Raw genomic sequence first — 259366 nt, 5'->3', positions numbered from 1 at the left:
TTGTCAGAGATACCTCTGCTGCAGTTGCCTGTGTGGCTGGAACTTTTATCCTCCTTTCTAGAGAACTCTTCTACTTACCACCATTACCATGATGGACCAGATACCTTCCAACAGGGAGGGGGGGCGGGGGGGGCTTTCGTGGGTTCCCCAATTGGAATGTGTCTCAAGACCATCCACTGGGACCTCAATCAACCACCCTTATAGTGTGCTCACCACCTCGGTTGCTACACAGCCCACAAATTGGAACCAATTTATTTGAAGGACCTAAATTTTGTCACTCTCATGACATTTCAGCATCTGTTCGATAGGAATATCAGGGTGCTACTGTCATTTATACTGAAAGCTCCAAAACCTGGACAGTACAAGAGATGCTTTTATTTCTTACATCATTCGGGAACATAATTTGTTGGTGAGAACATAGTAATTTTATGGAGCAGATGATGCCATCAACAAAGACTATACAGACTACCCTCAACCACATTGCATTGTAGTGACTCAATGAGCAGTCACCCGGTTATTGATCAAAGGTATTCTTTTCACCCTGTGATTATCTGCTATTCATGTTCTTCTCTCTGACTATAATCGTACTATTTGATCAGTTGTCTTTCTTATGTCCCACATAATGATGGTACTTTGGAAACAAACTGGCTGACAGAACGGCAACAGAAGTGACTGATTGCTCAACATTTACTTTGGCAATCTGGGGTGCAGATATGAGAGGGCATGGATCATCATCTGACGGGGTACTGCTCTATCTATCACATAAACTATGGCTGTTTAACATTCCCCATCAGTTCCTCCTGGAAGAAGTCCACCATCTTATGTTCCTTCCACATCGGTCATACCAGGTTATCCACGGTTAAATTATGTAATGAGAAGTACCCTCATGTTGTGTTTGCAGAGCCTTATAGACAGTGGCTCATATCATGGTGGAATGCCCCTTCTGGCTCTCCATGTCAAGCATGGTCTTCCAGGTTATTTACCTAAAATGTTACCAAACAACATACAGACAGTTGATATGTTCCACAATTTTCCATTGCTGCTAGTTAAACTACTGTTGAGGGAGGAGTAGTTAAGATATCTCCCCCGGCATGCTGGACCCAAGTCATCTCACTTTTAATAATTAACAGTGTCAGTTGCACCGTTTACCTAGAATTTACCCAGGTTTCAGTCGGGATAACCCAACCTTCTTCAGAATAACAGTAACTACTATTTGTCCATAGTGGACATCGTCAAGCTAAAACTACAAATCCATAAATTATCGTCAAGACTATAAAACTTATCTGGAACTGCCTCGGCCCCACTTCGCAACCGCGATGCGGCAGCCACGAGTGCTGTACTGGAACTCAGTTCATGTGTTTTTTGTTCGTGTAATACACTCTCACCAAGTCTGAAGCCAATAAACATTTATTGTAGTATTTCATAATGACAGAATGGGCAGTACTTGAGCAAACATAAAAAAAATGTGGGTTCGTTCATTGAGAGTGAAATAAAAGAAAATCTCAAATAGAAGAAGAAAAGGATTAAAGTGAAAGCAACAGTTTAAAGACAAGGACAATAATAACATGAAAGAATATGTTGAATTAAGCATGATTGATCAGCTGTGTCTTAATGCAATGTGCGAAGGAATTGTGAAAATTTATTAAATGAACAATTGAAAACAATGAAAAGAGCTAAATCCAGGAACACATAGTTAATAATAAGAGTAAGGGCACTCCAAAAAGTGACGCCAGAACAGATATATGAAACTGTCAAAGTTGTAAAGAAAGGAAAGGCACCTAGAATGATCATACTTCAAAGGAAAAGGTTAAATGTGGAGGATTTACATACTAGACATGAAAGGAGACAATTTGCCAAAACTATTCTACTTTACAAGAAAGGAGACAAACAATATATTTAAAAACTACAGACCTGTCAGTTTCCTCCACATAATCTTGCAGGTATTCATTAAAATAATCACTTTCCACACTTGAAAAGCTTTGGATTGTAATCAATCTGAGGAACTAGCAGGCATTAGAAATAGATGTATTACAGTGAATCACTTTCAAATTGTAAATGTTGTCATAAAAATAAGAGACAAATGTGAATTACCACTTCATCTGGGATTCATAGATATTCAGAAATCTTTTACTTGAATTGAACAAGATCTGTACTGATAGTCTTTCAGAAAAAAAGCTCTGATTCAGCCTCTGTTAGATGCCACAGCTTCCATTATACTTTATCAGGATAATGGGAAATCCAGAATTAAAATAAGTCAGGCATGGAGCTCACACACAGTAAGTACTTTCAGCAGCCCTGAAGGCTGTTGCGCGCACTTTGTGTGTGTGTGTGTGTGTGTGTGTGTGTGTGTGTGTGTGTGTGTGAGTGATGGCTACCTTTTACTTGCTAAGTTCAATTTTCTCCAGGCTGCTGGATCACTTATTTCAATGATAAAAATGCCGGAGATGAAAATGTTTTGTGCTGAAAACAGAGATTTAAAAAAAAAAATGGATTTCCTTTAAAGCAGGGTATCCATTGATAATAAGCCTGTATATGTATGCATATTGGATAATGCTGGAATGTGCCCCTCTTTGTTCCTCGTTTGTTGTACCTTTTCTTGCCCAGAATTTCAAGTAATGAATGCTCTGCTGTTGCTTTCATTGTTTTCATCTTCCTTGCATCCTTATAGAAAGTTATGCTCAGTTAACAGATTTCTATGAGGATGGTATTCAGGGCTGGTTATAAGATAAATAAGCATATTAATATTGATGGGAGTTATGTAGAAAAGTAGACTAAAGAACAGGCTTTCATAAAAAAATAAAATTCCTAAGAAAAGCTTACTTGCTTTATTTTTATTTCAAAATGTTACTTTGTTAAAAAGCACACTTCATATTTCTTGTCTTGATACATTTCTCCAGTTTTTTCCTCTAAACTTTGGAACTTCCTTAATCTGATTCAGCCATCTTTTTCTGAGTTATCCTATTGGTCTTCCCCTGGCACATTTCTATATAGATATTGTTTTCTTCTTCACATGGCCAAACCACTTGAGCTGTGCAATACTCTGTCTCTGTCATTGACAGAGCCACTTGAATTTCTTCTCTGAGAAATTCTAATTCTCTTTCTTATAGTCTTCTGCAAGACTGATCATTTCACATGCTTGTAACTTGCTCAGATCTGCCTTAAGTACACTGCACTCTAAAGCATATGTCATCATCAGCAGGAGACATGGTTTGTTTAGCTCTCACATTGAAAAGCATCACCGTACAGCGAGATCTGAATGGATGCCGAAGTTGCTAATACTTGATAAAATATGCTACTGTTTGCCTATGACATGGTGACTGTCTCCACAATACCAACCAAAATGTTGGTTGAACAGGAAGGGAGGATGGCTCACCATTTGTGTTACCATTATGACCCCTCCTGCAATCTAAACATCTAAAGTTGCAAGTTGTTTTACTCACAGTGTCAGCTAAAATCAAGAATTACTAGAGCAAGGCTGAATGGCATAAAATTTTCGATATTTCATTATATCTAAAGCTGTTGAAAAAAAAAATACCTAAAAAATCCTCCACAGTGAAGGATAAAGAACATGGAAAAACAAAGGGTAAATACTCTGGTGCTGCACAGAAGTAGTGCCTACCATAGTCTTATCTCAGAAAAGGCATGTGGTACAGGAAGTAATCAGGAAGTAACATCCAAAATTCAAATCCCATTGTACTCATTATAATGTTGTGGTGGTGGTGGTGGTGGTGGTGGTCATATTAGTACTGTTTGTCCACAGTAACTTCACGAGTTTACTGGTGCTGCCAGAGGAAGAGAAAATTGGCTGTAGTTGAAAGATATTCATTTCTCTCTGAGGCTGCCAGCATTAAGCTGCCCCTAGCAGCAGCAAAAGCAAAAACCCAGTTCAAACTTATGTTGATAATTACACTAAATTCAAGTTGTTCTGCTCATGAATTTTTTGTAAAAACTTGTGGCAGAGTCCAGTAGCTCTACCCCCCCCCCCCCCCCCCCCCCCCCACACACACACACACACACACACACACACCAGTTTACAGCTGACAAAGTGCAAGTGAGTGAATGACTAGCGTTACTTCTACAGAAACACAGGCTTTAAAAAATGAGTGCCAAGTAACGCACAGTGCTACTTAGTGCTTAAGGGCCCCCTCCTTCCCATTGGCCACAATTATGCTCTTAGTAATAATAATTTTGCCTGCAGGTTTGTTGACACCAAATGTGTTAACACGTTTTAAGTTACTTTTCATTGTTTCAGCCCCTTTCTATTTCCATTTGAGACACGTCAGCTACTTTTCTATGCAACCTCCTTCGACCGTGACCGAGCACTGCAGCGGTTGCTGGATTCGACACCAGAACTTAGCAATTCAGATTCCCAGGAACGTGTAACTCCACGACTCGACAGACGTAAACGTGTCATATCGCGTGACGACATATTGAAGCAAGCTGAACACCTTATGCAGGAGCTGGCTAGTTCCAGAGCTTTACTTGAAGTCCAGTATCATGATGAGGTAAGGGATGCCATTTTTAAAATTTGTATATGCTACTTACTATCACCAACATATATTGCACTGTTTCCTTGCATACAGTGGTCCATGTTTCAAGCATAAGTCAGACATGTATAGTAGTGTCATATATTGGCATTAAATTTGTAAATTTAGTGATTTGAAACAAATTAATAATTTTTAGTAGAAGAAACAAAGTGAAATTCCATAGTTTAATTGTTTATTACTCAGCAGTGCCCAAGAATACATTGGAGTAGCTAGCTCTTTTTAAAACAACTGTAGTGAATATGATCCCATTGAGTAGTCCTTTTTTGATCTAAATATATTTGTTACTTTCAGCCAACAAATTTAACGGAGTATATAGTTTAGATAAAGCTGCTTTTTTTTTTTTTTTTTTTTTTTTTTTTTTTCCTGAAAGATTTATCCTCGTATTGAAACATGAAAAACTTTTAATTAAATGAATTATAATTTTCATTGCACAAAGTGTAATTTTATGCAAATAACATTCTCTTGCTTCAGCTTTTGTAAACTTTTTCTTTATAAGAATATGGCTTTTGTTTGTCATAAGCTGGAAAAATAATTTATTTTTTCAGTAAATGATTTTTGTAGTTGCTTGCTGTGATATATATGTGTTTGTGTGTGTGTGTGTGTGTGTGTGTGTGTGTGTGTGTGTGTGTGTACCCGTCCTTTTTTCCCCCTAAGGTAAGTCTTTCCGCTCCCGGGACTGGAATGACTCCTTACCCTCTCCCTTAAAACCCACATCCTTTCGTCTTTCCCTCTCCTTCCCTCTTTCCTGATGAGGCAACAGTTTGTTGCGAAAGCTTGAATTTTGTGTGTATGTTTGTGTTCATTTGTGTGTCTGTCGACCTGCCAGCACTTTCATTTGGTAAGTCACATCATCTTTGTTTTTAGATATATTTTTCCTTCGTGGAATGTTTCCTTCTATTATATATATATATATAATTTTTTTTTTTTTTTATAAGAACAAATTTTCATTCTCCAAGTCTATTGGCTGATAAACGTAGTTGACAAATGTGTCTTTGGATTTAGTCATTGAACAATATATTTACAGCTAAAGCTTACACAGCTCCACTTGCACATTTCTTCATGCACAGTTTTTCTAGATTTGGAAGATATTTCCCAAATCATCCAAGGGTTATGAAAGTAAAATCTTACATCTTTCCTTTTCATTATGACATTCCAGACTAAAGAATAAGACTGTGTGAACCATTACCTGCTGGGAATACAGTCCCAGAAAATTCATTTCTCTTACTGATATTTTATCTGTATACCTTTCAGACTGAACTAACTGACTAATGAGTCTTTGCACTGATAAATATAAATATGCACCATAAAAACTTGTGTTCGTATTGTGTACAGCTTCAGGTTATAAATTTAGTGCAACTGAAGGCATACAAAAAGACCATCTGTAATTAAGAATCATATTTAGAAGAGGCAGTTAATAATAAAAAAGAAAAAGGGCCTTATAATGTGATTAGGTGTTTAATGAGGATAGCAATATCTGTACTTGAAGCCTGCAAGCCCAAGCAAAGTTGGGTAATAAAGAAAAGTATCGAAGTGGTTGGTGTTTATGTGGAAAGATGGTGGGAGAGGGATTGTAAATGGAATGGTAACAATTATGACAAGAAAGGGGTCAGAGACAGCTGCAAATTAAGTACTAAAGCAAGTCAAGGGGGATTGTGGGGCGGAAAGCTGGGGTGGAGATACAGTTTCCACTTGGTAAATGAAGAGAATGGTGGTTATGGCATAAGTGGATAGTAAGTGGCTGTTGTCCAACTTGAAACAAAGTGGTAGTGGGGTACCTTGGGCTTTTACTATGTTTAAAGATGTTATTGTTGATTTCAGACAATAAAAACTCTAGGTTGGAATATCAACAATACAAGTAAAAGGATAGATTGCCACTCAGTTGTAAAGATGATAAATTGAGTTACAGACAGGAACAACAAAGAGATCGTTACAAAGTGTTTTATACTCTGGGCATCCACAGCTGTTAAAAGGCATGATTTTAAGAATAAGTCCATTCATAGCCATTAAAATTGTTGTTTTATTGAAACGGAACCGGTTTCGTGGCCTAAAGCCACATTGTCAGGTGCAACCTACATAGTAAAGAATAATAAACAGATTGTTACAGGGTGTATACGACTCGGGAGAACCGGGACATCCGGGAAAAACCTGGGAATTTTTAGAATTCCGGGAATTTTTCATTGTTTTTGTCTTCAGTTAAATTTTTGTAGTTTTGACTGGTAAGAACAGATACTCTAACAAAGGATATTACTGTATCCCGCTACTGCAGATAATACTGCAGCAATAAAACGTGAACTAGAGAGAAAAAAACGAAAATAAAACTTAAATTGCATAGGAAATGCGCCAGATACAGCAGCAAAACACAGCGCTTACACAAGCGTCTACCAACAGCAAAATGTGTCAAAGACCATAGGAAGACTATGCAGTGCTTCGTAACAACAAAGTGCCTCCTATGAGCGTGACGTCACAACTATTTACATTAGATTCGTTTTAGCAGTTAAGAGTGGGATCAAGTGCATGTGCAGTTGAATAGTACCTTCTCCCCCTTCTGGCTACAGAAATGTGGCTATTGGCTGTGTAAGCAGTCGCAGCAAGCAGCTAGATGGTACCGGGAAAAATTTTACTGGGGCGCCCAAGCTGTCAGATTCATGCATGCGCAGCAGGTCCAGATCTAGGAGGGGGTGGGGGTGGGCTCAAATTCATATTCTTGAGGGGGGGGAAACCTTATTTCACAAAGCTACTGGCATCCAGTGCACGTTAGTCTATAGATTATTCATATGACTTTGAAACGCATCCCTGTTGGTTTTTGAACATATTCTAATTTGATTTCTGAATGAATCGTAAGTTGATTTGTGAATGCGCGCGTAGTGTACATGATGTCTCTGTGAGGGAAATCCTCGTTGCATGTAGAAACAAACTTTCCTACAGACAAAAGCAGCTATACAAGCTGACCAGAGTAAAGCCGAAGGGCTGAATGCCAACCCCTGTCTGATTGTGTGGTTGATTGGGTTTGCGAATGATGAGCATTGTTATAATTACTAGCGAACTCCATAGATTCAGACTACAGGAGTGGAAATAAACAAATAACAGGTAAGAAAGATTACATATTACCTTCTCGGTGTATCGAAGAAAATGAAATTTTGACGGAAAGTTTTTGGACAGATCACTATACTAGTAAGAGCCAATTGTACAGTCCCCAGCTAGCAGCCGCTTTAAGTTCTATTCTGGAAGAAGTGCTAAAAATGCGTTGTACGAACATGTAATAACACCTAACCGGAGAATAATCGCGGGATAACCAAACCGGTGATTCTGGCGGGGTTATTGAAGTTAACCTGTGAATAAGCTTTGACACTGGCAGGAATAGTTACAGAATTAGTGATAACAAGACTGTTTGTTAGAACGAGGAAGGAGAAGAAACTGGGACATCACACAAATTATGGAACAATATGATGATTCCAAGTTTGTATAAAACTGTCGTACTACTACTATTCGATCTCATGCTTGAGATACTGAAACGTATGAATGAAGTGTGAAACTATTCTCTAACGTAAAGCTTTTTTCTTGTAGTAGGCCTAATAGGCATTTGATATTGGTACTTTGTGAATTATATTCTGTTGTTACAAAAAAGACCGTTTGTGCCAAAACAGTCTCGTTTATTTAGTGTGTGTTACAATTGTTGCAGTATTAGAAAGGCCTAGTTTGTTTTATCTAGCAGACAATGACAAAATAGACATAATCAGATAGGGAAACCACACCAGTCTTGGGTCCTATTTGTATTAACAGCTTTTTCAATATTAGACAGCGACATTTCGATTTTTCGTCTAGCAAAAGTTTGATGATCTTTGAGGTAATAGATTCTTTCGCAGAAAGAGAAGCACACCATATAAAACTGTAGCAAGATGAGAAAAAAATTCTAGGAGCTAAGGATTGAAGAAATGTGTATAGCCTTGCTTTTCTCATGTTTTTACTGGGTCTATGTATCCTATATTTAATTTTATGTCACACAAAGCAGCAAGTTGTTAGCTAATAGGGAATAAAGAGTGCAAATTTTCTGAAGAGTTCTTTTTAAAAAAATAATAATAATAATAAAAAATGAAAAAGGACAGGATGTGAAATCGGCTGACTGTAAGCAGGAGAGGCACCACAGGACATTCTAATTTCCACTGTCCTGAATATGGTTTGATGTCATCCAGTACAAAAGATACACATTTCAATTCCACATAGCGAAATACGGTGACGTGCGATAGAAGAATGCTGTGCGAGGAGGCGAGGCACTGCACTTTGGCACGCTTAAGGCCAAATAACATGACCTACATTTCCTCGAACACATACGTTTTATGCATCAGGCTCTTCAGAAAGCTGTGCGCTACAAAATGAATATATTTTTGAATTTTTTTTTTTTCCCCCCTTACGTTCTATTTCAAACACTCGAGGGAGTGGTGGGGTATTGCCCCAGTTCGGAAATATTGTAGACCCGGGGCTGATGCGCAGAGCAGTCTGAGTTATTGTGGGGAAGTGAGTAATCTCCACGTGACCCTTGTTTACATTTAGTGATTTTGCTATTTCCTCTTCATTTACTGCTCTCACGTCAAATGAAAACAAAACGGATTTCTGTGGCTGCGAGCTATCAAGTGAATTAAAATACATTCCCATAATTATGGAAGGCTAAAATGTGTTGTTAGTAGCAGATTTTATTCTATTTCCACCTTCCTGACAGTCAAACATTAATTGCCTTGCAGAACAATGAAGTTATTTTTGTCGGTTTGCTAAAGAAATTTCCTTTTACTAATCTTTTCCGCTGAGGCAGACAATATATTTGAAACGAAGTGTTTAATTCCACACACTGTTCACTGCATTTCAAGTGCACGTTTTCAACTTCTAGCACGTATGGCATTGTGCCATAATAAACAACCAAACACGAGATAACACAGTATTGGTACTCCAAGAAAATTTACATCCCGAAAACCACATTGCTACACTTAATATCAGGTCGTGGCCTACTTCACTGGGAATCTGGACATACGAATGTGCACTTTAAATGTGCAAATTTTAGTATGGGTCACGAAATTCCAATGCGCATGGAGTATCCTCTGATGTCTTGTTTCTTTTATGACAGTGTAAGATCTTTTAATGTTTTGCACGTACGAAAAAATGGGCTCCTTAAATGCATTGTAGCTGCGCAAGCACGGTGACGCCTGTCACCTGGCACTCTCTGGCAACTGCAGAAACGAAACTATTTCTAACAGGTCGTGGGAAAATATTCCGAATGGTGGTTTGAAAAGCATTACCATCAAAGTAAATTTCTTTTTACGCAAGTTGAAGAATGTGCGAAAATGTACGATGAATTTCTTACACCACAGAGCGTTTGACTCTCATTTAAAAATCAACTCTTTGATGTCCAGCCATTTAGACAAATTTCGAGCCCAGAAGATCAGACACTTATGTTGTTATTAAAAATTTTACTGGCACATTTGTGTGATGTATCGTAATTTGTAATACGCACCTAAAAGACCAGCATTATATGTGACAGCTTAGCTTCTCTTGCAGCGTATTACTCTTATAGACCAATATTATATGCGAAAGCTTTTCGTTTCGTGTAGCAACACTGTGTATATTAATTTAAACCATTAACTTTTTCTGTTTTTGAGTTCGCGCTACTTGACAGTGATGTTGCTATTGGCTGACTAAATCACGTGTCCTAAGGTCTGAATACCCACTGTCATCGGCTGGCGAGATCACGTGACATGAGCTATGACTGGGTTACAAAAGCACATCGCAGTCTAGATTTCAATGCTTCGGAAAGTAACATGCGGTGTTTGATGGAATTCGAATGTTGCTGCACATCAAAGATCTTTCCAAAACGTGGTTTTTCCCAGTGTTTAGTTTTATAAAATGCTGGGAAATTCTATGCCCGTGTATAAAACCATAATCATTCAAAGGACTGATAAGTTATACAGTTCCAAAAGAAAATATACTGTCAATTAACAGGGAAAAAGTATGTTTTCACCCGGGGAAAGTGTATTTTTAACCAGGAAATCCGGGAATTTTTTTTCCTTGTCCACGTATACACCCTGTGTTAAGATTTAGCTTTCAGCCAAAGCCTTCTTCAGAAAAGAAAACAAACACACACACACACACACACACACACACACACACACACAGTCATCTTCAGCTCCTCAGACTGGAATGCATGCAAGTCCGAGCTGCCAGAGGTGGCAGTCGGGTGCATGAGGGGTGCTTGCTTTTCTGAAGGAGGCTTGGGCCTAAAGCTAAATTATAACAATCATTCCATTGTATCTGTCTGTAATTCACTGTGTCGTCTTTATGGTGAGCAGGAATCTATCCTTTTTTTATATTGTTGTTGTTGATTTGTGTGTTTAATGTGGAAAAATTTTATGGAGAGAGTGATGATGAAAGACTTTTTAGGAGTATGGAAGAACAAAAATAGGGTGTCCAGATTAGTTTCTACTACTGAACGTGGACCAAATAATGAGTTTGATTTTGGATGCTAGAAAGGTTTTCGCTATATTTTTCTTGAACAGGTTTGAATAGTAAGCTACCAATAGAGTACTCATAGCAGTACTGTGAACTTGCAAAATGCAAATAACTACAGGGTGTTTACTCCTCGGGACAACCGGGAAAACCACAGGAATTTTTTAGTCCAGTAGAAAATGGGGGAAAAAACCTGGGAACTTCTGATAATTCTGTAAATTTTTCATTGTTTTGGTTTTCAGTTAAATTCTTGTAATTTTTACTGGTAAGGACTGATATGTCTTGCAGAACAGTGAAGTTATTATGTCGATTTGCTAAAGAAATTCGGCTTTTATTAATCTTTTTCGCTGAGGCAATCAATTTACTTGAAACAAAGTGTTTCTTTCCAGACTATTGCCTCGTTTCAACTGTTTGCTGAATTTAGAGTGCACATTTTCATATTCTGCAACCTATGCCATAATACAGAACCAAACATGAGATAAAACAGTAGTAGTATTCCAAAAAAAGAAAAAAAATTACATCCCGAAAACCATACTGAAAAGCTTAATATCAGTTTGGGGACTACTTCATTGTGGATCTGGACATATAAATGTTCACTTTAAGTCAAATTACATATTTATTATGGTTCACAAAATTTCAATGCTCTTAGAGTATCCTCTGACATCCTTTTTCTTTTATGAAGTAATGTAAGTTCCGTTAAAGCTTTATACATAGCTGTGGATGCGCAGGAATGCCCATTTTCTGGTGCTCTCTGGTAACTGCTGAAATGAACCTATTTCTAACAGGTAGCAGGAAAATATTGCGAATGGTGGATTGAAAAGCGTTACTTTCAAAGTAAATTTTATTTTATGCCAGATGAATTATTTTGCATGGGAGACTGTATTATAAATCAGAGAGAGTTTGACTCTCATTTAAAACTTAATGCTTTGAGGACCAGACGCTTAAAAGAATTTCGAGCCCAGAAGACCAGACATTTATGTCATTATTAAAATTTTACGTGTGTGTGTGTGTGTGTGTGTGTGTGTGTGTGTGTGTGTGTGTGTGTGTGTGTGTGAGAGAGAGAGAGAGAGAGAGAGAGAGAGAGAGAGAGAGAGGGGAGGGGGCAATATTATGTGTAAAAGCTTAGCTTTTCTAGTAGCTACACTATTTACATTAATTTAGACCATTAACTTTTCCCATTTACGTATTTGCACTACTTAACAGTAATGTTGCTATTGGCTGACTACATCACGTTTCCTGTGCGCTGAATATCTGCTGTCATTGGTTGGGGAGATGACATGAGCTATGATTGGCTTACAAAATTGCATCGCGATCTCTAATTCAATGCCTCGGAAACTAATGTGCTATGTTTGGTGGAATTTGAATTTATTTTTTCGCAATATGGAAATATGCAACATACATGTTGCTGCACATCAAAGGTTTGCTGGTTTTTTTTGTAAAGTGCTGGAAAGTTCTACGCTGGTATATAAGACCTTAACCATCCAAAGGATTGATAATTTTCACAGTTCCAAGGGAAAGTATATTGTCATTCAACACAGAAAAAGTGTAATTTTAGCCAGGAAATCCGGGATTCCCCCACCCCCTCACTTGTGCGCATATACACCCTGAATTAACATAAATCTTCCCACCTACTGCTATGTAATTGTATAAAAATTGAATTGTTTTCTCTCCAAAATGCACATCATCCTGGAGCTTCATAATACGAGCTGTGGCTAGAAAAAAACCGGACTAGTACTGGTGAAACAATAAAACGAATGCAATAAGGCTGAAAGTCACGTGGCCTGTCACGTGACTCTCGCTCCGCCTACTGCTAGAGTTTCATCTGCCTCCTGCACTCAGTCTGCCCGTGGCGTCTGTTTTAAGTAGTTGACGTTTTGTCTGTGCGTCGGAAAATGTTGAGTGTACAGAAAGAACAGCGTGTTAACATCAAATTTTGTTTCAAACTAGGAAACTCTGCAAGTGAAACGTTTGTAATGTTACAACAAGTGTACGGCGATGATTGTTTATCGCGAACACAAGTGTTTGAGTGGTTTAAACGATTTAAAGATGGCCGCGAAGACACCAGTGATGACACTCGCACTGGCAGACCATTGTCAGCAAAAACTGATGCAAACATTGAAAAAATCGGTAAACTTGTTCGACAAGATCGCCGTTTAACAATCAGAGCAGTGTCTGAGTTAACAGGAGTTGACAAGGAAAGTGTTAGGCAGATTCTTCATGAAAGTTTCAACATGAACAAAGTGTGTTCAAAACTGGTTCCAAAGTGTCTCACAATTGAACAGAAGGAACTCCGAAGAATGATTTGTTCTGACATCCTGGAGAACATTGAAAGTGATCCCACCTTCTTACAAAATGTTATTACTTGCGATGAATCGTGGTTTTTTTACTTACGATCCCAAAACTAAACGCCAATCGATGCATTGGAAAACTCCTGGTTCTCCACGACAAAAAAAAGCACGAATGTCAAAATCGAAATTCAAGGCAATGAAGATTTTTTTTTTTTTTTTGACATCAAAGGGATTGTGCACATTGATTGGGTACCAGAGGGACAAACAGTGAATCAGCATTACTACATTAGCATCCTGTCTACCCTACGTGACCGAGTACGGAGAAAACGGAACGATTTGTGGAGAAAAAAGTCATGGATCCTTCACCAAGACAATGCCCCAGCTCACAGTGCGTTGTCAGTGAAGACGTTTTTGGCAAAACACAACATTCCCATCTTAGATCATCCACCCTACTCACCTGATTTGGCCCCCTGTGACTTTTTTCTTTTCCCTAAAGTCAAGTCAGCTTTGAAAGGAACTAGATTTGAGACTGTTGAAGCAGTAAAAGAAAAAGCGACGGAAGTAATGTATGGACTTACCGAAAATGATCTGCAGCATTGCTATGAACACTGGAAAATTCGTATGGAGCGGTGTAGAGACCGAGGAGGAGAGTACATTGAAGGAGATAACATGAAATTGTAAATAATTGTTAATAAATATTTTTTCCAGCATCAGTCCGGTTTTCTTCTAGCCGCACTTCGTACATGGCATTTGTAATACCACATGCTTTTGCTACAGCTGCAAATACAGTATGCTGACACTGACCACACTGTATGGTTCATAAATAATGTTTATTCTTTAGTTTTAGCACATATTTTATTTTTTAACACTGCCAGTCTTTGCACTTTTTTTTAACATGGACTTATCTGAAGAAGATCATTGCTGACTAAATTGGTTTTCAAATGAATAGCATATTTAAAAAATTCTAGCATTTCTCATATAAACTGCCAGTTTTGTTATGTTTGTGTATGATCTGTTAAAAAGGTTATTCTTTTATATGCAGTTGTATGAACTTTCAGACATTGTTTTCAGTGCATTCAATATTTGGCCATAGACCACTGATTTGTTGTGATGTTACAGGTGGGAACAGGACTTGGTCCTACATTGGAGTTCTATGCTCTCGTATCTCGTGAACTGCAGCGTGCAGATTTGGAGTTATGGAATGGAGAACGTACAGAACCAACTGACAGTGAAGGTGGCACCAGTTACATTCATTCACCGGTTGGCCTTTTCCCAACACCTCTTCCTCGCACAGCAAAGTCCAGTACTGTTGCCAAAGTCAAGAGCAAATTTAGGTTTCTTGGAAAATTAATGGCAAAAGCTGTAATGGATTCCAGAATGGTAAGTTTAGTTTTTGTGTATTTCATAAGATGCAGTTAAATCTCTCCCAGATATTGGTATAATGTACAAAATTCATTAAAAGTGCAATATGTAATTAGATTTGTCTGCTTAATCATTACACCCAAGTCATCAGCACAACCTTTTCTGCTACCTTTTAAAAAGAAGCTCGTCTCCTCCCCTTTTTTCAGTAATCTCTCACAAAGGAGAGCTACCGATGTCATGATCATCATGACTTTAGTTCTTGCATAATTTTTTTGCTGCATGTTACTATTAACTACGTTGGTGACTTGAGTAGTTATGCCACTCTTTCCTGACAAATTCACACAAACCTTGGACATCTAAAACCACGAATTTGTTAAGACATTTTGCTTTCTGTCATAAAGTGGTTGTTAATAAATGACATTAAAATGAAAATTTAGAACTAGAGAAAAGATAAATGTGTTATAAAGTTGTTTTGACCACAAAAATGCAATCCTCGGATAGAACACTTTTCTGTTCTATGACCATATAAAACTGATGCATCAGTTTGTGTGGAAGTGTCTGTAATTCAGATGTAAAGAGACGGTAAGTTGCTACCCAAGCTTAGAAGTTTCTTACAAATTACACTGGAGATCAGCAGAAGTAGTAATAATGTAGCATTTCTGAAACTACTGTAAGTGGAACAGTATTCTAATACGACATGCCATTCATCATCATCTGGAATTTGACCATCTATTGCCATTTTCCAGATACTGGTCTGTTTGTTGGCCTTCCATTTACAGTTATAATTGATGTCATTTATTTGGCAGTGCAAGAGAAACAGTGGCTGAAGAAGTTGTATCAAACATATACTTCCTAATAATTGTGTAAATGACATAACCCGAATCTGAAGGCACTAGATTGGTAAGAGGGTCAGATTACCAGAAAAAAATATCTCTTAATATTTGACACTGTGGTGATGGTTTCCAGCTGGAGATCTGGACTAGCAATTTTGATGAGAAATAAGCAAATTTCTTACCTGTAATAGAAATAGTGTTCGAAAAACTGTAATTTGGTTCACTCTAATATTGAGTTGACATTGGCAACAAAAAGTGCGAAGTCTTTATTGTGTACGATATTAGTGTGTTGCTTTCATCAGAATTTACTGTTAAAGATGAAAGATTATTGTTGATTCTATTATTTTGCTCAGAATTGGAATCGTTTTAAATTTTTGTGGAATTGTTAAATGGGATTATATACTCTAATTTTCAACAGCTGGATCTGCCGTTCAGTGTTGTATTTTATCGTTGGCTTCTGGGGCACGAAGGAACACTCTCACTACCTGACCTGGCTCACGTGTGCCCGGCAGTTCATGCTACACTGGGTAGACTCCAACAGGTCTCTCGTCTGAGAGATCGCCTCGCCCAGGACCCACAACGTCGCCACCTTATTGAACATCTAGATCTCGATGGCTGTCCTATAGCTGACCTTGGACTTGATTTCACATTACCTGGTCATGCCAATGTGGAAATGTGTCGTGGTGGCAAAGACATGGCACTCACAGTACATACAATTGACCATTACATTAAGGTAACCTTTGTTATTCTCTAAATTAGCGTTAAAATTTTTAAAAAGATAGTGTAAAATATTAATAGTGTACAAAATATTATTTCTGCTGTGGTGTGACGTATAGTGAGAGCTTATTTGTTAACACATAAATTAGTGTGTTGCAAGTCTTGGATATACCCATAAATTATATCGGATTGTAATTAACCAGTCATAATACCATATACACACAAATCCAAGCCACACTTTTTTTCCAGTTTCCAGGATTCAAAAAACAGCCAATCTTAAAATCGAGTGCAAAGCAAACAGATGTTCTGTAAAATAACAGTAGACACTGCCACTCTTAAATTTGGCCATCAAGTAGATGCAGCACTGGACAGGCTTGCTTTGCAAGTGCACAGATACTGGCACCAAAACTTCTGTACTATAAAAATATATATATAAAAAAGTTAGAAGATGAATCTACTTTGTCTTCTTCTTCTTCTCTTTCTTTTCTTTTTTCCATTGATTTGTTACACATCCTTAACAAAGGAAATAAAAATTCAGTATTGCTCATCTCCGAATGTAGCAGCCTTTCAAATATTCATAGCAACAAAAATTAGTTTCTTTACCTAAATACCTACAGTGCATAAGGCACATTTAAGAGTACATAAGCTGTGGCTCATTTTCATTTCAAGTATTGTTTTGTTGAATTTGTGAAGTGCTGGTTTCAGTGAACCATAATGAATCGCATTCATTGTAGTGCCAAATTAAAGAAGGAAGTTATTTCTTTTCCGGAAAAAAGTGTTAATCATGCTGCAGGTTTGCTTAAGGGGCCAGCAAAGCTCGGCTCAGTGCCACTGTCACTGTTTGCACAACACTGCAACTTCACTACAAATATGCTGCGAAAAGCTGATTGGCAAACCTGTGTTCACGATTTACGCCTATATGACCAATGCTTCATCGGTATGTTTTCAGTGTTTTCCTACCAGTGACAAGAGAATGGTTTCTTTTAAACCATGCATTCTTCCATGGTAGCTGTTACGTCATTTACATGCTGTCACCCTAACAAATTCGATTGAGACAACGGCAAACACCAATGAATATGTATGTCGTGTACTATTGGCATTTATATTGTTCTTCTGCTGAATAGTGATAAAGTCGGAAATGAACCACGGGAACGGACTTTTGTATTGATTTTTATATCATCTACAACTATAAACTGTATGCAGATAAATTATGTTGTTTTAAAGAGTAAATTAATCTACAAAATAACCTTGCTTAAGTTCAATTCCTAAGCTTATGAATTGAGTGCAACTACTGTAGCTTTTAGAATGATAAACTTCATTTGTATTTTGAAATGAGGTCTACAATGCTCAAATCTAATTTTCAGCTGCAGCTTAGATTTTGGTAAATATGGTGCATATTTCATGATAACAAAACTTGAGTAACATGAACTGTACATTAACATGTGGATGTAACGGACACCAAATTTCTGTCATCTATTTAGACAACAAATTCATAAAAGGCTGCAGTTTAAGTTAAATTTCCTGAGAAATGTCTGTAATTATTCCTGAATGAGGGATTCTGTAACTTAGTGATACCTGAAAGTTGTTCAGTTAACATTCGTTTCTTGTACTTCGATTTCAGTATTTGATGAGTGAAGCCGTAGTTAATTTTAACCATTATCTAGTGTGTGGTGTGTTATCAGTATCGTCCACTCTTGAATAGCTCAATTTTAATGTAAAATATGTTTAGTTTCAAACAATATTAATAAACTTATTGTCTCATAGAATACCGCGTTTAGATGTTTTTTATGAGAAAATGAAAATTTTTAGTTAATTACTTATCATACCCCAGAGAGTGGCTTGTGTTACATGATATGGCAGTTGCTGCTTACATACATGTATTAGTTTTATCACACCATTGTATTACAAATGACCTGTAAACATCGGTCTCATAATGAGTATTAGCTTTCCAGTCCCATTAATGTGACCACCTGCCAAAAGCCTGAATAAACACATTCTGCAGTGTGGACCACTGTGTAACGTGCAGGAAGGGAGTCAGATTCTGGAAGGTACTATCAGGGATGTGGAGCCAGCTGAGTCCAGTGCCATGGTCAGCTGTGCTAGCTTTCTTGATTTACAACTTGTGACACATACAGCCCGATTGATATGGTCCCACAGATTCTCAATTGGGTTTAAATCTGAGGAGTTTGTTGGCCAGAGGAATACGGTAAACTCATTCTGGTGGTCTTTGAAACACGCACATACACCCATGTGACACATTGCATAGTCCTGCTGGCAGGAGCCATTGTGCGGAGGAGAAACAATGTAGGAGTGGACATGATTCCCAAGGATAGATACTACTCACTTTTGTTGATCCATTGTGTTTTCCCGGATGGTGACATTACCCAGAAAATGCCATGAAAACAACCTGTAGACCGTAATGCTCCATCCTCCAGGCCGCACACTTCCAATAATTGTTGCTGGATGTCTGCTTTCAGATGTTTCACATCGTATACGCTAACGGCCATCTGTCTGGAGCATAAAACAAGATTCATCTGAAAAAGCCACTTGTCACCACTCAAGTGGATGTCCATTTGTGGTATTTGTGTGCAAATTCCACCCTTCGTTGCCAGTGAATAACAGTTAGCATGGATGCATGAATGAGGCACCTGCTGCAAATATCCTTATGCAGCAACATTGCTCCTCCTTGGTTCATCTGGGTGGTCAGTTGCTCAGCTGTTTACACCTATTAGCCCATAGACATCTCTGCAGCCATTTTTCATCCCCGTCATGTATGATCCGTAGTGCCCCACAGTTGTTTTGGCACCGGATTCAGACAGCAACCATGGTGGCACTTCAACCATGGTGGCACTTCAACCATGGTGGCACTTCAACCATGGTGGCACGTGAATGGTTTAAAAATGCAGAAATTCTTCCACTCTCTGCCTGAAAGTCAGTAATCGTGCTGTTTTGACCATCAGATAAATTGCTCCATTTCCACATTATAACAAATGCAATGTTTCCATCGTCGTCCTGCCACGCGTTATATGCATCATCTGGTAATTTAAAGTTCTTTGAAATATCACGAAGCTTAGATTGCAGAAAGTGAATGAATAGTGTTTTGGAGCTCTCTTAATGTCAACAAATTCTACTATATCATTGAGATATCTCCAAGATACTCAACACTTACAATTGCACATTCCACATTGTGATGACAGGAATAGGGAAAAGTTAAGCTTTTGTGGATTAACATTCATATTTCTGATTTAAGAATCATTTTGGCCAGCTCATGCCAAGCAAATACAGGGTTTCCAGGTTTGATACATAATCCCAAAACTTCATGCTCTAAACATTATAGCTCAGACATGTGACAGGACAGGGTAGGTCACTATGTTTCACAAGGTATGTGTCTCGTTGTTGCTGTAAAAGAAAGAACAGTGTTAGGGGTGGGATTGTGGGTTCTAGGCAAACATGAGCGACTTATCTTTCTTCCCAGCTACATTTAATTGAATAAAACAATGTCTGTTTTTAATAACAGTAGGAAAATTGCTGCTCCGAAGCCCTGCAATTCAACCAGCACTAATATAAGTTAAACTCATGTTTATTGTCCTCCAAAAATGTGTAATATTACACGAACCAGGTATGTATTGGTTCATCCACACTCTAAGCTTCGGTTGGTCAGCTTCTTCCAGTGGAATATTGATGGAGCCCAATAACTGACATTGGCCGAAGGTGGTTGATCTTTTCAAATTGGTACACCACTATGAATGCAGTCACACTGTATCAGAACTCATCATCCAAATGTATAGGCTTTGGATGACAGTCAGTGAAATATCTGTTTTCTTCAGTCAAATTGACCAACGTTCTCACACACAAAATATGAACTGTGAAAAACTGATAAGTTTAATCGAAGAAAGAGTGAGTTTGTGGTGTCCTGAAGATAAAAATATCATAATTGGCATATAGCTCTGAAACTATGGCCTGAAATTGCAGGTTTATTGGAAATCACGAATAGCCAAAATCTTCACCGGAAATTTTAGGCTGAAGTTATCACCTCAAAAAAATAATTTGTTTGAGTGATTTCCCTAAATCACTTAAGGCAAATGCCAGGATAGTTCCTTCAGTAGGCCATAGTCGCTTTCATTCTTTATCCTTCCCTAATCAGAGCTTGTTTTCTGTCCCTAATCACTTCTGTTGTGGACAGGATGTTACACACTGATCTCCTCCTCCACCTCATTTATCTGTACATTCGTTTCAGTGAATTAAAAATAGTAAAAAATATTGCCCATTGAATTGTAATGAGGCAGCTTTATTTTGGTCTCCTTATGAAATTCACATTGTAGTAAAAACTGAAAGAGTACAACAACAGAAAAATACAAGAAACTTTATCATGGTGTTTCTTTGAACAATACCATGTTACTGAATGACAGAGGTTGTCATTTCTAGTGGAACGTACAAAAGTATAATGTTAGGTCAAAAATATTGAGAATTTGTCATTAATATTTTGTGTAAAATGATATCTTCCTCTTCACTCTTTCCTTTTTCCATAATCCTGTATAAAAATCCACATGCTAATATTAAATTTTTGCATAACTCGCTTGGAAAGATATTGTAGGTGATAATGATTGCCCTCGGGACCATGTTCATGACCATGTCCCCACACAATTTAGTTGTGCTGTGGAGTTGAATTCTCATCAGCCCCTAAGCTCTGCACTGTGCAACTTCTAGAAAGTGTACAGCCTTTGTGCAGAAAAATAAAAGTAAAAAAAGACTGTCAAATGTGTCACGGTTCTGTGATCCATATTGTTATTCAGTAGTTTCATATGTGGAGAGAGGCTTATTTTAGGCCCCAACAGGGCATTAGTCAAGTATTGATGCATTTCACATACAATCACTTTTATTTTATCACCATTCCATGATAGAAATTAGCCACTTGCCCTGTCCATCCAGATTTTGTTGACTGAACTTTAAAACAGCACCAGTAAAGTTACAGATAATATATAGACTTACCAAACAAAAGCGCTGGCAGGTCGATAGACACACAAACAAACACAAACATACACACAAAATCTAGCTTTCGCAACCAACGGTTGCCTCGTCAGGAAAGAGGGAAGGAGAAGGAAAGACAAAAGGATATGGGTTTTAAGGGAGAGTGTAAGGAGTCATTCCAATCCCGGGAGCGGAAAGACTTACCTTAGGGGGAAAAAAGGACAGGTGTACACTCGCGCGCACACACACACATATCCATCCATACATACAAGACACAAGCAGACATTATGTCTGCTTGTGTCTTGTATGTATGGATGGATATGTGTGTGTGTGCGAGTGTACACCTGTCCTTTTTTCCCCCTAAGGTAAGTCTTTCCGCTCCCGGGATTGGAATGACTCCTTACCCTCTCCCTTAAAACCCATATCCTTTTGTCTTTCCTTCTCCTTCCCTCTTTCCTGACGAGGCAACCGTTGGTTGCGAAAGCTAGATTTTGTGTGTATGTTTGTGTTTGTTTGTGTGTCTATCGACCTGCCAGCGCTTTTGTTTGGTAAGTCTCATCATCTTTCTTTTTAAATATATTTTTCCCACATGGAATGTTTCCCTCTATTATATTCAGATAATATATAGATGTTGAAAACATTTGACTTAAAGTATACATAGTACAAATGACCTACTGATTAGTATCCTGTCTTGCTTCAGTGTGTACTTGGTGACTGTTGTGAATAGTTTCAACAAATTCAGTGTGTGCCAGTATTGGATGTCAGTTGCTAGGTTTCTGCAAAAGCACAAAAAAAAAAGGTACATGAACTTCTCATTAAGTGCCAGCCACATACGCATTTTGTCCAGCATACAATATTCTGCCTTCATAGAACAATATTAATAAACTTTATTTGTACATATTCAACTGCATCCCACTACTGTTTTCTGCAATTTTGTCAAAATTGCCTTCAATAAAGTTTTATGCGACAGTGATTTATTAAGGGAAAAATGGACCACTTTGTAATATTTCACCACTTTATCTCTGAAATAAGGTTTTTTCCATCAACACAAAAGTAACTTGCAGTTACACTAAAGAGCTACTTGCATTGAGCTGTTAGATTTTCAACTGTTGACGTTAAAATATAGAATTATCGTTTCTGTAATTTCCAAACTGAGAAACATTAGCTAGTAGTCCTTCAATTCTATAAATTGTCTGCATCATAACTGTGGAATGTGGAAACAAGAAAGATGTTTTAGGAGTTATTTGAGAGTTTTGGTTACTGTACGGTAAAAAGCAGTGTACTTACATATTTGTTTCTTTTTATAGCTTGTCTGCCACTGGTTCCTGGTTGAAGGTGTTTCAAGACAAATGGAAGCCCTTCGTGAAGGGTTTGAGTCTGTTTTTCCACTTTCTCATTTGCACATGTTTTACCCGGAGGAATTGGAAGCTGTTTTCTGTGGTGGTGTTGCATCCTCATCTGGTTGGGACGTCAAAATGCTTATGGAATGCTGTCGACCAGATCATGGATATACACCAGACTCTCGTGCTATTCGTTTCTTATTTGAAATTCTTAGTCTTTACGATAGTGAAGAACGGCGACTTTTTATCCAGTTTGTTACTGGGTCTCCAAGGCTGCCTGTTGGAGGTAAACAATATTTCTGTTCCGCCTTTGCTTATTATTTTGTTCACTAATATAACAAGAACTAAAATGTGCATTTGCATTGAAGTATATGAAATCACACAGAAAACGCAAATTACCCAGCCTTGTCAGAAATTTCTTCCTTAAAAAAATATTCCCTGCCATTTTTCCCCATAAGAAGTTTGTAGTGTTAGTTACTTTCTGATAGAAAATATCTTTAGAAACTGAAGTTTATCTGTTTTGTACAAATTGAAAGCATTGCAGTTACAAATTGTCTGATATATACCATTATTTCATTTACAGGATTCAAAAGTCTATCCCCACCGCTCACAGTTGTGCGTAAAACACTGGAACCAAATATGAACCCCGATGACTTTTTACCATCTGTGATGACTTGTGTAAACTACCTCAAACTACCAGATTATTCTTCAATTGAAGTGATGAAGGCCAAGTTAAAACTAGCTGCTATGGAAGGACAGCATTCTTTCCATTTATCGTAGTATCAGCACTTGGACTGTTGAGATTAATAAAGAATATTTGAACAGTATTGCTAGTTTGAATAATGATGCTCAGAGGGAACGAAAGTAGTGCTATTACACAGACTGAAAATTCTGAGTATTGTTTTCAAAAACACAGAAGTGTTTGTTTTTTTATTAAGCTGTGATTACTCTGTTAGCTTTGGTTGTTCCACCAGTATAACAGAAATGTGTGTTTTTTATTTGCAGAATAGCTCAGTCATAAATGACATATTTTTGGTGAAATGACTTTTCCTCACATTTTACCAAATGTAAATACTTGCTTTTACCACTGTCACCCAAGTTAAAACAAATATTAGTGAGCCCTGTTGCTCAAGATTCCAAACTGGGCATTATTATTCTGCTTGTGATACATTTACATAGTCAGCTGTCATACTGAGAAAGTTTGAATATGAAATTTTACACTTGTGTGTTGTGTAAAATGAACTGTTAAAATGTTACACTGTGATTTCGTACTGAAAGAACTACATTGATGAGAAGAAAATGGTGATATGATCTGCCTTCTAGGAGAGGCCTGCTGTTGCATTTTTCATTGTGCATTTGTGTGTTTGTGAGTGAATACTGAATGACTAAGTAAGAAATTGATAGTAAGAATTGTTTATGGACTTTTTATATATCCTATCTGAAGAAGCTAGTGTACAGACAGTGTGTTTTCATAAAATATTATTTGAGGAAGTAAGAGTGAGTGGATGAACAAACAAGTGAAAGAAGTGAGATACACAAATATAGCTATCCTTTGTGCCCTGTTTGATATATTTAAAATTGTTTAGTGTTTCGGTTTCCTTTCTTATCACAAATTGTGTTTATTGTTTAACTTCTTTTGTTGTGCAGGAAGACTGTCTTAACCTCGTGTGATATTTCACCAAGCAAGCTTTGCACATACAAATTTTTTTTAAACAGAAGTTACTTTGGGTAAATACTCAGTGTAAGCATTATTTAAAATTTTCCACATTAAGTTGACAAGCTGTTAGAACTAAATGAAAACTGTTTTCCAACACAGAGGAAAAGTCATTATTGTAAAATTGTGTCTACTTTACTAAATTCATCTTTTGATTAAGTGTGTGCCTGTTTGTGAGAACAAATTTGAACGTCACAGATAACATTAAATTACTGTGAATAATATTTTAAATTTGGAATTCTTTGCTGTCTTGGAGAGTAATCATTGACTCTTTCATTCAAACTTTATGATTGAAAGGGTGTGGAAATAATGGCTATTGCATTAGTATTTCAGGTAAAATTGAATATCAGGCCAGAGAAGTGTTTTAGGACAAGAATTTTAATTGTTACATTTCTGGAGCTACAACTGGAGCATCAGAGTTATACCTTCTCTCATTTGTTTTCTAAATGCCTGTATGTACATTGTCTGAACTGTTGAAGAGTCCATCATTTGTGGATTTGTCTGCATCTTCCTTATTTTTATCCCCAAGAATTTATTTTGTTTTGTGAATAAAAGAAATAGAAATTTGATTGAAGTTGTGATTCACAGAATCCCTATCATCATAGAATGTAGTCTCTATTGATGAAAGTTTTCCTGTATTTATCCAAAAAAATGATTGTGAATTAAGTGTATGGGAGTTATGTTTGGTAATGAAAAATGCCATATTCGCCACAAATTATCATAACTGTGAAGCAAATATGCTGGAATTATAATGTTAATTAACCAACAATGCCATATTCCTTTATATTAAATGAAAATTCTTTGAAAATACTTCAGTCACTGCCCATTTACACTGTCCTGCATAGTGAGAAGTTCCCCATGTGCCTTTCATTGAATGCAGTAGTAGTTTACTTAGAGACCTGCTATTGCTAGGTACCTAAAACTTCATCCATGTAAAGTTAGTCAACTGTTTGTGACACACACAAACACACACACACACACACACACACACACACACAGGTGATATTGCTGACTTCTGTAATCGGCTTAAAAATATTACCCTGGAATCTGTCGGTCTCTTCCCATGATTATAGTTCGATTAACAAACGATGGCAGTCCTGCATTACGAGGCATGGATGAGGAATGCAATGTTGCTGGTTCCAGGCAACAGTTGTAGTACAAGCATACATGTGTTTTACAATTCAATAAAGCATAATTGCATTCTGCAATGGTATCACAGACTAACACTAAAAATTTGTTGAAGTTCTGGTGACACCAGAAGTAAGCTGCATGAGTTAATGACCATTAAACTGGCAGCTAGACAGAAATACTGAGTAGACAGAGGTGAACATGGAAGCGAATGCGAGAAGTGGGACCATTCAAGTGCCCCACTCTTCAAAGAAAGCTTAATAACGTTGTGATGGCAGGCAGATACCATCATACTGGTCACAACAAAGCCTAGTTATAATGCAACAGTAAATATTCAACCACTGATACAGCAGAAACGAGCATCTGAAAGATGAAGTTGTGAAACTCTGAAGCCATTAAGGCAACTGACCACATGAGATAACTGTTACTTGATGTCAGTACTAGCTTCACCACAGCAGAACTCTTGGAAAGCACCAGCATAAATACTATAAATACTACTACTTTCTTAACCTCGCTCGCAGTTGCACCTGTACTATAGTACAGGGGAGGCTAGATCAGTTGACCCTCTGCACACCTTATTGTCTGCAGTCGTCTGTGGAGCTGTAAATCTCGCTGGAGGGACTTTGCCACAGTAAGCTGCAGTGCCAACTTGAGGCACATCACTGGTGATGTGTAGAGGCCTCCATCATTATGCTGGCCTACTGAAGGCTTCACCTGCAGGGCCAAGTAGCTGTACACCATCCACTATCAGCAGGGAGAGCCACTGTTGCTGCTCACCCCATTCCTGCAGCCGACACTGATGCTGCTCACCCCATTCCTGCAGCCGACACTGATGCTACAAGTCTCTGACTCCTAACTGGAGGCCAACAATTGGTACTACAGGCTGGTTTGGAGGATAGGTCCCAAGGCCACATGCCCTAGGAGAGTGATTTTGGGGATAAGGCTGCTGTTCGCCACCATCCATCGAGGACTATTGCGGGCTATTGACTGCCCATGACATAACAGCTATCACACAAGACTTTTGCAATACAGCAGAGCTGCCAAGCAATGTGCTCCTGGTACTGTTGGTGGGTCCCAACTGAGCTGCCAGTTCCTTCAGAAGTCAATCTTGTATTTCTTATTAATAAATGTTTTGTGGTGAATAATATTTTCTTGATGTTCTAGTGTGTAGACAGATCCTTTTCATCACACACTCTTGTTCACAGACCTGACACCTGTAGGGGTCTTGGACTGGCCCCTATAGTACATAGCCTGCAAATTACATCTCTTGCTTGCTTATGTAGAATTTGTTGCTTACTGCCACCATCAGTGATGACAGTTCACAACAAATGAAATAAAAATTCACTAAATAACTCACTAAGATTATGTTTACAGCTCAGGTTGACTAAGCCATTCACAGCACAGTGCTCAGAACACTACTGGATGCTCATTGATTGACAGAAAATGCATGAGGCTGGTATACAGAACAAGCCTAAACTCAACCACGATTGTTTACGACTCCAACTATAATACCTAGCAGTAAGATCTTTGTCTTTTTAACAATTTTTCTTTCTAGCCTCATATCGCATCATGTGTCGTGTACACTGTCTGGTTGTGAACTTGAGATGTCAGAATACTTTTGTGTAGTCTCCAAAGACTTAAAGTTATCAAACTTTCAGCATCTTCAGAATATTTTCACTTATTTGGCATGTTTAATCACAATCTGGCCATCTGATCCAGCACAAATACTGCATTACAGCTTGCAGACCTGCTAATTCTTTTGTACAACTGTCATATTGCAGTTCAAATATTAACATTCTCTCAGTCAATGTTGATGAATGTTGGTGTAAATCGTTGCATCACAGTAAGCAACAAGCAGTCACGCTTCATGTAAGTTGAAGCACAACACATGATTAAAACAGGGTGTATACAACCCGGGAGATCGGGAAAACTCGGGAAAAACCTGGGAATTGTTTAGAATTCCGGGAATTTTTCATTGTTTTGGTTTTCAGCTACATTTTTGTGATTTTTGACTGGTAAGAACAAATATGCTAACGAAGGATATTACTGTATCCTGCTACTACAGAATAATACTGCAGCAACAAAACATGGACGAGAGAAAAAAAAAACAACAATTTGCCTCTGATGAGCGTGACGTGACAACTGTTTAAATTAGTGTTTTGAGCAGTTGCATGTGGGCTCTTGCGCATGTGCAGTTTAGTTGCGTATGAGTAATACCTTTTCCCACTTCTGGTTACAGAAGTGTGGCTGGACACTACTACCTAATATTGGCCCGGTTCGGAAATATATTAAATCTGGGGCTGATGCACAGAGCGGTCACAGTTGTGGTGGGGAGGTAGGTCGTCTCCATGTTCAGTGATTTTTTTGTTTTGTCTTTGTTTATTGCTCTCACGTTAAATGGTGATGAAACAGATTTTTGTGGCCGGGAGGTATCTAATGACTTAAAATACGTTCGCTTAGTAATGGAAGGCTAAAATATGTTTTTAGTTTCAGATTTTATTTCCACTTTCCTAACAGTCAAGCATTAATCGCCTTGTAGAACAATGAAGTTATTTTTGTCAGTTTGCTAAAGAGCTTTGGCTTTTATTAATCTTTTTTGCTGAGGCAGTCAATTTATTTGAAAAGAAGTGTTTAATTTCACGCTCTTGGCTGGTTTCAACTGTTCGCTGCATTTCAAGTGCACATATGGCATTATACCATAATAAAGAACCAAACATGAAATAAGACAGCACTGGTACTCCAAGAAAATTTTCATCTGAATATGGACATATGAATGTGCACTTTAAGCCGAATTATGCATTTTAGTGTGGTTCACGAAATTCCGATGCTCTTGAAGTATCCTCTGATGTCTTGTTTTTTTATGACATAATGTAAGATATTTTAATGTTTTACACATACGAACATACGGGCTTCCTACGTCATCGTAGCTGCACAAGCACGGTGACGCTTTTTATCTGGCGCTCTCTTGCAACTGCTGAAATGAACCTATTTCTAACAGGTCACGGGAAAGTACAGGGCTATTAGAAATGATTGAAGCGATTTCATAAATTCACTGTAGCTCCATTCATTGACATATGGTCACGACACACTACAGATACGTAGAAAAACTCGTAAAGTTTTGTTCGGCTGAAGCCGCACTTCAGGTTTCTGCCGCCAGAGCGCTCGAGAGCGCAGTGAGACAAAATGGCGACAGGAACCGAGAAAGCGTATGTCGTGCTTGAAATGCACTCACATCAGTCAGTCATAACAGTGCAACGACACTTGAGGACGAAGTTCAACAAAGATCCACCAACAGCTAACTCCATTCGGTGATGGTATGCGCAGTTAACAGCTTCTGGATGCCTCTGTAAGGGGAAATCAACGGGTCGGCCTGCAGTGAGCGAAGAAACGGTTGAACACGTGCGGGCAAGTTTCACGCGTAGCCTGCGGAAGTCGACGAATAAAGCAAGCAGGGAGCTAAACGTACCACAGCCAACGGTTTGGAAAATCTTACGGAAAAGGCTAAAGCAGAACGCCAGTTCGGCATTTCTCAAACAGGAGATTGGAAAACCGATGGATCGGTTGTGGTGGAGATCATGATCAGCAATTCATGTCATGGCCTCCACGCTCTCCCGACTTAACCCCATGCGATTTCTTTCTGTGGGGTTATGTGAAAGATTCAGTGTTTAAACCTCTTCTACCAAGAAACGTGCCAGAACTGTGAGCTCGCATCAACGATGCTTTAGAACTCATTGATGGGGACATACTGCGCCGAGTGTGGGAGGAACTTGATTATCGGCTTGATGTCTGCCGAATCACTAAAGGGGCACATATCGAACATTTGTGAATGCCTAAAAAAACTTTTTGAGTTTTTGTATGTGTGTGCAAAGCATTGTGAAAATATCTCAAATAATAAAGTTATTGTTGAGCTGTGAAATCACTTCAATCATTTATAATAACCCTGTATTGCGAATGGTGGTTTGAAAAGCATTAGATTCAAAGCAAATTTCTTTTTGCGCAAGATGAAGTATGTGCAAGAATGTACAATGAATTTCTTAAATCACAAAGCGTTTTACTCTCATTTAAAAATCAACTCTTTGGGAACGACCATTTAGAAGAATTTCGAGCCCAGATCAGACATTTACATCGTTATTAAAAATTTTACTGTCTCATTTCCCTGATGTATCTTAATTTAAATCATGAACTTTTCTTATGTGCGTGTTTGCATTACATAAGAGTGATCTTGCTATTGGCTGACTACATCACGTGTCCTATGTTGTCATCAGCGGGCGAGATCAAGTGACATGAGCTATGACTGACTTACAAAAGTGCATCACAATCTAGATTTCAACGCTTCGGAAAGTGACATGCAGTGTTTGGTGGAGTTCAAATTTATACCTTCAAATACGAAAATATGTGGGATTTTGTTTCTTTCTCCACATATACACCCTGTAAAAACGTTTGTGACATGTAACTCTTCAGTTTCCCCCAGTGTATTTGATGACAAAATAATTCATGGGAATTTGACCAGCTTGCAGTATCCAGCAGCAATAGACCATGTTACCATTAGCAGGTACATTGATGAAGCAAACCTGGTGATGGCAGGTTGTTTGATTGTAAAATATTGGGCTTGTTGGTCAGAGATATTTGCTCTAAATCTGTTAATTACTTTGCTATACATCCATTAATTACTTTGTTTCTGTACATTCCTTGCAGTAAATTCTATTACGGGCAATTCTACAGCTCCAACTACATTCATTCTGACATGCAAAATGTGGACTATTTAGCTAATTAAAGATAATTGTTCACTGAACAATATTTACTGCTGCAGAAATGTAGTTTAGCTTATTTGCAAAACTAAAATTGTAACAAATTGTCAGGTTTATTACATATTCATACACATAATTACACACTGCAAACCACTGTGAAGTGTATGCAGAGGGTGCTTAGCATTGTACCACATGTTAAGGTTTCCTTACATTGCAGTCACATATATCAGGTTTGCCCCAAGTTCTGGAAATCAGGGAATTTTAAACGTATCAAGAAAATTTGAAAAAATCTGTGGAAAAAGCTTGTTTTTGTCTCAGTAGATGAAATGGTTTGTTTACTGAGATGTCGTGCATTGTCGCTGGTGGGGTGCAGCTGAGTATGTGCAGCTCTTCCCTACTCCCTTGTTCATACTGCTTCTCCCCTTTCTGCCACTTCTTGGCTTGCAGTCAGTGCTGTCACTACATCTTGTCGCTAGCCTAGCAGCTGCCAATGAGAAGCAGAGAGGCATTGAGGAGTAGTTTGTTTGGATTTGATTCTCAGAGTCTGTTGACAGACTGTCTGGAGATGGCAATCATGTGCCCCTGAGTTGTGTCTGAGTGACTGTTTGAATGTGTGTGTGCTCTCATTTTTTGACAAAGGAAATGACAAAAAATTTAGTTCTGAGAGTGAGATTGTCTTTTATGTGTGCCTGTCTGCAGTTCAGCGATTCTTTACAGTGAGTTGCTACCTACCCTCACTAGTACTGAATCTGAGTGTTTGCACAAGTTAACTGTTGCTTGGATTGATCACCATGATATTTCATCAACATGGTGTCTCTGACACATGAGTAGCTGGCCACGTAAGTGTACTTCCGTGATGAGCCAAAACCACAGGCCATTTCTGTGGGTATCTAATGGATCAGGCCTGCCGTTCTGAAACCCATCATTTCCCACTAATGTGCAGACCCTGCCCGTCAGATCTAGTCTCGCCAATCTGTCCACAGGCCAGGTACAGTGTGTAAACTTTTAGATGGCAGACCTCTCCCTAGTCCTGAATCGGTAGAAGTTGGTAAACGTCAGGAGGCTTTGGTAGGCACGCAGTTTCGACTGCTGCCAACATTACGTAGTGTTGTACAAGGTATCCATTGTCGTCTGCTTCGTTATTGTTTTGCACTGTACTGTTCTGTGTGTTTTTATTGCTTCACCCCATTTACAAATCTTCAGTGAGAGCTGCTACATACACAGGACAAAGCATGCGTAGCATTAGAAGATTCAAACAGTTTTCCAAGAATCATCCTAGCGTATCACCACAAACACCTGGCAAGAAAAGGTTAGTTTCCATTTCAAATATTTTGTTCGCGATCACTTTGAAGGAGCCCCCTGTTTCGTCCGAATTACCTTATATTTCATTTTTCCTTGCTACTGTATTGCTTTGTATGGAAACACCACTGGATACTGTATTATTTTGAAACACATTCATATTACAGTACATTTCCAAATTCAAAAAAATACATGCAGTGCAGAAGGCATTTTCTTTTAAATCTTCCTCTCTCTTTTAACTTAGGAAAAGAAGTGGAGAAATCGAAGTAATGATCGATGGTTTCAACCAGCGTGTCATTCGCGACACGATAGCGGAATTTTATTCAGTGCGGAAGATTGTGCCGAGCCTGCCAACACTGCTTCCAGTTTTGCACGACAAAATAGGCTGGAAGTGGAGTATTGTCTCGCTGAGAAAAGTACTTTTGTCTATGGGATTTATAGGGCATAAGGTGGAAAACAAAAGGAATGTGTTGTTAGACCGTCCAGACATTGTGCACTGGCGATCTCGTTTCATGGTTTGTGAGCGCATAGTAGACAAACACACACACACACACACACACACACACACACACACACACACACACACACACATATATATATATATATATAATAGAGGGAAACGTTCCACGTGGGAAAAATATATTTAAAAAGAAAGATGATGAGACTTACCAAACAAAAGCGCTGGCAGGTCGATAGACACACAAACAAACACAAACATACACACAAAATCTAGCTTTCGCAACCAATGGTTGCCTCGTCAGGAAAGAGGGAAGGAGAGGGAAAGACAAAAGGATTTGGGTTTTAAGGGAGAGGGTAAGGAGTCATTCCAATCCCGGGAGCGGAAAGACTTACCTTAGGGGGAAAAAAGGACAGGTATACACTCGCACACACACACATATCCATCCTCATATACACAGACACAAGCAGACATTTGTAAAGGCAAAGGCAAAGAGTTTGGGCAGCCCAAACTCTTTGCCTTTACAAATGTCTGCTTGTGTCTGTGTATATGAGGATGGATATGTGTGTGTGTGCGAGTGTATACCTGTCCTTTTTTCCCCCTAAGGTAAGTCTTTCCGCTCCCGGGATTGGAATGACTCCTTACCCTCTCCCTTAAAACCCAAATCCTTTTGTCTTTCCCTCTCCTTCCCTCTTTCCTGACGAGGCAACCATTGGTTGCGAAAGCTAGATTTTGTGTGTATGTTTGTGTTTGTTTGTGTGTCTATCGACCTGCCAGCGCTTTTGTTTGGTAAGTCTCATCATCTTTCTTTTTAAATATATATATATATATATATATATATATATATAAAATAGAGGGAAACATTCCACGTGGGAAAAATATATCTAAAAAGAAAGATGATGAGACTTACCAAACAAAAGTGCTGGCAGGTCGATAGACACACAAACATACACACAAAATTCTAGCTTTCGCAACCAATGGTTGCCTAGTCAGAAAAGAGGGAAGGAGAGGGAAAGACAAAACGATTTGGGTTTTAAGGGAGAGGGTAAGGAGTCATTCCAATCCCGGGAGCGGAAAGACTTCCCTTGGGGGAAAAAAGGACGGGTATACACTCGCACACACACACACATCCATCCGCATATACATATATATGTGTATATGCGGATGGATATGTGTGTGTGTGTGCGAGTGTATACCCGTCCTTTCTTCCCCTTAAGGTAAGTCTTTCCGCTCCCGGGATTGGAATGACTCCTTACCCTCTCCCTTAAAACCCAAATCCTTTTGTCTTTCCCTCTCCTTACCTCTTTCCTATCGAGGCAACCGTTGGTTGCGAAAGCTAGAATTTTGTGTGTATGTTTGTGTTTGTTTGTGTGTCTATCGACCTGCCAGCGCTTTTGTTTGGTAAGTCTCACCTTTCGTCTGCTTTCGTGTAAGCATGACGCGCAATTTGTAGTGCCAGCACTGCAACTGGTAGGTGTGCCTTGTCCCCCCAATGGCTCCTCTCCCCCTCTCCCCTTCCCTCGCCAACCAATGCTTGCTTCCTCCTCTCCCCTCACAACTCTGCAGTCTTACAGTTAACAAACTGTATGTTTGTATGTGGCATAATGCAATGGATTTTTGTGGCTTATCCATGGAGCCAGGATTGCAGTGCTCGTTGGCAGTCCAGAGGCCACAGGCAATGGATTTCAGGAGTAGTGACCGTCACACCACAAGTACATTGTACATTGCGGCATTTTATAGGTATTTTATTCTAGTACATTTTGGCACTTTGAAAGTAGCTTATATATTACAAAATATGGACGGTAAAAAGAAGAAAATTGTGGCAGTCACTGGCATTTTGTACACTATTTACTCACATATGTCCTGAAAGAAAAATGACACAATACCTGTAAAATAATAGACATAACACTGTGGGTAATAACTGACAATAACAAACATAGTCGAACCAACATTTTATTGGCTGTCACATATAGGTTTGGTTTACACAACTGTTCCTTGCCTTATACACTTACTTCAAAGGGCCTAGTTTTTCTAAAGTTGTTCCTGAAATCGGTGAAGGTATTTCAGATCTGTATTGCAACTCCAATGAAATGCGTGATTTTGTCACCAAATGTGTTTCATTTTATTGAAATAAAATATCTGTGGTCTTTATTATTATTATTATTATTATTATTATTATTATTATTCTCGTGTCAGAAACATACAGGTACATGTACATACATTTTACACAGTTATGATTAGATTACTTTTGACCAAAGCTTGGCCACTTCCAGTGCATTTTCTGGTCTTCCAACTTCGGATCTCAGTCTATTCATGGACTTCCAAATTGTCCATTCCCTGTCATGGCCCGGAGTAAAGCTTCAACAACTGTTTTCCAACCATGGGGAAGGTTGGTCGTAGCCCTTCATAGTTGTAACCTAGCTTTTTCAGCAGTGGTTCTAAGTTCCTTTGATGTCCTAAGCAAACTCTTCCTTGACTTAAGTCATTGCGGATGTGGTTCATGCCCACACAGAGGATGAGTAATTTCCTGTTCCACTGCCTTTCTTTTCTTGTTTGCAACTATCTCTCCTCAAACAGGTGGTGGTGCTATTCTTGCAAGGTGGTAAAGCCATTCAACTGGAATGGGTTTCAAGCAACCTGTTATAATCCTGCAGGTTTCCTTGAGAGCTACATCCCCCTGAGTTGAATTATACCAAACAGGACAGGCATACTCTGCCACAGAACAGCATAGTGCCATTGCAGATGTTCGGATTGTTTCAGGTTGACTCCCCCACTGTTATCCGGCCAGTTTCCGTAGGAGATTGTTCCTGATGGAGACTTGGTCTTAATGAAACAGATATACCATTTGGCTTCTTTTTTCATCTATAAACAGTTCATTACAAAAGATGTTGATGTTAGTAATTAAGATTTTTGCCCACAAGTTTAGGAATACAGAATTCCTTACTTTTTTTGTGTGACTTTACTTATCCTTCAGATCTCAAAATTTGTCGGGGAAAAATGCTAAAACCTGTCTGGAAATAAGGAAATTTCACTTGGGGAAACTCGTAGCAACCCTGCATATGGACTGCAGGAAGAATAGCAGCCTCTGTGCACAGAGTAAGTAGCCTAATCTTGTCTTCATGGTTCCTATGAAAATGATACGTAGGGAGGCTCAAGTTTATTTTGTAACTTAACATGGGTTCTTGAAACTTCAAACTTATAATGTTCATAGTGAACTCCTTTGAATATGCTCAATATCCCCTGTTAGCCGTATCTGGTATAGGTCCCACATTTGAATTGTTTTCCAATGTGGACACAAAAGTGTTTTGTAAGCAGTATCTATGGTAGACTGACTAGGTTTCCCCAGTATCATACCAATTAACTGAAATCTGCTACCTACTTTACCTATGACTGGAACTGTGTGGTAATTAAATTTCATATCCATGCAAATTATTCCACACAGTTATTTTTATGAATTGACTGAGTCCAGTTAAGAGTTATTAATATTCTCATAGAATTATACATAATAACAGATATAATTAAAACTGTGCTTTGTCAGATTGTTTTGGTGCAGTGTTAAAGAGAACGTTATTAACAAAACTTTTTTCCAGGGGCAACAATCTTTCAATAGTATAACCCGTAATTAATTAACTCCAAAAACAGCCTCTCCTGTCTTTTCTGGCAGCCACTAATTGTCAGTTACAGGTCACAGCAGAACCATACGCTTGATGCCGTGTGGCCGCTGCAGACACTCACGCCGAAATCTGTGTGACTGGCCAGATGGTGAAATATCCATAACTAAGCATGCCACAGTCAACATGCTATTAAAGGCTCCATATTTGTTACTTTCATGCCTTTTTTTCTCTTTGCAGCAATCCAGTTTCTATATTGTTCATAAATTATGTTGAAACTAATGATACAACCCATCTAACCACAAATGTGCTTTCATTAAATGCACTTATGAGCTAATGGCTCAAAACTTTCTTCTGATTCTGGAAATGTTGTACCAGTAGATGCCACAACATTGTGATGTATTGCTTCACGATTACTGTCAATTGCTAGTTTAATTTAATTTTATCTCCAACCAAGCCTTGATTCTTGGAGGATTGTTCCTGTTATCTTGCTTCAAAACTACGTTTGTGGACATAATTATCGACACTTCACAGTTATGATCCTCACGTGCCTCATTTGATGTTTCTGATGAAGTGAAAACATATTACTAATAAGAGCTGAGCATTTGTAATTTAATCACCCTCAACTTAGTTCAAAAATTACCTCCAAAGAAGCAAATATAGTCGACCAGTACAAGGGGAATTAGTACTGTAAAATACTACCTTTTTCTGGCGGAATTCTGCGGCGAGCTGCCATGTCTTCTGCACCTTCTATGACCCCATGAAGGCAACCTCCACAGATACAGCCAAAATTTTGATTCTTCTGACAGATTCCAGAAAACTACGACATGGTAACCAAGAAATTTTTCAAATTTTCTTTTTTTTATCGAATTAAAATTGAGTTGTCAAGTTCAAATTTCCATTATTTTTTAATTTTGGTATGTAGTTAACTGACAAACTTGCTGAAAATATAAAATATAACAATGAAAATAATCAATTTATGACAATATAATGTAACTGGAAAAGCACTCCGTCTTCAGGCCGCAAGTGGCCCATCGGGACCATCTGACCGCCGTGTCATCCTCAACTGAGGATGGGGATAGGAGGGGCATGTGGTCAGCACAACGCTCTCCCAGTCTTTGACTGGAGCCACTACTATTTGGTCGAGTAGCTCCTCAACTGGCATCACGAGGCTGAGTGCACCCCGGAAAATGGCAACAGTGCATGGCAGCCCGGATGGTCACCCATACAAGTGCCGGCCATGCCCGATAGTGCTTAACTTCAATGATCTCATGGGAACCAGTGGATCCACTGTGGCAAGGCCGTAGCCAGTATACTCTAATTTGATAGATAAAAAAAATGTAGTCACCAAGCAACGGGAGTACACATACATAAAAAAAAGTCTTACGTATGCAAGCTTTTGGAGCCAGTGGCTTCTTCCAGCAAATGGGTTGAAAAGGAAGGAAAACGGGAGAGTTTGAAAAAGTCACCCAGAATCCCAGAACAGGGGAGACTTACTGGACAGGATGAGAATGCAAGACTGCCTGTTGGGAACTGCACCTGATGAGATTTCAAAACCTGAGAGCTTAAAGGTGGAAGGCAGGGTAATATTCAAGACAGAGATTACTGCTAATAAATCGTACACGAGTTGTTAAGAACAAAAAAACTAAGTGCATTGTGTGTGACAGAGGTGAGAGGGGGACAGGAAAAAATGGACAGGTCAGAAAATTAAAGTTGTAGAAAACTAAAATGTAGAGAAGAAAGGAGTAGTTACTGTGAAGAAATGCAGAGATGGAAGAAATTAAGGCCAGATGGGTGATGACAACCAAGGATATGTTGTTGTGCTAGTTCCACCTGCAAAATTCTGGGAAACTGGTGTCTGGGGAAGAATCCAGATGGCATGTGTAGATAAACAGGCACAAAGGTCATGACTGTCATGTTGAAGAGCATGCTCTGTAACATGATTCTGTGTGTTGTCAAGTCTACACCCTCTGCCTATGCCCATTAATCCTAACTGATAACTTGGTGGTACTCGTGCTGATGTAAAAGGTCAAACAGTGTTTACCTAATAGCTGGTATATGACGTATCATTTCGCAGGTGGCTCTCCTTTTGATAGTATGTGTTGCAGGGCTGGTATAGGTGGTGGTAGGAGAGTGCATAAAGCAAGTCTTAAAGTGGGGATGGTCACAGGGATAGGAGCCATAGGGTAGGGAGGTGCGTGCAGAAGGAGCAAAGGGTATGACAAGCATGTTGCAAAGATTGGGAGGGTATGAAAAGTAGTGTAGTGGGTAAAATCTCGGACATAGTGGATCTCATTTCAGCAGCTGGGCGAGGTGAGAATGGTGGTGTATTGCTGTAAAGTGTCTGCATCCGAACAAGTACAGTTGCCTTGAATGCCGAGACTGTATGGGAGGGAATGTTTGACATGGAAAGGATGGCAACTGTCAGAATGTAAGGAGTGTCACTTGTCAGTAGGTTTAATGTAGACAGAAGTGTGCAGCTGGTATTCAGTGAGGAAGAGATTAACATCAAGGAAAGTGGAATGGGACCCAGAATAGGACCATGTTAAATTTAATTGGAAGAAGGTATTTAGAGATCCAGAAATTTTAATAGGCCAGTCTCACCATGAGTTCTATGGCAAAGATGACATCAATGGGAGGATAACCTATTAAAATTCCTGGAGTCTCTAAATACCTTCTCCCAATTAAATTTCATATGGTCCTATTCCAAATCCCATGCCACTTTTCTTGATGTGATACCATCCTCACTGAAGGCTAGCTACACACGTGTGTCCACATTAAAGCTACTAAAAAACAACAGTACTTACATTTTGACAGTTGCCGTCCTCTCCATCTCAAACATTCCCTTCCATACAGCCTTGGCATTCAAGGCAAACATATTTGTTCAGATGCAGGCTCTTCACAGCAATACACTGCCATTCTCACCTCGGCCTTTGCTGAATGTAATAACCCCACCAGCCTAATTTAAAAAAAGAAAAAAAAAGTTTGGAGCGCTCCACTTGTCACTCAGTATTACCGTGATCTTGAATGTACTAATCAACTAGTTCAACAAGACCATGACTTCCTAAAGTCTTGCCCTGAAATGAGATCCATTCACTACACCTAGAATAACTTTTCATCACCCTCTGAGTCTTCACAATATCCTCCTCAGACTCTATGGTCCTTCTGCACCCATCTCCCTACCCTATGGCTCCTACCCCTGTGACCATCCCCTTTGCAAGACTTGCCCTTTGCACCCTCTTACCATCACCTATACCAGCCCTGTAATTGGCAAAAGATATACTATCAAAGGAAGAGTCACCTGTGAAACTACATATGTTTTATACCAACTGTTATGTAAACACTGTTTGACCTTTTACATCGACATGACTACCACCAAGTTATCAGTTAGGATGAATGGGCATAGACGGAGGGTTTAGACCCAGAAACACACAATATCCTTTTACAGAGCATTTTCTACAACATGACAGTCATGACCTTGGTGCCTGTTGTGCCACATGCGCCATCTGGATTCCTCCCGCAGTCACCAGTTTCTCAGAACTCCACAGGTGGGAACTAGCACAACAACTTGTCCTTGGTTCTCACCACCCAAATGACCTTAATTTACATTTATTCATTCCATCCCAGCATTTACTCACAGTAATTACTCCTTTCTTCACTCCATTTCAGTTTTCTGCATCTTTCATTTTCTGATGTGTCTATTTTTCCCCGTGTCCCTCCCACCTCTGTTGCATACAATACACTTAGCTTTTCACTATTATTAACTCGTGCAGCGTGTTTTAGTAGTAATCTTTATCTTGTATGTTAGTCTGTCGTCCACCTTTAAGCTCTCAGGTTTTCAAATCTCATCCAGCTCAGTTCCCAACAATTCAGTCTTCCCTTCTCATTATGTATAGTAAGTCTCCCCTGATCCAGAGTTCTGGGTGACTTTTCCAAACTCTACCCCTTTTCTTAAACCTCTGCTGTCCTTTTTCTTCACTCCTCTTCCTTCCCCTTCAGTCCTGCTGCTGGAAGAAGGACCACTGGTGCCAAAAGCTTGTGTATGTGAAACCTTTTTTTGTGTTTTTTCTGCTGCTGCTGCTTGCTGAGCAGATTTTTGAAAATATATTTTGCTTGACTGCATCATATTTTATTTTCACATGAAGAGTGCAATAAGTAGTGCAGCTTCTTTCTCGTTGGCTGATATCTTGTCGCTTGTATCCAGTCTCGTCAATTTTGGTAAAAGTAAATTTAAATTTCAGACCTTGAGTATGTAACACTAGTGTACAGAACAACAGCATGGGTACCAGAGAACAGGTCACCATGTTAAGTACTCAAATTTCAGTGCCCAAGGAAGGAGATATTTACTAAGAACACATTGTCGACAGATTGAACAGATCATTGTCAAGAGAGACATAGACTAAACTACTAAGTAACATGCTTATATTGTAAATGGGAATACATGAAAACATTTTTTTGATATTATAGTACATTATTAACATAAGTGCAGGAGTCATTTTATATCTGCTTCTTGAACAACTTTTACTTTGGCCACTTTGCAATGAAATTGATTTTTCATAGTAGACATCCCAGAAGTGAGTAAGTTAGGATAATAATAACCTCACTTTTGAATGCCCTAAACCAACAGTCAGAACAAGTGATGAGAACCACCTTTAACAAATTACGATAATTGAATCCTTAAGTTTGAACTCAGATTTCTAACATAGAACTCTCTCTCAGTGATGGACGTTCAAATAGGCTGTTGGATACTTTCCTTAAGGAATGCTTAATAAGATGAGCACCATTTTCAGATACAGTGCATTTGCTATACACATACCTCAGTGTCTACAGTTCATACAAAAATTACATTGCTACAAGATCTGACCTCCATCCTCTCTTTTGTGATGATAATATACTTTGGTACTGATAACCTCGCCGTTGAGCATCCAACGCCCCAAAACACAATAATAATATGCTTAGTACATAGTTTTTGTAAGCTTTGCAGTGTTACAAGCAAAAGAAAGTCCAATCAGTTATACAATGCATTAGAACATTTGGCTCACACAAATTTTCTCACTGATTACATATAAAGGTCACCAGTTTTTTAACTGTGGCCTACAGGTTTTGTCTTATTACTTATATTATGGCTCATTTTCAACATGTGTACATCATTCACTGAATTGTTTTGGGCATACTACAATATGAAGTGACCTTCAGCTTTATAAGAAATTTAAATCTGATGATAGAAAATGATTGACATAACACTAAGAGATGGCCAGTATTACGCGAGACTGTTGAAATAACACTGTTGCTGAGTGACACCCATTTAAGTTTGAAGAGAGAATGATTCTTCAACGAAAAATGGTTTTCATCATTCACCTCATTTTTAGATATTCTAGGGAATACTTTTCAATTTTTTTTGTTACAGTGATTTTTTTCTTGCCCTTAACATTTCAGAAAAATTAAAACACATCAATACCATTTGAGCTTTGCCACTGTAATAGGCAGCCTCAGAGTTGTAACGGCCTATTAGACACAGACATAGGGTCATTTCTGCACCTGAAAGCTGCTGCTTCTTACATTGCAGCTACGACTCATTAATATCTCCAGGCAGGCAGCACGTCAATTGCGACTAAAAAATTCGTTTCTTCAGTAATAGTTAACAGGGTCTTGGCACTGTTGAATTCCAAGTTATTCCCCCAACAGTGCTGGCATTTCCTTGCAGAAGCTGCGATATATTTACAGCTCAGAGTGTGTTGTGTGATCTTGTAAGTAGTTCTGTACTCTCCTATTATGCAGAAGTGATATACTGTAGCAAAGTATAATTTTTACATTAAATTTTATGTGCTGAAAAGATTCTGATTTTAAAAATGCGCTTCTACTTATTGAAGGAACGTGAATACATTGTGTAGAATCTGAAAGCAAAGTTGAAAGTGATTTTCTTAACCACATAAGACTTGGAAAATGTTACAACAGCAATGCAAACTGTTTAGCTATTTCCAGCATACGTAACAACCTACATTGATCATGTTAAATAATTAGTAGGTTTCTGGACCCTATTAACCAGTTGGAACCCTTCTTTATACTACTAAGGAAAAGAGCAGTGTAAATCCTTTATCCCGTAAATGAGTACAGATTTTTCGTATCACCAATAAATTCCAGTTAGTTTAATACCTTCACAAATATATAAATTGGTACTGAGTGTGAAAATTAAAAGCTTTCAGATATAGTGTTAGGCACATTATTTTCTGTTAAATGTGGGAAATTGAAGACTCGGACATTGAGTAATTTCTAGCCATTTTACAGGGTACAATTTGGCAAGTATTTCTGAGAACTGGCTGTGACTAAAATTCAGGACATTTTGCTGAGAGGGAAAGAAGTTGCAACATCTGCCATTTGCATCAGCAAAATATGTTATTTGACTTAATTCTCAGTGTTCCAGCACACAGAACTGATCTGATACTTTTACTTTACATGTGGCAAGGACTTTAATGACCTCATGCCTGCTCTACAATTCTCCCCCATTTCTTTCTGTCGAGTGCATTGTTTGTCCATTGGATGTTATTCATCCTAGCTGTTTTCTTCCAGACCTAATTCTACGGCTTCCCTTTCTCTCACTCCAACTATTGTACTGATCTGATAGGAGCCCTAAATAAAAACATAAAAATCTTATCCAGTATATGATTGTGTGACACCTTACACCTGTGTCTTCACATTTAACTTCCCCCGTGAATCATGAACCCTGCCGAGATGGGCATACAGGCATACTGTAGTTGCAACCATAACAAGGGGTATCTGCAGAGAGGCCAGACTAACACCTGGAACCTGAAGAGCAGCAGCAACCTTTTCAGTACTTTTTGGGGCAACAATCTGAACAATTTGCTGATCTGGCCTTAAAGCATTAGCCAACATGGCCTCACTGTGCTGGTACTGTGAACAGCTGAAAACATTGAGAAGCTACAGCCATTATTTTTTCCCCTGAGGGCATGCAGCTCTACTGTTTGGTTTAATGATGATGGCATTCTCTTGGGTAAAATATTCAGGAGGTAAAGTAGTCTCCCATTCAGATATCCAGGTGGAGACTACTCAGGAGTATGTTGTCATCGGAAAAAGCAAAACTTATTTTATGGGTTGGAGTGTGGAATGTTCGATCCTTTAATCTAATGAGGTAGGTAGGTTATGGAATTTAAAAAGGGAAATAGATAGAATGAAGTTAGATATAGTGGGAATTCGAGAAGTTTGGAGGCAGGAAGAACACAACTTCTGGTTAGGTCAGCATAAGGTTGGTTAGGTCAATATAAGGTTATTGACACAAAATCTAATACAGGTAATGCAGGAGTAGGTCTAATAATGAATAAGAAAATAGGAGTATGGGTAAGCTACTATGAATAGCATAATGAATGCATTATCATAGTCAAGAGAGACACAAAGCCAACACTCACCACAGTATTACAAGTTTACATGTTAACTAACTCTGCAGAGGTTGAAAGAATATGTGTTGAGATAAAGGAAATTATTGAGACAGTTAGTGATGATGAAAATGTAATTGTGATGAACAATTGGAATTCAGTAATAGGAAAAGGAAGACAAGGAAACATAGTAGAACATTGAAAGGGGAAAGAAATGACAGAGGAAGGTGTTTGGTAGATTTTTACACAGAGCATAATTTATTTACTCCTAACACTTGGTTTAAGAACCATGAAAGAAGGTTGTACACATGGAAGAGACATTGGGGCACTAGAAGGTTTCAGACTGATTACGTAATGGTAAGACAGATTTTGAAACCAGAATTTAAATTGTAAGACATTCTTGGGGGCAGATGTGGACTCTGGCCCTGTTTATTGGTTATGGACAGCAAATTGTAACTGAAGAGCTTGCAAATGGTAGAAAATTAAGGAGATGGGAATAGAATAAATTTTAGGGACCAGAGATTGTTCAGTCTTTCAGGGGGAGCATCAGGCAACATTGGACTGAAAGAGGGAAAACAATATAATAGAATGTAAAAGGGTAGCTTTGAGAGAATATGTAGGGAAGGCAACAGAGGATCACATAAGTAAAAAGGCAGGTCCTAGTAGAAATTCCTTATAGCATAGGAGATGTAGATTTTAACTGAAGAAAGGAGAAAATTTAAAAATCCAGCAAATGAGGCAGACGGAAGGGAATATCAGTTGCATTGTTAGCTGTGACAGGCAAATATGTGCTTTGTTGGTGCTCCACATTTTAACGATTTTGATTGAGATTGTTGTTCTTCAGCATGCCAGTGTAGAAGTGTGCACAGAATCAGCTTAGTGAAAAATCTGTGCATTACATTAATTTATTTAAAACAGCCAACTTAGGACGACGAACTTAGTGTTTAACATCCCATCGGCAATGAGATCATTAAAGATGAAGCACAAGCTCAGATTCAGTATGCTAACCACTGCGCTAACCTGTTTGGTCCGACTTATGAATTTTTCCTTGTGTGAGAACACAAAGAGGCTATGGTTGTTACGGTTGCATACGAAATACCACTGGGCTGTGCCCGTCTGACTTCAGAATGCGTTAAGGGTTTTTGTGAAGGTGAGGGATTGGGGCTGTGTGCATGTTTTCAGTGTGCAAGCTTGTGTTTGGTGTTTTATGTATGTGTTATTGCTTCCTAAAGTGGTCTGTAAGGGTTAATTTTGGGCGGTTGTGAGAAGCTTCTCGTGGCTCATGTCTGGGACGAAGTTTGTGTTGTTTCATAGAATTTAGTGGATTTGTCCTGAATAAGTGTGTGGATGGGGTTGGCCTAAAAAGTCTATTATGTGTTTGTTGGGGACATATCTGCCAGCACCTGAGTGACACAGAATACTTCGCTCTGGAGACGTTGCAGTCGGGTTTGTGCTGTCTCTGACACCATGGACCATACCTCTGAGCCATACAAGATGATCAGAAGTATGAGTTGGTGCCAGAGGAGAAGTTTGCACTTTATGATTGACCCATCACCTTTCAGCAGGGGATATAACCTACAGGAGAGTGTGCAGCCTGTGTTTGTTGCAGTGGTCTGCAGTGGTGAGTTGCCTGTTCCAGGTTAGGCTTCGGTCTATTTTGAGGCCCAGGTAAATAACTGAATTCCTCCAGATCAATTCTCTGCCATCAATGGCGAGCTGACAATAAGGGAGATTGATTTTAGGGGTGAAATAGATTGCCTGGCTCTTGTTAGGATTTATCTTTATTTTCCAGCAGTTACACCACTGTGTTATCTTATCTAGATGTTGTTGGAGGTGGCAGAGTGTTAGGAGGAGGCTACAACTGCTTCTGTATATGGCCATGTCGTCCACATAGAGAGCAATCTCTCTGCCATTCTGCACATGTATGTCATTTGTATATATGGTGTAAAGGACAGGATCTAAAACCAATCCTTGCGGGACTCCTGCCACAATCTGCCGTGTCTGGTTGGACTTGTCTCCATTCCTTACGAAGAATGATGTCCTGTAAGGAAGGAATCAATGATCCAGGTTACATGAACTGGGCATCCTATCTGACCTAGCTTATAGATTTGGTCATTGTGCCAGATGCGGTCAAATGCTTTTTCTGGGTCCAGGAACACCTCTCCTGTTGCTTCTCTCTTTACCCTGGCCAGACAAATGTGTTCTACCAAGCGAAGGGATTGTTGGATAGTGGAATGCTCAGCATGGAATCCAAACTGTTCAGGCATAAGGATATTGTTTTCACTGAGGACTGGTGGAGGGGTGAAAAGATTATCAGTTCTAGGATTTTACTCAGGCCAATTAGGAGAGAAATGGGCCTGTAGCTTTCGGGAAGGTGCAGGTTTTTGTTAGGTTTGGGTATGGTGGTCATCTTTGCAGCTTTCCATGCTGAGGGGAAGGATGTGAGTTTCACACAGTCATTATAAACGCTTGCTAGGTAGGATATGGCATGAGGGGGAAGGTGTTTTAGACGTGGGGTGCTGACTCGATTGGGACCAGGGGCTTTATGGTTACCCTGACATTTGATGAGTGCACATATTGTCGGCTTGTTAGCGGGCATGAATTCTGTTATTGGGTGCGTACTTCTTATCTGAGTCACTCACCCAATGATATGTCTGCTTTAGCGAATCTTAGATTCGCCTCCCACCAGCGGCTCCTGCGCTCTTGTAATCTTTGTCTCAGTTGGCCCTCTGGACTCTGCAACAGGCAGAGGTCGGCTGGCTGGGTCGCAATAGCACTGTCAGGGAGTAGGTCCCTGGCGTCAGTATCGGTGGCTATCCTAACGCTAGTTGCATGAGCACAGGCGTGGAGGAAGCCAGTGAATTTCTCAGTGGCTTCATCTAAGACTCCTTCCATCTGAAGTGGGGGAATTTCCTCCATGTGCTCTCCCACCAGGTAGGTATATCTGTCCCAGTTTGTAATCACTTGTGTGTTTGCCATCCTCTCAGCACTGTCTTCATCACTGACGAGATCTAGCCTGTCAGGACTGTGGTCAGAGTCCAGCTCATAGTGCTGTGACTGACGCACCGAAATCCAAATTTTTCCCAACAAAACTATCTAGGATATCAGAATTTCTGTCCAGATTGCCAGGAATGTCCGTAGGCTCGTCTGTGGCAAAAGGTTGGTTTGCTCCTCAACGAACACCCACAGAGCCCTGCCACTTGCGTGCGTTCTCAGCACAACAGCCCCAGGCTCTATGTTTCGAATTTAGGTCCCCTCCTGCCAATACATGATTGCCAGCCCTAAGCAGAGCCTAAAGGTCCTGTACAGAGATACATGAAATGAGGGCGGGGAGTGGCAAGGTGGTAGGCTGAAATGATTTGCCATAGGTTTTGCCCAATTTTGATTTCTACTCTGGCAGCCTTGATAGTTTGAGCTTGTGGAAGTTCCAAGGAGCAGAAGAACCTTCTTCTCCCAACCAATACCGTTGTCCCGCCGCCTAGGTGGTCCACATGGCCATACTGGTGGATGCTGTAATTTCTGACAGCGAATCGTTCGCCAGGTTTCAGGTGCATTTCCATCAAACACATAATATCGATGGTATGCCAGTCTAGAAAGTCTTCCAAAAAGGTTTTTCTAGTTTTAGCACTGTTGGCATTCCAGGTTGCCATTTTTATTCTTCTGGACCTAAGGTGATCCATGAAGGTATGTCGTTAATGTCATTGCTCCTTCAGCTATAATCATAAATTTTGATAGGGCATCAGGTGCAGCTCGAAGCTTTGTCAAGCTGTCCTTAATAGTGTTAAAAAGGGTAATAAAACTGATCCTGAAAACAGTTGCTGCAGCTCTCTCAGCTTGTTAAGAAACACACCTGTGTGAGCGCTGGGGGAATACTGTGGCCGTGTGGCAGCAGTCTCCGTGTTGTGGGGTGGGAAGTGCTGGAGTTCTGGATCGCACGGCTGCCAGGCAGCAGCAGCACGTGATGGGAAAAGCACAGGGTAGGATTCGGGCCCTGGCACATTCAGTCTGTGGCTTTTGACAGCAGCAGAGCTTGAACCTTTGGCTGTGGGAACAGAGCTCGCAGCCATTGTTGTGGCTGCAGTAGCAGTTCGCAGGCACGACCGCGGACGAAGACTCACCATCAGCTTCAGTGTCATAGGGCAGTAGCTTTAGTTTGCTGGATGGCTGTCACTGTAGAGGCACATTTTGCTGGCATGTCCCAGTTCTTGGTACACGTATTAGTGATGTGGGGACCGGAGTATTTGGTGCACTTCGTTGGGTGGTTGCAGTTCTCAGTGCTATGAAAGAGCTGCTTGCTCTCATGGCTCTGTACAGGGCCTTCAGGCTGCTGATATTTTTCGACGGTTACGTCGCAGTGCAGCATGTGTTTCATCGCTTATAGTTCGCAGTTGTTCTGATCAGGATGTAGTAATGGCTTTGAAGGACACACTTGCTTTTTGCAACCTTCACCTGATCTTGCCAGGTCGGAAGTGTATGTGTCTTGCTTGACCTCTGTGACTGTAAATTTGCAGATGAGGAGGTCCACCTTCAGTTCTGCTGTGTCAGTGTCATGGGGGAGCCCTTTAATCACCACCTTGAATGAGTCATATTCAGTTGTTGGATAAATTTTCATGGTGCCATTTTGGATTGTGGCAATGATTTGGGGGGGGGGGGGGGGGGGAGGGGGGCTTTTCTCTCTTCTGTTTTGGCTGTGACCCTGATGTGGAGGGTTGATCCCTCTTTGCCACAATTTCAGCTGCTTCTGGGGAAGAAATTGGGGCACAGCTGTTGGAGGTGGGGATGTTGGCAACTATGGTCTCCTCCCCAGCTCCATGTCACCTCCTGTAGTGGAACACTCTGAAGCAAGCTGGCTGGGAGCTGGAGGGTTTGTTGCTGGCATCACATCTGCATCTGTTTGTTTGCGTGTTTTAACATTGATGATGTTTGTGGAGGGATGGCAACAGGAGCCCAGAGACCAAGCACCACAGCGGATTGCATCTTTGAGTTTACCCAATGTGTTTGCAGAAGCAGTTTCTGAAGTCAGAGTACGAGAGCACGGGTATGAGATGGTGTGCCAATTTAAAGTTCTAGATTTTCATATTTTACTGTTCGCGTCACTTCTGCATAATCTTCCATTGATTGTGTCAATACCTGTTTGTATTGTGAAATTTCAACGATTGGCAGCTGCTGCAAATCAGTGCACTGGAAGAGCTCCCAAGAGTTGTGTACCTGTGGTATGAGAAGTACCTCAATCACTGTCCTCTTCTGTGCACCCTGTCTCCTCTGCAGGAAGTACAGGATCTTTCAGTAACCAACAAATTTGAGGTGCTGTTTTTCACTAAAACTGAAACTGAGCCAGTGGGACTCACTTCACCTGTTTTCGGGAAACCAGTTTTCTCCACTGTCAGAAGGAGGCAAACACAAAAGGGGGGTCTTTTAATTATTGGCAGTTTAAACGTATGGCAAATGATGGTACCCCTTAGGGAAATGGCAACAAGGGACAGAAAAGAACAACAGGTGCACCCAGTGTGTATACCTGGAGGCCTCAATCAGCTTGTTGATGAGGCTATTCCGGCAGCCATTGAGGGAAGAAGGTGTAACCAACTGCAGATTGTGGTGGACATTGGAACAAATGATGCTTGTTGTCTGGGCTTAGTTCATTCTTGGGCGATTCCAGTGACTGGGCAGAGAAGGTTGAAAAGACCAGCCTTGTGCGTGGAATTCAACAAAGCTCACGATTTGCAGCATTGTCCCTGCAACTGATCATCACCATTTGGTTCGGAGTTGAGTGGAAGAATCAAACCAGAGACTTTGAAGGTTCTGTGACATGCTAGGCTGTGACTTCCTGGACTTGTGCCATAGTGTTGAGAACTGTAGGTTACCCCTAAATAGGTCAGGTGTGCACTACACATCTGAGGCTGCTACTCAGGTAGCTGACTGTGTGTGGGGTACACAGAATGGTCTTGCAGATTAGGCAACTCTCCATCCAGTCCAGATAATGATAGCTGTTACAAACCGAGAAGTATCAATGTAAGATCAAAAGAAATGCCTCCCACAGTTGAGAGTATTAAAATCCTAATGGTAAACTGCTGAAGCATTCGCAACAGAGTACCACAGTTTGAAGCGCTCACAAAAAGCCGTGAAGCTCACATAATACTTGGTACAGAATGCTGGTTAACGCATGAAATTGACAGCAGTCAGATTTTTGGGGAAAATTGAAGTGTTTATCAAAAGAATAGGCAAATGGGAAATGGAGGTGGTGTATTTGTCATGGTAGACAAGAAACCCATATCTGCTGAGGTAGAAATTGAAGCTGCATGTGAGATTGTTTGGGAAAGACTCAGTATCAGGGGTGGGCGTAAAGTGATTATTGGATCCTTCTATTGCCCACCAGACTCATCTCCTGATGTAACCAAAAACTTAAGACAAAACCTCAGTTCACTTGTACATAAGTTTTCCAATCATTCTATAATCATCAGTGGAGACTTACATCATCTTCTGGCAGAAGAGTTGGAGGGGGAGGAAGAGGGGTGGACGAAAAGGACTGGAGAGGTTTAGGGGTTGGGGTACATTTCAGAAAAGTATGAATAAATATTAGTTGCAATGGGTATGAAATGTAGAAGAAAGACAACAGCAGTACAAATCACATAGATTGAAGAAGAAGACTGTAAAAGACGTGGCACCTTTCAGCTGACAAGACTTGAAGTGGGGGCATGGAGCAATCCAATGTGTATGCTAACAGGGTACAAGAAAAGTGAAGAGAGGAGTAAATTCGGAGATATAATGGCACATGAAATTAAAAAAAAAAAAAAAAAAAAAAAAAAAAAAAAAAAAAAAAAAAAAAAAAAAACAAACAAACAATGAAAGTGATTCAAATACGAGGTAATGTTAGAAATAATTTTATTGGATCATCCTCACCAACAATTTATTTCATTTTAGACTCTGAGAGACTGTGCTGTTGTTTTATTATTTGCTCTTGGGCTTTTATATCAAAAGGATGGATTTAGTCTTTTTCTCCCTGAAATCTAACAATAACTTTCATCATACCAATTACAATCAAATAATAGTTTTGTAACATATGCATTTTATTTAGGCATATGCCAGTTCCAGTTGTTCTGTATTCGGTCAAGACAGTGCATCCATACACTATGTTTTAACTGCTTTAATCATGCATTGTTCTTTTTCAGATCCACCAAATAAGAGAAGTACTGATTGACTGTAACTGTACTAAAATTTTTACATGTTAAGGACTTAATGATTTAAGTAAACTACAGAAGACAGAATAAATAGTTACTGTAGAAACATTTGTAACAGGAAGATAGACTGCACTGTGAAGCAGGGGTTATACATGACGGCAGTTGTTCTGCTGGCTTCAGTAGTATCACATGTGGGCCATCATCGTCAGTTCCAGCTTTTTGTAAAATGCATACAGCATTATCATTGGTGAGATGCATGTTTTTTCAATCTTACAAGTAAACAAGACTGTTGTGGTATTTATTTTGTAGTCTGGATGTTTGTCATAATTTTAACACAGAAAAAATATCAAAAGACACATGCTTTGTCAAAGATTTATTTATTGACAGATTAAGGATGCATAATGTATTCAGAAACCAATTATCAAGAGATTGTGGAAATATGTTGCCTTCATTGACATTAACATTGTAAGTGCAGATTGTGATCACTGTTTCTTACTGCAACTACCCAATAATTGAAAATGCATTATTCTACATAACTCATGTCATTTCCAGACATTCTGTTGAAGAGTCACATGTGATGTATTGACACTCTGATGATTGATATAAATAATAATTCCTCAAAGAATATTCTTTTTTCTCTGCAATGGGTAATAATGCGTCACTGCTAAATCACTCAACTGAAGATAGCCATTTAGTACTGGATAAATGGCAATAGACAATGCAAAGCAGCAGTCATGCAGTTAGTAAGCAGCATTCCAGGAGGTCCCAGTGGTAGCAGCAGTGACTGTTTGGTGCTGTCCTGGTCTGCAGGTGTTGGTATTGTTGGCAGCGCGTTGCTTGCGGTGGACTCGTAGATGCTTGGCCAAGTGGTCGGAGCGTGTAAATGCCTTTGCACAGGCAGGGCAACGGTATGGCTTGACACCTGCATGTGATCGCCGGTGGCGTGCCAGCTCGTCTGAGCGTGAGAAGCGCCACCCACAACCTGGCCATGAGCATGCAAATGGCTTCTCACCTGTGTGCCTGCAACAACCAACACACAGCATTTAGTAGCCTTAAGTCTTACTAGATAGCATAAGTGACATACATATTAAGCGAATGTTGATGTCTTTTGGATAATCGTAACTGATATTGATACTGCTGGAGATGTATTCAACATTTATGCTTATTACTAGATCTTAATTATCAGTGAAATGATGCACAGCGTCAAACAATGGCAACTACACAGCTACTGCATGCTTTATTCTGTACAACTGAGGTTGTCAGAGACCAATAACAAAAAAGTAGTTGCCTGAAGTCTTTCAACTTTTATCCATTCAGTAACAGGAAGCCCAGTTGCTAAGACAACATGTGTGCATTGGCTTTTCTTTCACCAGGGGTGGCATCATGGTTTGAAACTGGAAAATGTGACGATAGATTCATAAGTATAGCAACTTACTGTGAAAAGATAACACTTTTTTATTTCACCATGCCAGTACTAGTAGTCATGAATCTTCTAATGCTACTGTTGTAAGTTTCAAGTAGCCACAGCATACAACAGTTAACATACAGCTAACTGAAGTGTTATATTACATGTAATGTAGAAGACAAAGAAAAACAAGTTTCATGAGTGATGGAATATTTTTGGGTTTCCAGTCAAAATGATGATTGAGTTGTGCAAACAATATTTTGACCTAGTCATCCTCTCACTTGCTTCTGCAAATGTTGGACTTATATGTGTTTACTGTATGGACCCCTATCAGACCAACATATTTTTTTGGTCTCTGTGAAAGCTGTGTGTTTTCATCTACATGTGTTGGTAATGTCCCCTACCCATAGTTAAGTTCCTATTGCTTGATATGCTCTTTCATTTATGTTCCTTTTCTGTGACCATACAATTATTTTGCAAAATTCAAATCCCTCATTATGTTCAAACTCTGATGCATGAGATGGCAGTTGAGATCCAAGTAAATTCAGTGCTGAATCCTAAATCTCGCTTAAACTGAAATCTCGAGCCTTGGTCCTATTATGATTTCTTCGTTCACATCTGATATAAGTTTCATTTCTGTTGATCTTTCACTATATGTACTGGTTCTAACAGTGAAATATTCTTTGAGACAATTTTGCATATGTGAAGACACTCTGTTGCTCATATAATGATTATTAGTCAATAATGTGGCATAGTACTGAATACTTTTCAAATATCTAGGAATCTGTAAGCTATCTTTTCATCAGCACATACAGTTTGCTCTAAGATCTTGCAAAAGATGGGTATCAGTAATATTGGTCTGTAATTCTGTGCATCCCAACTTTTACCCTTTTTGTTAATGGGAGTGACCTGTGGTCTTTTCCAGTCATGGAAGACTATTCACTGTAGAAGAGATTCCCTACAAATATGAGGTTAAAAATGGGTTATTCTGCATTGTATTCAATGTAAAACATAAATCAAATTCCATCAGTGCCTGGTGCCTTGTTCACTTTGCATAATCATAAACATTTGTCATTACCAGAGGTGCTTATATCAATATCTCTATTTTTTGTCTCTGTGTGGCAGACAAAACTGAATATGGTAATATCCTCATGCATAAATACATTTTTAATTTGTATTGTATTCACTTACGGACTTAACATATGACAGAGATTTTTTAGGATTCCCTGATAGATCTTTCACCAAGATTGGATTGTGGAAATAACTGTAGGCATCACATGTAGTCCTATTTATTGATGCAAGATTTGCTATTAAGTTTTCTATGTCCATTTCCCTGTAGCCTCATTTGTGGTGAGAGAATAGTTGTCCTTGTCTTTTCAGCATTCTTCAAATGGTACGATTAAATGAAGGTAGGTCTTTGCCAACTTTTATTACTTTACCTGGTTTATATTAATTTAGACCACAGTTTATAACGTCTTTTAACTTCAGCCATAGTTGTTCTGCATTTGTCAGATATGAATAAATTATTTCATTTTAAAGAACTTAGTTCTTATTATAGGAAACAGCAATCTATAATTATTATAAATAAACTGGAAGCAGTCTTGATCGCATAAATTTTTTAATGTGGTGACCAGTTTCGATCTTATTATAAGATCATCTTCAGACTATAGATGTCTGCTGGAGGCGGTGGTGCATGGCTTATCACGGAAGCTCAGCGTTTGCTATGCACATGCATCTTGGAAGGATATGCAGTTCTCAGCGACAGTTAACTATACACAATTCACTGAATCGGTTTAAATGAGATGACAGTGGCTGCTAAGACCAAGTTATTCTCCAGTGGTATGCTTCTCTTACATTCCAGCACAAGATCCATGGGTTGATGCATGGCACGACACATGACAGTTACCTTTCTAGTGCTGACTGCTGTAATGATCACTTCATCCAGCACACATAGTCTCCACACACTCAGATGCGCATCTTCCTCCTGTCCACAGTATCTCATCTAGTCTAGCATAATCTTCGAGCGACCACAATCTATAATTGCCTGAGAAGCTTTCAATAAGTCCCATCCGAGAATGACATCATGACTACACTCATGTAAGACAATGAATTCTAAGGGCTCTGTATGGCCACTTATACCCACACGAATGGTACATCTTCCTGCAGGTTTTACATATATCCCATTAACCACCTTCATCAGAGATGTTTTGTTGTCGACGAATACGGTTTTCTGCAACTGGTGACGGTACTTCTCCGAAATGACTGAATATGATGCTCCAGAGTCCACAAGAGCTTGGGCTGGTTGGCCATCCATGAGGATATTGACGTAGTTTTGTATCATTTTTGTGGCAATCGACGGTGGAGGATTTTTCTCTTCAGCGGCCTCACCTCCAAGGAAGGTCACACCTATTAGTTATTCAGGTTGTGGCGGCTAGGTGATCGGCTGGAGCTTCTAAACGACGATGGAGACCTTGATCGCTGTGTTGGGGAGTGTCCTCTCCCGTGGCTAGCTTGCGGCCATGGTGACCTACATCATACTGCACCCACATCTTCTTGTTCATCTTCATCGTCTTGGAGTTGCTGTCGGCTAAGATCGGTCTGCTGCCTTCTGGTGCGGGCATCATCAAATATCCGCTGCCTTTCTCGACAATAGTGCACCACATGTCCTGGTCGTCCACAGGGGAAACATATTGGTTGGTTATCCTGGGTCACCCAGACGTCAGTCTTCCTTGGTGCCCAAACAGGTTCCTCATGCGGCATTGTAGGAATGTAACTCTGCCTGGGTCTCGACTTTTTTACCGTTGTAAAGGGAAATGAAGAACGAGAGATTTGGTTCAATGTCTGTTCTACTTTCTCCCTTATGACCTCTTGAAGCGTCTCTGTTTTTTGCTTGCTGTGCAATCCAAGTGCCTTCTGAACTTCCTTTCTCACTATCTGACGAAGAACACTTGTGAAATCAGTTGCTTCCTCCATCACAGACATCGATACGACGTTTGGAAGCTGTACAAATTTCTTGCGTGTAATTCTTTTTTGATGCATTGTTTCGATATACTGGCACCAATTTATGAAGTCGTCTGCTGTCGAAACCTCCCTCAGCATTAGGGCTTGATACATGTCCTCAGCAACACCCTTCATGAGATCTGCAACCTTATCTTCCTCCTTCATTCTAGGATCCACTATTTTACACAGCTCCAACACGTCTTGAATGTAGGATGCTGTAGTTTCTCCTGGACGCTGTGCCCTTCACTTTAATTTATCTTCAGCCTTGCACTTCTGTCATTGCGTGTTGCCAAAATACTTGCGTAGTTCCACCTACAATACTTCCCGGATTGTGAACTTCTCCTCGTTCTTCTCAGCCAAACACACGGTGTCATCCCAGTTGTTAAATTTGTCTATAGGCTCATATACCTTCAGTCACTTGTTTGGATCTATGCCATCGTCACCAGAGAACACGGAAGGATGTCTCATGTGGTGGCACACAAATGCTGTCATCGTAAAGTCCTCTTCTTCTTCTATCTCTGATAGATTGTGATCTGTGGAATATGGCTCAAACTCGGGTTTCTCGCCACGTAAAAGGCGGCTCTGTCGTGGTCTGATAGGAGACACTGTGTCATCGATAATGTGCGCTATCACAAGTTCCAATACCCCGCGCCTCCACCAAATTAATGTCACGTAGAAGAAGGTGTAATTACATGAATTACGAACACTAACTTCACTTAACGAAGGTTTATTCAGCACTTACACATACAAGAGCACGGAGCGAGCTGCCTCCGACCAGAACACGTACAGTATATACAGGGTAGTCCATTGATAGTGACCGGGCCAAATACCTCACGAAATAAGCATCAAACGAAAAAACTACACAGAACGAAACTCGTCTAGCTTGAAAGGGGAAACCAGATGGCGCTATGATTGGCCCGCTAGATGGTGCTGCCATGGGTCAAACGGATATCAACTGCGTTTTTTTAAATGGGAACCCCCATTTTTTATTACATGTTCGTGTAGTACGTAAAGAAATATGAATGTTTTAGTTGGACCACTTTTTTTGCTTTGTGGTAGATGGCGCTGTAATAGTCACAAACGTGTAAGTACATGGTATCACGTAACATTCCGCCAGTGCCGACGGTATTTGCTTGATGATACATTACCCGTATTAAGATGGACTGTTTACCAATTGCGGAAAAGGTCGATATTGTGTTGATGTATGGCTATTGTGACCAAAATGCCCAACGGGCGTATGCTATGTATGCTGCTCGGTATCTTGGACGACATCATCCAAGTGTCCGGACTGTTCGCCGGATAGTTACGTTATTTAAGGAAACAGTAAGTGTTCAGCCACATGTGAAACGTCAACCACGACCTGTAACAATTGATGATGCCCAAGTAGGTGTTTTAGCTGCTGTCGCGGCTAATCCGCACATCAGTAGCAGACAAATTGCGCGAGAATCAGGAATCTCAAAATGGTGTTGAGAATGCTACATCAACATCGATTGCACCCGTACCATATTTCTATGCACCAGGAATTGCATGGCGACGACTTTGAACGTCGCGTACAGTTCTGCCTCTGGGCATAAGAGAAATTATGGGACGATGACAGATTTTTTGCACGCGATCTATTTAGCGACGAAGCGTCATTCACCAACAGCGGTAACGTAAACCGGCATAATATGCACTATTGGGCAACGGAAAATCCACGATGGCTGCGACAAGTGGACCTTCGGCGACCTTGGCGGGTTAATGTATGGTGTGGTATTATGAGAGAAAGGATAACTACCTCCCATTATATCGATGGCAATCTAAATGGTGCAATGTATGCTGATTTCCTACGTAATGTTCTACCGATGTTACTACAAGATGTTTCACTGCATGACAGAATGGCGATGTACTTCCAACATGATGGATGTCCGGCACATAGCTCGTGTGCGGTTGAAGTGGTATTGAACAGCATATTTCATGACAGGTGGATTGGTCGTCGAAGCACCATACCATGGCCCGCACGTTCACCGGATCTGACGTCCCCAGATTTCTTTCTGTGGGTAAAGTTGAAGGATATTTGCTATCGTTATCCACCGACAGCGCCTGACAACATGCGTCAGCGCATTGTAAATGCACGTGCGAACATTACGTAAGGCGAACTACTCGCTGCTGAGAGGAATGTCGTTACACGTATTGCCAAATGCAGTGAGGTTGACAGACATCATTTTGAGCATTTATTGCATTAATGTGGTATTTACAGGTATTCATGCTGTAATAGCATCCGTTCTCAGAAATGATACGTTCACATAGGTATATGTATCACATTGGAACAACCGAAATAAAATGTTCAAACATACCTACGTTCTGTATTTTAATTTAAAAAACCTACCTGTTACCAACTGTTCGTCTAAAATTGGGAGCCATATGTTTGTGAACATTACTGCGCCATCTATCACAAAGAAAACAAAGTAGTCCAACTAAAACATTCATATTTCTTTACGTACTACACGAATATGTAATAAAAATGGGGCTTCCTATAAAAAAAAAACGCAGTTGATATCCGTTTGAACTATGGCAGCGCCATCTAGCGGGCCAACCATAGTGCCATCTGGTTTCCCCCTTCAAGCTAGACAATTTTCGTTCTTTGTAGTTTTTTCGTTTGACGCTTATTTCGTGAGATATTTGGCCCGGTCATGATCAATGGACCACATTGTATATAGCGACAGAACATTCCAGTACAATGATTCTTGACAGTTGAGGATACTTCGAGAATGTACTTGAACCAAACATAGAAATTATAATTGTACAGTCCAGGTGAGTTTTGAACTCATGACCCTCCATGCAACAGTTTAGTATCATAACCACTGCACCATGGTGCTACTCAGCTTCTACCTCTAATATTCTGAAAACCAAATAAAGAGGAGTGGAATCCCGATGAGATACAGCAATCCCAACAATACCATTATTTCACACCTTGTAGTTTTCTTAAAGTTCCTTTCTCTGTAATATTGTACACATTCTTTCTTAGCTTAATTGTGTATTTTCGTGTACTTTACAATTTCATCAATCATTTCCAGGCTAAGTATTGTCCATAAAGCCTCTGTTTCGGGTGATCCCTATGGCAACACGTGTAGGCCCAGGCAATATTTTCGCTATATTCTTTCATTTTGTTTCCGAAGTCACATTAGGACATATTTTATTCCATTTATATGTTTTGTCCCTCCCAATAAAAATATCGCCAATGGGGAGTGGCTCTTCACGGTCATCATTTGAATCATGGACTTGATCAGAATCTGAATCGTGGTCACTTTGTGTGATAAATTCCTCTTCTTCCTCAGAGTCGTCATCGTTTTTGTTGTCTGGTAGACAGTTGAAATCTGGATCCTCGTTGAGTAACCAATCAAGCTCTTTGTCAGCTTCCTCTCGCTCTGTACAGTGATATACCCGTTTGTAACGTGTTATCTTTTGATTCGTCTAAAAAGGAACTAAATAAAAGTGAAGGAAAAATTACTTACAGACTGGGCGCATGGTGTACTTTGCACACTAAGATGACACACTCGCAGTTTATTTTAAATTACTGTAGCTCACGTGAACCCATGACAACCCAACTTCTCACTGTGCTAGCTGAAACAATAATGCATGAATATGTAGGGGCTCGCTATTGTAAAACAACAATGCAACTTTGCACGACAATGCTATTTGCGGTTGGCGCACTTTATACACAGGCACGCCCGCTCGAGCACAGGAAAACTGATTGCTAAACATCTAAAACACTAGCAATGGTGCAGCTGATTTATTATATTCAAGTAGTAAAGGAAGAACTGGCAGTTATTTATGGTACAAAAAAAAACATAGTGAAAGAACTGGAAGCGAGGTGTAGCAAAGCTAATGCAGTGAGCGCTCAGCTACGATCTACTCTCTTCTGCAAGAAGGAAGTCAGTACCAAGACTAAGTTATCTGTGCACCGTTCAATCTTTCGACCAACTTTGTCGTATGGGAGCGAAAGCTGGGTGGATTCAGGTTACCTTATCAACAAGGTTGAGGTTGCGGATATGAAAGTAGCTAGGATGATTGCAGGTACTAGTAGATGGGAACAATGGCAGGAGGGTGTCCACAATGAGGAAATCAAAGAAAAACTGGGAATGAACTCTATAGATGTAGCAGTCAGGGCGAACAGGCTTAGATGGTGGGGTCGTGTTACACGCATGGGAGAAGCAAGGTTACCCAAGAGACTCATGGATTCAGCAGTAGAGGGTAGGAGGAGTCGGGGCAGACCGAGGAGAAGGTACCTGGATTCGGTTAAGAATGATTTTGAAGTAATAGGTTTAACATCAGAAGAGGCACCAATGTTAGCACTGAATAGGGGATCATGGAGGAACTGTATAAGGGGGGCTATGCTCCAGACTGAACGCTGAAAGGCATAATCAGTCTTAAATGATGATGATGATGACAAATATCAATGTTTTCTTATACAGAACAAAATTCCACCTGGTCACATACCACAAGCCACTAATTTTGCTTTTACCTGAATGACCCATCCAGATAAAAAGCACAATAACTTCAGCAATGGTCTCTGTTATTGACAAAATTACCACTGTTAGACCTGATGCTGTCAAATTGCTATGTAGACCAATGCCCTTGTTCTGACATGTCATGTCTATTGACTAATTCTGCTCATGAGTTCAATAAGCAATGGGCACTTTATTTTTAGCTAGGTGAAAACATTAGGGACGTGCTGGATAAATAACCAGTGATGATCCAGGAGGTGACTACATAACAGAGCGGGACCTCATTACTCCATAAAGTAGTATGTTATTCACAGTTTTATTGGCTGGAGCATGTGCCAAAAGCTATGGAACTGGCACTATGGATTTAGTTTCATATGCACTATGGACTCAGTTTTCATGAGGAGGTAGTTCTGCTGGCCTTTAGAGTCTGAGCGACAGGCTGTGTTCCAACTACATTTCAGCCTCATATCCTCGAGCTATTACATGAAGCACACTGAGTGATAGACAGGCACTGAGAATGAAAGCATTGGCAATGAGTCAAGCATACTGGCTGAATCACTAATGGTACCGTTGAATATATGGCCCCGGCTCAGCAAACTTATGTGCAAAGCCATTCAGATTTGCCATGACGGTATTGTAACATCTGCTTCCAATCAGTCACAGAACCATGTGAACATTCACTTTGGAGACTCATTTAAAAAGTTTATATTGTTATTTGTGGTTAACACCCTCTCTAACTTCCCATTCATTATTCTCATCTACAACACCAGCAGCTACAATTCAGGTATTGGCTCTGAGCACTATGGGACTCAACTGCTGAGGTCATTAGTCCCCTAGAACTTAGAACTAGTTAAACCTAACTAACCTAAGGACATCACAAACATCCATGCCCGAGGCAGGATTCGAACCTGCGACCGTAGCGGTCTTGCGGTTCCAGACTGCAGCGCCTTTAACCGCACGGCCACTTCGGCCGGCACAATTCAGGTATTAACAACAACCTTCACTGTAGAGGAAATGCCACACATCAGAGTATATGCAATGGTCCATAGTTGCCATCAGCCAAGTTCCATAGCTTTCACCACAGGAAGGCAATAACACATTGCTTGCCACTCCTTCACATACTGTGATATGTTTCACAGCAGAGTGGTTGGCCAGAACTTCCAAGATGATCTCTGAGGAAACCATGACAAGCTTCCTTTTTTCATATAGATTCACCCAATATGTAGCCATCATGCAAGGGGTCATTGGTGATTATAGGAGACATAAAATGTTCAAAGTAGTGGCCAGACTTGAGTAACTCTTGTGACACTGTAGTTTGTTCCAGCTCTGTCAGCTAAATGATGTTACACCTCCGATATGACCACGTCAGCCACTCGAGTCTTCAGACTCTCACCGTTGCTAGCTGTGCTTTCCAGCCGGCCCAGATCCAGACTTCACACACTACCTGTCGAAGCTCCTGGGGAATTTGTGGAGATTAGCCACTGCCCCAATTATGAAAGTCCCATCTCTATTAGAAGTGTTTCTGATTATGCCAGCATTGGAAACAGAGTCATTAGTAGGTGGTGTTATATAATATCGGAATTTTAAAGTTTAAAGACATAGTTTAACCACTGAGTCAATGAACTGCTCTGCAAGTCAGCGAATATGTACGCCCAGAATAATGACAACGGCGTATCATTATCATCTATATTTTGTTCTATATAAGAACGCCTGCTCGTCTTTTCTTTCTCTTCTTTAATCGCGCGCCTTTCCGACTGCATCTTACGCTATCAGACTCTTATTTTCTTACGTTTTGTTCGAATGAACTAAACTTGTATTCCTGCTGGAAATTTATTTAATCACTCTATTATTATCGCCAATTGCGAGTACTAATATGACCTTATTATGAATGCTTTATTCTTTCGCTACAGATATGAGCTAAGATTATTGTAATTTCCAAGTATTTCGACGAAATACGGCTCAATTCTTTGTTATGTTCAAAACAGTAAGAATTATTCACAAAATGTTAGATTTCTGTACAAATTATTTACTTCGTTAAGTAATAATTGTTTAATTTAGCATTTTTGCTTTCCTTTCGTAGCACTAGTCCCAAATTTCCAATTTATAAATGTTATAGATATTTCTTTACTACATTTTTTACAGTGCCAACGCGATACTCACGAGATTAAACCAAATTATTCTGAATTTCTCGCGAGGCGAGAAGACAATTAGAAATTTCCCTGAGATTACAAAAACATAAATTAACCGTTTTTCAGCATGCTGCTTGCCTACTGACCTTCACTTCAAGCAATAACGGTAAAAGAGTAAAATAAATTAAGAAGGGAATGATAATATTGTGCGTTCAATAGTATTGTGCGCATTTTTTGATAAAAATAATTTTTATTATGAAGCCAAAAAAGGTGGTGTGTGTGTGTGTGTGTGAAATATCTAATTCATTTACTTTTAATTAAGGATAAGAAGTGATACCTCTAATTATTCCACGTACTAATAGTTGTGTGTGAATATTTAAGTATTAAAGGTAACTAGTCTCATTTAATTAATAGTAGAACAGAAAATCTAATTGGGATACATTAAGTTTGAAGAAATTTTGCTTACCAGTCATTCAATTACTGAACTATTGCCAATATATGTATATACTATACGCTTATGTTACATCCATCGTAATTTACACTAGCCGAAGCATAAATTTCCACAATTGCATAATAATATTCACCCATATTTATAAAATATACTATAGTCAAAAAGATTCAGTATATTTGACGCTCAAAACGAGTGGCCGCAACGTAAGAATAAGTGTGTATAAAAAAATTAAATTCCAATTCCTAATATAATATTTGTATTCCTATTTCTTATATCCATCCGATGTACTGTACCACGACGTAGAAAAAGGTCAACCAAACCCGTTTACGACAAACTGTACATCTCTACAGTAAAAACTCATTCAAATGAATTTTTTTGCTCTGTCAAGATCGTAACTTTCTTCTATAGCATTTTTTCCTTTGATTCTCTACAAAAAGTAAAATCGTCGTTAGTTGTAGTTCAGCTCAGTGATTTTGGAAGGATGTATTAAGAAAAATCCAATTTGGCAAAAATCGACGTAAGATTGTTTTGCGGGTGAAGAGAACATAAAATGGCCGATTTGGGCGCACAATGATAAAAGAGCATCGTCAGGAAAACTATTTATTGTGTTAACATTATTTATTGTAATTTATGTATGTGTGTTACTGTTAAATATTAACATTCGTGTGATGAATTTTTCCCAATTTTTCGAAATTTCATATTGTGGTCAAAGTCGGTAAAAAAGAGAATTTACCAATTGAAACTATGGCTTCACCATCAGATTTCGAAAATGAAGCGCTAAATCTAAATGATTCACTCATAGATATCACTGCAAATGATTAGAAAATCAAACCCCGGATTTGAACATGTCCACCGCGTATTCGGGTATTGCGCAAAATAACGAAATGGTCAATTTAATGGGACGACGGAAGACAGTACTGCGCTTGAACCGCTTAGTGCTTTCCTGAAAAAGCAGCCGGAAAAAGAGAGGGAAGCTTTACGCGATCGCGAAAAGAAACTGGAACAATTAGACAAAAATTAAAAAATGAAATAAAAACCGAATTAGCCAACATCAGGTCCGAGCTAATGAATATGAAGCAAGCGTATGCACCAATTTTGAGCCAAGTCAATAAACTGGACAGTGATATTGAAAACCTAAAAACTTCGCATTCCGCCATAAAGTCGGATGTGGAATCTCAAAATAAATAACCAAGAGATTTTGGATGAACAGCTAGAATCTCGCAAAAGGCAAATAAATATTGGAATATCCAATTGGATAACCACTACAGAGACGGAAGTTGATGCAAAAATTAATGTTGCCGTCGACAACGCTGTGCAGCGCGTGCGGGAAGAAATACGTTCTGCCGTGGGCGCTGATGACCTCGATGTTGAGCGCCCATAAGCCCCAACACACCGCCGTTCTGCCGTACAAGCGAATTCAGGCGCCTCGCACAATGCGCGAGGCGAAGAGAAAGAACCAAACGAACTAATGCGTATGTGGAGGCGGGAAATGAACGCTCGCGTCCGAAATTTGGAGAAAGCCGTATCGATGGACAGCAGAACGGAAATGAATTTTCCTATGAAACCGCCGAACGACGACAATGCACGAAAGACGACATTCGGGAATGAAATAATTTTCCAAACGCCCGACTTGTCGCCAGCAAAAGACAAACGTATAATGAATTCAGCGAAAGAGCAAAGTCTACTCAAGCATCGCCATTTTCAAACATTTGCCGAGGACAAGAAGTCCATTCATCCAATTGTACTTATACGCGCATTCAGGAATGTCTTACCCAGATACTGGTCTGAATATCAAAACATTCTGGTGACGCGGCACTATGGGCCAGCGAAACTAAACTATGCCAAACTATGTAATACGCTCGCTGAATTCAAGAAATCTTTCCTTGCAAAATATTGACCGACAGGACTCTAAGAACGTTTGCGCAAACCCTGGAACTGTACAATCCGAAAAAAGGGAGCTTGCGCAAGTATTCTGAACGATACTGGCCTGAGCCTATCTCACATAAAGAAGTACTACGCATATTAAAGACAAAATTACCGATCAACCTTAGGGAGAAGTTAATAAATGTACCAGATGAAGATTTTGAGCATTTCCTTTCGGTGATCGACTCCTTAGATCTAATCCAAGAAGACACGAAGTCCTACCAAGCATTCACGAATAACTGCAACAATTGTCACAGCGTTGATAACCCGAGTAGTAATGAACAGAGTAAACTTAATCAGCACAGAAAAGGTCAGTACAACAAAACAAATGTGCCTGGTTACAATAATAATCCAAACCATGCTTCGAATGACGCGAACATCGGTTACATAGCCAGTAAATGGAATTATGGCGACAGTAACTCGGGAGACGGTACGAATCATAAGCGCAAGTTCAGAGATGGAAATAATTACCATGATAAAAGTCACCGTGGAAATCAATGGAGCAACAACAACAATCCTCCGATTCAGTCAAACAAATGAACGGAACAAGAACCAATATCCGAATAGTAGTAACGGCAATCAATGGTCAAACCAGCAACCAATTTTGTGGTTCGGTAACCAGACGCCGAATATAATGCAAGCTGTGCCCGTCATTCCAAACACGAACAGTCAAAATCATATTGACAGTAGTCGTTCTACTGCGGCGCGAGTATGCGAAGTCGTAGAACAATCCGGCCAACAGCAACAATCAAACTAGAGCCGACCGTTCTGAACGGCCTCCCGAGCACAGTCGGATCCAGAAGTGGAGGCAACCCCACAATCAACCTGAAAGCACTACGTTACAACGACGGTGCCGACATTAGGGACGAATTATTAGAAGCAGCTAGTGTCTGTAAACATGACGACGAATACATGGTGCAAGCTGCAAGTATGGTCACTATTAATGGTGTTAGTGTGGAAGCAATCATTGAAACTGGTGCCACTTCAAGTGTCATAAATCAGACCTTGTTCGACCAAATTAATCACATAAAGAGATTACCCATATTGCCCGTGCAAAATTGCCGAGTTTCTGGCGCATTAGGCGCTGCCACACAGATAGTTAAGCAACAGGTACAGGCCGATCTCTATGTAGAAGAAGAGCAACTTACGTGCCACTTCTTACTAATTAAAAATTTATCGGTTCCTTGCATCCTGGGATGGGATTTTCTACGCTAATTCGGACTCCAAATGCACATAACAGATACTGTCGTAATGTTATAGTTAAATTGGTAGGCCCAAGAATACTCCACATTTCTAAGGATTTCGAGACGTCCGAATTTCTGCACTCGGAAGATAATAACGCAGCAGTACTTAACAATTCGACATCAATTGCAGCAAAAGTATCAGAGTCGACCTATCTGAACCAAACACAGAAGGTAGGACTCGCAAAACTCATTGAAAATTATATGCCAATATTTGCTAATAAACCTGGCATCATAAAGGATTTTGTGTACGAGGGTAATCCCAAAAGTAAGGTCTCCTATTTTTTTATAAGTACATAGACCTGTTTATCTCTACAATGGTTTACATCAGTTTACAACTTGAACATTTAGCTATTTTTCGACATAATTACCGTTTCTGTCGATGCATTTTTATAGACGCTGTGGCAGTTTTTGTGTGCCCATGTCATACCAGCTCGCCGCCATGCTGTTCAGAAAGTTATGAACCTCTTCTTTCACATCGCCGTCGGAGCTGAATCGCTTTCCGGCCAAACGTTCTTCTAACCTCGGGAACAGGTGATAGTCACTGGGCGCCAAGTCAGGACTATAGGGTGGGTGGGTGATTATGTTTCACTGAAACTGTTGCAGGAGAGCAACGGTTTGCCGAGCGATGTGTGGGCGAGCGTTGTCATGGAGAACGTGTACGCCCTTCCTCAACATTCCTCTTCTCCGGTTCTGAATTGCCCATTTGAGTTTTTTCAGAGTCTCGCAGTACCTGTCAGCGTTAATTGTGGTCAGCTCCGATGACGAGGTGAAAGAAGAGGTTCATAACTTTTTGAACAGCATGGCGGCGAGCTGGTATCACATGGGCATACAAAAACTGCCGCAGCGTCTACAAAAAAGCATCGACAGAAATGGTGATTATGTCGAAAAATAGCTAAATGTTCAATCTGTAAACTGATGTAAACCTTTGTAGAAATAAACATGTCTATGTACTTATAAAAAAATAGGAGACCTTACTTTTGGTATTACCTTCGTATGATTTGGAGGTTACCCCACACGAAACTTTTTGTAGGACAACATATGCTGTGCCGTGGAGTAAAAAGAAAGCTGTAAAGACGGAAATACGTAAGATGTTAGACTGGGGAATAATCGAATCATCGGACTCCCCATATTCTAGTCCCCTTTTTGCAATTGGGGGCGGGGGGGGGGGGGGGGCGGCAACGTAAGGTTAGTGCTACTTACCCACTTGAAGTAATGACCTTTATTTAAGGAGTACAAGTATTTGTATGTAAACAACCTTACCATGTATGTGACCTGTATATAGATTCCACGATGTATGTACAACAAATGTGAATCTTTTTCTTTCAGTATTTATCTGATAAGTTATTCCTTCTGAATTAGTTAAGTAGATAACTTCATTCAATAATCAAGGATAATTTTTTCAAACAGAACTTTTTCAAACGTTATTCATTGCTCCGATGGATATGAATAACTAGTCATGTCATAAATAAAGTTGGAAAAAGCATAAGGACTTTTTTTACGAAGTCAACGAGTCAACTCAAACTCTGAATCGCTTGATGAATAGTAAATTCCATTTTTCCAATTATTTATGAAATAATATCGATTTTTGTGCTAATGTGTTATTTGCAGTGTATTTATATAAAACCCTAAGATAGACAGTCTCTAGAGGACCAAAGGTGTTACCCTGCTTAAACCATTAGACTATACATCCTTCTGATGTGTACATGGTAGCCTCTTGGCTAAATTTCGTTGCAATTTTAAATTCGTGAGTAGGACGCAGAATCGCGAGATTTTTTCTACTTGGTCGAGCAACGAGTATCATTTGAATGAGAAAGGAAGTTATGCTTTCTTTCCTGTGACTGTGTAAATGGTTACGAGTAACTCAATTTTGAGTCGCTTATACTTCTAATTTCATTGTAATTCTTTATGGACAGAAATGATGATCTTCTGGTCAGTGACCGTTACTGTGAAATTCAGTATATGGACCTCCAACGAGAGTATAAATAAATGTACACAGCAATGAACTTTCACAGAATTGTGTTTCAAAGAATGCTTAGATATTGCAACTATAAAACTTGTCCACGGTGAATACGTTGATCGAGACTTTTAAAATAAAGCGTCATCGTATTTTTCACTGTACAGTGTTGTGATTTACTGGAACATATATAAAAAGCGAAGGTTGTCACAACGAACTGTGTGTAAAATAATCTTATTTAAAGAACAGTGATCCCATGTCAGGTTTTGTGTGGCGATTTTTCTCCAAGATACGATAACTGGTGACATTTCCCCATACATCACTCCGTGTGAACTGTGTGAAGTGCTTCATTTAGTGACCATAAACTACGACCAGACAGAAAGTGATCTCTGAATTTTGTGCTTTACTGCAACCAAAACCGAAAACAAGTTTGATCAATAGGACAGAATCCGCCCGGGAATTGAAAATCTGATCGACTTGTTAAAGACTGTGTTTTGTATGTGTTGTTAGAACATTGAGTCAACGTTCTAGCATTGGCATGAACGTTTCCTCGCCAGCCGCCGCTGGCGTCGTCTGAACCATTGTTGAAAAAGTTTACGGAGCGCCGTTCGAAGCCAGCTGATGTTTGCCCAACCGCCTGTAGAGAGACTTCACACGCAACGGCTGTTTAGCGCGCTCCGCGTTCAGTGAAATATTATGAAAGAACGGCAACATTCAGTACTCGGCACCTGCCTCATAAATCAACTTACCTTACAGTGCGATAAGCTAGCATCTACAAATACAGCTATTACAACATGTACCTTTTTCTTTCTTCCGTGACCACTTACACCGAGCTGCCATCCATCCATAACGGGTCACGATCCAATCCTGCTCCTGCCCGAGAGGAAGGAAGAATGAAAGTCGCAGCCAGCAACTGTCGGTGAATCACAGCAGGTTCATCCGGACCTAATACTTACATACGGGGGGCGAGAAATGTACCTGACAGTCCCAGCCGGCCACCGTTCCATTGCGACGAAACTTTTTTTTTTCGTCATCTCAACCAACGCTGCAATCAAGTCACTCGTCATTTCACCACATGAAGATTTAAATAGAAAGCTGTTATGAAAAATAAAATACCCACAATAATACACTACACACACAGTAACGTTTTAAAGTACACCGTTATTGTTGTTGTTGTTGTTGTGGTCTTCAGCCCTGAGACTGATTTAATGCAGCTCTCCGTGATACTCTATCCTGTGCAAGCTTCTTCATCTCCCAGTACCTACTGCAGCCTACATCCTTCTGAATCTGCTTATGGTATTCATCTCTTTGTCTCCCTCTACGATTTTTACCCTCCACGCTGCCCTCCAATACTAAATTGGTGATCTCTTGATGCCTCATAACATGTCCTACCAACCGATCCGTTCTTCTAGTCAAGTTGTGCCACAAACTCCTCTTCTCCCCAACCCTATTCAATACCTCCTCATTAGTTATGTGATCTATCCATCTAATCTTCAGCATTCTTCTGTAGCACCACATTTCGAAAGCTTCTATTCTCTTCTTGTCCACACTATTCATAGTCCATGTTTCACTTCCATACATGGCTACATTCCATACAAATACTTTCAGAAAAGACTTCCTGACACTTAAATCTATACTCGATGTTAACAAATTTCTCTTCTTCAGAAGCGCTTTCCTTGCCATTGCCAGTCTACATTTTATATCCTCTCTACTCCGAACATCATCAGTTATTTTGCTCCCCAAATAGCAAAACTCCTTTACTACTCTAAGTGTCTCATTTCCTAATCTAATTCCCTCAGCATCACCCGACTTAATTCGACTACATTCCATGATCCTCGTTTTGCTTTTATTGATGTTTATCTTATATCCTCCTTTCAAGACACTATCCATTCCGTTCAACTGCTCTTCCAAGTCCTTTGCTGTCTCTGACAGAATTACAATGTCATCGGCGAACCTTAATGTTTTTATTTCTTCTCCATGGATTTTAATACCTACTCCGAATTTTTCTTTCGTTTCCTTCACTGCTTGCTCAGTATACAGATTGAATAACATCGGGGAGAGGCTACAATCCTGTCTCACTCCCTTCCCAACCACTGCTTCCCTTTCATGTCCCTCGACTCTTATAAATTGCCTTCTGGTTTCTGTACAAATTGTAAATAGCCTTTCGCTCTCTGTATTTTACCCCTGCCACCTTCAGAATTTGAAAGAGAGTATTCCAGTCAACATTGTCAAAAGCTTTCTCTAAGTCTACAAACGCTAGAAACGTAGGTTTGCCTTTCCTTAATCTAGCTTCTAAGAAAAGTCGTAGGGTCAGTATTGCCTCACGTGTTCCAATATTTCTACGGAATCCAAACTGATCTTCCCCGAGGTCGGCTTCTACTAGTTTCTCCATTCGTCTCTAAAGAATTCGCGTTAGTATTTTGCAGCCGTGACTTATTAAACTGATAGTTCGGTAATTTTCAGATCTGTCAACACCTGCTTTCTTTGGGATTGGAATTATTATATTCTTCTTGAAGTCTGAGGGTATTTCGCCTGTCTCATATATCTTGCTCACCAGATGGTAGAGTTTTGTCAGGACTGGTTCTCCCAAGGCTGCCAGTAGTTCTAATGGAATGTTGTCTCCTCCCGGGGCCTTGTTTCGACTTAGGTGCTCTGTCAAACTCTTCACGCAGTATTATATCTCCCATTTCATCTTCATCTACATCCTCTTCCATTTCCATAATATTGTCCTCAAGTACATCGCCCTTGTATAGACCTTCTATATACTCCTTCCACTTTTCTTCTTTCCCTTCCTTGCTTTGAACTGGGTTTCCATCTGAGCTCTTGATATTCATACAAGTGGTTCTCTTTTCTCCAAAGGTCTCTTTAATTTTCCTGTAGGCTGTATCTATCTTACCCTCTCGTGAGATAAGCCTCTACATCCTTACATTTGTCCTCTAGCCATCCCTGCTTAGCCATTTTGCACTTCCTGTCGATCTCATTTTTGAGACGTTTGTATTCTTTTTTGCCTGCTTCATTTACTGCATTTTTGTATTTTCTCCTTTCATCAATTAAATTCATTATCTCTTCTGTTACCCAAGGATTTCTAGCAGCCCTCGTCTTTTTACCTACTTTATCCTATGCTGCCTTCACTACTTCATCCCTCAAAGCTACCCATTCTTCTTCTACTGTATTTCTTTCCCCCATTCCTGGCAATTGTTCCCTTATGCTCTCCTTGAAACTCTGTACAACCTCTGGTTCTTTCAGTTTATCCAGGTCCCATCTCCTTAAATTCCCACCTTTTTGCAGTTTCTTCAGTTTTAATCTACAGTTCATAACCAATAGATTGTGGTCAGAGTCCACATCTGCCCCTGGAAATGTCTTACAATTTAAAACCTGGTTCCTAAATCTCTGTCTTACCATCATATATAATCTATCTGAAACCTGTCAGTATCTCCTGGCTTCTTCCATGTATACAACCTTCTTTTATGATTCTTGAACCAAGTGTTAGCTATGATTAAGTTGTGCTCTGAGCAAAATTCTACCAGGCGGGTTCCTCTTTCATTTCTTCCGCCCAATCCATATTCACCTACTATGTTCCTTCTCTCCCTTTTCCTACTACCGAATTCCAGTCACCCATGACTATTAAATTTTCGTCTCCCTTCACTATCTGAATAATTTCTTTTATTTCATCATACATTTCTTCAATTTGTTCGTCATCTGCGGAGCTAGTTGGCATATAAACTTGTACTACTGTGGTAGGCGTGGACTTCGTGTCTATCTTGGCCACAATAATGCGTTCACTATGCTGTTTGTAGTAGCCTACCCGCACTCCTATTTTTTTATTCATTATTAAACCTACTCCTGCATTACCCCTATTTGATTTTGTATTTATAACCCTGTAATCGCCTGACCAAAAGTCTTGTTCCTCCTGCCACCGAACTTCACTAATTCCCGCTATATCTAACTTTAACCTATCCATTTCCCTTTTTAAATTTTCTAACCTACCTGCCCGATTAAGGGATCTGACATTCCACGCTCCGATTCGTAGAACGCCAGTTTTCTTTCTCCTGATAACGACGTCCTACTGAGTAGTCCCCGCCCGGAGATCCGAATGGGGGACTATATTACCTCCGGAATATTTTACCCAAGAGGACACCATCATCCATTAACCATACAGTAAAGCTGCATGCCCTCGGGAAAAATTACGGCCGTAGTTTGCCCTTGCTTTCAGCCGTTCGCAGTACCAGCACGGCAAGGCCGTTTTGGTTAGTGTTGCAAGGCCAGATCAGTCAATCATCCAGACTGTTGCCCCTGCAACTACTGAAAAGGCTGCTGCCCCTCTTCAGGAACCACACGTTTGTCTGGCCTCTCAACAGATACCCCTCCGTTGTGGTTGCACCTACGCTACGGCTATCTGTATCGCTGACGCACGCAAGCCTCCTCACCGACGGCAAGGTCCATGGTTCATGAGGGGGTACACCGTTATTAAGACCTGGTTAATTCACAGTAACACAAATTTTTATGCAACCTATTGTGAAATATTTAACATTTTTCCTTTTTTCAATTTATGATGTATTGTGTAATCATAATTCAGAGGAATATCCTTTTCTGTACTAATATGACGTAAATAACAAAACGTATATTTATTGTTCTATGATAATGTAATTAATTGAAATTTAAGTTGAAATATTTAAGGATTCATAAGATATCAACATCGTCGAACACTAGTTCAATGAATTGACTTTAAATATTTACTACCTGGTAATATTCTACAAAAGCATAACTTCCAAATAGTGCAAACTAAAAATTAGTGAATGCCGATGAAAAAGGAATTTTATTGAAAACACCAATAATTATGCAATGTCTAACTACTATTTGAAAATATCATAAAGACCTGATTGTAAAATAACTATAATTCGTTCATCATAAGAATAAACATGATTAAACATTAATTGCACAATGTATTCTTCCACGTTTGCTGGAACCTCATTGGATTCCCGTTTCACGTGGGACTGCAGCCAAGGCGTCTCGAGTACCGCCAAGCACGATAATAAGGATACGTTTTGTTCAAAATGGTTCAAATGGCTCTGAGCACTATGGGACTTAACACTGAGGTCATCAGTCCCCTAGAACTTAGAACTACTTAAACCTAACTAACCTAAGGACATCACACACATCCATGCCCGAGGCAGGTTTCGAACCTGCGGTCGTAGCGGTCGCGCGGTTCCAGACTGAAGCGCCTAGCACCGCTCGGCCACAGCGGCCGGCTACGTTTTGTACTGTGTGTTATGCGCATATCGACTTAACGATAATACAGGAGAACAGATTTACCGGCGCATTTAACTTGGACAGCACTGGCCGGTCAGCCGGTACAGCTAGCCTGCTGTAAGCTGCTGCTGTTAAGAAGTACCGTGAAAGAGGGGAGCAGAGGAGCAATACAGCTTCGAATGTCATTTAATTTTTAAGCAGAATGAAGTAATACACTGCAAATATACCGTAATACGCTACTTTGACGACTAGACGAAAACCACAACACGTCATGGTTTTTAGCTAATGTACTGTTGTAATTAAAAACAAGAAGGATGAAAATTCCTGACTTAACCACAGGGTAATTTTTCTGCATAAGCTGTGTGTATCGTAAGAGAGTATTGAAGGATTTCACCGTATAGTTAAATATTGAAGCCACTGAAGGTATTACTTACAGTCGGTCGTCTGGCAATCTCTTAGCTGCTTCCTTATCCGAATCGGAGAAATACATTTCAGTTCTGGAAGTCACCTACTACGTTGATAAAGAGCCTATCAACAACAGAATCCACGAAGCCGACCAGGCGCAGCATTTTCTCTTCTTCGTTTATGACGAGCCGTTCAATATCGCTCCAGCGTTCGGCAGTGACATGTGAAAAAGCAGCGTGCGTTAGTTCCAGTACGTCCGGCGGTTTAACAGTGTTGTTATTTCTCGGGCCAAATCCCTCAGCTTGGCTCTAGATTATTTCTGTTGGGTTCATATTGTAATGGTACAGTAGGAAATGTAAAAATGCAGCATTTGTATGATGTGCTCGATGCTGTGAAAATGGTTGTTTTTCATGTCTCTACGATACTTAGCTATCTCTGTTGTATAAAACGATGGACATATCCAAATAAAGAGGATTTGGTTTTTCATTTTTGCCTTAAAAATTAAATTGTTATGTTTCCTTAATTTAAACAAGTTTTGTAAGCAATCTTTCATAATACATCGATAATCAAGAAACTGTATTTGAAATGGAAACAGGAATTTCACATCCAATATGTAATTAGAAACAAGAAGACGTGCATTATTCATAAAAAATGATGAATTTTATAACTACGAGATGTAGGTATTTCAAATTGGACGAGGAAAAAAATGGTATGGAAAGATTTCAACCAACGCACCAATATGCGCATGAGACTCAGGTTTCATTACGCTACCGGCTACTCTACATGATCAACATAGTTTCGTGGAACAACTGGAAAAACTTCAAAGCCGATTATCTCCGTAAATTTATGAAAACATTAAGAACAGCTATTTCTCGGCACTTCTATACCGTGTTCCAAGCACACGTTTCACTACGGAACAGAAAGCAGCCTCAGCCATTTTCATACAGCGCGACTATCAGAGAACAACGCCGCAGAGGCTGTAACTGTACACGATTTTTGAAATAAAAACTACGTAGCTAAAGGGTGATTAAGAGAAAAGTTGATGGCTGTTAATGCAGTTGAATATCTTAAACTTTCATTTAACTTAACTTAGTAATAAGATATTTAATATATAAGTAGGATTTACTTCCAAGAGAGTAACAACACCGGTGTACGTGTGCTACGGCTTCTGACCGACAATCGCGTTTGTGTAAGTTTACACCAGGTTTATTCTTATGATGAACAGATTATAGTAGACATACGCAATCATCACGGGGCCGATTTCTTTTTAAACGGTTTTGTTTTTCCCGGACCCTACACTGCCGAAATTTAACTAAACCGTAGTCAAAATGTGCATGTCAGTGATAGAAAGCTAATTGTAAAGGGAATGTACACCCTATGTTCAATTGGAATAACGGTACCTGTCTATGAATAATCAGAGAATCTATTATTACAAAAATTGACGGTAATTTCAAAAATATTGTAAATAGTTTTTTAATTCCCGTCTAGGGGGCGATATAATATTGTGCCCTGCCGACGACGTAATAACATACTATTTTATTTTTCTATCGGAATATTAAGGTTTAAAGATATAATTTAACCAGTGAGTCAATGAACTGCTCTGCAAGTCAGCGAATATGTACGCCCAGAATAATGAGAACGGCGTAAAATTATCATCTGTATTTTGTACTATATAAGAACGCGCGCCCGTCTTTTCTTTCTCTTCTTTAATCACGCGCACTTCCGACAGCATCTTACGCTATCAGACTCCTATTTTCTTTCGTTTTGTTCGAACGAACTAAACTTGTATTCCTGCTGGGAATTTATTTAATCATTCTATTATTATCGCCAATTGCGAGTACGAACATGACCTTATTATGAATGCTTTATTCTTTCGGTCAAGAGTTAAGCTAAGATTATTGTAATTTCCAAGTATTTCGCCGAAATACGGCACAATTCTTTGTTATGTTCAAAACTGTGAGAATTATTCACAAAATGTTAGCTTTCTGTACAAATTATTTACTTCGTTAAATAATAATTGTTTAATTTAACATTTTTGCTTTCCTTTCGTAACACCAGTCCCAAATTTCCAATTTATAAATGTTATAGATATTTCTTTACTACATTTTTTCCTTACAGTGCCAACGCGATACTCACGAGATTAAACCAAATTATTCTGAATTACTCGCGAGGCGAGAAGACAATTAGAAATTTCCCTGAGATTACAAAGAACGTAAATTAACCGTTTTTCAGCACGCTGCTTGCCTACTGATCTCCACTTCAAGCAAAAAAGTTAAAAAGAGTAAAATAAAGAAGTGATGTGGCAATATTGTGCGTTCAATAGTATTGTGTGCATTTTTTGATAAAAATAATTTTTATTATGAAGCCAAAAAAGGTGGTGTGTGTGTGTGTGTGAAATATCTAATTCATTTACTTTTAATTAAGGATAAGAAGTGATACCTCTAATTATTCCACGTACTAATAGTTGTGTGTGAATATTTAAGTATTAAAGGTAACTAGTCTCATGCGTATATTTAAATAATAGAAGAGCAGAAAATTTAATTGGGATACATTAAGTTTGAAGAAATTTTGCATAACAGTCATTCAATTACTGAACTATTGCCAATATATGAATATACTATAAGCTTAGGTTACATCCATCGTAATTTACACTAGCCGAAGCATAAATTTCCACAATTCCATAATAATATTAATCCATATTTATAAAATATACCATAATCAAAAAGATTCTGTATAGTTACCTCCTCTGTACGCCTCTGTCATTGTTCCAGGTGTCCCTACAGGGATAACTGTCCTTATAGGCTGGTTAAAAAATTATGAAACTAATACAGAAACTAACTCAGAGAATTGTGGTCACAGAATGTTTGTAGCAGATAGTTTTGCTTTCGCTGGCTATAACCCAGGGTATTCAGCAAACATAACATAAGAGAATGGCCATTGGCATGCAACAAGAAAGAAACAAAAACACCGCAGCTGGATCGGTAGTTCATATCTTGTTATTGAAGTCTCTGTGCAAAAATTCCGAAATACAAGTTACCCCACTATCTGCTCGTGAACTATTATTTGGAATTATGGTTGTGTGTGTTATTGCCTATGACAATCCTGGGTTTGATCTTCAGTACCAATTTGGTCTCACGCTTCTTGCAATCACAACAGTCACTCTCTACAGCATTTTTAGCCATTGACTGAGTATTGATTTTTGTTTCCATACAATGTGTCACTCATATCAGTGTTGTGCCTAGATACTGTCAGGTTAAGGCAAAATTTCTAGTTTTGATGGCCTTATGATTTTAGTGGTTCATATCAGGGGATAAAGCTATCGAGAAAATGTTGACAGAGTGTCATTGATAAAGTATAACTTCAGGTGTTCCTCATGGACATATGTTGTTTACATTTTATATTAATGATCTGGCAGACAATATTAATAGTAGCCTCAGACCATATGCAACTAATGCAGTTATCTATGACGAAGTACTGTCTCAAAAAGTTACACAAATATTCAAGGGTGCAAAGATAGGTGACGCGCTGCAAATGTTGAGAAGTGTAAAATTTTTCTCTTCATACAATGCTGAAAGACAGTATCGTATGACTACAATATCAGTGAGTCACTACTGACATCAGTCAACCTGCAAAAATACCTGGGTCTTTAATCTGTGAGGATGAAAAATGGAATGGTCAAATAGGTGCAGTCACAACCAAAACCAAGAGCAGACTTAAATTCATTGTTAAGATGCTGAGGAAACGCAGTCAGTCTACAAGACACCTGTGGAGCCCAAATAGGCATTGATAAAATGTGTGAGGCCCATGCCAAAAATGAGTAACTATGGATACTGAATGTAGGGAGGGGATAGCCTGAGTATTGACAAATTTGTTTGACTCATGACAGAGCATCACAGAAATGCTGAACAACATCAACCGACAGACACTTGAGGGTGGATGTTACATTGTTTTAGACGATGTAGTAGATACCAAAATACTGAATTACATAATATGTCGGATACTACAATACTGTTTTTCACGTATTTTGGCACTACAACAGCAGTCCGCAGACTCAGATCTCAGTAAATAATACCCATGGACAAAGCAATACACGTTGTAATACTGTATTAGACATTTACATTTATATAATTTTATAATGTCCACTCTAGAGTCTCGCAAGTTAACAAAGAAAAGAAAATTTCTGACGAACAGTAATTACAACCATATTTGCGACATCTGCATAGTCAAAGAAGCATTGAATTGTGGCAGAAGCAATTTAATTGTGGCTAATGCTTGATTTACGGCAACGCAGACTACATCTCATCTAAAAAAAACTGAAAACTCAATCAGACTATTAAACAATACAAATCTGATGAAACACTTAGCTCTCAAAGTTACATATCTGAAAAAGTCAATACCTTCTGATAATGTATAACACTTTGGAAAGTTTACAGTGTGCAGTAAATACAATGCACTTTAAATCACGTCGAAACTATTGATTTGGGATGAAATCCAAGTATTAAATTAGCAAATTGTGAATCAAATCAGGATTGTAAACACACATAAATGTAAAAATTACTGACACTGACATCATATTTAGATTTTTACAACACTGAAACAAAACTGTCACAGCGTAATCACACTCAAGTCTGAATACGAAAGCATGGTAGTCAATGAAATGTAACACTTATCACTGAAAACATAAGTAGCTCTATGCTTCAAACTGATGTCTTCTATAAGGAACTTTGCAATTTCTGTAGATTCAGCAGTCAGCATAGCTTTGATGGCAGTATAGTGGATGAGGTAGTCAGTGCAGACTATTATTCTTCAATTCTCATTTGTCAACATTGGGAACCTCCCCAAAATGTTGATTCCAGGTTGGTGGAATGGTGCTGCTGCTGTGGCATCGTACCACATGCCCATGCTTCCATCATTTGCAGACTGTAGCGATTCGAGAATTTCTGTGTAAATTCTAGAACAACTCAGCCTTCTACCGTCCCGAACACATGATATTCTGGATATGAGTGTGTGATGGTAGAATCCTACCTACTGCACGTCACATGTTTGTGTGTGCAGGTTTAAAATCAGACGCGAGAAGAAAGTAGACGTGGCAGTCTGACGGCACCGACAAGTACCTGTCGGGCAGTCCATAGATGTTTTAGTGAGTGTATAAGGAAGAACCATGGAGTTTATATGCAGCTCTGTGCTTATTGCGTCATTGGCTATTGTTATTAAAACAAGAACCGTTGAAAAAGTACTCTTGTAGACTCTTGGCGCAACCTTGTTAGAAGCAAGACTCATTTTATGATTCATGTTAAGAGAGGTCATGGTACCTAAGCCAACCTTCGTTTAACTCTAACTTCCGGCTTGGGTGGCCGAGCGGTTCTAGGCGCTACAGTCTGGACCGCGCGACCGCTACGGTCGCAGGTTCGAATCCTGCCTCGGGCATGGATGTGTGTGATGTCCTTAGATTCGTTAGGTTTAAGTAGTTCTAAGTTATAGGGGACTGATGACCTTAGAAGTTCAGTCCCATAGTGCTCAGAGCCATTTGAACCATTTTGAACTCTTAACTCAATTTGTTTCTAATGTCCGACTGCACGAGAGACTTACAGGAAGTTACATATCCATGTGGAAAGTGAGATTTTTATTGTGTATGCAGGTTAAATACATCGTTAGTTGACGAAAAGTAAAGTTTATATGTCTACTTATTTCATAAGTAGAAAGAGTCTAAAAATTCCTGTACCTAGCGTTATTCGACAGGGAAGAAGCCAAGAGGGTTTCCAGCAGCCGGCTATTCAGTAAAGAAGAGTGGCTGCAAATTCCAAGTGAGTCACCTCGTAAAGAAGTGGAAGGTGGTTTGGGGGAATAAGTCGATATAACCCACATCCACACTCACACTTTAAGGCGTCAGAAAGTTAGAATACCTTATGGTGGCTCACATAGTGTCCAACAGATCAGTAGAGACCTAGCCAGTGATAATTGGGTCTGATTCTGTCTATGGTCTTCATGGATCCCAGCTGACCAGATGTTGGAGTATTACGAAAATACTTCTTGATATCTGGCTGTAGATGAGCTGGGATGATGAGCAACCATTTCCACGGTTCCTCTTACACATGTACTGTTTGTTAACCGGAATTCTCATGTGGTCAGTTCCTCCTTATTCAATGCTTCTATGGTCTTCAGTAGTGCTTGATCTTCCCTCTGTTCAGGAACAGTGTCATTTAATGCAGCAGTGGCAGAGATTTAATCCACTTTGCTGAGATCGACCAAAGCATTCGTTGAACAGAAGTTGCCGTCCTCACTTTTGCGACAGCTTTTGTATACCACTGTGATGTCATACTTCTGAAGCCTGTAATCTTACCCTGCCACAAATCACCATTAAATTTCTCTATCTCTAAAAGTTTTGAAATCTTCGAGAGGCGTAAGATATACAAAAGAAAAACTCTTTGACTTATCTTCATTTTCTGTTGTTGTTGTTGGCTGCAGTTCTCACATCTAGGGGTATATTATTGAGGCTGAAATTTTGACTTAGTAGGTTCCAGATGACTAAATAACTGATGAAGGTTTGTCTGTATTGCTCTTGAATTTTATTCTTAGTCACATTTTTCAATATCACGCTATCTTTACAATTTCCACTTCTATCACACCGCAAATTAAATTGTTAGTGTCAATCATAAAAATACGTATGTCTCCATCAGAGGCATACCCATCACTACGTACATTCTGCAGTGCTCACAATAGTCCAAAGCGTTTACATAGCAAAAAAGTTTACAAACTTTCTTGACAAAAGAAGAATCTTCACTAAAATATATCATTATTTTATAAATGTGTCCAGACATAAATTTATAGATAGCGTCAGATTGTGCAATTAATAATAGGAATTTTAAGTATGCCAGATATATCGTAATTTCAAATATTTCTAAAAGAAGAGTAATTTTAACTGTATGTACATAGTATTAACAAATTAATTCCTTTTTACGCATTTTAGCCTGAAATGTAATACATAGTACACAAAATTATGTGAAATTCATTTAGTTATGCAGCTCAGATAATTTTCACCTATACAAGTTACTTGGAATCGACTATTTCTATAAAAATAGGTAATGTTAGAGGAGGACGTCACATTACAAGCCTCAGTGCCCATCTTGCCAGTTGACCCGATGGATCCCCCAGGTTAGTCAGCCAGCATAGACAATGGTGTTCCATCACAATGGTAAATAATTTGTCAAAGAAATACAGCCAGAACTTCTTGATGGCTCAAACAACTGCGAGGCACTCTTCTCAGTTGTAAAGTGGTTCACCTCAGACTTGAAGAGTACTCTGAAGGTGTAAGCTGTCTCGTTTTCAGTACCTATCCTGTATCTGTACTAGAACTGCACCACTCCAATAACTACTAGCATTGGTGTGAAGGCACTTTGCGTTATCATCATACATTGCCAGGACTGCAGAAAGTGTTAGCGTATCCTTACGGATAAGGATAGATCTTTCTTGCACCTCGTTCAGAAAAGCTTTAGTATATCCCTGAAATACAGGGTGGTTATATTAAACTTCCACTACTTGAGAAGATCTCACTACAAACAAGTGATTTTACGACAATGAAACTTTGTGGAAACATTTGTAAATACTTATGGAAGAAAAATAACGAATAAACCATTGAAAGAGGCACATTTTAATTTCCCCATAAGAGGGCAATCTTTGTTCATTGCATAAGATGTTTATGTTCCAGGTAACAAATCTTACTCAATGGGAAGTCCATCTGCACCCACGACAGCTTGGAACTGCACTAAGGAGCATTCACAGTACTTTTCAAATGGTGGATCATGAATGTTCAGCTATCATGTCACAGCAACACCGAGCGGGGTGGCGCAGTGGTTAAACACTGGACTCGCATTCGGGAGGACGACGGTTCAATCCCGCGTCCGGCCTTCCTGATTTAGGTTTTCCGTGATTTCCCTAAATCACTCCAGGCAAATGCCGGGATGGTTCCTCTGAATGGGCACGGCCGACTTCCTTTCCAATCCTTCCCTAATCCGATGAGACCGATGACCACGCTGTCTGGTCTCCTTCCCCAAAACCAACCATGTCACAGCTTGTGCACTGCTTAAAGATTACACATTGCACCTAGCATTCTCAGCACTGGCAACAATAACTTCTTCAACAATCTGTGGTGCAAATGGCCATTGGGCTTTTCCTGAAGAAATCCCCAAATCACCAGTTAATTTGAACTGCTGAATCGTGTTCCTCAACTCTAGTGCAGAAAGAGGACCTCTCCATATTCCTTCAATTTGCTAATACTCATGAAGAGCAGCATCACTATTGTTGTTGTTTTGATTAAACAGCTTTACAAGTAAAGCCCTTCTCACGTTGTCCATACCCATGTTCACTGTCTGCAACTGTAATGCAAACTGATGCTTGTCTTGCAACCCTACATCGCCGCACCAGTACTGGTGCCTAATGGCAAATTATGACACTAACACTACTCACAATGCAAAGCCCACAGTGCACAGTCTGAACATCATTCCTAAACAGTTGGGTATCCATACGGTAAATAGTTTTCCATTCACACTGGCTCTAGTGGCAAAGGTTTAATTATAATGACTCTGTACTTCTTGCAAGGGACATGCCTTGGTACAGAATTACTTTACGAATCATTGGTAGTGTAAGCACACTCTGAGTAAACTTCTCTTACCATGAATGTGCTGAGGAGTCAGATAAACTGCAACTGCTCTTATTTTCCCTGGATCAGGACAGACTCTATCATCATTCAGTATATGTCCCAATATCTTTATTTCTTAGGTTGCGAAGAGGAACTTTTTGGATTCAGACAGAGGCCAGCTGCCTGAACGCACTTCACTGTGGTTGCTAAGCGGCTAAGACGTTCCTCTAATGTCTTAAAAAAAAGCCATCCATACAGCACAGGTACATCGTCCGCTTAAGGTGTTGAAGCATCGTATATTTGGTGGTGGCTGGAGTGTTAGACAATCAAAACTACATAACATTAAACTCATAGAGGTCATCAGGACTTGTGATGGCAATCTCTTCCTGGTCAGCCTAATCTCAATTTTTGCAGCAGTCTGTCTGCATGTCTATAGTTGGGAAATACGTTGCTCCTTTCAAGCAGTCTAGGGTGACACCAATGTGTCGCAATGGATAGGCATCTTTCTTCATGAGTTTGTTCAGTCACTGATAGGCAGTGCAGAAACGTCATGTGCCATGCTCTTTCTTTGCAAGGACTATAAGATTTTCTGAAGGTTTAATGGTGTCATTTTGCAGCATCTTCTCCATTTCCTCTAAGATTATCTATCATTCAGCCAGTGACACTCTATAGGTTCATTGCCTAATTGGTGGATTATATCCAGTGTTGATGCAGTGTTTTATCATGGCCTACTTGCTCTGTCCTTTCCCCACTCCAGGTTTGAAAGCATCTGAAAATTAATGCAGAATACCTATCACTCACTAATTTTGTTCCTTGGTCTAGCTAGATTCTATTGGCAGTTCGATAGTAGCTTCCTCCCCTGCACTGTCTGTAGCAGTAATAGAGCTTGATCCTTCATCGATGACTTCACTGCCCTTCTTGGACTGGTTTGGCTGCTCCTATGCACACAGCTTTAGGGATGAATTGTGGCTGCTCATGACAATAGTGATCCAAAGTTCTCCTTGAGTACCTACAGTGCTTCTGATCTTTGCCATAATGTAGATTTCATTTGTGAGCCTGAGTAACTTTTCATAGCCGTCAAAAGCCTCAAATTGTAACTGAGCATATCAGTTGATGATTGGAAATTGTCTCGTTGGTAATGGTGGGATAACAGCTCGTTCAGTGGCAAACAACGACCCAGAACAATCTTTGTTATGTGTTGTTGGTATTAATTCGATAATCTGACAGCCTACGACTGATTGTGCTGCCTGCAATAAGTACCATCTAAGAATAATATCACAGGTACGTTCTCTTAAAATGACAAATTCAGATGTCTGTGTTCTGTCGCTGAGAATTATTCTTGAAGCATCTACCTGTCAGCTGGACGTATTCCCCAACTGAGACTTGCAGCACAAACACTTTTTTTTAAATCACAGAACATAATCTTCTTTAGCTGACACTGATTAGCGTCCACATTACAAGAAAGGAAGTCCCTCAGTCAACTAGTGCCCAGATGAGTTGGCCCTTGATGATGACATCAATGATATTTCATGATGTTTTGGTGGCTCCTGTCCACTGATGATAAAGTGATGATATTTGGCTTGTGCGCTGCTCAACAGCATGGTTGTCAGTGCTCATACAAAGTCCCTATCTTTTCACTGTCCTGTCTCACCACATTCCCAAATGATGATAAAATGAAGAGCACAACATAAACACCCAATTCTGAGGCGGAGAAAATCTCCGATCTGTCCAGGAATTAAACCAGATACCTCATGATACAGAGGCAGCAATGCTAGCCACTAGACCACGAGCTGCAGACTTTGTCCATTTAGGATTTTCATCTGTGGCAGCCTAACCTCCATAGATAGTCGCTTTGCTTAGCTTTCGTGTAGTTGGTGGCTAGGCAGTCATACGGTGAAAGGGAATGTCTATGTAGTTTTAGGGCGAACTCGTCTCGAGTATGGTGACGGACTTTGGCCAACAGATTGACTATGTTCATTTGCAGCTGACTGGCTTGAATAGAACTGTTGTGACTGTGGTGTTGTCAAGTATTGAGAGCGGTGCAAGAAATATTGACTGCCGCAGAGATACTGCACAGCAAAGCAGTATCACGAGGGGTCAATGAGATGCTAGGAAGAAGCCCTGCCTCCCATAGTACCAAGGCGCCACTACCACGTTACTGCCCTTAGATAGCAGTGCCACAGACCAGTAGGACAGTTCTGTTCGACGTCAGGTCCACCCCACTTCTAGGAAGTTCCTGTTGGAGTAACATTACTGTGATGCCTACTCGCTATGATGTAACCTGTGGCAATCATCAGAGAGTGAAGGGACTTCTGTCTCCTGTGAACTCTGCCTACACGCCATCGCTATCACAACTATGTACTTGTGTTTTCTATTGACTGCAGTGAAGTAACAGAATGGCCATTTCCAGCTTGTATCAATTTGCCACTCAGTAATCACAGCTCATTTAGTGTGTTCTAAACCTCAAGTCCAAGTGTGCAGTTTCATAGCTGCAGCTGAGCCTGTCAAGCAAAGATCAGTTTTGTTGGAATTAATAAAGTATAACTTATTCAGAATGCTCTAATCAACTGTTTTACTACTAGTCACCCCAGTGTTAAAGAAGTTGGATACAACAGTGACAGGTGACATCTGGTGGTGTAGTAGTCATCGAACATTAGCCTTCTTTCTCAGCAGTAGTGTACAATTGTTCCAGGTTGTCCACAGTTAAAACATACCAGTGTGTCGTCATCTGTCCTCCAAATATCTATTCTTCCATAATGCTTTGTACATGGGATATGAGTTGGTTGTACCTACATTGGTTGGGTGCTCGGTTGTTGTTTGATGGCTTTGGTCTAGTAGTAAAGGTTAATGCTTAATATTGATACACCTCTTCTTCAACATACTCTATTGCCTTCTGATATACTGGGTGATGTTCATTGCTTCCATCTCCTGGTTACTCGGTCAGACAGATCTTGCTGCTATAAAATGCTCTACTTCTTGTCTCACTACGTGATGTACAAGAGAGATGAGGTCATGGTGGTCCTCCACATCTGCCACAGGGTCTACATTCGTTAGTTGGTCATACTTATTTCAACTATTTCTTTTCTGTTTCGTGATATGCCAGCACCACTTGATGAACTCCTTGGTTGTTGTGACATCCTTTAACAGAAGAGCCTGCAACTCCTTCACAATGTAACGTAGGGCTAAAACATTCTGTATGTAGGACTGTGTCATTACCCCATGATGTTGGGCCCTGTTCTTCAATTATTCTTCCACTGCATGTCACCAAGCATTTTCTTCAGTTTCACCTGAAATTTGTTGCAGCTATTGAGCTTCTCTCTGTTGTTCCTGAACCACTGCTCGGTTGTACTGTCCAAGTAAAAGTACACATTTCTCACCCACCTATTACATTTGGTGACTCGGTTGAATCCTTTCAGTCTTTCTTCAGGTCTGAATGACACTGACGTATGCCTGACATGCAGCTGACTTACTGTTGGCTGGGAATTGATTGGTTTCCTGAATATATGGACCAAGGAAAAGATGTACAGCTTATATTCTGGTTCTTGTCTGTATAGGCAATGGCTTTTACATAGCCTAATTGGAGCCACAGTGATGTAGATATTTTCAAATATCCAGCATCTCCATCAAGCAATGTCATGCCATAAACACACTCAAGTCCAAATCCGAATGCAGTGTTGTCAACACTGAAAGTATGGTTATTACGAACAACAATGTGTAGCCAGAACATAACTGATCTTCTGGATGAAGAGTGCAGCTATGGATAGAATCATTGAATATTTTAGAATGCTTGTATTTATACAAAAATCGAATATTCCAGGATCTACAAACTTTACAGACATAAGATATGTCAAGACCCTCCAAGAGATGCTAAAAACTAAGCAACAAATAACTGCTGGTTATCAAGTTTGAACTGGTGACTCGCAGCAGGCAAGCCAGTGGGATCAGATTAGATTAGATTCAGTTTTCGTTCCATAGACCCAAAAAATGAGATGATTCTCGTGGGTGTGGAACATGTCAGAAAGTATGACATAAAAAACATAAAACATTTGAATATAATACTTACTACCCTGATCATTTGTGAGGAGATAGTCGAAAATAAGCTAATACAATGCAGTAAACTGGGACAGCTAATATTTACAGAATTAACACACTGTCAGAATGAAACACTGTTATCCACTATTAATGAATTTATCATACGCAAAATACCTAATCTTGACTGTTGTGACGAAGTGTTGTAAAAACTGAAATCTAACAGATATTTTTACTTAAGCTGACTTAAGAGTCTGTTAAGATATTCATCCATGGAGTAGAAGGAGTTGCCCATCAAAAAGTCTTTCAAACCCTGTTTAAACCATGCTTTATCTGAAACCAAGTTTTTAATGGTTGCTGGCAATTTACTGAAAATGTGTGTTGCTGAATATTGGACCCCATTTTGGACGAAGGTAAGTGATTTTAGGCCTTTATGTAGATTCTTCTTTTTCCTAGTATTGATACTGTGTACTTAGCTATTGGTTGGAAATAGAGATGTGTCATTTGCAACAAATTTCATTAAGGAATAAATATACTGAGAAGCAGTGGTTAGAATAGAAAGTTCCTTGAAAAGGTTTCTACAAGATGTTCTTGAATTTACACCACAAATGATTCTTATCACACGCTGTTGCACCCTAAAAACTTTTGCTCGGTTTGATGAGTTGCCTCAGAATATGATCCTATATGACATAATAGAATGAAAGTAAGCAAAGTATGCAAGTTTTTTTATATTTATACGTCCTACATTTGACATCATTCTCACGGCAAATACAGACTTGTTTAGGCGCTTAAGCAATTCTGTGGTATGCCCTTCTCAACTGAATTTATTATCGAGTTGTAATCCTAGAAATTTAACACTGTCAATCTCTTCGAGCTGCATGTCTTCATACGTTATACTCGTGATGGAAGGAAATCTCTTACATGTTCTGAACTGCATATAGGTGGGTCTTCTCAAAGTTTAATGACGAAGAATTAGCTTTAAACCACTTATTAATGTCAGTGAAAATTTGATTAGCACCTATTTCAAATCTGTACTTGACTTGTTACTTATGGCAATGTTTGTATCATCTGCAAACAAAACAAATGCCATGAAGGGTACAGGGTGCACCCATCTGCAGGTGGTCGCTCATGTCGGCACCAATGATGTGTGTCGCTATGGATCGGAGGAAATACTCTCTGGCTTCCGGCGGCTATCTGATTTGGTGAAGACTGCCAGTCTCGCTAGCGGGATGAAAGCAGAGCTCACCATCTGCAACATCGTCGACAGGACTGACTGCGGACCTTTGGTACAGAGACGAGTGGAGGGTCTGAATCAAAGGCTGAGACGGTTCTGTGACCGTGTGGGCTGCAGATTCCTCGACTTGCGCCATAGGGTGGTGGGGTTTCGGGTTCCGCTGGATAGGTCAGGAGACCACTACACACAGCAGGCGACTACACGGGTAGCAGGCGTTGTGTGGCGTGGACTGGGCGGTTTTTTTAGGTTAGATGGCCTCGGGCAAGTACAGAAAGGGCAACAGCCTCAAAGGGTGCGGGGGAAAGTCAGGACATGCGGGGACCAAGCAGCAATCGGTATTGTAATTGAAAACTGTCGAAGCTGCATTGGTAAAGTACCGGAACTTCAAGCGCTGATAGAAAGCACCGAAGCTGAAATCGTTATAGGTACGGAAAGCTGGCTGAAGCCAGAGATAAATTTTGCCGAAATTTTTACAAAGGCACAGACGGTGTTTAGAAAGGATAGATTGCATGCAACCGGTGGTGGCGTGTTTGTCGCTGTTAATAGTAGTTTATCCTGTAGTGAAGTAGAAGTGGATAGTTCCTGTGAATTATTATGGGTGAAGGTTACACTCAACGACCGAGCTAGGTTAATAATTGGCTCCTTTTACCGACCTCCCGACTCAGCAGCATTAGTGGCAGAACAACTGAGAGAAAATCTGGAATACATTTCACGTAAATTTTCTCAGAATGTTGTAGTCTTAGGTGGAGATTTCAATTTACCTGATATAGACTGGGACACTCAGATGTTTAGGACGAGTGGTAGGGACAGAGCATCGAGTGACATTATACTGAGTGCACTATCCGAAAATTACCTCGAGCAATTAAACAGAGAACCGACTTGTGGCGATAAGATCTTGGACCTACTGATAACAAACAGATCTGAACTGACGTCGGTCTGTTGTGGAGTTTTAGAACAAGGTTTTTGTTCGCATATCACGTAGTTTCTGGAAACCAAGAATCTACTCTGTAGGAATCAACATGGATTCCGGAAACAGCGATCGTTTGAGACCCAACTCGCTTTATTTGTTCATTAGACCCAGAAAATATTAGATACAGGCTCCCAGGTAGATGCCATTTTCCTTGACTTCCGGAAGGCGTTCGATACAGTTCCGCACTGTCGCCTGATAAACAAAGTTAAGAGCCTATGGAATATCAAACCAGCTGTGTGGCTGGATTGATGAGTTTTTAGCAAACAGAACACAGCATGTTGTTATCAATGGAGAGACGTCTACAGACGTTAAAGTAACCTCTGGCGTGCCACAGGGGAATGTTATGGGACCATTGCTTTTCACAATATATATAAATGACCTACTAGATAGTGTCGGAAGTTCCATGCGGCTTTTCGCGGATGATGCTGTAGTATACAGAGAAGTTGCAGCATTAGAAAATTGCAGCGAAATGCGGGAAGATCTGTAGCGGATAGGCACTTGGTGCAGGGAGTGGCAACTGACCCTTAACATAGACAAATGTAATGTATTGCGAATACATAGAAGAAGGATCCTTTATTGTATGATTATATGATAGCGGAACAAACACTGGTAGCAGTTACTTCTGTAAAATATCTGGGAGTATGCGTGCGGAACGATTTGAAGTGGAATGATCATATAAAATTAATCGTTGGTAAGGTGGGTGCCAGGTTGAGATTCATTGGGAGAGTCCTTAGAAAATGTAGTCCATCAACAAAGGAGGTGGCTTACAAAACACTCGTTCGACCTATACTTGAGTATTGCTCATCAGTGTGGGATCCGTACCAGGTCGGGTTGACAGAGGAGATAGAGAAGATCCAAAGAAGAGCGGCGCGTTTCATCACAGGGTTATTTGGTAAGCGTGATAGCGTTACGGAGATGTTTAGCAAACTCAAGTGGCAGACTCTGCAAGAGAGGTGCTCCGCATCTCAGTGTAGCTTGCTGTCCAGGTTTCGAGAGGGTGCGATTCTGGATGAGGTATCGAATATATTGCTTCCCCCTACTTATACCTCCCGACGAGATCACGAATGTAAAATTAGAGAGATTCGAGCGCGCACGGAGGCTTTCCGGCAGTCGTTCTTCCCGCAAACCATACGCGACTGGAACAGGAAAGGAAGGTAATGACAGTGGCACGTAAAGTACCCTCCGCCACACACCCTTGGGTGGCTTGCGGAGTATAAATGTAGATGTAGATGAAACTTAGCATCTGGCAATGTAACAGATGAGAGGTCATTAATATATACAAGAAAAAGCAATGGACTCAAAATGGAACCTTGAGGAACACCAATTGAAATTAATTCCCAGTCAGATGAAGACTGACTGCTTACTGCAGAGGTATTTCGCAACGACACCCTTTGTTTCCTGTTAGATAGATAAGACTCAAACCATTTCGCAGCATTGCTGGTGACACCATAAAACTCTAATTTACTATGAGAATGCTGTAGTTCACACAGTCAAAGGCTTTTGACAGGTCATAGAAAATGCCACTAGCCTTTAATTTATTATCTAATGAATTAAGTGCATTCTCATTGTAAGTGTAAATAGCTTTCTTTGTATCAGAACCCTTCAGAAATCCAAACTGTGACTTGGACAATATATCATTTGCAGTCAAATGCTTAAGGAGATAGTTGAACACAACCTTTTCAAATATTTTTGAGCTTTTTGAGAAAGCCAGAAAAAGTTAAATTGGTCAATAGTTTGATGGTATCTCTTTATTCCCCTTCCTGTAAAGAGGCTTAACTTCAGCATATTTTAGCCAGTCTGGAAATGTTCCACTGATAAGAGATTGATTACACAAATAACTTAAGGTAGACCTTAACTGGCATGAGCAGCCCGCATATCGTGGTCGTGCGGTAGCATTCTCGCTTCCCACGCCTGGGTTCCCGGGTTCGATTCCCGGCGGGGTCGGGGTTTTTCTCTGCCTCGTGATGGCTGGGTGTTGTGTGCTGTCGTTAGGTTGGTTAGGTTTAAGTAGTTCTAAGTTCTAGGGGACTCATGACCATAGATGTTAAGTCCCATAGTGCTCAGAGCCATTTTTTTTGGCATGATTAACTTTGTTGATATGTTATCATACCCACTGGAATACTTAGTTTTTAAGGATTTTATGATGGATGCTACTCTTTGGGAGATGTGAGTGTCATTTTCATTTTACTGAAGTTATTTTTAAAGACTGGTCTCAGATACTCCATTGCACTGTTCACCGAACCTCATAACCCCAAGCTGTCAGTAACAGAAATGAAGTAGTTGTTTAAGAGGTTTGCAACACTAACTGTACTTGTTACCAAAGTTTCATTTATTTTTAGAGCTATTTGTTCCTCTTCCTTTTTGGCCCCACCTGTCCCTGTCTTCGCAATATCCATACAGCTTTTGTTTTGTTACCTGATGTAATTATCTTTTTCTCATAATAAAGCTGCTTCGATTTCTGGATTACTTGCTTCATGTTTTGCAGAATTCTTTGTAATGCTTCACAATTCTAATCGCAAAGCTGTTCCTAGATAGTAGGTAGAGTCTCCTTTTTGTCCCACATGATATCTTTGTGCCTTGTGTTATCCACAGTTTATTTTTTGACTTATGTGTGAGTTGAGTTACCTTAGAGGAAAACAGTTATCAAAAGTGGAGGCAATTTTATTAATGAATGCTTTGTATTTTACATTTGAGTCAGATGTATTGTAAACAACTATCCAGTCCATGTCTTTGAGCAATTTCCTGAATTTCTCAATTTTTTATTTAATAATTACCCTCCTGTACTCAGATTTAATAGATTTTTTATCCTGACATGTTTTAACATTTAACACAAGATGCTGCATGTCATGATCAGATAGCCCATCTACTATTGGTATTGAGATATGACTTTTTTCCCTAGATTTGTCTACAAAGATATTATCAATAGCAGTCTAAGAGCATTTACATATCCTAGTAGCAAAGTTCACAGTAGGAACTAAATTGAATAATAGTGTTACTGACTTCAATAATTGTTCAGTGACAGAGGTTTTCAATAAATCCACATTAAAATCTCCAGCAACCACTATTTCCTTGGTTTTTGCTATGAGGTGGGACAGCAGAGCTTCCAGATTTTTTTATGAAGAGGTTAAAATTTCCTGAAGGAGATCTGTGCCAGACTTGAGTGTTAATATTTGTAAATTATATCTCTGAACTTTGTTTACATTCTTATTACTCAGAAACTGTTATCATCTCTTATCTTGTTCACATCTACAATGTATTGAGTGTTCATTAAACTATTAAATACATCAGTTCCTGTCTTTTATGGGGTCAACAGAAACATCCGATCTCACGCGTCGGCTTTGACCCGTGACGTAAGGGTGTTGTGGTGTGTGACGTCATTTCAATCTTTATGGTCTATATGTTTTGTCGCTACTCCTTATGTCTAATGAATCAATATTGTTTTTTCTTTTTTTTATTTGTTTCTTTTTTTTATCTTTTGATTGACCTACACATTGATCTGTAGCGTAGCCCTGAATACGAGGTTAGGTTGGGAGTTTTTTTTTGGCGGGGGGGGGGGGGGGGGTCAGGGGGGGCGCAGCCCCCCCTGCCTGGCCATGAGTACCACTTGTTTATTATTATCTTTGTTTGCTATCAATGTTAGCAGATTGTTCTTGTGAAACCTTTGTGTGTGTTCTTTTTCTATGTGTTTTCGTCTTTGTGATACGTATGCAACGTTTCTATATCCGCCATATTGGAATTGTAGTTTCCGCTATATTTGTGACGTCATGGGTCAAAGCCGACGGGTTAGATCGGACGCTTCCGTATTTCCCTTTTATGGACGTTCTACCATAAACCATAAACTATATTGGTGACCCCAACATGATTAATAAGAAGTGGAACGCATTTTTGGTTAGTGAAGTGTAAAAATGATCGGCGACAGCAACGACGCAAATCCAGTGCCCGCGTCAGTACGGAACGAAGTGTATATTGCGCGTCTTTCAGTGAAGATCCCGCCCGTCTGTAAGAAAAACAAAGGTATGCTTCTTCTAAGTTAAAGCACGATTTACCACGTTGGGTATCACTAATAAAACCACGAAATTCAATCATATTGTTGCGTCACTGGTAGCAGATGTTGTAGAATTAATTTCCGACTTTTTGACTCGACCGTTATCTACCACTCCATTCACAGAGCTTAAAATAAGACTAATTCAGGAATTTGAAGAGTCAGAAAATAGAAAAGTAACGAAATTATTAACAGAAGTGGAATTAGGTGATAAGAAGCTTTTACGTGAGATGCGAACTTTAGCTGGTTCGCAAGTCAAGGACGCTTTTTTGACAAGCATATTTATGCAGTGGTTTCCTGTCACCACATTTTCTATACTAGCTACAAGTAAAGATGATCTTGGCACCATAGCCACTATGGCTGACAAAATTGTTGCATTTTCATAAATGTGGTCGAATATATGTGCTCAATCCTCGCAGGCATCATCCACTATTGCAGTCAGTAAAGTAAATGATACCAGTAATGATAGAATTTCAAAACTAGAAACGCAAATGGCTGAATTAATGCTGATAATCAATGAACTGAAAACATTGTCACGTTCAAGAAGCAACTCACGTTCATCTCACTCCTCACCAAGTAGATCACGAGACAGGTCACGGGCAGTCCAGCGTTTTCATCCTAATGGAGCACTATGTTGGTATCACTTTAAATATCGCCACAGGGCAAAGAAATGTCAGAGCCCATGCTCATTTTGACCATCTCCCATCCAAGATTCCAACAAACAGTCAAACTCAAACACTCCGCACTAGCGGCGGCATGTGATTGGCGCCATCTTTCATGTCGTCTATTTCCCACAAACAGAAGTAGCGGAAGTCGTTGCCTAATTCACATCGGAGCTGACATTTCTGTGATTCCACCTTCGAATAGTGATTACCGAAAGAAAACAGATTGTAAACTTTATGCTGCAAACGGCACTGGTATTAATATTTATGGAGAGTGTCTATTATTACTCGGTTTGGGTTTACAGCGCAACTTCACATGGAATTTCGTAATTACAGATGTGGAGTCGCTGATTATCAGAGCCGACTTCATTCACCATTATAATCTTTCAGTAGACTTCAAGAACATCACGATCTTTATTCACTCACAGCTGATGACAAACAAGTTCATCTTCGTTCAACATGATACTGTCAGAAAACCACTTCAGCCAAAATATGATGGGCCATATCTAGTCCTGTCTCGCGATAACAAGCACTGCAAGGTGGAGATGCCAACAGGAAAACAAACTATTAGCATTGACTGATTGAAACAGGCCTTTCTTCTGACAGACTACTCATCGGACAACATGGAAGACACAGCAGGAGACATCACTTTGGATATTCCATCACATTCCATTCCAAAGACTGTCAACCTTCAGAAGACAAGAGACAGCAATCAAGCAAGTGCACCTTCACCATGGATCACCAGATCAGGGCGAAAGGTCACCTTCCCTCGAAAATACATGTACTCTGTCACTACAGAGGGAGTGTGTGGTGGACTCAAGTGTTAACATTTGTAAATTATATCTCTGAACTTTGTTTACATTATTATTACTTAGAAACTGTTATCATCTCTGATCCTGTTCACAAAAAAATGGTTCAAATGGCTCTGAGCGCTATGGGACTTAACATCTATGGTCATCAGTCCCCTAGAACTTAGAACTACTTAAACCTAATTAACCTAAGGACAGCACACAACACCCAGTCATCACGAGGCAGAGAAAATCCGTGACCCCGCCGGGAATCGAACCCGGGAACCCGGGCGCGGGAAGCGAGAACGCTACCGCACGACCACGAGCTACGGACACTCTTGTTCACATCCACAATGATTTGAGTGTTCATTAAACGTATAAATACATCATTTCTTGCCTTTTATGGACCTTCTACCATAAACCACAATACTAACCATTATGCCACATTAGCTCAGTTTATGGCAATATACAAGACATGAAATGTCATGTTCAGCGAGAAAGTGTAATTTTGGGTTTATGAGTATCTAGAACAAGTACCGAGATAAAGTTTCTGCAATAGTTGAGATCAGGAGCTACACTAATTTATATTTTTGCAGAATATGATCATTTCAAAGCAGTAGAAATGTTACATTAAAATTTAATATTTAACATAAATCTGAATGATTATTGGTGGCCTGCATTAAGAGGTTAAAATGTAAATGTTGTGTTGACTTTGGACCATGAGAGACATTATGATCTTCCAGCATGCTGGAATAGCTGTAATTAAGCAACTTCTGTTAATCGATACAACGAAAAGTTATTCAAAGTTGCAAATTCCACTTTTTTTAGTCATTCGATGACTAGTTTCAGGCAAGGACCCAGTTTCAAATCTTTGTGACATAATCAGAAACTGTATTTCTGAAAATGTGAAAACCATGTAAACAATATGCAAACTAACAGATACAGTTATCTGTATGCACTGTAACTGTTAGTTTGCACATTGTTACATGGTTTTTGCATTTTTGAAATACCATTTTTTTACTATGGTATGATGATTTGAAAATGGCTCCTGATGCTGTAACTGTTCATTTGCACATTATTTACATGGTTTTTGCATTTATGGAAATACCAGTTTTGACTATATTATCATGATCTGAAAATCCTGGCCTGAACCTAGTCATTTAGAGACTAAAAAAGTGAAATTTGCAACTTTGACTGGTTTTTCATTGTACCAAGTCTGACACGTTACTTGCAGAAACCAGAAAGAAGAAGTTGCTACATGGATGTATATTCGTAAAGTCTACATATATTGCAGAAACAATCCATGTGGGTCCAAGTCATCTATCTGCCATTGATTCCTCCTCTCTCACAAAAGAGTCCTGTTGTATTGTATGTATAAGTAGTAGCTTTAAACCTCTGAAGGTACAAATAAATTTTGTATTCAGAATGAGATTTTCACTCTGCAGCAGAGTGTTCACATATGAAACTTCCTGTCAGATTAAAACTGTGTGCCGGACTGAGACTCAAACTTGGGATCTTTGCCTTTCGCAAGCAAGGGCTCTACCAACTGAGCTATCCAAGCATGACTCACAAACCGTCCCAACAGCTTTACTTCCAACAGTACCTCGTCTCCTACCTTCCAAACTTCACAGAAGCTCTCCTGCAAACCTTGCAGAACTAGCACTCCTGCAAGAAAGGGTATTGCAGAGACATGGCTTTCCCACAGCCTGGGGGATGATTCCAGAATGAAATTTTCACTCTGCAGTGGTGTGTGCGGTGATATGAAACTTCCTGATACATGAAAACTGTGTGCTGGACCGAGACTCGAACTCGGTCCGGCACACAGTTTTAATCTCCCAGGAAGTTTCAAATTTTGTATTTCCACTTCATTGTAATCATTGGAATATTGGAATACTTTACATTATTGCAAATGATGCTGTGTCAGTTTAATACTAATATTAGTGTCCCAACCCAGCTTCACTTGGGTTGTGCTAAATTATCTAGTGCTGACAAAATACCTACAGTAGTTCCTAAGACAAGGCTTCACATACAGACAGACAAATGCAGCGGGGGACTTCAATTTTAATATGTGTAGATATACACCACTGGCCATTAAAATTGCTACACAACGAAGATGACGTGCTACAGATGCGAAATTTAACCAACAGGAAGAAGATGCTGCGATATTCAAACGATTAGCTTTCCAGAGCATTCACACAAGTTTGGCGCCGGTGGCGACACCTACAACGTGCTAACATCAGGAAAGTTTCCTACCGATTTCTCATACACAAACAGCAGTTGACCAGCGTTGCCTGGTGAAACGCTGTTGTGATGCCTCGTGTAAGGAGGAGAAATGCGTACCATCACGTTTCCGACTTTGATAAAGGTCGGATTGTAGCCTATCGCGATTTGCGGTTTATCGTATCGCGACATTGCTGCTCGCGTTGGTCGAGATCCAATGACTGTTAGCAGAATATGGAATCGGTGGGTCCAGGAGGCTAATACGGAACACCGTGCTGGATCCCAACGGCCTCGTATCACTAGCAGTCGAGACGACAGGCATCTTATCCGCATGGCTGTAACGGATCGTGCAGCCACGTCTCGATCCATAAGTCAACAGATGGGGACGTTTGCAAGACAACAACGATCTGCACGAACCGTTCGACCACGTTCGCAGCAGCACGGACTATCAGCTCGGAGACCATGGCTGCGGTTACCCTTAACGCTGCATCACAGACAGGAGCGCCTGCAATGGTGTACTCAACGACGAACCTGGGTGCACGAATGGCAAAACGTCATTTTTTTCGGATGAATCCAGGTTGTGTTTACAGCATCATGATGGTCGCATCCGTGTTTGGCGACATCGTGGTGAACGCACATTGGAAGCGTGTATTCGTCATCGCCATACTGGCGTATCGCCCAGCGTGATGGCATGGGGTGCCATTGGTTACACGTCTCGATCACCTCTTGTTCGCATTGATGGCACTTTGAACAGTGGACGTTAGATTTCAGATGTGTTACGACCCGTGGCTCTAGTCTTCATTCGATCCCTGCGAAACCCTACATTTCAGCAGGATAATGCACGACCGCATGTTGCAGGTCCTGTACGGGCCTTTCTGGATACAGAAAATGTTCGACTGCTGCCCTGGCCAGCACATTCTCCAGATCTCTCACCAATTGAAAACGTGCGGGTGAATGGTGGCAGGGCAATTGGCTCGTCACAATACGGCAGTCACTACTCTTGATAAACTGTGGTATCGTGTTGAAGCTGCATGGGCAGCTGTACCTGTACACACCATCTAAGCTCTGTTTGACTCAATGCCCAGGCGTATCAAGGCCGTTATTACGGCAAGAGGTGGTTGTTCTGGGTACTGATTTCTCAGGATCTATGCAACCAAACTGCGTGAAAATGTAATCACATGTTAGTACTAGTATAATATATTTGTCCAATGAATACCCGTTTATCATCTGCATTTCTTCTTGGCGTAGCAATTTTAATGGCCAGTAGTGTACACATATCTCCCTCATGAATCAGTCTGTCTGTTGTGGAAACCGTACCAAAATCCCTAAATTAGTGCCTGATATTGGGGCTTCACATACAGACATAAAAATGTGGTGGGGTACATCAATATGTATACAAGAAGACAGAGGAGGAGGAGGAGAAGAAGAAGAAGAAGAAGAAGAAGATGTAGAAAATGAGAGTAAAAGGATCTTCTGAAGGCTAGAATGAGATTCCTATCAAGCGTGCAGATATTTAATAATTAACCAAGAGAGATACATGAGTTCCACCCTTCATGTTCCTACAATCTGCCTTTATGAAAAAGTCTTTCCCTTGGCCCACACCTGTAAACACACACTGTTGTCACGATGTCACTTCTGCAGAATCATTTTATCCAAGTAGCATGATATGCAAACAGCTGCTACCTACCAGATGCCAACAGTGAATGTAGTTAGTGTGGTGACAGTGCATTCAGTTCACCCAGCTGCCACTCACACAGCTCACTATTGTTTAATAGTGGAGTTCTTGTTGTTACTGCACTACCGTTATTGTAGGATTTCAGAATCAGCGAGTGTATGCTGCAGTCCTTGACTGAAAGCTCCTGATTTTTTATGACTGAGGACTATTAATAATTTATTAGATGCAATTAAAATGTGTTTTTCATTATAGACAATAGTGAAACCAACGTACAGTAGCTACTGTAAACAATAGGATACAGATTTTGTTTTACTTTCAATTTTTTTAGAATGTTTGTTTATAGAATTTGTAATTTATTTACTACGATGATACATTTAATAGTTGCATGCAATATTCTTTATCAGCATAGTCCACTTAAGTAATATTTTTGAGTAACACACCATTTTTGTTATTCCTATTTACAAAATCTACTGGATCTGCACAGTAAAATTAGTTTCACGGGAGATTTTACGGGAGGGGGACACAGCTTTGGCAGTTCTGCCCGGCAAACAGGATCATCTAGTACAGGTCTAATTCCCTTCACTAGGTTTACAAACATTTTGCCACTTTATAAAGCATTTATTTAATTAGTTAATTAACTATTCATGTAATCAAACAAACAACTTAATAACTGTGCTATCGACGTAACAAAACCAGAATGAGACTAGATCCACCTAGAGAGAGTTGCTGAAGCTCTTGGATGGAAGTAGAAGAAGATGTATGAGACCAGTACGCGAAACGGCTTATATCCTTTCCTAATTATCATGGCAACTGGCATTACAGTTAGCTACTAGGGTGTTGGTGCAAACAATCTTGGTAGGCAGGTGCAATGGTGGAGGATCGATGTGCAAGCTTTCATTGCCTACAGAATATGTAGGATAATGGGAAGTATCGTCTGCCATGCCCTTCACAGTTGCTTGTAGAGAACGGATGTAGAATTCAGGCCAACATAGCAGCCTAACGAATCTCTCTCACCCGACTGCACACTTCCCCTTTACCACGCCATGCTATCTGGGCGGAAAGAGGGGGAAGGATGCGAAACTGCAAAAGTGCTGCATGCAGCTTTGTTTTATGTTTCTCAACAACGTAGATGACAAACAAAATTTGGTATTATTTCATCATTTTTGGCGCTCTGAAGAAATAAAAAAATTATATCTGGCACAGACTGTCTGTACATGGACAGATACAGACAGAGCCACAGATTTTTGTCGCTCTGGTTGCCATGTAATCGTGAATTAGTTAGCTTCATAATCAAAACAAGCTTCTCATGTATATATCTGAATTGTAACCTTGATATTGATTTTGCAACTCCACTATGGAGATTTGGAAACTCTTGTCTTTTAAAAGAGAATTGCACTGCAGATCGACCAATTCAATCTGAAGATGCACAGGGGTGCTTTCAACTGAAATGGCAAACAGTCTCGAAAACAGCTTAAAATCATATGGAAGATTCGCAGTGTCCTCAAATGTTTAAAAAAACTATTTCTGTAATTCTTTAAATGTCACAATGGATTGTTCGAAATTCGCATTTTCTTTGACATCGCTTAGATTTAGGAAATGGATGACGTTCCTTGTTAGAAATTGTCACTTCCACAAGGCAATTTTCTTTTCATATCCATCGACTCATCGCTGTAAAATCATAAATAAGTTGCTTCTCACCCTGCAGTCTTTAGTCAGTTCTGTTTAAAATCCGAGATCTGCAATGTATTCCAGATCTAATTTTCGTTCTTGCTTTCCTTTTTCCTTCAGAAATCCAACAATAGTGGGGCTTAATTTGAAACTCTTTCCAGGCATGTCCTCTGATTTAATCAACATGCTTTGCAGTACTAATTATAGGGGTGTTTGGGGAGGAAAGTCAATATTTTACACAGTGATAGTATAAGTAATTCTGAATAAAAAAGTTGTTAAATGAACATAGGTCCGCAAATGCTTCGTTATGGAGGTATACACGCAATACAACTGGACGGTAATGTGGTTTTCTTGAAACAATGTTGCAGAGAAGTACATTTATGTTACTCATTTTTACATAATGTTTATCTACTTTGCATTTAGTACATAATGCATTACAACATGCATGTTACATGTATTCAGTTGAAAAAGACATACCACGTCTTTTACAAACGGTTTAACACTTATCGTACATATGTTGTACAGTTCACAGAACAGGTTCGAATATCCCACCACGAATGTCAATGCACTTTTGCGCTCAAGCGATAACATGTTGTGTTGCTTGTTCAGTTGCCTGTCGTTGGTTCCTAATCAATTCAGCAGCGTCCATGATGCGACAAAGCAGTTCATCTCATGTGTTTACCTTCACTTTGTGCACTTCTGATTTCATCCAACCCCATAAACAGAACTCTGAAGTAGTAAGGAGGCCAGTTTATAGAACCGCCATGGCCAATCCAGCGATTAAGGTAGGTGCGGTTGAGATGGTCCCTCACACGTAAGGTAACATATGGAGGGGCACTGTCATGTTGAAAGTACGTTCTAGTTTGCTTCGCTAAAGCAACGTCTTCCAATAGTTAAACAAATGAATTTTCCAAAGAATGCAGGTACCTCTCTCCGGTCCATCACAAGTTGATAATAAATGGACCTATCAAAAGGTTACCGATCGTACCGCACTATGGTTGGCCCGCTAGATGGCGCTGCCATAGGTCAAAAGGATATCAACTGCGATTTATTTTTTTTTTTAATATGAACCCCCATTTTTTATTACATATTCGTGTAGTAAGTAATGAAATATTAATGTTTTAGTTGGAACACTTTTTCGCTTTGTGATAGATGGCGCTATAATAGTCACAAACATATGGCGCACAATTTTAGACGAACAGTTGGTAACAGGTATGTTTTTTAAATTAAAACACAGAACGTAGGTACGTTTGAACATTTTATTCGGTTGTTCCAATGTGATACATGTACCTTTGTGAACTTATCATTTCTGAGAACGCATGCTGTTACAGCGTGATTATCTGTAAGTACCACATTAATGCAATAAATGCTCAAAATGATGTCCGTCAACCTCAATGCATTTGGCAATACGTGTATCGACATTCTTCTCGACAGCGAGTAGTTCGCCTTCCGCAACGATCGCACATGCATTGACAATGCGCTGACGCATGTTGTCAGGCGCTGTCGGTGGATCACGATAGCAAATATCCTTCAACTTTCCCCGCAGAAAGAAATCCGGGGACTTCAGATCCGGTGAATGTGCGGGCCATGGTATGGTGCTTCGACGACCAATCCACCTGTCATGAAATATGCTATTCAATACCGCTTCAACCGCACGCGAGCTATGTCCAGGACATCCATCATGTTGGAAGTACATCGCCATTCTGTCATGCAGTGAAACATCTTGTGGTAACATGCGTAGAACATTACGTAGGAAATCAGCATGCATTGCACCATTTAGATTGCCACCGATAAAATGGGAGCCAGTTATCCTTCCTCTCATAATGCCACACCATACACTAACCCGCCAAGGTCGCTGAAGGTCCACTTGTCGCAGCCATCGTGGACTTTCCGTTGCCCAATAGTGCATATTATGGCGGTTTACGTTACCGCTGTTGGTGAATGACGATTTGTCGCTAAATAGAACGCGTACAAAAAGTCTGTCATCGTCCCGTAATTTCTCTTATGCCCAGAGGCAGAACTGTACGCGACGTTCAAAGTCGTCGCCATGCAATTACTGGTGCATAGAAATATGGTACGGGTGCAATCGATGTTGATGTAGTATTCTCAACACCATTTTGAGATTCCTGATTCTCGCGCAATTTGTCTGCTACTGATGTGCGGATTAGCCGCGACAGCAGCTAAAACACCTATATGGGCATCATCATTTGTTGCAGGTCGTAGTTGACTTTTCACATGTGGATGAACACTTCCTGTTTCCTTAAATAACGTAACTATCTGGCGAACGGTCCGGACATTTGGATGATGTCGTCCAGGATACCGAGCAGCATACATAGCACACGCCCATTGGGCATTTTGATCACAATAGCCATACATCAACACGATATCGACCTTTTCCGCAATTGGTAAACGGTCCATTTTAACACGGGTAATGTATCACGGAGCAAATACCGTCGGCACTGGCGAAATGTTACGTGATTCCACGTACTTACACGTTTGTGACTATTACAGCACCATCTATCACAAAGCAAAAACAGTGGTCCAACTAAAACATTCATATTTATTTACGTACTACACGACTATGTAATAAGAAATAGGGGTTCCTATTTTTAAAAAAACGCAGTTCTGTTTGACCTATGGCAGCGCCATCTAGCGGGCCAACCATAGCGCCATCTGGTTTCCCCCTTCAAACTAGGCAAGTTTCGTTCTTTGTAGTTTTTTAGTTTGACGCTTATTTCGTAAGATATTTGGCCCGGTCACTATCAATGCACCACCCTGTATACAAATCATCTATCGATCAGTATAATTTTTAGCTCTTTCATCGTCAACTAAATCTGTAAACTGTTTCTGCATGGTGTTGTAATGCCACTTCATAGCAAATTTATGGTACCCATCGATTCTGCGAGTACATAATAGATATTGAGATTTCTCATCCTTCTCTTCTGTGATTTCCATTAATTTTTAAAGAATTGTGATGACAGATCAGAATATTTGAACCTTTTGCACAAACAGGTAGTGGACCATGAACAAATAGCGAAAGATAAACAGCGCTTACCCACAATGACTCTACCAAACTGAAGAAAGTCTTGTTGACCAAAATAAGCCCTGCCAAGTGCTGGAAGACAGAGTCATGTCGCGCTGCTAAATGAACGCCGAGACGTACCAAGTACTGCCAAAACAGGCTGAGTCTCTGACTCACGTGGGCAGCACATTGAACACGTTCGAAGTTCTGCACGTTGTGGTCATCCCTGATTTAAATAATATGCTTCGTTTCTCCCTATCGCTCTTGTGTTACCTATAGCTTCTGAGTAGCCGGTGTCCAGTGGGGCTAGCTGTGGAGTGTGTTCAAAATGGCTCTGAGCACTATGGGACTTAACATCTATGGTCATCAGTCCCCTAGAACTTAGAACTACTTAAACCTAACTAACCTAAGGACAGCACACAACACCCAGCCATCACGAGGAAGAGAAAATCCCTGACCCCGCCGAGAATCGAACCCGGGAACCCGGGCGTAGGAAGCGAGAACGCTACCGCACGACCACGTGTGGAGTGTGTGTCAGGGCGTACTTGCCTGCGCATGTGTGCCCTCAGGTGTGACGACTTGGCGTAGGCCTTGCAGCAGCCGGGGTATTCACAGGGGAAGGCCCGCCCTGGGGGCGAAGTGCACGCCGCGATGCTGCGGCTGTAGTCGTGGTCCCGCGACGCCAGCACCGTCGCTTCCTGTGCGTGAGCAAGAGAGAGCGGCTTCAAACACATTACTTGATAATTATACCATTACTTAGTTCTTATTACAAAATGACATGTGAATAATCTTGCCTTAGAGAATCGTTATCCATAAGCCACGAATGGAATATACTGGCTAATTATCCATAAGCCACGAATGGAATATACTGGCAAAAACTATGTACAAAAGAACACAATGACTGGTAGAAGATGTCTTTGGGGAAAGTCAGTTTGGGTTCTGGAGGAATAAAGGAGCCCATGAGGCAATACTGATCCTACGACTTATCTTAGAACATAGACGAAAGAAAGGTTAATGCACATTTATAGCACTGGCAGATTTTAGCGACACTTGTTCACAATATTGAATGGACGCCACTGACTGAAATTTTAGAGGTAGCAATGATAAATTACAGAGAGTGCAAAGTTATCAAACCCTGCGGAGACCGTACTGCATTTATAAGAGTCGAAGACATGAAACGGAATGAGAACTGTAGTTGGGAAGGGAGTGGACGGGGTTCCAACCTACCCCTGATACTATTAAATCTTTACAATTATCAAACAGCGAAAGAAACCAACTAGAAATTTGGACAAAGGATTCTAGGAAAAGAAAGAGATGACAAACACCTGTAGTCATGTATCGAAGGAAATTGACGGAGATCCGAAATGTGAAATAATTTGGGTGAAGGTCACGGTTAAAGCAGGCTCAGACTTGGTAATTGGATGTCTCTGTAGGCCCCCTGGCTCAGCAGCTGTTGTGGCGGAGCACCTGAAGGATAATTTGGAAAATATTTCGAGTAGATTTCCCCACCATGTTATAGTTCTGGGTGGAGATTTTAATTTGCCGGATATAGACTGGGAGACTCAAACGTTCATAACAGGTGGCAGGGACAAAGAAACCAGTGAAACTTTTTTAAGTGCTTTATCTGAAAACTACCTTGAGCAGTTAAACAGAGAACCGACTCGTGGCGATAACATATTAGACCTTCTGGTGACAAACAGACACCAACTATTTGAAACAGTTAACGCAGAACAGGGAATCAGCGATCATAAAGCGGTTAATGCATCGATGATTTCAGCCGTAGATAGAAATATTAAAAAAGGTAGGAAGATTTTTCTGTTTAGCAAAAGTGACAAAAAGCAAATTACAGAGTACCTGACGGCTCAACACAAAAGTTTTGTCTCGAGTACAGATAGTGTTGAGGATCAGTGGACAAAGTTCAAAACCATCGTACAATATGTGTTAGATGAGTATGTGCCAAGCAAGATCGTAAGAGATGGAAAAGAGCTACCGTGGTACAACAACCGAGTTAGAAAACTGCTGCGGAAGCAAAGGGAACTTCACAGCAAACATAAACATAGCCAACGCCTTGCAGACAAACAAAAATTACGCGAAGCGAAATGTAATGTGAGGAGGGCCATGCGAGAGGCGTTCAATGAATCAGAAAGTAAAGTTCTATGTATTGACTTTGCAGAAAATCCTAAGAAATTTTGGTCTTATGTCAAAGCGGTAGGTGTATGAAAACAAAATGTCCAGACACTCTGTGACCAAAACGGTACTGAAACAGAGGATGACAGACAAAAGGCCGAAATACTAAATGTCTTTTTCCAAAGCTGTTTCACAGAGGAAGACTGCACTGTAGTTCCTTCTCTAGATTGTCGCACAGATGACAAAATGGTAGATATCGAAACAGACGACAGAGGGATAGAGAAACAATTAAAATCGCTCAGAAGAGGAAAGGCCGCTGGACCTGATGCGATACCAATTCGATTTTACACAGAGTATGCGAAGGAACTTGCCCTCCTTCTTGCAGCGGTGTACCGTAGGTTCTAGAAGAGCGTAGCGTTCCAAAGGATTGGAAAAGGGCACAGGTCATCCCCGTTTTCAAGAGGGGACGTTGAACAGATGTGCAGAACTATAGACCTATATCTCTAACGTCGATCAGTTGTAGAATTTTGGAACAAATTTTATGTTCGAGTATAATGACTTTTCTGGAAACTAGAAATCTACTCTGTAGGAATGAGCATGGGTTTCGAAAAAGATGATCGTGTTAAACCCAGCTATTCGTCCACGAGACTCAGAGGGCCATAGACACGGGTTCCCAGGTGGATGCCGTGTTTCTTGACTTCCGCAAGGCGTTCGATACAGTTCCCCACAGTCGTTTAATGAACAAAGTAAGAGCATATGGACTATCAGACCAATTGTGTGATTGGATTGAAGAGTTCCTAGATAACAGAACGCAGCATGTCATTGTAAATGGAGAGAAGTCTTCCGAAGTAAGAGTGATTTCAGGTGTGCCTCAGGGGAGTGTCATAGGACCATTGCTATTCACAACATAACATAAATGACCTTGTGGATGATATCGGAAGTTCACTGAGGCTTTTTGCGGATGATGCTGTGGTATATCGAGAGGTTGTAACAATGGAAAATTGTACTGAAATGCAGGAAGATCTGCAGCGAATTGACGCATGGTGCAGGGAATGGCAATTGAATCTCAATGTAGACAAGTGTAATGTGCTGCGATTACATAGAAAGAAATATCCCATATCATTTAGCTACAATATAGCAGGTCAGCAACCGGAAGCAGTTAATGCCATAAATTATCTGGGAGTACGCATTAGGAGTGATTTGAAATGGAATTATCATATAAAGTTGATCGTCGGTAAAGCAGATGCCAGACTGAGATTCATTGGAAGAATCCTAAGGAAATGCAATTCGAAAACAAAGGCAGTAGGTTACAGTACGCTTGTTCGCCCACTGCTTGAATACTGCTCAGCGGTGTGGGATCCGTACCACATAGGGTTGATAGAAGAGACAGATAAGATCCAACGGAGAGCATCATGCTTCGTTACAGGATCATTTAGTAATCGCGAAAGCGTTACGGAGATGATAGATAAACTCCAGTGGAAGACTCTGCAGGAGAGACGCTCAGTAGCTCGGTACGGGCTTTTGTTGAAGTTTCGAGAACATACCTTCACCGAGGAGTCAAGCAGTATATTGCTCCCTCCTACGTATATCTCGCGAAGAGACCATGAGGATGAAATCAGAGAGATTAGAGCCCACATAGAGGCATACCGACAATCCTTCTTTCCACGAACAATAAGAGACTGCAATAGAAGGGAGAACCGATAGAGGTACTCAAGGTACCCTCCGCCACACACCGTCAGGTGGCTTGCGGAGTATGGATGTAGATGTAAATGTAGGAGAGTAGTTGAATATAATGGATTGTACTTGAGTAATGATAATTGAAACCAACAGCTGTATAGTAATATTGTTTACTCACAACATGCTACCAGTTTCTATGTCAAAACGCATCTTCAGGCCCTAAGTATAACCTGCCATCACCGTACAAACCACACTGACAAAGACCAAAGGAGTCTTCAAATGGAAACAGTACAACTTACTAAGCATGTTAGGGTAGCATGTGCACTCAAGGTAACATGCCTAAATCAAGTGGATCCCTTATCTTTGAAGCAGTAACAAGCCCACCAATGGTCAGAAGATAAGGAATCCAGTTGATTTTGGCCCTGCTGACTCGACTGGACATGCTGGCATAACACGCTTAATAAATTGTACTGCATCCTGTAGCTTCATAGCAGTAACAAGCCCACCACAACTCATCGTCGTCTGGTAGCCTTGTTACTTACTGCCTCATAGTGGTTTATTACGCCCACTAATGTCTGCTACCCAGAAATTATGGCTTGTAGGTACATAGAGGATATGTGAAACACCTGCGCGCCACCTTTTGAGAGACAAATTGGATGACTGTGTCGACCCAGACAGCATGTAACCATATCTTAACAGTCAATTTGGTCTCTATATGTGTACTAGGAACAACAGATTATGGGGGTTGTGGCAGTGAATATTGATAAATGCACTATCCTTTTTTGGTCAATGCATGTAATGCCTGTTGGTCTGGCTTTGTACACAGTTCATTGAATACTCATACATATTATTTTCGAATCAAAATAACGGTCGCTGCATGCAACAGCCTCTGAATGGAGGGTAACCTGATGATCTCATACTGCCAAATTATTTGTTATGTTTGATTGTATTTTGTAATTACTGAAATAACATCACATATCCTTTCAGCCTGCAAGTTTCATTTTGTTTCCTTCTCCCATTCACCTTTTTTGTCAGGCAGTGTGTTTTCTGAATGACACCTAGTCAGTGTTCGGTTTCTAACACTTAGTTCCATGTTCCATAAATCACCTGAATGATTCTTTTATCAAAATGATGAGGAATGGGTTAGCTTGCAGGATATGTGTCCATGATTAGTCAATGAACACATTATTATCTTTACTCCCACTTTTGCATCTACACTTAATTTTTATTTTTTGAATATTTATACTGGCTACCAGTTTTTAAGTAGGAATTTGTGAGTGGAGTAGAACGAGTTGCCGAGGAGAAATCAATTTAAATTAGATTTAAAACTTGCTTCGCTTACCTGGCTGACATTTTATGTTATTGAGTAAATGGTCAAAAATTTCTGTTACTACGTATTGAACTCCTTTGTGAGCCACTGACAGCTTTAACACTGAATAATAAAGGTCATATTTCCCTCTGCTGTTGCAGGTATGAACATCACTGTTCTTCTCAAATTTTGATGGATTACTGCAGTTAAAATGCCTAGTTCCTTGAAGACTACCTACATGACATCCGTGGGTGAACACCACATATTACTCATACTGCTCGCTTTTGTTCAGTCACTACTTTCTTTCTAAGTGTTTAGTTACCCCAGGAAATTACTCCATAAGACATTATGTAGTGGAAATATGCAAAGTATGACAAGACACTAATACCTTTGTTTCCAAGTTTAGCAATTATACGAAGAGCAAACGCAGCTGAGCGTAATTGTTTGAGAAGCTCAGAAATAAGCTTCTTCCAGTTAAGGTTTTCACTGATATGTACACCCAAAAATTTGGAGCATTCTGCTCTGTTTTCTGACTCCTGCTCATGGGCTACAGCAATTACTGGTATGACTCTATTTGTTGTACGGAACTGAATGTAGTGTTTCTTTTTTTTTGTCAAAATTTAGGGAGAATCCATTTTCAGAGAACTACTTAAGAATTCTTTAGAAAATATCGTTTACCAACTCTTCTGTTGGTTTCCCTCCCATAGGATTTGTTATAATACTAGTATCGTCTGGAGAAGTACCAATTTTGCTTGAATTTTAAGTCGAAGGTCATTCACATTTATAAGGAATAGGAGTAGACTCAAAGTTGAACCCTGTAGGATTCCCTTTGTGATATTTTTCCCCCACTTACTAAAATTTTCTACTCTTCCTAAACTGTATGAATAATTCAGCACAACCTATTGCATCCTGTTTGTTAAGTATGATTCAAACCAGCTGTGCATAAAGCCATCAATTTCACAAAACTTGAGTTTTTCTAAGATACTAACATGATCTACACAATCAAACACCTTGGAAAGACAACAAAAAATACCAATTGGCGATATATTATTGTTTAAGGCCTGTATTGTTTGATGAGTGAATCTATAAATAGCATTCTCAGTCGAGCAGCCATTCTGGAATTCAGACTGTGATACACTAAGTAAACAGTTTCCGCTTAAAGCGTGCAACTTCTCTTTTGTACACTACTTTTTCGAATATTTTGGATGAAGATGTCAGAAAGGAAATTAGATGATAATTGTGAATGTGAAAGCTGTACACATGTCGCACATTGCCGTGCTTACAGTTTCATCACTTCGTCGTCTTTGGTAGATATGAACTGAAAGATAAATGATGGTGTACGTAACGGTACCTCAGTCAACTTACGTGGCTCTGCAGACCACGACACGTGCTCCGATGCAAAAGGCATAGCCTTTTCAATTTCTGTATGCAACTGCCTCTGTTTCTTTATCGTAGTACGCTATACCGAAGTCACGGTTTTAGTAGATTGTGGACATGCCTGATGCTCACTGTTATGCTGAAACACTAGTGGCTCCTGCGCATAACATAGGCATCCGCAAGAGGGAGCAAGAGGGAGCACTTACTGGGCAGACTTTTATCGTAACAGAGTCCTCTCGAATTTGTAGCATTAATTGTCTGCGTCTTCACTAAACTGCTTATTTACCGTTGCAGACTGTGACAAGAAACATTGTAGCTTTGACAGTTACTGTATTTCTTGTGTTTTGTGATTCTCTTTGCCCTTTGGTCAGTTGGCTCAAGGTCATTCGTTTGCATTCTGCACCCCACTTCCTCCACATTGGTTTTTCCCCTCTCTCCCAGTGCAATATCCATTCCTTTTGCAGTTATGTAACAAAAGTGTGGGAGTGACTCCATTCATTTACAATTAAATTGTGTATAGTGTCGATTTTTAGGCAGTTTTAATTATCGTCAAGAGTGAATAATGTAGTGTTTCGGGAATGTTTATCAATCTCCTTTGAAGCCTGGAAGAAGAATGTGTGATAGTCATGTACAATGCAAGTTAACATTCCATGCTTAACGAGAAAATTCCCTACACAAATTCAAAGAAAGCTTACATATTATAATGGCTGCAAATCATACCTCATGACCCCACACAACAGCAGAATTGCCTTGCATTATTAGGCAACACAGCAGTTATAGGCGATATGAGCTTGATGATCAGGCTGCAGAAATGGGATATGAAGTAATCCTCCGTATCACTGCCAGTATAATCCCACTGACTTGACATATTCTCAATGCGTTGCTCGTGCGGGGCGACTGCAGGAAAAATACTTCATGAGGATGTACTTCGAGATTCAGTCAGAAGATTGTAATAAAGCTGCTTGAAGACAGTGCTGACGCAGATAGTGAAGATAATGTCTGCTCGCTATAATTTCTGTCTGGTTGGTTAACTTTAAACTAATCCATCTCTTTGCCTCTATTTATATAATTATTTTTGTATAATAATCTATAGGGTCATTTATAAACAACTGCAACATGTGAAACAAAGTTCATTAAATTGTACTAAATTAATTCTAAAAACTGACAATGCTCATTATTGTTGTCACTTTGTTCAAGAGGCAATAACTGTTGACTGTGCAGTGTGCTTGCGAGGAAGTAGGGGGAGCGTGTAGCATAGGAATAAAGCGACATGACCTCAGGCCGCATGGCCAGCAGAGTGAAAAAAGTATAGTAGTTACGCTGATCACAAGAAAATATGCTGATTCCTTGGTGCGGCTGCAGTAAGTTCCAGTGGATACTAATCGTTCCAAAACAATGTCTTCAGTCTTTCTTTGTCGCTTGCTCGTTCAGCATTTACAGAGATGCAGCTGTTCCGACTCATAGACACACGAATTCCGTGGCAATTCCCAGCACATTTAACCGTTACCAATTCCCATAAATCCGTCCCTTTATCTAAGAACAAATGATAGATGGTGATTCTGCATTGAGTTTTACACAACAGAGACACTGTACTACACTCAGAAGAACACAGCCACGCTGTGTGGTAGGTGTGTAAATCTCTCTTTACTCCCAAGAACATCAGTAGAAAAAAGAATACACCATTTTTTGCTCTATAGCAGAGGGAAAAAGTGTGAAATTTCAATTTTGAAAAAATGTGCTCTGCAGGACTGGGACTTTCTCTAAGTCGATGGGTGCAACAGAGTGCCACATGCTGCCACAGAGCTACGAATTATGTATTCCAGTTGGCATGTTGTACAATAATACAACAAACTGGAGAGACGAAGATTACCTTGGTTCAGCCCTAAACTGCATAAAGTTGATTCTACAGGATGATTCGAGGGTGGGTTTAGGAAGCTACAAACATTCATCTAGTCCTGGGCTACACTTTACCAAACCACCTCAACAAAATGTAGCTTCTAAACCTCATTTTGCTGAACTCCAGTTATGCTAGTCAACAATAAAACATAGAAACCATGAAAGATATGCAATAAATTTGTTAATGCGAACAGAGGCAAAGTTTTATAAACAAAATGCCACAATTGGCATCAAAGGTGAATAAGCATTTTCTAAATTTTGTTCCCTGTTTCTCCACTTTGAGGGGTATTAATGCGTCATGTTTCTTGATATACAGCACTCTGGTCGCGTATTGCGCCTAAGCTCTGTATAGAGAGCTTTAGTTGAGCCAGCATGTATGTAGGGGCAGTTGCCTCGTGACTGACCGACATTGCGGGAAATATCTAGTGTTGCTAGGACTATACACGGTGAATGTGCTGATGCTGTCTGTCTTCGCAGTATATGTACGAGTGTCTGGTGGTCGATAGCTATATGCAGGATGCGGAAGTGATGATTTTGTATGGTGCAGGATACGAACTGTGTACTACATCAATATGACATGTGGCGACATAGCCGAGTTGGAGATTGGTTTCACGCTGAAAAATTCAAGCTTTCCATGATGATAGTAGAGCAGTGTAATTGAGGAAGTGTCTTTCTGTATTTCATGATATGTAGCCCACTTTTGCAGGGTTTAACGGTCATTGCAATATGGAGATCTGTACAAAATAGTTTTTCCACCGAAAGTCTCGTCTACAGAAAAAAATGGCAGACAAAGCTCACACACTGGCAGCAGCAGCAGTTTGGCAGGTAAATTCACTAAGAGCCATCCTTTGTACACGGCATAGGAGCCTCTACAGACTGGTTCGAACAAGACAGGGACAAGGTATCTACGGAAGATTCTGCGAGTAACGTGATGTCTTGTTTCTTCGAATGTTCAGAAACAAGTTCAAGCAGACCACCCTCCTCTGGTGGGATGGTGTCCCTCATCTGCCACTGTGGCTTTAGAGCAGCTCCAGACCAGCAGCTGTAGGACACCAAAAATTCACCGAAAATTCAAGCCATTTTTCTCGTCTGTAGGACAGTGCTTCGAATTCTGTTTGCATAATTGTTGTGATTTTCCCATCTGTGCTTAGGCACCAGTGTGTGCTTCAAGAAGTGACTCCAACAGCAGCAAATACAAGCAAAGCCTACTCACCATTTCAGAAAAGTGATGAACACCACAGCAGCTGTAGGACTTAGAAATTTTTGTCTCTCTGAAAGCGCCTTCAAACAAGCAGCTAAAACTCGAAAAGTGGTGAACGTCCTATTTTTAGAGTTACATAGATATTTATTTCGACTTCCAAATACCATCGTTTTGGTGTGTAAAATCAGGTAGTGCAGCTGATATCGGTTTCGGGATATGTTTCCCACAAAAGCGTGTGAAGTGTTTCAGGGAGGTTTTACAAGTATACAGCGATCTGTTTTTAGAGTCCATGTTCGAGTGTGGTGGTATACATCACAAAATTGAATCGAAATACAGTGCATCGATGCTTTTGAAAGAGACATGTTCAATCGGATTTAGTAACTCCTGAAGCAGCTCGTGTTCAATGACAATGGCTATCTGCACGCTGGGGATGGGACAGGAGGGAGGCTGTGGGTATTTCCAATGTGAGGAAGTGTCCAGTGGCTACCGTGTGACCATGCCGTAAGCTGGCTCACTTCCTGGCCGTCGCGTGACCCAGCACAGAGACTTGGGGCTGGGAGCCCGGTCTGGGCCCATTGAAAGAGGCTGAGAGAGGGTGAACATCTTGCCTCTTGCACATCGGCTGGACTTTTACCGAATGATCTACATTTACAGCACACACATTTATCAGAATGAGTTGCATATTCATCTTCACCAAATATCATTTGCTATCAACACAGTCATCAGATGCTAATATATTCCCCCTTCTCCACGAGAGACATCTCGCCCATTGAACACAGTAAACAATTACGTCTTTCCTCCAATCCAGCAACTAGACACAGACTGTGTCCTTTTCCCGCCATTTTTCCCCAGACCGTCATCTCGGATAATGTCACGGGAGGGGAGAGGGGGAGGAAAGACAGCGCCCTCTGGTGGTGGTGCTGTGAACTAGGCCAGTTGGACTCCAGACCTCATAGTGAACACATTGGACTGAGCTCACTGCCTATGATAACTCAAATTGTATAAATAAACAATGCATGCAAAATAAAGACTTTTGTCCATCATATCCAGCAGCCCAGCACAGACTGAGTCCTCTTCCCACCAAACAGATGGGGAAGGGGAGCAATGCATACAAAGTAAAGACTTACGTCCATTCTATTTGGCAGCTCAGCACAGAATCAGTCCTTTTCCCACCAATTTCGAGATGGGTGAGTGTAGAGGGGAGGGGAGGAGGTTAGGATATTGGAGGTAGCCCAACTGATCTATTTTCCTGCAAAAATTTGAACTTCCCGTGTCTATGGCCGCCATCTTGGATCCACCATCCTGAATAAATTTGGCTGCAATGAAACATAGGGCAAAACGAACTTTGAACTACTAGCAATTAGCAGTTTTATTTTGCGCTCTGTGACGAGTGTTCCAGGTAAGTACTGGATGTGGTGTGATCGTTACAAAATTAACTATTCTGTCGCTCATTACACCTTCAAACCACAGTTAACGCGATAGGATGTGAGTTCCTCCACAAATTGCAACAAGTGCCCTCACGCATTGGTGTTCATCGTCCAGAAGACTTTCTCTAAGCGCATAATGCGTACAGGGTTCATAATTAAAACATAGTTACTTTCTGGGATACATTTTGCCAGTAATGAAATTTGTACTTGCTCGTAGCGCAGTGGCTGTGGTCATCGTTCTGTTTGTCCACGATAAGTTGCGGTGGCTGTCGGAACGGCTGTGCCGCCGCGTTATGGCTCTCGAGGGGCGAGGAGCGGTGAGGGTGAGGCAGTGTCAGCTGCTTTCAGCAGTGCTGGCACCACTACCCGCATTTTGTGCTTACCACGAAATCGGAGAAGGCACACGCGGAAAGTTGGCCCACTAAAATGACACTTCCGTCGAATCCGAAATCACCTAATTTGTTAACATATTCATGCTAGAGAGTTTTGCCTACAACTTATGTATTATTTATGTATCGAAAACAATGAAAAGTGAAAGTCAAAAACTGATTCTTGGATTCTGTTTGAACCTTGTATTTATTAAACGCAGCACAGATGTAATGTTTACAAAGTGTAATTAATTGTGCCCGAAAGAACTGTCAAAATGACGTTCTGAATAGATCACGTTCTGAATAGATCACTTGAGGGAGTGGTATTGATGATAACTTCATCAATCGTCATTTCCATTACTCCGTCTCCAATGCTGTTGCTCCAACTGCTGCATATTCCTGCGGTAAGGTCCTGTGCAGTAACCGAAAGCAAAGCAACAGTAACAAAATTCTGCAATCTTTCCTTCGATATGTCACCAGTGACACTGTTCTCCCTGAAAATGTGCTTTATTTTGGCCTGTGCCAATTGTATCAAATTTAGATCGCAATTGTAAAGAGGTAACGCACAACTTTGTGGCCCCTGCTGTCAGCGATTTCATCCACGACATACACTTCCACGGCTGGTTTGTTTTCCTTTATTATAGGTAACAGTTCAGCTTTCCTCATTGAGTTGTTGCAGTTTATTTGTCCGCCTTGCAGCCACTCTAACATAGCAATCCTGAAATCATATTTATCAGGTATTCTGCCGAATTTCCTGCTGTGGTGTGGCGCATTAGCCATACAATCACAGAATTGGGTGGAATATTACGAACCATAATATCTGCAACACTCACGCCTCCCTCCACCCCAACCCGTTATGTCCGCTAGTTTCGTCAATTTCAACAAGTTCGCAAGTTAGTGGAAACAGTGGCTTGCAATAGACTTCGTGACAAATTAAAACTGTCTGTTCATGCTGTTCATGTGCACAATCTTTGTAAACATATAGCGTCGTAAGAGTGGAACTGTCAAACTAGTGTCACATCGTAATTAACATTTTATTTTCGACATATTGACATCATTTACTATCTTATTAAAACAATAACAGTTATAAATCATTCCACTTACGACGTAATACGGACGTCACATCAATCTAGACGTACTTGAAAATGGCTACAAAGCGGAAACAGTCTGTCGTAAATAAATATTAGCTATTATAAGCAGCTGTTTACTGTATCTACTCTAATAATCATGTCGTTATCAGACATATATTACGTTGCTGGTACTAAAGAAGAAATAATAATAATAATAATAATAATAATAATAACACGCATTACTTGTCTGACAAAAGAAAGAATTGTTTCTGTGGAATTTTGTTGTTTTGTGCATAATTAAAAACAGCTTAAGGCAAGAACGAAACAATGTGTAACCTTTTCGTTTTCGTGTAAATGGAAATTTTCGTGCTTTTTTATTTTTTCAGACAAATGTACAAAATCCATAAGACCTGTATTAGTCCACAAATTAACTACCAAGCTAAAAATCTGACATTCTTCATTACACCCACACAACAGTTACGCTTATTGCACCCTTCATCGTTAAACGTTCGCTTGTAGTCACGCTTATTTGATTTCAGCACTTTCTCAATCAATGGATCTGATCTCGGAGGTCTTAGTTCCTTTGCGATTAACTTTTCTTCGTAATTTACTTTTCTGTTAGCACTTAAAATAGATTCAACGGAGTTCATGTTGACACTACACACGAAAGTCGATTCCCGCACAGTAAACAACCAACTTTAAAAACAAACTGCCATTTGTGACAAAGATTAAATTCAAGTAATAACGTCTACCAACTTGATCGCTTGACTAGAATGCAAATGAGGCTTCTGAGAACCACAAGGATCCAAATTTAATCGTGTCGTTCCGGCGTTTAAGTGAATATCAAAGAAACTGAGACACGTTTTCGTGAATATTCATGCTCATACATACGAGAGTAGTTCCGAAAGTAGTGCCTCCTTTTTTTTGTTCATGGAAACTATAGGAGATCCAAAAAAACACAAAGCACAGCTAAAGAGAGCAATATTTGAGCTACAGACTGCCATTTTTCCACATAGTCACCACCATTCGTTAGGCACTTTTTCCAACGATGAACCAGAGCCTGCGTGCAGCGCTTGTAAAAATCGGAACCAGGTGAGGCTAACCACTTCCTTACAGCTTTGACAACAGCATCCGAGTCTTGAAAATGTTCGTCACGTAGTCCATATTTCAGAGGCCCAAAGAGATGGAAGTCTGAAGGCGCTAAATCGGGACTGTGCGGTGGATGTGGCAAGACGCTCCAGCCGAATTTTTCAATGAGTTGCCTGGTCGCAAAACTGGTGTGAGGTATGGCATTATCGCGTTGCAGCTGAAAGTTGGGCTTCTTCTCTGGCCTTATCCTGGAAATTCAGGCTTTCCCCTTAGTCTTTTAGCGTACTGAATTAACAGTTTCTCCAGGATCCCGGGTATCCAAAGGAACCACACCCTGGCTATCCCAGTAGACTGTGCACATCACTTTGCCTGCAGACGGCTGTATCTTGAATTTCTTCTTTGACAGAGAATTCACACGTCCCCATTCCATGTACTGTCTTTTGGATTCTGGCTCGTAGTAGTGACACCACACCTCATCTCCGGTGGCAGTGCTGCTCAGAAAATTGTCACCTTCAGCTTCATATTGGTCCAGCAGATCGCGATAAATTTCCATTTGATGAGTTTTTTGTTCTTTCGTAAGCATTCCCAGGAGCAATCTCGCACAGACTTTGCAATAACCAAGATTTTCTAACATTGTTTCCAAGGCATTACATCCGAAATTCAGTTTTGGACACAATTCTCCAGTCATTATCTGCCGATCAGCATAGATGAATTGATCAAGACGCTCTTCATAGCGATGGATGACAGCTGTGCAGGGTCGACTGGGCCATGGCTTGTCATACACACTCTTTTCACTACCTTGAAAATGCTATACTCATCACACCACTTTGCTCACGTCTATTGTGTTGTCTTCATATGACTTTAGCAAGCGTCGATGGATTTCAATCGGCGCAATTTCTTCGGCAGTGTGGAATCTAATCACACATCGATGTTTATACACGCATCCATATCAGACTCCATTTTGGAACACTCCTCTGCTGGCGTCAACTACCGCAGAACAACGGAGCCCCTGCAAATGAAAGAGGAAGGGTCAACCATTAGCACTACGTCAACGGCATCTGGCGCGGACATCAAAAGTCACTACAAAAAAATAGGAGGCGTTAGTTTTGAAACGACCCTCATACTTTGTGAGCCTACAGAGCAAATAAACCTGACTCAGCATGAGAGCAGCACATGTCAGAAGCATTAATAAATTCTATAACTTACAATTGACGGTGTTGTTTTAGACCGTATTGCTTCTCAGCGCCTCAAATGGATTACTGTATGATAAAATCCAAAACTCAATATACAATAAGGCATTCACAAACCCACAAAGTAGTCTTTGCTACCATTATAATTATAACATAAATAGTAAGGTATTGGGGCTCCCAGGACACTTTTGATATCAAAATAATATGCAAATTAATTAAATTGATCAAGTAATTACCACCATCCCCCGGATGACGTCAGGTGTTTTCCTCAACCGGCACGTGAGTCCCCTCCCCCCCTCCCCCCTCCTACATACCCTGTTGGAGGAAATTTCGAATTTGGGTGGGAATTTCTTATTCCCAGGGCTGTGATGATATCCAATCCCAACCCCACCCGGGAATTGGCGGGAAATTAAAAATGTCGGTGCTCTTTCTGTGACTCGAACCCAGGTCGTTCTAGATGTAAAGCCAAAGTGCATCCCCAACACATGGAAACCGCCCAGATACAGGAGAGGAAGCTGAGGTTAGTGTACTTTATTTGTTTTGATTGGGAAACTGAACTAAAGAGCAGTCCTAATTACGTAATTAATCATAAAGATTGGTCCAAATTACACAACTATATTCATAACGCTACACGAGGAGCGCCTAAAATCGCAATATAGCTGAAAAATTGACAATGCCGTACAACTGGTGTTATTCTGATGGGAAAAACAATTCATAGCACCCCGAAACTAATGGTAGATGTACTCAAACCCTACCCCTCACCTACAGGCTGGCAGGAGAAAGGATGGAGTGGAAGGTACTATATTTATTTTTTTGGCGGGAATTGTGTTCAATTGACGAGATAGTGGTGTCGGTCAGAAAGGAGTGTAATAAGTATGTTACCTGTAAGTATACAGCTGAGGACTGCATCCATTGCTGTTTGACGTCAGAGTTCGCTACAGACGTCCCCCCTGCATTGCTCAACAATCATCCTGTGGCCCAGATAGTCGAAGCCAATACACTCCACCACAACTGGTGGAAAATGCTTCACTGTTCTAACTACACATGAAATTGTCACGAAAGAAAAACCATCACTCATAATCAATAGGTCATAAAGAAAGACATGTACTAGGGCAAATTGTCGTCCCAAAAGACTGCGAATGCCATCTATGTGCTTACATTTGACATTTTTGCTTCGCAACTCCCCTCTACCGACCTGCTTGTAAAATTTCTGTCATCCAACAGACAATCATTCACAATAGCAGCAGATCTCTGCCTTCTAGTTTTGTAAGTAATCTGAGTATCAGAGCCTGTTTCACGCAGTCTACTCACATGTTGGGAAAAACACTATCAGTTCTATGTTTGATAACGAGCTATAATCCAAGTGAAGTCTACTTTATAATTAGAGGTTATGAAGTATGAAATAACACAGCTTTGTTGTAACACCTATTTTTAAACACTCAGTCGTGACGAGAATAATAAAAACAGTCATGTTTGCATAAGAATAGATACAGCTGATTTCTATTAGTTTTATGGGCAAAATCGGTGTAGTTTTGAGAGGACTATCTGCATCCAAACTTTAACCTGTCATACCATTCCTTGTAATAGAACTGCCAATAACATTTTACCACATCTCTCTCTTCCGATATATCGAAAAACAAATACCATCTGCACGTTGACATCGAGCATATTACATGTACACATATCACTCCACTGGACCAGGTGGCAAGTGGTCAAAGTTGCTTGAATAGACCTGTGTAAAGTTTTGTTGAGTGTACTGGACGAAGACCACATCATTTTGTGGTAAGGTACTATGGGACCAAACTGCTGAGGTCACCAGTCTCTAGGCCTACACACTATTTAACCTAACATAAACTAACTTATGCTAAGGACAACACACACACTCACGCCCAAGTGAGGACCCGAACCTCCGACGGGGGCAGCTGCGCGAACCGTTGCAAGGCGCCTCAGACCGCATGGCTAGATTAGATTAGAGATTAGATTAGATTAGTACTTGTTCCATAGATCATGAATACGACACTTCGTGATGATGTGGAACGTGTCAGGTTAATAAAAGGTGTCTATACAAGATATTACATTAGACAAAATATTACATGACACTCAATATTTTTAATTTTTTTTTGTGGGGTTGGGAAATTACCCACTTACTATATCCAAAAATTCATCTAATGAGTATAAGGAGTTGCCATTAAGAAATTCTTTTAATTTCCTTTTAAATGCTATGTGGCTATCTGTCAGACTTTTGATGCTATTAGGTAAGTGGCCAAAGACTTTTGTGGCAGCATAATTTACCCCCTTCTGAGCCACAGTTAGATTTAACCTTGAGTAGTGAAGATCATCCTTTCTCCTAGTGTTGTAGCAATGTACACTGCTATTACTTTTGAATTCATTCGGATTGTTAATAACAAATTTCATAAGTGAATATATATATAGTGAGGCTACAGTGAAGATTTCTAGCTCTTTAAATAAGTGTCTGCAGGATGATCTTGGATGAGCTCCAGCAATTATTCTGATTACACGCTTTTGTGCAATGAACAGTCTTTTACTCACTGATGAGTTACCCCAGAATATGATGCCATACGAAAGCAGAGAATGAAAATAGGCGTCGTAAGCTAATTTCTCGGATGTATATCGCCAAAATTTGCAATGACTCTAATAGCATAAGTAGCTGAACTCAAACGTTTCAGCAGATCCTCAGGGTATTTTTTCCAGTTCAACCCCTCATCAATGCATACACCTAGAAATTTAGAATATTCTACCTTAGCTACCGATTTCTGATCGAAGTCTATATTTATTAACGCGGTCATTCCATTTACTGTGCGGCCAGATCCTATCTAACAGACAATCAATCACAAGATTGGGATCCAGTGTTGTTTTTTTCTCAAGCAGTTTAATATATCATTTTTCTGCTATAACATACTTAAGCAGCGTATGACTATAGCTTTGTACACCGCCTCGACTTCAAGGACTGTGTCAGTTGCTAAACCAACATTAACACGTTTTGATCAATTGGATCTCACAGAAAGCTGAAGATCGCATGGTGCTAGACTGTTGCCACAACACACAGGATAGTAGAAATAAAACGTAGAGGCAATGTTTCTTATTGACAAAAATGTAGAAGACATCACAACGTATGAAAACTGGAAGAGTTTGCGGAATTGTAACAGATGTCCCAAGGTGATGACCTATGCAGTGAAAAGTAGCAGATATCCAGTGTTCCATCAAGACACTCTCCATCTAAACCAAATGATGTCAGTCAATCACTATGTGGTAATCAACAGTGTACCAGTGGACGGATGGGAAGGGAAAGACATTGTTGATATGGAACGATGTACTGTAATATGCACTGCAGTTGATTGCATGATCAATTTTAGCAATTTTACCAGTTGTTCCGTAATTTCAACACCAGCCAGTGATACAGCAGAATGCTTCCCTATTTCTGTATATCATTAAATCACCCCTCCACTACAGAAAATACAGCAAGTGTAATGCATCTGTGGAATATTCGGTTGTGAGTAGTGGGTGCATTCAAGTACAGTTCTGTACTATACTATACTGCCCAATTAATGTGCTGTTCTATCTTGCACATAGCAATCACATTTACTAAGGACTGTCTCCATCCTTCCAATTGACATCTAACACACAAAACAGCGGAACTGTGTCATTATCATGGATCTTTAAGAGTATAAAAGGAGGCATGATAGGTGCAGCAGGCGGCCTAGATTTGTTGTTATTACTGGAGAATCAAGACAATAATGTTTTGAAATATCGGTAACATAAATTGCATTGTAGATGTTATGCTCTTTAAGTGGATGAATTTAAATGTGCTCACATCCCCTGCAGTATCCTTTTGAGAAGACCTTTTCGCTATTTGCGTGTCTGTAGCACTGTAGAAAATAGACAAGTAGTTGAAATCGAGACTTTGCAATTGTTAATATGCATGCATAGTCTCTATATATATGTGTGTGTAGAGCTGCTAGTGGAGTATGGTTGCGATTCGAATGAATAACTTGCTAACTATTCCTCTATAAATTACATTGCCGGAGATGCGCACTTTGTAGGTACAGAGAAGGGAAACTCTCACATTCCAGGATGCTAAGTGCAGTCGACACACTGCCAGGTAACGAATAACTTATTACTAGGATAAAAAAATATCCGAAATCTACAGTTCGTGGGTGTCCTGACAGGGCTGTGGGGAGGTATTAGATTTGGAAAGAATAAACAAAAGCAGTAATGCTCCTCTGGTAAGCAACGAGAGCATATACTTATGGGAAAAAATATCAGAGCAGCAACCCAAAGGAACTCTGTACAGCCGGCCGGGGTGGCCGAGCGGTTCTAGGCGCTCAGTCTGGAACCGCGCGACTGCTGCGGCCGCAGGTTCGAATCCTGCCTCGGACATGGATGTGTGTGATGTCCTTAGGTTAGTTAGGTTTAAGTAGTTCTAAGTTCTAGGGGACTGATGCCCTCAGAAGTTGACACCCATAGTGCTCAGAGCCACTTTTTTTTAATTCTGTACACACCTCAGCTCCCTGTTGCAGATTCATAAACTGTAGAGTGGAAGTCAAATGAACATGTGGAACTGCGCCAGACTTTGAGTTTCCATCAAGTCCACCACTACATGAGTCTGCAGACAAGGTCTCTGATCGGTAGTAGCAGTACAGGGATTTGTTTGCAGATTACGAATTTTCAGGCTGCACCACTCGCTGAGCCTCATCTAGTTTATCAGGCGAATTTTCTATGCTTTTCATGATCTTCCTGTCCAAAACGCATGCAAATGTATCATCGAGAAGAGGGGAATTCTTACGATATTTCAGTTTGCTGGCGTATAGGACACTCAAATATCCTCATATAAAATCAAACAAGGCATCGCAGCAAGATGAACATATTCGTACGGAAAACTATCGAAAAAATATGAAAAAATGACATAAAATGGTAGAAATCGAGGAAAACCTGATATAATTACGACAGATTGATGGGAAATACGTAAAATTGAGGGAAATAAGATGAAATACGTAAAACCGCGAAGAAACTTGAATAATTACGTAAATTGACTTAGAATGCATAAAAGTATCATGAAAAGTGTGGAATTGGGCTGTGTTGGCGGTACCCGTAAATTGAAGACCGAGAGAAACTTAAAAATTATGCTCTGTCTGCGTCTAGTTTTAACCCTCGTCCTCCCCTGTAAATTACGTGGGTTTTCGTAACACATACTCGAACAAAGGCGATATAAGTATTACACAGAGGAGTTACATTAAAGCAGGAGAAACATATTATCCCAAGCCAGAACTGTGTTCTCACACGTGCAGCTGAATATAGATATTACTGAATTACAGTTGGTTCTCACAAGCAATGTTATTCCTTAAGTATTAAGGAGAAAAATCAATGCGTTTATCAGACTTAAGCCATTCTCTAAAGCGTTCTGTAGGAGAGTGGACTGATGCCACTTATACCACCTATAATGGTGTGAGGAGGGTGTACTCGAGAGACATCGTGTTAGGGCGAAATTGCTATATTGTCCTACACATGAGCAAACTACCTAACAATAGACCAGGAGTTCTTTGTGCAAGAGGAATGCTACCAGAACCTTGGTGATGCTGCTGTAAACGGCAATAAGACTGCTACGTCTCCCTTGGCTACTGATCGTGGTACTTACTCCCTCGAAAGAAGTTGTTACTACTTCGTGTGTATTTTCGTGCAGCAAGGCGTAGGTGGTAACTCAGTGTATCAGCTATCGAAAATATTCATGTCGTTTTTTCTTCGCTCTATTTCCTTTGTGAGGCATAGCTGCATCTGTCCAAACCACTACTACTGCCAATAATAAGCACAACCGATGCGGGTAGTGTAATTGAGGGTACGTAGGCTTCTGAATTAAAAACACGTACAAAATCCATTAACTTCCTAAGAGACAGAACAGCAGACTTCATTCTAGTTGGTTCATAAGGAGCTCGAGTGGCGGATAGACACTGACGATGCCTACCTAGGAGACCAGAATAGTGCAGAAGGAAGCAGTCTTATAAAAGTTTATCACCATAGTGAATGGGGTAAGGAACTTGCATGGTGGTTGTATGTCTGATGTTGGACAAATATATCCTGCATTAGAGTATTAAGAGCGTTGCATTCCACACGACTAATATGTCAGAAACCATATTGTAGCATTTTTAGGTGCAGAACCGTGTAGCCATCGGAGTATGTGTCTATGCTCTACGATCATTTATCTCATGCCGGTACCTTCCTGGTACTGACTCCAGACAATGGAATAATACCTCAGAATTGACAGCACAGTTGATTTAGGTGAAATGTTTCAAACTCCATCCATCTGGATTTCCATCGTGTATAAACCACACGTTTCTTCTTAACCATCTGTTATATCACTGCACCACTGTCAAGTCTACTATACATCGATAAAGGGTGGTACCCTCCTCAACATGCACGCATCTATAGAGATCTTGTGCACGTGGATGTGGATGTCTGCTGTGGGCAAGATTGGTGCGGAACACTCTTCACTGAACAGGTCGCTCTGTTCCTTCACGAGACATGGATTGCAGTGGGTATGGGACCCTCATACTTCTGGTCAGCTGCAGGTTAAATTGACGGCCATGTGGCAGGGATGATTGGTCAACGACAATGTGTGTGGGGGGGGGGGGGGGGGGGGATCTGTCAATCTCCGACTACCCTGTGACGCCCGTCCACACAGGGAAAGATGGTCGGTCGTAATCGTAAATTCCGTACTATGATCAATATGCCGTAAATATGAGGCTAACTTAACTCCATCGGGATAGGACGCTACTGGTATACTTTGGTGTAAACGACTGAGTGGACGTACTGCACATTCTTTTGTCTCCATTAACAATCTAGTACATGGTACTTGCAAAGTAGTGGAGGGGTGATTTAGAAATGATACAGAAATAGGAAAGCATTGTGCTGTGCTTTGGTTGGCGCTGAAATTACAGAACAACTGGTATATTTTGGTGTATATTACTGAAAGACGTACAGGACAGTCATATATCTGCATTCGCAATTTAGTATATGGTAGCTCAAAAGTAGTAGAGGGTTGGTTTAGCAATGACACAAAAACAGGGAAGTAGTCTGCCGTGTCAATGGATAGCATTGAAATTATGGAACAATTGCTAAAATTGATCAAGCTGTCAACTGTGGTGGCTATTACAGTACATGAACCCATATCGACAGTGTCTTCCTTAATCCATCCGTCCACTGGTACACTGGTACACTGTTGATTACCACGTAATGATTGACTAACATGCACGCATCTGTAGAGATCCTGTGCACTTGGATGTCTGCTGTGGGCAAGATTGGTGCGGAACACTCTTCACTGAACAGCAGTTACAGACACAGGTCGCTCTGTTCCTTCACGAGATTGACTAACATCACTTGGTTGGAATGGAGAGAGCCTTGGCCGAACACTGGACATCTGCTACTTGTCATTATGGAGCATGGGATTAACTGAACAAGTCAACACCTTCGGACAGCTGTTTGGAGGCACTGTACAATGTCGCAGACTCGTCCCACTTCCATATGCTATGGTGCCCTCTGCATTTTTTCATCAATATGATAACAGTAAACAGTACCTATTTTTATTACTACTACGCACACGCCTTGTGAACATAACCTTCCGGCGATGGTCAACAGTAATCATGTGCATGTCTGCCAAATGAGAAAACAATGCTCTTCAACATGGAGCACCGAGACATCTGCTACCTCATCAATGTAGAGGATGAGATTAACTGTATAAGTTATCACCGTCAGATAGCCTTTTGGAAACGCTCTATAATTCCGCAAACTCTTCCGGTTTCCATATGCTGCGATGTCTTCCACATTTTTGTCAATAAAAAACATCGCCCCCGTGTTTTATTTCTACCATCCTGAGTGTTGTGGCAGCTGCATAGTTTACACGATCCGATGTTCAGCTTTTTGTCGGTTTCAGTGGAACAAAATGTGTTAATGTCGGTTAAAGCATCTAATCCAGTCCTCGAAATTGTGGTAGAAAAACAAAGTCTATGGCGATGTACAAAGCTGTAGTCACATACTGCTTAAGCGTGCGTTGCAGCTGAAATACAATATATTCAACTGCTTATGAAAAAACAACATTGGATCCCTGTCTTATGATTGACAGTCTGTTGGATATGGTCTTCCTCGAGTACAGTTTACAAAATGTGCATGCGACTTTGACCACTGGTCACCTGATCCAATGCAGCGATACGTGTATATGTAATATGCTCGATGTCAACATGCAGATGGTATTTGTTTTTCGATATATCAGAACAGAGAGATGCGGTAAAATCTTATAGGCGGTTCTATTACAAGGAGTGGTATGACTGGTTAAAGTCCGAATGCAGACAGTTCTCTGAAAAAAATGTTCAAATGTGTGTGAATTCCCAAGGGACCAAACTGCTTACGTCATCGGTCCCTAGACTTACACACTAATAACTTATGCTAAGAACAACACACACACCCATGCCCGAGGGAGGACTCGAACCTCCGGCGGAAGGGACCGCGCAGTCCGTGACAAACAGCGCGGCCACTGCGCGCGGCACTGTTCTCTCAAAAACTACACCGATTTTGCTCATAAAACTAATAGAAACCGGTTGTATCTGTTCTTTTGGAATCACGACTGGTTTTATTACGAGTATTATCGTCATGACTGCATGTTTAAAAATAGGTGTTACCACAAGTCCTGTGTTATTTCATACTTAATAACCTCTAATTATAAAGTAGACACCTGTTGAATTATAGCTCATTGTGGAACTTAGAAATTATAGTGTTTTCCCCAACATGTGAGTAAACTTCGTGAAACAGGCTGTGATCAAATTGCTTACAGAACTAGAACGCAATGAATCTGCTGCTATTGCAACTGATCGTCTGCTGGATGACAGAAACTTTACAGGCAGATCGGTAGAGGAGAGTTATGGAGCGAAAATGTCAAATGTAAGCAGGTGGACCGTATTTCTTTTCAGTGTACCGGAAGAGAGAGATATGGTAAAGTTTTATAGGAGGTTCTATTACAAGACAGGCTCCCGTGATTTGTTTCGTAAACGCCAGTGTGATATAGCATCACACTGGTAAAACGAAACCTTCTATAGTGTATAAAACAGCAACACCCTATTTAATTATAGATTTTTGTTTCGAATGTAAAAGGATTGTGTTTTTTTCCGACTGTAGAGCAATTGGCATGAAACGCTGTACTCTCTAATGTTATTTCATGTGTCTGAAATGTTTGTGATACACACGTGCGTGACAGCTTATTTACAGACACTCATTTGAACGTGATTGACCCTGTCAGGTCGTGTAATTTGTCCATCAAACTGAAAGAAACTGCTTAATATAGATGTTTTTTTTTCAGACTTTAAATTCTCGCTTTTTCTTTACTCTGATGACGGTTTCGAAATAATGAGGACATTCTGCAGTGATCGGTAGTTTTCACAGCAAAATAGTGGAAGCTTTTTTTCGATTTTATGGAGGATGGACATATATAGCAGCTGCGTACCCCGATCTCTGCAGTTTGGTCACCTGTAACCGGTGGTGGTGCTGTGGTCTTTTTCCATTGCATTGGATGTCGCAAACTAACGGGTGGCTGGGGGCGGGGAAGCGCGGGGAAGGGGGAGAGAAAGAGAGAGAGAGAGAGAGAGAGAGAGAGAGAAGAGAGAGATGCGAATTGTATCCTGCATTTGAACTATACCGATTTTGCTCATAAAATTAAAAGAATATGGGCTGCGCCTATTTTCGTGCAAAGGGGACATTTACTATCATGCAATTGTGTTTTCTCTTTTTAGATGCTCGTTTATAGAAGTGCATTGACAAGTGCTGTACATGGCACAATGACGGGCTGCAGGAGGCATTGGGGGTGGGCCCACTGTGTATGTGTGGTCGCCAGACGCAGCTGTGCTCTGACTGGGGTGCGGCTACATTTTAGCATCATTTATCTCGCAGTGTTTAGTGGGAGTTACAGCCTTTTGTGCTGGCGAAGAGCCGTTGCTTCTACAGTGCGACCGCCATCGCCCAAAGGTGGATGTGGTGTGGCTGGCGACCTCATGCCAGTCCGCTGGCGGGAGGCATATAATATAGGTCGCAATACATGGTAGCAGTTGTCCGTTTGAAAAAGCCTATATCGCCATCGTAGGTGGAGGGAGGAAGGGTGGGAGAGGGAGAGATGAGGAGTGGTAAGAGTGCCTATAATTTCTTGACTTCCTGCCTGTACATCGAGGAGAACGCACGTTCATCTGCCGCCAGTCGCTCCTATTGCAGTGTTTTGGGACGACGATTTTATCTAGTACATGTGTTGCATTATGACTCGTTGATTATGAGTGCTGTTTTTCTTTCACGACAATTTCGACGTGTAATTAGAACAGTGAAGTATTTTCCATCAGTTGTGGTGGTGTGTATTGCCTTCGATTATCTGGGCTGCAGGATGATCGTTGAGCAATGCAGGGGGAGGTGTCTGTAGCGAACTCTGACATCAGACAGCAATGCTTATAAATAATACATTTATTAAACTCCTTTCTGTCCAGTAAAAGCATCTCATCAGTTGAACACAATTCCCACCAAAAAATAAATATAGTACCTTCCAGTCCTCCACCCTTTTTCCTGGCAGCTTGTAGGTGAAGGGTAGAATTTGAGAATTTCTGAACTAGTTTCGAGTGGTATTGAATATGTTTTCCCAGCAGGATAACACCAGTTGTGTGGCATCGTCAATTTTTGAGCTTTATTGCGATTTTAGTCACTCCTCGTGTAGCGTTATGTGTATAGTTCTATAATTTGGACCGATCTTTATGATTAATTACATAATTAGGACCGATCTTTACTTCAGTTTTCCGATAAAAATAAATGAAGTACACTAACCTAAGTGTTGGGGGGTGCACTTGGGATTTCCAAACAGGGTTGAAGTCCTGGAAAGGTCACCATCATTTTTAATTTCCCAGCAATTGCTGGGTGAGGATTGGGGTGGGATGTCATCATAGCTCTGGGACAAAAGAATTCCTACCAAAAGTCGAAATTCTCGCCAAAATTCGGAATTCCCGCCAAAATTCGAAATTCCCACCAATAGGGTAGGTGGGGGAGAGGGAGGGAGGGGAGGCGGCAGAGAACCACGTGCCAACTGAAGCAAACACATCACGTCATCTGGAGTTGGTGGTGGGGATAGGGATGGGGTAGTTAATTGATCAATTTAATTAATTTCGATATAAAGTTTACATCAAAAGTGTCATGGGAGCCCCAGTATCCTACTACTATCATATTCTGGTGTCCAATCTAATTTGACTTTATAGTGAGTGAATTGGCATATCTGAGGAATGTGCTATTGCCTAACAGGATTTATGCCAAGCATATGGGGATGTCTGCTGCAGTATTGCTAATTGGAGAGTAATTACCTGATTTTCGGGTAAAACCTAGGTCAGTGGGTATTTTAGAGGTGAATATGAAATGGATGGTATTTTATGGGTAACTTGATAATTCTGACACCAAATAATTTTGTTTACGTTCAAATCGTTCTTAAACTTTTAAAATGTGAGTACATATGTGGTATGAGAATATCAGAATTGTGACATGTGTTATATGTGCAACGAGCCCAGGAATTCCCTGCCATCTCCGGTCTTGCTTCCGCTGTTTGTTTGAACCGGTACATCCTGTAACTTGCAAGCTTACTGGTCAGTAGTCAGCTTGTTGTTGGATCAATGGAAACGTGTCGCCTTGTTGGATGAATCATGTTTCTTGTTACACCAGGTCGATGGCAGTGTTAGGATATACCATCATACACGTGAACAGCTGCTCAAAACGTTCACCGTTGCAAGTATCTCCATCTAAGGCAAATATTATAAATGGATACAACCCCACTTGCCACTTTTGCCTTGGTTCCACAAAATAGTCTGTACACAGAAGAGCGACCTCTACAATTACGAGAATGAGATTCAATCACGGAAGCTTTCCTGCTCACTTATTCCGCCTTCATCTTAGGACTTCGGATGTCTGTGAGGCGCCTTGCCATGGTTCGCGCGGCTCGCCCCGTCAGAGGTTCGAGTCCTCCCTTGGGCATGGGTGTGTGTCTTGTCCTTAGCGTACGTTAGTTTAAGTTAGATTAAGCAGTGGGTAAGACTAAGGACCGATGACCTCAGCAGTTTGGTCCTATAGAATTTACCAAAAAATTCCAATTTACGTCTGTGATTCAATTACTAATATATGGGAGACGTTAATCATCTGATCTTTGCTTGTCAGAAGTATAATCAATATACAGAAAAATTCCTCTCTGAGCTGGGACATCTTGAGATTCCATTCCCTTCAAACATTATGAGCCTACTAACAAGCAAAGACCGTGCAGTACTTCGATGTCTCACAGGGTTCATTCTAAGGAATGATATGATAATTTGACCAACGATAAATACAGTCAATTACAAGTGAAGTGCATTTTCTAAAGTGTCTTTGTTTACTAAAATGCTACGTAGAATATAGACTTGTGTTACAGTTATTGCAGCTGTCCGTGGCTTAATAGTGTTATGCTGCTGAAGGCCAAATAAAAAAATAATAAATAAATAAACGTGCACTTTACAGCTGACGCAGGTAAATGGGTGGAATATTATGCTACGGGCTTCCATAGGACCCACGCTGGTAATCAAAGGCACCATGGCAGCTGTGAACTATGTAAACATGTGAACACTACTGCGGATCTCTCGCATCATTTCATGTTTGATGTCGTCCCCGCCCGCAACGGCACCTTCTAGCAGGACAACTTCCCGTCTCGCTGAGGAAGAATCGTGATACAGTGTTTTGATGAACTCACGTTGATGTCTGGACTATCAAATTCGCCTTATCTCAACTCAGTGGAACATTTTGTTGTATTAGTAAAGTAGAAATTTACATGTGCAGTACAGCTGTTTTTCAGAGCGGCAGCCGCGAAGGGAACCGCATAGACAAGTTAGCGCTGTGCGTAGACATCCAGTGCGTACAGATTAGGGCCGTGGGCATAGCTGGCAACAGCCTGTTTGTCGCTTTCATGGGAATTTTACAATCGATAAGAGATGCTGTCTCAATGTTGGATTAAGTAGAGGCAAGTCTATCTTAGGCCCCACGAATTCATACATAGTCCGTAAGTGTAGCTGATAAATCACTTGGGTTGGGTGACGATGCACTCGCACCCAGTAACCAACGCTGAGTCATCTGCCGGAGACGGTTGGCAGCAGTCCAGTCTATCAGCCTGCTTCACTCGCAGCGCATAAAGCGAACCTCACCTCCGATCAGCAGTTGTAACTTGCCAATTATATTGCAGTAAATAAGAGAGTTAACGTAAAGGAAAAACAGATTTCGAACAATATTTACGACCTTTCTGAAGTGTTTAAAGAACCACTAGCAGAAGAAATAATTAATGTAAATTCACAGGAATACAAAATTAAAATAGTCAGGGAAAAAGGCATTATAAATAATTAAAATAGGCAATAAAAGGTAATAAAGAAAATCGTAAATGATGACTATTTATTTGCCAGACTCTGTTATTCCGAGAATCACCCTGTCAGTATATTTATGTTAACATTGTGCTATATTATATTTTTAAAGTAACTCTAAAGATTTAATTGTACTTGAAAGAAAAATGGTTCAAATGGCTCTAAGCACTATGGGACTTAGCATCTGAGGTCATCAGTCCCCTAGACTTAGAACTACTTAAACCTAACTAAGCTAAGGACGTCACACACATCCATGCCCGAGGCAGGATTCGAACCTGCGATCATGGCAGCAGCGCGGTTCCGGACTGAAGCGACTAGAATCGCTCGGCCACAGCGGCCGGCGAAAGAAAAATGAAAATGTTTGTTGAAAGCCGATGCAATACAATGCCTTATTGACTTTATCGGTTGCACATGACAACTAAATCTTTTTATAAATGTTCTGAAGTCACATCGAGTGCGCTGTGAGATACTAAGTTTTTCATCTGAGAAAATGAACACTCTACACCTACGAAGGTAACTGGAGCAAATGTAAGACACTGAACTATTGTACAGTCCATCTCTGCTGCACTTGGAGAATTTGTGAAATGTTTCTAAGTTTGTAGCCGGCCGATGTGGCCGAGCGGTTCTAGGCGCTTCAGTCTGGAACCACGCGACCGCTACGGTCGCAGGCTCGAATCCTGCCTCGGGCATGGATGTGTGTGATGTCCTTAGGTTAGTTAGGTTTAAGTAGTTCTAAGCTCTAAGAGACTGACGACGTCAGATGTTAAGTCCCATAGTGCTCAGAGCCATTTGAACCATTTTTTTTCCTAAGTTTGTGAAGATGAGGGTTTTTCCAAAACATTATATACTTTGTCGTATCTAATGAATCCCATTTCCCTGCCTCACTCTCTAATTCTTTGCACGGCATCGTTCACAATTTTCAATGACCGTCAATGGCTGCCTTGTTTCCTGAAGCTGGCAGATCACATGTGGCAGGAAACCGAACTCGCCCACAATGAAAGTTAAGTCATTTCTCACTTCCGAAGATTCGACAAGTTTCTTTGCTGCTAACTGACGACGTTTCATCCTCCAGAGCGAGGACTACCTTAGTTGTGTTGGGAAAATCTGCAGCGTAGTTCCAAATGGGTCAAATGGCTCTGAGCACTATGGGATTTAACATCTGAGGTCATCAGTCCCCTAGAACTTAGAACTACTTAAACCTAACTAACCTAAGGACATCACACACATCCATGCCCGAGGCAGGATTCGAACCTGCGACCGTAGCGGTCGCGCGGTTACAGAACTGTAGCGCCTAGAACCGCTCGGTCACACTGGCCGGCTGCAGCGTAGTAAACGGCTTCTGAAATCCATGTCTCCCATCCAGTTGTTATATTTTGAGGGAGCACAAGTACATCAAGTGCAGTGTCCTTAAACGTCTGAATCTTTGTTGGGTTTTCGTAAAGATCTTCTCACCACTGGAAATCAATTTGTTGACGCCTCGAAAGAAGCTTCGTATCTCTTCCAGCACCCTGTGAAAACCATGTCCTACACAGGTCATGTGAACCACTTTTAAAGTTTTCCCAGCCAGTTTTTATGTATGTTGCAGCATCTGAGAAGAAAAATAACACATTGTTGTACTGAATTTCTTCAGGCCACAGAAACTCGAATGAACTGGTAAATAACTGTATAACAGGCAGTAGATATTTAAAGGGCACTTTGGCGTGATTTCCTGGCACCCTGATGTCATCGATGACGTAATGGGATCTCCCAACTCCCACCCCTCTTTTGTTGTTCCACCTGCATATAGAGCAATGGAAAAACGAATATGTGTCTCTACAAGTAACTTCAAATATTCGCGTGTAGTGAATGTGTGCGACATGTACTCTGCAATATGGATCGCTGTGGAGAGACTCAGTCTGTGGTGGAAGTAACTTTAAATACTCTTCTATTATGTTGTCAAGTATGTCTTGGAATATAAAGCTAGCGTTTCCGACTTCTGGTCGGTGTTAAATACATGGTGTGCCGTGGTCTCATGTCTGACACTGGTGACTGTTTTTCGTGCTGAAATGAGCTGTGCCATGGTGTCTGGCAGTGGTGACTGTTTTTCGTGTTGAAATGTCACGCATAAAAAGGGAACAGACTATTACTCTCGTAAGACATCGATAGGGGATGATGTGAACACATCATAATTTCCGAACTGTAATCAGACATCAATTTCGTAAACAGTTACTGCTGCACAAATTCGATACACCATGCATTTGTGTCAGACAGAATCGATGTAGTATTTGGTGTACAAGGTAGTAATTTCAGCCTCTATGGAAATGCTGTAAACCTACCATAATTTCCGAACCGTAATTAGACCTGAATTTCGGAAGCAGTTGCCCTTATGCACCCTCAGAAAGCTCTAATGGTTTGTGGCAGACAGAATCGATGTTGTATTCTATGTACAAAGTAGCACCTTCACTCTCTTGCAGTTTGAGACCATTGTGTTTGGAACTCCGCAATCATATCATCATCCCCACCACTGAGTAACTACTGAGTAACTATTCTTTAGCGAGATGCTTACATTAGATGTGGGTCGTTCTGCTGTCTCAACTGTGGATTCTGTAAAGTTTAGCACTAATGTTTCACGAAATAAACATCCACACACCTTTGAATTGCTTTTGTAATTTGTGGAATTGAAGTGTTACATCCTTTCATGGTCATTTCCCAACAGAGTGATACAATTAGGATCTTGCATGCTAAAAAAACAACCCTGAAAATTTTACATATGCGTCTATTGTATAACCCCTTCAAAAACATGCCGTGTCATCAAACAGAAGTTCCATCTCCCGTCAAACGATTATGCTCAGGGAAATCTTTCATAGTTAACCTGCAAAATACTTAAGTTTCTAAGTACAGCTCTTACTGTAAAATAATACAAATTAAGGAATGGATTCTATGTTTTCGTTACAAATTCAAAATATATCAGTACCATCAGCAGCATCATCTTCTTGTGTAACACACCATCGGCGCTGTAATGAATAAACATATGTAAAATACGACCGGCTGTGGTGAGTGAATGTACACTATGTGATCAAACGTATCCGGACACCCCCAAAAACATACGTTTTTCATATTAGGTACATTGTGCTGCCACCTACTGCCAGGTACTCCATATCAGCGATCTCAGTAGTCATTAGACATCGTGGGAGGGCAGAACGGGGCGTTCCACACAACTCACGTACTTCGTGGTCAGGTGCTTGGGTGTCACTTGTGTCATACATCTGTACACGAGATTTCCACACTCTTAAACATACCTAGGTCCACTATTTCCGATCTGATAGTAAGTGGAAACGTGAAGGGATACGTACAGCACAAAAGCGTACAGGCCGACCTCGTCTGTTGACTGACAGAGACCACCGATAGTTGACGAGGGTCGTAATGTGTAATAGGCAGACATCTGTCCAGACCATCACTCAGGAATTCCAAACTGCATCAGGATCCACTGCAAGTACTGTGACAGGCGGGAGGTGAGGAAACTTGGATTTCATGGTCGATCGGCTGCTCTATAGCCACAAAAAAATGGCTCTGAGCACTATGGGACTTAACATCTATGGTCATCAGTCCCCTAGAACTTAGAACTACTTAAACCTAACTAACCTAAGGACAGCACACAACACCCAGTCATCACGAGGCAGAGAAAATCCCTGACCCCGCCGGGAATCGAACCCGGGAACTCGGTCGTGGGAAGCGAGAACGCTACCGCACGACCATCTATAGCCACACATCACGCCGGTAAATTCCAAACGACGCCTCACTTGGTGTAAGGAGCGTAAACATTGGACAATTGAACAGTGGAAAAACGTTGTGTGGAGAGACGAATCATGGTACACAATGTGGCGATCCGATGGCAGGGTGTGGGTATGGCAAATGCCCGGTAAACGTCGTCTGCCAGCGTGTGTAGTGTCAACAGCAAAATTCGGAGGCGGTGGTGTTACGGTGTGGTCGTGTTTCTCATGGAGGGGGCTTAAACCCCTTGTTGTTTTGCTTGGCACTGTCACAGCACACGCCTACATTGATGTTTTAAGCATCTTCTGGCTACCCACTGTTGAAGAGCAATTCGGGGATGGCGACTACATCTTTCAACACGATGGAGCACTTGTTCACAATGCACGGCTTGCGGCTGAGTGGTTACACGGCAATAACATCCCTGTAATGGACTGGCCTGCACAGAATCCTGACCTGAATCCTACAGAACACCTTTGAGGTGCTTTGGAACGCCGACTTTGTGCCAGGCCTTACCGACCGACATCGATACCTCTCCTCAGTGCAGCATCCGTGAAGAATGGGCTGCCATTCCCCAAGAAACCTTCCAGCACCTGATTGAACGTATACCTGCGAGAGTGGAAGCTGTCATCAATGTTAAGGGTGGGCCAACACCATACTGAATTCCAGCATTACCGATGGAGGGCGCCACGAACTTGTAAGTCATTTTCAGCCAGTTGTCCGGATACTTTTGATCACATAGTGTGCGTGACAGGCTTGCGTAAAGGGATGACTCCAGGCGCTGGTCGCCATCCGCTGTGTGCCGAACCATGTGTGAATCACTTAACTGTCGTCTATTTACAGAAACCCAACGCGTTTCCACCTCGCACTAAGAGACTGTGCTGGAGGCTACTGACTGCATATTACATTCACTATACGGCCAAAAATCTTACTCTGCTTCCTGGATACGCTTCGCTTAACGCGCGCCTCTCTTCAGGAATTGCTGAGACGATGCATCTAGAGGTTATGCAGGGCCGGACACATAAAAGTGGTCCGGAGAACAGAGTTCCAGGGTACAAAGAAACACAGCAGAGGAAAGGAAACACAGAACTAGTCTGACTATAACAGATGTCAAAAGTGACAAGCATTCATCTCTTGGCACTTTTGGGCCCTGATGAGCAAGTTGCTGGAGGCAGATCGAAGCTGGACTGCTAGAATTGCTGCAGTCTCACCCGAAATGTTCTGCTGCAGTTCTGGAAGACTATGAGAGTGTTACGACACACCTTAGACTTGAGGGCACCCCACTCAAAGTAATCGGACTCTGACGCATCAGGTGACCTGGGTGGCCAGTTAGGGTCGCGATCAGACCGACCTCTGCTAACAACTCCGTCAGGCGTGACAATTGTGTAAATGTGCTCCAAGCTTCGACCGGCTGTATAGGCAGCTGCTCCATCCTGTTGGAAGTAACTGTAGGTATTTTCCTCCTCCGTTAATGCTGCCATAAGTGGATTCCACTAGTCTGAGCCACTTTTATTTGTCCCTTCCTGTAAATATCACCAGAGCCGCATATCCCGATGACGCAAAGTTTCACTTCGATGGAAAGACTCAACGAAACCACATAACCCGACGTAACGGCATTCTCCAGTAAACTAACAGGCACCGACGAAATGGATGCAGAGTGTGAGCACGCGGTGAATGCTTGAGAGCACATTAATACCGATGTATTACATCATTTATATGTATGTATATGTATATGATGTATATACATCATGTATACATCTTCAAGAAGTTCCTGCGTGTATGCCTGAGCACATTCTCCCTGGATCCTTTCTTCTATTTCACCGCGCCTGGACTTTCGAGGGACACAATGTTAAGGAAGACGAATTGTTGAGCGATGTCGACATGCTGCTCTTCTTCGAACGCGGTATTCGCAGGGGACTTTGCCAGTGTGTGCACAGCTACGCCACGGTGAATAACCCGTGAACGAGTGGGGAGGATGTGATTGTGCAGAGAGCGAAACGCTGACTCAGGATTTGAATAAAATGGAGAAATCAATGACTAAATTATTCTTATAGATGGCAGCAAATGGATTAAGCATATCAGATAGCAAAACTTCGAGTACTTATATTTTCCAGGCAGCGGTTAACAGACTCTTTACTATCATTCGACTTTGAGACTGTGTAGATTCCGAACTGCGATTAGCATGTGCCGTCACTTTTGGCTTGAGTTCAGCACTACGATCAAGGTAACGGACAAGCACAAAATTCTTACCTTCGCTGTTGATGATCTCGTAGGAGTTGAAATTTATATTTCTTGAGGGCATTTTTGTTCTGTCGTTGCAACTACAAAAATGCGTGATTCACCAGACGCGTTTCTCTTTATTGAGGTAAATCATCATCAGAGGTCTGTAATTAAGTTATTTACATTTTGATTTCTTTTAGAAAACAGTTCGTTAAGAATAAGTTGATTTGTACTTACGGTGATTTTCGGTTGATTTCTCGCTTACATTAGGAAATGCTGTCTGCTAGCACATCGTTGTTTTTCTGCGTTAGACACTGATAATTTTGGTCTAATTTTTAATTGTTCTGCAGTACTATGCATGTCTTATGTTTTCCACAACACACTTTTATGCACACCACTGTATTCTGTTTGTTTTGTACTTCTAAGTATGTGTTGTGGTTTGTTTTTTGTAGTGTTGCCAACGTAACCTTTCCACTACTTTGTCTTTGACCTACAACCTTTTTTTTAGTTAGATTATTGTATGTGTTTAATTCTTCAATAATCTTCATGATTTATTAAGGCATCTTGCTTCACACACATCTCAGGATAATTAATGTTTCAATATTAGCGCTAGCACTGCGCAACGCTACAACATATGTATACTTCTAATACATCTACCCAACGACTCTCCTTTCAGATTTCCAGTGGCAAACAAGTCGCACTTAGTCCAGAGTTAATACAACTTTTGCGTTTTAATTTCTTTATGTAAGTCGCTACAACTGTTTTGATTTATGACAAATATTAAGCAGATCTTGATAATTTTAAAGTAATATTTCTACTTCTTCACAATGAGTAAAACCTATAAAAATATAATTTAGAGTGCTTGTTTTAAACAGTTCATGGAAATAGATCTCGGTGGTTGTTGTTGATACAAAACCAAAATTACACTTCAATGTTGTCTTTTCTATGAACAAAGCTTCTCAGGTTCCACATATTGTTCTGTGTTACAGAGACTTGAGAATGTTTTATACTTTCGCTCTGAAATGCAATTTACGTATTTCTTACTTGGATTTTATCCCAGTTCAACAGTTCTGACATGATATAAAATACATTGTGTTCACTCGGTCCTCTAAACTTCCAAGTGAAATAGAAATTTAACAAATACAGTAAATCTTTATAAATATCTAATTTTTGAACCTAAGTGTATCTTCAGATATCGTTTTAATTTGTATTCTTTCCTAGTTTGGTGACTTTTCGATTTCTGATACACCGCATGGTCATTGTCTAAGGAAATCAAGTATTAGCCACTACTTAATTGCTTCTCAAGGTATTATATTTTGATATGAATACGTCATAAACATGGTTTTAATTACCTTTCGTTAGAAACTTTGTTATTATTTACTGAAAGAAGACTGAACGTTACAAAATTGTACACTATTTAATCAAAAGTATCCAGACACGTGTTGTGGACATTAATAAGGGGTGTGTCCACTCATCGCCTTAGTAACAGTCTAAACTCTGCTGGGGACACTTCCAATAAAGTGTCTGAATATTTGTAGAGGAATGGCAGCCCATTCTCCCTCAAGAGTCGAAACCAGAAAAGGTAGAGATGTTGGACGCTAGGGTCAGGAGAGAAGTCAACATTCTAATTCATCTCAAAGGAATTCCATTGGGTTCAGGTTGAAACTCTGGGCAGGTCAGTTCAGGTCGAAACTCGGGAAGGCCACTTCAAGAATGTTATCGTCCACAAACCATTGGCTCACAAATGCTGCTTCATGGGAGGGTGCATTGTCATGCTGATACAAGCAATCCGCACTGTTCCACTACGCTCCACAGTACATAGTGCAGTAAAATGTGTTCAAATCCTTCACATTTAGCGCTTTCTTAAGCCCAATGTGAGTACCACATCCTAGCCACGAAAAATACCCCCATACTGTAACACCACCTTTTCCGTACTTCAGTGATGGTGCAAAACTTGATGTCTCCAGACATTCGCCATATCTAAACTCTTCCATCGGCTTGCCACAGAGTATAGCGTAATTCATTAATCCATGTCACTCGCTTCCAATCATCCACTGTCCACTTGCGTCGCTCATTACACCACGTTAACAATGACTACAGAAATATGTGGCTTAAGAGGAGCTGCTTGATCGCTGTAGCCCATTCTTTTTAACTCTGTACGCGCAGTCATTGTGCCAGCATTTTTAAACTCACGGGTGATACATCCTCCTGATTTTGTGCGAATGTTTACAACCAATCTTCACAATTCTTGACGGTCCCAGTCTGTCAGTACATAAGGTATTGGTTTAGCTGTGGTATTTTCTTCACGTTTCCACTTCACAGTCACATCAACGGCAGTCAATTTGGGCAGCTTTAGAAAGGTTGAAATGTCCCTGATGGATCTGTTACTCAGGTGACGCCCAATGATTAGTCACTGAGCTCCACTGACCGACCCATTCAACTTTTACTGTTTCTCTGCTCACGACACAGCACTCCCCCCTCCTTTTACACTGGTGGATCCGCATCTTTTGATATTTAGTAATCAGTTTCGTGTCTGCATATTTTTGGTGTAGCGGTTGGTTGATAGCGTATAAGAATAAATATCGAAGGTAGTGTTCCGATTTGTATTTCTTCGTCTACAGTTATTTTTTGTCGTCATTTAAGTGCACAAACTTCTATGGTAATACCAGACACACACTTAACGGTATTGTACCATCCGATAAACTATGTATTTCAGTACTGTAGTATCTGATATTCGGTTTAAGTGGTGAAGTATGGTGGTATTTTCACTGACAACTATCTCCGACTGTGGAACGCTGTTATCTCTCAGGAAATTTACGAAGTTTGGTAACTGATTTCAATGCGAGAATAGACCAGATGGATAGACTAACGATATGCTGTGCTTTAGTACAGCACAGTTTCGATTACATGTTCTAGCTTTGGTTTATGGTTCAAATTCAATATTACACAGCCTTGTTGAACACCAAAAATACGTTGGTGCCCTAATATTCAAGTCAACAATTCCCTGCTTTATGCACGTCACCAACATCTCAGTATGACATTCTTACTGGAATGAGCCTAGTTTACAGAAGATAATTTGTTAGTAAATATTCAGGTGCCAACAGGCCTGTTGTGTTTTACTTCAAAATATTTATTTGGTTTTGTTTTGCTTTAGGGCGCAAAAACAACTGGGGTCATACGCGCCCAAGTCAAAACCTTAGAACACGAAGACAGAGAGGAGTTAAAAAACAACTATACGCCAGTCCCAATTGACAAAATAGAAGACAGGTAAAAACAGGCACGTGGGAAAAGGGCTAAAAAAGGCGCCATACCAAAACGGAGGTCCAAAACTAAAAATTAAATGGCCTTCACCATATTGCTTTGGAGGATAAAAAGTAAGACGTGGTCAACAGCCCGAACGTCAGTTGCTAAAACGGCCGATAACTCAGACGGCAAACCCAGACTGGAACGTAAAAATGCTCATTCCATCAGGAAGTGGCGGACAGTTAAAACCTGAGTGCAATGTGTACAAAGTGGTGGGGTAGCGCCACTTAACAAATGACGATGGCTAAAAAGGCAGTGCCCAATACGCAGCCGAGTTAAAATAACCTCCTCCTGGCGGGAGGGCCGAGAGGAGATCGTCCAAGCCGCTGGGAGAGGCTTAAGAAGCCGGAGCTTATTCCTGTGAAGGGAGGACCATTGGCGATGCCAAAGGGACACCATCTCCTGACATACTGCAACGCAGAGCTCATTAGAGGGAATACAGATACGTGCGGGCTGAGGTACGTGGACTGCAGCTTTGGGAGCAGTGTCAGCAGACTCGTTTCCTGGCAGACCGACATGACTAGGAACCTACAGAAACATTACACTGGTTCCATCAAGGGATGGGCAGCGAACAGCGCACATAGACTTTGAAGGGCTCTGAGTGAGTCTGAGCAGAGGACACAATTGAAAAGGCTGTGTCGCCGGATGTACTCCGTGGCCTGATACAAGGCGAAGAGCTCGGCTGTAAATACTGAGGAGTGTGTCGGAAGCCGATAGCAAAAGACACAGGTGCCAATGACGAAGGCACACCCGACCCCGCGGTCAGTCTGAGAGCCATCTTTGTATACAAAGGTACCATCGCGAAGTTCCATGCGAAGGTCGTTAAACTGAAGGCGATAGATAGAGGCTGGAATAGTGTCCTTAGGAAGAGAATGAAGGCCAAGGTTAACACTGGCTGCTTCACGAAGCCAAGGTGGTGAAGGGTTCACACCCACCAAAAAAGGTGCAGGTACTGTGAAGTTAAGCCGCTGTAGCAAGTGCCAAAAGCGGACTCCATGAGGTAACAGAGAAGAAGGACAAGCCCCATACTGACGATCAAAGGAATCATCAAAGAAGGAGACATAGGATGGGTGGCCAAGCACGGCAGACATACAGCATGCATACCTGCTGAGGAGACAGTGGTAGCTCAGCAGCTTCAGCATACAGACTCAGCCGGGCTGGAGTAAAATGCGCCCGTGACCAAACGGATGCCACGATAGTGGATAGTGTTGAGACGGCGTAAGAGGGATGGGTGTGCAGACGCATAATCAAACCACCCATAGCCGAGTTTCGAACGGACAAGGGACCGGTACAAGCGGAGGAGGGTGGTTCGATCGGCACCCCAGCAGTCAGGAGGCTTAGGTCAGATGCAAAGTCAAACAGAAAGAAGAAGGTTCTGCTGCTAAGTAGTTCACACAGTGGAGGTGTGGGCCAGCAGTTGCAGGAAGTGTTGGGGGGTAAGTATCAGGTCACCAGCATTGTGAAGCCTAGTTCAGGTAAGGCTCAGGTGACTGACAGCATAGGAGAGTTATGTATGAATTTTACGAAGGAGGATCAGGTAGAGATAGTGGGTGAAGCAATTAATAGTCTTGATAGGGATGGGAAATATGATGTAGCTGATGATCTGGTAAAGATAGCTGCTCAAACTGGTGGCACTAATGTGCATTTCATGCAACTGTTTCAGCGTCATGATCGGCCTCATCTTAATGTGGCTGTTAGGCGTGTTAACTTGGGGCTGGAGAGGGCGCTGATGGCAGAGGGCATGGGTCACATTTCAGTGGTGCCAGTTGAGTCTGTCAGTAGATCGGATTTCGCTAGGCATGGCCTGCACCTCAATAGGCATGGGCAGGGGAGGCTGGCAAAGCTTATAGGTGACAGTGTAGTAGGTGGAGGTGGGATCACTCATGGAAGAATTCCTGTAGTAGTTGGTGTTAGAGCTGCAGCTTTTTTAGACTGAAGCCAGCTGATAGGTACACCTGCTTAAAGGAAGTCTCTCTAACTAAGGGCTCACCTTCAGAGGATGTCATGTTTCCAAGGAGAGAAGGAATTAGCATATTTCATCAAAATATAAGAAGTATTAGAGATAAAGTTAGTGAACTGCTCATAGATGTTGACTCCGAAATTATTGGTATATCGGAGCACCGCTAAATAATTTGACAATTCAGAGGCTTCCTTTACCAGGATACGGATTAGCTGGCTGTTTTTCAAGGAGTTCCTTGCGGAGTGGGGTAGTGGCTATGTACGTAAAAAACAGTATTCCATTTGAGTTCATAGACTTATCATGGCACTGCACTGAACAGATATTTGACTGTTGTGCAGGGGCAGTTGAATTTAGTGAAACTAAACTTCTAATTGTTGTTGTTTATAGGTCCCCTAATTCTGACTTCAGAGCTAGAGGGTTTCTTGATTCACTTTGTAGGAAGTACTAGAAACTAGTTAGAGGTGGTGACTTCGATATAAATTTTGTATATGATGCTGCAAGAAAAATGTTGGTAGACCTCCTAAATTCATACGATCTGATGCAGATTGTATTTTTTCCAACTAGGGTGCAGGGGAACAGTAGCAGCCATAGACAATATTTTTATTCATTCTTCATTACTAGATGGGCATTCTGTTAGTAAAAGGATGAATGGCCTTTCAGACATTGATGCAGAAATTTTAACACTGAAAGGTTTTTGTACTCAAACAAATGTCACATATAATTACAAACTATGTATGAAAGTTAATCCAACAGCAATAGAGATTTTTTTAAACCTTGTCAAGGAACAAGAGTGGTTGAATGTTTATAGTGCCGATAACATAGATGATAAATATAACACATTTCTCATGCCCTTTGAGAGTTGCTTTCCATTATAACGTTCTAAACAGGGTTACTAGCAGTAAAAGGCAGCCTGGGGCGTCTGACTAGTGGGATAAGGATATCATGTAGAACAAAGCGGGAATTATATCAATGACAACCCTGCGCAAACGCCGCTGTTCTCGGTCGTTAAGTAAAGGCCGTCGGTCACTGCGTTGTCTATGATGAGTGGTATAACCTGAAATTAGGTATTCTCGGCACACTGTGGATCTCGGAATACTGAATTCCCTAATGATTTCCCAAATAGAATTGCCCATGCGTCTTGTTCAAACTACCATTCTACGTTTAAAGTCTATTAATTTCCCGTCGTGGGGTCACAATCACGTCGGAAGCCTTTTCATATGAATCATCTGAGTCCAAATGATAGCTCCGCCAATGCACTGCCCTTTTATACCTTGTATACGTGATAATATCGCCATCTATATAATTGCATATCGCTGTTCTATGACCTTTGTCATCTCAGTGTAATCGCGAAATTTTTTGGCGCAATAAAATTACATTTGTAGACAACTGCAGATGACAAGCAACATAACAATGTAAAAAAAGGTTCTACGGAACCTAACAGTCCAGAAAATAAGGTATTAAACACAACGGACATTCTTTTTTTATGTAGATCCTCATTAGTGATGGTTTGCGGGGCTTCGGCCATTCACTTACATTATGAAACCAAACACCTATAGCAGTCGTTTTGATGTTATGTTATTATGTTGTGACCAGACCTTAAATGACGCTGAGGGAGTGAATTACAGTCGTATACACTATCCCATCAGTGGCCAACATCTATGAACTGGCTTCTGTAGAATATTGTTGGACAAAACTGTTAAGGCTCTCGTGGCCATTTGTTGAGAAACTGTCTGTTGGCTTCTGCCTCCCGTTCTTCGGCCGACCTTCGTCAGATGATTTTTCTGGCGTTTCGCCAGCACGAGTGGCTGCCAGTGTCAAAATTCCTGCCTCCATTGCTGGTGGTGGACTGCAGCCGAGCTCGCGTCCGCAGACTATGTGTACCTGGCCCGCCAACGTCCGAGGGCTTCTCCGCAGTCATTTCCGGCGCGGTTCCCCTCTTGGTATGTGCAACGAATGCTCGCTGCAGCACGGGAAGCCAGGATCCGTTTACCTTGAGTCTTTCTTCTTTCTTATTGAAGCTATTCTCGTGTATTTCTATAGCTTCTCAGAATAAGCGGGTGTGATAGGTCTTCTCTACAGCCAGAACTTTCGTGTCGGCGAATTTATTACGTGGTCAGTCTCACACAGCGCGTGCTCTGCCACGGCCGATTTCTCCACCTGCCCCAAACTGCGATGTCGCTTATATTCTGTGATCCTGGTGTTGATTGATCGTGCAGTCATTCCAACTAACTTTTCCCGACATTGCAAGTGGGTCCCTTTTTTCCTTTGCCGTTCCGAGACACTATTTGATCTTCTCCCTATTGCGGTGCCGATATGAAGGTGCTACACCGAAGTTCTTGAATGTAAATGCATTTTCACCACCTCCCTAACACATCATACATACGACAGAATGGAAAGCGAGCGCTCGTGCTGCTGAGGGATTCAGAATAAAATTGATAAGGTACTACAATGCCAGAGCCGCAAAATACTGCACAAATACTGGAATCTGCAGCGTCCTGGTGATGTAGGCGCCGACTTCTGCCGTGCAGAAACTCTGTGTCAACCCCTGGCCTCGAAGGCTGTCCGAAGAATTCTAAGTTCTTCCGAAAAAGAGCGTCCAAGTCGCAAGACCATCTGACTCCGACGAAGATCAGATTCCGAATCCACTGCCCGCACAACGCAAGGGTGAAGCCAACATTGCTCGCTAGTCTCCTCGAAAAACGCGAATCAGCATTCAGTTCCGATTCCAAAATTCCCCCACACTGTCTCAGAACATCAGTCGCTCCAATAGCGACCGTTCTCTCCAGTTTCGAGGAGGGCTTTATGACGTCAACTAGCCTCAGTTTAAGTTGACCAATCAAGCCTCTGCTATTCATCTGAGGGCACTGAACTTGCCGTTTGATCGGCTACGAAAACAACCTACCTATACCACCAGCCATCTGGTGCCAGGCAGTCACACCCAGCAGAGCACAGTTGACAAGTATTCTCAGAATCAAGAGTACAATGCAATGAGCCGGTGTCAGAAGTCTTCGTTCCGGACGCGCCAGAGCGGTAAACACATAAACTGCGGCGACACTCAGACGTCTCGCAGGTTGTTTCGCCCTGCATACAATAGGCGAATCTCGACCGACGTCAGTCGTTCCGCCAGGCGCTTAAGCCTATTGTACGAACCTCTCAGAATTCAGAGAAGTGCAGCCCCCAACCGGAAATGCAGTGTGCCGCGTCCTCCGATGCTCGCCTCGCACAGGCCACCCAGGGAAGTAACCCAACATAGGAATCAATTGAAAGGTATTTTTTGAGCTCTCAGTGCAAATACTCTCATTACACTAACCTTATTCGGTCTGTTACTACCGTGCAATGACATAGAACATTAATAAAATTGATGAAAATGAGAGGAGACATGCAAAAGAGGGCATGGAACCTCTCAGTATTGTTTTGTAAAAATAAACGCTTTTTCCTCCAGAACAATTTGTCTCTTTAATTATTGAGTGACATTCGTAGTTTAGTTAATGAGGCAACAAGATTGAGAATCGTGTGAGCTGAGCACGAATAGTGTAGTAAGAGGAGCGGAGCGTACCTCGGGCAGCGGCAGCGGCAGGGACAGCGGCGGGAAGTGCAGCAGGGCGCTCGTCTCGTCGGCGTAGTCGCGGCACTCGGCGCTGCAGAACTGCGTCCACGCGGGCAGCGCCGGCGCCGGCGCCGGCGACGGCAAAGTGGTCGGCCCGGCCACGCTCTCCGGCCACCACTCCTCACCTGCACCACAACGGATCAGTTACGTCTCACATAAACAGCTGCATGCAGTGTGTCAACTCTGAGTTGGTCTATCGGCTCCCTAGACCTGAATCGGCAGATCCCGGAAGGCTTTGGCCGGTAGCTATTTGTTTTTGATCTCAAACGAAGTTGCCAAGCTAACAAATCTGTGTCACGCAGCCATCCTTTGTTGCCTGCTGTGTCCCTGTTTTCACTTTGTTCCGCAGTGTTTCCTTTCTGTGTGATTAGTGTTTGTTGTTTGCTGTGTTACTATTTTGTACTTCACTTGGTTTCGCGATGTTTCCTTTCTGTGTGACTAGTGTACATACACTAACTGATCAAAATATGCGGAAACCTGTTAGTGGACATTAACACTGCCGTCCGGCGACACCACAGTGGTGCCGTGCGCGAAATAGCGGTCAACGGCCGGCGACACCACAGTGGGGTCGTGAGCATAGTACCGCGCAGTGGCCGGCCACAGCACTTTAGTATCTTTTGCATTCTGTTGGTGTTTTGTTTAGGTAACAATGAGTTACACACGTTAACAAGTTTTTGTTTTTAAAAGTACTTATGCCCTTTCATCATGGCAGACGAAAGAGGCGATACGATTATTTACGATGAATGCGCGGACGTCTTGTCTGATATTCCGGGCGACTTGGCCGACTGGGAGGAAGACATTGGATATCAAAAAAATTAAAGTGAAGCAGAATCGTCGGAAGATAGTGAAATACGTCCAACAAGAATTCGGCGAACGCTACGGTTGCCAACGGATTCGGATGAATCAGACGAAGAAAACAGTGCACAGTGGTCGGACTTTGATTTACCGAGACCAATAATTAATTTGAAGGATCTCCGGGTCCAAACATATTTCCCAAAGATACACAGAGCGCCGAGGATATTGTAGAATTATGTATTGGGAATGCTCTATTTGAATATATTAGCAACGAAACCAACTAGTACTACAGTCAAAATTGCAATAGAAGGAAACTGGATTAAAAAAATGCCAAATTTGTCGATGTTACGGGACCCGAACTTAGAAAATGGTTTCGGCTTACTATCCTTATGGGAACTGTAAACAAAGCAAGGATCCATGATTATTGGTCAACGAATCCGATACTTCGCAAAACAATGTCCCGCGATCGGTTCAGACAACAACAATAAACCGGATAATGCCGACCGGCTTTTCAAAGTGCAATTCGTAATTGATTATTTTTCCAAAAAGTTTAAAGAAACTTTTAATCTAAGTCAAAATATCTCAGTTGATGAAGGAATGATGCCGTGGCGTGAACGGTTAAATTTTAAGGTTTACAATCCGTCGGAAATTACGAAGTATGGCATACTCATGCGGATGCTGTGTGATTCGAGTACGCGATACATTTCCTCATTCAAGATATATTCCGGCCCTGGACAGCCTATAGCAAAAAAACTGATGGAACTGTTGACATCTTCTTATGGAAAGTGGCATCACCTCTACATGGATACTTATTATAACAATGTAGAACATACAGAGAAGTTACTTGAAAAGAAAATTCGAGTTTGTGGAACGATGCGGCAAAATAGACGATTTCGGGAAAAATTAAAGCGCGCAAAAGCCACTGTGTTTGAAGCTTGTCATCGACGGAAAGGTGAAGTACTCGCACAGGTATGGAGAGTTTCGGAAACTAAAACGACACGAATGATCTCTACAATACATAATGCCACTTTTACTAACACTCAAAGAAAATGTAGGAAAACCAATTACACAATAAAAAAAACCTGAAAGTGTATTAGACTACAACAAATACATGAAAGGAGTGGATCGGGCAGACCAATATTTGAGTTATTTCCCTATATACAGAAAAACTACAAAATGGTCATACAAGGTTTGCATGTACCTCTTTAATTGCGCATTATTTAATGCATTCCTTACAAGTTCAAAAATGTTCAAATGTGTGTGAAAACTTATGGGACTTAACTGCTAAGGTCATTAGCTTACACACTACTTAACCTAAATTATCCTAAGGACAAACACACACACCCATGGCCGAGGGAGGACTCGAACCTCCGCCGGGACCAGCCGCACAGTCCATGATTGTAGCGCCCTAGACCGCTCGGCTAATCCCGCGTGGCTTCCTTACAAGTCAATATTTCAATACAGAACACAAGAGTCTCGGATTTCACGATGTTTTATTGAAAGTGTCTGATTCGTGGATAAAAGACCATATACCTGCTGCTGAACAAAACTTGGAAGTTGCCACTACATCGCGTACGTTTCATCATGATCCAGTTGACAGACTTTCCGGCCACATGAGGCAACACCAAGTAATACTTATTTCCGTAACGAATAAACGAAAACGAAGAAACTGCTATGTATGTTAAAAAAAAGAACACCAAACTTAATGTGTATGTCTTGTCGAGTTGCGTTACATCTTGGAGACTGTTTCGCAGCGTATCATATGAAATAGAAATACTAAGTACCAAAGACAATGCAAATAAACAAATTTTGTATTTATTTACGTATGTATATCTTCAAAATTTCATGAAATTAGGGGAACAGGGTTGAGAACTGATGAGAACTAACGATGAGATCAGTAAAACTTGACAATTTATAATCTCCCGATACTGTCAAGAACGGTCGGCGGCAAGCCAAGCAATCCGACTTAGCGCTGCCGGTGCCAAGCGAATAGATCTGTTCGATACGTGCGGACGGCAAAGAGTTAAGATGGGGTGTATTCAGCCTCCGCCTTTATGACTGCCTGCACTCTGCTGGAGACACTTTCAATTAGGCGTCTGAATGTCTGTGGAGGAATGGCAGCCCATTCTTCCTCAGCAGCTGAAACCAGAGATAGAAGTGATGTAGGACGCAGCGGTCTGGAGTGAAGCTGACGTTGGAGCTCATCCCACAGGTGTCCCATTGGGTTCGGGTCGGGACTGTGGGTAGCGCAACCCATTTCAGGTACCTATGTTATTGTCCACGAACGATTGCCTCACAGATGCTGTTTCATGAAAAGATGCATGGTCATCCTGACACGATCAACATCTCCGAAATACTCAACTGTTCGCAATACGCAGTATTCTAACATATCATTCCACATTTAGATTTTTCTCTAAGCGCAATAAGGGAACCATAGCATAACCACGAAAATACCCCATTACCGTAACACCACTACACGTCACCGCTACACATCACTATAGGTAACGTTCTCTTGGCATTCGCTATACCCAAGCCCTTCCGTATAATTGCCCAAAATCACTCGTTTCCATTCACTGTTCAGCTGGCCTCATTCATCACCTCTAGCGTAGCTACCGAGGGAAACACTGCAAGTGCCATAACCCGATTTCCCAGAAACTTCACTCATTGGAAGAGGAGTCAAAATAAGCGAATATGTGTCTCGGTTTATCCATAGATTCTCGACCGTTTCCAAGCAAACGAAGGTAAAAGTTTTCTAGTTATTTTACGAGTCTTTTCGCGCGTCAGTAGTTCCACCGACGCCGTGGCACAGAGCCTAGTGTCGCCGCTTCACACTTTCACGCCTTGTGTTCGAAACCCAGTTGTTATTTTAATTTTAATTTTTTTCATTTATCTACCCATACACGTAGACCTGAATTACTACAAGATTTTTTCCAGTGTATAATGTAATAAGATTATCCTTATTGTTCTGATATTTGTACGTCCGATGAATGAATTTTTAAAAATCAATAAATGTATGAGAAAATTATTTGAAATTGTTTTCGGTGAAATTCTTGCAGTGCATCTTGATTCAGGATCAATTGCAAAAATTAGTGCCAACGCTTGAAGTCCTCAACAAAGTTAACGACGTTTCTTTCCCGAGTGAGATTCGTACGAAGAAATATCCCTGTGGCAAAAGTGCCTTTCCGCGATGTTCATGGTGTTCGGAATTTTTATGTATCGATTGTTTCTGCGATCGGTATCAACCAAGGGAATGCACCAAATCTTCCTGAAGAATGATCGTAACAATAAAGCGTAAGAATTAACATAAGAAGTGATGTAAAAATGAAGTATAAGAAAATGAGAAATTAAAAAGATTGCAACACCTGAAAATAGCACACAGACATCAAATTATATATTAAATGTGTGATACCTTTTGTGAAATTCAGTTGTAATTTTACAGTTAATATAATGCCCTTGTATCCCATAACTTGATCAGAAACATTCGTTTAGTAGCCTTCTACGGACATAGAGAGATAAATGACAAATGAAAATAAAATAAAATAAATAAAAACAAACGGGGTTTCGAACACGGGGCTGAAAAAGTGAGAAGCCGTGACGCTGGCCACTGTGTCACCGCTTCTGTTGAACTACTTATGCATTAAAAGACACATAAAGTAACACGAAAAATTTTATCGTCGTTTTCTAAAAAACTGTCGAGTATCCAGTGGCAAGCCGAGACACGTGTCCGTTTATTTTGACACCTCTTGGAAGTTTCTGGGAAATTGGGTTATGATAATTGCCGTGTTTTCTTCGTTAGTTATAACTACAGAAATGTGTAGCTTATGAGGGGCTACTCGACCACTGTACCCTTTTCTGTTCAACCCCGTACGCCCAAACATTGGGTTAAGTGGACTGCTGGTAGCACATTTGAACACACTAGGGATTCCATCTGCTGATTTTATGCGTTTTTTATAACCACCCTCCGTAATGCTCGATAATTCCTGTCCATCAGTAGGACTGTGTGAGGTCTGCCAGTTCTTGGTTTAAGTGCGGTTGTTCCTTCACGTTTCCGCCTCACAATTTTATCATCAACAGTCCACTTAGGCAGTCACAAGGACTCAAATGTTCCTGATCGATTTGCTACTCAGGTGGCATTCAATGACTAACCCAAGTTCGAACTCACTAAGCCGTGCTGACTGATCTGTTCTTTTGTTACTGCTTCTCCAATGGTAATGCAACACTCCCCACTCCTTTTATACTGTTGGATTGACTATTTTGACGTCTAGTGGCGAATTCCGCATTACGTAGGCGTCTCTCGATACTTTTGATCAGATAATACACTTGTTGCAGTTAGAAACTTCATTAACCGTGCCAACACATAAGACGATTTCAGTTTCGATTACGAATAACATTTAAGCGATTTTTACCTCCGTGCATCTCTTCTGATTTCGCAGAAGCACGAAACGCAGAGTAAGGCGCCTCCAATGTGGGAGGCAGGCGGGGCTTGTTCCCTGCACAGTTCGTCACCCCATTGACGTCGGCGTGTGGGCTGGGCTTGATTCCCTCATGCGCCACAATCCAGAAGTCCAACATGTATTAACACACTGTAGGTAGAGTATGGCCAGCTTGCCGGCGTCAGCCAGTTTGGGTCTATCGCGCTGCTGTTTTTTATTGTTAGCCACAGTGTATTTTGCCGTTTCTATTCTAACATCCTTCGCGATGAGAATAAAGCTCAGTTTTGGTGCTGCTTTGATTCATTAATAGCGATAGCGCTAGATTTCCCAGTACCTGTTACGGCAGGCCTCTCAAGCTCTAGCTCTAAACTGATCATCTCAACTCAGCAAAGGCAGAAGAAGGAAGTAACCAATATTCGATCAGAAAACATCGTTTTCAGAGGTAAATATCAAATCTGCTGGACCAACAACAGACTACTAGAGCAGTTTTCGTTGACGAAATTTGAAAGAAACTAGCCGAAACTAATCAATTACTAGCATAGAAACCACGCTCCTCCGGCAGCAAGATTTCTTCAAAATATGAAACTAAAAGTTTTTCTCCTGCAAGGTTTCTTATTGCGGTGCTGTAGTAGGCTCTCATTTTGGTACCGAGGTAGAATCACAAAATATTATAGTGTCCCAGAAATGCTGCGACAAACTTCAATTGGCTATAGATGATGTTTTGAGGAACAAATCGAGGATAGAAAGTCGTTTCCGGAAACGTCATCCAGCGATACCACAGAACGTCGAAGTTATAGGGGACGGCGCCCGTCACTAGGTCACACCTTCGGCAAAAAACTTAACTTTGTACAATGATGGACCTCAGACGGAAAGTCTCGCAATGTTGTTTGTTATTCAGTGATCGCGACTGATTGCCACGATCGCTAGTGGAGAAGATGGAGGTAGCCGCTGTGTAGACAGGCCTTGTCTCCTATCAATGCAGTGCTCTGTTGCCATGGTGGATGACGGCTTCGGACAAGGGTTTCTCGCGGAACCGTATAAAATTTCCTTTTTTTCAGTAAACAGGACAAAAATAAACTGCAGATAGAAAACCTTGTCTGAAACCAAGACAACAGAACAACGCATTCATTCTGGATCACAGGGTCCCCGGTTCGATTCCCGGCTGGGTTGGGGATTTTCTCTGTCCAGGGACTGGGCGTTTGTGTTGTCCTGATCATTTCATCATCATTCATGAAAGTGGCGAGATCGGACAGTGTAAAGACTGAGAATTTGTACGGGCGCTGATAACCGCGCAGTTGAGCACCCCCACAAACCAATCATCATCATCATCGCATTCATGGGAGACAAGGCGTATTTACGCAGCAGCTAACTTCTTCTTCTCCATTCTCGGTCATGGCGTTCAGTTGTGATCACTGAATAACAAATAACATCGCGAGACGTTCCATCTATAGTTCGTCAGCGTACAGAGTCCCAATTGCCGCCGAAGGGGTTGCGTAGCGGCAGGAGCCAGCGCCTGTAATTTCGACACTCAGTGGTATCGTCAGATGGCGTTTACAGGCATGGGTCCCTATCCTCGATTTGTTCCTCAAGACACCGTCTACAGCCCCTCGAAATTTGTCGCAACATTTCTGGGACACACTGTAAACTGTGTGCAATAACAATGTGTTTTTCTCAGGAAATTTTTATTGAAACAACATATTGCGTAAAACCTAATGCCTTAGGGGTAGGGTGTATGAAATGGACAGTATCCTCTGTACATATTTATCACCCACGCAAAAAGCATTTACCATATCCTTGCTTGGTATCCAGCAGCCGACACATGCAAATCTCAGCTACAATAAGCTAACAGCTAGATAAGTGATGTACCGATCATACTACCTGCAAAAACATGCAACAAACATTATTTCACACACATATTGTAACTGGTATTTGAGTTTTAAATAATTTGGTATTGTATAGAAACAGTTATAAAATACAAAGGATTGAGAGAAGTAGCTTTACTGTTCCAAGTATATTTATATGCCTTTCATGCTTTTTATCTCATTTTATTCTTTTGTGTGCTGTAATGATTCAATAAGCACAGTAAACCAATGAGAAAAGCTTGCAGCAGTCTTTAAGTATTTAACATTAACTGCAAAACGCAATTAATCAATGATCAGGTGTGTTGACTGTATTATGCGTCATCTTCGCATGAGTGCTTTATCCGTTTGCAGAGGAATAAAAAGCATTAAGAATTTAAGTTTGTATCATTATGCTGTAAACTTTATCACGAACAATCTGCGGTACTTGGCTTCGCTCACAGACTTGATATCAGATTGTGTGGTAGTTTGAACTATAGGATAAACTTTAAAGTATAAGAGGTAAAAAATTGTTGAAAACATATTCTAAATATTTACATTACTTTCTTATAAAAATATTTTTCATTTTGTTATCTGGGAACATATGTACAAATTTTTCGAATTTTCTATTCGTGAGCAAGCTATGCATAGTTGACCGTGAGAGAAGCAGCAGTCTTCAAGGCGATACGGCAATATTTTAAAGTTTGTACTTGCGCTTTGTTAATTGTAAAACTGTAGGCTAATTTGATTGGAAATTGCAGTCTTTTAAAATGGAATGCCAGTTCAGTAGAGATCAGTGGTATTCTGGGGATAAATAATGTGTGTCATTTGTATTTCCCAGTCGTACGTTCGGCTTCGACGATGTTATCCGGTAGCTGTTTGACGATCGTCCGTATTTCATTACGTAGTTTTCTGAGGAGTATGGTCGGAGATCCCGTTTTACGTCGAAGTCAGTGTAATGGCTTTCCCGGTACTTGCAAAGAGTTTAGAAATTCTGTGGGGAATTTCACACTTTCTTCAACGTTTACCTTCGTGTCGATCGATTTGTATATCCTCTCTTCACCGGGAATTTTCTTTGGAATATCAAAGTTGATATCGGTGACAATGTTATTTTTAGTTTCTAAAGTTATCCTCTCAAATAGCCAGTCCGAATTGATATAATTGTGAACAATGTTTGGGTAAGTTTGGTTGATGAGTTCGTTTTCAGCAGAGGTTATGTTGCAGAAATCATTGTTGAGTTTAGTGAGGCCGGTCGTGTGGTCAGTACAATATGTGCCTTCGCCTATTTGTAAAAGTTGTTGAGCAGAATGTGCTGTTGTTTCGTCTTTCGATAGTTGAACTCCCATATTTTTTGTTAGTCTCAGTATCTGTATGTGTGCCCCGAGATGTGATTTTTTAAAAACATGCATTGATCCTATCTGCTGGAGTTGAGATGGGGAGAACTGGATGTGTTTGTTGAAAATCTCCTGAGAGTATGAGTAGAGCTCCTACCACTTCAGAGTTTCCTCACAGCTCTTGTAATGTTGTGTCCACGGCTTCGAGTTCTTTTTTATGTGGCATTGTGCATTGTGCATTTGTCCCAGAAGATAATTTTAGCTTGCTTTAGAAGTTCAGCCCCTCCAGATACTTCTGAGATTTTATGCAACGGGAATTGTTCTCCAGCTATATTCAACGGTAGCTGTAGGGCGAAATGGGCAGCTCGTCCTCCTTCGTGGCTGCAACACTTGATGATTCTTGTGCAAATGCAATAGGCTGTTTAGCACGTATTTCCACCAGCAATAGATTTATTATAAATGTTTCCCCGGTGACGCCTGGTGCGTCCAAGTGAATAATTCCGCCAATGTTGTTCTCGATCCGGTCCATGATAACGCTGTAAATTTCCTTTTGATTGTCACGGAGGAGTGGTTTGTTGTGAGCAATGTATCGAGGTAGTTCGTTGGTGTTATAGCTTTTTTCCTTCGTAATTATGAAGTTTAGCACACTGATAGCATCTTTTTGTGATGCTTGCATCCCAAGTTGTACTAAGGTCTGGGTGTTTATTTCTAAACACGAATAAGTGTTTTATTGAAGATGGTGTCGTTGAATTCGATGGTCAGTTCAGGCTGAGCTTGTCGGGTTTCGTACAGTATGTCGTCACTCATACTCTCTTTGAAGGAGTCCCATACCTGTTTTGGATTCGATGGGTTACATGTTGTTATAATTATGGCGCGAAATCTCTCATTTTTTCAGCTGTGGGTTCTTGTAGTGTTAATTCCCAATGGTTGTCGTTTTCCAGCGTAATAACCGTCAACAGTTTTCAGATCTGTGAAACATGTTGGTCCCTGCATTACGTGCAACAACATCCGGAGATAGAAGCATTCAGCGTTGTTCGGATGTACGAGTGTATTCGGCCTAGTGCGCCAGTTTTCATAATTTATGCATGATCGTCTATTGGAATTTCTTATTTTCGTCGTTGAAAGATTTTTCTTATTGTGTTCCAAACGAGGTCCTCATGTATGGGAAGATACATCAACAGCAACGAAGCAGCCTGGCTGATTTTCGGTTATCCCATACAAGAACGCGAACCAGCCGTGCAACATCTAGCAATACATTTAGAGAAGGTACAGAGAGTTTACCTCACAAAAAACACCGCCAGAAAAATTGCAAGCGAAGCATCTCAGGTAGGGATGTCGACATACAGTAATGTTTTCGCGTATGGATCCGTTTGACATAGTTGGTAAAAAGCTGTTAATGTTGTGTCCTGAGATGCTTCGCTTGCAATTTTTCTGGCGGTGTTTTTTGTGAGGTAAACTCTCTGTACCTTCTCTAAATGTAGGGATGTCGACATACAGTAATGTTTTCGCGTATGGATCCGTTTGACATAGTTGGTAAAAAGCTGTTAATGTTGTGTCCTGAGATGCTTCGCTTGCAATTTTTCTGGCGGTGTTTTTTGTGAGGTAAACTCTCTGTACCTTCTCTAAATGTATTGCTAGATGTTGCACGGCTGGTTCGCGTTCTTGTATGGGATAACCGAAAATCAGCCAGGCTGCTTCGTTGCTGTTGATGTATCTTCCCATACATGAGGACCTCGTTTTTGTTTTGTTGTTCACAGCTAACAAATTGAAATAGTATCATGTCACAGTCTTTGTTCCCATACTTATAGACATGTTTGATGGATTTCACTGAATTGAAGTATCGTACATTGTGTGTGCTTGAAACATTTTGGAAAGTAGTGTGTTATATGGTGCTATCCATTGATTATTTCTAGTTCGTCGCTGACTCGTGTTCGTATTTTTGCTTTGAAAAGAACGGTTTGGGTGATCATCTTCTGTATTTGCTATAGCTGTCAACTCCAGTTTGCGTGTTGTCCAAGTATGGGTATTTTTCTGTGCCTTTTCAGTCACTCATACATGACGGATTGGGGCTTAATGGCCCAGATGGTCATTCAATCATTTTTTTCACAACTATGTTGTACTGTTCCGAATCTTCTTGTGGATTGGGAAATTCAGCTTGGATGATTTTGTCGGTATCCGTGGGATGAACTGTGTCGTGTAGCCATGTGAGACTGTGTGGGTGAGGAAGTCCTTGCTTTTGCCATTCTATTGTGTCCATCCAGCATCCAACGGTTCCAAAGATGTGGTATTTTGTGATGCATTCAGTAAATCTCACTTGTTTTTGTCGGAGAACTCAGACAATGATTTCATGACGATGCGTGGGGGCTTGTCCGTATCGTAGTTGTTCTTTGATTTCTGGCCACGACTTGCATGTGAATGTTATGAAGAAGTCAGGTCGTCCATATTTTCTTATGTAGGCCATGGCATCTTGAGTGTATTCCAGCACGTGTCTGGGACTCCCTATGTAAGATGAGGGTAAGATTACTATTGTTCCATTGTCGTTAATGTTTCTGTCATTTACGATTCATGTAGAAGGTGGATGTATTCTTCCGTGCGCAGTTTCCTTTGATTCTTTCTTATTTAAAATATCCGTTTCGATTCTATTTTTGCGTACATAACGACCGGGAATCGTTGGAACAAACGGCGAGCGTTGAGAACGTGACTTTACATTTCATTGTCTCCGATCATTAAGCGATAAGCACAGAACTCCTTGGAAACGACTTTTTTGTTTGTGTCTGCGTCTGTTTCAGGTTGGATTTGTTCCAGATTAAAATGATAGCCATCCTCTCCGTGCCGAAATATTAATGGATATTGGAGGGCATCATATGAACGGTGTGTCCGTGAAATACGCCGTAGTAATCCTCTTCTTCATTGTACAGTTCTGTCACGTCTTGTGTTTTCGTTGTCCACAATTCGATGATGACTTCGTCTATCTGAGGTGCATTAATTCACAAGGTGGTCTTTTGGCCGCTCGAACTATAACTTTACAGTCATCAGAAATCATTCGGTCTAGTGCTGTTTTGAATAAATGACTCAATTGATTGTATTTGTGTAAGATCCTCTGTATTCTTGGACTACTTCTTGTCTCAATCCACTGATATTTGAAAATCGTTGATCAATTACTATTTCTTCATTTCCGATGAAATATACTTGCAGAAATTCGTGGTCTTCCTTTGGTAGTGGTAGTAATGATCCCATGTTGGGATATATTTGTTCTTCGATCGAAAAAACATAGCCGATTTCATCTCTGTTAGTGTTTATCGAAGTGACATCGAAAGAAGTCATTTGGAAGCAGGCGTTGAACACTTTTATATCTTGAAGAAAGCGTTTCGATTCTGGAGTTTTCCCGGTCATGTAATGTAAAAATTCCTGCGGAGTTACTTCCAAAGGTGGTAATCGAATGTTTACATTCATGCAACAGATGCCTGGTGTTTCTCTACTGAATTTTTTCGCGTTGCAAAATTGGCAGATATCCATTTTTCCGATTAAGACGTGTTTGTGTTTGTTATATTTTTTCGTCGGTTCGAAGTGGAATGCTTCATTTGTTAGGTTGTACTATTTACTTGTCCTCGTCCGCGCTTCTCATAGGGTGATATTTTCATGGCTGGCTTGAGTTCAGAGTCTTTTATTATAACATTGTGTCACAATTCTTGATTCTTCATTCCATTCATTTCGTCGTTCTTCGGTTTCTCTGCTTCTCACAGTTCTCATTGTCGTTCGTTAGGAACATTAATGTGCTACGCGTTCTTCGTCTGTTTCGTTTTTTCGCTGTTCTTTTTGTTTTCGCCGTTTTGCTTCAGAACTGGGCAGATCTCCTCTTTTGCATTTGGGCATTGTCTAAAATATATATCAAATCAACGTTTTATTAACAAATATACTAAGTACGTCTTATACAGTTTTCACATTTATTTTCGATTTATATTCAGTCACTGTATCGCGTTGACTGCTCACATTTCACTGTTTGTTTTCATTCACGCACTTCACTACTTTTTCGGTTCGTCCCGTCGTCACTGATGAGAGACTGACTTTCGAACCCACGACGGATCTTCCTTTATATATCCCTATTTAACGGGTTGCCCCACCAGTGGCGACTTGCAGAACATACCAAAAAGGCCAACATTCCACAATATTCGAGTGCGTTCTGGAATGTTGCACAATGGTCTCGAATGTTCCGTGATATTCCCGAACATTCTGGAATCTACCTGAATGTTTCAGACTATTTCCGAACATTCCAGAACATCCCGGATCATTGTGGAACATCCCGGAACATTCTGAAATGCTGCAGATTGCTCTCGAATACTCTCGAATATTCTGGAATGTTTTCGGATACTCCGGAATGTTTTAGAAATTTATAGAAGGTGAAATTTCCCAGCCCTTGTATCTACAAAAGCATGCCCTTTAGGTAAAAACGTGAACCTTCCTCATGGATAGGGGACAGCGGGCTACCACATCATACAACTCCCTTGATCATATGGGGACTCGTTTCTGAGCGGCACGCACATTGGACACTCACTTTTATACTATATATATACTGATTTGTTCAAGTTAAAGTACTGCAGCTCCTTGTTACGCGATGTAACCTCAAATCTGAAGATGATTTACAATAATGCCTAAAAATTCTTGATGCTGTATCTTTCCCTCAAGCAAAAATCCTATACAATGTCCTCCCACCTGGCTCGGAAAAGTGCAACCGAAAGCACATCACTGAGTCAGTAATTCACAGGAGACTTCTGACAATACGTAACACTTGCCATGCCGCTGTATACGTAACAAGGGAGCCCGAAATGGCCGTAAGTGTGGTGTTTAGCAACTTAGCTACTCAAGAAGTGCAGGCGGTGGCAAGCACAGGAAAAAAGGGTGACCATTCTTTCCCTACCCACAGATTTAGTCTCACACATTAATCTAGTTTTATCCACACAAACCGCTTGTCAGCAGGCACTCATAGTTTCAAGACCTGAGCAGATAGAATGGAGTCTATTAGCGCGGTTCGGGCCCTAGTATTCTGTGTCCAAGATGCTACTCCAGGCAGGTGTAAAATGAATGTGCGCAACGGAAAATAATAAATGCTAAAATGAAGATTTGGCCCTGTCTGACTACCCCCTGAAGCAGATCTTAGGATCTCTTAATTCTATAAATTACGACCAAAACATTAATGAATGATGAAGGCAACTAATCCTACTAAATTATAAACGTTATTCCTGCTTATATATTTATTGTAGATTAAAAAACCTTAATAGTACAAAGTTTACATTTACTAAGTAAAATTACTAATCAATTGCCCAAGTCTGCCCCTTATTATGACTGCGCGATCAATAACGCGAAATGACTGACATGATCTACGTACCAAACACTAGAAGACATTACTTTCAAAGATGATCTACGGTGGTGTGGAACCTCAGTGGAAATAAACTAACGTGATCACAGCTGTTTAGCTTTCATAGCCTTAATAAGCCGAAGCAATTTTCGATATCACCGTATGCTGCGTCCGGTGCGGCGAAGTGATGGTTCTCGTACTCGTCTGCGACGATGGAAGAATTCCAGCCACAAATAAACTCTTTAAAACACTAGGACGGCAGAAGCCGGTCTCTGACTAATATACTGTAATACTGTCTTCTCCTCTCTGAATTCTACAGACTTCAAACGCGAACTTCCAGCCACAAGGACGGAATTCAGATAACGTCTCAACGTAAGTATAGGCAGAGGAAGTGCTCTCAATTGCTGAACGCTGCGTACTCAACGACGACTTCCAACCTGGAGGTGAAGTCCAGAATCGTATAGGTTCGCAACAGTACAGTGCCTAACTGTTCTAACTATAAACGCTCCTGAGAGCAAAGACAACAAGTCCGTTCGTACCAACAAAGCTGATTTCGAGCGACCGTCACACACGGGCGCTCGCAACGGAAGACCTCGTCTCTCCACCGCTGTCCTCCCGGGAAGGCTTGGGTCCCCACCATCGTAATTCCGAAAACGAATCATACTGCCGAAACCACGGTATATTATCCCTCACTACAGATTCTTCTGAACGGCGACCAAACATATTTTAGTCTTTTGTCGTCCAGGACGGAAAGTTTGCGAGGAAAAACCTACACGAATACAATGGTATGCTTCTGAGTAAAAATCCTTGGAAATAACCCAGTCTGCGTGATTTCCGAGGTGACGCTTCCTCGTTCTTCTCAGCTACACCCAAGATTTTCGTAGTTTCCGAGGTATCATCCTTCCCGTCCAGCTACATCATCGGCCGGTCGCGACTCTATTGTGCCCCAGCGCTCAGGTGTCCCAACGTCCTTCTTGCTACTTCCAGTGTTTAAGCAGGACCAACACACCTGTACGGGCCTTCCGCCCAGGGAAGTTCCGCCTGCCATTTCATTTGCACTGTCGCTCCAACCTCTACTAGTATGATAATAAAGACACTCCATCACCTTTCATGCAATAAGCGTTAACAATTATTTACAAGGCGTACGTGACAATGTCAGTCTCCTTTATATATTCATATATATGATGTACAACCTATCACATGATACCTAATTGTGTTTGTAGCTTACGGCAAAGTATGTGGATGGGTGCTTGTAAGGTGCGAAATTATAGCCACCTTACAAGTATCGAAGTTAATCCAGACGAGACAAGAGCGGCTGCAGTTGCTGCGTGAGCTGTCACGCTGTGGGGGCGGTCCATCATTAGCATTAGAGCTTGAAACTAAGACCAAAGACTGGGGAACTGCGGGGCAGTAGCGCGACCAGTACGACGGATCTACTCCTGAGGCTCACTGGTACCTTCCGCACTATATCTCTCGAGGGTTCACTGGTGTTTCTCGGGAAACGTCTAATAGATATCGCTGTGCGTTGCTGGGAAGCGTTGTATTTGTTGGAGCGAGAACAAATGCTCGACTGTACGAGATCACAGGAGCTCAAGTTTCTAACAAGAGGTTAGCAGAATGATAGTCAGAATAGAATTGCAACGCGGGTATACATCACATTCGCAAGCATTAAGAACAGGCTGAGTATGCGTGACGTTGATACTACTTGAGACCTGGTTCACCTGTTAATAGGTCATGGTGAATGTCCCAAACATCTACGTTGAATGGGATGTAGGGAAACACCAGCTGTGAAGGTTCTGCTGATCACAACGTTTTCAGTTTCCCCGTTTTCAGATAGAGAGGAAATGTAAACAATTAGACAGCGATCTGCAAACAATTGCAAATTACAACTTTTGGGCTATAGTTAATATGCTTGCGCATAAAATATCTAAAAAAAACTGCTCATCTTTCTGTCTTTAAGGTTACGTGGACACTCTGAATATCAAAATAACAACAGCAGATCAGAAGAACGAAGTAGAAGACAAAGAAGAAGTGATTCCTCCATAATAGAGGACGATGGACACGAATAAAATACAGTATAATTAAAATTGAGGATTGCTGCAGTGGGAGCAATGTAGAACGTTGTAGCAACAATAAGTCTAAGTGCAAGTATAACTGCAGTTAGTCGGCAAATCTCGAGCTCTTCCGATGCTGTCAGTAACAAATGTAGCAATACAAGCTTAAATTAAATTACTTTTATTTTATTTTATTTTTATTTGACTAAGTTTTCGACGCTTTCTTTTTGTTTTGTTTCATTTCACTTTAATATTAACAATTCTTGCTGTTAACATATTTTATAATGGCAGTACATACGTAATATAAGACGTTGTAAGTTGTCATGAGTATTGAATACATACGACTTGTTTGGACTTTTAAGATAACAGGTCTAAAATTTATAGAAATAAATTGAACTGAAATTGGTTTGAAATCTGGTATGTATAGCAGTGACGTGTCAGTTGATATACAGTACTGGAAGAATGTTTCATCTGAGAGCAAAACAAGATGCCAGCTCCAGTATCTGACGGACTTCACATTAGCTCCTAAATAAAATTCTTAGGCAAAACCTGAGCAACATTTTTCCAAGCATCTGAGTTACTCTAAGAATATTTTGTTCGCTACCGGTATGTGTGGCACAATGAAGAATGTTCTATAAGCCGCAGTATCTAAAGTGAGATGAAAATCTAATAATCATGGGTGATTGGAACACTGTATTACAAGAAAGAATACGTGACAGAGTTACGGGCGAATTTAGTGAATGGGAGAGAAGAAAGACTAATTGAGTTTTTGTACTTTCAACATTGCAGCCCAGTCAGCAATCGAGATAATCTAATATACAAGAAACTATCAGCCTCGATTGCGGTAATGAAACCAACCTTTACCTAGGTTTCAGCCCAAATAATTGGGCCTTCTTCAGAAGATATAGCTGAATCTATAATTTGTCTAACATGGCATGGTCTAGAAATAAAACTATGGTCTCGAAATAAAACTATTCAGGCTGTTTTAGTTTTATTTCTAGACCATGCCCTCTTACACAAATTATAGATTCAGGTATATCTTCTGAAGAAGACTCAATTATTTGGGCTGAAACCTAGGTAAAGGTTGGTTTCATTACCGCAGTCGAGGCTGATAGTTTCTTATATACTAATTGAGTTCCCCTATTAAAATGGCTCAAATGGCTCTGAGCACTATGGGACTCAACTGCTGAGGTCATTAGTCCCCAGTTCCCCTATTAGTTTCTGCTACTAATAGTCTATACCCTTTATCAAAATAACCAGCTGAGGAAGTAGACTTGGAAAAGGCCTGGAATCACGGAAAGGTTTCAGCTGGATTACGTTACGGTCAGACAGAGATTGCGAAATCATACACTGGAGTGTAAGGTGTACCCAGGCGTTCGTATAAATGGGGCTAACAATTTAGTGGTGTTTAAGAGCATACTTAAATTAAGAGAATCGTGTGGAAGAAGCAATATGGAAATAAGTGGGTACTTAAGTACTGAGCAATGATGAGGTTCATTTGAAGCTCTCTAAGACTAAAGATACTGCGATAACGAAAATCACAATAGTCAGCTTAGATGAAGAGCAATGGACATCTCAAAAAGGAGTACACAGAAGCTGTACAAGGAAGGCAGCTGTGAAGAAACCTTGGGTATCAGAAGATATACTTCAACTGATTGGCGAAAAATGTAAATCAAAATGTTCAGGAAAAGACATGAATACAACAATATGAGTCACTTAGAGATGAAATAAAAAGGAAATGCAGTGAAGGCAAGGCGAAATGGCTGCTGGAGAATGCGTAAAGGGTATGGTCTTTGGAAGGACTAAATAAGCTTGTAGAAATTCGTTACAACCTATGCTGAAATGAAGGGCAAAGGGATCGAAAATGAGAGAGCAAAAGGAATACCACGTTAAACGCTGTGGAGAGAGCGAATAGTCGGAAAGAGTACAATGAGGGCCTTTTCGAGAGGGAGGAACTGTCTGATGAAATGAAATGGGAGATAATGTGCGAAACGTAGGGAATCCAGTATTACAGTCAGAGTTTGACAGAACTTTGGTACACTGTGATCAAATAACGCGGAAGGCATAGAATTCCATCTGAATTTCTAAAACCATTGGGGGAAGTGGCAGCCAAATCACTGTTCCACCTGATGTATAGAACAATTCACAGTCAACTAAACAGCTCATGCACTGAAGTTGCTGAAAATGATAATATACAGCAGAATGGAAAAGACAACTGAAGATCTTTCAGACTGCGATCAGTTTGGGTGTAGGAAAGATTAAGGTACCAGAGAGGCAGTTCTGGCTTTGCGCTTAGTAATGGAAACAAGACTTAATAAAAATCAGGACAAATTCATAAGACATATCGACCTAGAAAAAGCTTTCGAGACTGCAAAATAGTGCAAGATGTTCGAAATTGTCAGGAAAATCGATGGAAGGTATAAGAAGAGGCCGTAATATACAATATTTAGAAGGACCATGAGGGAAAACTCAGAATGGAAGACCATGAACGAAGTTCTCGGACTAGAGAAGGTGTAAGACAAAGATACAGTATTTCGTCACTACTGACCAATCCATACATCAAAGGACTCATGACGAAAATAAAAGGAAGGTTCAAGAGCGTTATTAAAATTCAAGTTGGAAGGATGTGAATGATGTGATTCGTTGATGACATTGCTTTCTTCAGTGAAAGTGAAGAAGAATTACAGAACCTGTTGAATGGAACATACTGTCTAATGAGCACACATTGTGGTTTGAGTACAAACCTAAGAAAGACGAAAGTAATGAAGAGTAGCAGAAATGGGATACGTGATAAATTTAACACCAAAATTGGGAACTGCGAAGTAGTCGAAGTTACGGGTTTCTGCTAGCTTGAAAAAAAAAAAACATACAACAGACGAAACAAGGAGGATATCAAAAGTAGAATAGCAGAGATGTAGAGGGTATTCCCGGCCAAAAGAAGTCTGCTAGTGTCAAACATCGGCTTTAAATTGGGGGAAAAAAATTCAAATGTGTGTGAAATCTTATGGGACTTAACTGCTAAGGTCATCAGTCCCTAAGTTTACACACTACTTAACCTAAATTACCCTAAGGACAAACACACACACCCATGCCCGAGGGAGGACTCGAACCTCCGCCGGGACCAGCCGCACAGTCCATGATTGCAGCGCCTTACACCGTTCGGCTAATCCCGCGCGGCGGGGAAAAATTCTTGAGAATTTATGTTTGGAGCACAGAACTGAATGGTAATGAAACGTAGACTCTGGAAAAAATGCGAAGGAAGAGAATCGAAGGTTTGAAGTGGGTTCCTGTAGAAGGATGTTAAAAATTAGTTAGAGTATGAGGAGATATTCCACAGAAGTATCAAGTACAGGAACATGGCAGAAACATTGACAAGAAGAAGGGACAAGATAATAGGACATGTGTTAAGGTATCAAGGAATAACTTCCATGATACTTGAGGGGGCTGTAGAGGGTTAAAACTGTAGGGGAAGACAGAGATAGGACTATATCCTACAAATAACTGGGGATGTTGAGTGCATGGGATTCTCTGAGACGAAGAAGTTGACACAGTAGGGGAATTCCCGGCGGGCAGCGTGAAACAGTCAGAAGAGAGACTATAAAAGAAATATGCAAATAATGCCACTTGACTTGAAGGAGTCACAGCGTATGAAAGCTAGAACCCTTTCGTTTTCCTTTGATATGTAACACGTGTAGTTTTATTCATAATTTGATTATTCATTATGCTAATGTTTAGTAAAGAGATAAGCCATTTGAATTGAGAGCCTCTACTGTAAAATCTGACAGTACCATCAAAGTTCGCAGAAATTAACACGCCACTCTTAACGTATCATATGTGTTTCAGGTATGTTTCTGCATATTTATTGATGAGCACATAATGACATGTTTTGTAGGGTAATTATTAATGCGCTGTTTAACATACATTGACTTGTGGGCTCTAAAAAGGACCAATTGCGAAAGGCACTCCGCTTAGTAACTGTAACTATGCCACAATTTTGTATAAATTTGAGTGGTGGTCCATTTTACCAAATTGGAGGTTTAATTGGAAGAGTGGAGGGAGGTGGGAGGGGGCAGAGAGTATAAAGAGTGCGTAAGCCAAGCGGGTGGAATTTTATGTGGTTGGTTGCCAAATGGGGAAGAATCTGTGTCAGTCGGCAGTATGAATTTTCAGGTGACCGATTATGGACGGCGTATCAGCCGTGCGTGTATGGAATACTTTCACTTTCATTCGGTCTTGTGCAATGTTGGTGAGTTCACTGCAGAATTTGGCTGACGGCTAAGGCACTAACTTTTACGTGGGAGCTCTGAACTAAGAAATTTATTCAGTAGTTTTGAGTTATTAGTTTTACAAGGCAGAAGAGACTTGAAGGTATACCTTACTGCAATTTAGTCAGTAAGGTCACTACCACAGTACGTATTCCAATTGGTTTAAATAAACCTGATTCATTTCTATGTTTTGTTTTGGGCTACTTCATTAATGCTCTAGAATTTATACCATTCAGCCTTTAATAACGATTTCATTTCATAGACGTTTAAATGTTCTGTCATAATTCGATGTTTGACTTTAAGATCATTTGAAAATCTATGACTTTCTGCTGGTGTTGCTTCAGGGCACGAATGATAGTGGCGTGTATGATACTTATTTGTTTATTATTCAACTAAACGAAAGGGAAGGAAGCTTTCAATCGAGAGAACTTTCCAGAGCGGGAGGGTTTGCGCCAATTTCTCCGGCTTGCTGGACAGGAGGCACAAATTAGAGGACCGAGTTTATTGCTTTCTGTTACGTTAGAGGTTTTTGTACATTTACATTCAAAAATCTTCATAAATGGTTGTATTTGAATAGAAAAGAAGAAAATTGTTTAAAAGCTACTGATATCTTTTGAAAGCATGGGAATAAAGATCGAAATTCATGATGATGAGTTACGTATAAAACTGGTTTTCTGTTCAGTAAGGTGCACGCAGATTTTGTTTTCTAAGAGAATGAAACTCTGAGAAACTTAAGAATGGCATGAGGATCCCGACTGAATTTAGGGTAACAGGAAGAGTCTTAGTTTTTGACACGAAATCCAGGAAAAATAAAGAAAGAAGATTCAAGATATAAAATCTGCTACGCCATTTTTTCAAACTATTTCTATACATCTGCTCTCCGATTCAACAAACGCGCGGACTTCAATGCAAGATGCTTGTAACAGTTTCCACAACGAAACTTTGTCTCGAAACCTGGCAGAAAATCCAAAGCGATTCTGGTCGTATATGAAGTATGTTAGCGCCAAGAAACAATCAATACCGTCTCTGCACAATAGCCATGGAGATACCATCGAAGACAGTGCTTGCAAAGCAGAGTTACTAAACACAGCCTTCCGAAATGCCTTCACGAAAGGAGACAAAGTAAATATTCCAGAATTTGAATCAAGAACAGCTGCCCACTTAGTAACGTAGAAGTACACCACTGGCCAATAAAATTGCTGCACCACGAAGATTGTAAGTAGGCTGTTTATATTTTCTTATTGGCAACGTTACATAGCGCTCTGTATGAAAATCACTGGCTGTGCTGTGTGCAGTCTGTGGCTAGTTTGCATTGTTGTCTGCCATTGTAGTGTTGGGCAGCGGCAGCTGGATGTGAACAGCGCGTAGCATTGCGCAGTTGGAGGTGAGCTGCCAGCAGTGGTGGATGTGGGGAGAGAAATGACGGAGTTTTGAAATTTGTAAGACTGGATGTCTTGAACTGATATATGTATATATTATGACTTTTGATGACTATTAAGGTAAATACATTGTTTGTTTTCTTTTAAAATCTTTCATTTGCTAACTATGCCTATCAGTAGTTAGTGCCTTCCGTAGTTTGAAACTTTTATTTAGCTGGCAGTAGTGGCGCTCGCTGTATTGCAGTAGTTCGAGTAACCAAGATTTTTGTGAGGTAAGTGATTTGTGAAACGTATAGGTTAATGTTAGTTAGGGGCATTCTTCTGTAGGGATTTTTGAAAGTCAGATTGCGTTGCGCTAAAAAATATTGTGTGTCAGTTTAAGGACAGTCTTGTAAAATTGTTCTAAGGGGACGTTTCAAGATGACGTGCTATAGTCGCGAAATTTAACCGACAGGAAGAAGGTGCTGTGATATGCAAATGATTAGCTTTTCAAAGCATTCACACAAAGTTGGCGCCGGTGGCGACACCTACAACGTCTGTCATGAGGAAAGTTTACAACCGATTTCTCATACACAAACAACAGTTGACCGGCGTTGCCTGGTGAAACGTTGTTGTGATGCCTCGTGTAAGGAGGAGAAATGCGTGCCATCACGTTTCCGACTTTGATAAAGGTCGGATTGTAGCCTATCGCGATTGCGGTTTATCGTATCCCGACATTGCTGCTCGCATTGGTCGAGATCCAATGGCTGTTAGCAGAATATGGAATCGGTGGGTTCAGGAGGGTAATACGGAACGCCGTGCTGGATCCCAACGGCTTCGAATCACTAGCAGTCGAGATGACAGGCATCTTATCCGCATGCATGTAACGGATCGTGCAGCCACGAGTCGATCCCTGAGTCAACAGATGGGGACGTTTGCAAGACAACAACCATATGCACCAACAGTTCGACAACGTTTGCAGCAGCATGGACTATCAGCTCGGAGACCATGGCTGCGGTTACCTTTGAAGCTGCATCGCAGACAGGAGCGCCTGCGATGGTGTACTCAACAACGAACCTGGGTGCACGAATGGCAAAACGTCATTTTTTCGGATGAATCCAGGTTCTGTTTACAGCATCATGATGGTCGCATCCGTCACCTCTTGTTCGCATTGACGGCACTTTGAACAGTGGACGTTACATTTCAGATGTGTTACGACCCGTGGCTCTACCATTCATTCGATCCCTGCGAAACGCTACATTTCAGCAGGATAATGCACGACCGCATTTTGCAGGTCCAGTACGGGCCTTTCTGGATACAGAACATGTTCGACTTCTGCCCTGGCCAGCACATTCTCCAGATCTCTCATCAATTGAAAACATCTGGTCAATGGTGGCCGAGCAACTGGCTTATCACAATACGCCAGTCACTACTCTTGATGAACTGTGGTATCGTGTTGAAGCTGCATTGGCAGCTGTACCTGTACACGCCATCCAAGCTCTGTTCGACTCAATGCCCAGGAGTATCAAGGCCGTTTTTACGGCCAGAGGTGGTTGTTCTGGTTGCTGATTTCTCAGGATCTATGCACACAAATTCCGTGAAAATTTAATCACATGTCAGTTCTAGTATAATGTATATTTGTCCAATGAGTACCCGTTTGTCATCTGCATTTCTTCTTGGTGTAGCAATTTTAATGGCCAGTGGTGTAAATATTCTCGGAGTAGTGAAGCAACTTCAGTCACATAATAAATGCAAGTCTTCTGGTCCATGCTGTATACCAATTAGGTTCCTTTCAGAGTATGCCGATTAATTAGCTCCATACTTAACAATCATATACAACCGTTCGCTCGACAAAAGTCCCGTACCCAAAGATTGGAAAGTTCTACAGGTCACACCAATATTCAAGAAAGATAGTAGGAGGAATCCACTTAATTACAAGCCCATATCGTTAATGTCAATATGCAACAGTATTTTGGAACATATATAGTGTTCGAACATTACGAATTACCTCGAAGAAAACGGTCTATTAACACACAGTCAACATGGGTTTAGAAAACATCGTTCTTGTGAAACGCAACTAGCTCTTTATTCCCATGAAGTATTGAGTGCTACTGACAAGGGATTTCAGATCGATTCCGTATTTCTGGATTTACGGAAGGCTACGGAAATCTAAAAGCCGTAAATTCAACTGAATACCTAGGTATTACAATTGCGAACAATTTAAATTGGAAGGAACACACAGAAAATGTTGTGGGGAAGGCTAACCAAATACTGCGTTTTATTGGCAGGACACTTAGAAAATGTAACAGACCTACTAAGGAGACTGCCTACACTACGCTTGTCCGTCCACTTTTAGAATACTGTTGCGCGGTGTGGGATCCTTACCAGATAGGACTGACTGAGTACATCGAAAAAGTTCAAAGAAAGGCAGCATGTTTTGTATTATCGCGCAATATGGGAGAGAGTGTCACAGAAATAATACAGGATTTGGGATGGACATCATTAAAAGAAAGGCGTTTTTCGTTGCGACGGGAATCTTCTCACAAATTACAATCACCAACTTTCTCCTCCGAATGAGAAAATATTTTGTTGACTCCGACTTACATAGGGAGGAACGATCACCAAGATAAAATAAGGGAAATCAGAGCTCGTACGGAAAGATATAGGTGTTCATTCTTCCCGCGCGCTATATGAGATTGGAATAATAGAGAATTGTGAAGGTGGTTCGATGAACCCTCTGCCAGGCACTTAAATGTGATTTGCAGAGTATCCATGTAGATGTAGATGTAGAAGTACAGCTGTCTCCATCCTGAAGGGTTTTTGCAGGACTTGGATTAGCTCGGGATTTGCAATAATTTCGCTCTTTTTCGTGTATGTTTCTCGCACGATTTATAAACTTAAATATTTTTCGTTTGGATTCCAAGTTAAGTTAAATAGACATTTAAATGTATTTTTGCGATATAGCTATAGGATTAATGTGAAGTCGTGGCATTGCTGGACCTTACATTTTTGCACCTTTTAAATGAGGAGATGCATGTGGGAACCTGTGAGCACGTGCTCAGCAAATATGCAAGCTTAACTGCAGAAATAAGTTTTATTACTTTCTCCATTATTTTAGAAGGAGAAATCTATTTGTGTATCTATAGCTTGACTGTATACGAGAATGAGCGCTCGAGAAGGGGGCTGCGACTTATAAACTATTCACAAAATATGAGATATAAATTAATAGAAAAGCTACTATATTCTAAACAAACGTAAAAATCATGTTTCATTGATTTAAATAAAACTCCATTTATTTCCAGAAATTTCTTTTTAAGACCACTATTTACTATCTTTTGATAAGGATATACAGTGAATCACTGATTTGGTTCAAACACACATCCACGGAGACGACTACCATTATTAATCCTTCAGGAATACATCATTCAACAATTGAATATGTCGCAAACTTGTTTAACACAGATCTCGTCGACCACATGATCATTTGGAGTATCTTTTCCATTTGAGCTGTTCATGTACATAACGATGTGCAGTCCACCCCTACGATGGAAGAAACGAGTTACAATCACTCATACGTTAATCTGACCTGTCTGTAACAATAACAGGTTCTGCTTGTTTATCTGACTCTGAGGCAGCCGGGTAGGAATACGATAAGTTGTGATCTTCTTTGAAGAAGCAATTTCTAGAGAAATAATTTAAAATTCCTACCTACATTTTATTACCTCTTGGTTCGGCACCATTGTGATTAATGAGCAAGTGGATAAACAACTATGTTGCACTGATTCCATCTTCTTGCTACTTCTTCCTATTCTTTACCCCCTTTTCTTCACGGGGTTGATGTGTTGTTGTATTTGGCAATCGTAGAGGTACAAGGTGGCCGGATGCCCTTCCTGTATCTACTCCTGCTTCCCCCGTTCATCACCCCTTCCTCCCAGAAAGGAATCTGTACACCCTAACTGTCTGCATCTAGTGCATCGGTTTCCAACCTTCCTGAGACCATTACCCCTTAGTGCAATCAAATATTAGCTACAAACACCCCCCCCCCCGACCTCCCCACACCCAATCATCATTATTAGCGATTGACTAAACTTTAGAACACAAAATAATTTTCTTTGAACAATTTTATTTTAAAAATTATAAAAGATTAATGGTATTTTATTAGTCCACGAAGTAAGGAGTCAATGACAAATGGTACTGCTTGCTTCTAACAGCTTTTATTTATACACACATCAAAAAAAGTTTTGCATCATCCCAGTTCCCAGAACTCCTGAAGATAGACGTTGTCTGTGGATATTTTATCACAGACACAGTCCCTTTGACTGTTCAGAGATGTCACTAAACCCGCCCAAAGATGTAAACAACCATGCATGAGCAGCGCCTATTACACGGAGGGGGTCCGACAGCCGGTCAGTTCCAGCCATTCCACCAGGAAGGAGGTACAGGGCTGGTGTTGCCTGTCCTTCAGCCATGCCTAGATGGTCAACCCCGCGGTTCGATCGCGTCTGCGTTGTTACTTTGTGCTAGGAAGGCCTCTCAACAAGGGAAGTGTCCAGGCGTCTCGGAGTGAACCAAAGCGATGTTGTTAGGACATACCTCGCTCAGGCCGCCTAAGGGCTACTACTGCAATGGATGACCGTTACCTACGAGTTATGGCTCGGAGGATCCCTGACAGCAACGCCACCATGTTGAATAATGCTTTTCTTCATTCCCGTCGTCCAAGCCGATGTGCATCTTTGCAACCACGACACCATTCAGCGAGCTACAGATGGGCCCAACAACATGTAGAATGGAGTGCTCAGGATTGGCATCACGTTCTCTTCACCGATGAGTGTCGCATATGCCGCTAAGGCAACCCGGTCAGACTGAACTCCTTAGACACACTATCCAGCGACTGCAGCAAGGTGGAGGTTCCCAGATGTTTTGGGGTGGCATTATGTGGGGTCGACGTACGCCGCTGGTGGTCATGGAAGGCGCCGTAACGGCTGTACGATACGTGATACATATCGGCAGCATATTGGCGAGGCATTCGTCTTCGTGGACGACAATTCGCGGCCCCAGCGTGCACATCTTGTGAGTGAACTTCCTTCAGGATAACGACATCGCTCGACTAGAGTGGCCAGAATTTTCTCCAGGCATGAACCCTATCGAACATGCCTGGGATCGATTGAAAAGGGCTGTATATGGACGTCGTGACCCACCAACCACTCTGAGGGTTCTACGCCGAATCGCCGTTGAGAAGTGGGACAATCTGGACCAACAGTGCCTTGATGAAATTGTGGGTAGTATGCTACGACGAATACAGTTATGCATCAATGCAAGAGGACGTGATACTGGGTATTAGAGGTACCGGTGTGTATAGCAATCTGGGCCACCACCTCTGAAGGTCTCGCTGTATCGTAGTACAACATGCAACGTGTGATTTTCATGAGCAATAAAAAGGGCAGAAATGATGTTTATGTTGATCTCTATTCCAATTTTTGTACAGGTTCCGAACTCTCGGAAACGAGGTGATGCAAAAGTTTTTTTGATGTGTGTATTACGTAACCTCCACTACACAGTATCGCGCGTTAATTTTTTTTAGTTTTTTTAAAAAAGAAAACGTTATAGGTTATTTAGTTATTCAAAATTACAGTCTTACGACATAGTGATAACAGTAATGTCCTTTAAAAATCACTAAGTTTCGTGACCGAAACACAACTGAACCCTTTTGTTTTTCTCCCCTCAGAAAGCTTAATTTTACCCCTCAGGGGGTAACTACCCTCAGGTTGGGAACCACTACTCCAGTGCTATCTCACCTGAACGTGTGCGAAATTTTTCCTGCACATTTGCGAATTGTGTAACCATGGCAGGATGTGAGTACCAGCTCGGTATCCACGTACACGAATATGGGAAACCACCTAAAAGTGGCAGCCAGACTGGCTGGCACACCGGCCCTCGTCGGTAGTCCTCCACTGGGGCCGTCGTGACTCATCGAATCCAGGCAGGAGCGTGCTAACGCGCGTGGCTGTCTGGACGCGTGGATGCGACGTTCACTGATTTTAGATAAACTTTATTACGGTTTTTGACAACTCAGTGGATAAAATCCCGCTTTATAATTCACTGATATAGCGGTTTTTTAGGCTTTTTAACTTTGTTCGACTTTTGTCAATTAGAAAGAAATCGGTTTCGTTCAACCTTCCATACAGCTCTATCTTTTGTAGTATCTTTCTACGATTGCTATTGAACCGTGGTAAGTTCGTCCTATATCACACTATCACCTATGCAACGAACGTATCCTTCGTGTGCAAATATACATGTATATTCATACTCTGTAAATCACTTTGAAGTGCATGGCCGATGATATTTCACTTTTTAGCGCATATTAGGGTTTCTTTTTGTTTCAGAAGAATGAATACTTAAATGTCTCCGTATGCTCGATAATTACTATAATCTGTTCTTAAGGAGATCTGATAAATTCCTAGATTCCTCAGTTTGGATCTACAATATTTTGTAGCCTATATTATTTCTAAATTTGTGACACGGATCTCCCACATATTCCTCTCTAGAGATGAATGTTCGCTATTGTTTAATCCATCGATTTTTATTCATTTGCTTGCTGCTGGCATTTAGCAAATATATCTTGCTGCGTTTCAAAACTTCTTGTTCGACACTAACCAGACTGCACATGTTGATCGTCTAAACATCAGCTCAACTGCATCAACATTAAGGTCTGCCTCGACTTTCTCATTTCCTATATTGTTGAGGTCTTCCATAGTTATATAACAAAACATCTGGTACCTTCTTTACGACGGGCAGATATGGAAGCTACGAATAAGTCAGGAGAGTTTTGAAAACCAACAATAAAAATAACTATTACTATACAATAGCACCTCAAATGTTGTAGTAAATGACTTCTTATTAGGGGTAATCATACTGAATGGGTAACTCACCAAAACTGGAGTTAAAGTAGTCGAATTCCAAATCCGGAGGTTCGAGGGGAAAGATCGGGTCGTCCAGATCAAGACTTGAGAAGAAGTCGTCCATCTGAAAAGAAAAATGTCGCGATTTGTTTATCCATCTGATGCATCTATTGCAAGATTTCATTTCTACTTCATCAAAGTTTCACGGTAATTACAAGGCCCGGATGTGACAGATGGCAGGTAAGAAGGTAGGTATATACTTCAGATAGGAAAGCAAATAATTTAGCAATCAGACACCCATCATAAAGTGGGATCAGAGCTAACGAGTAACCAGCAGAGTAATGTGCTGTTTTTGTCACTGTGCATTAGATGTTTGGAGGATCAGAAAGAAGTGTGACACGGCTGCTCATATACCTCTACACAAAAAAAGAACTGCCTGCAAGCACGAGCTGTACTCTGAGGTTATCATTGTCTGTACAAAAGTATCTATGCAAATTAACAGCGAGATATGTGTCTTAAGTGTGTTCGCAGAGTAAGAGCGAGGATATGTGTCGAAAACCAGGAGGCCTAAAATGTTAAATGAGCTACATTAACCGGTGAGAAGTTTCCATAGTACTCGCTTACGGAAACAAGGATCAACTTTGTGTCCCAGTAGTACCCAGTCAAAAGCGAAACCACACGAAATAGAGCGAGTGTAATTATCAGTTGCGGCAAGAGCAAACTGAAACCTTCGACATTAGGAGAGTATTAGAAATATGCAGAGCAAACAAATCTCTGTCACGACCTACCATCAATACTATTCGTGTGATGACTTCCTCGCCACATGGTTTCGAAAGAAACAGTCAACCAGATCCATTGAAATGTCTCTGGGATTGCAACTGTTCGGTCTAGTCCACACAAGTGTTAGTGACATGGTAATGACGAAAACTTGACCCTGTCCACGCAGGAGGGGTGGTTAGGAGGTGGCCAGTTGTAGCACAGACAAATGTCCCCTGTGTTAATACGAGGTGTTCAAAAAGTCCCTCCGCAGTGCCGTATGACTGTTAGCCGCGCGTGCCGTACGATTGCTCGCCTGCCTGGGTTACTACTTATTTTCAAGTGGACTCTCCCAACTTTCCACTGTTTCGTTTATCTCAGCCAGCGTCAGTAGTATCGTTGGTGTGTGTCGTTACGTGTTGACGTGAACGTTTAAGTTTAGTTTCTTTGTTTGTTTGTTTCGTTTTTGTCACTGTTAAAATGCTAACCATTGAAGATCGTGTGTTTTTAGTCGAACAAGTGTTCAAATCTGGCGGTAAATACGCAGTTTCAGTTCGTCAAACATTTAATTTAGTTTTCCCGGAGACAATACTCTCACATCGCGATACTGTGCGAGATTTGATTAACAGATTTCGAAGTACGGGTTCAGTGACAGATGCACCAAGAAGTGTCTACTCTTGGCCACCGAGAATACTGAAATACACTCCTGGAAATGGAAAAAAGAACACATTGACACCGGTGTGTCAGACCCACCATACTTGCTCCGGACACTGCGAGAGGGCTGTACAAGCAATGATCACACGCACGGCACAGCGGACACACCAGGAACCGCGGTGTTGGCCGTCGAATGGCGCTAGCTGCGCAGCATTTGTTCACCGCCGCCGTCAGTGTCAGCCAGTTTGCCGTGGCATACGGAGCTCCATCGCAGTCTTTAACACTGGTAGCATGCCGCGACAGCGTGGACGTGAACCGTATGTGCAGTTGACGGACTTTGAGCGAGGGCGTATAGTGGGCATGTGGGAGGCCGGGTGGACGTACCGCCGAATTGCTCAACACGTGGGGCGTGAGATCTCCACAGTACATCGATGTTGTCGCCAGTGGTCGGCGGAAGGTGCACGTGCCCGTTGACCTGGGACCGGACCGCAGCTTCTGCCTTGGTGCCAATGATGGTCGTATGCGTGTTTGGCGCCGTGCAAGTGAGCGCCACAATCAGGACTGCATACGACAGAGGCACACAGGGCCAACACCCGGCATCATGGTGTGGGGAGCGATCTCCTACACTGGCCGTACACCACTGGTGATCGTCGAGGGGACACTGAATAGTGCACGGTAAATCCAAACCGTCATCGAACCCATCGTTCTACCATTCCTAGACCGGCAAGGGAACTTGCTGTTCCAACAGGACAATGCACGTCCGCATGTATCCCGTGCCACCCAACGTGCTCTAGAAGGTGTAAGTCAACTACCCTGGCCAGCAAGATCTCCGGATCTGTGCCCCATTGAGCATGTTAGGGACTGGATGAAGCGTCGTCTCACGCGGTCTGCACGTCCAGCACGAACGCTGGTCCAACTGAGGCGCCAGGTGGAAATGGCATGGCAAGCCGTTCCACAGGACTACATCCAGCATCTCTACGATCGTCTCCATGGGAGAATAGCAGCCTGCATTGCTGCGAAAGGTGGATATACACTGTACTAGTGCCGACATTGTGCATGCTCTGTTGCCTGTGTCTATGTGCCTGTGGTTCTGTCAGTGTGATCATGTGATGTATCTGACCCCAGGAATGTGTCAATAAAGTTTCCCCTTCATGGGACAATGAATTCACGGTGTTCTTATTTCAATTTCCAGGAGTGTATGTGTCACAATTCACCTTCACGGTAACCGGAGTGGCCCAACTGATGATATGAAAAACAGCCCCAAAACATCATAGAATATCCTCCAGTCTTAACCACACCCTCCACACTCTACAGGTTAAACGCTTCGCCGGGTCGTCGATGCACTGTACGCCCCGCATAATTAGAAAAGAGGACAAATCACCACTCACTGGACCACAACACACACCTGCCGTCAACTACTGTCCAACTTCTAGTTTGTTTGGACCAACGAAGTCATGCAGCCTTATGTGCCATTGTGAGCAATGCTATCTTACGAGTAACGCCGAGTTTGAAACCGTCATTGACAGGGGGTGACGATCGCCTCCGGTCGCTGTCGGTTAGGATCTCTTTAAGGTGCTTTCACACCTGTGCGACTTTCTGTGAGCGCATGTCCGCGGTCCTCTCCTTTTGTTGATTTGTTTGACTGTAACTGATAGTTGAAAGATTCTGTTTCTTGCAAGCGTTTACGTTAGCACAACACGGTCGTGTACCTAGGAACAGATACTCAACTGAAATTTAAGAGAGTTTTAATAGAGAAAATCTTGTCAGTACTGTATTTAATCGTCTATCAGTTACATTGTTACTAAATAAACACCAATAATCAGTAAGTGTACTCAAAGTATGCAGAAGAATTATCAAAAACCTGTTACAAGTCAAATACATTTTGAAATAGAAGCTACAGTAAACTAACCCGAATTTCCACTTTAAAGACAATTCAAATTGTTTAGAAATTAAAGACACTTAGTTCATCTGCATGTGTCACTTGTTCTACGTAAAAGACCTTTTTTGAGTTATGAGATGGTGCACGACCGACGAAGTATGGTTAAGTGTGCACATGTGCTATACATAGCTCTAAAAATAGATAGGTTTTTGCTAACCATAAAATTTTCTACTTTAAGAATTAACGATATATTTCAAATATCTTTAATACCTTCTACAGTGCTTAGATGTGTAGAATGCGACATATTTATAAATGCTGCACAAAACACCAATCTCATGTATAATAACAACATAAACTGTAGAAAATGGCGGAAATCACTTATGGTGGTCTCTAATGTGCATTCCTTTATGTCATTTTACAACCAGTCACTAGACCGAAGTAGCTACTAAAAAACATTATGAGTTCCTACGTAACACAACACTCTCCCCACTAGAGAAGTTCGCATGTAATTAACATCAAACTGTTCAGCCTCGCCGGCCGTGGTGGCCGTGCAGTTTTAGGCGCTTCAGTCCGGAACCGCAGGACAGTTACGGTCGCAGGTTCAAATCCTGCCTCGGGCATGGATGTGTGTGATGTCCTTAGGTTAGTTAGGTTTAAGTAGTTCTAAGTTATAGGGGACTGATGACCTAAGATGTTAAGTCCCATAGTGCTCAGAGCCATTTGAACAATTTTTTTTTTTTGTTCAGCCTCAGCCAGGATCTGAATTCCTCGTATCAACACGACCAAATTGTGTGCTGAGTGTAATAGGGAGATGGGGATGCTAGTACACTTTCGATATCAGATTGATTCGGAAATTCATTAAATTGATCGCTTATTTAGCCCCCAACCCCAGCCGCCACCCACATCCACCCCTACAGCCATTGCCAACCCCATCCGCACCCCCAGATGATATCATGCGTTTTCCTCAGCCTGAATGTGTGTCTCCCCTCTCCCAACTCCCCCCTCCCCACCCCTCCCCATCCACCACCTATCCTATTGGCAGTAATTTCTAATTTTGGCGGGATTTCGAATTTTGGTGGAAATTTCTTTGTCCCAGGGCTGTGATAACATCCCATCCAACCCCCCCACCCCACTCCCCTCTCAGGAATTGGTGGGAAATTAAAAACGGGGCGCCCTTTCTGGGACTCGAACCAAGGTCCTTCTCGACAGAAAGCACAAGTGCACCCCTCCCCCCAACACATGGAAATTATCCAGATGCAGGAGAGGAAGGTTAGGTTAGTGTACTTTATTTATTTTGGTTGAGGAACTGATTAGAGATCGTCCTAATTACGTAATTAACCATAAAGATCGGTCCTCATTACACAACCATATGCATAGTGCTACACAACGAGTGTCAAAAATCGCAATTCAGCTCAAAAATGGATGATGACATACAACTGGTGTTATCCTACTGGGAAAAGTTTCACAATAGAACTCGAAACTAGTAGCAGATGTACTCAAACTCTACCCTTCACCTACAAGCTGGCAGGCAAAAGGCTAGGGTGGGAGGTACCATCTTTATTTTGTTAATGGGAATTACGTTCAACTGATGAGTTGGTTGTATTGCACAGAGAGGAGTTTAATAAGTGTGTTACCTGTAAGCATAGAGCTGAAGACTGTATTCATCGCTGTTTGATGTCAGAGTTTGCTTCAGAAGCCTAGCTCTGCATTGCTTGACAATCACGCAGCAACCCAGGTAATCGAAGCCAATACATGATACCACAAAAGATGGAAAATGCTTCATTGTTCTAATTACACATCTAGATTATTGTAAAAAAACGGCACTCGTAATCAGTGGGCAATAATGCAACACATGTACTGGGGAAAATCATTGTCCCAAAAAATTGCAGAGGGGGTCGCAGTTGCAACTGTGTCCTCCTCAATGGGCGCACATGAACTAACCAAATTGGTGGCAGTCTTAACCTCCCGCCCTACCACACCTCATACCTCCCTCTCCTCACCATAGTTAGGCATAGAGGGCTGTTCTATATTGATGCTGATGGTCCACAAAGAGATCCTTCTAATGGTATTGATATACTGTCTCCAAACTGCGAAAATCAGTCATAGATAGACCCCTCCCCCCCCCTCTCGGAAAAACAACAAAGTTTCGGAGAACTCTCCAGCATGCTTTTTTAAACGTCTGCTGCTTGGAAAACAGGTAGCTTATCGCCTAAATCGACTACAGACCCTGGAGTAGCCTCCCGCGAATCTGGATATGGAGTCATCAGTACAATGCGTCCCTGATGAGCAGATGGTTAGTCTGTCAGCGCTATCGACACCGAAAAAAGCTACTCATACAATACACTGCGACACCAGCTTCACCAAGAACAAAAGCGAGATAAATGATGGCCATCCTGTCCATGGGCTGTTTGTCCAAAACAGCAGCTGCGACCTGCTACGTAACATGTCCACCATGCCTCTAACAGTTCTGTCAGCAAGCGCACGCCATCCTCAGTAGGAAAACAATCACTGTAACAGTTGTATTTAATGTCAATGTCCCTCTTATAAGCGAGCATCTGTTAAAGGAAAACACCGACCCAACGAAAATAAATTTTACCTTTCCACGAAAGTAGGCACAGGCCATTTATTTTTAACTTTATGAACCAAAATTGGTATAGTGTTTACATTTGACTACACGATACAATCTGCATCTCATTATTTTGTGACATCCAATGAAATGAAAAGAACTACAGCACCGCCGCTTATTACGGGTGACCAGACTAGAGAGACATATCCACCTTGCATAAAATCGCAAAAAAAATATTCCACTATTTTGCTGCAAAAACTACTGATCACTGCAAATGTCCTTGTTTCGAAACTGACATTGGAGTCAAGAGAAAGCGGAGAATTTAAACTCCAAAGAAAAAAAAACATCTATGTTAAATAATTTCATGCATTCAAATACTGTCTGTGAATAAACTTTCATGCACATGTGAATTACAAACATTTCAGACAGGTGAAATAACATTACAGAATACAACCTTTCACACCATTTGTTCACATTTCGGAAAAACAACACAATCATTTTATGTTCGACAACAAGAAGTTATAATTCACGAGGACCTTGCTGTTTTGTACACTATGGCACGTCCCATTTTACAAATGTGATGCTATATCACATTGGCGTTTATGAAACAAATTGCGAGAGCCTGTCTTGTAATAGAACCTCCTATAAGATTTTACCATATCTCTCTCTTCCGATACATCGAAACCAGCAGATACCTGCAATTTAGTTTTGTAAGCAATTTGATCATCACAAGCCTGTTTCACTTTGCTCACATTTCGGGAAAAACACTACCATTTCGAAATTCCACAATTAGCTATAATTCAAGTGGTGCCTACTTTATTATTAGACGTTATGAAGTATGAAATGACATAGGAATTGTGGTAACACCTATTTTTAAACACGCAATCGTTACGATACTAATAAAAACAGCCATGATTCCATGAGAATAGATACAGTTGGTTTCTATTAGCTTTATGAGCAAAGTCGGCGTAGTTTTGATAGAACTGTATGCATCCAAACTTAAACCCGTGATACCACTCCTTGTAATATAACCTCCTGTAGGATTATACTGCTTCTCTCTCTTCCGATATATCGAAAAACAAATATCATCTGCCTGTTGACATTGAGCATATTACATATAGATGTATCACTTCATTGGTGCTAGGGGCCAGTTTTCGAAATCGCTTGCACAGATCTATGCAAAGTTTTGTCGACTGTACTGGAAGGAGACCATATCCAATAGACTATCAATCACAAGAGAGAGTTCCTATATACTTCCTTCATAAGCAGTTTCATACATTGTTTCTCTACCTGTAACACATCCAAGAAGTGTAAGACTACGGCTTAATACACTTTGTTTTTCTACCATGATTTCAAGGTCTGCGTCAGGTGCTAAACAAACACTAATACATTTCGATCCACTGTGTCTCACAGAAAGCTGAACGTTACATAGCTTAAACTATGCAGCTCTCACAAAAAACAGTTTGGTAGAAATAAATCACAGAGGCGGTATTTCTCATTGACAAAAATGTGGAATACTTTGCAACTTATGGAAACAGGGAGAGTTTGCCTCATATGTAGAGCATTTCCAACAGCTGTCCGAAGGTGATGACGTACACAGTTAATCTCATCATCCACAGCAATGGGGTAGTGGATGTCTCGGTGTTCCATTTCGAAGAGCATTGTGTCCTCATTTTGCAGTCATATATGATTACTGTTTCGGTGTCGACCATCGCCGGGTGAAAAGAAGACATGTGGAGGACATCACAGCATGTGGAAATAGGACAATTCCGCAGCATTGAGGAACGCTTCCAAGCAACTGTCTGAAGGTGATGACCTTTACCTTTAACCCTGTGCCTCACTCCAACAAGTAGCAGATATCCAGAGTTCCACCAAGTTTCTCTCCATCTCACTCAAGTGGTGTCAGTCAATTACTAATATGGTAATAAATAGTGTGCCTGTGGTCAGATGGGATGGGAGAGACACTGTTGATATCGGATGATGTACCGTAATATGCACCGCGGTTGATAGTGTAGTCAATTTTAGCAACGTTTACCGTTGTTCCCTAATTTCAACGCCATGCAATGACACAGCAGATTGCTTCGAAATTTCTGTATTATCGTGAAATCACCTCTCCACTACTTTGTAAGTACCATATACTAGACTGCGAGTGCAGATAGATGACTGTGCACTACGTACATTCAGTCATATACATCTAAATATACCAGTTGTTCCGTAATTTCAATGCTAGCCAGTGACACGGCAGAATGCTTACCAATTTATGTGTGATCGCTAAATCACCCCTCCACTGCTTTTCAAGTGCCATATATTAGACTGCAAATGCAGATGACTGTGCAGTATGTCCATTCGGCCCTATAAACCGAAGTATACCAGATGGCGTCCTACACCGATGCAATTATGTTACCTACATATTCCTAGCACATCAGTCATAGTGCAGAATTTACGATTACGACTGGCCATCTTTCCCTGTGCAGATTAACATCACAGAGTATTTTTTCATTCGTACCGTAAAGTCCGAGACTGACAGATCCCTCCCACATTGTCCTTGACCAACCCTCCCTACAATACGCTCGCCAATTTAATCTGCAACTGACCAGAAGTGTGAGGGTCCTATATCCACTATGTTTCACGTCACGTGAAGGAACGGGGCGAGTTGTGCCTGTAATTGCTGTTCAGCGAAGACTGTTCCACACCAGTCTTATCCACGGCATTAATCCAAATGCACAAGATCTCTCCATATGTCGAGGAGAGTAGCACTTCTTATCGGTGTATAGCGGACGTAAGAATGTTGTGTTGTGATATAAGAGACAGCTAAGAAGAAACTTGTGGTTTATACATGATGGAGCTCCAGACGGATGGAGTTTGAAACATTTCACGTAAATCAATTCCCAAGTATTATTCTACTGTCTAAAAATGCTATATCATTAAAGCCATATGGTTTCCGAAGTATTAGTCGTGCAGAATGGAACGCTTTTAATACTCTAATGCAGGATATATTTGTCCAAAATCAGTCGTGCACCTACCCTGCAAGTTTCCTACCCCAGTCACTATCGTGACAAAGTTTATAATGATAAAACTACTTCCTTCTACACTACTCCGGTGTCCTAGTAAGGCATCATCAGCGTATATCTGCCGCTCGAGCTGCTTACAAACCAACTAGAACGAAATCAGGGGACTGCCTTCCTGTCTCTTATTAAATTAATGCATTTTATATGTGTTTTTAACTCGGAAACGTAGGTACACTCAATCACAATTCCTGCATCAGTCGTGCTTACTATTAGTTGTAGTATCTGTTTTGTCAGATGCGGCTATGACTCACTGGGAAATATGACGAGGGAAAACCAACACGAATATTTTCGATAGTTAATACATTCAGATACCACTCACGCCCTGTTGCACGAAAATGAAAAAGCAACAACTTCTTACGAGGGAGTAAACACCTTGATCAGTAGCCAAAAGAGACGTAACAGTCTTGTTGCTGTTTACAGTAGCGTCACCACGGCTCTGGCAGCATTCCTGTTGCACAAAGAAGTCCTGGTCTGATATTAGGTACTTTTGCTCATGTGCAGGATAATATAGCTATTTCATCCTGATTCCCTGTCTCTGGAGAATACCATCCCTCACACTATTACAGGTGGGATATGTAGCATCGGTCCAGTCTCCTTCAGAACATTTTAGGGAATGGCTTAAGCTGATTTACGCATTGATTCTTCTCATTAATACTTAAGGAATAACAATGCTTGTGAGAAATAACTGTAATTCAGTAATATCTATATCCGACTGCATGTGTGAGAACACAGTTATAGATTGGGATACATATGTCCCGTCTGCTTTAAAATAGCGCCTCTGTGTAATACTTATGTCACCTCTGATGAAGTATGTGTTTCGAAAACTTACGTAGTTTGCAGGGGAAGGGGGAGGATTAAAACAGAATGCAGCCAGAGCATTATTTGTAAGCTTTTCTCGGTATTGAGTGTCTGGCTACTACCAACCCACCTCCATTCCCCGCATTTCATGGTATTTTTCCACTAGTTTCATGTATTCTCAGTTAATTAAAGTAATTTTGCAAGTTTTTTTCGGTGATATTACATATTTCGTCGCATTTCCCTCAATTTTACGTATTTCACATCAATTTATCGTAATTACACCAGTTTTCCTCGATTTTTATCGATTTTATGTCATTTTTTCATATTTTTCGATATTTTTCCGTACGAATATGGTCATATTGCTGGCATACTCATGCTTTGTTTGATTTTATATGAGGATATTTGCGTGTCCTGAACAACAGTCTACTAAAAAAATCAATTGAATTTCCTTCATCTCGATGATCTACATGCTTGCATTTTGGATAGGAAGATCACGAAAACTATATAGTAACACTTGCCTCTTACCTAGATGAGACTCAACGAGTGATGCAAATCGGAAACTCGCAGTCTGGAAACCTCCACCCTGCATAAAATCAGGAAAAAATATTCCACTATTTTGCTGCGAAAACTACTGATCACCACAGAATGTCCTTGTTTTGAAACCGTCACTGGAGTAAAGAGAAAACGAGAATGTAAACTCCAAAGAAAAACGTCGTAACTGCCGTCTGCGTCACTTCTGCTGTGCAGCGAGCTACGTTAATTTAAGTATTAACTGTATTTTTCTTACTTGTCACTTCTTCTTCCGTGTGTTTTTGCTTTTAGGAAGCTTTAATTGTCAAGTGCTAGAAATAGTATTCCATAGATTTCGTGTTTGTTTTGAATACAGTCAGAGAGAGTCCCTTTAGTCAACCATAGTGCCAGTAGTGCTAGTGTTTGTTTTCAATACAGTCCAGAGACAGGTAGTGCTATTTTCATTGTTTTCTACAAGAAGTGTCTAGTAACCACAGTTTAGTCAACTTTCAGCCGCCTTTAGTGAATTAGCAGTCTAGTTAAAAGTTGATTAACTCTCTACAGTAAATTGATTTCTTAGGATGGATAGGACGTGTGACTGCTGTGTACGGACGCAGGAGGAGCTGGCCACTGTTCGCGAACAGCTGAGCGTGTTGATGGCCGCGGTCAGCCGACTACAGGCTGCTGCCTCGGAGTGTAGCGGCAGTGGGGAGTCTGGTGCGTCGCAAGGTACACCCCAGGTGTTACATGCTTCAACCACTGTCCCTGCTGTCGAGACATCTTCGCGGATACCGGGCGCGGTTGGGCCACCCTCTCCCCAAGGGGAGTGGCGGGTTCAGCGGCGTTCGCGGCGCACGAGGCGGAGGGTCAATGTGGAGAATGGCCGTGTGGCATCGCCCGCTCTGCCTGTGAGTGGACATGTGGCCGCTCCTTCAGCAAGGTCCGAGCAGGCACACGGGGGGAGGGGTTTATTAGTTATTGGGAGCTCCAACGTTAGGCGGGTGATGGAGCCCCTTAGGGAAATAGCGGAAAGGTCGGGGAAGAAGGCCAGTGTTCACTCTGTCTGCTTGCCGGGGGGTCTCATCCGAGATGTGGAAGAGGCCCTGCCGGCGGCGATAGAGAGCACTGGGTGCACCCGACTGCCAATTTTTGCTCATATCGGCACCAATGACTCCTGCCGTCTGGGTTCTGAGGTCATCCTCAGTTCGTACAGGCGGTTGGCGGAGTTGGTAAAGGCGGAAAGCCTCGCACGCGGGGTGGAATCTGAGCTAACTATTTGCAGTATCGTTCCCAGAACCGATCGCGGTCCTCTGGTTTGGAGCCGAGTAGAAGGCTTAAACCAGAGGCTCAGACGATTCTGCGGAGATCTGGGGTGCAAATTTCTCGACCTCCGCTATCGGGTGGAGAAATGTAGGGTCCCCCTGAATAGGTCAGGCGTGCACTACACGCAGGAAGCGGCTACAAGGGTAGCGGAGTACATGTGGAGTGCACATGTGGGTTTTTTAGGTTAGAGAATTTCCTCCCTAGGCCCGACAAGACGCCTCCTGAGACGCGGCAAGGTAGGAGTAGGCAAAATGCAACAGGGAATAACAATATTAATGTGCTAATAGTAAACTGCAGGAGCGTCTATAGAAAGGTCCCAGAACAGCTCTCATTAATAAAAGGTCACAATGCCCATATAGTACTAGAGACAGAAAGTTGGCTGAAACCAGACGTAAACAGTAATGAAATCCTAAACTCAGATTGGAATGTATACCGCAGAGAAGGGCTGGACAGTGAAGGGGGAGGCGTGTTTATAGCGATAAGAAGTGCAATAGTATCGAAGGAAATTGACGGAGATCCGAAATGTGAAATAATTTGGGTGAAGGTCACGGTTAAAGCAGGCTCAGACATGGTAATTGGATGTATCTATAGGCCCCCTGGCTCAGCAGCTGTTGTGGCTGAGCACCTGAAGGATAATTTGGAAAATATTTCGAGTAGATTTCCCCACCATGTTATAGTTCTGGGTGGAGATTTTAATTTGCCGGATATAGACTGGGAGACTCAAACGTTCATAACAGGTGGCAGGGACAAGAATCCAGTGAAACTTTTTTAAGTGCTTTATCTGAAAACTACCTTGAGCAGTTAAACAGAGAACCGACTCGTGGCGATAACATATTAGACCTTCTGGTGACAAACAGACCTGAACTATTTGAAACAGTTAACGCAGAACAGGGAATCAGCGATCATAAAGCGGTTAATGCATCGATGATTTCAGCCGAAAATAGAAATATTAAAAAAGGTAGGAAGATATTTCTGTTTAGCAAAAGTGACAAAAAGCAGATTACAGAGTACCTGACGGCTCAACACAAAAGTTTTGTCTCAAGTATCCGGCCGTTGTGGCTGAGCGGTTCTAGGCGCTTCAGTCTGGAACCGCGCGACCGCTACGGTCGCAGGTTCGAATCCTGCCTCGGGCATGGATGTGTGTGATGTCCTTATGTTAGTTAGGTTTAAGTAGTTCTAAGTTCTAGGGGACTGATGACCTCAGATGTTAAGTCCCATAGTGCTCAGAGCCATTTGAACCATTTGTCTCAAGTACACATAGTGTTGAGGATCAGTGGACAAAGTTCAAAACCATCGTACAATATGCGTTGGATGAGTATGTGCCAAGCAAGATCGTAAGAGGTGGAAAAGAGCCACCGTGGTACAACAACCGAGCTAGAAAACTGCTGCGGAAGCAAAGGGAACTTCACAGCAAACATAAACATAGCCAAAGCCTTGCAGACAAACAAAAATTACGCGAAGCGAAATGCAGTGTGAGAAGGGCTATGCGAGAGGCGTTCAATGAATCCGAAAGTAAAGTTCCATGTACTGTCTTGGCAGAAAATCCTAAGAAATTTTGGTCTTATGCCAAAGCGGTAGGTGGATCAAAACAAAATGTCCAGACACTGTGACCAAAATGGTACCGAAACAGAGGATGACAGACAAAAGGCCGAAATACTAAATGTCTTTTTCCAAAGCTGTTTCACAGAGGAAGACTGCACTGTAGTTCCTTCTCTAGATTGTCGCACAGATGACAAAATGGTAGATATCGAAATAGACGACAGAGGGATAGAGAAACAATTAAAATCGCTCAAAAGAGGAAAGGCCGCTGGACTTGATGGGATACCAGTTCGATTTTACACAGAGTACGCGTAGGAACTTGCCCCCCTTCTTGCAGCGGTGTACCATAGGTCTCTAGAAGAACGTAACGTTCCAAAGGATTGGAAAAGGGCACAGGTCATCCCCGTTTTCAAGAAGGGACGTCGAACAGATGTGCAGAACTATAGACCTATATCTATAACGTCGATCAGTTGTAGAATTTTGGAACACGTATTATGTTCAGGGTACCCTCCGCCACACACCGTCAGGTGGGTTGCGGAGTATGGATGTAGATATAGATGTAGAGGTGTGTGGCGGAGGGTACCTTGAGTACCTTTATTGGTTCTCCCTTCTATTCCAGTCTCGTATTGTTGGTGGAAAGAAAGATTGTCGGTATGCTTCTGTGTGGGCTCTAATCTCTCTGATTTTATCCTCATGGTCTCTTCGCGAGATATACGTAGGAGGGAGCAATATACTGCTTGACTCTTCGGTGAAGGTATGTTCTCGAAACTTTAACAAAAGCCCGTACCGAGCTACCGAGCGTCTCTCCTGCAGAGTCTTCCATTGGAGTTTATCTATCATCTCCGTAACGCTTTCGCGATTATTAATGATCCCGTAACGAAGCGCGCTGCTCTCCGTTGGATCTTCTCTATCTCTTCTATCAATCCTACCTGGTACGGATCCCACACTGCTGAGCAGTATTCAAGCAGTGGGCGAACAAGCGTACTGTAACCTACTTCCTTTGTTTTCAGATTGCATTTCCTTAGGATTCTTCCAATGAATCTCAGTCTGGCACTTGCTTAACCAACGATCAACTTTATATGATCATTCCATTTTAAATCACTCCTAATGCGTACTTCCACATAATTTATGGAATTAACTGCTTCCAGTTGCTGACCTGCTATTTTGTAGCTAAATGATAAGGGATCTATCTTTCAATGTATTCGCAGCACATTACACTTGTCTACATTGAGATTGAATAGCCATTCCCTGCACCATGCGTCAATTCGCTGCAGATCCTCCTGCATTTCAGTACAATTTTCCATTGTTACAATCTCTCGATACACCACAGCATTATCTGCAAAAAGCCTCAGTCAACGTCCGATGTCATCCACAAGGTCATTTATGTATATTGTGAACAGCAACGGTCCTACGACACTCCCCTGCGGCACACCTGAAATCACTCTTACTTCGGAAGACGTGTCTCCATTGAGAATGACATGCTGCGTTCTGTTATCTAGGAACTCTTCAATCCAATCACACAATTGGTCTGATAGTCCAAATGCTCTTACTTTGTTCATTAAACGACTGTGGGGAACTGTATCGAACGCCTTGCGGAAGTCAAGAAACACGGCATCTACCTGTGAACCCGTGTCTATGGCCCTCTGAGTCTCGTGGACGAATAGTGTGAGCTGGGTTCCCCACGACCGTCTTTTTCCAAACCCATGCTGATTCCTACAGCGTAGATTTCTAGTTTCCAGAAAAGTCATTATACTCGAACATAAAATTTGTGTTCCAAAATTCTACAACTGATCGACGTTAGAGATATAGGTCTATAGTTCTGCACATCTGTTCGACGTCCCTTTTATAAAACGGGGATGACCTGTGCCCTTTTCCAATCATTTGGAACGCTACGCTCTTCTAGAGACCTACGGTACACCGCTGAAAGAAGGGGGGCAAGTTCCTTCGCGTACTCTGTGTAAAATCGAACTGGTATCCCATCAGGTCCAGCGGCCTTTCAGGTGGCTTGCGGAGTATGGATGTAGATGTAGATGTAGATATGTTAAGCATTTTGTCTCAGCTTGATGGACAAATTACATGACCTGAGGACAACTCCTGTGTTCAAATACTGCCTGTAAATAAACTTTCATGCACATGTGAATTACAAACATTTCAGACACTTGAAGTAACATTACAGAATACAACATTTCACACCATTTGTTGACATGTCGGAAAAACAACACAATCATTTTATGTTCGACAACAACAAGCTATAATTCACGAGGACCTTGCTGTTTTGTACACTATGGCAGGTCCCATTTTACAAATGCGATGCTATACCACACTGGCGTTTATGAAACACATCGCGAGAGCCATCTTGTAATAGAACCCCCTATAAGATTTTACCATATCTCTCTCTTCCGATACATCAAAGCCAGCAGATTATTGCATTTTAGTTTTGTGAGCAATTTGATCATCACACACTTTCTGTTATGGGCTGATAATTCTGTTACATGAAGTGGTTTTCAAATGTAGTGTATGTATGGGCTTTCACTTTTGATTGTCTTTCACACATATACTGAATGACAGTTATTGAAGGTTAATTGACGTATACTTGCACAACGTTAAATAAATTCAGCAAAACATATTTCGAATAGGCCCCTATTTGTAGAGGTGTGACTCGAGATCTATTAAAAAAGCCGATTCTCACATTAAAGAAGCAGTTCTAGTTTAAGTAAAACTAGAAGTGACACTTTGATATTTGACACATGTCGATTACATCTTTCTAATAATTAAGCCTATACCACGTTCTGGAAAGTACAGTTTAAAAATTTTTGTGTGATATGTTCGATGTTATTTACGAAGCTCTAAATACTATTTTAAAATCTAATATTTTCACTCTAGCACCTAAAATACCTGTACTACGAAATTTTTAATTTATTCGTACCGAATTTTGGAGCTGTGTTAGTGCACTAAAAGACACTGTACTGCTATTGATCTTCTTTATTATAAGCAACACTCTATCTGAAGTAATACTGACCGCGAAGAATATTGTTACAGAGACATCGTGATATCCTTGGAGGTTAAAATATAACCCACTTTATGCATAAAACAGATTCTAACCTAACCTCCTCGATCCCGTCATGACCAAGCTGTCGGCCAATGTTATTGGGTAAGCTTTGGCGACGGCGTCTGACGACCGCTGTCGGTGCCATTGTAAACGCAGCCGTAGGATTCTGAAAAACTGCAGAGAAAATAGAATGGAGTAAACTGGCGTTACCGAGGGATCCGCCTGCATAGTTAGGCCGCCCGTAGGACGTAAAATTGCGTCCTGGTCGTAACGACATGTTCTCACTTTTCAGATGATCCGTCCAGTTCTCCTACTCTGCCGCCCTTGAAGATGCCTAGCCCTTGCATTGTCACCCTAAGAGCGTAGTACAACCACGATCCGACGAAAATCGCAAGATCTCTCGAACCCACACAGCAACTGACTGTAGTAACAAATTAATTCCTTATCCGTGAAAATATGTTGATATGGGCGAGTCTCTGCAAAACGCCACAGACAGACACATACAACACAGAAACATATAAAAGGATGCAAGGGTACGATATGTATCTGTTACGTTGTTGAATATGTCAGGGAATAGCTCAGTGGTTCCTGTATCTGTTCCTATAGTTGTTTGCAGGTAATAATATTTTCCTCTCGTTTACGTCCCTACGGCACAACTTTTTGGACGACGCCAATAATTAGCAAATAAATGCTAAACAGTTAGAGATACATTGTATGAAGCGGGGAAATTCAGGCACCAAATAACTCGGTAAAGGACCCAAATGAAAGGACTGGACTCCAAGGGTTTTCTTTCCAACTACATTCACCATTTTACCTATAATACAAATACAACTTTATTACACCAACAAGCAAATTGTGGAAATAAATATCACAGACCAAAAAACTGAAATAATTTAAAAGGGCCTTAATAACAATTAGCTGGGCTGCCAATCCTCCAAAGCTTTCAAGGGCCAAGGCTCAATTAAAAATAAAAAAAATACAATTAACATGGACACACAGATTAGGCAGTTAGTCAAGATTTCAAATTTAATGAAACGTACTTCTTTGTAGGAGCCTTCACTTAGGAGCATTAGGAATTAATTACAGAATGGAGACCCCTTGCGACCGTTATCCACACTGGCTGACACCTCCAATGCGTGGGTTGTCTGTCCGGATATCAAGGCGCCGGGGTAACCGACCGATCACTCTGGAAGGCAGTCTTACTCTTTCAGTCGGCTGCGAGGCCCGGCCAGTTCAAACACGCGGCCGACCAAACTTTACCAAGTTCTTTGGGTAGCAAATATGGCAAACGCACCTGAAGTACACACAGACTTATTAGTTGAGATACAAATACCATTTGCCCACTTGAGGCACTCAGTATCCTATATGCAAATTTTGATTACGAACAATTACCCATATAAGCCGCAAGGAGCGATAATATAGATTTTACGGTTAGGGACTTTTTACGGTGACGCTGAACAACATTTAGTGCATAATGCTTACGGCCGAGCTAACAAGGATACCAAACAAATCGGCCTAAGTACATATGCGTCTTCAGTTTAGGGATTTTAGTGGCATGTATCGACTAACTAACAAGAAATATCATTATCTCTTAAATATTTTTGGCACGAACGGCACAGCAAAACGTGAATGGCAATTCCAAATAATTACCTTTTTTAGTAATTAAGAATTAAAAGTAACTTCATAAAACCTTAAAACTACAAACAGGGGGGCCATATCATACATTGAAATTGAGTAGGGTATAAATATTGGGAAGAGTAGCAAATGTGCCCCTGACTTCAAGTTCGTTCCGCTCTCGCCAGCACACACAGGCAAAATAACACGTCCAGAACGTCAACTGGCACAAGAGCAGGGCTACACAGCACATACTTAGTCTAAACGGAGCTCCACACGCAACACTAAAACACGGAAATGCATCAGGCGAGCCACAGCGTGAAATTTACATTCAATGTGACAAGGAGCTGTTCCTTACGTAATGTAACAGTCCTTTAAGAGATCACTCAAGGTGCTCACTGTTGTAGTAGCCAGCCGCGGTGGCCGTGCGGTTCTAGGCGCTGCAGTCCGGAACCGCGGGACTGCTACGGTCGCAGGTTCGAATCCTGCCTTGGGCATGGATGTGTGTGATGTCCTTAGGTTAGTTAGGTTTAAGTAGTTCTGAGTTCTAGGGGACTGATGACCTAAGATGTTAAGTCCCATAGTGCTCAGAGCCATTTAAACCATTTCTTGTTGTTGTTGTAGTTTTGGTCTTCAGTCCAGCGACTGGTCTGATGCAGCTCTCCATTCTACCCTATCCTGTGCAAGCTTCTTCTCGAAGTACCTACTGCAACCTACATCCTTCTTAATCTGCTTAGTGTATTCATCTCTTGGTCTCCTACGATTTTTACCCTCCACGCTGCCCTCCAATACTACATTGGTGATCCCTTGATCCCTCAGAACATGTCCCGCCAACCGATCCCTTCTTATAGTAAAGTTGTGCATGAAAGTCCTCTTCTCCCCAATTCTAGTCAGTACCTCCTCATTAGTTATGTGATCTGTCCATCTAATCTTCAGCATTCTTCTGTAGCACCACAGTTCGAAAGCCTCTATCCTCTTCTTGCCTAAACTATTTATCGTCCATGTTTCACTTCCATACATGGCAACACTCCATACTAATACTTTCAGAAAAGACTTCCTAACACTTAAATCTATACTCGATGTTAACAAATTTCTCTTCTTCAGAAATGCTTTCCTTGCCATTGCCAGTCTACATTTTATATCCTCTCTACTTCGACCATCATCAGTTATTTTGCTTCCCAAAGAGCAAAACTCATTCACTACTTTAAGTGTGTCATTTCCTCATGTAATTCCCTCAGTATCACCTGATTTAATTTGACTACATTCTATTGTCCTCGTTTTGATTTTGTTGATGTTCATCTTATATGCTCCCTTCGAGACACTGTCCATTCCGTTCAACTGCTCTTCCAGGTTCTTTGCTGTCTCTGCCAGAATTATGTCATCAGGAAACCTCAAAATTTGTATTTCTTCTATTTGGATTTCAATTCTTACTCAAAACTTTTTTTTGTTTCCCTTACTGCTTGCTCAATATACAGACTGAATAACATCGGGGATATGCTACAACCCTGTCTCACTCCCTTCCCAACCACTGCTTCCCTTTCATGCCCCTCGACTCTTATAACTGCCATCTGTTTTGTGTACAAATTGTATATACACTCCTGGAAATTGAAATAAGAACACCGTGAATTCATTGTCCCAGGAAGGGGAAACTTTATTGACACATTCCTGGGGTCAGATACATCACATGATCACACTGACAGAACCACAGGCACATAGACACAGGCAACAGAGCATGCACAATGTCGGCACTAGTACAGTGTATATCCACCTTTCGCAGCAATGCAGGCTGCTATTCTCCCATGGAGACGATCGTAGAGATGCTGGATGTAGTCCTGTGGAACGGCTTGCCATGCCATTTCCACCTGGCGCCTCAGTTGGACCAGCGTTCGTGCTGGACGTGCAGACCGCGTGAGACGACGCTTCATCCAGTCCCAAACATGCTCAATGGGGGACAGATCCGGAGATCTTGCTGGCCAGGGTAGTTGACTTACACCTTCTAGAGCACGTTGGGTGGCACGGGATACATGCGGACGTGCATTGTCCTGTTGGAACAGCAAGTTCCCTTGCCGGTCTAGGAATGGTAGAACGATGGGTTCGATGACGGTTTGGATTTACCGTGCACTATTCAGTGTCCCCTCGACGATCACCAGTGGTGTACGGCCAGTGTAGGAGATCGCTCCCCACACCATGATGCCGGGTGTTGGCCCTGTGTGCCTCTGTCGTATGCAGTCCTGATTGTGGCGCTCACCTGCACGGCGCCAAACACGCATACGACCATCATTGGCACCAAGGCAGAAGCGACTCTCATCGCTGAAGACGACACGTCTCCATTCGTCCCTCCATTCACGCCTGTCGCGACACCACAGGAGGCGGGCTGCACGATGTTGGGGCGTGAGCGGAAGACGGCCTAACGGTGTGCGGGACCGTAGCCCAGCTTCATGGAGACGGTTGCGAATGGTCCTCGCCGATACCCCAGGAGCAACAGTGTCCCTAATTTGCTGGGAAGTGGCGGTGCGGTCCCCTACGGCACTGCATAGGATCCTACGGTCTTGGCGTGCATCCGTGCGTCGCTGCGGTCCGGTCCCAGGTCGACGGGCACGTGCACCTTCCGCCGACCACTGGCGACAGCATCGATGTACTGTGGAGACCTCACGCCCCACGTGTTGAGCAATTCGGCGGTACGTCCACCCGGCCTCCCGCATGCCCACTATACGCCCTCGCTCAAAGTCCGTCAACTGCACATACGGTTCACGTCCACGCTGTCGCGGCATGCTACCAGTGTTAAAGACTGCGATGGAGCTCCGTATGCCACGGCAAACTGGCTGACACTGACGGCGGCGGTGCACAAATGCTGCGCAGCTAGCGCCATTCGACGGCCAACACCGCGGTTCCTGGTGTGTCCGCTGTGCCGTGCGTGTGATCATTGCTTGTACAGCCCTCTCGCAGTGTCCGGAGCAAGTATGGTGGGTCTGACACACCGGTGTCAATGTGTTCTTTTTTCCATTTCCAGGAGTGTAGGTAAATAGCCTTTTGTTCCTTGCATTTGACCCCTGCCACCTTCAGAATTTGAAAGAAAGTATTCCAGTCAACACTGTCAAAATCTTTCTCTAAGTCTACAAATGCTAGAAACGTATGTTTGCCTTTCCTTAATCTATCTTCTAAGATAATTTGTAGGGTCAAAATTGCTTCACGTGTTCTAACATTTCTACGGAATCCAAACTGACCTTCCCTGAGGTCAGTTTCTGTCAGTCTTTCCAATCGTCTGTAAATAATCCGTGTTAGTCACTACGAAGAATAATAAGCAGTAGTACACAAAACATTTATTTATAAATATATATGGGTGCAAACGCCTCACAACAATACAGCAATCACTTTCTTTCTCACAAAACCGGCAAGACACCAACGAGGGAGAAGCGACCTCGAAGCACGGATTAAGAGTATACCTATGTATAATCCCCGGTTTCCGAAAAGTGGAAAACTTTATCTTCAAGTGTGCCCAAAAACAACCATGGGGAAAGGCGAAAAAAAAACTAAAACAACTGCGGGTAAAGCAACGTGCGACAAAGCCGAGGCAGCAAGATAAAGACAACCACCAATCCAATCCACTGCCTACTCCACAGCAAAACACGGCTGCAACCGCCGTACTGTACGGCCCAGCGCGCGCTTTCCCAACCTGCCTTGTGTGAGAGAACTCCACTCCACCGACCGTCGGCCACCTTTCTGGGACCCATCTCACTCGCTTCGGCCGAGCGTCACCCAGCTCCCTTGTTCGACAGCCGATCCTTTACGCGGAAATCGACTCTGAGCGAGCCGCCACGGGAAGTTGGAAAACAGTCAGAGAGTTCATACAAGTTTCCATTCCCACTTAAGAGAGAGTCAAGCTCATTGGTTTGACTGTTTAGCCTTCTGGGATGAGTTTTACAATGAAAGAACTAGTCAGCCACCGCAGCTACATGATGCGCGCCCATTCATTACACTGCTCATATGAGAGACTCGTTCGCTCACTGCGGCGTCTCCGAGACTCCAAAATACCTGCCTGCCACGAATACAGGTGCGGGCTGTCCATGTAAGAGCTCACTGTGCAGATACAGAGTTTCCCCAGAGGCTCTGAACAGGTTGATATCACCGGTCTAAATACATAACACAAGTTGCCACTAGGAGTGTCAAGAATAACAGAGAACGCAACAACTTTTTTCGACCATCTACCATCCATTAGCGTGGGTAGATCCGACGATTCTAATTAGTTTACATTACGGTCGTAATTACATCTTCCAATCCAGCATGTTACATGTTTAATTTATTTGTTTTTCTACCTCTGCTAGTAATACCCAATACGCTTGTCTCCATTGCTTCCTGCACAACCCGCAGTTTTTCAATGGTTTTCGCCTCAAAAAATTTCGAATCTAACTTTCATAAATCCAGACTAGGAACACACATTGTTAGTAAATTTCCATTTTCAGACACGCCGGAAGCTTAGTTTCGCATACCTTATTTAGTTTAACAAAAACATTGAGGCCATTTTTACTTGGCTGTTCATTCCTTTTCCTGTCTCATCAACTGCCCCAAATACAAAATGTCACACATCAAGTCTGTGACTTCGTTGTTACGAGGAAACTTCGGAAAGCGCATCATAGTGTGTGAGAGGAATGGCGCTGCAATTGGAAACGCATTCCAAAGTTGGAGAACGCTGTATGGTAAGATCCTTGGGAGTAAAACATGTAAGTTTTACATAGATTCACCGTGAAATTTCAATCACGCCCAACCGTAGTAAAATTATACCAACATTTTGACCGCGATGCTGATCATATTGGGAGGCCATCGTCGTGGATCGAGCATGACAGTGTCCAGTCAATCAGGGTACTGACTCGCGGCAGTCGCAGACTTTGCTACGATGAGTAACGTTCACACAGCGGTTCTCGAACGGCTTCGTAACCTTTATCATTTAGCTACAAAATAGCAGGTCAGCAACTGGAAGCAGTTAATACCATAAATTATCTGGGAGTACGCATTAGGAGTGATTTAAAATGGAATGATCATATAATGTTGATTGTCGGTAAAGCAGATGCCAGACTGAGATTCATTGGAAGAATCCTAAGGATATGCAATCCGAAAACAAAGGAAGTAGGTTACAGTACGCTTGTTCGCCCACTGCTTGAATACTGCTCAGCAGTGTGGGATCCGTACCAGATAGGGTTGATAGGAGAGATAGAGAGGACCCAACGGAGAGCAGCGCGCTTCGTTACAGGATCATTTAGTAATCGCGAAAGCGTTACGGAGATGATAGATAAACTCCAGTGGAAGACTCTGCAGGAGAGACGCTCAGTAGCTCGGTACGGGCTTTTGTCAAAGTTTCGAGAACATACCTTTACCGAAGAGTCAAGCAGTATATTGCTCCCTCCTACGTATATCTCGCGAAGAGACCATGAGGATAAAATCAGAGAGATTAGAGCCCACACAGAAGCATACCGACAATCCTTCTTTCCACGAACAATACGAGACTGGAATAGAAGGGAGAACCGATAGAGGTACTCAAGGTACCCTCCGCCACACACCGTCAGGTGGCTTGCGGAGTATGGATGTAGATGTAGATGTAGAAGGAGAAGATTCTGAACGACTGGTAGAATTCCTCCATAGCTGTTTTCGGAGACTTGATGATTATGTTGAAAAATAGTGTCATGTATCCGCATCACTCTGAGGTGTAGTACAGCATTCAATAAAAGTTACTTGGCCTTCCATAATAATGTGTAACTTAATTTTTCAAGACTACTCGTAGTTTCTACTATTTTTGTTTCGATATGTTGGGTGTACATTAATTTACTTTCATCATAACTGATTTTGAAGCATAATTACAAACTTATTCATCGTCAGCACCAAAACTCAGATAGATGTCTTCCATTTAAAAATGTCTTCCTTCTTCGGTTGAACCACTACTTGAGTCTTAGAGTGCCGTTAGAATAAATTTTGTTGAAACTAAATCAAGACATTTCTCAAGACCTATGAATCCCAGACATAGCGGTAATCCATACTTCTTGTTGTCCGTTCAGGACTTGCAAAGTGGTCTGTTGCGCTTTATCCACTTCTAAAGCGAGCGTGTTTCTTCTGTTTTGTGTTTTGTTTTATAGCACACAGCCAGCTTTCATACTAATTTCCACTGAGCTTTGTTCGTTGTATACTTTATTTGCAACTGTTTTCAAAGCCCACTGCAGCTTCATTTTCAGGCACGTACGACTATTGAAGAAGGGAAATATACCCTCAAGTTGTTGCTTTACCATTTCGTCATGGTTCTATCAAGGAAATGCTGAAAGATCTTAAATTTGATGACATGAAACTTAACGGAAACAAACTTAGAGAACTTGAGGAACCAATTTTCAAAGCGGAATCTACGAATAGTAACCAGTACCTTTATACCGCTCCGTCTCAGGCTGCGAAGGTAAAAAAGAAAATATTTACAATAGCTGGCGTAGACACGTAAGGAGTCATTCTGCCCACGATCCAGACGTGGATGGAGCGGAAGTAAATCTCGTTGTATCGCGATACTGGTGTGGTATAACGCCGGCCGTCCGCGCATTGTGTTGATGTTTCTCTGCTTCATAGCGCTGCGTGCAGAACTCAAACGTCCGATAGAGTAGCGCGGACATGTGGGAAGCACGTGGTTGTGTGATAGTACGGGCCAACCGTCGCCAAGCAATCTTGCGTGTCACTGATATACGTACAGACAGCTACGATAGCTGCACACGACGAAATGAACCTACTGTTCCTAATGTCCTAAAGCTAATAAACGCGTTTTTTTAAAATCAAGTGCCGCATTTGCTACATATAGTTAGCGTCTCTTTTCAGTGGCGAGGCTTAAATCGATTCAGTTTCGTTTGCTCAGGTGCAATTAGGAGTAATGCAGAGAACTTAAATTTATATCCTTTATTGTGCTAAGATTTTTGGCATATGCTTGACGGACGCTTGTGGAACACCTTTCAGAGGATCCGAGTGTGTGCTTAGATATTTTGCTTTTACTCGGCTACAGCAGATGATGACTTCTCTTGAGATCTGGAAATGAAGCATCGGCTTCAGTGGTACTGCTACGCTCGTAGTGGTTAAAGACTACGCTTGGTTAGTCTCGAAACGTTCAGCGTACTCGGAACTTCCGTGTTCAGAATTTCTTTGCTTGGTGGATAGCTTTTTGAAAAGTGTTCACTGATCTTAACCGACCTGACAGATTAGAATCGTGAGACCAGGAAACGAACTCATACCTTTACTTTCACTGCAGCACTTCAGCTGTTAGAACAGGTTTCACCAACGCCTCTCAGCTTCAAAATCATCGATTTCTTCCCAGTAATTCTTCGTTTTTGTTTCTGGTTGATGTAATGCCATTCGGCATTTTTGTATCGCTGAGACCTCTGCTTGTAGTACACATATTAAAGGATGACGCTATGACGCCGATGAAATATCTTTATTAATTCATAACTTTGTCATTGGCAGTTCCTAAAATTTGCTTTAGCGATATCCAAGTACATTTGCTCCCTAAGAAAGAGAGAAGAGGCCAATAAGCAATTATATTCTTGAACTACTCGCGTATATTTCACTATTTTTTTTCTTAATGATAATTGCAACATATAATAATGATTAAATTATGACGACAGAAAAGAAAATTCGCAATTTTTGTGAACCGGTAAACATTAATCCGTAGGAATATCAGACCAGAGAGAAATTCTGGCGGTTAAGAAGAAGCAGTGTTAAAAATCTAACAGGTCTAGTCACATTTTCTGTTTTCCGTTGAACATCACTGATTTATCAGTCAAACTACTCAAACTGGCACAAGAGTAACAGTGATCGGATTGCACATATAAGGTTTCTCGTCTACCTGTGATTATTTTCAGAGCTCAGCATCTGGAAGAATCAAAGTTTGTCCAGATTTCTAGATGCCACTACGTCACATTTCGGTCGTGAACCGCTTAAGAAAGACTTCGTGGTAGACCTTAATAGAACTCGTCTTGGCTTGAGTTCCGGAGAGTTGGAAATTGATCATCAGTACTCTTAGATTTAATTGGATAGCATATTGTTATTATGTATTCGTGTGACGCGATCGATCTGAGTTAATCTTGCATGCTTAAAATTTATGCAACTTAGTACCTCAACAATAGAAGCAGCTAACACGTCAGTCCTGTTCAATAATGCAACCCTACACTCTCTCTCTCTCTCTCTGTTTCTTAGCTCCATGAATAACTGAACTGTCGAAGAAGATTACTGTTTTTGTAAAAATTCTCATAGTTTATCGCGTACTTCGCTATTGCGTCTGCTTTTGTAAGTGGTGAATTAACGTTTATCTACCACTGCTGCGTTTTGTTAAAAAAATAAATACTTAATTACGACTCAAAAGGAGTCCAACTATTCCTTTTTGTTTTTAGCTAAACTCCCGTTTACTGTTCTCAGTTTCAAGATAACCCCGCTGAGCAACGGGGTTTAACTGCCAAGAAAATCCTGAAAGCACAAGACCGACACGGTGCCTACCGCTATGCAACGTAAGAGTACGTTTAATTCTATGCTGATGTCAGAAGAAGAAACCTTTTTCAGTCATTTACTCGTTAATGGATTGTCTTTATCCAATATGTACATCCTTAGTTTCTGTTACTTATTCCTCTCCAATCATGGACTCCATAAAACTTAAAACGAATACCAGATTGTCAGTTACTTTAAACATCCACAACACAAAATTTTGTCTTCACTTTTTAAAGAAAAAATAATAAAGTTTACGTGTTTGTGTTATTTTGAGTGACTCTATGTAATGAATCAAGAAGAAAGCGATGTATCGGAAACTCGCTGCAAACGCATCAAACAATTTTGTAGTAAATAAACTTATTTAAAAAAACGGTAGTTGGCTACATAGTTGTGCAGTTACAGATAATTAAAAAACGAGTAAAGAAACAAATAAGAAAGTAACATCTTCGGGGACGCATTTATAGGAAACTTGAACAACTGAGTGCTAATGTTCCACACAGTGCCTAGCAGAGCTCTATGGCGGAGCAGCACCTGCCTTAACGCAAGTCGTTGACGAGCTCATTGCAGGAACACACTATCGTACTACAGAAATATGGAGAAAAAAATGGAATGTCGCCTATTGAAAGGCATCGCGCGACTTAACTGACTGAATAGGATGGCAAAAAAACTAATGCTGGATTGCAGACTCAGGATATGATTTCCCAAAGTGAACAGAAGAGAGTTTTCCTTGTTTGTTCTCGAAATATTAGGAATTTCAAGTAGTCTATTCGAGTCATCATTGTCAAACACCTCCCCTAAAGCTACAAATTTAGGTCTTCTTTACTTTAACCTCGCAGATCCAGGTTGAAATAGCAGGGCCAGTACTGCCTCGCGCGTTCCTACATTTCTCCAGAGCCCACACTGACGTACTCCGAGGTCGCATTCTACCAGTCTTTCCGTTGTTCTGTAAATAATTCTTGTCAGCATTTTTCAGCTCTGCCTTATTAAACTGATACTTCTGTAATATTCTGAAGGATAAACACACTCTTTTTTGGAACGGGAATTGTTACGGTCCTCTTGAAGTCTGAATATTTCGCCTGACTCATATGCCTTGCAAAAAAGTCGGGATAGTTGCTCCCCCAAGAATTTCAATAATTCTGAGGGAATGTCGTGTACTCCAGGGGCGTTGTTTTCACTTATGTCTTTCAGTGCTTTGTCAAATCCTGCTCGCATTACGCATTATCATATCTCCCATCTCATCTTCATTCACTTCTTCTTCATGAGGAAGATAACTGCGGTTCTCGTTTGACAATATGTAGAAGCCAAAACAGTCTATGCTCGCAAATATTTGTATTATTTAATGACCGGTTTCGATCGTTATGATCATCATCAGATTAATCTGTCTTCTTGACGCTAATAAAAGAGGCAAATAAAATTTATAGCCACGACTGGCTTCCTCACATAACATACTTTTATATTATGTGGCGAAGCCAAAAATTGCTATAAATTTTATGTGTTTCTTTTTTTAACATCAAGAGATCGCTCTGCTGACGGCCATAACGCTCGAAAACGGTCATTAGGTAACACAAGTATTTGTAGTCATGGACTGTTTTGATTTCTACAAACTTCCTCTTCGTTTTCTACAATGTTATCTTCAAGTCCATTTCCCTTGTATAGTCCATCTGTATATTTCTTCCATCTTTGAGTAGTTCTGGCTTACTATGTGAGCTTCTGATATTCAGACATTTGCTTCTCCTTTCCCCAAACGTCTCTTCAATTTTCCTATAAGCGACATCAATCTTCCCCCTAATTACACATACTTCTTGTAATATAAAAAAAGATTTTTTAATAAATTATAATTGTATATAATTGAATATGATTGCGTTGTTAAAATATTCTGCGCTTATTGGTATTCTTTTGGGCATCGGACTTCCTTACATTTTTGTTGAAGCTGCAGGCGGCGGAGGACTCCGGGGACACCGGCGTTTGTCGTGATCACGAAAATCCTCTTTCTGTAATTTTCCTCTTCACTTACTTCAATAAATAAAATGCTTGATACAGTTCTTTAACAGTATATTATTCATTCACACATATAATACATCGAGATCGCAATACATCATTTGTAAAGTCGCACATCCTGATCGTCCTTCTACATACGAGAGAGTCAGACTGTGTCTGCCTAAAACAATAATCTGTACAACAAATTCAATGAGAAAACGTTTTCGTTTGTCTGCGCCTTATCGCGCATTCATAATTAACTTCTTTGCCAACCCTCTGTTTACTCGGTGTTTCAGTTTTTTTTTTTTTTTTTTTAATGAATCTTAATTTTACGGCATCTTGGGAGCCTTTCATCATATACTTATACATTCTACAGCCTTGTACTTGCCCTCTGATCCCATCTGCTTAATCATTTTTCACTCTCTGTCGCTATCATTTTTTTAAGTGTTTGTATTCCTTTCTTTCTCCTTCTTTTACGCCACTTTTATATTTTAGCCTTCGGTTAAATTCAGTGTACATCAACCAATTTCTGTTTGCCTACATGACCCTCTACGATCTTCACTATGTCACCTCTCAAAGCTAACTATCCATCTCCTATTAGCTACATTTCTTTCCCCTACTTTAATTAAACATTGCCTAAGGCTCCCTTTGAAACTCTCAACAACGTCTGATTCTTTGAATTAATTCAGGTTTTATTTCCTTAATTTCCTACCTTTCTGCAATTTCTTCAGTTTTAATCTGCAGTTTACAACCAATAAATTACGGTCGGAGTCCACATCTCCACCTGCAAACGTTTCACGTTTGACAATCTAGTTTCAAAATCTATGTCTGAAACTTTTAGTTATCACCAGGATTCTTCAGCGTACAAGCCAATGATTAATTATGCACTGTCCAAAATGTACCAAGCGGGTTCTCGTTTCATTTCTTTCCCCTGTCCATGTTCTCCTGCTACTTTTCCTTCTCTTACTTGCTCTACCATTGAAATCCAGTCCCGCATTACAATTAAATTTTAATCTTCCTTAACTATCCAAATAATTTCTTTGATTAACATTAACATTAACTTGTACCCCTGTGGTAGGTGTTGGTTTCGTTTCTATCTTGACTACGATAATGCGTTCGCTTTGATGTTCTTTGCAGCTTACCGGTATTCCTAAGTTCTTAGTCCTTCTGATTATTCAAGAACTCGAGTGGGCAATATCAGTAGCTAAAGTGGTAAAGCTGCTGGCTTAGACGATATGAGAGTCCAACACATAAAACATTTTGGTCTAGAAAGGCATGACTGTCTCCTACGTTTCTTCAACAATTGTCTCAGCAGTTGTCAGGTCTCAGAGTTATGGAGGGAGGCTCCTGTAGTTACAATTCTGGAACCAGGCAAGCAAGTTAACGGCTCAAGAAGTTACAGACCAATCTCGCTTATATGTCATCTCTACAAGATCTTTGAACGAGCGGTCCAAAATAGACTCTTAGAAGCAGTTAAAACCACTTTTAATTGGGCAGCAAGCTGGATTTAGACAGGGTAAGAACTGTACAGCTCTGCTGTTAAATGTAACCCAGTATACTTCAAGACGGCTTTGAGGCGAGAATGCTCACTGGGATAGCATTTATCGAACAACAGCTTACGACACAATTAACCATAAAATCTTACTCCACAGAATATACGGAAGAACTAAAGATTACCAGTTTGCACGAATAATTAAGATCTCCTTCAATATAAAGATTTTTCCTAGAATTTTAAGGTCGGTACTGTCGATGGAGGCTCCAAAAGAACGTGTTGCCACAGGACAGTGTTTTGGCTCCTCTGTTATTTAATATTTATACGAACGATCAGCGACTGCCTAACACCACACGAAGTTTCACGTATGCTGATAGTCTCGTCCTCTATTCCAAAAGTGAGGCCTTTGAACAGGTGGGCCTAAATCTTAACGCTACTTTGGAGGAATCAGATAAATACTACTGTAAGAGTCATTTAAAACCAAACCCCGGCAGAACACAAGTGTGCACATTCCATCTGAGGAACAGACTGGCTCTCAGGAAAGTTCGAGTGACTTGGAGAGGAGTGCAGCTGAAGCGCAGTTTCCAGCCCGAATATCTCGGTGGCACTCTTGACCGAACATTGACTTCCAGGCAGCACTGTCTGAATGTAAAACAAACCGTATCTGCAAGAAACATCATATTGTGCAAAACTACGGGAACATCCTGGTGTGTAGCAACAAAAAAGTTAAAAGTACAGCTTTAAATTTAATTTATGCTGCAGGTGAGTATGCTAGCCATGTTTGGTATAATTCTGCTCACGCTAAACAAGTGGATATCGCTCTTAATGAGTCATGTAGAGTAATTACAGGCTGGCTGAAACGTACTCCACAAGATAAATTCTACCATTTAGCTGGAACTGCTCCTCCAGATATCTGGCTTTTGATGGCTGCATCTAGAGAAAGGTATAAGGTATCTACCTCCGATAAACATCCATTATAGGGTCAACATCCTCCTCCTTCACGTCAGATGTCTAGGAAAAGTTTCATAACGACAGTAGATAACATTGTCCAACAGACTTGTTCCAGTCTGCGTTGAAAATAAGGTCTGAATACCACTGGATAACACAATCGGAAAATCTAGCTGCTGGTTTCACTTAAGAATGGTCTGTGTGGGAAACTTTGAACATTCTCGGAACAAGGGTTGCAAGGTCAAAAGACAATGGGCAGAAATGGAGTTATCCGACATCATCAGCCCTTTGTGAGTGTGGAGTTCCACAAACTACGGAGAATTTATACAAACGTAGAATATATGCTGCAAGATGTACCATCGACGTCCTGATGCCCTCGAGGACTGAAGCTGCTGTGATTGTCGAATACTGAGCTAATATTGCTTAAATCTTCATCTTTTGTCTTTATTTCTTTTGTTTAACATTCCTTTATTGTATATCAATGCAGGCTATGATCTGTAAGGTGTAACACTGTGTTCAATACTTTTTTTTGAATTAGCAGTTAGGTCATAAATGTTATTATTATGAATATGTATGTATCTTGCATGCTGAAGTTTGATGCTTTGCCACGAAAAAATAAGTAATAAAAAATTCTTTAATGGATCTACTCCGACTTTGCCCCTGTTTGATTTTGTATTTATAACCGTGTACTCATGACCAGGAATCCTGTTCTTCCTGCCATCATGCTTCACTAATTCTCTGACTTCAACCTATCCATCTCCCTTTTTAAATTCTCTAGCCTACCCGGCCGACTAAGGGTTATAACATTCTACCCTCGACACGTAAAAAGCCAGTTTAGTTTTTCGTGACGACTACATCTCATAGAGTTGTCCGCTTACGAAGAACTGAATGGGGAACTGTTTTACGTCCGGAATATTTTACTCAAGAGAATGCCACTATCATGAAGCGATACGGTAGTGTTTCATGCCCCTAGGAAAAGTAAGGCCAATTCCCGTCCGCCTTCAGCCATTCACAGTATGAGCGTAGCAAGCCCTTGTTGGCTAATGTGACAAGGACATCTAGACTGTTCCTCCTGCAACTACTGTAAAGGCTGCTGCTCCTCTTCAGGAACTGTTGGTTTTTTATATTTTTCCACAGACACCCTTCAATTGAGGCTGCACCTAAGGTACGATCATCTGTGTTGTTGAGGAATGCAAGCCACTCGACCCTGAATAGGTCCTTGTTTAGTGGTGGAATGTAGGCAAATGAATCAGGCGATGCTGAGGAAATTAGAATTACAAAACGATACACTAAAAGTAGTAAATGAGTTTTGTTTTTTGGGCACCAAAATTACTGACTATGGCTAAAGCACAGAGAATATAGAATGAAGACTGGCAATCAGGATGAAAGCATTGTTCAGAAAGATAATTTTTTAACGTCAAGTATAAAATATGTTAGAAAGGATTTTCTGGAGAAATTGGTATGGAAAGTAGTCCCGCATGCAAGTGAAATTTGGACGAGAAGTTACTGAAATGTGGTCCTACAGGAGAAGTCTTGTCGTTCAACGATTTTCTTCCTCACATTGATCGTCTTACGAATAAGAAATTGTAGTTCAGGAGGACCACATCCAACGCCATGCAGGATCTCGGCGGCGCCATGCGACTAGCGCGCAAGAGGACTGAGTTCTTGTTCGCTCGGTTGTGAGGGATTATACAGCCATTTCACGTACCTTGAGACACAAAATCTACTTGTGTGCAGCAGGACAATATCCACACTTATGGTGTGACGACGTCTGGAACGTCATGGACTGTTAACACGGCGACCAATGTAGCTTTCCTTGACGTGTTAGTAGAGAGTAGTGTAGCGACAGTAGTGCCCCCCAGTGACAACATTGTACACTGGAGAAGCACCGGAATATCTCTGTCTTTTCAGGCGAGTTCCACTTCTAGGTAGAGCATAACGATGGGTGTATCCTTGTGTAGAGGCTCCGAGGCGGATAAATGTTGCCAGACTGCGTTCGACGCCGTCATATGGTTCCAACACCTGGCGTGATGTCGTGGGGTGCCACTGGACACACAACACGACCACTTCTGACTCACATAACCACTTATCTGGACAGCAAGCGTTAGATTACTGGAATAATCGGGCCGGTGGCTGCATCCTTCCTTTAAGGTCTCTGTGACATTTCCTGTCAACAACATAGCGCAAGTTCGTGCGTTGCCTGTGCTGTCCTGACCTACATCGATTGACTGTTGGCCAGCGCTAGACGGTCTCCAGATCTCTCATCCACTGAAAACATCTGATCACGAATTCCTAAGATACTGGTACACCACCATTCGTCAGCCACTGCGATTAGAAACTCTGGCTTAGTGTGGAAGCAGCGTGGAATAGTGTATCGATGCTGCCGTCCGAGCTCATTTCGACTCAGTGCATAACCTGCGTTTGGAGCCGTTTTTATTACTAGCTTTGGCACCTCTTGTGTGCCAGATTTAGCACCGTGTCCGGCCCCAAATTGTCTAGCAATTTAATCACGTGTTCTTTTTTCCATACTCTACAACACAAAGAGTAAAACTGCGATGTCCATATGCAGACTGAAGCGGCGAATGAAAGTTTGCACGAAGGCCAGGATTCGGTCCTGGGTCTCCTGCTCGCTAGGCAGATGCGGTAACCCCTAAGTGACCCTGGTCTAGTGGCTTTGCACTACTGCGCTGACTACCTTAGCACGCCTCTATCTTCAGTCCAAATTCCCATTCTGGGGTCAGCCCTCTTTTCCCATCGGGGTGGGCTGGCAGCAGCATATGCGCTGCTCATCAGCCGAAAGACATAGAAAATAAAATAGAAGACGGTTAAAAATAACATAAAGGAGAAAACATGGTGTACATAGATATAAAAAAAGGGGAACATTATGGAAGCCAATAGACAAAAAGGGGCGACTGTAAAATGGAGATAAAAACTTTGAAAAAGTAGCGCACACAAAAAAACCACACACTGGGACAATTAAAAGAACACAAGGCGCAGTATGACTGGAGCATAAAAGTATCGACAGATGGCGTAGCACATAACAATCACTGACAATAACACTAAGTACAAGGTCAGCACACAATTAAAATCACACCTCTCAACGCACAGGAGAACAGCACCAAACACAAAACTGACGTGGTACACTGATGATCAAAATGGAGGATCTGCCAGGTGCAAAGAGATGAGGAAGAAGGGAGGCATGGGAAGAGAGGGGGGAGAAAGGTGTGGGGGGGGCGCATCGAAGATGGCCAGGGAGGGAGGGACGTGGGAGGGAGAGAGGCGAGGATGGGGTGCAGGGTCTCGGGAGGGGAGGGGGAAGGAGGAAAATCCGCTCTGGGAGAAGGAGGGGAGAGGAAGGAGGAAACCAGGGGGTGGGGGGATCAAGCCTGCAGTTAGTGTAAAGGATGCGGAGATGTTGGAGGAAAAGGAGGAGGTGGGGGAAGGGGATGAGTTCATACAGGAGCCATGTGGGGGAAGGAAGGTGGATATGGAAGGCAAGGCTGAGCACATGGCGTTCGAGGATTTGGAGGGCCCTGTAAAAGCGGGTGGGTGCGGAGACCCAGGCAACGCTGGCATAACAGATAGAACGGATGAGGAATTTCTAGGTGTGGAGGATGGTGAAAGGACGCAATCCCCATCTCCGGCCAGACAGGAATTTCAGGAGGCGGAGATGGGAATCAGCTTTCTGCTGGATGGTCTGGAGGTGAGGGGTCCAGGTGAGGTGATGGTCGAGAGTGAAGCCAACGTATCTCAGGATGGGGGTGAGCTGGATGGGATGACCATAAAGGGTGAGGTAGAAATCATGGAGGCAGAAGGAGCGGGTGGTGCGGCCTATGATGATTGCCTGGGTTTTTGGAGGGGTTGAGACAGAGGAACCACTGGTTAGACCAAGTGGTGAACCGGTCAAGGTAGGTTTGGAGGGTGCGTTGGGACCTCGTTGAAGGGTAGGATAGAGAGCCAGGAAGGCGGTGTCATCAGCATACTGGAGAAGGTGGATAGGTGGGGGTGGCTTCGGCATATCAGCCTCTGCTTTCCTTCCTGCTGTTGTAATTTTAATGACCAGGCTCTTTCGACCACATCCAAGAGGATCTTGCGCAGAAGAGCAAAGAGGTATTCTTACCGATCCCGAGGTTAACCCGTCTTACTGAGTATTTAAAAGATATAGAGACGGGCGCACGAGAGCTTGGAGCGAACTGAAAGACACTTGTCAAAATGTAAACGAAATTGTGGCGTCCTGCTGGAGTGGAGAAATTTCTTTTTGTGACCGGCCGACAGCTGGCGCCTGGCACGGGCCGCTCCGTCGCCACCGGACACCGCAGGACGATAGCAGCGCCGGCACGCGACCGCCGCACATGTGGGGCCGGCTCTGCTCAGCAGCTTATCTCTCTGGTCCCTACTTGCGTCGCCGAGGGAGCGTCGGGGGACTGTCGGGTGCGAAACGCGAGCCCGAGGGCAGATGCGGCCGCTGGAAAAGCACGGGGACAGAATCACAAGCGGGCTCACGCGGACAACAAACCCCGGTGACTGATACTCGAAGGGAGTTTCTGGAAGAAACGACAATACGTTAGAGAGGGATAATACACTGAAGCGCCAAAGAAACTGGTATACGCATGCGTATTCAAATACAGAGATATGTAAACAGGCAGAATACGGAGCTGCGGTCGGCAACGCCTATATAAGACAAGTGTCTGGCACAGTTGTTATATCGGTTACTGCTGCTACAACAACAGCACATTATCAAGATTTAAGTAAGTTTGAATGTGGTGTTACAGTCGGCGCACGAGCGATGGGACACAGCATCTCCGAGGTAGCGATGAAGTGGGAAATTTCTCGTACGACCATTACATAAGTGTTCCATGAATATCAGGAATCCGGTAAAACATCACCGAGCGAGGTGGCGCAGTGGTTAGACACTGGACTCGCATTCGGGAGGACGACGGTTCAATCCCCCGCGTCCGGCCATCCTGATTTAGGTTTTCCGTGATTTCCCTAAATCACTCCAGGCAAATGCCGGGATGGATCCTATGAAAGGGCACGGCCGACTTCCTCCACTAATGAGATGAGACCGATGACCGCGCTGTCTGGTCTCCTTCCCCAAACAACCCAACCCAACCCCCGGTAAAACATCAAATCTCCGACATCGCTGCGGCCGGAAAAAGATCCTGCAAGAACGGGACCAACAACGACTGAAGAAAATCGTTCAACGTAACAGAAGTGCCACCCTTCCAACAATTGCTGCAGATTTCAATGCTGGGCATCAACAAGTGTCAGCGTGCGAACCATTCAACGAAATATCATCGATATGGGCTTTCGGAGCCGAAGGCCCACTCGTGTACCTTTGTATTCGTGCACGACACAAAGCTTTACGCCTCGCCTGGGTCCGTCAACACCGACATTGGGCTATTGATGGCTGGAGGCTCTGTAATGGTGTGGGGTGTGTGCATTTGGAGTGATGTTGGACACCTGATGCGTCTAGATACTCTGACAGGTGACACGTACATAAGCATCCTGTCTGATCACCTGCATCCATGCTCATTCCGACGGGCTTGGGCAATCCAGCAGGACAATGCGATACCACACACGTCCAGAATTGCTACAGAGTGGCCTCAGGAACACTCTTCTAAGTTTAAACACTTCTGCTGGCCACCAAACTCCCTAGACATGAACATCATTGAGCATATCTGGGACGCCTTGCAATGTGCTGTTCAAAGAGATCTCCACCCCCTCGTACTCTTACGGATTTGTAGACAGCCCTGCAGGATTCATGGTGTCAATTCCCTGCAGCACTACTTCAAACATTAGTCGAGTCCATGCCACGTCGTGTTTCGGTACTTTTACGTTCTCGCGAGGGCCCTTCACGATATTAGGCAGGTACAATACTTTCTTTGGCTCTTCAGTGTATGAAAACGTTCTGAAAGGAGAGAGCCCCTCAAACATATTACCTACTCTCTGCTCTCAGCGTTCGATGACAATCAGATACAGTAAATAACATTACCTATAATACGTTTTATTAACGTGTTCCAAAATATCACTTCTGATTTCAGCACATTTTTCGGCTCATGCAGACAGTAAACAGGATGTGTGCGAGCAACCAGAACTCCTCAAAAAGGCCACAACCAATTTCCTTTCACTTCTTTGTCCAATTGAGCTGCAGCTTTGTCGGTATAGAGATATTTAATCCTAATCTAACGTCATATTTACTAACGACTTACACAGTAAAGCTGGTGCCAGAACTTTTGAGCACGAGGTCCGAAAGCACATTGTCAGTATAATACAATTAACGATTTGTTAATTCGCTACCACTTACACCATCCCCATTAGCGACAGTTTTAATTTTGTGTCTTGGATACCATTGGGAATACAGAGCATGTTTAATCTATTATTTCCCGTTCTCAATGGTTTACATTATTACCTCTTTGACACATATTCATTTGCACATGAGAAACGTTGTATATGCGGTGAGTCTTTATCTTATTCCGTGACCAGACGTGTCTTCACGTGAGCATTCAGTACACTGTTATATAGGGTGTCTACTTTCCAGTTCTGGAGATAAAGAACAGACATGGCAGGAACAGAACAATAAAGTCGCATCTTCATTTTGTTTAACATTACTTTAAGATTCATATTACGGCAGCTGAAGATGAAGGCGTGTGAACACACGAGTAGTCTTACATTTAATTCAGCTCATTCGAAGTCTCAAACTCTTCCGCTGCTACTGGTCGCAAAACGACGCATATCTACGACAACAATTGCGTCAATACGCACAGAAATACGAATGAATCTTTCAACGTAGGAGCCGGTAATTGCGGCTATTCAACGAGTCCAGTTATTTGGTAAGTCGGAGTTTTTGACTAGTGTGCTTCCTCGGTGCTAAGTGCCGTACGCCTGAAAAATACGAGGGCATGCTGAAAAGTAATGGCTCCGAATTTTTTGTGCGAAAAAAATACTTTATCTTTATTCTTCGTGTCTGCATATTTATTTATCACATAGTCACCCAGGCGACGAACACATTTCTCCCAATGAGATACTGCCTGTTGAGACCGTCACTGTAGAACGTTTGACGGAGCCACAACGTCACCTCTGCTTGCATCGCTTCTTCACTATCAAAGTGAACACCTCTAGCCGGCCGCTGTGGCCGAGAGGTTCTAGGCGTTTCAGTCTGGAACCGCGCGACCGCTACGGTCGCAGGTTCGAATCCTGCTTCGGGCATGGCTGTGTTTGATGTCCTTAGGTTAGTTAGGTTTAAGTAGTTCTAAGTTCTAGGGGACTGATGACCTCAGATGTTAAGTCCCATAGTGCTCAGAGCCATTTGAACCATTCTTTGAACTCCTCTGCGGTGTTATTTAAGTTTTGGAAACAGATGAAAATCGGATGGGGCCAAGTCGGGACAGTTGATCGCTGTCAGAGAACCCAAGGAGTCGGACCGCTGCAGATGTCGCAGCGCTCGTGTGTGGTCTAGCAGCGTCATGTTGAAGGAGAGGGTGCGCCATGTGCGAACGAACTCTTTGAATTCGTACTTTCAGTTTCTGAGGATCCATTTCTCACGCATAAGCATAGTTACATCACACACTGCCACATTACACGCTATAATTCGGAGCCTTCTTGCGGCAGAGGGTTATAGCTTGCGTCAGCGAAGCGAGGAAGTCGACTGAGTAATATACAAGACGCGTAATACCTCAACCGGTATTGAGAACAGAATAAAAAAAAAACCGGAGGCATTGCTTTTTAGCACGACCTCGTAGTCAATTACGTCCAGGAGACGTCACGCTAATAACGTCTAACACTGCCTCTAGCTTTGATAATGGCCTCAGTTCGGTGAGGAAGAGAGTCCACAAGTCGCTTCAGGTTGCAATAGCCAACGGAAGCCACTGACCGATGATTAGGCCCCACAGAGCTACTGAACTGAAACGATGTTGATCGCTATGTTTCAGCTGTTGTTCCAGATAGTTCCAAACACTTTCTATGGTACTACAGGGGTGGTTTATAAGTCTGGTAAATGTCCATCAATAACGGGACTTTTTTTGCATCGTCATGGTTGGTAAGCTTAATTGCTCCAAGGATAGTATAAATAATTTCAACAATGTCCAGCATACAGTTCATTGTTTACAGTCGCCCGAATTGGTCCGCGTGTCGACTGCGACTGAAAATGGAGAAAACCGAGTTTCGAGCTGTTGTTAAACAGTGTCATTTGAAGGGTTGGACTGCCGCACAAATCAAAACAGAACTGGGTGAAGTCCACGCGGACTCTGCACCACCACTGAAGACCATTTACTTTTGGATTAATGAATTCAATCGTGGTCGGACAAGCACCGAAGACGAAGCGAACACCTGACGTCCAGTTGAAGTTATTGACAAATCAGTGATGTGGCAATGCAACGCTACCGAATAAAGATTCGTGAAATTGCTGAGACTGCAGGCGTCTCAACTGAGCGAGTGCATAATGTCCTGCACAGAAAATTGTTTATGAAGGTGGTGTGCAAAGTGCGTTTAGCGATTGCTCACAATAGATCAAAAGCGCATCCGGCACAACATTTCAACAAAAGTCTGGCAATGTTTAATCCACAAAACTTTTTGTGCCGATTTGTGACTGATGACCTGGATTCATCAATACGCAAGAGAGTGAAAACGGCACTCAAAACAATGGAAAAAGGCTGGTGAAAGTGCACCGAAGAACGCAAAGATCGCTTATCAGCTGGTAAGGTGATGGCCACTGTTTTTTTGGGATTCCCAAGGAATAATCCTCATAGACTACTACTATGCAGAACCATAATTGGACCCATTTATACTTCATTGCTGGATCGTTTGAACTTGCGTTGGCTGGAATAAGACCAAGGTTGGCACTCAAATGCTCTTTCATGAGGACACTGCACCATCCCAAACATCAGCAATGACAATGGAGAAAGTGCATGAACTGGCTTTGAACAGGTTCCTCATCCACCCTAGTCGAATGAATTAGTCCGAAGTGACTTTTTCCCGTTGCCCAATTTGAAACTTTCGCTTTATGGGAAGAAATTTTCATCAAATGAGGAAGTGATAGTTGCAGCCAATAAGTATTTTGCAGAGCTTCACAGAACCTATTGTTCCGATGGGATAAAAAAGCTGGAGGATCGCTGGGCAAGTGTGTGTCCCTCAGGTGAGTATGTCGAGAAGTAAGGTAAGCTGTTTACGAATCAAATTTTTTTGTTTTGCTTATTGCCACGTTTTGTATTATCTTGAAATATGGGAGAAAGTGTCTCTGAAATGATACAGGATTTGGGCTGGACATCATTAAAAGGCGTTTTTCGTTGCGACGGAATCTTCTCACGAAATTCCAATCACCAACTTTCCCCTCCGAATGCGAAAATATTTTGTTGACACCGACCTACATAGGGAGAAACGATCACCACGATAAAATAAGGGAAGTGAAAGATCGTACGGAAGCATATAGGTGTTCAGTCTTTGCGCGCGCTATACGAGATTGGAATAATAGAGAATTGTGAAGGTGGCTCGATGAAACCTCTGCCAGGCACTTAAACGCGATTTGCAGAGTATCCACGTAGATGTAGATGTAGATGTACCAGACTCATCAAACCACCTTCGTAAGTTCGGTGATTTAGCGGGCCAGCCATTGTGCGATAGAGTGTCTGAATCTTCGTAGAACTGGGAACGTACTTACGCAGCCCTGTCACGACAGCTGTTGTCATCTTTAAATCCTGCAGTGTTCACAACATACTCACCATGAAGGTGTATAGAAAGAACAATACTTAGTCATCGAAAATGTTGAAGCAAACACCAAGTTTCACGTTCACGTAGCCTGAATGTTGGCCCAAGTTATGGTACGAGAGAATCACCTCCAGTTGGCTGGCCCTGAGCACTATGGGACTTAACATCTATGGTCATCAGTCCCCTAGAACTTAGAACTACTTAAACCTAACTAACCTAAGGACATCACACAACACCCAGTCATCACGAGGCAGAGAAAATCCCTGACCCCGCCGGGAATCGAACCCCGGAGCCCGGGCGCGGGAAGCGAGAACGCTACCGCACGACCACGAGCTGCGGACTCACCTCCAGTTCCCACACAGGACAGGTTAAACGCATCATTGGGTTGTCGGTGCAAGAAACGCCTTGCATCATTTGAAAAGAGACAAAATTTCGACTCATCGAATTTCACTATACGCCTGCAATCAGCTGCTGTGTAGACTCTGTATCGATCGATCCATTCAAGACGTGTAATTTTATGTGTCGCTGTGAGAAATGGCCTTTTGCTAGGTACCAGACTCCAAATGTCCACCGATGGTATTTCCTTTCGCAGTGTTCGCTCGGAAAGTAGTTATGATGGAACTGCATTTACTAGGGGCAGCAATTTTTATCGGGTCTGGAACTCATTAAAAAGGCATAAATATAGTTTCCTATTTATTAACTGGCAGAGAATGTAGATGAAGATGAAATAGGAGATATGATACTCCGTGAAGAGTTTGACAGACCACTGAAGAAAGATCTACGTCGAAACAAGGCCCCAGGAGTAGGCAACATCCCATTAGAACTACTGCCAGACTTGGGAGAGCCAGGCCTAACAAAACTCTACCATCTAGTTAGCAAGATGTATGAGACAGGCGAAATACCCTCAAACTTCAAGAATAATATAATAATTCCAATTCCAAGGAAAGCAGGTGTTGACAGATGTGAAAATTACCGAACTATCAGTTTAATAAACCAAAGCTACAAAATACTAACACGAATTCTTTACAGACGAATGGAAAAACTGGTAGAAGCCGACCTCGGGGAAGATTAGTTTGGACTCCGTAGAAATGTTGGAACACGTGAGGCAACACTGACCCTAAGACTTATCTTAGAAAATAGATTAAGGAAAGGTAAACTTACGTTTCTAGCATTTGTAGACTTAGAGATAGCTTTTGACAATGTTGAGTGGAATACTCTCTTTCAAATTCTGAAGGTGGCAGAGGTAAAATACAGGGAGCGAAAGGCTATTTACAATTTGTACAGAAACCAGATGACAGCTCCAAGAGTCGAGGGGCATGAAAGGGAAGCAGTGGTTGGGGAGTGAGACAGGGTTGCAACCTCTCCCTGATGTTATTCAATCTGTATATTGAGCAAGCAGTAAAGGAAAGAAAAGAAAAATACGGAGTAGGTATTAAACTCCATGGAGAAGAAATAAAAACTTTGAGGTTTGCCGATGACATTGTAATTCTGTCAGAGACAGCAAAGGACCTGGAAGAGCAGTTGAACGGAATGGACAGTGTCTTGAAAGGAAGATATAACATGAACATCAACGAAAGCAAAACGAGGATAATGGAATGTAGTCGAAGTAAATCAGGTGATGCTGCCGGAATTAGATTACGAAATGAGACACTTAAAGTAGTAAAGCAGTTTTGCTATTTGGGGAGCAAAATAACTGATGATGATCGAAGTAGAGAGGATATAAAATGTAGACTGGGAATGGCAAGGGCAAGGAAAGCGTTTCTCAAGAAGAGAAATTTGTTAACATCGAGTATAGATTTAAGTGTCAGAATACACTAAACAGATTCAGAAGGATGTAGGTTGCAGTAGGTACTGGGAGATGAGGAAGCTTGCACAGGATAAAGTAGCATGGTGAGCTGCATCAAAACAGTCTCTGGACTGAAGACCACAACATTTATTAATTATCCAACAATGCAGGACGTTTCCCTGCATGTTTTTTTTTTTTTTTTTTTTTTTTTTTTTGCTAAACAGTCGTAACAGCATGCTCTCAAATGATGCAAACGTATAACTAAGAAGGGAAAAAAACAAAGAACACGAAATAACAAACAAAGAAGCTGCAATTGTAAGGTGGCTATAATTTCGCACCTTACTTCGCCGTGAACTACAACCACAATTAGGTATTATTTAATAGGTTGTACATTGTATATATGAATATTTAAAGGAGAGTGACATTGTCACGTACGCCTTGTAAATAATTGTTAACGCTTATTGCACGAAAGGTGACGGATTGTCTTTATTATCACAACGGCGTAATGAATGATTGCCTATACTAGTAGAGGTTGGAACATCAGTGGAGATGAAACGGCAGGCAGAACTCAAGCTCTGGGTGGAAGGCCCGCTCACGTGTTGGTCTTGCTTAAGAACAGGAAGTAGCTAGACGGACGTCGTGGCACCTGAGCTCTGGAGCACAACAGGGTGATGGCCGGCCGCTATTGTAGCAGGACCGCAGGGATAACCGGGAACTCTGCAAATATTGGACGCAGGTGAGAGGAACGAAGAAGCGCCACCTTGGAAACCACGTTGGCTGGGTTATTTCCAAGGATTTTTACTCAGAAGCGTACCATTGTACGAGTATAGGTTTCTTCTCGCAAACTTTCCGCGCTGGACGACAAAATACTAAAATATGGTTGGTCGGCGTTCGTAAGAATCTGTAGAGAGGGAGAATATTCCGTGGTTTCGGGAATATGATTCGTTTTCGGAATTACGAGGGTGGGGAGCCGAGCCTTGCTGGGAAGTCAGTGGTGGAGAGACGAGTCTTCCGTTGTGAGCGCCCGTGTGTGACGGTCGCTCGGTATCAGCTATGTTGGTACAGACGGACTTGCTGTCTTGGCTCTCAGGAGAGTTTATAGTTAGAACAGTTAGGCACTGTACTGTTGCGAACCGATACGATTCTGGATTTCACCTCTGGGTTGGAAGTTGTCGTTGAGTACGCAGCGTTCAGTAATTGAGCTGCCTATACTTATTTTGAGACGTTATCTGAACTCCGTCCTTGTAGCTGGGAGTTCGCGTTTCTCGTCTGTAGAACACAGAGAGGAGAAGACAGTATTAGAGTATATTAGTCAGAGGACCGTCTTCTGCCATCCTAGTGTTTGAAAGTGTTTATTTGTGGATGGAGTTCTTCCATTGTCACAGACGAGTACGAGAACCATCTCTTCGACGCACCGGACGCAGTACATAAGGTGATATCGCAAATTGCTTCGGCTTATTAGGGCTTTAAAGCTAAACAGCTGTGATCACGTTAGTTATTTCCACTGAGGTTCTACACCACCGTAGACCATCTTTGAAAGCAGTGTCTTCAGGTGTTTGGTACGTAGATGAAGTCAGTCGTTTCCCGTTTGTGATATTAGACCGCGAGATAATAATAATGGGCAGAGTTGGGCAATTTATTAATAATTTTAGTTAGGAAATATAGACAATTATACTTAAAGGGTTGATTTTAATCTGTAATAGATATATACTGAACATCAACGTTTATCATTTAGTATTATTGGTTGCCTTTATCATTCATTTACGTTTAGATTAATTTGTATGTAAAAAAGAGCATTAAGAGATCGTAAGGTCTGCTTCAGGGGTTGGTCAAAAAATGGTTCAAATGGCTCTGAGCACTATGGGACTCAACATCTTAGGTCATAAGTCCCCTAGAACTTAGAACTACTTAAACCTAGCTAACCTAAGGACATCACACACACCCATGCCCGAGGCAGGATTCGAACCTGCGACCGCAGCAGTCCCGCGGTTCCGGACTGCAGCGCCAGAACCGCTAGACCACCGCGGCCGGCAGGGGTTGGTCAGACAGGACCAAATCATCATTTTAGCGTTTATTATTTTCCGTTGCGCACATTCATTTTTACACCCGCCTGGAGTAGCATCATTGACAGTGAAAACAAAATAAGAACCAGACAGCGGTGTAAATGAGTGAAGTTAAACATGAAAATACACTCTAAGACAAATACGGAAAAGAATGCACCACGAAGGAAAGGAACGGAAATCGATAGCTGTGATATAAATGTGCAGACAAACAAATGGGTAGAATTTCAGAAAAATTGGATGATTTATTCAAGAGAAAGAACTTCACAAATTGAGCAAGTTAATAAGGTTTTGGTCCACCTCTGGCCCATATGCAAGCAGATATTCGGCTTGGTACTGATTGACAGAGTTGTTGGATATGCTCCTGACGAAAATAATGCCAAATTCTGTCCAATAGACGAGCTGGTTCGAGTGTTCTGCACACAATGCTCACAAACGTTCTCAACTGGGGAAATGTCCGGCGACCTTGCTGGTCAAGGTAGGGTTCGGCAAGCACGGATACAAGCAGTAGAAGCTTTCGTTGTGTGCGGCCGGGAATTATCTTGCTGAAATATAAGCCCAGGATGGATTGCCATGAAAGGTAACAAAACAACTTACCGCTCTGCTGTTCGGGTGCTGCTGATGACGACTAAAAGAATCCTGCTATCAAAGTAAATGGCACCCCAGACCATCACTTTGGATTGCCTGGCCATATGGTGGATGACAGTCAGGTTGGTATCCTGCTGCTGTTTGGGGCGTCTCTAGACACGTATTCGACACGTCCGTAGTTGGACGGAGCGAGAAAATGGTCGAATGTTGATTATCAGTCTCACCCATCCACAATATATGAGTCTAATGAAAAAAAGTACTTTATGAACTTGATGTTAAGCAGCTGACATTGTGAGCACAGAAACAAAACGTGGCTAGCCAAGGCTTCCAGACCATAGGACACAAGTTCATCCACACCTATACGGTGTATGGTGAAGGGTACTTAGTGTACAACTATCGTATCCCTGTATTCTTACTCCATTCGCTGGTGGTACGTGTGAATAAACGTTATCGATGGAACTTATGAAAGCAGGTGACCAAGCCCAAACAGTGGCTTTTATGTCTACACGCCCAGCCTCAGAAACACAGGCATGAGGGGTTAGCTGAAACGTAAAGTACCACTCCGCCATCTTGTTACCGAACTACACCTTTCAACCTAACCTAGATGTCAGGTTACGCTACAGACCAGAGTGTCACCACAATTAAAAATTTCGTATTCACGTTTGTTGGCTTCACCAACTCACAACCAAACTATTACCTTCAGACTTAACTACGCTAGAGTTCGTTCTGCCACTACAACCTACATTCCAAAAATTGCTAGAGGTGCAGAAGAAATATTATCACTATTATGTTCTCTATTTGCTTGCACACTTATGACGTCACACGTCATACCATCATTATGTTACAGGCAGTTTCGGCAGGCTGAGTTGACCCACAGAAAGGAGCAGGTAATCTTAGCCACGACGGAGAATATAGCGGCAGTCAAGGGCTGAAGGTTCGGGCCTATATGAGAACAGGTTACGTAAAAATCTTATACACATTATTAATAATGTTATTATTAAGGCTGTAATGTAAAATAGCGATGGATGACTGGGAAGAGGGGCAATACCATAAATCCAAACTGCCTTCAATGCAGCTAAGTTTGCAATCGCAACCCTGAACACAATATTTTTCAGATAGCCCCACAGTCAGAAGTCACGCGGATTAGGATCGAGTGATCGGGACGGCCAGGCTGAAGGAAAAATGGCAGCTGATAATTCTAGCATTTCCGAAATGGTGCTTCAGCAGCTACTTAACTGGATTTGCAGTGTGCAGAGGTGCGCCATCTTGCATAGAAATGATCCCATCCACGCTGTTGGAGAGCTGGAATGACGTGGTTGCGCAAAAGACACTCATAGCGCTTACCAGTGACGGTAAAGCTAACAGGACTGGAAGCACCTGTCTCTTCGAAAAAAATATGGCCCTATGATAAATGATGCCGTAAACCCGCACCACACAGTGACCTTTTCAGGATGAAGTGGTACTGGTTGATTTGCGTGTGGATTTTCCGTTGCCCATATTCGACAATTCTGTTTGTTGCCATATCCTGTGAGATGGAAGTGAGCTTCGTCCGTCAACAAAATCTTCCACAGCCAATTATTGTCCACTTCCATGCGAGCAAGAAATTCTAAAACAAAGATCTCTCTTGCCGACTGGTCAACAGCAAGTCGTGCACATGGGTAATTTTGAATGGATAACAAAGAAGGATGTTTCGTAGGATTTTACGCACCGTGCTCACGGGTATGTCCAATGTTTGGGAAATTCTCCATGCACTACACGTTTGCACACCACCACTCGTCTCCTCCTGCACTGCTATGGCCACTGCTTCCACTGATGTCGAATCAATTTGTTTCCTCCCTCTACCATGTTACACACCAAAAGAACCGTCTTTTCGAATTTCCGAACCATTTTCTTCAGACCCACGGCAGTCGTCATCGAACCAACGCCATTTTTCGAATCCTTCAGTGTCCGGAACTTCTGCAGAGCGATGTGTGCACAGTCATCATTCTTGTGGTACAGCTTTACAAGCAGAGCGCGACCCTGCGTTGAGAGTCATGGCGAACATCGCAGGCGCGAAAGGAGGAAATGCCATGTACCCGGCGTGTTTATATCAACTTCAATGGATCGTGCACATACAGCGCCATCTATTGATCAAGTTTCACACAATTTTTTTTCTTTTGCCGTACGTTCTTCCCCTTCTCCGATAATATTCCGTTGCAATCTGACGTCATTCTGACAAGTGGTGTAATTTATGCAGCGATTTGAAAGTTTAACTTTAATTATAATCACCCTGTATGTTAATGATCTAGTAGAAAGCGTCGGGTGCTCTTTATGACTGTTCGCGAATGGTGCAGTTGTCTATAACAGATTAGCAATGTCAGAAGACAGTTTCGATTTGCAGAATGACCAGAAGAGAATTGATGAATGGTGCATGTTCTCGCAGTTGACCCTGAAGTAAATAAATGTAATATATTGCGCATCTACACTATTGATGAAAAACTGCTGGAAACAGTACCTGCAGTAAAATATCTACGAGTGACTGTCCAGAGCGACCTTAAGAGAATTATCACATAAAACAATGGTAGCAAAACCAGATGCCACACCGAGATTCAGAGGAAGAATATTAAGGAAACGTAACTCTAAGGCACTTGTACGACCAATTCTTGAGTGCTGTTCATCAATGTGGGGTCCATACCAGGTAGGACTGACACACGAGATAGAGAAGCTCCAAAATAAGAGCGGCGCGTTTCGTCACGGGATCGTTTAGTCGGTTCGAGAGCGTTACCGACATCTCAACAAACTCTATTGGCAGTCATTACAAGAGAGGCGTCGTACATCACGGAGAGGTTTCCTATTTAAACTCGACGCACATTCCAGAGAGAGTCGGACAATATATTACTTCCTCCCACATACAGCTCGCGTAATGACTACGAAGAGAAAATTTTAGAAATTAGAGCCAGTACAGAGGCTTACCGACAATCGTTCTTCCCACGCGCCATTCGCGAATGGAACAGCGTAGGGGGAATCAGTTAATAGTACCAGAACTGCCCTCTGCCGCACACCATTAGATGGCTTGAGGTGTATGATGTAGATGCCATAGTTATACGAACTCCAAAATTTGTGGCCTGAGTGAAACACCGTTGGTGTTGTTAGTTTTCCTATTCGTATTTGAGAACGGAAAATATGAGTTCAATAAGGCTAAGCAGTCTCTGGCATCCACTCTTACGTTATACACTCCTGGAAATTGAAATAAGAACACCGTGAATTCATTGTCCCAGGAAGGGGAAACTTTATTGACACATTCCTGGGGTCAGATACATCACATGATCACACTGACAGAACCACAGGCACATAGACACAGGCAACAGAGCATGCACAATGTCGGCACTAGTACAGTGTATATCCACCTTTCGCAGCAATGCAGGCTGCTATTCTCCCATGGAGACGATCGTAGAGATGCTGGATGTAGTCCTGTGGAACGGCTTGCCATGCCATTTCCACCTGGCGCCTCAGTTGGACCAGCGTTCGTGCTGGACGTGCAGACCGCGTGAGACGACGCTTCATCCAGTCCCAAACATGCTCAATGGGGGACAGATCCGGAGATCTTGCTGGCCAGGGTAGTTGACTTACACCTTCTAGAGCACGTTGGGTGGCACGGGATACATGCGGACGTGCATTGTCCTGTTGGAACAGCAAGTTCCCTTGCCGGTCTAGGAATGGTAGAACGATGGGTTCGATGACGGTTTGGATGTACCGTGCACTATTCAGTGTCCCCTCGACGATCACCAGTGGTGTACGGCCAGTGTAGGAGATCGCTCCCCACACCATGATGCCGGGTGTTGGCCCTGTGTGCCTCGGTCGTATGCAGTCCTGATTGTGGCGCTCACCTGCACGGCGCCAAACACGCATACGACCATCATTGGCACCAAGGCAGAAGCGACTCTCATCGCTGAAGACGACACGTCTCCATTCGTCCCTCTATTCACGCCTGTCACGACACCACTGGAGGCGGGCTGCACGATGTTGGGGCGTGAGCGGAAGACGGCCTAACGGTGTGCGGGACCGTAGCCCAGCTTCATGGAGACGGTTGCGAATGGTCCTCGCCGATACCCCAGGAGCAACAGTGTCCCTAATTTGCTGGGAAGTGGCGGTGCGGTCCCCTACGGCACTGCGTAGGATCCTACGGTCTTGGCGTGCATCCGTGCGTCGCTGCGGTCCGGTCTCAGGTCGACGGGCACGTGCACCTTCCGCCGACCACTGGCGACAACATCGATGTACTGTGGAGACCTCACGCCCCACGTGTTGAGCAATTCGGCGGTACGTCCACCCGGCCTCCCGCATGCCCACTATACGCCCTCGCTCAAAGTCCGTCAACTGCACATATGGTTCACGTCCACGCTGTCGCGGCATGCTACCAGTGTTAAAGACTGCGATGGAGCTCCGTATGCCACGGCAAACTGGCTGACACTGACGGCGGCGGTGCACAAATGCTGCGCAGCTAGCGCCATTCGACGGCCAACACCGCAGTTCCTGGTGTGTCCGCTGTGCCGTGCGTGTGATCATTGCTTGTACAGCCCTCTCGCAGTGTCCGGAGCAAGTATGGTGGGTCTGACACACCGGTGTCAATGTGTTCTTTTTTCCATTTCCAGGAGTGTAGTTACGCGTGTTGCCATAAATGCAGGCATAAAGCTAAGTATATGTTGTTACTAACGAGAATAGCAGTGTGGCTGCAGCTTCTTCGACAGAAACACTGCAACTTTGTCCGCCTGCTTAGCTGAGTGGTAACGTGTTTATCTACCATCAGCGGGTCCAGGTTCGATTCCCGGCCGGGTTGGAGATTTTTCTCCACTCGTGGACTGGGGGTTGTGTGTGCGCATCATCACCTCATTATCACCCACGCACAAGTCGCCCAATGTGGCGTCACCTGAAATAAGACTTGCAACCCGGCGGCCGAGCTTCCCCGATTGGGGTCTCCCGGCCATCATTGCCACACGATCATTTCATTTTTACTGCAGCTACCTTACCACAAATTAAAACCGAGAAATGGCGACGTCTGATATTCGTTCAGATGTTTATAATGATTTTTACGAATACAACTTAATCGAGTTCTTTATGTTCCAAGCTAAAAGAATTTTTAGCTTTAAGAGCTTCTAACGTTTAGCCACTTCGTCCGCAGATGAGCTACCACGATGTGTTATGTCGTTACTAATATAATGAGAAATGCTGAAGTTATAATTCGCTACTACACACATTGTGTTGACAAATGTAATCTTCGAATCAGAGGTAAACAACATTTCAGGATTTGCCAAAAAAAAAAGGAAGGAACACAGATACACTTAATGCCAATGCCAGATATAGCTAATAACAGTGGTCCCTTCCAGCCATCTTGCTTCCTCAGGTGTCTTGACACATTTTTAATCTATCCGCATGGCTCTGAGGCGCTGCAGCAGTTCTTGATCATTTGAATGTCATACATCCCAACGCAAGCTTGTCAGTGGTGGCGGAGAAGGATGGGAAGCTACCTTTCTTAAATGTGTTGATCGAACGGAAATCAGACAGATGACCCAGCCTTTTTGTGTACAGAAAACCGAAGATTACCGATCTGTATCTCAACTGGCGTAGCTTTCACCACCCAGAACCAGAACTATTTCGGAGGGGGATCACCTCAGCTCAGAGATTAAGCATTTAAAGACGAGGCTGTTGAGAAAATCAAGACACGATGCCGTTCAAACAAGCCAAGAGGACCAATACATGCTGCGGCTTCGATTCTGCGGTGCAACATCTAGCAAGATGGGTAGAGTTATAAACAGGCTATCAATCAGATCAGTCTTCCGCCCACCCAGAAACTAAAAGAAATGTTGCGACCCGTTAAAGATGATCTTGGCCTGAAAGCGCCAGGAATTTATAACATTCCTTGCAAGTTTAAACCCACCTGAACCACTTGTCCCGACCACCTCTTCTCTCCCTAACTCATGGCGCAACTGTAATATAATACACTATTCCAGTATATCCGCTCCTTCTCAGCCAACAAACACCTCCCCCTCTGCACCCTCTTCCAAGACCATACTGATGCTTTCATCCTGAATGAAACCTTCCTCTAACGCCATGATATTATCACTTTGCCATACATCCTCCACTGAACAATCTGCTCCCAATGGTCCAAGGTGGAGTTGCTATTGACCACCACAAGCACCACGAGAACCTCCTTGTTCAGCCAAAACCCCTCTACAACACTCCTGTTGAAAACCTTATTCTCACTCTCTTCCTCAAAACTATAACTGTTACCTGTGCCACTATCTGTATCCAACCACATCATCCCATTCCATACGACTTCCTCACCCATGTAGACCATACCGTTTCAACCTACATTATTGCCTCTGTCCTTGACATCCATAGCCAGTCTCATGCTGAACTTCAATGTTGGCATCAGTTTACTGACTCCCTCTATGGTGATATAGTCCGCCTCCCACTGCATACCTATCTTGAAAGAAATTCCACTCCTGATGTTACATTCACCTCTCCTAACATCCTTGAGTGCATTACTGCAGCAATTCTCAACCCCATTGGTAACAACCATCTTCCTGTCCTACTCACCATCCCCTACACCACACAACCTACCCATACACCCACTCCTCTTTCCTCCTCCAAAGAGGGAGAGGAAAGGGACTCACTGCTACTGGACTTGGAAGCCATCCCTTATACTTCCAAGACCCCCGTGACATCCACCATTCTGCCACCTACCCTCCTTCTCAAATGCCATAATTCATCACATTTCGATGAAACCCATCTATCCCCACCATCCCACACTCCCTCCACGTTCTCTCCTACTCCTCCATGAATCCTGACACCCTTACCAATCCTTCATGCAGATCCGTGACTGAGACATGCTTACTCACCGCCGACAATTACATTGACACATCTGAAATCCGCTGAATGCAAAGAAATGCCACATCTGGCACTAGACATGTACACACCTCAATGCCACACAGCCCATAGATTCTTACAAGTACTGGAAGGCATTTCACCACCTTACTGGCAACAACCCTGCTCCATCCTGCACGATAATCATCTTCTCCCTGACAACTTATACAAAGCCAACCACTTTGAGTCCTACCTCTCTGACACCTTCACCACCTCAAATGACTCCTACTTCGATTAGTCCTTATTCACGACAGTCCACGAGCACAACGATACCTCCCTCTCATCTCTCGCTCCTACCTTCCAGTATCTCAAGAATATCCCATGGCCAGAACTCAGTACTCCAATAACAACATAAGAATTCAACAGATACTCCATCACAAACGCAATACAGCTCCTGGTCACAACAGCATCACCTACAGACACCCAAAAGAATGCCCCTTCTCCTACCTGGATATCCTAGCCATCCTTTACAAAGTAACCCTACATAAAAGTTTCTATCCTGAGCCATGGAAAACCTCTTGAAACCCCCTCTTCCTTAAACCTAATAAACCTGCCACTGACACCTCCTCCGACCATCCCATTAACCTCACCTCTTTGTTTAGCAAAGTCTTGGAGTCCATCCTATCCGAGCGTATTCATAAACACCTACAACATCACCTACCCACTCCTGTCCGTCAATGTGGCTTCCAACCCAATTTTCCCTCTAATGGCCAATTCCTGTACCTTACTCATCTCCTATACCACCAAATCAATAACCACAAATCCACCATTTTTGTCTCCCTCGATCTTGAAAAGCTTATGACCATGTATCACATTCTGGGCTCCTCTTTAAGCTCCAGACCTATGCACTTCCCATAAATTATGTCACCCTCAACGCCTCCTTTCTCTCTAACCGCCCATTTTATGTGACCATCAACAACACCAACTGTCATATCTCCCATCTAACTGCACGCGGGCCCCAAGTTTCTGTCCTCTTACCCTCCCTGTCTGTCCGATATGCCAAAGCCCCTCCTCCTGTTCCTCCCCTCCTGTATACCGATGGCACCACCCTCCTTGCTCTCTATCCTATCCTGAAGATATTCCAGCGATCTCTTCAACTCCTGGTACAACCGGTGGCTCCACAAAATCAACCCTACCAAAATGCAGGCCATAATTATAGGCCAAACCACCAGCAGCTTCTGTCCCCACGACTTTTACCTTACCATTTACAACCTTCCTATCCAGATAACTAACACACTAAAATACCTTGGATTAACACTTGATTACTGACTAACATGGAAGCCCCATATACTAGCCATTCGACAGAAAGCTCACAATAGATTAAAATTACTAAAACTACCAAACAGCTAAACATGGGGATTGCACCCTTCCACAATCCTTCACATTACAAAGCCCTGATCCAACCAATCCTCTGCTATGCCAATGTCGCATGGGCTTTTGCTCCTCCCTCCTTTTATCACACCCTTCAGATCCTCAAATACCATGCATTCTGTCTAGCTTTTTGGATCCATTTACCCTCCTCCATCTGCGTCCGTTACCAACTTAGAAAATTCTCCAGCCTGCTCTTTCAACTTGAACACCTCCATATATCCTACGTTACCAACCCCCCAGTTTCCCTCGTTCTCACTGCTCCTGGTACTCTTCCGCACTTCTACCAACACATTCTACCAACAGTACACCTCCACACCCTCCACATTCTCTCCCAACGAAACTTTTATCACCTTCCCTTACCCAATTTTGAAAACTGCCCTGATGTATACCCACCCTACCAGATCTAGGAGATCCCTACCACACACCACATGACAGGGCTCTCTTCCCTCCAATCCTCTCCACCCAGTTTCTAAGTCTTGGTTCGGAACTGCATTCCTCTCCATTCTTCCCCAATCCCTCCTCCAAACATCCACCCACACAAACCCCCTCCCATGCACTAACTTTAAATGCTACGTTCGCATGAAACTCTTTTCCCTGGCGGTCTACATCCACTCATCTCTTCACTTAACTATGTATCTCTTCTAATTAGTAACACATCGGCCTTTCCATTTTACTTTGTGTAACTGTCTATCAGTTTTAATATCTTTGCCTGCGACACTCATTTTCCATTCATCTGTGTCTATAATTTAATTAATTGCCGAATCAACCTTTTATATTTTACCTTATGCAGGCTGAAGATCTGTCTTTTTATTGTGCAAAACGTCTCTCTTGTCGACTGCCTTGTCCAACTTTAATATATTTTTTTTATTTTTCTCTCATTTGGCTGAAGAGATGTAAACTGTATCTGCTGACAGCCCACCCCGTGCCCATATGGGGCGAGGGGATGAAATGACAATATGTAAATAAAAACAGTTCGCGACAGCCAGTTTTAGTCACTGAAGAAGATGATGGTGGGTATCATCGAAAACTTGGAATTTTATCCGAATTTGACGCGGTGAGTGAACCGAGAAATTTTTGTGCGTTTAATACTACATATTTTGTTCCGATAAGTAAGCAACCGTAGTCCAGAAGTTTTCGTCATTTTTACAGCTATTACTAGGAGAAAAAAAAGAAAAAGACTAAGATCGACAGACCTTCCTAGTCATCAATGTCATACTGTTACAGTTACATTGCGTCAGCTCTTCTGCCTGTAACTGTCTCGGATACTGCATTACAAAACATTGCGAACCGCAGATGTAACATATACCTGTAACCGTCGTCTTTCAGCTCTGAAAATGTCGATGTAGTTCAATAAAATTTGATCGACAGCGAGTGAGTGAGTTGCCTTGACTAAGACCGCTCTCTGTTTGAACCTGTAGAGAATCTAATATTTGCTACGTTGTCAACGTCGACAGTGTTTGCTCTTGCTGTTCCTATTTACATATTTCTAAACAAACACAGTGACATCTCATCTTGGTTGTCTACAGTCAGTTGGACTAAATCTGATCGAACGACGTAGCATAATGGATTCAAGAACATTCGGGTTCCGATCGTATTCCAACCGTCCTGATTTTGGCTTTCGGAGGTTTCTCAAATCACTACAGCGACCACCATTACCTGGCTATTAGATAGTATACAACTGCATCTAAACACGTTATGTATGCTATAAGAGAGAAAGAAGAGTGGACATTAAAATTAGAATGCTCGCCTACAGCGGACATGCAACGTACAAAAGTACGTCGGACTCTGAGATAAAAACCAAAGAGAAAGAAAAGGTAAAATGTTATTATCTGGACTTTTCTGTACTTTGCAGGAAAGCTTTATAATCATTTATTTACTGTTCGTATGTGTAGAATTTGAGAAAATGTGCTTTATTGATATCATGGGGAAGTAGATGGAACATGTGCGACCTTGTTAGCAGATACCGAATGCTTTTTGAATTTATAGGCGTGCTGTACTAAGGTGTGTGGTACAATATAATGCTGTGATGGATTAATATAATTATTATGCTATAAATGTTTCTGAGCAGTGACAACCGTAATTCTACGGATCTCCTCGCTCTGCCTGCCATCACCAGCAGCCATAATGGCGGTGATAAGCCTGAAGATTGTCTGAGGAAAGGGCCGAAACTGGTTGCTAACAAATAAGAGATCTGAAAATGCGATCGAGAGTGTTTTAAATGACGCTTAGCATTTTATACTGATCACCGTGCTCCAGTCAAGAATGCTTCATAAAGTTTTATAGTAGCAATCGTTTTACATTTTTAACAGCTCATGTGTGTCATCGAATACGCTGCGAACCTCGCAGCAGATGTATCCAGTTTCGATAAAAGCTGAAAACTTTATTACTTCTCTAAGCCTGAATAGGCTCGTGTAAAGTGAGTAGCCAAATATCGCAGAAACGGTTGTTCCATTCGAAGATATGCGGCGTGTGTCGCCCGAATAGGGGTTGCGGAGACAGGAGACGCGTACACGCAACGGTTCACCCTTTTCCTCATCTTTCGCACAACTGTAGTACATCTTGTTCGACCCTCATAATTTTCCCTTTTTTCCATAATTTTCCATCAAATATATGCATCGATACAACGAGTCGTGTATATTCGGAAAAGAACAATAATAACAATAATAAACACATCAAAAAAGGTTTTGTATCACCCCGGTTCACTGAACTCCGGAATATAGACGTTGACTGTGGATATTGTATCATAGACACAGTCCCTTTGACTGTTCAGAGGTGTCACTAAAACCGCTACCTACGGATTATGGCTCGGAAGAACCCTGAAGCAACGACACCATGTTGAATAATACTTTTCGTGCAGCCACAGGACGTCTTGCTACGACTCAAACTGTGCACAATAGGCTGCATGATGCGCAACTTCACTCCCGACGTCCATGGCGATGTCCATCTTTGCAACCACGAAACCATGCAATGCAGTACAGATGGGCCCAACAACATGCCGAATGGACCGCTCAGGATTGGCATCACGTTCTCTTCACCGATGAGTGTCGCATGTGCCTTCAACCAGACACTCGTCGGAGACGTGTTTGGAGGCAACCCGGTCAGGCTGAACGCCTTAGACACACTGTCCAGAGAGTGCAGCAAGGTGGAGGTTCCCTGCAGTTTTGGCGTGACGTTATGTGGGGCTGACGTACGCCGCTGATGGTCATGGAAGGCGCCGTAACGGCTGTACGATACTTGAATGCCATTCTCCGACCGATAGTGCAACCATATCGGCAGCATATTGGCGAGGCATTCGTCGTAATGGACGACAATTCGCGCCCATATCGTGCACATCTTGTGAATGACTTCCTTCATAATAACGACATCGCTCGACTAGAGTGGCGAGCATGTTGTCCAGACATGAACCCTATAGAACATGCCTGGGCTACATTGAAAAGGGGTGTTTATGGACGACGTTACCCACCAACCACTCTGAGGGATCTACGCCGAATCGCCGTTGAGAAGAGGGACAATCTGGATCAACAGTGCCTTGATGAACTTATGGATAGTATGCCACGACGAATATAGTTATGCATCAATGCAAGAGGACGTGTATGGTGGTACAACATGCAATGTGTGATTTTCATGAGCAATAAAAAGGGCGGAAATGATGTTTATTTTGATCTCTATTTCAATTTTTGTACAGGTTCCGGAACTCTCGGAACCGAGGTGATGCAATAATTTTTTTGATGCGTGTGTAAGGGCGATCAAAACTTTCCGTTTGAGGGCGTTTCTGGAGCATATATGCAACATAGCGCAACTCCGACGCGTGTATGTAAGCACCGATATGTAGGCAAGGGATTAGTGTTGTGCTAGGCGTCTTCCCGACGTGCGTGCGGTAAATGCGTTAATGTAAACTATGGCGACGTTATTACCAAATGCGTTCAAACAGGAGCAAAGCGCTGTTATTCTTGTCCAGGCTGCCGAAGGTCAAACACCAGTAATCCGTCGGTGAATGAAGAATGTGCATGGGGCAGCATGTCTGTCGAAAATCACGGATGTGGAATGGTGCGACTAGCGGTGCTGCTGCTTCACGATAACGCACGTCCCCATATCGCAAGTGTCGTAACGCAGAACTTAACGCCAATTCAAGTAGGAGACATCGAACACCCGCCCCGTGGTCTTGATCTATACCCATGTGATTATCACCCCTTCAGTCCCTTAGAAAAGGCCCTAAAGCATCAACGATTCCTGTCGAACTGGGACGCGCAGCAGGCAGTTACAGACTTCCTCACACAGCAGGACACGAAGTTCTACCAGACGAGTATTTTCAAGCTAGCGCGTCGGTGGGATGAGTGTTTCAATGCTCAGGCGATTTTGCATCATTGGCACGCTGATCCTCGATTGTACGGCCTTCGAACGGCAACTATTGGATCAACCCTTGTAACAAAGATAATTTTGTAAAGGAAATCATGGATCGTAGTAGGCTGTAATATTGTTTATTAATTATGCGGCCCGCCGATTTCGACGCTTGAGTTAATTTCAAGTACTGTATTCTGCATGTATTTCTTTTTAAATCGAATGCCCTCATTTGGTTTGAGAGTTTAAATCCAGGTACGCTGGTATTTCAAAACGCTACTAGGCAAATATTAGAGGTTGTGGCCCCACGTAAAAATAAAATTATACACATATAAAAAAAAGAAAAAGGATGGCCGTGCGAGGTAACCGCGCTTTCTGGGGCGCCTTGTCACGGTCCGTGCGGTTTCCCCCGTCGGAGGTTCGAGTCCTGCCTGGGGAATGGGTGTGTGTGTTGTCCTTAGCGTAAGTTAGTTTGTGTTAAATTAAGTAGTGTGTAAGCTTAGGGACCGATGATCTCAGCAGTTTGGTCCGATAAGATCTTACCACAAATTTCCAGATTTCCAAAAACAGTTTTTCATCACCTCGGTTCCGAGAGTTCCGAAACCTGTACAGAAAATTGGAATAGAGATCAACATAAACATCATTTACGCTCTTTTTATTGCTCATAAAATCCACACATTGCATGTTGTACAACCATACAGTGAGACCTTCAAATGAGGTGGTCCAGATTGCTGTACACACCAGTACCTCTAATACCCAGTAGCACGTCCGCTTGCAATGATGCATAACTGTAGTCGTCGTGGCATACTATCCACAAGTTCATCATACCACTGTTGGTCTAGATTGTCCTACTCCTCAACGGCGATTCGGCGTAGATCCCTCAGAGTGGTTGGTAGGTCACGTCGTCCATAAACAGCCCTTTTCAAACTATCTCAGGCATGTTCGATAGGGTGCATGTCTGGAGAACATGCTGGCCACTCTAGTCGAGCGATGTCGCTATGCTGAAGGATGTCATCCACAAGATGTGCACAATGGGACCGCGAACTGTCGTCCATGAAGACGAATGCCTCGCCAATATGCTGCCAATATGGTTGCACTATCGGTAGGAGGTTTGCATTCATTTATCGTACAGCCGTTACGGCGCCTTCCATGACCAGCAGCGGCGTACGTCGGCCCCACATAATGCCACCCTAAAACAGCAGGAAACCTCCACCTTGCTGCACTCGCTGGACAGTGTGTCTAAGGGGTTCAGCCTGACCGGATTGCCTCCAAACACGTCTCCGACGATTATCTGTTTGAAAGTATATGCGACACTCATCGGTGAAGAGAACGTAATGCCAATCCTGAACAGTCCATTCGGCAGGTTGTTGGGCCCATCTTTACCGCTCTGTATGGTGTCGTGGTTGCAAAGATGGACATCGCCATGGGCGTCGGGAGTGAAATTGCGCTATTGCGTACAGTTTGAGCAGGAATTTATCGGCTGTCCGATCCCGTCCGTGTAACTGGCGCTGCTCATGCATGGTTGTTTACATCTTTGGGCGGTTTTAGTGACATCTCTGAAAAGTGTCTGTGATACAAATCCACAGTCAATGTCTATCATAAGGAGTTCTGGGAATCGGGGGAATGCAAAACATTTTTTTGGTGTGTGAAGTAATGATAGTCATAGCGGTGCATTCGTGGCAAGGTATCATTGAGGTAATAAGGAAATGCGATGAAGTGAACATTTATTTATTTGATATCTCGATACGCTTATTGAATAGTTAACGCAGTTAAATCACTACACTTATAATTCTTCGATCTCATGTGTAGACCTACGGCATTCGGTTTGGTACTTATCAGAAGAGCATGAAAAATTTGTACAGGCAAGCACTTCTATGGATGTCACATTTGTTAAGCGTATTTTAATTGCAGTAATGGCTCATTAATATTTAAGAGTAATGGCCGTTCAGAAAATTTTCGACACAAACAAAGCGTACCTATGCTGAATAGGTACGAATAGAGGAGGTGTCAGCTGATGCAATGCGAGGGAGTGACGAGTAATGCAATGTTCTCGAGTTGATATTTGTGTATAGCCCTGCAACAATGCAGAAACATTCTGCAATTGTTTCAGGGAAGTTTTTGACTTAGCTACAAAATCATACGTCAGAAGGCAGACACAAATGTCTCACGATGCGTTATTTTATCTCTAATGTAACGCTGTTTTTATTAGTATTGTTCCTTTCTGAAGAAACATGTTTCTTTATAGCAATACAGACATTTGTTGGAAGATTTAAAAAAAAAGAATTGGCCAGGTGTGAGTAGGACGCGCGCACTGAGGTTCCATACACAGTCATGTATATAGACGCTTCTTCCATTAAGGTGCCGGCCGCGGTGGCCGTGCGGTTCTGGCGCTGCAGTCCGGAACCGCGGGGCTGCTACGGTCCCAGGTTCGAATCCTGCCTCGGGCATGGGTGTGTGTGATGTCCTTAGGTTAGTTAGGTTTAAGTAGTTCTAAGTTCTAGGGGACTTATGACCTAAGATGTTGAGTCCCATAGTGCTCAGAGCCATCCATTAAGGAAATGGAGAATCTGGACCATTTTTGCCTGTTATCGACATTGATACTGACGAGATATCGATCCCAGCTATTCCAAGAGTTTCAAGAAAGTTTTAAGTTCAATAATATAAACGAGACTTAAAGTCATGCAGGTGGCAGGCAATTTTTTTTTTATTATAATAATCGGTAGTTCTGCATTCAGGCTGATTGAGTCGCAATAGTAGAAGTCAGATATCATGCAAGGAATGACTTTACTGCTCATATGACGCGTTACGGAATTTATTCATCATCAGATATCCAGGAGCGATTACTGCACGTAGATATAACGAATGTTTGTTTCACGTACAAGTTGAAGCGATATACCTATGTGCCAATAATAGCTCCTGGATATCTGATGTCTGGCTAGCCTGCGAATGTTTCTTTCACATACAAGTTGAAGCGCCACATGCACATGCAGTAATCGCTGCTAGATACTGACTATGGATAAATTCCGGAACGCGCCACATGAACAATAAAGTCATTCCTTGCCTGATGTTTGACTTTTACCATTGCGACCCAGTCAACCTGAATGCAGGACTACTGATTGTTTCAATTTCAAGTTTGACGTCGGATGACAAGCGACAAAAGAAATATTTTTGTTGTTCAAATGTGTGTGAAATCTTATGGGACTTAACTGCTATGCTTACACACTACTTAACCTAAATTATTCTAAGGACAAACATACGCATCCATGCCCGAGGGGTGTTACAACTACAAATTAAAAATATTAGAATTTTTTCCTTTATTTGTGCTGTGAAACCTACCTACTTGCCAAATTTCATAATTGTAGATCAAAATTCTATAGGTTTTTAGAAGTGCGTTTGCATCAAAATATATGACATAAATGACCGTACCTTTTGACTGAGTTGACTTGCAAGCTAAGGTTAATTATACTGCCAGGGGAGGATAGGTCTCGGTATGCGACATATATTTCAACTTGATACGTCTATCCGTTTCTTAGAAGAAGGGGTCTTAATAGACGGACGAACAGACAGAGGTCAGATAAGAAATAACAAAAAAGAAATTGTGTGATATAATTACAGATTTACAATTTTCGGATTGTTTCCTTTGGTTGTGCTGTGAAACCTTCCTTTTCGCCAAATTTAATTCAATGGGGAGTACCCTAAAGGTTTTGATCAACGAGTTTGCTAGTATTAAAATATATGACATAAATAACCTATTTTTTGAGTGTACTGACTTAGAAATTTCAATTTTCGACACCACCAAGAGACTTTATAGTTCAGTATGCGACACAAATTTCAAATTGATACGTACAGCCGTTCCTGAGAAAAATCGTTTGTAACAGTCGGACAGACAGAAACAGAAACGAACGGTAGGTCGGACGGACGGACGGACAACAGAGCGATGCTGTAAGTGTTCCGTTTATACCAGTTGAGGCACGGAACCCTAAAAAGCAAAATAACGAGGCACGAACATAGTGCAGGTACATTGTAGTACTCCGTTCATCATAAGAATAAACCTCATGTAAACATTACACTATGTATTCTTCCGCGATTGCTGGAACCACATTGGATTTAGTTTCCCGTGGAGCAGAAGCCAAGATGTCTCAAGTACAGTCAAGTACGATAACGAGGGTACGTTTTATGCTGTGCCTTACGTGTACATCGGCACAGCGATGATACGTGGCAACAGCTTTATTGGTGCATTTAATCTGGACAGCACTGGCCAGGCAAGTGATCCAGCTATCCTTCAGGGGTGTGAACAGTTGCAGTAAAGACGTAAAAAGGGACGACCAGATGAACAATATAGCTTTGAATGTCATTTAATTTTTAAACAGAAAGGCCGGCCGATGTGGCCGTGCGGTTCTAGGCGCTTCAGCCTGGAACCGCGTGACCGCTACGGTCGCAGGTTCGAATCCTGCCTCGGGCATGGATGTGTGTGATGTCCTTAGGTTAGTTAGGTTTGAGTAGTTCTAAGTTCTTGGGGACTGATGACCTTAGAAGTTAAGTCCCATAGTGCTCAGAGCCATTTTAAACAGAAGGAAATAATATATGGCAAAACTCAGGCGATACGCTTCTTTGATGACCGGACGGAAAACATAACATGCTCTCGACCTTAGCTAAAAACAAGAGTGATGAAAATTCCTGACATTAACAAGGTTAATTTTTCTGCATGAGCTACGTGTGGCGTAAAAACACACTGTTGATTGCCCATATAGTTAAATATTGAAGACACCGAAGGTGTTTTTTACAGTCAGTTGTCTGGTAATCACTGAACTTCTTCCATATCGGACTCCGAGAAATACGGTACATTTCAGTACTGCTACGTTGATAACGAGGCGACCAGCAACAGATACCCAAGCCACCAAAAAATCGACATCTCCTCCTCCTCTTTTATGACGTGCTGTTCTGCATTTCGCAATCGTTCGGCAGAGACGTGTCACAAAGCTTCGTGCGTTAGTTCCAGTATGTATGGCAGCTTAATGTCATGTTATTTTTCGCGACAAATTCCTTAATTTGGCTCCAGATCAATTCTGTTAGGTTCAAATTGCAGTGTTACGATGACAACTATAAAAATGAAGCATTTGTACAGTGTGCTCGACGCCGCAAAATTTGTATTCATTGTTTCTACGACGCTTATCACTTGGTTCGTGTGAAACCATCTCTCTCCTACAAAACAATGGACATATTCAAGTAAAGAGCATTTGATTTTTCATTTTTCTCCAAAAAATTTAATTCTATAATGTTTTCTTAATTTCAACAATCTTTAACCATTTTTAATAAAATATCGATAATTAAGAACGTACATTTGCAGTGACAACCAGAATTTTGTGTGCGATGCGCAATTAAAAGCTAGAAGATGGTTTTTTTTTTCTTGAAAAATGATGTTAAATATCAGTTAATTAACATATATTTGATGAATTTCGTTTTTAAGTGATTTAGGTATTCAAACCGAAAAAACCTGTTAATTACAACGAATTTAGAACCGCCGTCCACATACATGTTCATGATTCCTAGACGCTGCCGTTAACGCCATGCATTTAACGAAAGTAAATTTTCTTAAGTTTAGTACATAGTGTTTCTCGAAAAAGTGAAAATTGATTTTTCTCTGTAATCTTATGAAAAACATTAAGAAAACTTGTTTCTTGCCAATAACGGTGTTCCGTGCGCGTTTCACTACGAAGCCGGAAGCTATGTCATCTATTTTCATAGTACGTGTGAACGGCGAGAAAATCACAGCACAAGTAGCGTTTACATAGATTGTGGCTGTAAACGATTTTTGAAATAAGAATTAGGTAGCTCAAGTATGGTTAAGCAAAACGTTGATGGTTGTTAATATGTCAGAATATCTTAAAGGTTCTTTTACAGCGACATAGTAATAAGATATCTAATACGTAATTTGGAACTACTTTCAAGAGCGGAACAACAGCAGTGTACGACAGCTACGGCTGCTGACCAATCATTGTGATTGTGTTTGTTTACATCAGGTTTATTCTTATTATGATGATGCTTGGTTTGTGGGGCGCTCAACTGCGCGGTCGTCAGCACCCGTACACATTCCCAATCTGTACACAGTTCAGTCTAGCCACTTTCATGAATGACGACGGAATGATAAGGGCAACACAAACATCCAGTCCCCGGGGAGAGAAAATCCTCAACCCGGCCGGGAATCGAACCCGGGACTCCGTGATCCACAGGTAGCAACGCTAGCCACCTTTTTTAATCTCATTTTGTTCGTTTTTTCGTTCGTTGCATCTGCTCGGGGCGGACATCGCAAGACACCCGTTTCAGTTCGTCGTTGATCCATTAACTCAGTTTTTTTTATTACAGAGGGCAGCTAACCCTCTGACCGAACACGCTGAGTTATCGTGCCGGCATCATTAGGCGACGAGCTGTGGACATTATGAACGAAGTACAGTAGTCTGCCGTCTTAGCCAGTTGCGGTCGTATGGCATTACTGTGGCTCGTAGAAGTATCAACCCCGAATTATCGGAAACTGTAGAGAAGGCTATCTTACTATAGCATCTGTTGCTGTTAAGTATGTACTAAGACGAGGAAAGTCGGTGAGCAGTCTGTTACAGACAGTTGTGTAACGAACACATGGATATCAAGCGTGGAGCCTAGGGATCCGCAAGACAGAAGTTTAAAAGAAAATAAAATATTTATCTGATGATTAGCGCGGCTGCCTCTGCAACGCAGGGTCCCGGTTTCAATTTCCGGCCGGGTCGGAGATTCTCTTCGCACGGGAACTGAGTGTTTTTGTTGACCTAAACACTTCATCTTCATCGACGCGCCATGATGCCGAAGTGGCGTCAAATAGGAAGACTTCACCAGACGGCCGAGAGCCCCAGACGGAGTCTGCTGGGCAATAACGCCATACCATCACTTTCATTTCATTTCCATTTATTTTGTAAGGGCTTATTCGGCTGAATTTTTCAGCTGCTAACATAACACTACCCAAACCGCGCGCTCCCTCGCGTCAGATTCCCAGTAGCGCCCGTCAAACGCCAACTTCAGTTGGCAAAATTACTAAGACATTTAAAAGAATGGCTAACGAAATTTTCGCAATTTGAAGGGTCGTCACTTTCTTCCATTCCTCACTTCATAAATATGCCTCAAACCATAATTATTTTTACTTTCTGTCACCATACACATATTACTGAGCTGCTGAAGCTGGAGAAAGCCATTTTCAGATAATTTTCATCGTTAGTGAGGTATTGCTGGAAACGTATAAGATGTGTAAAGATTCGTAGTCACGTACTCGTGGCGTAATAGCAAGGTCGCGTGACCACCGTAAGAACTGAAGATAGAAGTCCAAAACGAATTAAAAAAAAAAAAAAAATTTCAGATGCAAACGTATAACAATATTTTTTTGTTCTCAATAGTTGTACCTCTACCAACGGCCTATAGTTACAATTTCTGTAAATGAAAATACAAGCGTCCACTCTCTATTCGTTTTTTAATGTAATTCTTCATAGCATTGTTAATGAATCGTATTTAACGCCTTAATGAGGTCAGTTGCTGTTATTTTTATAATTTTTTAAAACCATACGACTGTGCAGTAAATTTTTATACAGCTTAGATCTTGATGTTAAGTGCTGTGTTGCAGTATATTGATCCGAAAATTGGTGTAAAGCGCATTCCTCTGGTAGGACTCACACCAGAGTTTCTGCCTAGGTGTCTCCAGGTTCTAGATAAGGCACTTGGATATCGGATGTGACACAAGAATTTCGGTTTTATGCGTCAGTAGTGTCTAAGGCGCATCTTAAATATCGGAGGGGCTATGTTTCCGCAAGTAAAAACGCTGCACACGACGACGTGACGTCACTTTGCCTTGACATGGATATGCGGATAGATCGACGTTTTAGTGCGGGTCAGATCGACACAGAAGGGATTGTAGGGTGTCAGGAAACGTTTTTATCAAGGCTGTACGCAGACAAATGCACGGGACAGTCTTCGGCAGCCGGTCGCCGATTCGCGTTTCATCACTTTTGAGTCGGTACGTTTCTACACGTAAGAGCTCAGCGAGGAGACCATACAGGATGCAGAAGTAAGGCGTGGAGTGCGGACTCACCTCTGACAGCTGGCGGATCCTCTGGCGCGGTCCGACGGGCGAGAGGCGAATGAGCGGGAAAAACGGTCCGGTGCGCTTTGGCTATCACCAGCTGGCGCGCAGATAGCGTCCGGGGCCCACCAGCACCAACCACTGGGCAGGCGGTCGCCGATGCGGCCCGTCCACGAGCCTCGTCCCCACCAACTGCCTCTGTCAGCTTCTCCTCCTCCTGGAGGGACGTATCGAAATTTTGGTCAAACCAATCACAATGAATTTACTTAACTAGTAAACTAGAAGTCAGACTATTTCGAAATCCCCCTCCCCCCCTAAAAATAGGAAAAATGTGGCTGTCTGTTATCTGTCGTCACTTCATACTACATACCACACAGGCTGAATCCGAACTGCACCTACACAATTTCGGAGGGTGTTCAGGGATATCTTTTGCGAATGTCAGCGATCCCTTGTGTTCTATACGATACAGGCGCTGCACAAAAATATGCAAACACCACAAACACAACTGGTTACCACGTCTAATATGGAGTAGGAACACCATCGGCAGGCAAAACAGTTTCCAGTCTTCTCGGAATTAATAAATACCGGTCTTGTGTGGTTTTTGAGGGAAACTTATATCATTCTTCCTGCAAAATACACTACTGGCCATTACAATTGCTACACCACGAACATGAAGTGCTACAGATGCGAAATTTAACCGACAGGAAGAAGATGCTGTGATAAGCAAATGATTAGCTTTCCAGAGCATTCACACAAGGTTGGCGCCGGTGGCGACACCTACAACGTGCTGACATGAGGAAAGTTACCAACCGATTTCTCCTACACAAACAGCAGTTGACCGGCGTTGCCTGGTGAAACGTTGTTATGATGCCTCGTGTAAGGAGGAGAAATGCGTACAATCACGTTTCCGACTTTGATAAAGGTCGGATTGTAGCCTATCGCGATTGCGGTTTATTGTATCGCGACATTGCTGTTCGCGTTGGTTGAGATCCAATGTCTCTTAGCAGAATATAGAATCGGTGGGTTCAGGAGGGTAATACGGAACGCCGTGCTGGAATCCTAACGGCCTCGTATCACTAGCAGTCGAGATGACAGGCATCTTATCCGCATGGCTGTAACGGATAGTGCAACCACGTCTCGATCCCTGAGTCAAGAGATGGGGACGTTTGCAAGACAACAACCATCTGCACGAACAGTTCGACGACGTTTGCAGCAGCATGGACTATCAGCTCGGAGACCGTGGCTGTGGTTACCCTTGACGCTTCATCACAGACAGAAGCGCCTGCGATGGTGTACTCAACGACGAACTTGGGTGTACGAATGGCAAAACGTCATTTTTTCGGATGAATCCAGGTTCTGTTAACAGCATCATGATGGTCGCATCCGTCACCTCTTGTACGCATTGACGGTACTTTGAACAGTGGACGTTACATTTCAGATGTGTTACGACCCGTGGCTCTATCCTTCATTCGATCCCTGCGAAACCCTACATTTCAGCAGGATAATGCATGACCGCATGTTGCAGGTCCGATATGGGCCTTTCTGGATACAGGAAATGTTCGACTTCTGCCTTGGCCATCACATTCTCCAGATCTCTCACCAATTGAAAACGTCTGGTCAATGGTGGCCGAGCAACTGGCTTGTCACAATACGCCAGTCACTACTCTTGATGAACTGTGGTATCGTGTCGAAGCTGCATGGGCAGCTGTACCTGTACACGCCATCCAAGCTCTGTTTGACGCAATGCCCAGGCGTATCAAGGCCGTAATACGGCCAGAGGTGGTTGTTCTGGGTACTGATTTCTCTGGGTACTGATTTGCACCCAAATTGAGTGAAAATCTAATCACGTCATTTCTAGTATGATATATTTGTCCAATGAAAACCCGTTTGTCGTCTGCATTTCTTCTTGGTGTAGCAATTTTAGTGGCCAGTAGTGCAGTACCAAGTCCATTCCCTGTACATTACATTAAAAGAAATTTGTGAGCAAAGTCCGCTGTATTTCGTACGAACGTATCCTATATCATATTGGATTCGATCTGTATAAGATATTTGCGATTTTCGGAATAGCTGCCGATCAGGAGCAATCAGCAACAATTTATTTCTCAGTATTCGAGCATACATTCACGAAAAGACGTCGCTGTTATTGACTGGAACGATCACATAGATAATATTGTGGGTAGAGCAAACCAAAGACTGCGATTCATTGGCAGAATACTTAGAAGATGCAACAGGTCTATTAAAAGGACTGCTTACAGCACGCTTGTCGCCCTATTCTGGAGTATTGCTGTGCGGTGTGAAATCCGCATCAGGTGGGACTGACGGATGACACTGAAAAAGTACAAAGAAGGGCACCTCATTTTGTATTATCGCGAAATAGGGAAGATAGTGTCACAGGCATGATACGTGAATTGGAGTGGCAATCATTAAAACAAAGGCGTTTTTTTGCGACGGGATCTTTTCATAAAATTTCAGTCACCAGTTTTCTCCTCCGATTGCGAAAGCATTCTGTTGGCACTCACCTACATAGGGAGAAATGATCATCACAATAAAATAAGAGAAATCAGGGCTCGCACAGAAAAATTTAAGTGCTCGTTTTTCCCGCGTGCCGTTCGAGAGTGGAACGGTAGAGAGACAACTTGAAGGTAGTTCATTGAACCATCTGCCAGGCACTTTATTGTGAATAGGAGAGTAATCACGTAGATGTAGATGTAGATTTAGCTTTCTCTTCTTCGAAAACAATGACGATAGATGGATAACAGTTTCCGAATACAAATTATACCAAAGAAAACGAGGGGAAAGTGTATCTTACTGAGTCATTAAATTATCTCAGGTTTATCATCATTCATATGTTAGGTATTTGTGTATTGCACATCCTGTTTGTCCACGATAGATGGTGGCTTTCGAGAATGGCTGTGGCCCGCATTATGGCTGCCGAAGGGAGTGGAGCGGTGAGGGGAAGGCAGCGTCCGCTGCTTGCAGCAGTGCTTCCACCATTACCCGTGTTTAGCGCTAAATACGGAATCACAGGCAGCACTTGCGGAACTATTACCCGCTGAAATGACTCTGATCTCGAATCGGAAATTACCTAATTAGTTGATATATACAAGTTCGAGAGCTTAACGTATAACTTACGTATCATTTATCTATCGAAAACAATGAAAAATAAATATAGATGAGTGTACGACTTACGGCACTATCAATCGAAAAAAAACTTACCTTTGGAATCTGTTTGCACATCCCATTTATTAAATGCAGGCTGCAGTAATGTTTTTACAAAGTGTTACTAACTGAACCTGAAAGAACTGTCAAAATGATATTCACTAAAGGTCACTGTCATTTGTGTTTGTTTCAAGATCATCATCATCGCTTGAGAGCATTCTGTTTATGATCACTTCATCTTTGGCCATTTCCATTATTCCATCTTGTGTCCTGCACTCTTGCTCCAGCTGCTGCACATTCCTGCAGTAACCTTGCCAGTCCTGTGCAGTAACTGAAAGGAAAGTAGCATTAAGAAAATTCTGCAATCTTTCGTTCTATGTGTCACCAGGCACATTGCTCTCTCTGAAATTGTCCTTTATTTTGGCCTAAGCCAGCTTTTTCTGCTTTAAATGGCAGTTGTGGAGCAGTAAACGCACCACTTTGTTGGCTTTTCTCCCAGTGAATTTATCCACAACATGCACTTTCACAGCTCGATTGCTTTCCTTTATTTTAGGTAGCAGTTTCACCTTCCTCACTGAGTCGTTGCAGTTTATTTGCCTGACTCACAACCACTCTAACATCATAATTCTGAAATGATCTTTATCAGGCATTCTATCGAAGTTCCTACTGTGGTGTGGCTCATTAGTAATGGAACAAAGTTCTTATGGCCCCACTCTCCATTGTTGCCAGATTTATTCAAGATGGCGGATCCAAGATGGCGGCGATAGGTATGGCAACATTGCAATGATGTCATGGTAGGAAGTTCAAATTTTGGCAGGTAAATAGGTCAATTAGGCTACCTCCACTTAACTAACCCACTCCCCTCCCACCCCTCTCCCTTCCCCTCACCCAGAAAATGGCGGGAAGTTCAAATTTCAGCAGGACAATGCAACACTCCAAGGATATCTCCACTAACCTAAGAAAATGGCTGGAAAATAGGTCACTTGGGCTACCTCCACTAACATAAGTCATCCGACCACCACCTCTTGTTAGGAATTGGTGGGAGAAGGACTCAGCCTTTGCTGGACAGGGTGGACGTAAGTCTTTATTCTGCATGTAGTGTTTATTTAAACAATTTGAGCAAGTAGCTCCATCCAGTGTGTCCACCATGAGGTCTGGAGTACAACTGACCTAGTACACATTACTGCCACCAGAGTGTGCTGTCATCCCTTCTGTGACATAACCCAAGATGGCGGTCTGGGGATGAAAATGGGAGAAGGACTCAGCCTGTGCTGGGCTGCTGGATAGGATGGGCATAAGTCTCCATTTCGCAGGCAGTCTTTATTTAAACAAATTGAGGCAGTAGCTCCATCCAGTGTGTCCACCATGAGGTCCAGAGTCCAGCTGACGTTATACACAGTACTGCCACCAGAGAGAGCTTTCATCCCATGGCGGTCTGGGGGGAAAATGGCGGGAAAATGGTAGCCTGTGCTGGGCTGGTGGAAAGAGGAAGGAGTGTACTTCATTTATTTGGAACATTTTATTTAGGGGCGGATTTCATGTAGTTTATTTATTACACTGATACAAAGCACACACTGACATGCTTGGGGTCACAATACACACCCTGCAGACCTACAAATTACTCGTAAATCACCGAAATAATGCAGCACACTGATGTACAGACATGCTCACTAATTATAAAATGTCAAAATAAGCATACAATTTATTTAGGGGCGGATTTCACGTAGTTTATTTATTACACTGATACAAACACTCATCCTGGTATGCTTGAGGTCGCAGTAAATAGTCTACAGACCTGCAAACTACTCGTAAATCACCGAAATAATGCCGTAGACTGATGTGTAGACACGCAAACAACTCCTAAATTGTCAAAATAATGCCTGGAAAAGGCTCTGCTAACACTGTTGCTAATCGATAACTGTCAAAATCATGCACTGCACAGCCTGCACACCTGTTCACAAAATAATGCAACAGACACGAAAACAGCTCGTAAATTGTCAAAAGATAACGCATGTGTAACACTATGCAAACACGTTCACAATGCTTATTCAGCAGAAAATAATACAAAGTCCTCTGATTTTAGTTAATTGAATAGTGTTTTGTGGTGACATCATATGTACTCCTCAAATATTTTTTCTGTTTTTTATATTTTTGTGTTTCGTCACGATTTTTATTCATCAATAATAATGAAAAAACACTGGCGGCTGCTCTGGTTAATAAGAATAACTGCACTTCTGAAACAAGTACTTTAGGTGTGTTCCTCAAATAAACTTGTCCCAGTGACCTGAAGAAGTAAACTTGAGTAAGTTTTTGTTCTAATGTAAACACCTCAGCAAGTGCTTACAGAAGTTATTTTCTAGTGGACGCAAGCCTTTTGTAATACTTCCCATCTAGCGACAGTTTGACTTTGGCAGTGCTTGGAGACAAATGAATATCTTTCAAGCAGTGCCGATTTTCTCCGCTTCTAGCAGCACTAGCGAAATCCTCAAGTTATTGTGGCCAAAGAGTATGAATGAATAACGAGCACCCGATACCATTTTATTCTATTTTTTCGTTGTTTCAAAAATATGATCCTTTTTTTGGATGCGGACATGTCTGATACTGTCTGTACAATTCAACCATTGCCAATGCAAATTAAAAAGGAAAACACCATTATTATGGACAGGATACCTGCTTTAGAAATTATATTGCTTTTGCACGAACTACATGACACCTTCAACTGTGATACAGATAACAATGATTTCATAGTCTGTGTCAGAATTATTAAGGTACCTATTGCATGCAAAAGCAGTGTAATTTCTGAAGCAGATGTGAGATGCCCCGAAAATAAGGTTTTCTGCACCTTACTTCAGGTAGAAATGTGTTTCACAAAGTTTCATAGTTCATAAAACAATACGATTTAATATTTTTGTTGAACATTTGGAACATAAAATTTGTTTGTTAACAATTTTATCTCAACAAATAGTAATAAAGAGACAACAATCAACAACACTGTGCTATTTATAGATCGAAGAGAAGTTTGTCTTATCATAAAGTAGGGTAACATTTATTTTTTTATCCGTTTATGATTTTGACTCTGCTAAAGAGTATACTATATACGGTCTTTGACAATGAGTAAAAAGACAAAAATAAAACTATTTTTCAACACACACTCTAATACAAAAAAAAATCATGAAAGAGTTATGCAACTTGGTCACAAATTGATTTTCAAACAGGTATGGACGGACAATGCAAAACTGTAAACTTCAGCAGCTGATGGATAAATGTGTAACGGTGCAATGCAGTCTCACCACGAAGGTGGCAAGGATTGTAAACAGGGACATTTCGGTACCAGTGCATAAAGTCATTGTAAATTTCATTCCCATGTACTCAATTGGACAGTAACTATGCCTCTCATACGGGCGCGAGGACAATATACACAGATGTCAGCATTTGAGACAAGACATGTAGTTTGGCTCAAAGAAGCCGGTTGGACTAATCGGCAGTCGTTCGTCATTTCAGCAGGAGCGCTGCCACTATTCGACGATTTTGGCAGGAATGTGTGAATCATGACCGAACACAGTGTCCAGAAAGAAGAGGCCGACCTAGAGAGACGACAGAACGTGAGGGCCGAGCAATCGTCAGAGAGGCACTCACAGTCCTGCATTCATCATTATCAACGATCCGACGTGCAACTGGTGCTTCAGTGATCACAAGGACCATTCACAGAGGGCTCAGAGAAAGGGCGCCGAGCTCACAGCGCCCCTTGCGCCGATTGCCATTGACCTCTGTACATCAACAAGCCCGTTTGCAGTGGTGGCGGGCACATTCGGCCTGGAAGCTCATTGACTGGCGTAGAATGGTCTTCACTGATGAGCCCCGCTTCAAACTGAGCCTCAATGACCAGCGAAGACGTGTCCGGAGACACCCCGGACAGCAGTACGATACCAACCTGACTGTCGCCCTCTGTACGGCCTGTCAACGAGGAGTGATGGTCTGGGGTGCCATTTCATTCCATAGCAGGGCTCCTTCGGCTGTCACCTCCGGCACCCTTAAAGCAAGATATTCTACACCCCATTTTGTTCCCTTTCATGCAAGCCATCCTGGATTACGTTTCAGAAATTTTCTACTGGTTGTTTACTTGCTTACCAAACTCTACCTTGGCCGGATTTCGCCCCAACTGAAAATGTTGAGAGCATTATAGGTGGGGCCATCCAACCAGTTCGGGATTTTGACGATCCAATCCGCCAACTGCACGGAATTTGGAATGATATCCGTCAGGAGGACATCCAACAATTATATCAAAGCCAAGCCGAATAAATAACTGCTTGCATAAGGACCAGAAGTGGTCCAAGGCGTTATTTACTTCCTCAATTTGTGAAGTTTTTCTCTTGAGTAAATCATTCAATTTTCTTTATCATTTGTTTGTGTGTACACGTACGTGATCTACGGATTTCTGTCCCATTCGGATAATTCCTTGATGGTGGTCGTTTTTTTTAAATATTTTTATTACAGTTTATCACAGGGGCCAACCAACAAGCCAAAAGTTGTATGCTTAAATTTGCGATACAAATTTGGCTTCAGGTCTCTAGAGGTTAGGTGGCATCCATTAATTACGTGAGGCGATTTTGGCTTTTTTAGACCCCCACCCTGCCTCCTTCGTGAAATGTCGTGAGATTTGCCTAGACCCCCGCCCCTCAAATTCGCATGAGATTTTTTAAAATGCTTATGCTTATTTTTAGTGTAAATACGTTAATCTGTGATTATTGCGTTGGACTTATTTCAAAAATGTAATTGATTAATTATTTTTATTTCAGACTAGCTAAGACCAGTATTTAAGACCCAAAGTCGGCTAGATTCACAGTGAGAAAATAGAACAATAAAATACTTAAAGAAAAGGAGCTACTAAAATTTGTAGAGGAATATTCATTCTAATTCAGTATGTGGGGACTCTTGTGTGGGCTCAAGAGTGACTACTAGAACCAACACGTCCATGTGATTTTCAATAAAATCATCTGCTCCTTCAACCTCATTCCGTTGCGAGCGATGTGGAAGGCATAGTATACCGTTAGCAGAGCCTGTTCTGTTGATAGTGCGAATGGAACGGTCCTTCATCTTCGGAGTCAAATGTACAGTATTACTGTTCGTTTCTGGAGATCACCTGTGACCAGCTTTGCGAAAGAAACGGTGATACTTTCTCCGCAACCCACCCATCATTTTGCACGACAATGCGCGGGCGCATACAGCGCAAACTGTGCCTGCTCTGTTCGGTCGATGAAACTGGGAAGTACTGTACCATCCACCATACTCCCCGGACTTAAGTCCTTGTGACTTTGATTTGATTCCGAAGATGAAGGAACTACTTCGTGGCACTCGCTTCAGAACTGTTCCAGAGATTCGACAGGCAGCAGACCGTTCCATTAGCACCATCAACAGACCAGGCTCTGCGAACGATGTATTACGCCTTCCATATCGCTGGCAACGGATTCTACACAACGATGGTGACTACTTTGAAGGTGCAAACATGTAACTCCTTTGTATCGGTTGTGAATAAATAGTTGCCACTATTTAAGTTCCAACCCTTGTATATGGAAATACTTATAAATTTTACACACAATGTTTTCTACACCGTTGGTAACTTTCCTACTGCAGTTTCTACTCTGATGTGAATTATATGTGCCAAGCAACCAGTCCCTACAAGAGACGTTTTCAGATTTACTTCTGATTTGCTGAAAACGTTTTCTTTACCTCCTCTCTTAACCCCACCAAACTTACTATTCATATTATCAGCTGAGAAACACACAAATTATGACTCCAAATTAGAGGCCTGTAGAACATACTGTACACGTTGTGATAAGACAGCTGGTGTTTCATTTTCTACAGAACAAAAATCAAACAACTTTACATGTAACCCACTTTCAGGTCTGAAATATTTGACAATGAGGAGAAGTAATTTAGTAGATATATGATTACTAGTATCAATAGAAATGCTTACAAAATTCACTTCATTAAGGTGTTCAGTAAGAAGCTCTTTGCACCATGGAACCAATACATTATTAACAATATATTCTGTTTTTGTCCTTGCACACCAAAACTTGATATTATACAGTTTCTTAATAATTTTTTATGTGCAGTCCATGGAACTATAGATGCGACTGTGATACACAGTGGTAGGCAAATGTGCCTTCTGCCGCAGACAATTTTAAATCTTTATTGCTTGAGATACAAAGAATTTGTTAAAATTACTAATGAAATAAAAAAGTGCAGTAATTAATAAAAAGTATAAGGTTTCAGTATTACAATATTCTGTTAACATACTTAATGTTGTATTGGGGAAGAAAGTGCTCATTGTCGATGATGCTGCAGCAGCTGTTGAACCCAATTAATGTTTCTTAGTTTTCTCGTGCTGTAAAATGTTTGAACTTCCACCATGTGCAATGGAGTATCTGTTGTGGCAAGTTGTGCAATAAAACTCACAATTTATTTTGGTACTTTCCAGAAAAGGATACTTTTGCTTGAGTTTAGATGAAAACATGTACGTACTTGGCGTTTAGGCATAGTTTCAATAAATGTTGTATCGTAGTAGGAAAGAGAAAGATTCTCTGAATACTGAATGTGAATACAATACTAAAACGGTTCACAAAACTGAACAGAAGCACTCGCACTTCTTAAAGCCTTCAGCCCTCAACAGTCACCACTGAGCTGAGGTCCGCACAAGAATGCACAAAAAATAAATTAGAATGATCGTCATTCAAATAAAGAAACAAAACATGTGGTTAAATTCAAACCTTCGCTAAGCAACAGTTTTTTTTTCTCAGCTAAGTGATACATTTTTGCTGTTTGAAAGTAAATATTAGTATGGTTTAGTGCAATCGAGATATAGGAGGCGTGGAAAAAGTGGAGGTGATTGTTGACCATTGTAGCGGTGTGTGTTAAAGCATACAGGTACTTCAAAAGAAACGAAACAAAACTAAATAAAGTGACCACCTAGAAAATTTGGTAATTTCACGACGTATTTTCAAAATTATGGATCAACATTTTCAAACAATTGTATGCAACAAATATAAATCACCATTATTAATTTAGGGCATAAAATGTATTTGCGAAATTTTAATATAGGAGACATTTGTGCGTCCCGGCGAAAATTACGGGACACCGGACACCTATGCCAGAAAGGGGAACTGTCCCGTTTTTTACTGGACATATGGTAGGTTTATGGAGAGTTGAAAGTATTATCGCTGAATTACATTTATGTAGAAGGAAATCTGTGAAAGAAGATTCCAGAGCCTCATCTGACGTATAAGAACTGCAATTATGTAACGAAGACCTGTATTCAAACACCAACAGCCTTCTAAAGATGTTGACCGCACTTCCTGTAACTACAGCCACAGCAGAGAGGTCGTTCCCCACTTCAGAGAAACAAGACACACCTGCGAAATTCAACAGAGAAGGCAAGTCTAAAGTTTATCTCACATTACATCATATAACAGTTATTATATCAGCATTTATTAATCTTTATATGATCTCAAAATAAATAATGTACGTTGCTGTAGCAGTTGAATTAAGTTGATTATTGTGTCTTATCCTTTCAGAGAAGGTAGACAGATAAGCCCTCTTGTCCATTCATCGTTCAGTACCTACTACACCACTGGAGGTGACACGACCACCTAGCAAAGAGAATGAAGAAATTAGGTATGTGATTATAGGAAAGATTTATTATTTCCTGGGACCTTGGTTTTGACTTCTGTAAGTCATAATTTGTTTATTTATCCCTCTATAGAACTTGATACGGATGTCGTCAATACTTCTCACAGCGCTTCTTTTAAAGAGTGGTTTAAAAAGAGTGCCAGTTCTAAAACTGCTGGTAAATTTTTGTTTGCCGGTTGGTGACGTATTAGTTTTGATTCGTTTCTATTTCCAGAACATTCCGATTGTTGACTCAGTTTGAATTTCTCGCATTCGGAAGTCGACCTGTGCGCAACATGTGTTAATCATGAAAACGTTTTATAAGAATGGATAAAGTCATGCAGCAACTGTCAGACGACTCCACACGATTCTAGGGCGTAATGACGCAACGAATAAACAACAGTTTGCAGACTTAATGAAGTTCTTTGAGATGGATTACGGTGGGCTGTTAGCCCAATCAAATCAATTCGTCACCGTTCCCGACAATTGCGCTTAAGCTGTTCTTCAGTACGTAGAATTCTCCGGTAAGATCTCGATTACCACTCCTATAAAATTCAGTTGACGCAGCAGCTGTAATGTTCTGCTCACTTCGGCCAGAACGACGAAGCCAAGTACTTTTACTGTTCAATCCATCTCAAAGAACTTCATTAAGTCTGCAAACTGTTGTTTATTCGTTGCTGAAAGCAGAAGAGACGAAAGTTTGTTGGGTGAGCTCTGAGAGGACGACATCTTCGGAAACGAAATCATCTGCAGTAATGATCCACATTTCCAGTTAAATGATTTTGTGAATAAGCAGAACTGACGTGTCGGGGGGTCACAAAATCCTTGCATGATCCAGAAAAGGCAAACGCATCCACAGTGAGTGACAGTTTGGTGCGGCTTTTGGTCGGGCGGCGTCGTCGGCCCTTATTTTACTTCTTATTTATTTATTTATTACTTTAAGATGAGGCGGGACAGGCAGCGACAGTTAATGGAGACAAATAGTGTAGAAGAAGAGAGTTTTTGTGGCCTCATTTGGATGGAACGGTCATTGAAGAGTTGTGATTTCAGCGTCGGAGTTTTCTACTACAGTGCTTTCATCTCCATTGACTTGTATCTGCGACAGTTCAATTTTGCCACGCATCACCGAGCCGTTTTGAATAGCCGCCGAAAGTCCCTGGCGCGTCACCGCCGAAGAACCACACACTACATGCTCTCCGCAACTGCTGAGAGAGTGTTCCCGGGGCCCGCTTCGGCAACACTGCTTTCCAAACGTGCTTTTCCCTGTCGAGCGATCAGCAAGGAAACATCGTTTATCATCACACCGGCGCACGCAGGGGTATTTCATGCAAAAAGTTGGCAAAAATTAGTGTTTGGTATTTTCTATACTAAGAGACCCTAGAGAAAATATTTGTAGGTTAATAATATATTTACATGCTTTACAACACAAAATTATGATATTTTTGCTAGATTATTTATTTCTTAGCTACAATACTGTGTATTATTCAGATGATGCTTCCCAGTCTTGTTCATCTGAGCAGTCTGTTTCTATTGGGGACTCCTCTTCATCAACATTTTCAGGTTAAGGGGCCTGCCTAATCCATCCTTTGCTCGAGAGCAGTGAATGTGAATGTGATGTTTCTTTTAGGAAGGGTTTGGTGGTTTTCCTTGATTTCAGTCTCATACCTGTTATTAATGGATCAGATATCAGTAGTAGCCCGTTTACTATGACTAGATTGCATTATCTTGAGAATTTCCTGACAAACGTTTGTCTGTACAGACAAAAGTGGTTAATGCGGTCCTCGGCTGCTTCTTTGATAAACTGCCTATGGCTAAGAGGGTATTTTCAATGACAGTTGGATCCTGCTCTAACGTTCTGACGACTTAAAGTGTGAGTGTGGATCTGAGTTTTATCGACTTATTCCCCCAAACTACCTTCCAATTCTTTACGAGATGACTTACTTGGAACTTGCAGCTGCTCTTCTTTACGGGATAGCCGGCTGCTGGAAACCCTTTTGACTTCTTCTCTGTCGAATAACGCTAGGTACAGGAATTTTTAGACTCTTTCTACTTATGAAATAAGTAGACATACAAACATTACTTTTGGTCAACTAACGATGTATTTGGCCTGCATACGTAATAAAAATTTGACTTTCCACATGAATATGTAACTTCCTGCAAGTCTCTCGTACAGTCGGACGTTAGAAACAAATTAGTTTAATGTTAAAAGAAAGCTGGCTTGGATACCACGACCTTTCTTAACATGAATCATAAAACGAGTCTTGCCTCTAACGAAGTTGCGTCAAGCGTCCACAAGAGTACTTTTCAACTGCTCTTGTTTTGATAACAATAGTCAATGACGCAATAGGCACAGAGGTGCATATAAACTCCATAGTTCTTCCTTACACACTCACTAAAACATCCATGGACTGCCCGACGCCGGTGTGGCCGTGCGGTTAAAGGCGCTTCAGTCTGGAACCGCGTGACCGCTACGGTCGCAGGTTCGAATCCTGCCTCGGGCATGGATGTGTGTGATGTCTTAGGTTAGTTAGGTTTAAGTAGTTCTAAGTTCTAGGGGACTTATGACCACAGATGTTGAGTCCCATAGTGCTCAGAGCCATTTGAACCATTTGACTGCCCGACAGGTACTTGCCGCGTCTACTTTCTTCCCGCGACTGGTTTTAAACCTGCACACACAAACATGTGACGAGCAGTAAGTAGGATTCTACCATCCCACACTCTTATCCAGAATATCGTGTGTTCGAGACGGTAGAAGGCTGAGTGGTTTTAGAATTTACACAGAAATTCTCGAATCACTACAATGCACCACAATCATGTGTCCGGGGGGGGGGGGGGGGGGGACATAGGATGCCATGGGTATAGATCAACATATGGTCTTGCTGTTTCAACAGTATAAGCAGAAAATTTGTCTGTATCGTATGTGTACTGGGAATAGGTTCTAGAACAACTCTGAAACGATATATGAGTTGCATTTTTATTATCCTGTTATTTCTACTGACGTTTCAGGGTCTGCAAAAAACCTTCTGCTGGTATTTCCATCATTGCTGTTTGCATAGCCTTGCTTGGGAACATCTACAATTAATTGCAGTTGATTTATAAACATTTTTTGCCTGACAGCCGGCCGTAGTGGCCGTGCGGTTCTAGGCGCTTCAGTCTGGAACCGCGTGACCGCTACGGTCGCAGGTTCGAATCCTGCCTCGGGCATGGATGTGTGTGACGTCCTTAGGTTAGTTAGGTTTAAGTAGTTCTAAGTTCTAGGGGACTGATGACCTCAGATATTAAGTCCCATAGTGCTCAGAGCCATTTGAACCATTTTTGTGTGACTTTTCTCCTCTCTTGAACAAGTTTCTTTTCCTCTTTTGAACGGATCTGCCACTTCTTGATGGTTATTTTATAGGGCATGTGCAACAAAAATTTGATGCATCTCATTCGAGCATGGAGTATAGATAGAACAAACTGAAGACCTTCTGTATTTACTACTTTTGTTTTTGACAAGTCATTGAAGTTTTCTTAGGTAGCCTTGCAAATGAGGCATCTCATTGTCGATACTATCTCTGTTGCTGCATTGCAGAATTTTGCAAGTATCCTAGTCATTAGCTTCATGGATAAATCACCCTCTGTTCTTGAAATTTTTGTTTCTTGTAATGTTTCAGTTTGCCTGTTGATATGACCAGCTTTTTCATTAGTAAGAGCAGCTGTGTCATGAACAAATCTAATTCTTGTTGGTCTGCAATAGCGAGGAGATTATGCTATGGGATTTTCCCAAACAATTAGGTTCTTACGACTAATATGTAGAAGAGGCACTGAAGATGACTGAAATACGTTCGCATCAGAATTATGGTTGTTTTCAAATATTTGTTTAAACTAAATTTGCTGTGACCCATCACAACTCCGTTTAGACATTAGTTTCAACGCAGTTATACCGTCATTTGAAAGATGATTTACAACTTCTTCCAATTACAATATTAATTGCTCGCATGTGTGATTAAGCAAGACTTGAAGTTGAATCTCCGCACATGTGGCAGCCACCTAATAAGAATCAGTCATAGGGTGGCACTGCTTTTTAGCGTCTTGAAGGATACAAATGAGACCTTCTTATCAGCTGTTCGAATTATTTCGTACTGTTTCCTTGTTAACAAGTCGTCCTCAAAGATTGACATAGTTTGTAGAAGTTAAAGTCGTTTTCTTGCTTGTAAGTATCAGCGATTCCGCTATAACGCTTGTCTGTGTCTTAACTCCTCATGTAGAACATGAAGTAATATGTTTAACCATTTTGGAATCCTCAACATTTAGACTGGCGAACATTAATTTGTGGCTCCATGATTGTTTCTCAATAGCTGTGTATTATGCATTTTACTGCGTTCGCTTAAGTCGAGTTTTGCAACATGGGTTTTTAATGATATTTTGCTGCCAATTATGGTTATTTTTTAAGAAATACTTTAAACTTTGTGTGAAGCAATCCATCATTCCTTTAATTGTGACTTCGTATAAGGCAGTTTATGTTTAAAATCTTTCATTTGTTCACCAGGGAAGTTAGGACCTAATGACAGATAATTTTCCATAAATTCCCATCATTTTACAAACTGTTTTTCAGAACATCTCTTCATTAGATCACAGATGCCTCTTATTATCATAATTTTGACCATCATAGGACTTAGGATAAAAACAAAATGCTTTCAGAATTCATTTTGGAGATGACATTTTTTATAGCTTAATGTAAAACGGTACAAAATCGAACTACGGTATTCAGCGGCTATTTTTATAAATTTCCAGTAGAGGAATGATTTTTGTACTGTATTAACAAATATGCAGGGAGACACCCTAAACTACAACAAAAAAATGATTACTAATATAGATAGCAAATAATGTGTAACAAAATAATTTTTTATAACAGTACATACACGGATCTTCACAACCCATGTTGCTTTTGACCATACTTCACGTAGAAACACATGTTAACACATTCACAGAACAGAACAGTAGAGAAACTTCAGATCCATTGCAGGCGAGACGTAAATAGAGACTAGCTCTACTGCGTATCAGTGTACAGTAAGCAAATACTGAAAAGTGGACGTTTGGCCAGCTTTTAGGGCAAAGTATCTTTAAGTGCGCCGTGTGGACTGTTCCATTTCATTACGGACAACAGGAAACTTTGCATTTTTTGTGGATGTTCAGTTTTCTGTCGTCTAAATTAGATGTTAAGTAAATATCTTTTGCAAAATCGCAGCTGTGATTAACAACTGCTTCCGTTTTTTTTTTTTTTTTTTTTAAAGGATCAAAGTTACAGTAATTTGATAAAAACAGGCGATTGTGAGACTCGTAGCTAAGGAACTATTCAATGTAAAATTCTCAAACAGAATTCAAAAGGAGTGTAATATTGTACAGTTTGAGGCTATATTCATGCGGTATTTTTCGAACTTAAGGTACTTACTTTTCATTCTGTTTTACTTTTTTTCTGAAAAAAATTTAAATGGAATAATTTATGCCATATCGTTCAGCATTTGATTTAAGAACAATATTAGTAAATATTTTTATGGTAAGTTCAGTGGAAATCTCTAGAAAAAGCCTGCTGGTTGCGCTATGGCACATGATTCAACTCAACACTGAGGCCTCTTCCATGTTGAGTGGCAGACGGGAGCCCAATGCAACCGAAGCGCAGTGCGAGCGTAAATATTTACTATTTCTTTTTTCCGTGTCTCGGGCTCCACAAAACTTAAAAACTAAAATCAGTGTGTAATAAAGAGAGACCCAAGCCTACGTAAGTTTCATCCTTATGAAAATTGTGTTCATGCTTAATATATGACATAAAGGTTTTTAAAAACTGTATTAATTTTGTGATGTTATTGGTAATACCTCTATCAACAACAGGCATTCAGCTTCAGAATGAATCCTGGTTTACTGAAATCCAATATAAGGTTATTGAGCTACAAGACACACAAATTCTCTCATTCGGCAAATAACGCAAACTTCACCGTTTTAACTCGAACACTTGTGAACATGTAAGAGGTAATTTAACGAAAGTTGTTTCCTTTTACTGTAATTGACTCCTGTAGAAATTATTAGTGATCTTCGAAAATGTGGGGTCAATTTTCACGTATTTCAACTTATTTGGAATGGAATAGCCCATGTGCCTTGACCTGCTGGCGTGTTGCACTTACTAACATTAATTGCGCCGGCTTATTACTCGAACCTTTGGGTGTTCGCATAATTTAACTTGTATCAAATGGAGTTCAAGTACATTGTATTTTTGGCTTGCTAGGAACTTACTAGGTGTCAGAGGCACTTGCTTATGGACGTCCACTGACTTTGCTATTGACGGCTTGAAAGGTGATTGCGTTTCCTATTTGGGCAAATGTTTTCTATTTGCTACTGACATTATAACAGTTCTATGTTAACTTATGCTGCCATTTGAATGGCAGAAGTTGTGTTTTTTCCTTAAATTCTCTGGTGATCATTGTTTGCTGTTGAATTTTTTTTTTTTTTTTTTTTTTTTTTTTTTTTTTTTTTTTTTTGTTGGAATCATCGACTTGGATTTGAAATAATAAAGCAAATTATGTAATTCTTTTACAAAGGCAAATGTAAATGGCGTCATATATCTGAAATTTTTCGAGTTTTTATATAGGGTGAACATTTATAAAAGCAACACAGTGTAGGGACGGATTCCTGACTGGAAATGGAGGAAAAAATGTCCTATGAACATGTGTCCGGAAATGTACAGTGTGTGTGCAATGACAACAAATCGTCCCAGAACACAGTAAAGAGCTGCATTGCATCCACTTCACAACAGATGTTGAAAGTGGCCTCCATGGGATTGCAGGTGTAGTAGAGATAACACAACCATAATTTGGCTAACACCATGTTGGTGCACCAGTCGCCTGGAGTTTGTACTAGCGTTCATCTCAACATCCTGTAGAACCTGGTCCTCCAGATCTGGTGTACACACAGTCCGCCACCTTCCTGCACGTTCATCTATCTGATAGGACACATGATCACACAAGCGCCTAGAGAGCTTGACATATTGTGTGATTTGATTAGTGTCTGTGAAGGTACTTGTTTTGGTGTAGCCGTGCTGCCTCTCGACCGTTTCCATTTGCTTGGCTGTACACAAACACCATATTGGCTTGTTCCCAACATGAATACTGGACCATTCTGCTGCTTACAGTATGCTATGTCAGTCCCACAGCCTGCAACACACAAGTCACATACGACATCTGGTCAGAGGAACTGTCATTTGTCATCACTAGCAAAGGAGTAGTACAGCAGTTGTACATGTCATGATTTTTGTTTGTGGTCATCGAGATACAATAGTATCCAACAAACAATGTTGTGTACATAAACGTAATGTACCCATCTGATATGTTTTTTCACCTATTCCCTGACAGACAACGCACTTGGGGCATCTGTGTTGTTCCTTGTAGTGATGTGATGTCCGCAGTGAACGACAAGCATTGCTATGATGCATATCATGTGGTTCCTGCACGTCAGTTCCTTCATGGCACTGAAGTGTGAACATTGCTAGTATGGGCCCACGAGTGGAGATGTCTGTAGAAAACATGCTGCAATTGTAGCACTTATCCAAGAAGGTTTATCTATCTCCCAAATTGTGAAACAGTGTACTGTGTCTATAGGGGGAGTGCAGTACACCCTTCACCGCCAGAAGACAACAAGTAGCAATGACATACCACAACCAGGACAACCTCATAAAACAAATAAAGGTGGTGATAAATATATCAGAATTATCAGTAAGAGAAACAGATTCAAAACAGTACCCCAAATTCGTGAAGAATCGCAATAATTGAACACGACAACAATATCTGCTGCAACAGTAAAAAGGAGACTGACTGAAGCTGGCTTGAAAGGATGTTTTACAGCAAGAAAACCCTTCTAAGGCCCATAAATAAACAGAAGAGACTTGAATGGGCTAGAAAACATCGTAATTGGACATCGGAAGAGTGGACAAAGGTGTTATTCACTGATGAATCGATGTTTGAGATTTTTGGAACCGGAAGGAGAATAAATTGCTTGCCGATTTGTAGGGGAAAGGGTAGCCGAGCAGTGTGTTCTACCTATAGTTAAACACGGTGGAGGTTCTATTATGGTTTGGGGATGTTTTGCCAGAGATAAGAGTTGGCGACATTGTGAAAATAGAAGGATGTATGGATCAGAAGCAGTGCCACTGCATACTTCAGTATCATGCAATATGAAGTGTATTGCACTTAACAGGGAAAGGGTTCACCTTCTAACAGGATAATGACGTTGGTCGGCATACTTTACGAACTACATTGCATCAAAGAAAAAACAGAAAGCACTGAATGATACAATATGGCCGTCCCAAAGCCCCAATTGTAATCCCATTGAAATGGTCTGGGATGAAGTGGGTATGTGTATCAGAGAAGATAATATATCCAGCAAGAAACATCTCTGGAATATTGTTAAGGATGTGTAGAATCGTATAGATTCACTATACCTACAAAAACTGATTGACCGCATACCTCAAGTTTGTGAGGCAGCCATTAAATCCAAAGTAGGGTACTTTGATGAAAGTAAAATATATTGAAACAAACACTAACGAAGAGATTGAGGGGCTGGCCAGTACTTACCTCAGCTCAGTACAGCCGATAGATACACATAAAACAGAATCGAAAATTTATGTTCCTAGCTTTCGGAACAAATGTTCCTTCATCGGGGAGGAGAGAGGGGAAAGAAAGGGAAGAAGGGAAAGGAGATTGTTACTCACAACCCAGGTTATGAAGCAACAGGGAAAGGAAAATAGGGAGGGTAGCAAGGATGGAGGCATGGTTGTCAGAGGGAAGCCAAAGATATTCTACTGTAAGTACTGTGCCAGCTTCAAACCAAAGAGGATGCATACAGAAGTAAAGAGGTATATAGTATAAAGATAAACACAACTATGTAGAATGAAAAGATGCGTGAATGGCTAAAGAGGAAAGGGAAAGAGGAGAAGGCTGAAGAGTGAATGAGGGTGAGGTTGTTTAACGTAGGTTCAGTCCAGGGGGATGGCGGGATGAAAGGATGTGTTGGAGTGCAAGTTCCCATCTCCGCAGTTCAGAGGGACTGGTGTTGGGTGGGAGAAGCCAAATGGCACATACGGTGTAGCAGGTTCCTAGGTCCCTAGAATTATGCTGGAGGGCATGCTCCGCTACTGGGTATTGGGCATCTCCTAGGCGGACAGTTCGTCTGTGTCCGTTCATAATATATTGATTGTGATTGTATTATATATGTGGAAGTTAATATAATAATATTTTGTGAGAAATAACATTTGATTTGTGTTGTAAATCTGAAATACCAGGCTGTATTTAACTTAATGGGCGGTAGTGTATATCAGAACACCACTAAAATAATGTGACAGTTCAGGGGCTTTGCATACCATGATACAGATTAACTGGCTACTTTTCAAGGAGCTCTTTGCAGAATGGAGGTATTGAACAGATCATTGAATATTGGGCGGGGCAGGTGAACTGTAGTTATCTGTGGGTCCCATAATTCTGATTTTAGGTCATTTCTGTCCAAGCTAAAGGAAGTTCTTGGTTCACTTTGTACAAAAGTACCAAAAATTAGTTGTACTTGGTGACTTTAATAGTAATTTTATAAGTGACTGTGCAAGGAAAGGAATGTTGGAAGATCTTCTAAGCTCAAATCATTTGATGCAGATTGTATTCTTTGCATCTAGAATGTAGGGGAACAGTAACACAACTATAGACAATGCTGAACTGTGGTCAGTTTACTTTCAGCTTTAGAATCACCTAACGTTGTGCTTTGATTGCATTACTCTACTCAAATTACTTATTTACTTAAATTAATCACAAGCATAACAAAATTAATTAATGCAAACAGCAAACACCTAAACAGAAACACAGAATTAATCAGAAAAGGACCACAGAAATAAACACTCAAACAGACCACCCAGAGGAAGTGAATATTGATTTCACAAATTTATTACATAAAACACTTACAAAATAAATGAAAAAGGAAGCTCATGAAATTACATTGTTACAACACTGCATTCAAAAAATTAATATAATTGTGGAAGCAGACAGCTACAGACCCTCATTAAACACCAACACTGACCACCTGAGATCAGCTATACATGACAGTTTACAATGGTTCAGTTTATCCAAACTGAATCCACCAAATTACTTTGGACTGCAAATGCCACTGCACATTTTGGTTATACTGGCTGGCCCCATCCAAAGTTCAGTGTGACAATGGATGCATAGTACACCATGCCCTGATACAGGCCTCACACTGCAATGGACCTGGTATGACATCATCAACTCAAAATGAAAGTGCTGAAGACTGGCTAACACCTTGGCCAAGGCACAAGGCAGAATACGTGATAGACTCTCTCCAAGCCAACAAGCATATCATCTTTAACTATCAATAGGATGATTTGCCCACCTCCTAGCAGGCAGTGATACCATGCAT

At 41.6% G+C, this 259366-nt stretch overlaps 2 protein-coding genes across 2 annotated transcripts in view; one reads left to right on the top strand and one right to left on the bottom strand.

Annotated features, from left to right (window-relative positions):
* The window catches only part of LOC126161819 (E3 ubiquitin-protein ligase TRIP12), a 247236-nt gene extending 222411 nt beyond the window's left edge, over positions 1-24825 (top strand). Inside the window, exons 29-33 of the mRNA XM_049917919.1 lie at positions 4253-4505; positions 14444-14704; positions 15938-16252; positions 22512-22830; positions 23128-24825. Coding sequence (XP_049773876.1) covers positions 4253-4505; positions 14444-14704; positions 15938-16252; positions 22512-22830; positions 23128-23324 — 1345 coding nt within the window. The 3' untranslated portion in view covers positions 23325-24825. The remainder of the gene's footprint in view (positions 1-4252; positions 4506-14443; positions 14705-15937; positions 16253-22511; positions 22831-23127) is intronic.
* Positions 24826-50463: 25638 nt separating this feature from the next.
* Positions 50464-238188, bottom strand: LOC126145962 (Krueppel-like factor 16). The gene is made up of 5 exons (XM_049915591.1): positions 238109-238188; positions 172624-172717; positions 144214-144389; positions 101804-101952; positions 50464-51084 (listed from the first exon to the last, which is right to left on the bottom strand). Exons 2-5 carry the CDS (start codon positions 172715-172717, stop codon positions 50805-50807), a joined length of 699 nt encoding a protein of 232 aa, XP_049771548.1. The 5' UTR covers positions 238109-238188; the 3' UTR covers positions 50464-50804.
* Between the last annotated feature and the right edge of the window lie 21178 nt (positions 238189-259366).

The sequence above is a fragment of the Schistocerca cancellata genome, chromosome 2 (assembly GCF_023864275.1).
Source record: "Schistocerca cancellata isolate TAMUIC-IGC-003103 chromosome 2, iqSchCanc2.1, whole genome shotgun sequence".
Classification (NCBI taxonomy): domain Eukaryota; kingdom Metazoa; phylum Arthropoda; class Insecta; order Orthoptera; family Acrididae; genus Schistocerca; species Schistocerca cancellata.
This window is presented reverse-complemented; position numbering and strand designations above follow the sequence as displayed.

Coding starts and splice junctions, on each gene's coding strand:
- LOC126145962 (XM_049915591.1), bottom strand. CDS start 172,717: ATGGACGACTTCTTCTCAAGTCTTGATCTGGACGACCCGATCTTTCCC. Junction 101,953..144,213: donor TGCCGCTGCCGCTGCCCGAG/GTACGCTCCGCT, acceptor GCTCACGCACAG/GAAGCGACGGTGCTGGCGTC. Junction 51,085..101,803: donor CTGAGGGCACACATGCGCAG/GCAAGTACGCCC, acceptor TGGTTGTTGCAG/GCACACAGGTGAGAAGCCAT.